At 47.7% G+C, this 246447-nt stretch overlaps 9 protein-coding genes, 2 non-coding genes and 1 pseudogene across 32 annotated transcripts; 4 read left to right on the top strand and 8 right to left on the bottom strand.

Annotated features, from left to right (window-relative positions):
- Positions 1-2873: 2873 nt before the first annotated feature.
- Adgrg5 (adhesion G protein-coupled receptor G5) lies at positions 2874-22721 on the bottom strand. 4 transcript variants are annotated; one of them, XM_076915681.1, is made up of 12 exons: positions 13217-13490; positions 12488-12575; positions 12344-12419; positions 11881-12037; positions 11333-11452; positions 10721-10837; positions 9326-9478; positions 8504-8625; positions 8008-8276; positions 7185-7302; positions 4343-4620; positions 2874-4095 (listed from the first exon to the last, which is right to left on the bottom strand). In XM_076915681.1, exons 1-12 carry the CDS (start codon positions 13217-13219, stop codon positions 3995-3997), a joined length of 1602 nt encoding a protein of 533 aa, XP_076771796.1. In that variant the 5' UTR covers positions 13220-13490; the 3' UTR covers positions 2874-3994. The 4 variants fall into 4 exon arrangements, with proteins under 4 accessions (XP_076771796.1, XP_034378937.2, XP_076771795.1 ...); XM_034523046.2 differs by lacking the exons at positions 2874-4095; positions 4343-4620; positions 7185-7302; positions 13217-13490 and adding an exon at positions 22565-22721 and having other exon boundaries at positions 7309-8276; XM_076915680.1 differs by lacking the exons at positions 2874-4095; positions 4343-4620; positions 7185-7302; positions 13217-13490 and adding an exon at positions 22565-22721 and having other exon boundaries at positions 7309-8276; positions 12488-12570.
- Positions 22722-28712: 5991 nt separating this feature from the next.
- On the top strand, positions 28713-44115 carry Ccdc102a (coiled-coil domain containing 102A). 5 transcript variants are annotated; one of them, XM_034523021.2, is made up of 9 exons: positions 28713-28839; positions 32936-33648; positions 35075-35301; positions 36920-37028; positions 38282-38398; positions 38729-38938; positions 40507-40677; positions 41243-41346; positions 43591-44115. In XM_034523021.2, exons 2-9 carry the CDS (start codon positions 33067-33069, stop codon positions 43718-43720), a joined length of 1650 nt encoding a protein of 549 aa, XP_034378912.1. In that variant the 5' UTR covers positions 28713-28839; positions 32936-33066; the 3' UTR covers positions 43721-44115. The 5 variants fall into 5 exon arrangements, with proteins under 5 accessions (XP_034378912.1, XP_076771791.1, XP_076771792.1 ...); XM_076915676.1 differs by having other exon boundaries at positions 28765-28912; XM_076915677.1 differs by lacking the exon at positions 28713-28839 and adding an exon at positions 29266-29398.
- Positions 44116-72509: 28394 nt separating this feature from the next.
- On the top strand, positions 72510-84686 carry Dok4 (docking protein 4). Of its 2 annotated transcripts, XM_034522580.2 has the most exons (9): positions 72510-72662; positions 77420-77628; positions 81078-81185; positions 81340-81454; positions 81722-81841; positions 81925-82114; positions 82796-82934; positions 83087-83207; positions 83304-84686. In XM_034522580.2, the coding sequence occupies exons 2-9, from the start codon at positions 77563-77565 to the stop codon at positions 83420-83422; spliced, it is 978 nt and encodes a 325-aa protein (XP_034378471.1). In that variant the 5' UTR covers positions 72510-72662; positions 77420-77562; the 3' UTR covers positions 83423-84686. The 2 variants fall into 2 exon arrangements, with proteins under 2 accessions (XP_034378471.1, XP_076771785.1); XM_076915670.1 differs by lacking the exon at positions 72510-72662 and having other exon boundaries at positions 77275-77628.
- Polr2c (RNA polymerase II subunit C) lies at positions 84635-91066 on the bottom strand. Of its 2 annotated transcripts, none has more exons than XM_034522582.2 (9): positions 90910-91066; positions 90759-90808; positions 88626-88694; positions 88442-88494; positions 86751-86879; positions 86370-86421; positions 85848-86016; positions 85658-85732; positions 84635-85104 (listed from the first exon to the last, which is right to left on the bottom strand). In XM_034522582.2, exons 1-9 carry the CDS (start codon positions 90993-90995, stop codon positions 84960-84962), a joined length of 828 nt encoding a protein of 275 aa, XP_034378473.1. In that variant the 5' UTR covers positions 90996-91066; the 3' UTR covers positions 84635-84959. The 2 variants fall into 2 exon arrangements, with proteins under 2 accessions (XP_034378473.1, XP_034378472.1); XM_034522581.2 differs by having other exon boundaries at positions 84900-85104; positions 86349-86421.
- A 2134-nt stretch (positions 91067-93200) lies between these two features.
- On the bottom strand, positions 93201-109296 carry Coq9 (coenzyme Q9). The gene is made up of 9 exons (XM_034522318.2): positions 109166-109296; positions 105357-105507; positions 103111-103246; positions 97699-97841; positions 97400-97484; positions 96128-96232; positions 94813-94968; positions 94433-94486; positions 93201-93991 (listed from the first exon to the last, which is right to left on the bottom strand). The coding sequence occupies exons 1-9, from the start codon at positions 109239-109241 to the stop codon at positions 93956-93958; spliced, it is 942 nt and encodes a 313-aa protein (XP_034378209.1). The 5' UTR covers positions 109242-109296; the 3' UTR covers positions 93201-93955.
- Positions 109255-122163, top strand: Ciapin1 (cytokine induced apoptosis inhibitor 1). Of its 12 annotated transcripts, none has more exons than XM_034522324.2 (10): positions 109255-109409; positions 111718-111820; positions 113615-113800; positions 114208-114360; positions 115772-115848; positions 116804-116963; positions 118220-118293; positions 119535-119650; positions 120935-121013; positions 121508-122163. In XM_034522324.2, exons 3-10 carry the CDS (start codon positions 113644-113646, stop codon positions 121616-121618), a joined length of 927 nt encoding a protein of 308 aa, XP_034378215.1. In that variant the 5' UTR covers positions 109255-109409; positions 111718-111820; positions 113615-113643; the 3' UTR covers positions 121619-122163. The 12 variants fall into 12 exon arrangements, with proteins under 12 accessions (XP_034378215.1, XP_034378213.1, XP_034378217.1 ...); XM_076915673.1 differs by having other exon boundaries at positions 109400-109706; XM_034522319.1 differs by having other exon boundaries at positions 109400-109985.
- Positions 122164-134734: 12571 nt separating this feature from the next.
- Ccl17 (C-C motif chemokine ligand 17) lies at positions 134735-136682 on the bottom strand. Its single transcript, XM_034522147.2, has 3 exons — positions 136507-136682; positions 135720-135837; positions 134735-135017 (listed from the first exon to the last, which is right to left on the bottom strand). Exons 1-3 carry the CDS (start codon positions 136604-136606, stop codon positions 134924-134926), a joined length of 312 nt encoding a protein of 103 aa, XP_034378038.1. The 5' UTR covers positions 136607-136682; the 3' UTR covers positions 134735-134923.
- Positions 136683-157904: 21222 nt separating this feature from the next.
- Positions 157905-168354, bottom strand: Cx3cl1 (C-X3-C motif chemokine ligand 1). 2 transcript variants are annotated; one of them, XM_034523003.2, is made up of 3 exons: positions 168165-168354; positions 162182-162302; positions 157905-160784 (listed from the first exon to the last, which is right to left on the bottom strand). In XM_034523003.2, exons 1-3 carry the CDS (start codon positions 168232-168234, stop codon positions 159788-159790), a joined length of 1188 nt encoding a protein of 395 aa, XP_034378894.1. In that variant the 5' UTR covers positions 168235-168354; the 3' UTR covers positions 157905-159787. The 2 variants fall into 2 exon arrangements, with proteins under 2 accessions (XP_034378894.1, XP_076771784.1); XM_076915669.1 differs by having other exon boundaries at positions 168126-168329.
- Positions 168355-179600: 11246 nt separating this feature from the next.
- Positions 179601-180549, bottom strand: LOC117723330 (guanine nucleotide-binding protein G(I)/G(S)/G(T) subunit beta-1 pseudogene; annotated as a pseudogene).
- An 8409-nt stretch (positions 180550-188958) lies between these two features.
- Positions 188959-194900, bottom strand: Ccl22 (C-C motif chemokine ligand 22). The gene is made up of 3 exons (XM_034522910.2): positions 194819-194900; positions 193472-193595; positions 188959-190550 (listed from the first exon to the last, which is right to left on the bottom strand). Exons 1-3 carry the CDS (start codon positions 194889-194891, stop codon positions 190469-190471), a joined length of 279 nt encoding a protein of 92 aa, XP_034378801.1. The 5' UTR covers positions 194892-194900; the 3' UTR covers positions 188959-190468.
- A 45907-nt stretch (positions 194901-240807) lies between these two features.
- Trnal-cag (transfer RNA leucine (anticodon CAG)) lies at positions 240808-240890 on the top strand. The gene has a single exon. It is a non-coding gene; the product is annotated as a tRNA-Leu (tRNA).
- Positions 240891-241124: 234 nt separating this feature from the next.
- On the bottom strand, positions 241125-241207 carry Trnal-cag (transfer RNA leucine (anticodon CAG)). Its single transcript has one exon. It is a non-coding gene; the product is annotated as a tRNA-Leu (tRNA).
- Between the last annotated feature and the right edge of the window lie 5240 nt (positions 241208-246447).

Genomic DNA, 246447 nt, shown 5'->3' with positions numbered 1-246447 from the left:
TCCCCCTCCTCCTCTCCCTCCTCCTCTTCTCCACCCACCTCTCTCTCCCTCTCTCCCTTTCCACCCCATCCTTACTCATCTTACTTATATACACATCAGATCATTGCAGCTTTCATTCTTTTTAACATCTCCTGCAGCCTCTTGGGGTTGTTCTGTTGTCTCCTTTTCCTCTCTGTAGCCTGCCCCTCGTGGTGGCTCACATGCTTGTGATTTGGGAAGATGGTTATGAAACCCTTTTGCTTGGTCTTACCCACAGAGCAAGTCCTCCCGACCTAACCAAGGAGCTTCCCAACCCCAGCTCCCTGGTAGCTTAATCTCAGAGGAGACTCTCCTTCCCATCCTTCCTACCCCTAGCTCCCCCAAAGTCCACATGGAAAACTTGCTTTAGGAAACTCCATCCCATCAGTGACTAGCTGAGGTCAGCTCACTGACCCTGTCCTGCACCCTCAAGCCCAAAGCCTCTGACAAAAACGAGGGTTGCAGCCCCCCTTCTTCTCACCTTCTTATGTTTCTTCACAGTCCATGGTACCAGCTGTCATATTTTATATCCGTTTGTTAAACTGCTTCTTGTAGGACACCCCCACACGAGAATGTGATGACTTGTTCATTTATATATCCTTAGCAACTAGTGCAATGCCCAAAATATAAGTGTTAAACCATTATATGATGGGTGAATGAGCAAATGAGACACAGCACCTGTCTCCAGAACGCTCGCCGTCTGGCGGCTGAGCCAGACAGGGACAGTTAGTTGCAAGACGGAGGAATAACTTCTGCTCTGGGGGAAGGGAGTGGAAAGAAAGCTCATCCAGACTGGAGGTCAGGGACTTCTCTGTCCAGGCTGGAGGGGGTTGGGGGTGTACCAAGCTGAGATGCTAAAATGCTAAGATGGCATAGCCATCATTCCACAAATAAAAGGCATCAGGAATAGGGGGTTGGAGGTTCCAGGAAAAGACCAGCCCAAAGATGAGAAGGATGCTATCTGGAGAAATGAAACTTGTTTGGTGTGGCAAGATCAAGGAAGAGGAACTGGGCTGGAGAGCGGTCAGGCCCCCTATGCTTCCAAGATCCACTGGTAGTTTGGCAGGGGGGAGGAGGAAAAGGAGGAAGGATGCTTTAAGCTACGGACAGAACATGCTGAGGCTGCAGGGAAGGCGCTTTCCTCTGGCTTCTGGGGAGGCAAAAGGCCTGTAAGGAGGCTCTGTCCAGAGGGGCAGCCAGGTTCTGAGCCAGGGCTGATGATACAGTGGGGCCCGTCGGGGTTTCTGCTGGCAATGGGAAGAACATTCTGCGTGGGTTGAGAGAGTGGGCTGATTTGACGGGCAGAGGGGCTGCTCAGTTGGTATCAGTTGGGGTGATTTGAAAGATGAGGCTCCTGAGCCAATACTTTTTAATTAGGGTTGGATTTAGCAAACATAAAAATAGATATATGGGACATGAGGCTGAATTTGAATTTTAGATAACCGAGTAACTTTTTAGAGTAAGCATGTCTTCAAAAGTGGAATTCCTTTGCATTATCTGGGATTCTCTTTTCAACAGACCCCAGGGCCTTTCTGATCCCACACCTCTGGTCACGCACACCTAGAGAGACTCCAGGGCCTTCTGACCCCACATCTACTGTCAGCTTTTCACCAAATGCCCCCTTAAAGCCTTTCTCTGAACAGCACCCCCAAACTCCATCCCCAACCCCTCTCCCTTCCTCCGAGTCTAGAAGCCCAGGAGCTGGACCATCACCTCGGCTGTCGTTGGGAAGGCTGAAGGACAGCTAGAGGTAACCTGGCAGCCCATACTTCCCTTGGCTGCCCCAACTCCCCACCCCCACTGAAGTATTTACATGAAGTGCTACCCTAGAGCCTGGCCCCTGGTGGGGCTCAGTGCTACAGATTTAGGGCTGTCACTGTGGACATTGGGTCACTCTGGGCTTACTTGCTCTGAGAGGCCAGGGCCTGGACTTGAGCAAGGCCCCGTGACACCTGAGCCTTCCCCATCTATCCAGTTGTCCCAATTCTCGTGATCCTTTAGAACCTTTATTGGCATGGAGACCAAAGATCTCCATGCTGGAGGAACCCTGGGGATCTGGTGGAGGATACTGTCTGGAACCAGAGTAGGAATGAGGCCTTCCCTGTGGTGCAAATGGGGAAGGATTCATGAAAAGTGTGATAAATGGACCAATGGAGGACTCGGGAACTGGGGGTGGAGACGCGGGCTAGCCTGAAGCTGCATTGTGTAAGGAACATCACTGGCACAGTAAGGGACCAGAGGGCTGAGCAAGGTCCTCCTCCAAGAAAAGTAGGAGAGGGGGCCACAAAACAGGAATGGAAGGACAGGCCTAAGGAGGGGCTGTGAGGTCAAACAGCGCCAGGCCTGGGACCTGAACAGCTTGACTCAGTTAAAGCTGTTAACCGTATGGTGGCTAAAGAGATGGTTTGGTAAGTAAAAGCTTTTGTGTACAAACATGAGGCCCTGAGCCCAGACCCCAGCACCTACGTAAAAAGCCAAGTATGGTCACAGGAGCCTGTAATCCCAGCACTGATGTGTGGTGTGTGTGTGTGTGTGTGTGTGTGTGTGTGCACATGCGCGTGCATGCGTGTGCATGTGGATGTGTGTGTGTGGTGGGGAGCAGGTAGTGAAAGCAGTTACTAGGTAACTACTGGGGTTGTTGGTTGTCAGTCTGGCTCCATGTTTGGTAAGAAACCCTGTCTCAAGGGAATAAGACGAAAAATCATAAAACAGGACACCCGACATCCTTCTCTGACTTCAGCACACATATGCAAGGGTGCATATGTGCACAAACACCACACACACACACATGCATACCCAAATAATTATACAAATGCAAATCTACTGACAGCAGTAACCATCTATTGAGACCTCACTTGACTTGAGTGGTTTCTTTCTTTTACTAAATCTTCCAAAGAGTTACTACTGTTGCCCCTGCTGTAGACTGGGGAAACTAAGGCACAGAGAGACTGAACAACTTGTCCACAGCCACAGAGCTGGAATCTGAGCCCAGGCAACCTGGCCCAGAGTCTGTACAACTCTCCAGCCAGTGAAGAGCTAAGAACATAATGGCCCAGAAACACCCAGAAAAGAAGAGGACCGTCTGCAGAGGATGGCATCCAGCTTTGATCCCCTCACTGTTCAAGTACATGTATCTAACAGCGGGCGTGGGACCTGAGAGTCTACCCAACCAGCTGCCCTGGCGCCAGAAATGCCAGGGCACAGAGCCCCAAAAGCGACCTTGGTCAGCTGCATAGGGAAAGAGACAATGGATGTGTGGACTTGCCTACTGGTCAAAGGGTCGTCCTCAGACCAGTAACATCTGCATTTCCAGAGGCAGTTTCAGTACCAATGCCTTGGCGTACAGGCCAATGTCGCCCCCTGCTGTATATCCCAGGGATAGCGCTGACTTAATAAGTATTGTTTCCCACCTGACCTGACCAGCGCAGATGTTCTCCCACTGCGGGCAGAGAGTTTGTAAACGTTGAACACACACCCCCATGTCTACGCAATAATCTAGTATCTAGATCCCTCAAGCCCAGCTGGCTCAGCCTCATGGAAAGAGACAGATGCCTGGCCTTGGCTGCTGGTCTATATCATCTGTGGGGGTTAAAAGAAGAAGGAAGGGCTGGAAGATAGGTCAAAGTCATCAACAACTGGTACTGGTAAAATAAAGAGTGGTCACAAGCATAGGCCACAATCCTGTAAGCATCTGTCAGTGCTAAACAGGGTGTAAGGTGTGGTCCAGTCTAGTGTAACTTCCTGACTTCCAAGTCCGTGCTCTGTCCATAGCCTGGTCAATGGAGCTGCATCCAGACATGAAGGACCAGGATGAAGAGTCACACGCTGCCTTCTGCCCCCAGGTAATTATGGGAGATGGAAAGGATCCCTGAAGTGTAAGTAGACTCTGTTGTCCCACGGCTAGCCTTCCCTGGATGAGCCAAGGCCATGGGCTGCTGGAAGTAGTGAGGGCTGAGACTGCAGGGCTGGAGCTGGGTTAGTGCATCATCTGGGAGGAACTGACTGCCTCCATCCCTGCCTTGGCTTCGGCATCTGAGTAACGCTTCTGGGAGCAGAACCACAGGAAGAGGAAGAAACCTGCAAGGCAGGCTGGTTAGTGAGAAGGTCGATAGAAGCCAACAACCTCCTATTGGGGACAGAGAGACAGACCCAGAGGACACCAGAACTGCACATCCATGCAGTTCAGAGGCAAGCCTCTCTTCTGCATAAATGTGCCCCTAGACCAGTTTAAATGGAGCTGTGGACTCGGTTATCATCCACCCCTGGACCTCAGTGACTAGGCCTCTCCCAGGGTCTGCGGTCCTGTGAGCTCCTGCAGACTTACCATAGAGCGAGTTGAAGATGGTAAAGAGGAAAAGCTGAGGCAGCAGGAACACACCAAAGGAGAAGAAGGCCAGGGTCCAGGTGGTACCCAGTAGCACAGTGAGGCCCAACACCATGACAGTGTCCCGGTAGGCCCAGGGACTCAGCACCTTCTCCCGTGCCCGTAGCCTGCACACGATCCACAGCGCCCAGGCCAGCACCACCAGGTTGAAGAGAGATGTGAGGCCACCATAGCCCATGACCAAGATGCTACGTACCATGGGACTGCATATCCAGCACCTGCAGGAGGTGGGAGAAGGCCAGGATTTAGCATGGCCCCAAGACCAGCAGGAGGCCAAGCACACCTGAGCCTTGGGACCAGCTCTTGTCCCTGACTGGTCTTGATGTTCCAGTGGTTGTAACTTGCCTGACAGTTAGTTCATATGCCAAAGCTCCTCTGCCCAGCTTCCCATCTGCCACCACAGCTGGATTGGCTGGCACTTCTGCCTATTTACTGAAGTGCCTCCTTTCAACCATGATGGATAAATCTGACCCAACTGAACCTCCTCCTTTCCTTCTCCCCCCGTGCCAACCTGAGCAACATTCTAGTGGATGGCTAGCCTGGGGTCTTGCTCTGGAAGCTTCCTCTTCCACCCTACCCCACCATTGTCATCATCTCGCCACCACCTTTGTGCAATGGTGACTTTTGACCTTTGACCTTTGCCCCACTTAGACCTGGGCAGTATGTGAAGCACCACCCATGGATTGGTTGGTAGATGCTCTAGTATGTAAGAATGGGGGAGCCGATGAGCAGTAGGGAAATCCCAGAGGGCACTGAACCTGGGGTGCCTTTGAGCCCTGACCTCTCTAGGACATCTTCAAGACAGGTGCTATTCTTTGCTCAGATCAGATTACCACACCCCATGGCCCAACATGGGTCATCCCAGGCAATCCACATGGCAGGCCAGGGACAGACACCTAACCATCTCCATTCTATAGTTAGGGAAACTGAGGTTTCTGCTCAGGAGCACACCTGGTTAGGGGCAAGAGTAGGACTCAAAGCCCCTTGGTCTGGACACTAAGTCTGGATTTCTGTCACAATCATGTATTCAGATCCCCCCAATCCATCCTGGGCCCTGACACTGGAGTCACAGTGTTCTTGAACATCATTTGCAAGAGTCATGCACATTGGTAATGCTTTTGCTGCTGCAGAATATTCTAGCATGAAGGCCTTACCCCTGCTCACTACTTCAGCGCCTCTGCTGCTGTATGACCAGACTGTGTTTGAGGGGTGCTTTTTAAACATCATATCAGTTTAAGGATGCAGACAGATTAAAAAGTGGGTAGATGGGTAAGTAGATGATAGATAACATACATACATACATACATACATACATACATATATGGATGGATGGATGGACGGATGGATGTATGGATGGATAGATGATAGACAGATAGATGCATACATAAATGCATAGACGGATAGATGGATGGATACATAGATGGATGGATGGATAGATGATAGATGGTAGACAGACAGATAGATGCATTCATAAATACATACATAGATACATAGATGGATGGATGGATGGATGGATGGATGGATAGAGTTCTATGAGTTTTTAATGGAAGATTGAAGTCACCAAAGCAGGATAATAATCTCTTGAAGGACAGAAAAGGACGATACAAGGAAGCTGGTCGTAGTATGAAGGTTTCCAAACTCCTGGTGGCAGCCAGGGGCTAGAGATGGGCAGTGTCTGGAGGACCACCCTGGAGCTTCTGGTGGGCTGAGTCCCGGCTCTTAGTTGACAGCCTGGGACCTCATATATGAGTTCGTAAGCTGTCCTTGCCTCAGTGGTCCTATAGGTCTGGCAGCGGGGCTGAGCCCTCACTGTGAGCATGGAACACATACTCATCCACCAAGCCTACCCACAAGCTCTCAGCCATTCTGAGCTGCCAGGGGAGAGCCACAGAGGTGGGACGCTCAACTCTCCAGATAGCTTCATGAGGGTCTTACTTATTATTTTATTTATTGCTGTATGTGTGTGGTGCATGCAGACATGCACGCTGTGGCATGCATAGATGTGCAACAGCTTTTGGGAGTTGGTTCTCTCCTTCCACCATAGGTTCTGGGGATAAAACTTGGCTTGGAGGCTTTGTGCCTTTCCCCACAGCCATCTCACCCCACCACCACCACACACACGCAGGCGACTCTGACACTACTATACTGCACCCAGCTGCTGTAATGATAAGCTTGATGTCCTTGGATATAGAAAGCCACAGCCGAGTTTGTCTCCACCTCTACTGGCTCCCTGCAGGCCTTAAAGAGGCTGAACTCATCCCCCACAGCATTTGCCTCCCCTGGGTCCCACATCAGCTGCACGGAAGCTGGGATGCTGGTAATGTCCTGTGTTCTGTGCAAGGAAGGAAGAGCTAAGCTGAGCCTGCATCTAAACAAGATAGATAGATAGATAGATAGATAGATAGATAGATAGATAGATAGATAGATAGACAGACAGATAGCCTGAAGGCACAGCAATCAGGTGCCAACCAAGCTAAGTAGCTCTGGAGCCTGTACTAGATCAAACCACAGGGCCAACCCATTTGATATATGGCCAGGTGCTGCCAAGAGGCCCTCCTAACTGGTCCTAGAGACTCAGCAAGTATTGATACCCACTCTATGGCTTCCTAGTCAGTGAGCACAGAGCAGCCCTCCATCTCTGCAGAGACCTCAGGGACACAGAAAGGGTGAGCAAAACCCACTGGAATCCTCCCCCCACCTAAACCATGGCTGCCTCTTTGCCCCTCAGCCATCACTTCACCGTAGAGGCCCACATGGCCCTTCTACCTCACCAGGCACTCACATGGACACATTCTGGAAGCCTGTACCATTTTCCTGGCTTTTGGAGAAAGAGATCACACAGGGTCCATACACTGAGCTCCTGACCACCAGAAGAAGCAGCACCAAGAAGGCTGGAGACCCTGAAGGGTGAAACAAAGAGTCAGGAGACCCCAAGATGACCTGACTCTGATCTTCAGGCCTGGTGACAGGGGAGGGGTGTACACTGTGCTGAACTCCACACAACTTCCAGCTTCAGAGTCAGGACTTGGGTCTTGGAAGAGGTTCATCTCTAAGACGTTAGTGAGATTCCAGGCTGAGTGGCAGCGGTGGTGATGGTGACCTGGGAGGTGCTAAGGAACTAACAGGAGGTGGCACTGGTTGGGAAACTTGAAAGAAAATGGCGGCAATTAAAAGATGGGCTGGAGCAGTGGTGGAGGGGTCTGCGATGGTGCTGATGTGGTGAGGATGAGTGCGGAGACGGTGGTGGGGTGCAGGGAAGGTGAAGAAGGTGATGGGGATGACTGAGATGGGGTGGGTGGAAATGGGAGTAAAGCAGGCATGGGTAGCAGAGGCGGGACATGATGATGGTGGTAGTGGGGACAGGGGACTGCAGGTAATGGCAATGTTGAGATTGGAAGTGGTGAAGGCCACAATGGTGGTGATGACAGTACTGAAGGCAGAAGAAGACATGGTCATGATGGTAGGTGCAATGGTGGTGTTAGGGGTGGAGGTGATGTCATTGACGGAGATGGAATTAGAGATAGCCACTATGAAAGGCAGGAGGACATGGGGTCGGCGCTCTGTACACTGGATGTTCCAGAGCCAGTGAGATAGGTATCCCTTACCCCAGCCCAGCAGGCAGAGCTTGAGCAAGTATCTGTGGATGTATATGTTGTAGACACGCCCCAGGAGAAGGTAGAGGTTCAAGCCTTCAATGGCCATCCAGGTAAGGCTGCTGAGCAGTGCGTAGTGTAGGGTGGCAGCCAGCACCATGCAGACTGGCCTGGGCACTGTGGGCAGGGCCATCTGGGAGCTCAGAAGGAAGGTGACATTCAGGAGCAGAACAGAGCCATGCAGGTTCATATGGATACCTGTGGTGGAGTCACTTTGCTTCCTGTGGGTGGGACATCACCCAGATAATGCCATGGCCTGGTTCACAGACGCCCAATGATGGGGAAACTGAGGCAAATGAGGAGGGGTCTAATGGCTGCCATGCTGTTAGGCTGGCCCTTCCCTCTGAGTAACACCCACCTTCCCCGGGGCGTGAAGGCAGACACTGGGGCAAGAAAGAAGACACAGACCAGCAGTGGGGCAGGTAGGCTGGGCAAGGCAGAGGATTACCTGGAGTGAGCACACAGCAGTATGGAGAGCAGCGAGGCCACAATGGAGATGCTGCAACCCACAAGGGAGATGTACTCAAGAGGCACCCGCAGCTCAGTGGGCACCGGGTCTCCAGAGAACTGCTACAGGGCAAAAGGGACTGAGAGCCTGAAGCATAGAAATGTCCAGCTCTCCCTGGGCTCTGCCAGAGAAGCCTCCCAGACTTCAGCCCCAAGTCCCTTCCCTACAGCCCAGCCCAGTCCTGCCTTGAAGGAAGCTGTAGCCTGCATCCCAGCCTGTCACCTATAACTGCTATCCCTGTTCCTCCTCTCCAGCCATTCCATGTACACGTTGGGAAACCACTTCTCACACTGTATGGACCAGTGTGTCAACCCTGGTCTGTCTGGGGCCTTCCTCCTGCCGCCCACAGTGATTGACTCAAGAGCCTCCATCCGGATTCGATCTCAAGACTGAGGCTGGGTCAGGGAGACTCTTGAATTCCATTAGAGTCTGAACGGCAGCTAGGCATGAGCCTGCAGATACTGGCAGCTGCGTTATTATCCCATTGGGCATCCTAACTGAGGGCCAAGGCAGGATGGAGCAAGCATAGTCAAGGGACAGAGATGGAATCCTGTGTTGGTGTGATTCAGCTCCCGGATCAAGCCATGCCTAAAGCCTAAACAGACTTTTAAAGGAATGCAAGTCCCTAAGTTTACTTGCAAGGCTTTAGCCTGAGAGGTTTAGGCTCACTGGATTACACTGTTCTTAGCCTTACACTTGCACCACTTTATTGGACCCCACCACAGCGCTCATCCCCCTCCCTCAAGGAGCATGCCCCCATACCATGAGCACAGCAAAGTAGGTGAGGTGATTGCAATGACAGAGAACCTGAGTGCCTGAGGGCTGCTCTGTGTAACAGCCCTCAGGGCTCCAGGCCCCCCAGCTGCGGTTGCTGGCTCCCTCCTTCCAGAAGACACAGGTTACCGTATACCCTTCCTGAAATGAAATGTGAGTGTCAGTCCATAGGTGCTGGACAAGATCTCATATTAGGGGCTAGGGGCTTGTGGCCCAAGAGAGAGTCAACTGCACCACCGCCAACATTTTGTGGGGTCTGGCTGGGCTTTGACAATCCCAGAGGTCAGCCCCGCCTTCGCCACAAATCCTCAGTATCCTGGACAAGTGGGCAATCTTCTCTGAGCCTCGGTTTATTTGTCTGCAAAATGGACCATACATATCCAAATCACAGGGTCAGCAGAAACACAAGAGACTATTCAATATTCTTGGGGGGGCAGTGCTGACCCTTCGTGGCACAGGTCTTCTGTAAACTGCTGTGTGCAATCTCGTTCCTAGACCCGTCATGAGAAACTCATTTGCAGCCAAGCCCTATGGTGGAGGTAAGGGGTGAGACACAGGCAGGCTTTGGAAAGCAGCAGAAGAGAAACAAAGGAACATGGATTAAGGGTACATGGATTGAACAGAAGTGGAACAGAACACTCATTCCAAAGGGAAGGGCAGTGGATATGTTTCTACCAATGGATGCTCAGAAGATAAAAGGAAAGGTCGCTGTGAAGTTGAGAATGCAAGGCTTCTTGCCCGGGCTTGGAGACAGAGCTAGAAAATAGCACTCTAGGCTTCTTCACAGGGATGCAGGCAGGCCTAGGACCCAGAAGCAGCAGCATCAGGACCTGTGCCTCCCAGGTACCCTTTTCTGTTCCAGCATCAGCACCAGTGCTATCTCTACCCCATGTGACCCAGCTTAGCAAATCCACACATCTCATCTGGATGCAGCCTGGTTCAGCCATAGACATGAGTCTGGCTTGCACTGTTGGGGAAGAACCTTCTAAGAACAGAAGGGAAACTCAGGGTCTTCAGACTCCATCTTACCATAGAAATGAAAGCCAAGGCAAGAAAACATGGCTGAGGCTAGAGAAGACTGTTCTCTAACAGTCTTAGATCCATGCCTAGATCCAGCCATGCCTGAAGGTGGAATGCCCTTGAACATCCATTGGTAGAAACATATAAGTCCCCTTTAGGGCTTAAGCAAGCTTAAGCTGGCTCTGTTGCCCTAGCAACTGAGACAAAAAAGAAAAGAAAAACTTCTTTCTCGTTTACTTTACAGAAATCTTCAAAGAATAGATTTAAAGTTGTTTCCCAGATGGCACCACAATTTTCAGTTTGGCCAAACCAGGGCTGACCAGGAAAGCTTCAGAACTGGGGTAGAGGCGGGCCCAATAGTACCAGACTCCGATTGTGCCAGAAGCTGATGTTGACTGGCTTCTGAAGGTTTTTCACAGGCTTGTGATCCAGCTGGGCCCCCAGGACATAGTTATTGAGCAGTAATGAGTTCTGGTCATCCTGGAAGGGCAGTGAAAACGGGGATAAGTAAATGTGGGGACTCTGGGTGAGAGGAGAATTCACATCCCAGACCCTCTTCCCCATTGCATTCTGTCTGCCTCCCATCTCAGAACAGACATGGACGCCCTACGGTCCTGGGTCTCATTTGCAGTTTGCAATCCTACCTCCCTGTGATGGAATATATATATATATGTTTGATAAGACCTCACATCACCTAGAGTTGATAGAGTTGAGCTCCTGGGTAGGTCTGTTTATGATCATGGAGATTTGGTTAGGCTCTGGCTAGGCCTGCACACTCCTGCAAGACTTCAACCATGACGGACTGTACCCTGAAACTGAGCAAAGACAAACTCCTCCTTCCTTAACTTGCTTTCCTCTCTCCCTAAAGCAGGTGGGGTGAGTGGGTGGGGCCCAGAGAGGCGGTGGCCAGCTACAGTTGCACAGTGAGCTAGTCCACACCTCCTGCCAACCTGGGATCGGCCACCCGCTGCTGACCTGAAAGAGGTGTGTAGTGAAGAAGTAGATACAGATGAGTCGTAGCTCAGCAGGCCGGGAGGTCACACAGGTACCCTTGGTCAGCTCATCAGGGAACTGCATGGCATGTGGGGCCCATGCCTGCGGATGGCAGCCGATGGGCTAGGACCACAGGTCCAGTCCTAGCATCTTGAGATTCCCTCCCCATTAAACGTTACCAACCAGGCCTTCCCCGAGCCTCCACCATCTGACGGCACAACAACCCCCCCCCAGACTTCCACACCCATCTTCATCCCCTAAGAACAGAACCACCCCAGTGCACACCCCAGCATGGGCCAAGCATCTCATCCTGTTTACACCAGGGTCCTTAAAGGACACAGGTGGCCCTAGCTGCTACCAGCCCCAGGGACCTGCCCTCCACCTCGAGGCCAAAAAATCAAGATGACCCTGACCAGGAGAGGTCACCGAGCACCTCCTCTTTCTGATCTTCCCACAGTAAAGCAGATGGTGTCACTCCCAACTGATCGGGGGCAGAGCACAAACAGGGAACTTCCCTAGCTGCCTCTGACCTGGGAGACATTTGTCAGGGTGGCACTGGACAAGGAGAGACCAGAAAAGTCACAGCTCAGCTTGAAGACCAGAGACTGGATGGAGTTTGTCTGCAAGGTCAAGTTGTGCCCACAGAAGCTGGCATTGAGCAGCATCTGCTCCAGGTGCTGGATATGCCTGGAAATGGGGAGACGGAGCTGGAGACAGCCTAGGGGTGGGGTCTCCAACCCAGCCCTCCCACCATCATATCTCTCCAACCCCCAATCCCTGTGTAAGCCGTGTCCCCCACCCAAGTCTTAGAGCCCCTACCTAGGAAACGCAGGGACCTTTTTGGTTTATAACACTTCATCAAGGGTCCTCAATAGACAATAAACAGGTGGAAGGCCACCCCTGCAACTCTAGATTTTGGTAGCAGGCATGCGGTGGGTCTGCTGAGTCACCATCTGCTGAGTGCATTTATGGCTGAGGGTATACCTGACTCACCTCCCTCTGGAAAACAAGCTTCGGCCTATGGGCTGCTCAAGGCGCTTCATGAAGGTCAGTATCTCTGACTGGGTTTCTGTGGACAGCGGGACTCAGACCTTGACCCAGCTTCTCAGCATTCCTCCCCCATGAACCATCACCTACCTACTAGGACAACTTGAGCAGCTAGAAGGCACAGGCAGAAGAAAAGGGCCCCGTGTGGATCCATGTCCTCAGCTGGTATTCTCCTGCCCTTGGAGAGGGGATAACCATGGTCACCAGATGGAGGATGCTGCCTCTACCTTCTAGACATTTCTGCAGTTCCCCAATGTTTTCATCTTCTTTTTTGTTTTGTTTGTTGTTTTTGTTTTTGTTGTTCAGATAGGGTCTTTTGTACCCTAGGCTGGCCTCAAACCTGCTATGTAACTAAGGGAGCCCTTGAACTTCTGATCTCCCTGCTTCCTCCAGCAAAGTGCTGAGATTGCAGCAATTCATCCCAACACTCAACCATACTCAGGATCTAACCCAGGGCGCCATGCATGCTGGGTAAGCACTCTACCAGCTAAACTACATCCCTAGCCTACGATGCTTCTCCAATGCATGTATTTCACAGATAAGGAATCTCAGGCTCAGAGACCAAAGAGTCTTTGCTTGAAGGTGGCTGAAGCCAAGTGTCCCTAACCCCAGAAGGCTTGACCACTGAAGTAATCGCTGCCAATAGCTGCTTGGCCTGAGAGTCTCCCTGGGGGTTCCCCAGCCTCACTGGGTTGGGGAGGGGCACCACTAAGAGCAAGCAAGGCATGCATAATCTTGATCCATTCTGTCATTAACTCCATGCGTAAGGCTCTTTGGCCTCGTTTCCTGAGTTTCTCTGTGTTGATATAGCTTGCTTACCATGTTCAAGGCCCTGGTTCAGTCCCAGCACTGAGAGAGAGAGAGAGAGAGAGAGAGAGAGAGAGAGAGAGAGAGAGAGAGAGAACAGATAAATGAATGAAGGGAGATAGCTCAGTGGGTAAGCCCTTGCCGCATAACCCTGACAACCAGGGTTTGGATCCCCAGAACCCATGTAAATGCTGGGTGAACAAAGTGACCATCTGCTAACCTCAGAATACAGATAGGGGATTCCCCAGAGCAAGCTGGCTAGTGAGATTAACCATATTGGTGAGCTCTGGGTTTGATTGTGATCCCTTGCCTCATTGAATAAGGATGGGAGGGAAAATAAATGGATGATAGATAGGTAGATAGATAGATAGATAGATAGATAGATAGATAGGTGGGTGGGTGGGTGGGTGGGTGGATGGATGGATGGATGGATGGATAGATAGATAGATAGATAGATAGATAGATAGATAGATGTAAAAGTAAATTTGTGGGAATTTTTTTTGAGACAGGGTCTCACTATGTAGCTCTGACTGTCCTAGAACTCACAATATAGACCAAGCTGGCCTCAAACTCATAGAGATGCTCCTGCCTTTGCCTCAAAGGTGCTAGGATCAAAATCATGGCTGCTAAGCCTGGCCTTACAGTGATTTTTAATGATGTGCCAACATTATTCATTTATGCAAAGACAAACTAATCTATTTGATATAAAAATCTTGACAGAAGAATAAAATAATATAGAAGAAATTCCATGTATACTGTGAGTGAGCCTGAAGAATTTTGCTTGGTCCTTTGGCCAGGCAAGCAGGATCCAAGCAGTCATCCAGGACTGGTGGTCACATGTGCTTCTCTCTTCTTGTGACATATCACAGCATCAGACCTTAACGTTTTCCCAAATTGTATTTCTGCGTTGTTACTTTATTCAGCAGAATGCAGCCATGAGCCCCGAAGGATGGAAATTTGGAAAGGAAAATGGTTTAGCAAAGATCAGCAAAGCAACCCTCCAGGCTGTTGCACGCAGCATCCAAAGTCTGTTTACGCAATCATCTGTTAAGAATGCGCCTAACTTGATCAGTGCAACTTACTTTCCATCAAACAGCTTTCGGCAGTCAATTAAAGCTATTAAGGAAAGAATTTTTAAAAATAAGGCCAACGAGATGGCTCAGGCGGTAATGTGCTTTGTGCATGATAAACATTATGGCTGAAACATTTGGGCGGGGGAAGCTCAGCTTACAGCTTACATTCCGTCATGAAGGGAAGTCGGGGCAGGAACTGAAGCAGAAGCTGTTGGGAGCTGACATGACAGAGGTAGGTCTCCAGAACACTAGATTTCAGAGAATCAAAATAATTATCTTGATACTAAAACTTGTTTTGAGATTTGTATATTACAGAATACATAGCCTTGGTGAATGAATCTTCTTATCACCTGCATGTTCACTGATGCCCTGGACTTCCAGCTGGATGCAGTGAAGACAGACTTCAGATGCTTATCAATTTACCCTTCCCCTCATCCCTCTTCTAATATCTCAACGCCCATGTTCAGCTTGAAGAAGTTAATGAAGAGTCGGTGCCCCAATTCCCTGGACTTGGGGACTGAGGTGGTTAATATTAGGCTGTCTTTATCTGTATAATTGTTACTAAGCTGATGCAAAATTCAAGGATTTCATTGGTATAAATTTGTGGGTACAAGGCTTAGACCTTTCACTTCTCCAACGGGGGAAGTTGTGCATTGCCTTAAAGAGTGTTGCTTTTATATCAACAGTTTAGATATTAAGTCTCTTGTCTCTCAGGTTCATGCTGTTCAACAAACTGATGGCTTTGGTACGGCAACAGATAACAAATGAAACCCATACAGGTCCAATATTACAGGCTGGAAGTAGGGGACTCTGAAACCTGTCATCAAGATTGACAAGGATTAACCCCTAACTTACGCGCTAAGCCGGATAGCAAATGACGGGTAAGAGAGCATATCGAGACCCTTGCCCCTAAAATAAGGGATGCCTCACCATCTTAAGTGAGGCTGGGGTCCTTTGTTCCAACCTAGGACAGGCACGGTTTCCGTAAGTTTTCCCAGCCTTCCCTTTTGAAAAAAAATTTTAAAAGGGGGACCTGTTGGGAGCCGACTTTAGTAGAAAGCGGCTAGATCAACTTTGCAGCCATCTGGAACCATATACCCTGATGAAAGACTTGGTTGTCAAAAGCCTATAACAGCTGAAGCACACTCTGATAAATATATTGTTTATCCCACATAGCTTGTTTTGCTGTTTAGTGACCTCAGCTGTATGGTGCACATGGTAAAGTGTTTTCACCTGTGTTCTCCTGCTTGTGTATATAAATACCTCAGAATTCCCTTCACTAAGAGAGACTTGAGAAAATAGAAGAGACTCGATCACACCCTGTCTTGTCTCCATTCTTTTCGTCTCCTGCCCCAAGAGCCCCACTCTCTCTCTTGACCAGAGAGCACTTAGCTCAACAAAAGCGTTGAGGCAGAGCACAGGCTGCAACAAGAAGCCATGAAGGAAACATGCTTACTGGCTTGCTCCTCATGACATGCTCAGCCTGCTACCTTATAGAGCCCAGGACCACCTGTCCAGTAGTGACACCACCCACAGTGGGCTGGGCCTTCCCCCATCCTCATTAATCAAGACAGTGCCCAACAGGACATTCTGATGAAGGCAATTCTTCAATAAATGTTTTCGCTTCCTAAGATGACTTTAGCTTATGTGTAGTTGACAAATGAAAACAAACACCAAACAAGCAAACAACTAACCATCACTCTGCACAGGCCTGACTACCTGAATTCCTTCTTCAGAACTCACGGAGAAAGGAGAGAACCCACTCCCAAAGGCTGGCCCCCCAACCTCCACATACATGCTATGCAGGAACAATAACTACACACAAAAATAAATAAATCACTCACACATGCACACTCATGTACAACACAGTAATCAATTAAAGTGCTGGCTAGTTTTATGTCCGTTTGATACAAACAAGAGTCATTTGGGAGGAAGAAATCTCTACTAAGAAAGTTTCCCCACCAGACTGACCTATAGTGCATTTTCTTTGATGACTTCCAGCTCATTGTGGAAGGTGCAGGTTGGGAGCCCTGGGTGCTTTAAAAAAGCAGTGTGAGAGATAGCTCAGTGGTTAAGCATACTGAGTGTTCTTCCAGAAAACCTGGGTTCAATTCCCACACCCACATGGTGAAAAGCAACCATCTATAATTCCAGTACCAGGGTTTCTAACACCCTCTTCTGGCTTCCCTGGGCATCAGGCACATACACGGTGAATAGACTTACATGTAAGTAAAACATCAATCCACATAATTTTTTAAAAAAAATTTAAAGTTTAGGAAGGAAGGAAGAAAGAAGGAAGGAAAGAAAGGAGAGAGGGAGGGAGGAAGGGAGGGAAGGAAGGAAGGAAGAGAAAGCTGAGCAAATCATTCAGAACAAGCTAGTAAGCAGGATTGTTCCATGGCCTCTGCTTCTGCTCCTACTTCCAGATTCCTTGAGCCCCAACCCTGACTTCCTTTCACGATAGACTGTAAGATATAAGCCAAAATAAACCCTTTCCTCCTCAAGTTGCTTTTGGTCATGGTGTTCTATCATATCACAATAGAAACCCTAAGACAAATTCTAAAGATTACAAAAATAGGGCTAGAGAGATGGCTCAGCGGTTAAGAGCACTGACAGCTCTTCTAAAGGTCCTGAGTTCAATTCCCAGCAACCACATGGTGGCTCACAACCATCTGTAATGGGACCCAATGCCCTCTTCTGGTGTGTCTGAAGACAGCTATAGTGTACTTGCCATATATGTAAAATAAATAAAAATTTTTTTTGGGGGGGGGGGCGGTTCGAGACAGGGTTTCTCTGTGTAGCCTTGGCTGTCCTGGAACTCACTCTGTAGACCAGGCTGGCCTTGAACTCAGAAATCCGCCTGCCTCTGCCTCCCAAGTGCTGGGATTAAAGGCGTGCACCACCAGTGCCCGGCAATAAATAAAATCTTTAAAAAAAAATTTGCAAAAATAAAAAGAGTTAAGGCCGTATCTCAGAGGTAGAGCATTCACCTGACACATATGAGGTGTTAGGGTCAACCCTCAGTACCACAAAAAGAAACAGAGAAAGAAGGAAGGAAGGGAGGAAGGGAAGGAAAGGAGGGAAGGAAGGGAGGGGGAGGGAGGGAGGGGGGAGGAAGGTAAAGAAAGAAAGTGAGCTAGCTTGGAGATGGAGAGATGGCTGCACAGTTAAAAATGCTTGCCTTGGGTTGGGAATTTAGCTCAGTGGTAGAGCACTTGCCTAGCAAGTGCAAGGCCCTGGGTTTGGTCCTCAGCTCTGGAAAAAAAAAAAAATGATGAGAACTGAAATCCAGATCCCACCTGTAACAAACCAATGTTCCTTATAAGCCCCATCACCAAGTGGAAAGAGTCAGGAGGATTGCTGGGGTCTGCTGGCTTCCAGCCTAGCCTACCCCCCACACACTCTTCTGGCCTCTATGTACATGCATACAGAAGCTCGCATACACAGACACAAATAAATAAAAACACACACACACACACACACACACACACACATATAATTGTGCCAGTAAGATGGTTCAGTAGGTAAAGGCATTTGCCACTTGCCACTGTGCCTGACAATCTGAGTTAAAGCCTCAGGACCCACATGGGAGAAGGAGAGAAGAATCGAAGAATCTCCCACAACATGTACTAGGAACTGCATACACGATCACACACACACACACACACACACGTACAATAAATAAATATGTTTAAAAGTGTAAAGCCTAGTTCAGCAGTACATACCTTTAATCTCATAGCAGTATACAAGGAGAGACAAGCAGATCCCTGTGAGGGATCAAGTCTGATCTACCTACAGAGTTCCAAGTCATCCAGGGTGTCGTAGTTAGGGTTTACTGCTGTGAACAGACACCATGACCATGGCAACTCTTATAAGAACAACATTTAATTGGGGCTGGCTTACAGGTTCAGAGGTTTAGTCCATTATCATCAAGGTGGGAATATGGCAGCATCCAGGCAGGCATGGTGCTGGAGGAGCTGAGAGTTCTACAGCTTGTTCTGAAGGCAGACAAACAGGAGAAGACTGGCTTCCAGACAGCTAGGACGAGGGTCTTAAAACCCACACCCACAGTGACATACCTACTCAACAAGGCTATACCTCCTAATAGTGCTATTCCTTGGGCCAATCATATACAAACCATCACATAGAGCTACGTAGTGAGACGCTGTATTTTTAAAATTAATTTATAAAAAGAAAGTTAAAGGTGTGGAGAGATGGCTCAACAGTTAAAAAGCACTTGTTGCTTGCAAAGGACTTGGGTTCCGTTCCCAGCACCTACATGTCAGCTCACAGCCATCTGTCACACTAGTTTCAGGGGACATAATGCCCTCTCTTCTTCTAGCTTCTGCAGGCAATGTGCACACATATGGTGCGTATATATACATGAATGCAAATAAATAAATGTTTTTTAAAGGATAACTTTAAAATGTCTACTAATAGAGGAATGGCTGAATATGATAAGATTCAATGACTCCTGGAAAACAGTTTGACAATTGTGGGGGGAAGGGGGAGGGGAAGAGGAAGAGGGAGAGAGAGCAAGCTAGCAAGCGAGCACTGGGGTGAAGCTCAGTGGTAGAGTGCTTGCCTCATCCGTTCCATGGCAACAGCAAACACACAAACTGAAACTGAACAAACATCTGATCTTCTCCATATAAGCCTGAAGTAGCTGTCGATTGTTTATCTGAGAAATAAAAACCTACATTCACACACACAAAAAAATCTGTACACAAGCATTCACATCAGCTTTATTAATAATACCCCAAAGTTGGAGGGCTGGTGAGATGGTATCAGTGGGCAAAGGTACTTGCCACGAAAGCCTGGTGACCTGAGTTGAATGCCTGTAACCCACTGTGAAGTTTGCAGAGAGCTGAATCCATGAAGCTGTCCTTTGACATCAACATTATTTCAGAGGCTCATGTGTATCTCTCTCTCTCTCTCTCTCTCTCTCTCACACACACACACACACACATATCATGTATACATATACAATTAGTAACCAGAACAATAACAAGAATAATAATGACGATGGTTGAGATTGGGATCAACCTCAGTGTTAAACAAACTGTAATACAACCATGCTGTGAGATGTAATTCAGCAATGTAGAGAAATATATTTTTAAACATGAATATACTTGCCAGGTGTGGTGACACATACTGTTTATCTCAGCACTTAGGAAACAGAGGTAGGTTGATCTCTATGAGTTCTGGGCCAGCCTGGTCTACCTGTGAGTTCTGGGCCAGATGGGATACACAGTGAGCCCTGTCTCAAAAAAGAAAAGAGAGAGATAGAGAAGAGAGAGGGAAGAGAGAGGGGGAGGGGGAGGGAGAGGGGGAGAGGGAAGGACGGAAGGAGGGAGAGGGAGAAGTAAAGGGAGAGGGGGAAGGAGAGGGAGGGGGGAGGGAACAACAAAATAAAACCTATACACTTAGATGGACCTCAAGGAAAGTCTACTGAAAAAAAAAAAAAAAAAAAAAAAAACTCAAAATGTGATGTGGGGCCAGCGTGATGTGAGCAGCAGAACATGCTTGAAATGAAAATTACAGAGACGCAGATGAGCTCAGCGGTTGCCACAGGCAAGCAGGAGTTCCTGAGGATCTAGGAAGTGGGAGCGTGAGGACCGTGTGGTGATCGAGGAATTTGTGTTGTGACTGTGTTGGCTGCTCCAGGACGTGATTAAATGCATAGAATTCAGTCTTCACCCACACTGCTTTGGTGTGTAGGGGAACACACACTGAGCTGGTGATCTCTGAGAACTGCACCAAAGTGAATTTCTTGGGCTTGAACCTACACTATAGGTGTGTAAGGCACTGCTATAGGTGTGTAACACACCACAATGGGAGAAAAGTAGGTGAAGAACACACAGAACTTTTCTGTATGTTTTTTTTGTTTGTTTGTTTTGTTTTTGTTTGTTTGTTTGTTTGTTTGTTTTTTGCCAGCACTTGTGAATTTGAAACTTTTCCCAAAATTAACAGCTTAAAAAAAGGAAAACCAGGGACGTAGCTCAGAGGTAATTGCATAGCAAGCACAGGCCTTGGGTTTAATTGCCAGCATTAGGAGAGTACAGTGAATTATCCTTTTTAAAGTTAAAAATGAACACAACATAGCATTTGAGTGACAGAGATTCTGAGAGTCATACACACAGGGGCTGAGGTGTGACCATGTGACTGAGGCTTGCCTCAGATTTAGTATCTTTCTGCCTCCACTCCCCAGGTGCTGAGATTACAGGTACACCACACCTCTACACAATGTTGTATGTCATTCTGGGGCTCAAACCTAGGGCTTTGTGCTTGCTAAGCAAAGCACTCTATAAACTGAGCTACACCCCTAGACCATCACTTTCCTTAATCCTGGGTATTAACATATACGCCAGTCTTAAGAACGGAATAGAATTTGGGTACTAGTACATGATCCACTTATGTCCCTGGCGTCTCAGAGAACGGATGTGGGGCAAAGTTTGGGGAGACCGAGGAAGCCCTCGAAGGGACAATGTGAACTGTTTCTATTGAGACAACCAGAGCTATGACAGTAGAGGACCCAGTGACGAAGAAAACCTCAGCTGATTGAACTCTTAGTGGAGAAATTGAAACCCATCGGGCAGAAGAATTTGACTCCAGGGTCAGGGCCCTAAAGTCTGATTTCCAGCCCTTAGCTATGCTACTCCCAAGCAGACACACAGAGAGAGGCAGTTTGACTCCATCTACAACTCAAGACTCCAATAAAACTCAAGACCAGAGCAGAAATTCTCCCCGCCCCACCCCAATACCCCAGACAGAAGCTGTGGCTTCCAACTTTACCATCTCCGACAAACCTTTGCTTTTGCTGTAACCTCCAGGTACCCACCCTGTCTCTGCCAATCAGGATTCAGGCATCATCACCCTGCCAACCCTCAGCCATCAGGTCTCTGTTCCTGCAGTTCATCACTTGAACCCTCCCTGGGAAACAGGAATCCCTTTCCTGACTTTCCAGATGGTTCCAGGAGATGGCAAGACAACATAATACCACAAAAGCCAAGGGTTTACTTGGGGCTCAACAGCAGCCCTGTAGTCAAGCTAGGACCCAAACCTGGGCTTCAGATTCCAAGCCAGCACCAGCAGCAACTTCCCAAAGGTGGCTGGAGAGCTGAGTGGCAGTAGGCAAACAAGACTATAGGTCAACAGGGAGATTAAGAGATACATGAACAAGAAAAGGGCCTTAGAAAGCTATGGGTTTAATAACCAGCTCCACCATCCAGTGCCCAGACTGTACAGCAGTAGGTTAAGAAACAGGCCTCACTCTGGGCGGTGGTGGCGCACACCTTTAATCCCAGCACTTGGGAGGCAGAGGCAGGCGGATTTCTGAGTTCGAGGCCAGCCTGGTCTACAGACTGAGTTCCAGGACAGCCAAGGCTACACAGAGAAACCCTGTCTTGAAAAACCAAAAAAAAAAAAGAAAGAAAGAAAGAAAGAAAGAAAGAAAAAAGAAAAGAAACCAGCCTCACTGACACTCCAATTTCCTCTTGTGTAAAATTAGGCCAGAGAGACCCATTTCCCAGGGAGAGGAACTCAACCATTTCTAGGATCTTTTCCTGTGGGAATCAGCCCCTCCCATAGGTCTAGTCCTCTAACTAAAGGCCTTGGACAGGAAGACACCATCAGTGCATGAGGTGCACTGCCCCTGCTTTCTCCCCAGCACAGATCATGTACCCCAGCCGCACCAGGGCCTGCCCAGCACAATATCCTGTTTACACATGGCTCCACCAACAGCTACCCCTCATCACCTACTTGGGCTCTCCGCCTCTGGCTTCCTTTAGCTGCTCCTGGCTGGAATGAAGAATGAATGGGCCAGTTGATCAACATCAAGTCACATCCCAGAAAGACGCTACTGTCAGCTTGTTTTACAGGTAGGCAAAGAAGGCCACCGTCAAACACCAAGGAGTCTGACCCAGCTTGTCTGGAGGTCCTTTCTCTGAGATTCTGTGTCCCCCAAGCTGCTCAGGAACTTCACCCGCTCCCATTTGCTGGGCGCAGGCTTAGTGCTAGACCCCATGCAGAGCATCTTACAGGACTCCCCTCATTTTATATATGAGAAATTGGGGTCCAGGAAAGCTAGCCCCCCCCCCCCCCCAAACATAATCATGCCTTAATTTCACTTCTGAAAGCAGGCATTTCTTTGGAGTTAGAAGGAGGCAGGTCCCTAGTTCACCGACACTCCTGGGATGGCATAAGGCCTGTACACCTGGAAAGGGACCTGTGAGGTCTGTGAATGGGGACCAGTGGGTGCGAGAGTGGAGGGGTCCAGGGGACTAACCTGTAAAGCTGCAGCAGCCACGTCTCACTGCTGAGTTGGTCCTCTAGCTTCTGCAGGGAGAAAGGAAGTTAGGAGGAGTCGAAAGCTGCGGCTTCTCTGTTCACCTCAGCCCACTTGCTCCCTGACTTTTCTGGCCTCACTTCACCCTAGGCTCCTGCTACTTCTTCTTTTGTGGTAGCAGCCTCTGTTTCCTCTGAACTGTAGGCTAGATCAAGGTCTCCTTGATCTCACTCTGGAGGTGGGGGGTGGGGGTGGGGGTGGGGTGGAGAGTCTGGGCTCAACCTCCTAAGAAGTGCCAGGAAGGGCAGCATGGTACTGTGGAGGGTTCGGGATGGGCCAGCCCTGCACCCTTGGGCAAGCTATGGCTCCTCCCTGAGTCTCAGTTTCCATATTTCCAGAAAGGGAAATATAAGCAATCAGACCAGCAAGTATCATAGATGCTGAACTGTTAGCCTAGAGAGGACAAGGACCCAGTTCCAGGTGGTCCAGGGAAGATCTCAGGAAATATGGCCCAGAACAGTGGGGAAGGAAAAGCACACAGGCCTCTCCTTCAGCCAGAAGTCCCACAAGCCTATCCTCTAACACCAGTTACGCTCTCTACAGAGTCCTAAAGAGAACGAGGAAATGATTCAGAGATGGGAATCCTACCCAAATTCCCTTCGGGAAACCATAACTCAAGAACATGCCCTTCTTCTGTTCCTGGGGTAGTGGGGTTGTGGGGGGAATAGAGATGCTGGGAAAGGAAGAAAGCAGTCTTCCTGCCCTCAACCACTCAAGCCCAGCCTCATCAGAACCAGTTCAGCACAGCTCACAGTGGGTGCAAGGGGCTCAAGAGGGAAAGGGGGGCCCCACCCCAGATGCCATCAAAGGTTTTGCAGGGCCCCTGTACAATTGTGTCTCAACTCCTTGGCCAGACTCCCACTGAGTGACTTAGATAAGCATTTGCCCTTTTTAAATGTTGGGTTTTTTTTTTTTTTTTTTTTTTTTTTTTTTTTTTTTTTTTTTTTTTTTTTTTCCTGGCTATTGTGTTTTGTGGTGCTTGGCCTCAACCCCAGGGCCTTGTGCATGCGTGGTAAGCATCTGCACATCCCTAGCTTCCACACACCCATACTTTAGTTTACTTTGACCATTATAACCAGACATTCGGCTCCTGGCCTTTCATAGCGGGGTCTCCTGGCTGCCTCCTGGACTGGACTGCCAACTTTTTTAAGCGCCCCACCCCCACCCCCAAACCCCTGTGATGAGCAGCTGCACTGAAGGCCTAGGTAGAGCTCTGAGCCTCTCTGTTTCCTACCTCACAATTCCTTCCTCAGCCTGGGATGCTAGTCACCCCTGCATACAACACCTTAGAACTCACCTTCGAACAGTCTTATGATCAGAAGCCAGATCAGTACCTTCCTCAGTCCCTTGGAGGAGGTGAGGTTGTTGCCATCCCTTCACAAAGGTCTCTCATTTGGGGGAATCTGTGAAGGAGTATGAGCATGACTGGACATTAGAACAGGGGAGTAACACCAAGGAGTCATCTACCCTCCAAATCTTCCCAGTCTGGATGGCAATCGGAAGCCTCTAATTAGAGACAAAAGGTCTTTAGCCTCTCAGTTCTGACCCTTGGTGTTGCTGATCTGGGCCAGTTCCCCTTCCTAAGGCAATCTGGCAGTCACCATACTGATACAGCACTTGGTAGGGGACATTCAATCAGCACAGCAGTTCTAGGCTCCAGCAATCCTTCTGGTGTAGCTGGAACTACCTCTGTGCCTGGCAGGCTTTATCCTCTTTCCCATCCAGAACCATGTTCCTCTTCTTCCCTACCCGCTCCCCTCTCCCCGACCCCACCCCATCCATTCTTTTTTTTTTTTTTTTTTTTTTTTTTTTTTGGTATTTCGAGACAGGGTTTCTCTGTTAGCCTTGGCTGTCCTGGAACTCACTCTGTAGACCAGGCTGGCCTGGAACTCAGAAATCCACCTGCCTCTGCCTCCCAAGTGCTGGGATTAAAGGCGTGCAGTGCCCGGCTCCCATCCATTCTTTATTCTTATTAAAAACAAGTTACCTGAGCTGAGCAAGGTTTGCAGGCATAGTCCTGCAAGCCTAGAGTTCAGAAGGACTCCACAGGAGGCCCTTCAGTTCAAGGCTAGCCTCAGCTACATAGTGAGATCTTGTTTCCAAAAAAAAAAAAAAAAAAAGTAATAATAATAATAAAATAACAAATTTTAAATTTTTTTATTGTGGTAACATATGCATATATCACAAATTTTACTATTTTATCCATTTATAAAATATTGAATTCAGCAACATGAAGTACACACACTGTTGTGCAAACATCACTATTGTCAATCACCAAGCCTCTTTGATTTTCCCAAACAATACCCCACTCACCAGACTCAAAGGCCTGGCAACCACTCTTCCTAATTATCTGTAACAATGCAACTACTGTAGTGAACACTTATAACCAGGACCATATAGTGTGTGTCCTCCTGACTGGCTGATTCCACAATGCACACCCTTAAGATTCACTCATGTTATGCATAGGTCAGAAAGTCCTTCTAGATGGATGTAAGGTCGTGTGCCTATAATCCCAGCAGTTGGGAAGCTGGGGGCAGGAGAATGAAGAGTTCAAAGTCATCCTTAGCTACAGATCAAGTCTGATGTCAACCTGCTGTATCTGAGACCCTACCTCAAACAAACAGCAGAATCTGTTTCCTGCACTAGAGAGAAAAATGTGATAGGATCAAATGTTCCCAAGACAGCCTGTGCTATATAACCTTGTCTCAAGAGGAAGGGGGGAAGGGTTGTCCTTTTAAAACGTTTAAAAATATTCCACTGTGTATGTACAGCACCTTTTTTTCTACCCATTCACCTGCTGATGAGCAGGGCTTCCTGCTACCTCCTGAATCTGTTCATAGCCCCAGTGTGCATGGGTGTACATGCAATCTTTTTTAACAAAGTTTCTAGCTAAGTTTTGTTTTGTTTTGCTGAATTCCGGTCTTAACTCTGTAACCTTTAGCTGGCCTGGCCTGGAACTCACCATATAAACTGAACTGCTCTCCAACTCAGAGACTTGCCTGCCTCTGCTTTCTAAGTGTTGGGATTAAACGCACGTCTAGCTAAAATTTTAATAGCATTGCTTTATTTGAATGCTATTCATTTTATAATTTTTTTTTCTATTTACAGCACCTCACTCACAGATCTCCTATTTACTCTAGTAAGAGGAAACATTGCTTTGAAATGTACTTACATTCTAGAAAGCAAAAAATGCCAATGTGGTCTAAAGAGATGGCTCAGTGATTCAGAGAACCTGGGAAAACACATGGCAGCTCACACTTGTCTATAACTCCAAGATGTGACACCCTTACACAGATATAACACATGCAGGCAAAACGCCAATGCACAATAAATAAATAAATGACAAATAAATAAATAAATAAATGATATGGAATGCCAATGTGCTGATGGTTGTGGTAACAGTGGAGATATAGAAGCAACATACACAGGCCCACTCAGTCTCCAGTGTCTTGAGTCTGAAGACAAAACCCCTTGCCCTGTCCACAGTTGAGAGAGGCTAAAACCAGATTAGCATTTCACTAGAGGTGCCTGGAGAAGGGACAGTGATCAAACTTGAGAGATACAGGCTCTGCCATTTCCCAGAGTGAATTTAAGCCAACCAGTGGGTTTCTGATATTCCCTGGGCTCATCGTGACATGGTGGTAATGACGCCCAGTACACAGAGTAGCTGCACACCTAGGTAACTTAAGGGAGCCATCTAGCCTATGGCGAGCATGTATTAAGTTCCGAGAGTGAGTGGCTCCCCTCATCCACCCTATGTGAAACATATGTGCGCGTGTGTGCACGTGCACACACACAAACACACAACACACACACACACACGCTCACCACTTCCTTGCCAAACAGAAAGGGCTCAGTTGCAATGAAGTCTAGCCAGAAGCTAAGTACACCATCACCCTGACCTGCATCATCTTCCCACCCTTTATCAGCTCCAAACACTTAGGGAAAGAGCTCTGGGATCTTGGTTCAGGGCTGTCACTGCTGAGACATCCCTTGTCCCTGGGACATCTCACTGCTATAAGATCCCATTCAAGCCAAAAGCCAATCTAAACTTTCATTTCCCCAGCTCAAAAAAGGAAGCCTTTTTTTTTTTTTTTCTTTCTTGTCATGAGTTCTCAATGTGTGAATCTCACAAATCCCACCTGTACGTGAAGCAGAGGACAGCCACTGGGGCGTCTGCAGGCTAGTAACCTGTAGATTATAGCAAAGTGCAAGCAAGCATTCCCACCCAGACAGGTCTTCTGTAGATTATAGTGGCTGTCAAGCACCCGCCACGGACTGCCTGCCCAGCACATAAACTGGCAAGTGAAACTATAAAACTTGCAAAATCTGTGGGATTTCACGGAGTTGGTGGCGGCGAGGCAGAGAAGGCAGCAGAAGACCACAGAGAAGGATGTCTGTGGGGGAAGTACACAGATGTACTGAGTTCTCAGAAGACTCGGTGCAGGTGGGCAGGGTGGGGGTACTGCTGAAAAGGTGGCTCAGTGGTTAAGAGCCCTTGGTGCTATTTCCGAGGCCCCCAGTTTGTTTCCCAGCACCTACATGGTGGCTCACAACTATCAATAACTCCAGTTTCAAGGGATCTGAGACCCTCTTCTGACCTCGGAGGCCACCAGATACACACATGATCCTCGTAAAGGGGGGGCGGGGGGAGTGTCAAAGTGATCCTTGTTTTTGAGGAAGCCCTAGTTTGTTAGGTTGCTTGTTTGTTTTATTTATTTTTGTAAGTCAGGGTTTTTCTACTATAGCCCTGGCTTTCCTAGAATTCACTATGTAGGTAAACCAGACTGGCCTCACACTCACAGAGATCTGTCTGCCTCTGCCTCTGCCTCTGCCTCTGCCTCTGCCTCTGCCTCTGCCTCTGCCTCTGCCTCTGCCTCTGCCTCTGCCTCTGCCTCTGCCTCTGCCTCTGCCTCTGCCTCTGCCTCTGCCTCTGCCTCTGCCTCTGCCTCTGCCTCTGCCTCTGCCGCCTCTGCCTCTGCCTCTGCCTCTGCCTCTGCCTCCTCTGCCTCTGCCTCCTCTGCCTCTGCCTCTGCCTCCTCTGCCTCTGCCTCCTCTGCCTCTGCCTCCTCTGCCTCTGCCTCCTCTGCCTCTGCCTCCTCTGCCTCTGCCTCCTCTGCCTCTGCCTCCTCTGCCTCTGCCTCCTCTGCCTCTGCCTCCTCTGCCTCTGCCTCCTCTGCCTCTGCCTCTGCCTCTGCCTCTGCCTCTGCCTCTGCCTCTGCCTCCCAAATGCTGGGATTAGAGGTCCAAAGTGTTGGGATTAAAGATGTGCACCAGCTAACCCTGGTACTCTTTGTAAAACAAAACAAAAGCAATCTCTTATAGCAAATCAGTAGGAAGAATGCTACTGCTCAACTTCATGAGAAAAAAAAAAAGTCTCCAACACTCAGTATGTGATTCACTCTTCACAAATCACTATGCTCGTGACTATAATTAAAATTAAAACACTCTTAACCAAGAGGTCTGTGATTCATTTATCTTCATAATCTTTATCTTTTCTGGATAATAACCCAACCCAGCCTAGCCGACTACACGTTTTTTTGTGACTTTTGGTCCTATCTGCCAGACAGACCGACCTCGCAGTGGGATGTGATGGGAAGATAGCCTCCTGACCTTCTTTTTCCCAGACAAGACTACAGACACCCTATCCCAAGTTAAGAGATAGTGCTTCAAGGGGTGTGCACAAGAAGGTCAGAGGGTTCTGCCAAGCACCCTCACACCAGAGGGAAAAACTCCACGGTGGGAGTAGGTCCCCATCACACTCCTTTATAGGCCTGAAGTCGCTTTGTACAAATAAGGGAAACTGAGGCCCAGTGAGGACATAAACTCTGACCCAGGTCCAGTTGGTGTCAACGCTGGCACTGGGAGTAATGCAGTTAACCAAAGTGAGGACTTGGTGGAGTTCCACGTGGGTCGTGGTGCCCACTCCAGTTGCGGGGCACCTAGACCCGTGGTTGGCGGGAAAGCCGAGGTCTCGGATCCTGCCTGGGCGACCCCATGCTCGGGTGGGCCAGCGGGGGTCCAGCAGCTTGGCCCCAGCCCGCAGCAGACCGCTCCCCACGCGGGGCCCCCGCCCGCTCCCCCTCCCCTCCCCCAGCAGGAGGAGGAGACTCGGCGGCCCTCCCCCGGCCTCCCGACGGCGGCCGCAGCCAGCCCCGCGCCCGCTCCACCCAGAGCAGCAGCTTGGACATCCGGAATCCTGGCCCCTGCCCGAGGTGAGTGGGGACGGCGGAGCGGGAGGTCATCGCGGCCGGGGACTCGCTGCAGTCACGGAGCCTCTCACGCAAGGCAAGAACTTTGCAGCGACGGACAGGAGCCGGGGCGGCGCCCGCCGCACCCCAAACTTGAGCCCAACTTTTTAGTCCCCTCTTGGAGTTCCCCGGCCCGTCTCCATCCCGGTGAAAGCCTGGTCCCGTGGCGAGACAGTGGGGGAGGGGGCGCCCGTGGAATGCCCGCAGGGCCGGGGGGGGTGGCAGGCGGGGGCGGAATGTGGAACTCTCCCGGGGGACCCAACGTGGTCACCATGGCGAGTGCCGGACGGACGGGTGGCACTAGCCAATCGGAGCACGGTTTTACGCCCAGACCCGTTTGCGCTGCCAATGGAAACCAAGCGGTGGGGTGGGCGGGACCGCGCCTTGCAGGACCGGACCCCCGCACCCCCTCCAGCCGCTAGGGGGAGCGGGCCTGGTGGCCCGCGAAGGGGCTACCAAGTAAGGGACTAAGGCTGCACAGGGCCCTGGAAAGCTGAAAACTTAATTTCGGGAAGGAATGCAGGCAAGTGGGGCAAGGGCTTGATGCTAAGAGAAGGAAGGGGACTCAGCAGCCCACTGCCCTGGTAGTGCCGAGGGGTAGCGCTCTTCCCCATCCCAGGACTTCAGTTTGTGTAAGTGAATGTCCCTTAGTCCGCCCATATTTCTGAGCTTTTGTAGGAGTATGATGGGTTCTTATTGGCACAGTCTGCCCACCTGCTGGAGGTATTAAGAATCTTGTTGGTGCCTCTCAATTCGATACATAGGGAAATTAATGCCCAGAAAGGTCAGGGAATCTGCACACACCACACGGTATGTGCAAAGCTAGGGTTAATGTCTGTTCTATACGAATGTGCGATGCCAAGAGTTGATGAGAGTCCTAGAGCTGGAGTTGGTGCCCACGAAGGCTTCCAACTTTCCCTTATCCAAGCGACGTTTGTTTGGAGGGCCTAGTATCTGAAGATCTACCTAGTAGGCGCCCCCAGGGACATGGTGCCCTTCAGGTAGTCATGACCCAGCCATGAGCTCTGTTCTAGCATAGAAACCCTGGTCTCCTCCCCTCCGTTTCTTTCCTGGAGGTCCAGCAGCTGTAAGCTGGGCTCTCTTAGTATCCATGGTCAGAGGGACAGACAGCCCACAGTCTGCGGGCTGACCAGTCTTGGGCCCTGCATTTATCCAATCAGGCAGTCCCCTTCGTGGTTTCCTGCTGGGCTCTAATCCCTACCCACAGCTAGGCCTGTGGCCCTGGGCTTACCCTGGAGTCCACCTGAAAGATTCTAAGAGGATATGGGAGGATTCTGAGCTGTGGAGGTCCTGGGTCCCCCATTCCCTCAGCTGGTCCCCATCCAGGGCTTAGTATGGCTCATTCCTCTCCGTGGGTACTGAGAAAACCAACCAAACATGGAGGGCAGAATTATAAGTTGATTATCTCCTCCCTCACCCCAATCAGAGAGTTCCTCAGGCAAGAGCTCAGACACCTGACTCTGACCTTGGCCACAGATGGGCTTAGACACCTACCTACCTGTATCAGCACCTGGCTGGAAACTGACTTCCGATTTTTAGGATGACACAACCCTCCCAAACTCTGTCTGGTCACAGGAGGACCCCCTAAGAGGAGCTTTCTCTGTCTTCCATAGCTCAGGGAACATTCACACAGCATCTATTCCTGTTTAGCCCCGTTCAAGTAGCTAGCAAGACCAAGTAGCCTTTGAGAGCTTCAGAAAACGCTCATTCCCTAAAGCGGAGGTTCATAACCTCCCTAATGCTGGGACCCTTTAATACACTTCTCTTGCTGTGGTGACCCCCCAGCCATAAAATTATTTTTGTTACTTCGTAGCTAATTTTGCTACTGTTATGAATCATTATGTAAATATCTGATATACAGGATATTTGATTTGTGATCCCCCAAAGGGGTCGTGGCCCACAGGTTGAGAACCACTGCTCTGGAAGAAGGAGGTCCTGGTGTTTAGGGAAACTAGCTCGAAGTATCCAGAGGTTAGGAGAGTCTTCTCAAGCGAGGGGATGTTGAAGGTTTGTCTTGCAGGATGTGTAGGAGTTTACAGATGTAGAAGGAAAGGGAGACGTTCCCAATGAGTCTGTGAACAAAAGATGGCGTTGGTCACGTCCTATGGGCAGCACTGAATCTGTGGCCTGAAATGAGTGTCCAGGCAAAGCATCCTTGTTTCTGGGAACAGGGAGTGACATAGTCATGGCTAGGGTTCAGGAGCTCTGAGACCTGCAGCTCTGATGCTCAGCTCAGATGCAAGGGTACAGCTCTGCATCCTGCATCCCACCAGCTGCCGTCTTACAAGCTGTAAGTGGCACACATATCCCTGTTGAGTGGAAGGCTGTGCTATGAGAGGCCACTGGCCAGGTATGGCTGGTTGTGCAATGGGACAGGGCATCTCAGACATCTCCTAGTAGTGGCACCTGAATTAGAAGGATGGGCTGCCTGACTTTGGGAAGGATGAAGACAGAAAGGAACTCTCTGGGTCTGTGGGGGCTGCTCCTTGGAGTGTTTTGGCAGCATTGCAGTAAATCGGGAGCCCACCCCCTATAATGTCACAAAACAAGGCACTGAACCTGGGGAGGAAGGAGCAGCTGGGCCCTGCCTATCTATAGCATGAAGCATATTATAGCATAAGTCAGGCCTGTGTGTACTTGGGTTAGCAAAGCTACTTGAGTGTTTCCAAGGCTGTTATGTGAGTAGGGTGGGAATGGGGAGGCGTTGCTAGGCAGTTGGGGGGAGGGGTGGATGCGCCTCACCTCTTCCCCCATGCATGTGCATACCTGTCCTGGGCCTGAGGAGAAAGGCAGAAGGTATTCACAGCCTTCCTGGCCTACTGTTCCTTTCTTTCCCCCTACCCTGCAACCCAGATTGGCCAGGGCTGACTTTGGAGGCCCCAACCTGGAAGCCATTAGGGGCCTGGATAATGTCTGCCCTGCTCCTGTTTCATGGGCTTAGACTTTCTAGAAGGAGCCAGTTGGAGTCCTCTCTAAGCCAAGCAGAGCCCGCTGCCAAGCCTGGCAGCTCCAAGCTGGTGGATATGGCAGCAACCCCCTCTGCCACACGTCTACTGTAGGGCTGTGGAAAGGCCTACCTTCAGGACTGGTACTTGGGCTTCCTGCCAACCCCCACTCCTCTCCCCTGCAGATGCTAGTGCTGTTTCTCTTAGGGCTGTTCTGATGGAACTGGGCCAGGAAAATGGGGAAGGAGGAGTGTGTGTGTTCAGAGTCCTCTTAGGAGTGTATGTTTAGGGGCCCATCAGTGTGCTGGTGCATGTATTCAAGTGTATGTCTATCTACTTGTACAGCTATGTGCCCATAGGTCCATCTCTGACTGTATGTGTCATTTATCCCTGTTTTGTGTGGATGAGATTGCTTGTATGTTCCCAGATGTGTCTGTGTGTGCAGAAATGTCTAGATGCTTGTGGGCGCCAAGGCTACCAAGTCATCACACGGGCCGAGACACTGAGTCAGAGAGACAGACATACTGCCTGTTAGGAACGAGAGCCTGGGTCTATGTGGCTGCCTGGTGACTGTCTACACAAGCATCTTTGGGGTTGAGATATGTATGGTACTGTAAGTAATGAGGGTGGCATGGGCTTGGTGGCATAGCTCAGTGGTAGAGGGCTTGGTGGTAGCTTTGCACGGAAGGGATGGGGAGGCTGAGAGACTTGGAGTCCCACTGATGTTACCTGAATACTCACATGCCCCAAACATGGACTTCTGAAATGTAGAGTCTCTGCTGCGTGCCTGGCCCATAGAATTGTTAATTGTTAACTAAGCGAGGGTCCAGGTGAATTTGAAGCACACGATGATGAAGAACTGCTGGGCTTCCTTACCCTGCCCCCAATCTACAGGTGGAGAGGCAGAATCCCAAAAAGGCCCATTGGCAGCCTTGAAGGTTTGAGGGGCCTTAACTAGACTCCTTGGAATCACCCTGGAACACACCTCCTGCTTCCGCCAGTACTGCCCCCTTCATCCCCTGAGCACGCACAGGGCTGATTCGGGTCACTGTCGGTAGTGGGCATAGCCCAGTAATGGTCCTGTTCTTCCGCAGGTCCGAAGAGGCATCCCAGAGTATCCTAGAGAGCAGTCCATCACACGCAGTGGTATCATGTAGGTCTCTGTCCCACGCGTCGTCCTTGAGCCTAGCCGCAAGTTCACACCCAGGGCTAGCCCAGCCTCACCATGAGCCACGGCCCGAGCCCGCGGCTGGCTGAATCCCCGCAGCTGTCCAAGAGCAGCCTGCTTACCATCCTGGGCAGCCCGTCCCCGGAGCGCATGGGCCCGGCCGACTCGCTGCCACCCACGCCGCCTAGCGGCACGCCGTCCCCGGGACCACCACCCACACTACCCTTGACTGCGCCCGCTCTGCTGGCCGACGGCGACTGGGAGAGCCGCGAGGAGCTGCGGCTGCGGGAGCTGGAGGAGGCGCGCGCGAGAGCCTTGCAGATGGAGAAAACGATGCGCTGGTGGTCGGACTGCACGGCGAACTGGCGCGAGAAGTGGAGCAAGGTGCGCGCCGAGCGCAACCGTGCGCGGGAAGAGGTGCGCCAGCTGCGCCAGCGCCTGGATACGCTCACCAAGGAGTTGGCGGGCGCGCGCCGCGAGCGCCAGGAGGCGCAGGGCGAGTGCGAGGCGCGCGGCCGCGAGCTGGCCCGACTGCGGGGAGCTTGCGGTGCGGCGGACAAGACACACGACGGCCCGGAGCCCGAACGCGAGCACGAGCCGGTGCGCGACGTCGGGGCGGAGAGGCCGCCCGGCAGCCAGGTGCGCCTTGCTACATGGCTTGGAAGAAGGCTGGCATTTGGGCCAGCGTTGCACAGGGGCCCAGATGGGAGGGAGCAGTGAAAAGAGCTAGTAAGGATCTGGTTTCCAGTGAGATGCTGGTCCTGGTGGTAGGAGCTGGGGCAGGTAAAGATCACCTTGCTTTGGAGATAACCCAAGTTCTAGCCGCCGCCGCTGCTCCTGTGCGCGCGCACACACACACACACACACACACACACACACACACCCACACACCACCTTAGAAGTTACCAAAATCAAAGAATCTTCCATGCCAAGCACAGGAGAGATCCATGGACTTGGCTTATTCGTGATACAGCTGACTCCTCATTCTTTAATCCTGAAGGGATGTGGTCCCTGAGCCAGGCTTTTGGGAGGGTGGCAGAAAGACTTTCCCAGAAAAACCATTTCGTTAAGCTGGGACTGAGAGGAAGCATACAAATTAGCCGTGGGAAGTGCCAGAATCCATAATCCACGGTCACTGCAGAAGCCCAGAGGCTGGGAGCCTGCTCAGCCTGGGCAGTGCTGGTAGCTGTCCCCATATCACTCAGGGCCTATAGACACATTATCTTCTTCAGCAGACCCTGAGACACAGGGAGGTTCAGAACTAAGCTCTGTGTTGGTTCCTCCAGCTGCTGGGTTTGTACCCTGGTGGTGAATGCTAACACTATAGTTGGTCAGGATGATGGGTACAAGGGCAGGCCATGAAGGCAAGGTCTCAGCTTTGGTTCCCAGAAGACCAGATCCCAGCAATGGGACTCTTAGCTGCTCCCCTCCTCTCTGGCCTAGCCCTCTCCCTGTGGCCTGGTATTTAGAGACATTTTTCTAGCCTAACTACCAGGGCCTTGCACTCTCTTTGCCCTCTTGTTTGATGGTCATTACAGTCCCAGAGTTCCCAGGGACAATTTAGAGTCCCAGGTCTGCAGTCTGAGGTGTGACCCTCCTTTCTGGTATTTCCATCTGTCCCAGGTGGCAGCCAGAGTGCCTCCTGGGACCATCTGAGGTCAGGAGGATGGGAGGTCAGTCCTCCACAAGTCCTCAGAGCCACCAGTCTCCCTGTGCCCAGGGTTGCCCCTGAATTGGAATCCTAAGCCTTGGTGGGAATTCTTGCTTCACTAGTTCCACTAGTGCACCCAGTGTTTGCATACTTGGGGTGATGCGGGCCCTCCCGCGGAACATTCCAGGATACAGGAAACCCTGGTAGCTGGCAATGTTCTTTCAGGATGTGAAGGGGGAGGCCTAGAGGAGAATGAGGCAAACTGCAAAAGACAAAACCAGGGCCAGGAGGCACTGTATCACCTGCTTCAGGTCACTTAGTAAGCTCTCGTTCCAGAGCAGGGCCTCAGATAGCCATGATGGTTGCCAGAGTGAGGCCCTGGACCAGCCAAGTCCCTTACCTTGGCCCCTACAGGAGCTGGACCTGGTAGAGAGCCTGCTGAAGAGCAGACCAGAGGAGCCAGAGGGCTGCTGGGATGCCTGCAGTGTGGCAGCTGGGGGCCCTCGGACCAGCTCCGGACGCCAGGATCGCAACCGCCTGCCCTGGGAGGACACAGCCAGTACAGAGGAGGATGCCTCCAAGCTGACTGCCCTGCGGCTACGGCTAGATGAATCCCAGAAGGTGCTCCTCAAAGAGCGAGAGTAAGTTCTGGCGGGGGAGTGGGGGGGGGTGGAGCTGGAGCCAGGCACCCCCAGAATCCTAAGTGATAACTCATGAAGGCTGTTGAGGCACAATCTCTGGTTTTACTTACCTCAGGGTGGATTTTTGTTTTGGTCTTTTTGATCATTTTTCTCCCCTCCCCCCTGCAGCCCCCACTACAGGACTGAACCCAGAGCATCGTGCTTGCTAGGGAGGCACTCTGTCTACCATTGAGCTAAATCCAAACCCCACAATCTAAGATTTTAGAACAGTGAACCCACTACAGTCTTTTTTATTTTTAATAAAGATTTTTTAAATTTTATGTGTGTGAGTGGTGTGTGTGTGTGTGTCTGTCCTTTCATCTGTGTATGTATGTGTTTATATCTGTCCATTTTTCTGTCTCTCTGTGTGTGTGTGTGTGTGTGTGTGTGTGTGTACCATGTGAGTGTCTGGCACCCATGGGTATTGGAAAGAGGGTATTTAGAGCCCCTAGAACTGGAATTATGGATGTTTGTAAACTGCTGTTTTGGATGCTGGAAATCAACCCTAGGTCTACCGTAAGAGCAGCAAGTACTTTCATCTCTGGGCCATCTCTCAGTTCCCCATCCTTTTGTTTTTAAAGTAAGGCCTCAATACATGAACCCATGCTGACCTTGAGCTCACTGTGAAGCCTACGGTGACCTCAAGCTTCCTTCTGGTGGTAGAGAGGGTAGCAGGCTCAGGGAAAGCGGGGACAGAGAGGGAGTTAGGAAGTTTAGGGTTGGAGGAGTTGTGTTTGGCACAGCAAAGTAACAATTTGTGAGCAGGTGGGTCTGGGGGTTCCGGAGAAGTGTGGGCGAGAGGTGAAAAGGCAGAGGTCATGAACAAGTGGCCTTGAAAGCTAGGAATCTGAGAATTAGAGGTGTGGATGGGCAAGGAGAAGGTTATGGGGTGGGGTCCCAGTTCTGTCGAGTTCAGAGGCTGGGGTCAGTGAAGAGGAAGGGGAGCCATTTGCCGGGAGAAGGAGCCAAGAGAGGCTGTTTAACAGAAGAGTGCATGACTGGACTGAGACTTAGTGGACAGATGGATTCAGAACATGGAGGTCGTCAGGGATGTTTGGGGAGGGCAACTAGAGGGTCTGACTTGATGACATTCATGAATATTCTACAGCTCTGGTGTCTAGGAAATAAATGTATAGATTATATACTTGTTTCACACATGTGATTTTACTTTAAAAAAAAATCACCTGAGGACTTGGGAAGAGGGGACTAGTTCAGTGGTCAAGTGCTTGCCTATCATGAATAAAGTCCTGGTTCCATGTGACGGGGGAGGAAAGGGAAGAAGGGAGAAAATGTACTTCTGACAGTTGGATTGATGCTTCTGTCATTGCATCTTTGGCTAAGGAAAGCCAAAGGGACCAGGTAGCCAGCAGAAGCTGGCGAGAGGATGACATAGATTCTTCCTGACCACTTCCCCCTGCCCACACATCATCTCGGATTTCTGGCCACAGAACATGGGGGAGCACAGTCTATTGTTTAAATAACAACAACAAAGTCAAGCTAATAACGATCCCTGAAATAATGAAGTCAAAACAAAAGAAGTCTAATAAAGTCTGTGTTCTTGCCTGTCCCCACTCCCCAGGGATAAGCTGGCTCTGAGCAAGAACATTGAGAAGCTGGAGGGGGAGCTTAGCCAATGGAAGATCAAATACGAGGAGTTGAGCAAGACCAAGCAGGAGATGCTCAAGCAAGTAAGCCTGGGGGTGGGGGTGGGGGTGGGGCTTCCTGGTTGGGGGGTGGTGGCTGCACGCTTGGGGATAAGATCTGTGAGCTGTGAAGGCATCAAAACAGCATGAAGGAGATAGGGATGGAGGCCAAGGAGGGCCTCTATAAGATGACATATGAGCAGGGTCTGGCGGGTCACACCTGTAATCCCAGCCCTTGGGAGGCTGAGACAGGAGGATGGCCTTGAGTTCAAGGCCAATTTGGATACCCTGCCTCAACATCTCTCCTCCACTCCCTATATGATGTTTGAATCAAGACCTACAGGGGCTAGATGAAGCCATTCTTGAGCATATAGGGGATTTGGGTGCTCACAGCAGCAGTCCTGGAGTAGGCAGACACCTGAAGGTAGTGTGGCTGAAGAATCCTGTCTGAGGGAGGATCAAGGGGCTAAATTTCAGAGGATTTGTGACAAAAGAAGTGTCAGATGTGACATTTAGTGTGTGTCAAGTAAAACTGAAACCTCTTGGCAGTCAAAGCAGCTATAACCTCAGGGTCTCATCTCAGCCGTGAGGTCCTCTTCTGCCTCTTGTACAGATTGGGTATGGCCGCCAGGGGGCGCAGCCATCCTGGAAAAGCCTTGCAGGATCCTCTGGGTTCACAGAGGTCAAAGACCAGAGACTTGCATTGGAAAATTGCCCAGTCTGGATCTTTCCTGGGAATCACTTCAAGCTCATAAGAGAGTCCCAAAACCCCTGCCGACCTGCTTGAATCTCCCTTCTTCTTTTGGGGTCCGGGAACCTGGCCCCACACTATTCAGACTGCCAACTGTGGTTCCTGGAATGACACTGACGGAGTGCCGATGTGCAGCTGAGCAGAAAATGCTCTCGTGCATGGCTTCCTTCCACAGTATTGTCTTCGAGGCTCACTGTGTGCTTGTGTGGACCAGCAGCTTGGGAGAAGTGCCCACAGCAGTTCTGATATCCGTACATACACACTGGTGTTGAGAGCCATGGGGAAGGCAGACAAGCTCTCTGCCCTCTGGGTGTGCAGTTCTGTGAGCAGTGGGAAGAGGCCAAGTGGATGGGAGGAGCACATGGGAGCACACGGGAGCAAGATGCTGCAGGACTTTGTGAGAGCATAGGAGTTGGGCGCTATCTCAAGGCACCAAGAACTCTCCGAGTGATCAGCCTGCTCTGAGTGCTTCATTACCTTGGCTGGTTCTCACCTCTAGTGCTGCCTCTGGGATATACCATGACCAGGCTGGGTGATGTTCTTGCAGCTCAGCATCCTAAAGGAGACTCACCAGGATGAGTTGGGCCGCATGTCGGAAGACCTGGAAGACGAGCTGGGTGCACGCTCTAGCATGGATCGCAAGATGGCTGAGCTGAGGGGTGAGGTCAGTGGCGGGCAGGATGGAGGGGCAATGCTCAGGGGTTCAATTGAGCAGTCCGTAGGAAAAGGACAGAAGTTCTAGCTGTGCTGTGAGGGGCCGTCCACACCCCGGGGGTCTAGCCTGCAGGAGGCACCCCCTTTCCCACACAAAACCCAGAAGCACCCCCACATCCTGCACACCGTGAAAAAAATAAATAAATAAATAAAAGCCCAGCATAATTATAGCTGCTGCAGCTGGATCTGCTTCCTGGTGCCATTTTTGGCTTCAGAAGGGGGGGGGGTTCATCTAGCTCCTGTCCCCCTGGAATCTCACTGCCTCCCTCCACTGTTGCAGATGGAAAGGCTCCAGGCAGAGAATGCAGCTGAGTGGGGCCGCAGAGAGCGGCTGGAGACGGAGAAGCTGGGCCTGGAACGGGAGAACAAGAAGCTTCGTGCACAGGTTGGAGACCTGGAGGAAGCTCTGGCCCGCAGACGGCGGCAGAATGCCAGTGCCCTGGACAGTGACCTGAGGGCCAGCCAGGCCGCTCTTTTCGAGAAGAACAAGGTGGGACAGGCCATCCAGCTAGTCAGCAAACTATTGTGTGACCTGCCTGTGGATAGCCACAGTATAGGCTAAGCCTCCCTGGTCCCCAAACCAGACATCCAAAAGGCTCCCAAACCCCCAACTTGGAGCATCAACATGATGCCTTAAAAAGAGCACAAAATTTCACACCTATGTGTGGAAGGTACCAATCAAAATGTGAGGGCAGAAAAAATTGCTGAGGAAAATTACCCTCAAGCCTTGGTGACATATGTATTAAACTAGTGGATGCTATGTTTAGACCCTGGGCCTGTCCCCGAGAGACCTCATGAGGTATGTGTGAATGCCCCCCAAAAGTCCAAAAACTGCAGAATCAAGGCTGAAGATAAAGTTTGGTAGGGTACCTGCCAATCGTGCACAAAGCCCTGGATCCCACCCCCAGCACCACATAACGTAGTGTGATGTCTCACACCTAGAGTCCCAGCGCTAGGAAGGTAGACGCAGGAGGATCAGAAGTTCAGAGTCATCCTTGGCTACAGAGAGAATTCAATGCCAGCCTGGGCTACATGAGGCTTTATTATTATTATTATTATTATTATTATTATTATTATTATTATTATTATTAATCAAAATGCTTGAGCCTAGGCACTTCAGATAAAAGATACTCAACCTGTAACTGCATTTATTAAACTCCTATAAGATAAAGCAGTTGATAATTATGGTAGCTCCATATGCTGAACACCTACTGTGTGATGCTGGCAGCAATGAGCAGACAGGTGTGTCTACCTGTTCCATGAATGATGGCTTAAAGGAACGGAGTGCTGCTCTCCATCACATGGTCAGGCTTGGTCCTGAAAAGGCTTCCCTTGGGGAGGCAGCGATTTTGAGCTGAGGTTTGCCGGAGAAGCAGAAGTTAACTGGTGATAAAATGACCATCCAAAGGATGGAGTGAGAACAGGGAAGTCACAGAAGAAATGAGGACTCTGTCTGGGTAGGTGTGACAAGGGGGCCCAGGCAGACGAAGCAGGAGCTGTGGTCGCGGTGTGAGCCAGCAGGGATGAGGTGGGAAGCTGCCAGGTGGCAGGCTGTGGTAGGACACAGGGTGGGAGGCCATTGCAATCCCCAAGGCTGCAAGGAATGCGAGACAGTGAACTCTGCTGGGGTTGGTGGGCTGGACAGGACCAATGAGCCCCTCAATGGGAACAGATACATCCCAGAGTAGGGTGGCTATCTCTTTTCCTGGCTATCTCTTTTGACCTCTGTTCTTCTGTGCTACACTCTTCTGTCTACCTCATTCCCAGAGCCAGAAGTTTAATACCACATGCTTGTCACTAAGACTATATAAACCTCATTGCTTCCCCAAATCCTGACCTGAAGCTCCACAGCCCATTGGACACACTCCTGGCTCATTACAGTTATACATGCAGGTGGAGCCACTGAGTCACACAGCCAGCCTTCTCACCTCACTAGGTAGCACTGCCAGCCCCCCAGTTGATCACCAACCCTTAGCGCTCAGAACATCCCAGCATGTGGGGCATCCCCTCAGAGGAAACACGAGGCCCCATGCAGCCTGAGCCTCCCCACCCCTGCAGGAGCTGGCAGATCTGAAACACGTGCATGGCAAGCTGAAGAAGCAGTTCCAAGAGAAGGTGGCTGAGCTGGCACATGCCAATCGGCGCGTAGAGCAGCACGAGACAGAGGTCAAGAAGCTGCGGCTGCGGGTGGAAGAGCTCAAGAAAGAGCTGGCCCAGGCTGAGGACGAGGCAAGTACCAACAGGCCTGAGAGGAATGGGCCGTATGCTCACCTGTGCTCCTGTATGCTGAGGGCCTGGCACATGAGACAGGAAGTGAGGGCAGCTGGAGAGAAAGGAAAGTGGATGAGCTGAGTGAATGAGCCGGTGAGGTGAAGGGTGGTGTAAATGGTTAGGTAGAAGGCAGGAGGATTCCCTCATGCACAGAGGACTAGATGGACAGATGGATGGAGAGTGGAGTGGGTGAATGAGGTAGAGCAACAGGTGTCCAGTGGATGATGGGTACAAACACAGATTGGTGACTGGGTGGGTCAGTGGACAGGGGAGGAAGGGCATCTGATGAGAAGCAGGTGAGTATGGGTGAAAGGCTATGTGGCTGGGCATTTGGGTGGGTGCTGGGTAGATTGCTGCATGCTGGGTAGATCTGGAGGCTGGTGGCTTGCAAGGACAGAGATCAGAATGGAAGGGGTCCTAGGGCAAAGCCTCAGGCACCAGGGCTGGATCACACAAGATTCCAGAACAGAACAGGCAGCTCTGCCTGAGCTGATCCTCATGTTCTCTGTCCTGCTCACCCCAGCTGGATGAGGCCCACAACCAGGCACGGAAGCTGCAACGGTCACTGGACGAGCAGACAGAACAGAGCGAGAACCTACAGGTGCAGCTGGAACACCTACAGTCCAGGTAGGCAAGGATGCTCTGACGGGGGTGGGGAGAGCTTCCTAAGTACACAGGGCCAGGGCCAGAACCCTCAAGAGAGCTGGAGGGGAAGACCAAGAAGGAAGAACGCTTGGGGTGAGAATCCTGTCCCCTCCAAACAGGAAGGGCCAGGGCCAGGAAGCTGGAGGGGAGTGGCTGCAGGAAGACAGCCCAGCTGTGGGCTCTGGAATTGTCTCCTTCGGGTGGGCGGGCTAGTGGTGGTGTGAGTACATGGAGGGTGGCCAAGGAGGCAGGCTCTGGGCCACCGGCCAAGGAAGCCCGGCTCTGGACAGCAGTGATGTTGGGAGTCCTTGACAAGAAACAGAACCATCCTCCTGGGTCTTGGGGATGGGGAACCCAAGGGACAACAGGAATATGAAAGATTGAAGGGTAGGAAATAGCATAGTGGACAGGCCAAGTCCCTCAGCTATGGCTGGAACCTTCAGCCCCTGAAGGAAGCGAAGAGGTGTTTAGATCCACCCTCGTGGTACACTGCCACCTCTCCTGTCCCCGTCCCACTGTCCCAGCTCTAAATCCTATCTCCTCCATACACTTTCCACTTCCAAGACCACCTGGACGTGGCAAAGAACTCAGGTAGAGCCCTCCAGGGTCATAGCTGGGAAGCCGCAAGAACATAGGGCCAGTGTGGCTACACCCATACCTGCCTTCTAACCTGTGGTTGGAGGGACCTGAGGCCTGCAGCCAGACTTTTGGGGTAGGTGGAAAGGCTGAGTGACCTTAGGACACTGAACCCTCCTGGGTCAGCTCTGCCATCTGTAAAATGGAGATCAGTCACTGTGAAAGTGAAGAGAACTTATTGACTCTTTAAAAAGCACCTGAACCAATAGATGCTGTGACATCACTTGCATGACTGTGGATCTAGCTTAGTAACTTGCAGCAGATATTCCGAGACCCGGATTTGACCCCCAGCACCACATAAACTGAAGAGATAGAGGCAGATCAGAAGTTCAAGGTTGACCTCAGTTACATAAGGGAATTGGAGGCTAGCCTGGGCTTCATGAGAATTGTTTGGACAGAACCTGGACCAACAAATGCTGAGCTACTATTTGCACTAATTGGCCACACCCATTCCCTTTCCTGGGAGGGGACTAAAGTGTGTGCTAGATACTGTGTCAAGAGCCTGCTGGGAGGCAAAGAAGTGGGAGGATCTTTTCCCTCTGGACTGGGAGGACAAGGGAAAGCCCTTTGATGACCTCCCAATAGAGACTGGCCTGGTGGGATCTCTTGGTTATCAGAAATCTGTTTACTGAGCACCTACTTAGTGCTGCTGTGTGCTGAGAGCTTGTGGTTAGGATGGGCTTTGGAGGCAGGCCTCATGGTTGTGTGGCATAATCAATGGGGTCTCGGTTTCCCCATAGCCTAAGTGGCATCTGAAATTTATACAGGGCCTAGGCACGGACCTGAGTCGGGATTATTGCATGCCCAGCTCTGCAAGGTCCAACCCTGTAAATTGTCTCTCTTCCCAACCCCCCACCTCAGCAGGCCACTCACAGAGCCTGGGGCTTTCCTGAAGTCTCAGCCACATTCCTGGGGAGCCATAAACTCCCAAAATGGGCAGCCTGGCTCTGCTCAGCCTCGCCAGCACCTCTGTCGAGGGCGGGCAGGGCCACCCAGGATTGCTGCCTCATTTTAGTTTGTAACTTTTCTTGCTTTAATGTTCCGGGACAGGGCACTAAATCACGGTGCAGTAATGGAGCCGCACTCTCGCCCCTCCCTGCTGCGTTAATAATTCATGCCTTCCAGTAAGATGCACGGAGCTACTGCCTTGTTGGGGGCAGTGTGTTTTTTCCAACCCCTCCTCCTCATATGGCCAAGGTCTGTCTGGCACATTTTGGCTTTGGAAATGATAATGTGAGGGACACTAGGAACGGAGTGTGCCCCGCACCCTACTCCTTGGTTTCTTGCTTCCTTCCCTATGAGGAACCAGACCTGTCTCAGTTTTCTCAGTCCTTCTCTCAGTCCGCTATCCACACCAGAGCTGGCACTGCAACTCAGAGCCCAACCCCCACTGTCTCCTGCCTGAGTGACTTTGGACAAGTCATTTAACTCTCTTGAGCTTCCGTATCTTTGTAAACTGAGGTGACAATTAGCGTTTCCCCATCTGAGCACAGGTACCTCAGGGTATGCTGCAGCTCAGAAGGGCACAGCCACGGCCAGCATAGATGCACCATGATTGCTGCTCTGACCTGTCACCCCACCACCCCTCAGGCTCCGCAGGCAGCAACAAAACGCACCCCTTTTTGGGAAGATTCGTAGTACCCGATTTGGCACCGAGGAAGCTGGAGACGGAGCCAGTGACCTAGATGAGGATGAAGACCTGCAAATCCAGGTGGCCTAGAGCATCCAGGGCGGAACAGGACTGGCCCCGAACCACAGATGTCCAGCTGAGCATCCTCTCAAACCAGACAGCCATCCTTGCTGTCTGTTCCCGCTTGGGTTCCATCCCCCTGCTTCGAACCACTTCCTTCTCTCCCAGGAAGGCAGGAGTTTCACCTACCCACACTCCCTGAAGGGGGAGCCTGTTGTATATGTATATTGTATATGTGCCGAGGGTTCCTTGGGCCCATCCTTGGGCCCATCCGACAGCCCAGCACCCAGATCTTAAGTCCCCGCCTGGATAGGACTTCATGCAGAGATGGGACCTAGTGGTGGAGGCTTGGTGGTCTGGAAGGGGCTATTCATAGTAAGATACCATGAACTCAGAGTTTTGTAATAAATGGACTTCAAGCTCTTGGGGCAGAGTCCTAAAAGTGCAGAAGCCTTGTGGAGGAGGCAAGGTGGGTCGGCATCTGCCTGCACCTAACACTGAACTAGAGTCCAAGATTGTTGAGTGAATGAGTGAGTACCGGGGCAGCTGAGGGATCTGTTGTCCATCTGTCGGGAAATAAGGAAATGTGGTACCCGTCTCATCTGGACATGAAGAGACTTCAGCCCATGGGTTCAAATCTCTGCTCTACCCTTGACTGACTGTGCAACCTCAGGGATATCCATCACCTTCTCTGAGCCTCAGGTTTCCCATCTGGAAGTTAGTATTCTGTGACTCACTGGGTAAAATCACTTGCAACACAAGCCTGACAACCTGGGTTTGAACCACGGAGCCCGAGTAAAGGTGGACAGAGAGAATGAACTCCAGAAAGTCCTATGACCTCCACAGGTGCGCACACACCAGTAATAATAATAATAATCAATTTTGTAAATATAAAACTATGTTACACTTTCTGGAGGTCTACCATGGGCAGGAGGATTTGCCAGCAGGGTGAAGAGCTGATTGTAGCAAGATTAGGAGATTGGTGGAAATTCACTCACAGGAGATAGGAAACCCTCTTCTTTGGTTGTTTATTTGAAGTACAGTCTTTTGTAGCGCTGACTAGCCTGAACCCATACCACAGACTGGCCTTGGAACTTAATCCTCCTCCCTCAATCTCCAAGTACCAGGATGACAGGCATGCCCCAGCACACCCAGATGGCACTTTTAATTTTGACATCTAATTTCCAAATTTAATTAGCAGATTTATAAAGAGTCTGACAGGGATGGCCATTGGAGACACAACAGCAGACAGTTAAATTTATTAAAATTAACCAGGCATTGGTGGTGCAGGCCTTTAATCCCAGTACTCTGGAGGCAGAGGCAGGCAGAGCTCTTGAGTTTAAGGCCAGCCTGTTCTGCAGGGTGAGTTCCAGGACAGCCAGGGCTATATAGAAAACCCTGTCTTGAACACCCCCCCCACACACACACACACACATTTTTTTTTTCTAAAGTCAAGGGGAATCCAGGGATCTTGCTCTCCTGACAGGCTCTGTAGAGGTGAGGATTGCAGGCAGGTGGTAGCTTCCTGTACTCAGGGATGTACAAGAGGCTCAGCTTAGCACAAAGAGAAGTTCAATTGAGTTCATAAGAAGGTTCCCTGTTCCGGAGTGGAGAGCTGCAGTAAAGACTTTATCTTTGTGTGATCTGGTCAGGAAGGTTCTTGGAGGCAGGCTACACTGCTAGGATCCAGAGGTGCCATGAGCCCTGGGGACTAAGGTGCTGAGGGGCCCCAGCAGGGAGCCAGAGCCCAGAACAGGAGTCATTCTCCTCAACAGGCTTAACTGATGGTGTTGGTGGGGTGTTACAGGCTCCAGATCCCTCCTGGGCTGCCAGGTGAAGGAGGAAAGGAAAAAGAGGCCATCCCCACCCCCACCCTATACCGGAAAGCTGTCCCCAGGAGTCAGCCCAGCAGGAAAGAACCCTCTCCTGCCAGGGATTTTTCTTCTTCCTCTCTCAAACAGGAAATGGGCCGAGAAAAGATTGAGAGTGCTGCCCTTTGACCTCCAGGAGCTAGAAGCCAGGCCCTCACTGACAGCTGCCATTCCCAGACACAGAGCAGAGCCTGGCTCCCCCAGACTCCCTGGCACCTCCAGAGAGATAGTGAGGAGCAGGGGCCTCTTCACGGTGTCTATCTCTCCACCAGGCTGCTTGGAGAGTGTCAGTGGACAGGGGATCTGTTCTGGGAAAGGGAAGCCAGAGTAAGGCTTGGGGAATTTAAGGGGGGGGGGTGCGTTGTGGGGGCTGGGCCCTGCTCACAGCCTTTCATGGGTCACTGCTACTTTCAGTGAAAGTCATCCAGGGGTCATGACGCACAGAAGCATTAGCTTTGGCTCACATGGTGCCTTAAGGAAAATCTTTAATGTGCTGCTAATATTAGTCATGGGAAGTCTGCCCATCCAAATGTGGGTTTCCCTCTCCTGAGCCGTCAGCACCTTTGACCACACTGTCCCTGTTCCCAGGTGGCCACAGCTGCTGTCAGGAGGTAAGAGGCATTCTGTACCTCAGTCCCCACCAGTCCCGGCAGCCTTATCTCGTACCGACTTAGGGAGACATTTGAGGGCAGGGTCCCTTTTGAACAGTGCAAGGGGAAGCCAGAAGGCAGCCAGTGTGAGTGAGGTTCAGCCCATGCCAAGGACACTTGTCACTTAACAGGCTTGGGTCGCTGGAAGGGTGACTGGCAAAAGTTTCACAGGCAGCTCTTCACAGGCTCTCCTACCAGCCTGTGAGACAGGTACACCACTATCACTGTCCCATTTATGCCGGAATCCAGGAGCTCAGAGGCAGCAACCGCAACCAGACAGCAGTGTAGGTGTGGTCCCACTCTGATTCCAGCATTCTCAGTGAAGAGCCTGCCCACACTACCCATCCAGGATAAGGAGCCTATGGCCTTTGGCACTTCTTGTATAGCTGGTCTTTTCCAAGCCAGGATGAATCCCCACCACCCACCCAGAATTACCCTCCCCCAACAGCCCTTCACAGCCTCAGCTTACCTGGTTCTCTCTTAGTGTGAATGGTTGTTTTGTCTGGTACCCCCACCCCACCCCACAGTGTCCAGGGATGGTGGGAGGAAGGAATGACAGAGGGATAGAGAAAGGTAAGATAAACTGAGTGTAAAGTTGCAAGCCTTTAATCCTAGTGGGAGGCTGGCGCAGCCAGACCTATGAGTTCAGAGCAAGCCTGGTTGACAGTGAATTCCAGGATAGCCAGAGCTACATAGTGAGACCTCATCTTGAAAAGGGGGGGGGGGGATATTATAGAGGGGTGGAGAAAGAATGCAGAACTAGGTAATAGAAAACTGAAGCTAGAGCTGGGTGGTGGTGGCACACACCTTTAATCCCAGCACTTGGGAAGCAGAAGCAGGTGGATTTCTGAGTTCGAGGCCAGCCTGGTCTACAGAGTGAGTTCCAGGACAGCCAGGCTACACAGAGAAACCCTGTCTTGGGGAAAACAAAAGCCAGAACATGGCCCACCACAGCTACTTGGGTTTGGGTTTTTTGGTGTGTGTGTGTCTGTAGAGGGGGGTATCTTCTGGAGAGAGCAGGCAGCCCAGGGACTTCATGCAGCAGCCACCCAGACCCTCAATGCCCCTCATCCAAGGCCTTGGCATTCCTAAACAGGCTGGGTTTGCATCCCCGGTCTGGTTCCTCCCTCTGCATTGTGAGTGAGGGCTGGGGACCCCAGAGTCTGCCCTTGCTCTCTAGCCAAGACTTTATGAGGTATTCTCACTGACATGAGATTTGCATGGCAGGTGTATGGCCCATCCCACTCTCCCACAGGCTATGTGTCTTCTAATAAACTTTAGTTTTTGTGTCCAAAGGGGGACACACCCATGGGCTGACCAAGCCCACTTCTTATGAGACCATTGCCCATGTTTTTTCTGCCTTCCTCTACTGCTCTGTATAGTCAGTCACCCAAAACCCTAGTGCCTAGCCCATCTAAGAGGCTGACAGACAGCCATTCCAGCCAATCGTTCTGAAGCATGGGGTGGAGCCTGGAGGCAGAGGTAGCGCCCAGGAGCCAGCTGCAGCTCAGCCTGCCATAACCACTGCCACCAGTGGTTATGTCAGCAGAAGACTTCGACCTTATCTACTAATTGCAGGGTTGTGAGATGCCAGCTGCCTCCCTGGCCCCAGGGAGGTGCCTCTCAAGGGAGCCGGGGCTCCCTGGAAATGCCTTCCAGCTCTCCTCCAGTTCATAGGCACCGCTGTACTTGGTGATCTCTGTGGTGTAAACAGAAGTTACCTGGTTCCCAGGGACAGGTTTCCCTCCCCACCCAAGAACTAGCCATGGCTGTCTACTGTTGCATCCACACACCCGGCGACCGGAGACCAGCACTCACCTTGAGCACATCCTCTCAGTGTTCTTAGCACCCTGACACTTAGCCGAGGTCTAGACAGCCCTCCTGCTGGGGGTCCCTCTTTCCCCCTCCCCTGCTGACTTCCCAAAGACCATCTCTGAACTTGCCTTGTGGCCAGAGTACCCTTGATCATGAGGGCTTGGGAACTACTTACCTGTCCATAGCTGGGCTGGACTTCAATGTCTGAGAGGGTCCTGCCTGCAGGACAGTCCCAGCAGAGGAGAGGGAGGCTTTGGAATCATGCCCCTTCCCACCTGTGCTGTTGAAGCTTACTCTTCAAAGCGCCTAGAAGGTGGGTAAAATGGGAAAACTGAGACCATAGAGGGGAGGGGCCAGCCAGTGAGTGACAGGTCAGGACTAGAATCCAGGTGATACTGAAGCCTGATTCTGAGTAGTTGCTGGTTAGCTTGTTGGTGAAGAGAGACAAGCGGGGCATGGGGTAGCTGAGCTAAGGATGTCACCACAGTCACCACAGTCCTCTGCAGAGTCTTTTCTCATCCCAAGCGTCACTCACTTAGGGACACTGAGTTAGGAACTTCATCATCTAGAAGCTGAGGTCTAGCGAGGTCATCCCTACTCCTGTACCTCCATCCTGAGAATCATAGATCCTTCTAATAGCTCCTGAACCTTGGTTCCTGCTCCTACATTCAGTTAACCCAAGGGGTTGAGCTCAAGAGCAGAGCGTTTGCTTGGCTTGTGCAAGGCCCTGGGTTCCACCCTCAGCACCACAAAGAAAGGAAGGACTTACTGTCTTAGTCAGGGGGATCTAGGAATGGGGGTTCACACCTATATTGCTGTTGGCATTTAGTCTAGGCTCTGCCCACAGTTATCTGGCAACAGCCAGGTGTACCTGACTCACTCTAAAAGGGGCTACTTGCCCTCCTCCTCTATCCTTCCCCTCCCCCCCCCTCTCTGCCTTTCTCTGTCTCTACTCCCTCAACTCCCCTCCCCATTCCCTGATTATTCTATACTATACTGTCCTGTGGCTGGTCCCTCAGGGGGAAGGGATGCCTCAGCATGGGCTCACATAGGCACCCCCTTCCCCACACCTGACTACACATCCACCAAACATATTCCTTCTCTCCTTATCTTTTTTATAAAACACAACAACTGCTGTGCTGAATGAAACACCACGACTGAAGCAAGTTGGGGAGGAAAGAGTTAATTTGGCTTACACTTCCACATCACTGTTCTGTCCTGAAGAAAGTCAGGACAGAAACTCAAGCAGGGCGGGAACAAGGCAGCAGGAGTTGATGCAGAGGCTATGGAGGATGCTGCCTACTGGCTTGGTTCTGATGGCTTATTCAGCCTGCTTTCTTATAAAACATAGTACCACCAGCCCTGGGATGTTCCTACCCACAATGGACTAGGACCCTCCAACATTGATCACTAATTAAGAAAATGCCTTATAGCTGAGTCTTATGGAGGCATTTCCTCAACTGATGCTCCTTCCTCTCTGATGACTCTAGCTTGTGTCAAGGTAACATAAAAACAGCCAGGAAGGGCTAGCGGGCAAGCTAGGTGTGGTGGTTTCAGCCTGTAATCCCTGTACTCCAGAGCTAGGGTCAAGAAGTCATGCTGAAAATTCAAGACCAGTCTGAGCTACATAATCAGACCCTGTATTTAAACACACACACACACACACACACACACACACACAAGCAACAACCAAAATCAAACAGTTATGACGGTACTTCTAGCCTTGGGTGGCAGAAGGATCTAAAGACTTGCTGGCCAGCTAGTTGAATCAGTGAGATCTTAATTGAGTAAGAGACCCTGTTAAAAAAAGAAAAAGAAAAAGAAAAAGAAAAGAAAAGAAAGAAAGAAAAAAGATGGAGCCTGGCAGTGGTGGTGAAAGCCTTTAATCCCAGCATTTGGGAGGTAGAGGTAGGCGGATCTCCAAGTTTGAGGCCAGCCTGGTCTACAGAGCAAGTTCCAGGACAGCCAGAGCTACACAGAGTAACTCTGTCTCAAACAAAAACAAAAAAGATGAAGAGTGATTGAAGATGACATCTGATATTGATCTTTGGTCTCTCCATGTACATGACCTTGCACACATGTGCATGCACACACACACACACACTGGCATACACGTGTTGGGGGCAGTGGGGAATGAACTAGGAAGAAAGCAACCAAGTAGACAAGGATTGCCTACACTACTGACTAAGCAAGAAGCACCATGTCTCTGAGCCCCAGTTTGCACATTGGGGATAGCCAATGGGAAATGAGAAGACACACGTGTCAGCAGTGTGTCGCCTCCCAACCTTTGTCCCTTTTGTGTGGGAAGACAGTTGTCCAGAAAGGGAACATGCAAGTGTCCATTTTGGGGTTGGAGTCCTGACCAGGAGCAAAGACAGACCACCCCACCCAGCCCCACCCAGTCTCTCCTTCTCAGTGCAATCTCAGACTCCCAATCTGATGGCTACTTAGGTGTCTGGAGTTAGTTCCATGAGGATGGACAGAGCAATCAGCTTTGACAATTTGTGGTCCCCTTTGCCGGTTGGAACGCTGGAGTTTGGGGGTGTAGCTATCTTCTTGGGAACTTGGCTGGTGGGAACCTGTCATCACACAGAGCTTATCTGATCCCAAAGTCCCCGAGGGGTAAACTGAAGAAGCTGCCAAGATGGGCAGAAGAGAGGAGGAGGAGGTGCTGGGTGGGGCAGTCTGTCTCGGTCATCTGCCACACCTCTGACTGCCCAGGGGGACAATCAAAGTTGTTCTTCGACCTTGCAGGTGAGGAACTCAAGTCAAGGCCTTTAGCAGCTTCCTGGGGTGCCTTAGCAGCTCAGGAACACGAACTGGGGTTTCAAAGCAGGTGTGAGCACATCACTGTCCCAGAGGCTCATGGGGCACTTGAGTGTACCACACACCCCTTCTTGGGCCTGCAGAGCCAGGATGTTCATCGTATCCCTTTCCAGGTTTCCTGCTCCATCCCAACCCCTCATTGCTCCAGCCTCAGCTTCCTCTCTGGGACCTGCGACATCCCAAACCCCTTCCTGCCTAAGAGCACCAGACATGTTATTCTTTCTGCATGGGACCTTTCCTTCCTCACATGATTCTAGTCTCATTTCAAATGCCACTTCCTAAGGACAAGGAGGTAACAGGTGTTTCCCTGCCTCCTCCAGCCACCCAGACTCCTGGCCCTGTCTTCCATGGCTCCTACCCTTCTGTTCCTTGATAAGCATTTTTCCAGCTGGCTTCCCCTTCTGTGACTGTTGACATGGTCACCTGGCTTGTGCTGACCTAGTCCCTCACTCACCTGTGATTCCTTCTCTTGGCTTATCAGGTTACCCCAGCCCAGCTGAATTCACTGCCGAGGGTCAATGGGTGGGTAGGTAATTGAACGAGCTATTGAACAAGTGAGCCAGCACTTGCGTTCCGCTGGAGCCCAGCTATGGGGAGTGCCCCCGCTCTGTCAAGGCAGCAGAAGTCAAAGTCAGAAGCAAGCAGGCTAATGGCCTGGGCAAAGTTTTTTTAGAGGAAACTCAACGATGCAGGGCTATTAAAAATTGATATTTCAATGAGATAATCTCTCTCCTAGGCTTTTAATTGATTGTCTAAAAAGCCTTCCTCTGCTGTTTGTACCTCTTTATTCGCAGGGACCATTAATTTTTTTATGGATGAGCACACCCTGGTAAAGTGGAAGGGCTGCCACACAGTGATGCAGAAACACCAGCCAAGGCGCCAGGGGTGCACAGCTGGCGGCCGTGGCCATGATGCCAGCTTTAACTCGGGATGCTAGCTGGCTGGGGCTGACTCCCTGAAAGGTGGTGGGAAGTCCCGTGAGTTCAGCACACTGCTCTCATACATTTCTCTCAGACCTAGCCCAGCTTCATGAAGGCAGGGGCAGCAGAAGGCCCCACGGAACAGGTTGAATGGAGACCCTGTATCCTCCCCAGCCACACTGATGGTCAGGGCCACACCCACTCCTGGGCACCTGCTCCCTTCCCCTGCCATCCCTGCTTTTGGGCTGAGAGGTAAAAGAGAGCCAGTGAGGGGACAGCAGAGTGTCCACTTCTGCCCCTCCCCCCTCCCTGAACCTCTGTCTCTCACAGGTCCAATGAGTGACACTGCTCTAGTACTGAGGGTGGGTTGGCTCTGAGGACTGATCCCAGGATCACCAGAACTGAACCAATGTTCAAAACAGCTTTGAATTGATGCCAGCATGATTCTACTGGCTCTGCAGGGAGCCTCTAATCACTCAGGCAACCAACCAACCAATCAATCAATCAAACAACCCCCCCTCCCCCAGCTCTGTAAGTCCCCATCTGTACTGGCTAGTTTTGTGTGTCAACTTGACACGAGCTGGAGTTATCACAGAAAAAGGAGCTTCCCTTGAGGAAATGCCTTCATGAAATCCAGCTGTAAGGCATTTTCTCAAGTAGTGATCAAGTGGGGAGGGCTCATTGTAGGTGGTGCCATCCCTGGGCTGGTAGTCCTGGGTTCTATAAGAAAGCAAGCTGAGCAAGCCAGGGGAAGCAAGCCAGTAAGCAGCACCCCTCCATGGCTTCTGCATCAGCTCCTGCCTCCAAATTCCAGCCCTGTGTGAGTTCCTGTCCTGACCTCCTTTGGTGATGAACAGCAATGTGGAAGAGTAAGCTGAATAAACCCTTTCCTTCCCAACTTGCTTCTTGGTCATGATGTTTTGTGCAGTAATAGAAACCCTGAGTAAGACACCATCTAATTGCTAACTAGTGGTGACAGATCTTTGTAGGCACTCCAAAATCCTCGTTCGTAAGACTCACTTGTGAACTGAATACACATCATTTTACCTTCATCCTTCCAACTGTTGGCCAAGGCACGTGTGAAATCCAGAGTAGGAGTATGAATTTAAACAGCCCAGGAACACCACAGAGGCCTGTAGATAACTTGTTGTGTTTGGGCTCTTTATCATCCAGGAATCCATATTAAAGGTACAAGGGCTTTGACCTCAGGTGTTGGGAAGGTGTCCTTCATTGGTGATGTCCATCCTTAGACAGCAACAAGGCGGTCTGGCAAAATGCAGCAAGAACAAAGACCGTTTACTTTTGGGCATACCACCCCAGGACATGTGTGAGCACTTGAGTCTATAATCGTGGGTGGAAATATGCAGCCACACAAGTGCTCACTGTGGTGGTGTTTACAAAAGCAAAAAGACCACAAAAGGGGGTGTCGAAATGGGGTGTCAGTGTCCTCTGTGGGGCACTCGGACACTCACAAAGCCTCCTTTTGAAGGAGGAGGAGGAAGGCCAGAGGGACAAGTTAGACTTGAAGAAGCATACAGCTGGGTTGTCTCTCTCTCTCTGTGTGTGCGAGAGAGACAGAGAGAGAGAGAGAGAGAGAGACAGACAGACAGACAGACAGAGACAGACAGAGACAGACAGAGACAGAGAGACAGAAAGAGACAGAGAGAGAGCAACACTCAATGGTAGTCTTGAGGTTATTGCTTTTCTGACCCCTCCCCTTTTTTTTAATCTCTTGGCTTCCAGGAGCCAATCTCCATGATCAGAGATATTTGTCTTCTGAAGAGTCTGCCATCTTCCTGCTGTGCCCTCCCAACTCCTCTTCTCCACAGGCTTGCTTTCACTTCCTGTCTTACTCCCCACAGGCCCCTCTGCATACTCGCTACAAGGAGCCACAGGGTTGTCCCCCAAGATGCTAATGGAGTCTGTTCCTCTTCTCTGTGGAGCAGCTTGATGAGCAATCTATTACTCTTCAGATGGATCCCTAAACCATCCTTTGAGATTCTGTATGGCCAGGCTCACCAAGCTCCACGCTTGGCTCAGGCTTTCTCCCTTGCTATGGGGCAGGCTATGCTTGCATCTGACACGGGGCCTTTACCTGTGCGGTTCCTTCAAGCCAGAACTTCTTTCACACAGGTATCTGACTGCTCTCCTTTCCCATTAACAGACACTTCCACTGTAAGTCTGGCCTCTCTGTATCTCTATCAACACCACCGCCCCCCCATCTCCTTCACCCCTGTAACTAGTAGGTACTTAGATCAAGGCTTATTTCTTGCCCTAGACTATGGACTCTGAAAGACTATGTTCTGTACTTGTGGACCAGAGTGGCCCTAGTATCCGGCACCTAGCCTACAAACAGGTGCTCAGGTGTACATTGAGAGAATAGCTTGTCCATCCTGCTGCTCTGTTCACACATATGCTCAAGACAGTGACCTCGGGAGACTGACCCTGAGAGCTTTGGGCTGGGGGAGGGATGGACTGTTGTCTTGAGCCTCCTTCCTGAGGACTGCTTTCCTGGCCCATCAGAAATAGAAATGGCCCCTCACCAGCATCCCTGCAGGAAGGAAGCAGAAGCAGCTAGGGGCCCACGTCTTTCCTCTCCACCCCTCCTGGTCCACGTCTCCTTTGATGTAAAGTTTCCTGGGAAGACTGGCTTGTGTCACTGTCAGCTGGGGTTGGGGAACACAAGAACCTTCGTCTGAACTGGCCAAGGGAAAGGCATGCCAGTGTTCCTGTGCAGAGGAGCCTAGGATCTCAAAGACAGTGACCACTCACCAGCTCCACTTAAAGGAATTTACCAAGCTGGGAGTTGTCCTGGGTGGCTGGGAGCTGGAGATTCCCAGTTTCATTTCTTGGGTGTAGCTCTGCCAAGCCTGCTCTTTGGGCAAGAGGGGAGCTGGGCTGTTGGGAGAGAGTAAAGGCCTTGCAGGAGACTCATGTGTGAGAGTGACATGGGCAAGGACCCTCATACTCTATATTATGTTGGGGCTCTAAGAAACAGTCACCAACAGACATGGTCACCAATTCGCATTCTGAGCAACTGTATTACTTTAGGCATATTCGTGTGTGTGTGTGTGTGTGTGTGTGTGTTGTGTGTGTGTGTGTGTGTGTAAATGTGTGTAAGCACACATATAGGCCACAGGTTAAACTCAAGTACCATTCCTCAGGAAAACTATCCACCTTGTTTTTTGAGACAGGGTACCTCATTTGCCAGGATCTTAGTAAGCAGTCTAGGCTGGCTGGCCAGCGAGCCCCAGGGAGCTTCCTGTCTTTGCCTCTCTAGCAGCAGGATTTACAAGCCTGTGCTACCACATCTGGCTTGTTTTTCTTCACATGGGCTCTTGGGATCACACACTGGTCCTCCTGGATAGTGAGCCCCTTACTAACTAAGTCATTTCCCTTTGGGTAGACTCTTCTACTCTTGGGCCTCAGTTTCTCTGTGTGTGAAATAGAACCAGTGCTGCCTATTCCAGGTAGAGGCTGGGAGGCCCAGGAAGCCAAGAGCCATGTTTCCATGGTGAACTCACAACTCCCTTGGGAGCTACAACATCCATCAGCAGGTCCAAGTCCTGAAAAGATATTCGCTGTTCTCTTGTTATTCCCCCTTGCAGTACTGAAGTTTGAATATAGGACTTGTTTTTGGTAAGTGTTCTCACTGAGCTATAAGCTCCAGTCTTTTAAAAACAGAGAATTATTTTAAGATATGGTCCGGCTAGGCATGGTGGTACATACCTTTAATCCCATCCTTTAAGAGACAGGGGCAGTAGATCTCTGTGAGTTCGAGACCAGCCTGCCCTGTATAGTGAGTTTTAAAGAAGGGGGATGAGGGGGGCGGGTTCTGTGCTAAGTTGTACAATCTGGCCTTCAATTCTTTGTGTGATGTAGACTGGCTTCAAGTTCATAATCCTCCTGCCTCAGCCTCCCCGTTAGCGGGTTATAGGTCTTCACCACCACACCTGTTTTTTTCACTTCCTTTTCTTCTCATCTCTGGACCGTTTTCAAGGAGAAAGTCTTGGGAAGATTTCACACTTTTCTAACTCTTGCTGTAGTCTTTTTTCTTTTAATGTATGAGTGTTTTACATGTATGTATGTATGTATTATATATATACTATATGTATATGCACCACAGGCATGTCTGGGGCTGATGGAGGGTGGAAGAGGGGTCAGAGCCTCTGAAATTGGAGTTACAGATAGTTATGAATGCCATTTGGATGCTCTGTAACTCCAGTCCTCAGAAGTCCATGCTCTCTTCTGATCTTCTCAGGCACCACACACACAAGATGTACTTACATGTATGTAGGCAGAACACAAAATTAAAATCCTTTAACAAAACAAAAAAATAAGGAAAATGAACTGAGCATGGGGCTGGCTCATGGCTCAGTGGGTAAAGGGGTTTGTCATCAAGCCTGAAGAACCCAGACCTACCTAGAAGAGAGAGCTGAATCCTATAGGTTGTCTTCTGACCTCCCCACATATGCTGTGAAACATGGATACACACACACCACATACACGAACACACCACATACACACCACACACATATACCATGTACACATACATACATATTCACATATATACCACACACATACAGCCCCATATATACCACACATTCAACACACATAGCATGCACATGCATGCACACACACACAGAGAGAGAGAGAGAGAGAGAGAGAGAGAGAGAGAGAGAGAGAGAGAGATCAAAAATGCTTAGAAAGAAGAGCCAGATGGTGGCAGCACACACCTTTAGTCCTAGGTTAGATCAGGCTGACTGACTGATCTCTGAGTTCAAGGCCAGCCCAGGCTATACAGAGAGACCATCTCAAAAAAACAAACAGCAAAGATAAATATTTTTTAAGTGAAAGAGGAGGGAGAAAAAAAGGAAAAGAAAGGAGAGAGAGGAGAGGAGGGAGAAAGGATGGAGAGAGACAGGTTGGTTTAGATGGTAAAAGAAAGAGACTGGGGATGGCTCAATGGTAGGATGTTTGCCTAGGTACTGAAAGCAGAGGAGGGGAGAGAGGAGGAGGGGGATGGAGGGGAGAGAAAGCAACAGAAGTTAGGACCTGAGCAAACGGTGGGAGGTGCTAGAATCTGGCAAAACTGTGCATGTGTGGAGCTTGGGGACCATCTACTGTTGTGAGGCAGGCAATGAGTCTGCGGTACCTGCAGAGAGGTACAAATGGGTTGTGAAGTCTGGGAGCTGAAGGGTCGCTTTAGAGAAAGGCTTCTGGTATCTGAGGTGAGGCTTGGGGGGCTCTTACAAATGCCCAGAGAGAATTACAAATGATAAAAAATGACTGCCCTCAGCCCAGGAAGGCACCACGCACTCTTAACAGTTGTTTGTTGACTTCAGTGCTACCACAGCAGAGCGAGAAACCACCTTTGAGCTCCCAATGGTGTCCATTCCAAGACAGGGCTGGATTGGCCCTAGATACCTTCTTCTGTCCTCAGGGACACTTCCAAGTGCTCAGGGCTGATGCCTCTTCCCTCCCTCTCCCAGCACAATGCCTGACTTAGGCCCTGGGTCTGGGCTGCCTACTGCATACAGGGCTGGTCAGAATCTGATATGGAATCCCTCACTGGGCACTATCCCCACCCCAGTCCCCAAATAATCCATGGCATGGAACAGGAGGATGTATTGGGGGGAGAGAGAGCACATTTCAGGGGGATATGGTGGTCTATATCTGTAATCTCAGCACTCAGCAAAGGCTAGTAACTGACACAAGTTCAAAGCCAACCTGGTCTAAATAGCAGGTTCCAGACTCACTAAGGCTACATAATGAGATCCTGTTTCAGACAAAACAAAACTAAAGACAAAGCAGGGTGGGGAGATGGGTCAAAGGTTATGAGCTTGTCCTTCCCGTCCAGAGGACCAGAGTTCAGTTCCCAGCACCCACATCAGAGCCTCATAACTAATAACCTACTAACCTATTTCTAATAGCCTATCACTACAGCTCCTGGGAATCGAACACCTACACATGATCAAAAAGCAAAATAAATCTTTAAAAAGAAAATAACACAGGCGAGACAGATGGCTCAGAGGTTAAGAGCCTTGCTGCTCTTGAAGAGGATCCAAGTTCAGTTCCCAGCACCCATATCAGACAGTACACAGTGCCTGTAACTATCTCCAAGAGATCTGAAACCATCTCCTGTGGGCCCCTGTGTACGTGTGGCATTCACTCATCACCCATAAATAAAAATAATATAAGTATTTGGGAGGAGTCTGTCACAGGTACCAGGTCCTATCCCAAGGCCTTTGTATATATTTTCTCCGAATTTTAAGAGAATGCTCCATCTTCCTCCTCCTCTTCCTCATCTTCCTTCTCCTCTTCTGCCTCCTCATCCTCCTCATCCTCCTCATCCTCCTTATCATCATCATGGTCCTCCCTCTGCTTCACAGATGACAAACTGAAGTGCAGAGGGGCAAGAGGAGTCTTCAGGGGCAGAATCATGCCTCGACTCCCCAACCCTATGTGCTTGAGCACAGTCCTTTTCTTCTTGGGTTCTCCTGGTTTCCCCGAGCACGGCTTTTCTTTGGACCACATGAGCTCATTCTCCATGAACTCATAAGGAGATATAGGCACAAAGCTGGGTGTACCATCTTCACTGCCTCAGCCCCCCCTACACATTGCTTTCTAACTGTAGGGTCTCTTCCAGCCAAAGTGGGCTGAGAGAGCTAGAGAGGAGAGCTACAGCACCTGAAGGGAACTGAGGCAGGAGTGAAAATACAGACAGTAAAGTTGGTCAGCCTGGTGGGACTGATAGACCTCCAAAAGGGGCATACGGGGCTGAGTGGCTCCATGAGCTTCCCAGGACCCAGGCGTTTAGCTCAGCCCCAGCCCAGCCCAGCCCAGCACTGACACTGAACTGAGTTGCGAGGACTACCCTATCCAAGAGCACCACCTCCCCTGCTCAGCACTGGGCTGTTAACAATCTCATCCCTGGAATCCGAGCCAGCTCTGTTTTCACCCATGATTGTAAACAAGGGGGCCTGGGGTTCTGGGACAGGCAAAGACTTGCCAACGGCCTTGTAAGCAGAGGACTAGCCAGCTAAGGCTGGACACACCCTCTGGTCCCCTTTGAAGTCTTTCCTTAGTCATCTACAGTACCCTTCATCATCTCTCCAATGCCTAAGAGCTGAAAGGCCATTTAGGGTGTACAACTTCAGAGTTCAGATTCTGAAGGTGGACCTTGGGGAGATTATTTTTTTCTTTTGAGACAGGGTCTCACTTATGCAGCCCTGGCTGGCTGGAATTCAGAGAGATGAAGAACCTGCTCCCACCTCCCAAGAACTAATTTTAAAGGTGTGTACTACCATGTCTGGACAAGATTTAAAAAAAAAAAAAAAATGTTGTTTTCCACTCATTTGCTTATTGTCAGAGAACAAATCTCAGGATCATTCTCTCCTTCTCTGTGGGTCCTGGGGAGAGAACTCAAGTCGCCAGCCTTGACAAGAGCCTTTACTTGCTGAGCCATCTCACCTGCCCTGTGGGAAGATTTTTCAAATAGCTGTTTGGGAATACTTAATGTTAGATAGTATAGGAATGAAACAGTTCCATATGGAGATATGCTATCTATCTATATACCATATAGGTTGTGCTGTAACACAACATACACATTGTGTATGTGTATGCCTGTCTGTATGCATGTACATGGACTTACTTAGTTTATGTTGGGCTTTTTTGACTGGCTTCTTTCATGTTTACCTTTCATAATTATTTAGAAATAGTCACCTTTGTTGATGATTTCACTGGGAGCCCAGATTGACCGTGACCTAGCTACACAGTTGAGGCTGAACTTGAACTCCTGACTTTTCTGCCTCTACCTCCTGAAGGCTGGCATTAAAATCATGCACCACTACTCTAGTTTTTGTTTTTCTTCTTTTTTTTTTTTCTTTTTTTGTTTGTTTTTTTTTTTGTTTTGTTTTGTTTTTTGAGACAGGGTTTCTCTGTATAGCCTTGGCTGTCCTGGAACTCACTCTGTAGACCAGGCTGGCCTCGAACTCAGAAATCCACCTGTCTCTGCCTCCCAAGTGCTGGGATTAAAGGCGTGTGCCACCACCGCCCGGCTTCTTGTTTTTTTTCAAGACAGGATTTCTCCATGTAGTTCTGGCTGTCTTGGAACTCTGTAGACCAGGCTGGCCTTGAACTCACAAAGATCAGCCTGCTTCTGCCTCCCTAGAGCTGGGATTAAAGGTGTGCACCACCACTGCCACCGCCACCGCCGCTGCCTCCGCCGCTGTCACCTGGCTCAGTTTTTCAATATTACAAACATGTGGATACTTGGGGTATGGCAAGGGGAGTGCCAAACAAGGGAACCAAAGAAAAGATGTTCACCGCGTTGCATGTGTCGATAGTTTCATGAGTGTATACCTATGTCAAAATTCAACACATTTAAAATGTGTGGTTTATCACATGTCAGTGATACAACAATGAAAACTACTAACACATACACACACACGCACACACACACACACACATGTACACTCAATCCAGCACTATTAGACCCATGATTTAATAGACACTAATTGCTTGATTCAAGGTCAGATCAGGGATGGTGTTCACATTCACCCGCTACCCCTTGAGTGAGCTGTTTCTGGGAAGGTGGACAGGCCAGTGTTTCCATTATGCCTTCCACTAAGTGCAACTAAGAACACCAGAAGTGATGTGTGAACAACCCCAAGAAGATGCTGAAAGGCAGAGAGAAGGCTCCCAGGCTAGGGAACAGCACGTCAGGGAATTCCCTGGCTTTTGTTCTGTCTTCTGTTCTGCACGTGGAGCTGAAGATACCAACAGCCCTGAGGTCCTGTGGGCACAGATAAGAGCTAGAACAAACAGAGCAAACACATAAAGCCTGTCTCTAATTGAAGTACCAGGAAAGAGGCTTCCTCACTAGACAAAATGTCTTACTTAATACCACCTTACTCTGGACAAAAAGCACAGAAAAAAAAAATCTGGAGTTGAATTTTCATCCTTACTAGAGCAGGGACACTATAGTTTTCTGTATTTGCTAGGCTATCCTTGAAGCACCCCAACTTTTTACCAGCTAATAATGAAGTCCCCCCTGCTGCAGAAACAGAGGTGTCCTTGTATGTGGAACCGTCCAACTTGGCAGTTACGAGCTGTCTCAATTCTTCCCCTCTGTAGTCGTTATCAGAGGAAGCACAGTGGATGGGGGAGGACTTTGGTGTGACTCAGCAGTCAGAGGGTATCCCACGGGGGTGTCAGTGGAATTGTACCGCCCTGCTCTACAGTGATGAGCAACAGGTGTCAGCAAGTAAGGAACTTGTGCTCCTGCTCCCACCTTCTGCCCCACCAGGCTCAGGTTTGCCCTACCAGAGCATAGCAGGGAATGTCAGCCTGACACAGAAGAGAAGGCTTCAGAGACACCTGGAATCTAAAAAAAAAACAAAAAAACAAAAACAAAAACAAAAAAAGTACCTATCTAGATAACCAAAGACCCCCCAAACTCAGGTTTTTTTTTAATGCAATCAATAAATCCCAATGCTAAAATGACAGAATTGTCAGTATACTCTAGTAAGGAAGCGGAAGTGGTCATCATGAAATACGCAACTACAGAAGTGCTGGAGACAAATCCAAAATTAGACAGTCTCAGTAAAGAGCTGCAAAGAGCACTGTCTCTTCTTCCAGAAAACCTGGGTTCAATTCCCGGCACCCACATGGTGGCTCACAGTTATAACTCCAGTTTCTAGGGGATCAGTTTCTGCCCTCTTTTGGCCCCTGCAAGCACCAGGCACACATGTAATGCACAGACATCTACATAGGCAAAACACATGCATACACATTTTTAAAAAATTCTTTTAAAGAAACAGAAGAAACAAAAGAACTCCAAATGGAAATTTTAGAACTGAAAAGACACAGTAAGTGCAATTGACAGCTCTGTGGGTGGCTGCGCTGCAGAAACCAGGAACTAAAGAGAAAACTCCCTGAACTGGAAGAGAGAACAGCAGGACTCGCTGTAAAACATAGAATAAAAGTGAACACAGCTTCAGAGATCTTTAGGATAGCAACGATCTGATATCTGTATCAGGAGAGTCCCCTGGAAAAATGCAAAACAGGGGCTGATGGCGAACCTTGGGATCTGCAAAAGCAGACAAACCTCCAGATTCAGGAGGCCAAGTGGACCTCAAATAGGACAGCACCAAATCTAACACTCAACAGAATTAAATGACTCAAAGCCAAAGAAGAAAACCTTGAAGATAGACAGGAAAACAAAATGAATGTATTACCTATGGGGCACAGTACCAGTGACAGAAGATCTCTTTCCAGAAACCATGGTGGCCAGAAAGAAATGGAATAATAGTTTCCAAATGGGGAAAGAAAAGAGGTGTCATCCCAGGATCCTATGTCCAGGGAGAATGATCTTCTAGAATACAAGCAAATCTCATGTTTTTACTATAGAAGTAAACTAATAACTTCTACCCAACATTAACATTCTCCAAACAGAAGCAAGGAAACAGAGTACCATAGACAATCAGGAGGTACACAGAGCATGGGGGGCAAGCATGGGAAAAGGAATGGCTTTTCTAGCCATTCCTACATACTACATACATACTACATACATACATAATAGTATACATACTATACATTAGTATATAATAATAATATACAGTGATATACGAAGTGGAAACTTAAGGGTTCTTCAGAAAGTCAGTTGTGTCGGATGGTATTTTGCTGAGGCAAACACGTGAAGGAGTGTTCTGAATTGGACACAGGTGAAAGGATGTTTCACTAAGACAGACTCCTGAAGGACTGTTTCACTGAAGCAGACACAGGTGAAAGGATGCTCTGCTAAAGCAAGCATTTGAAAGGACACGTGATGAAGGACTCTTTGTTAACAACATGTATGTATTAGTCTGCCTTACACTGCATAGTTGAGCTCCATTTGTCAGGACTCCACAGAGAGAAACACACCAAAAAATTTTCTGGTGATGTGCTGTGGCTTCTTGCCGCTTCCACAGACTCTGGATGATTGGCAGAGTGATGTCAGCTGATACAGACTCACATGGAGTTTTGCTAAGACCAGTGGAGGACACATGATGTTTGGAGGAAGTATAAATAGGAATCAGCCGGGCAGTGGTGGCGCATGCCTTTAATCCCAGTGCTTGGGAGGCAGAGGCAGGCAGATTTCTGAGTTCGAGGCCAGCCTGATCTACAGAGTGTTCCAGGACAGCCAGGACTACACAGAGAAACCCTGTCTCGAAAAACCAATAAATAAATAAATAAATAAATAAATAAATAAATAAATAGGAATCAACGGACAGTGACAGAGGCTGGGCTTGCTGGTAGAGCTCTACAATACTTCTTGGTCTCCCACCTTTGCTGATCTTCCCTTTGTCAAGAGAGACACCCCAGAGAACTTCTCCTGGCATCCCTGCTGGTCCTGGTCCCTCCTGCTGACTTGTGCTGGTTCAACTGAGGCTTTGTTGTCTCTGCTAGGTCATTCCACCACTGCTGCTATCCTGATACTATTGAACTGGGTTGCTGGTGTATCTATAAGTTTGTGAGTGGATGAAGATGCCACTGCTCACCTGTGAACTGAACTGTCCATTTCCAGACAACACAGACAGGAACTGCTCCAAAGAACCATCTCTAAACAGGTCCACTTTCCCTTTATCCTTTCTTTTCTACTACTTCTGGTGGGTGGTGGGCTACAAGGGGAATTAAAACATTAAAGAACCATCATTAAAAGTAGGTATTGAAAGAATTAAAGTTAGAGATATGTATTGTTATATATTAATATTTCCTATTATTTTTATCTTATTTTAGAAGAGGGTCTCACTATATAGCCCCAGCTGGGCTGGCCTCTCATTCTCACAGAAATCTACCTGCCCCTGCCTCTGGAGAGCTGGAATTAAAGGTATGTACCAAAATACCTAGACTTCTGTCTCTGTCTCTGTCTCTGTCTCTGTCTCTGTCTCTGTCTCTCTCTCTCTCTCTCTCTGTGTGTGTGTGTGTGTGTGTGTGTGTGTGTGTGTGTATGCACTTGAATACATGTGTACAGGTATTGTTGGAGGTGCCAGGGAAGAGGGCATTGAATCTCCTGAAACTGTATGTGCCCCAAGTTTTATAACTTCAAAAAAATATTTTAAAAGATTTGTTTATTTTATATGTATGAGTTCTGGAGGATTCTTGGAGAGCTGCTGATTTTTTTTTTTAGTCTATATTGGAATCTCGAAGAAGTTGATTTTAATACCAGCGAAAGATGCTTCAGCAACAGGATAGATGACCTTGCCATGGAGAGTGAGAGCAAGCTGGCAGATAGCAGTTTTCTTCTTCTGGGTCCTCCTATCTGAGCTGCTATCAGAAAATCCTGCCCACATTGAGGATGGGGCTTCCTGCTTCAAACAATCTGACTGAGAAAAATCCCTCATGGGAGTGCTGAGTGGCTTGCATTGGAGTTGATTCCAGATGTGGTCAAGTTGACAGAATGGATGTAACAAGGGCTGCTGGGAGTGGCCGCCCTTCTTTAATCCTAGTGTGCAATAGGCAGAGACAGGGGATCTCCAGAACAAGCTGGCTAGTCAGACTAGTGGAACAGGAGCTTTGGGTTCCGCTGGAGGTCCTGACTTAACACACAAGGTAGAGAGTGACTGAGAAAGACACCAAACATGGACCTCAGGCTTCTATAAGCACGAAAACCACACATGTGAACATACATACACGAATGCATACACCACACAGAAAACTGAGACTAGGGCTATGACTCTAACACGGTGTACCTTCCTAGCATCCACAGGGCTCTGGGCCAGATTCCCGGCTTTGAAGAAAGAAGAAGATAATAGTTTAATCAATAGAAAAGTTTCAGTAGTCCACAGGAAGGCCAAAAAAAAAAAAAAAAAAAAGGAAGCAAAGAGATGAAAGACACAGACAAAACCCCAAAACACATAATACAACAAGTAGTGAACCAAAACCCTAGCACATTACTGATTACAGTAAATACAAATGGTTTAAATATGTCAATTAAAAAATAGAGACTGGGCAGTGGTGGTGCATGCCTTTATTCCCAATACTGGGAAGGATCTCTGTGAGTTCAAGGTCAGCCTGTTCTACAGAGCTAGTTCTGGGACAGCCAAGGCAACAAACAGGAACCCTGTCTCAAAGAGAGAGAGAGAAGAGAGAGAGAGAGAGAGAGAGAGAGAGAGAGAGCAACATATTCATGTCAAAAAATGCTATCTTTAAGAGACTCATTTACAATATAATTCTTTTAAAATACTTACTTATTTTTACTTTACATGTATGGGTGTTTAACCCATATGTGTATATGTGCACCATGTGTATGAAATGTCGTCCTTTGGAAGCCAGGAGAAGAAGCTGGATCTCCACTCCTCACCCCCTGGAACTGGAGTTATAGTTGTAAGACTCCATGTGGGTGCTAAGAACTGAACTCTGGTCCTCGGCAAGAGCAACAAGTGCTCTTATCCACAGAGACACCTCCCGGCCCCTCAAATATAACTATATACGTAGTTTTAAATTGGAAAATGGCATCACTAAGGTGGCTCAGCAGGTAGGAGTGTTCGCTGTCAAGCCTGAGGGACTGAGTTTGAATCCTGGAGAGTGGAAGGAGAGAACCAGCTCCTAAAGGTTGTCCTCTGATCTACAGACAGACAGACAGACAGACAGACAGACACAGTGTGGCATGCATGTGCCCACAGACATATACACAAAATAAGTAATGTAAAGGAATTGGTGGAAAAAATACATATCAAAAAAAATTAGAAAGCTAGTTATAGTTGCAGATGCCTATAGTCGCTGAATTTGGAAAGTGGAGATAAACGGATTAGGAGTCCAAGGCCAGCCTTGGCTATGCAGGTTTGAGACTAGGTTTGGCTAAATGAGACGCCTTCCCCACCTCTGAAAAATAAAATAAGATTTTAATTTTTTCCTTTAGATTTATTTTATTTTATGTGCATGGGTGTTTTGCCTGCATGCGTGTCTGATCACCACATGTATGCCTGGTGCCTGTGGCGGTCAGGAGTGGGTGTCAGATCCCCTGGAACTGGAGTTATGGATGGCTGTGAGCCATTACATGGTGCTGAGGACCAAACTCTGGTCCTCTCTGCAAGAGCAGCAAGAGCTTTTGGCCACTAAGCCATCTTTTCATCCCCGTGGAAAAGGATTTTTAAGAGTTGAGGCTTGAGGAAAATACTTTCTTATTTCAAGAGGGAAATCAGGGCACAGTCACAATCAAAGCAAAGCAAAGAAAATTTCAGCCATGCAATCTCTGGGATCCACTTACAATCTTTTGGGTTCCTCCAAAGGGGTTGGGTCACTTCTCCAGCTCCACCCTCTGTAGCACACACAGCTTGTCTTCCAGGCTCTAGCTGGCTCCACTCTACAGCTGCTGCTGTTCTTGGTGCTGGTATCCTATGATTCTGGCATCTCCAAAACTGCTGGGGTCTTCTACTGCAACTGGGCTGCACTTTCACCAATAGCTTCTCCTAAGCTCTCTTCCTGATGCCAAGCCTCAACATCTTTGCATGTTGAGTCTTGGCATCTTCAGTCTTGGCCATCAGCTGCCTGCACCAGTGGCCTCTTCTGGCCTCTCACAGTGCCAAGCCTCGGCTGTTCTTCATGATCCCTTCATGCCTTCAAAACCAGCACCACCTGGATGACTCTTACATATTACCAAGTCTTACATCACAAAGTACAATTGTGGCTACCACTGAAACACAGATTCTCTGTGTTCTCAGGAAATGCTTCCCAGAAAATTTCACTTCAGTGATTCTGGCCTCTTCTGAATCATCACTAATTTCTTAGCTCCAGCTAACCAGGATCAATTGTTGCAGTAACACAAGGATTTCATTCACTTCAGTCATTCTGGTCTCTTGTTAATCACAGCTGATTCTTCAGCTCCAACTAACCAGAACCACAGAAGTCTTAAATCAAAAAAGCAAACAACCCTGACAGAGCCTTTAATCTTCCCTCTGAAACTTCACAAGCCAGGCCTCCATCCTTCACATTGCCCTCAACACTCTTGTCTTCCAAACTCCTAAAGATCATCGCTCTGAGTGCTCAACACTCAATGCCAATAGCCCAAGGATGACACTACCTACAACAGGTCCTCCAACATCGATCCTCAATTAAGAAAAGGCCTTACAGCTGGATCTCGTAGAAGTATTTCCTGAACTGAGGCTCCTTCCTCTCTGATGATTCTAGCTTGTGTCAAATTGACAAATATAACCATCCAGTACAGTGGCTTTTCTAGCCCAAAGTTCCAAAGTCCTTCCACAATCCTCCCCAAAACATGGTCATGTCTGTTATAGCAATATCCCACTCCTGGTACCAACTTCCTTAGTTAGGGTTTCTATTGCTGTGAAGAGACACCATGACCAAAAAGCAAACTGAGGAGGAAAGGGTTTACCTGGCTTACACTTCCATATTGCTCTTCATCACTGAAGGAAGGCAGGACAGGAACTCAAAACACGGCAGGATCCTGGAGGCAGGAGCTGATGCAAAGGCCATGAAGGGTGCTGCTTACTGGCTTGTTTCCCATGTCTTGTTCAGCCTGCTTTATTATAGAACTCAGGACCCCCAGCCCAGGGATGGCACCATCCACAATGAGCTGGGCCCTCCAACACTGGTCACTAATTTAGAAAATAAAGCTAGATCTCATGGAAGCATTTCCTGAACTGAGGTGCCTCCTCTCTGATGATTTTAGTTGCTGTCAAGTTGATACACAAAACTAACAAGTATGTGGTAAATGACTAATCTCAGCAGTTGGTTGGGGTGGAGGTTAGAGGGGTCAGGAGTTCAAGGCCAACCTCAACTTTATAATGAGTTTGAGGGTAGCCTGGACTACATCGAACTCTGTCTCAAAAAAAACCAAAAAATAAAAACCCAAGCCAACAACTTCTCCTCAACCCCAACCAAACCCCACAACAAGGATCATCATTCTATTTACAGTTTTTGCGTCTTTGAGACAGAGTCTATGTAGTTTGAGGTGTCCTGGGACTTCCTATCTAGTCCAGGCTGGCATCTAAATCACAGTAATCCATCTCCATCGGCCTACTACATGCTGAAATCCTAGGCACGTGCTGCCATGCTTCCCTTAGGATCAGAGATCTAAATGTAAAATCTAAAATTGTGAAGTTTGTGAAATAAAAAGAAGAAAATGCATTTTCTAAACTGCCTTCAAAAGGAAAAATGGATACTGTGCCCCAAACGGTTTTATAAGACCATCTGTTGAGCTGGGGGGTGGCTCAGTGGTACTGCATTCCCTGAGTTTGGTTCTTTGCACAGAAATGATGGAAGGGAGTGGGGAGGGGAGAGAGGGGAAGAGAAAGGAAGGCTGGGGCTGAGAGACCTCAGTGGTTAAGAGCTCTCGTTGCTCCTCCAGAGGACCTGAATTTGGTTCCCACCCTCAATGAGTGACTCACAACCACCTATAACTCCAACTCCAAGGAATCTAACACCCTCTTCTGCCCTCTGTAGGTACCCACACACATGTGTTATTCACTTACAAGCACACACACATACACACAAACTCAGACACACACACACAGAGGAAAAAAAATAACAAATCCTTAAAAAAAAAAAAAAACAAACCAACCAACCAAACAAACAAACAAAAAAACCAGGGGGCTGGAGAGATGGCTCGGTGCTTAAGAACACTGATTGCTCTTCCCGAGGTTCTGAGTTCAATTCCCAGCAACTGCATGGTGGCTCACAACCATCTGTAATGGGATCTGAGGCCCTCTTCTGGGTGTGTGTGAAGATAGATCACTGATATACATTAAACACACACACACACACACACACACACAAACAGAGAGAGAGAGAGAGAGAGAGAGAGAGAGAGAGAGAGAGGAAGAGAATACATTAAATATATGGTAAATGGAAAAGAAAATACAAACGCAGAGAAAATATTTGCAAACTACATATTCAAAAGAGGTCCAGTACTACTAATATGTAAAGAACCCTCAAAAACAACAACAAAAAGTTAATAATCAAACCAGAACTTGGAAAAAACAGCAAAAAATAGTTCACTGTGGAAAGTAGCAAGCTGTCACATGAAAATACATTCCATACCACGGCCATTAGGGAAATACAAATTAAAGCCACAATGAGCTATAACTTTTCATGGTCACAAAGTCCCCCAAACTGAAAAAGTAGTGATGAAGTCAAATGCTGGAGAGCATGGGATAAATCATTCCTTCACTGTGGTTAGGAAAGTTAAAGGATTTAACCATTATATTGGCAATTAAAAAGTAGTCTAGATGAGTGAGTTCTAGGACAGTTAGGGCTACACAGAGAAACCCTGCCTCAAAAAGCCAAATAAATAAATAAATACATAAATAAGTAAATAGTGACAACCTGTAATTACACAGCTCAACATTATGACTATAGCATTTATCCCTGAGGGAACACATGTATTTACACAGAAACCTATTCACAACATCAATAGCAGAAAACGTGGAGACAACCCAGATGTCCTTGAATGGGTGCATGAATAAACAGATGGTGGTACGTCCATACAGCAGAATGCTGGGAATGCAGTACAATACAATACGATACAGTGCTAGGAATACAATACAATGCAATGCAATACAATGCTAGGAATACAATACAATACATTGCAATACAATGCTAAGAATACAATACAATGCTAGGAATACAATGCAATGCAATACAATGCTAAGAATACAATACAATACTAGGAATACAATACAGTACAATACAATGCAATAGAATACAATGCTAGAAATACAATACATTGCAATACAATGCTGAGAATACAATACAATACTAGGAATTCAATACAATGCTAGGAATACAATGCAATGCAATACAATGCTAGGAATACAATACAATGTTAGGAATACAATACAGTGCAATGAAATACAATGCTAAGAATACAATACAATACAATACTAGAAATACAATACAATACAATGCTAGGAATACAATACCATACAACCACCAAAGCAGCTATTGATTCGTGCTGTGACTTGACAAAATTGTGAAGCTATTACCAACTGAGCAAGACGGGCTTTCTGGACACATAACTAATAAATCCAGCTATTCCAGAGGCTGAGGCAGGATTACACATTTAAGGCTGGCCTGGGCTACACAGTAAGTAAGTTCAAGGCCAGTTTGGGTAACTCAGAGCCTATCTTGAAAAAGAAGGTAAAAAACTAAGTCTGGGTGTAGCTCAGTAGTAGAACACTTGTCTACCGTCTGAGAGGCCCTGGGTTCAATCACCATTAAAAAAAAAAAGTTACCCAGTGAAAAATTCCCAAGGATTATACTTTTTATGATTCCAACTGTGAAACCTTCTACCATCTGTAGAAATTGACAACATCAAGGTGTCCCCCAGGAATTACAGGGGAGGGAAGGGAAGTGGGTTTGATAGAGAAGGGAAGAGGGCAGAGGGACACCTTTGTGGGTATAGAAACTCTCCCTATGGTGACTTCGAGTTGCCAGTGTCCTGTACTGTGACTTTTCAAGGTTGGAAATATCAGGAACTCAGACTGTCTCTATGTTAAACCATCCACCCGCATGTGGATCTTCAAACAACCTTATAAGTGTAAGTTCAAAAATTAGATAAAAATCTTGGTATGGTGGCACAGGAGGTAGAAGAAGACAGAGAACACTGTGAGTTCAAGGCCAACCTGGTCTACACAGCCAGTTCCAGGACTGCTAGAGAAATCCTGTTTCAAAAAAAAAAAGAAGGAGGAGGAAGAGGAGAAAGAAGAGGATGAGGAAGAAGAGGAGAAAGAGGAAGAAGAGAAGAAAGAAAGAGAGAGAGAAAGAAAGATAGAAAGAAGAAAGGGAATTAGCACAGTGGGTAGAGGGTAGATATTGGGTAAAAATTTTGAAGGGAATGAAGTTTAGAAATTCCACTTAGAGATGATACGTTTTAATTTCATTATATTATTATGATGAATTTTCAGCTCAGGGGATTGAACCTGGAGAAGGTTCCTTCCTTCCCTTCTCTCTCTCTCTCTCTCTCTCTCTCTCTCTCTCTCTCTCTCTCTCTCTCTCTCTCTCTCTCTCCCCCTGTCTGTCTTTCCTAGAAGTAGGATCTCAGTAAGACTGGCCTTGAACTCATCAGTTTCCTGCCTCAGCCTGGGATTATAGACAAGTACCACCGGACCAGGCTAAGAGGCCTCTTTATCTTTGAAACTCATTTTTTTTTTCTTTGTGGCCATACAACTTCTCCAACAGTGTCCCAGGATGAAAGCAGGTCACTGTGAGGGCTTGAGAGTGGAGGACTTTATGAGCTGCTGTTTGAAGTAAAGCAGGAGGTCAAGTTTGGAAGATGCATGGGGAGGTCATGAGGTCATGGGAAGGTCAGGAGGTTCAGCTTAGCATTGAGGAAGAAGAAAGCCATCTCCTTGTCCTGTAGCCTCGTGGCTACCACTTAACACATATTTTAGTGACAATCCTGGGACATTTTAAGGGGACAGAAATGGTTCCTTTAGTTTGCTGGACAAGGCCGAGTCTCTGGTGTTCTGGCAGAGGGAGTGGGTAGGGTTGGGAGGGTATGAGGCAGAAAATATATTCTGTGCATGGGTACTGGGTTCTTGATTCCTTCATGCACCAGGCTAATCCCTCACAGACAAGGGTTAGACTTGGGTATTCTCATTTCTCAGGATTTCAGTCAATTAGGTATAGCCTTTTGCTTTGTATTTATAACCTAAAGTAGGGGTTCTCAGATGTCAGCATTTGACAGAAGCACCTGGAGAGACGTTAAACAGATTTCTGCCTGAAACTCGCATAAATTCTTGATTTCACCAGTCTAGGTGGGGGATGGAATTTATTTCGTGGTAACACCCAAACTTCTGGTTGAGAGACCATGCTTTCGAATCTACTGATGTAAAAGAATACAGATGTAGCCAGCTATGGTGGCAAAAGGAAGCCCAGTGTCCAGAAGATGGAGGCAGAAGGATGGTCACAAGTTCAAGAACAGCCTGGGCTACATAGCAAGACCCTGGGCTGGGGACTTGGTTCAGTATGAGTTCCCAACCCCATGTCAAAGCCAGGTACAGAGGGGCATATGTTTGTAACTGCAGCATTGTGGAGCTGAGACAGATCCTAAGGCCTAATGGACAACTAATGTAGGCTAAATTGTAGAGCTCTCTATCTCAAAATACAAGATGGAGAACTAGTTATCTGGAAGACACCCAATATCAGACTTTGGCCTCTACTTGGGCAAGCATGAATACAACACACACACACACACACACACACACACACGGCCTAGTCTCAAAAAACTCAAATAAATAAATGAAAGTAAAGTGTGATGTAAATGAAAAATAGAAAGGGGGAAACAGGTGAGTGCAGCTGAATGTGCGACTGAGGAAGTGGAGCAGGTACCGGGCAGGCCTGGATGGTAGCAAAGGATATGTCTAGCTGGGTATTGACTCTTGAAGTTGGGAGGTGAGGTTCAAAGACTGGGAGTTGATATAGGGTTCCGCCTCCAGCAGATGCGAGGCATCGTGGGTTTGAGTTTTGGAGTTCAGGGAGGAGCTGGTGCGACTGAAGTGGTGAGCAGAGAGCTAGGCTGCCAGGCAGAAACTTCTGTCCTAGTAATAAGACATTGGCGGGACTCCGGGACTGGGCGGATCTCCCGGGTGGGGCGTGGCTCCGAGAAGGGGCGTGGCACGACGCCAGGGATGGGCGGGGGCGTGGCGGTGGGGCGTGGTGTGGCGCCAGGGCGGCGCGGGGCGTGGCCTCAAGGGGCGTGGCGTCGCGGATCAGCAGAACCGGCTACCTACCTAGTCTGTGCTGGATCCGGAGCTGGCGGCTGCGCTTCACTCTAGTCTACAACCCGAGCCGCACGCAGCCACCCCACCTTCCCCGCCTGGCCGTGGGCATGAGCCCGCCCCGCGTCTCGTGGAGCCAGCGCCCCGGCCCGGGCCTCAGCGCCTAGGTAAATAGGGGAGTTCGAAACAGGAAGGGGGGCGGTCCCTAGGCCTCACCAAGCCGTGAGATTCCCGCAACTCTCATCCTGGGGCGCCCTTGCTCACCTCCGGAACCTGCAGGCTCTCCCAGCTATGGGAGCGTTCTACTTTAAGGGAGGAGGACTCAGACGCGCCTCTCGAAGCCAGCGGGACCCTGAAACTCCCTGAACCGTCCTTACCCAGCTCCCATCTCTGGGAAGCCCAGGTCTGAGCCGTACCTCACCTGCATTCCCCGCGTATCCCATCCGAGAAACCCAGATCCCTGGCTCCCTGAGCCTCTTCCCGGAAGCAGCTTTCCTCGCCTTCCTGCTCCCCAAATTCCAAGAAACACTTTTCTTCTACTGCCTACCCGACCCGCGAGTGGCTTTCTTATTCACCGCAGTCCTTTGGGCCAGCAGCCTCCTGCCCTAAAACCTTTCTCCCCTGGCTCTGGGAGTCTGTACACCTTCTTTTGGAGACAGCTGATATCTGTCACGGCAAAAGGACGGGAGCGGAGCCTTGGGCAAACGGAGGCTCTGTGCAATCTGCCTGCGTGGAGCGGTGGGAGCAGAACAGTTGCCAGGCACTTGGATGGAGGGCTGGGGTGGGGGGCTTTGATAAGACAGGGCAGCCAGGGGCCGGGTGTCAGCTCCAGCACATTCCAACAGCCGTCAGGGGCTGTGCTTCCTGCACATTCTTTGCTGGCCCTTTTCAGAGAAATGCAGGCTGCTTTGTAGGCATCCCAGGTAGGTCCCGGGAGCCGTGTGTCTCTCTCTCTCGTCTCTCTCGCTCTGTTGCTTGCCTCTGTTCTTAGGTGCTGGGTATTCCTGGGCAGGGCAACAGGCTGGATGTGACCTCATCCAACAACCCCAGCCAAGGTGGGGCCCCTAGCCAGGCTTAGACAGTGTCAGCAGCAACACAAGTCCCCTGAGGCAGCTTTGAACCAAACTGTGGATCATGGACCCGGCTGGTTCTTCTGATCTCTTGGACTTTGCTGGTCTTGCCAGTTGGCACGGAGATGCAGAGAAGTGGGAGCCTGCTGCTGTTCACACGCTCTGGAAGCAGAGCTGATAATGGTGGTGCGGGGAGAAAGGATGGGGACAATCCTAGATATAATTAGTGTCCCTCCCTAGATTGGATACCCACTCTGTTCTTTATCAGTGTCCTGGTCACTGAGATGGAGCTATAGCTAGTTAAAAGGGGCTTGGGGGTTGTCATTGTAGGTGTCTCTACATGTCCAAGTGACAGATGAAGGAACCAGAACATCAAATCTCATAATGGTATGTGACAGACTGAAACACTGGATGTTGAGAGACAGCTAATTAGCAAGGCCAGGATGTCAGGAGGGCCCGAAGGAGGAGGCAGACTTTCAGCTGAGATCCAAATGAGGCAGTGGAATATACTTGAGACCATAGGAGGAAATTTAGTTAGAGGCAGGAAAAAGCAAGTGTAACTTTCCTGCGAAGGCTTTTATTCGGACTGAGAGGTGGCAGGGTACCAGGGGAGAACAGACAGCAGTGGTGTGAGGCATTGGACCACATTCCTGGGCACCATAAGTGTTCAGACCCCTCATGTCCTCTGCCTAATTCAGTACTTGTGGCTCTCCTTGGACCAGACAGACCTTCTGGGTCTTAGAAATCTACGGAAGCGCACCCTGCTGGTCCCAGATAGCAACCACACAGGGACAGGGCAGCTGGTAGACAATGGAGAGAGTTCTCCCTGCAGGAGACAACCCACCTGCAATCAAATCTCTGCTGTGAAGTGAAAACAGAGGTCGGAGAGATAGTGTCCAGGTAGGGCTGGTTTGCAGCCCTGATAAGATCAGATCTGTCAGGGGTGGGGCAGCCTGGCCAGGCAGGCAGGACTCAGGCTCTGCTACTGGCGGAGCCTAAAGTGAGTGGTGTTTGTTCTAGAGCCAAGGCCTCCAGGCAGGAATCTGGGAGGGAGCATTCAATGCAGCCTATGGGGCAGGTGGGTAGGGAGGGACGCAGGAGGCATTCTGGGGCCCCCTCCCTACAGGATGCTGCCCTTGCTGGGGAGGGCAGCAGTGCTGTGTCCAGCCTGGCTGTTTGCAGTGCCCTGGGCCAGGACAGTTACTGTCTTTCCAGGAATAGCCAGCCACATTGATACCAGAGGAGAGGTGGGGGTGGGGGTGGGGTGGGGAGGGGCTTACCCCTAGAACCATGAGAATGGCTACTGGAAACCCATCTTGCTCATTTAGTATACAGTACTTCAAGGGCTTCATGCCCAAAACTGAGGCATTAGGAGAGATCTGTTCCTCTGCAGGCCTGTGAGAGGCTAGTGGTAGCCTTGGACGGACAGGGGCTTTTTAACTGCCCTTACTTATTGGCTATTGGGCCTTTGAGGAGGGCCTTGGGGCAGGTTAGGGAATTACTTTCTGTTTAAAATCTCATACTCCCTCTTGGTAGGAGGAGCGGGTGGGCATGGGTCCCTCTCTTGATGCTCTCTCTCCAATCCTCTTTGCATTCCATTCTGGGACTGGGTCAGTATTTGCCTCAACAAGCCAACTGGGGACTGAATGAGACCAGAGGCCAGAGAAGGCAAGCTAAGTGTTCCTTTTCAGTGGTTCTAGGCTTAGGTGTTCTTTGGACACACAGCAGGAAGCTCTGAGACCATAGTGGCCCACAGGTTGTACACAGGGCTGATGGAGCCAGTAAGAAGTGGCCTGTACCGGGTTTATGGAGACGGTTTGTAATGGGCTTATGGCCTGGACTGGGCAGGAGGGTCCGGAGCATGTAGCTACCTCCTGGCTTCACTTCCTCATTTAAAGTAGAACGACTGGCCTTGAACTTTTACCCCCACCCCCAGTGTTGGGATTACAGATATATATCATCACATTCTACCTGGATCCTTTAGAGAAAAACAAAAAACAACCCCCTAGCCCCCAAAGAACTGTGAAAACTGAGGGACTACACAGCCTGCTAGAGCTGCATTCCTTGGTGTCTGGGCCACCTTAAAAGACCCCAGGGGCTGGAATGGAAAACTGGCCTTCAGTGCTGGGGACCACCAACTGCCAGTGGCCAGCTTGCTAGTCATCTTAGGAGGGAGCTCCATGGAGCCAGAACTTGTCCTGGGGACAAGACAACCCCAAAGGCAGGTGGTGGAGACAGAACTGGGAAAACTGACCCCTCTTGGCTGCCAAAGCCCAGGTGTGACAGGGCTGGTGCCGATTAGACCTGGAAGAAGCAGAGCACTGGCTGTGGGAATGTCCTGGACGTGGGAGCTGGGATAGAGAATGTGAAGGGCTAAGGGGACTGTCACTACACAGGAGAGAGAGGTAACCCCCTCTGCCCCAACTCTTGTTTACTGTGCCCAATGGAGTCCCATCTGTTCCTTGTTAGGGACTCAATAGACAGGCCTCTAGGAGATTAATTAATACCAAGCTGCTGGCAGACTGAGATGCGTGCCTGCCCTAGGGCCCCATTCTGGCAGCACAGATGTCCAGCTGACCCCAAAATGCTACTGCATTGCCACCCAGTGATCCTGGAGATGTGGGGAGTCTTGTGGGGAGCACAACCCTGACTACTGTGGCGTCATGGCAGAGAAAGCTTAGGTGGTGGCAGAAAGCCAAAGGGTGCTACAGGACAGTGTTCCACACAGGGAACTTCTCATTTGTCTTTGGTTGTGTCCTGGGCTTGCTGTGTGACCTAAGTCTGGCTCACTCTCTCTGGGCTATTTTCCTGTGTATAATATGAAGACTGAGATTGCCTGGGTCTGTGTTAACTGAGCCAGTTCTCCCCCTGCTATTCCCATTTTTTCCTGACTTGCTTAGGCTACGTCCCATGCCCTGGGTCATCCCTTCCTATAATTAAAGTCTGCCCATGCTCAGAACATATCTCTGCTTGGCTTGGCCAGACCAAGTGTCCTGTTGGGACTGTGTCCCCACCCTCAGGCTGCCCTACTCCTTCTAGCTCCAAGACCAGGGTAAATGTCTACTTCCTCAGAGGCCACAGCCCACAGTCCCACACACTCCTCAGACCAGGGCCCCACCCCTTGGACTCTGCCCTCCTGCCCAGGAAACGCCAGTACCCAGAAGAGCTGCCCAAGAGTCCAGGGGCCAGGAGCAAGGTCTGAATGATTTGAGCTGGTGACTCACAGCCTGATCAGGCTGGAGAGAACCAGGTATAGTGTGGTGGGCTGGAAGTGTAGGCTTCTGTAGATACAGAACCCTATCTGGGCTATCTCCTGATCCCCTTACCATTTCCTGGAAGTACCGGGGGAGGGGTCCTCTGTCAAGTTGCTCCAAGTCTGCCCTGAAGTTGTAAGAGGATGGCCAGGTGCCACCAAACTGAAGGGCCAGGTTCCTCCAAAGCCCTCTACCTACCTACCTACCTTTCTTCCTTCTTTCCTTCCTTCCTTCCTTCCTTCCTTCCTTCCTTCCTTCCTTCCTTCCTTCCTTCCTTCCTTCCTTCCTTCCTTCCTTCCTTCTCTTTTGCCTTCACCACCACAGCAAGCAAAACAGGAGCCAGCCATCCTAGGAAGGGGTTAACTGCCAGCCCGGGCCTTGAGGGAGGGGACTGGGCTGGACCATTTTTCTGCTCTGCCTCCACCTCGCTTTTCCTGAATGGTTCTGCCGTCCTGGGGTGGGGAGGAAGGGAAGGAGGAAGGGCAGGCAGGCAGAGGGAGGGAGGAGTGTGGGAAGAGGAAGGAAAAAAAGACCGAGACAGCTAGGGGGAGAGAAAGATGTCACTGGCTCTAATCTCCCTGTCATTTGGGTTTCTGGCAGGAGCTGGGCGAAGAATCTGCTAGAACAATGCTGAGCAGGGGGAGGTGAGGAGTGTCCTAAACAGGTGATCAGGGGACACCAAGCCACCTGGGCACCCCTCCCGGACTCAGCCCAGCCGGCACCCCAAAGACAGTGGGGCAACCATGGCGACCAATTTCAACGACATCGTCAAGCAAGGCTATGTGAAGATGAAGAGCAGGAAGCTCGGGGTGAGCCACCCTGGTGGGGGCCCTTGTCAATAAACAGTACTGAGGAGGGTCTGGAGGCATGGTGTGTGGGGGCATGCTGCCCGCCAGCACTGGGTACTGTGTGACTGTGGCTTGAGGTGTCTCAACACTGGCTGGCTGGCATGTGGCTAGCCAGTCTCTGTCTACTGCATCTCTTGCCCCAGCTGGGCTGGCTGGCATCCCAGCCACTGGACCAGTAGTGGTAGCTGACAGGCTGGCAGAGGCATCCCTGCTATTGTTGAAGTTGTGGCCACAGCGGCTGAGGCGCTGGCAGGAGCGGAGGTGGCAGCCACCACTGGGTAGCGGGACTGACTAGAGAGTGAGGCTGTCAAGAGTGGAGAGCAGCTTTGGCTCCTGGGCCTCCTCCCCTTGCTCCCCACCCCCTTTTCTCTCCCTCCCTCCCTTGCTCCCTACCTCTCCTGTTCTCTTTTCTTTAAAGTGACCCTCCCCCCCCCCCCCCCCCCCCCGCGTCTCAATGTGTTCACAGCCTCCACTCATCATATTATCATATTTTAGGTGGTTGCTTTGGGTGCTAAAGAATTGTTTGGGAAGGAGAGTTGCTTGTTGGGAGGTAGAGGTAGGGACATGAGGGACTGAGGCCAGAGCGGCTGAGGGGCCAACACTTCCCCCTATCCCCATGTGGCCCTTGTTTTGGGACAGGCTGCTTTCCTGGGAGTTGGTGGTGGCGGCTCTGAGCTGGGGCTTGGAGGGCCACTTACCCCTTCTCACCACCCCATGCAGGTGTCCAGCTGAGGAAAATCCCCCAGAGATAATTGTAGAGCCCCAGGTTCCCTTTGCAACCTCTGTTCCCCTGCTATCCCCTACCTCCAACAAGGGGCTCTTCTCAGCAGGAAAGAAAGCCTTGGTGACAGGTGACCCAAGTCTGTTTTACCCAAGACTCCTGTCCCTCCCTGCTACCTTGATGGGATGGGTTCAAGGCTTCCTGGTCTAGCCTGAGGGAGAGGAGATGCCCAAGGGTCACTTGTCTTACTCAGGGCTACCTTGGAGTGGGGGTGATTCTTGTTCCTCCTGGCTTTCTGGGACCCTTGGGCTGTCTTGTGTCCAGGTAAGGGCCAGCAGTCCACTGCCCTCAGCTGGGCCATCAGTGGATTGAGGCAGGGCTGCCGAGTATGTTCCGAGTCTCACTGGCCCAAGCCTGGTAAAGATTCTGCTCTTTCCAAGACAGAACAAAGAGCAAGGCTAAGGCCAGGCAAAGAGGCCCAGGGAGTGGGGACCTCATTCCTGCTGCCATCCCTTATCCCCATGCTTAGATCCAGCAAGTCCCCAGAGGCCAGCAGAGCTCTGTCTAGGGCAGGGCTTACCAGGAAAGCACTGGCTACAGGGCAATACTGTGGGGTCAGTGTCAGACCTGTAACAGGAGGATTCCCAGACCCCAAGTAGAGGGGTGGACAGACCAGGGAACGAACTGGAAGGTGGGGTGTGGCCTGGCCCAGACTCATGTCCACTGTGTCCAGGGAGTTCTACTCTCCACAGACCTGAGCTTACACTGCCATCCTGTGAGGGGCTAAGCTTTGCAGTTGCCCCAGGCAATATCTTATCTCAGTCTCCAGGGATCAGGGGTGGGGGTGTGCTGAATGAAATGGAAAAGGGATTGCGCCCACCCTCCCCTCCTACCTGCCAGGGCCTCCCTCCCTCAGCAGAGCCTGGCAGAGTGCTTAGGAAGAGCTGATCAAAGACCTGTGAGAACTGAGGAGAGCTCTTGAGTGCATGGCTCCCTGGGGTTGTGTGAGTGTGTATCCTGTAACCAGGCAACCAGGATGCTCAGGCCCCCAGGCCTCCCGTGTTGCTGCCTGCTGGGGTGGGGTGGGGTGCTTGGGCAGCTCCCACCCATTCAGTCATCTATCCATTCATCCATCTGTCTGTCCACTCTGTCCTTCATATTCTCATATCCATAGCTGTAATTGCTAGCTGGTATCAGCAGAGGTGGGAACATACGGTATATACAGCCTCCGCTTTAAAAAGGCTCATGTGGACAGATCAGGGTTGAGCTAGGGACAGAGGTGCTAGGGCAGGCATACTTCCCAGGGTCCCAGACAGGACCTAAAAGTCGCCCAGCTCTAGAGACTTTTGTCCAGGGACAAGGACTGTCTAGTCTAGGTCCATTTTGTTCTGTGATCTGTTTGCCAAAGGCCTGGTGTACCTTTGGCACAGGCAGAGAAGTAGCTGAGCTGACTGCCAGCCCTTTAGGACTGTGGCCCAGTGGTCATAGAGGTGCAAGGGCAGACATGTTTCCCAGGGCTCCAAACAGGAGCTACAAGTGACCCAGCTCTAGGGAATTCCAGAGACAGAGAGAAGGTCTAGGTCATTTTGCTCTGTGATCTGCTTGCCAAAGGCCTGGTGCACCTTTGGCACAGGCAGAGAAGGTAGCTGGGCTGGCCAGTGACTATGGCCCAGTGGCCTCCTGCCTTCCTCTGCCCAACCCAGGCCCTCTTTAGGACCCTCTTGTTTGCATTAACAATGGCACAGGGATGTCTGGGAAACAGGTCTGCCAGGCTTGAAGCTTGCTGGCAGGAGCTGGTAAATCCAAGATAGCCTTGAGGTAGGAGGGAAAGAGGTCAGATGGGTAGTTTATGGAGGTGCTGGGACAGCCTTTCATGGTGTCTGATAGGCCAATTTGTCTCTGGAGAAGGGTCCCCTCTTTAGGAGTTTATGAAACTCTGGAGAGTTTCTAAGTGGTTGGGACAGGCAAGATACCACATAGGGAAGGTACTGTGCTGTGCAGGCTCATAGCTCTGCCCCCTTAGCCTCTGCAGGCCTCTGGTCCCCTTGGGTACTCCTTGTGGCACACTGTTGATTAAGTGCTAAGGGAAATCCTTGGGGGGCAAGGGTGACTCCCCTTACATCAGAGCCTTGTCTGGGTCCAAGAGCAGGGCAAGGATGATGTACAGACTAGCTGAGTACAAGGGGCCACTTCTTGTCCCTGGGAGACCCCATGTATGCCAGAGTGGACTGTCCTTTGGTAATGGGGTGTGTCTCTGGAAATCCTGTCTTCACAGCAGACCCACCACTTGTTAGGTCCTTCCTACTTGCCTTCCTCATAGCCCACTAGTCTCTGAAATGGAGACAACAATGGGACTGCCTGCAGGAGTGACCCCGACACTGAATAGTGCAGCACCCCACATATGGATAGGAAGCATTCCACAAATGCTCCTTCCATTTTTGATGGTGATTACACGGAGCATCATAGAACAGCTCAACAGAGATGACCATCAACACCCACCTTGGCCATTTGGTTAGGGCTGCCCCTCTGGTGACTGGTATCCTATAGCTACCGTCCTAAGGTTTTCTCTGAGCTAGGGTCAAGGGAAGGGCATCGTACTACTCCCTCAGGAGGATGGGATAACTTCAGGGCAGCACTGTTGAGGACTGTGATCCAGCAACAGTCCGACCATCAGCTTCTTGGCCCACAGATTTACCGGAGGTGTTGGCTGGTGTTCCGGAAATCTTCAAGCAAGGGGCCCCAGCGGCTGGAGAAATATCCCGATGAGAAGTCAGTGTGCCTCCGAGGCTGCCCCAAGGTTAGGGGCCTGGGCCCTAGATCCCCCAACCTGTGAGCAAAGATGACTCACTCACTGAGTCCTGAGGTCTGAGAGTACCTTCCTGGGGAACCCTGCTATGGAAGGTAGGGTGAAGTGCCCCGGCCTGGCTAAATCTCTTGGGATGTCCCTCCAGGTGACTGAGATCAGCAACGTCAAGTGTGTCACACGGCTCCCCAAGGAGACCAAGAGGCAGGCGGTGGCCATCATATTCACCGACGACTCAGCTCGTACCTTCACGTGTGACTCAGGTGAGACCCCAGGCTGCAGGCTCCATCTGCTCTTCTTGGGCTGGTCACAGTCAGTGGTCTAGGCAGCAGGTACCAGAGCAGGGCCAACTCTTGCAGGAAGGGTGGGAGAGCTGTGCCCTTCCTTAGTGGAGTAGGTCCAGACGGACGTGGGCAGGTAGACAGCAAGGCCTCCCTGCAAGGTGCAGTGAGTGAAGCCAGGGCAGACCGGGTGGGTGGGCTGCTGGGGACTCTGAGCTGGCACAACTATGAAGTGCCATTTTTCTCTAGAGCTGGAGGCAGAGGAGTGGTACAAGACACTGTCAGTGGAATGTCTGGGATCACGACTCAATGACATCAGTCTGGGAGAGCCTGACCTCCTGGCTCCTGGAGTACAGTGTGAACAGACAGGTGAGGCTGGTGCTGGGTCTCAAAGTGGGAACGGGGAAGGTGGTGCCCTCAGCTGGCTCAGCTGTTATCCGCTGCTGCTGCAGATCGCTTCAGTGTCTTCCTGTTACCCTGCCCCAACCTGGACGTGTACGGCGAGTGCAAGCTGCAGATCACTCACGAGAACATCTACCTCTGGGACACACACAACCCCCGCGTGAAGCTCGTCTCGTGGCCTCTCTGCTCTTTGCGCCGTTATGGCCGAGATGCCACACGCTTTACCTTTGAGGCGGGCAGGTAGTACCCTCTTTCTTACCATCCTGTCCCACTATGGCCATTATGGAGACTGCTGTCTGCATGGCCATCGAGTATGTTCATTCATCAGCATGGCAACCCAGGGGGGATGTGATGCTTCAGTTTTACAGATGAGGAACTCGAGGCCAGAAGTAATTAGCTTGTAACAGGCAGGTCAAGCGAAGCTGTTTACCATACATAGCCCAGCTCCCTGGCTCAGTCACTGCCAGCAGTGACATTTCCTGGCTTTGTGATTGTGGCCTCAGTACAAGTTTCCTATAGGGAGGTAAAAAAGCATCTAGCCTGACAGAATGATGGTATAGCTAGGGACTCTTTGTTGGGACTCTACCACCCTCTATGTATCCTTAGCTGAGTGACTATTTTCCTGGATGCTTTAGGTTCCTCTATGGTAAAATGTAGAGGAGAATGAATAGGTTAATTTCTGGGAAGCTTTCAAACCTCCACTGGGAATGTGGTAACTACCGCTCAGCCCATGCGTACTGTGGCCAAGTCCCCAGACCATGGCCATCCTCTTCCTGAAGACCTTGGAACAACCACGGCTGGCATTTAGATCACGCAGGCAGCATGCATTCATGCATATGAGCACCAGCGAAAGAGACACAGACACACACACACAGAGTGGAATTCCTGACACCTTGCCCTCCTTGCTCCCTGTGTCCTTAGGATGTGTGACGCTGGGGAAGGACTCTATACCTTTCAGACACAGGAGGGGGAGCAGATTTACCAGCGGGTTCACAGTGCCACCCTGGCCATCGCTGAGCAGCACAAGCGGGTCCTGCTGGAAATGGAGAAGAACGTGAGGGTGAGGCGTGGCTGTTGCTCCAGGGCTCTGGGAGGTGGGGCAGACACGCTAGCTAAGTCTCCGCTAGCATGTTGCAGGTGGGTCAGGAGGGACCTTGGGCTGGCAGCAGTGTCCCCAGAACTAACAGACGGGACCTTTTCTCTGTGTCACAGCTGCTGAACAAGGGCAGTGAGCACTACTCCTATCCCTGCACACCCACAGCCATGCTGCCCCGCAGTGCGTACTGGCACCATATCACAGGTTCTCAGAACATTGCCGAAGCCTCCAGCTATGGTGAGTTGCCGTTGGGGCCTGTCCCTATGGAGGCTTCCTGGGCAAGGGTCTTTGCTGTTGGAATCAAATTCTGAGCCTGCATCTCTTTGTCCACAGGTGAAGGGTATGGGGCAGCCCAGGCCAGCTCAGAAACAGACCTCCTGAACAGATTCATCCTGCTTAAGCCAAAGTCCAGCCAGGAGGACAGCAGTGAGACCAAGTCCCCTTCCCAGTGACAGCTAGACTGGCGAGAACTCATGACTGCTGGACCACCGTTGGAAGGTTCAGTGCAGCAGCCCATGGGCAGCCTCAAGGAGCTGGTTGGTGGCCAAGAGCCAGGAGAGCAAGCTATCCCTCCTTGCCCTCAAGGGTGAGGCTGGACCTCAGCACATGGCTGGCCACACCACCTGAGCATGAGGGGCTAAGAGCCACCGTGGGACTATACACTGTTAATGGTTTTAATATATATGGCTTATAACATATTCTGTATAAATGAGGCTTCCCTCTATCCCTCCCCACCAACACAACCCATTTTGAATTCCACGACCAGGTATGTATGGTCAAGGCTGTTTGAGTATGAGGGTGGCAGTGCCTATCCTCAGTGATACAACTCTCCTGCTGCCAAGATGGCTTGAGCTGCCAGGGTCAGAGGAGGGGACAATCAGACTGGTGCTGGCTCTTCCTCAGAAGCCCAAGGGCCACGATAGTAGGTAGCTTCTGTCCTCTGGGCCTACAGTGACACAGGAAGAGTCCTGGACTTCACTGTACCACATGGCAGCCTTGCACTTGGGAGTTTTAAGCAGAGGTGGCATCTGGTTTTTAAATGCACTTTCTGCACTGGCTCCTTCCTGCTCAGTAGGCCGAAGATGTCTTCAGGCGGGTGGGGCTCCCCTTACCTCTCAGTAGTAGAGGATGGCTGGGGCCAGCCTGGAGGGCCGCAGCGGGACTGCTGTGGGGAGCATCTTGCTGCCCCCTTTTACTGACCAGGGGTATAGTGCTCCAGCAGGGGGAGTCCCTTGCCTTGGGCTAGCCACCCCAGGCCAGATTCCAAAACTTAAGACCTTCCCATCTCCCTACATGGTGCTGAGGCTCCCTGCTGAAATGCAATTAAAGCAATTGATTTTCTAGTGCTGGTATTTATTGACTACCGTGCAGAAGGGCTATCTTTCTATTCACATCAAACCTTTTGTTGCGTGTTTGTTTTTTAATACTTTAGGGTTCTGATTTGTGGGAACAGACCTTGTAAATAACCACTGTTCACATGTGTAGCAGAATGATAAGGGGGCCCCCTCCCAGGGGGGCCCTAGAGCCAGGGAGGTGGCACAGTCAGCCCAGCTGTGACCCAGGAAGTGACCACCTAGAGGTTGGCTCGTTTGTACAAGAAATGGGCCCAGATGCTTGGGAGGGAGGCAGAAGTGGCTCAGTTGGTGGCACCATGACGCATGAAGGAGATTATGTTGTGCTCTTTATTGCCAAAAATAAAAACTTTTTAAAAGACAACTACTGTTGAGCAATAAATACTTCTTCTTTTCTGTGCTGGTGTATACCCCACCACCCCAGGCTGCCCGAAAACCACTACAGTAGGGCCAGGGATGCTAAACGCCTAATAAAAACTGCCTTGTCTAACGCCAGTAGAACCCCTGGCAATCTCTCCCATGACCTTCCAGGAGGCAGCTTGAGCAAGTGCGGTCCATAGCCCAGAAACCAGAAGGGCTCCCAAGGCCTGAAATCCAGTCACCTTGAACCTAGTCTTCTGTGGCAGGCAAGCTGCGGCTAGTTTATGGTTAGCACGTCACTCTGGATCTCATGGCTTAACTGAGTCTGTAAATCACTCAGCTTCTTCTTTAGCCCAGACAGGGCTGAGAGGACAATGGTTTCAGGGCGCAGTGAGCCACACGACTCCACATTGTAGTAAAACCTGAGAGACAAGAGTGGGGTGAGAGCTCTTGTGAGGCAAAGCTCAGGCTTTGGGCAGACTTCCTTTCTATCCTGTGAGATTTGATTCCATTTCTATGCAGCCCTTGATAGTAGGACAGGGCTGACTTCCCTAAAACCCTTATGCAGAGTGGTCCAGATCCACTTTGCAGTTCCTCGAGGAAGCTTCAGCTACTTCAAAAGGGCACTGTTGTAAAAACCCTACAATGACTCTGTGCATTTCTACACTGGACAGCAGGAAAAAACCAAACACGATGCTGGCTACACCCTTCAGCACTTCAGGGGAGAGCTATGGTCCTCTGGCTTGAGCCTAAACAGGAAGGCCAGAAACAGCATGGGGCAATAAAAAGGCCCCTTTCCTCACAGTGACTGGAGAGGAATGAAGACCGACTCAGGACTCAGCTCTGCTATCACACGGAGGGGATAAGGGTGGGAGTGGGGGATGGGGTGTGGTGTGGTGAGCTTCGGTGTGACTGCCTAACAGCCTCCCACACCTCTATTTACAATTATAGTCCCTAGCAGGACCGGGGTCTTACCTCTCTGGCTTGCCGTTGGGGTCATAGGGAGCCTGGGACTCATCCTCGTCCAGCTCGGAATACTCACTCTTTGGCCTGAAGGCAAGCACAGGTGAAGCACAAGTGGTTACTTCTACTTTGAGCAAGGCTCTCAGAGGACTTACCTCTCACTACAGCCATCGCTACTTCCCCTCATCCCCCCAGAACACACCATTCCTCAGGCTTGGGGTAAACGGTGTGCCGAAGAGCGTTGTCTGGGTCGTACTCAAAGGCTACTCCTGCAGTAGGGTTCCACTTGGCATGTTCCTTGCCAAAGCCCTTCTTGGCATAGGCTCGAAGTCTGAGCTCCTGCCCCTTCCTCAGCTTGACAATGAGGATGTCTGCAGGGAGAGGTGAGAATGAGCCAGGGACAAAAAGAGGCAAGTTCTCCAACTTGTGACCTTCAGTGCTGCATGAAGACAACCCACATCTTGGCAAAAGGTTCCAAAGATGAATGAAAGAGACCAGCAACTCAAAGGGGTACATCTAATCTCTGCATCCACCAGCTTGCCTATCCCACCCCCTTACCACCCTGTCCTACCCCCTTACCATCCTGCCCCACCCCCTTACCATCCTGCCCCACCCCCTTACCATCCTGCCCCACCCCTTACCATCCTGCCCCACCCTTTACCGTCCTGCCTTACCCCCTTACCATTCTGCCTTTCCCCCTTACCATTCTGCCTCACCCCCTTACCATCCTGCTCCACATAGTCATTAGGGTCGTTATCTCGGTTCCGGGATGTCACCTGTAGGAAGCCAAACAAGCACACATTAGCTTCTCAGTTACCTCTGGCAACGGTCTTTCAGCAAATCCAGCCTATGATCTGTCAAGCCAGGGAAAAAAGGCCGAGAAGGAAGAGATGGCAGTTGTCCAGAGAGCCCAGTGGCCTTTAAAAGGGTCTTTAAACAACAGAGGGCACATGGCAGAAATACTGCTCTGTTTAGGATCTCAGGACCAGGATGTCTAGGTGGTGGTTAATGTAGATGGTAACGGGGTAGGTTAGCATTTATTTCATAAAGATCTACTCCAATCTGTCCCACTTGAAGCCAGGCAGAGAAGAGCAAAGGCACTAACCGGAATAACCCGGGGGCTGTTAGAGATAAGATCTCGGGAGGTGACGTGGCGCGTCTGGTCTTCATTGCACCTCACGTCGAGCGTGAACTCCACAGAACACTCAGGGCAGAACTCTTCACACGTGCAGTCCTGAGGCAGCAAGGGCAGGTGGAATGAGTAGGCTGGACTCTCTGCTTCTCCTAACCAGCTCCTTCCAGTTTCTTCTTGGTGAAAAGGGGTGACCACAGTTCCAGGCCGTTCTGGGCTGTTCTGGTTCACCTCAAGATAACTTGTATACCCACAGGCAACAATACTTCCTTTCCATGTCCACTGCTACAGGTGGCCACTAGGGGGCACACTACTAATATAGCAGTGCCTAGAGAGGACGTCTTGGAGGACTAAGGTTGTATGGGACTATATAGTTCTGTCTATGCAGTCCAGCTTAGGAATGACTGAAAATACAGACAAGGGAAGAACAGGAAAACAAACAAAAAACCAACCAACAAACCAAACAAACAAACAAACAAAAAGACCCCCCAAAACAAAAACACCTTTCAAGTTCTAGATTATTTGGAGAGAGGAGGCCCCGGTGCTCATTACAGCCCACGGTGGCCTGGAATTTAGTATGTGGATGAAACTTAAACTACTGAGCCTCCTGTTGCTACTATCGCCCACGTGCTAGGATTATAGGCACGTGTCACAACATCCAGCCACTCTTTACTTCAGGATCTCTTACGGACAATTGTACCCATATACAAAACCAGAGAAGACAAACTGCCACCTGTCATATGCACACCTTCCAGTTTTCCTAATTATCAATATTTGCCTTTCTTTGCGGGTGTCTTGTGTGCTCTGACAGGGTATATCTTACTAGGTAACCCTGTAAATGGTGGGTTACAGGCATCCAGACATAGACAGTTACAGCACACAGACAGGGCTCAAGCACGGAGAAGAGAAGGGTCAGGGCACTTGCAACTTAGTTTCTAAAAGGTTAGGGAAAAATGAGGCAAATGTAGGAAAACATTAACATCTGGTAACTACAGAGAAAAAATAAAACAAAGGGGTGTTTTATTAATATTTTTTTCTGACAGGCATGGAGATACATGCCTTTAACAACCACAGCACTCAGGAGAGGGCAGATTTCAGTTCAAGGCCAGCCAGAGCTACATAGTGAGACTCTCTTAAAAACAAAACCAAAAAAAACCCAAAAAGAATAAATGGATGGGAGGGTAGTGGGAGGCTGGAGAGATGGCTCAGCTGCTAGCTCACAACTGCCTGTAACTGTCTCCAGGGACTCTGATGCCCTCTATTGACCTTAGCCCACCTGTACATACACAGAGACAGACATAAAAGTGGGCGTGTCCCCCGACCCTTTTTTGTTGTTCTGAGATAGGGTTTCTCTGTACAGCCCTGGCTGTCCTGGAACTCACACAGATCCGCCTGTCTCTGCTTCCCAAACTCTGGGATTAAAGGTGTGTGCTGCCACCACACCCACCCATGTGTTCCCTTTTGTGAGGCTCACTGATGATTCCTGCACATGTGCTGAGAGCAATCTGACGCTCCATCAGAACCAAGGACCACACTACTAAGACATCATCTCCACAATGACCATACCACAGTCAGCTGGAAGGAAGACACCCAAAAAGATTCTAGGGAGAACACCCCCCTTCCCCACCTCCCCGTGCCTCCAGTCTTCCTACCAACACACATACCCGGGAGTACTGCAGCTTGTCCACAATGTCATCACTAGTGAGGGGGATTAAACCTGCAAGACATAGAAAAGTGCTCTGCAGAACAGCCAACAGCCAAATCATCACAAGAACCTCAAGGAGGTCACACAGGCTGGGACAGGGAGCATCCCACTTTGATTCCTTCCACCTCAACCCCAGCACTCACCAAGCCTGTGAGCAATGAATTCATCATGAAGGACGGAGGAGTTGGCATCAATCTGAACCCAGTCGATGGCTGAAAAAGGCGGCAATGAAACAGGATGAGTGAGGACTAGTCACCAGATTCATCTACAGACCTACAGCACTGTCTCTAATCACTCAGTGCACAGCACTTAGGAGGCAGAGGCAAGCCTGGTCTACAATGTGAGTTCCAGGACAGCCAGGGCTACACAGAGAAAACATTGTGTCAAACAAAACAAAACAAACCCCACTTGTCATACATATCACCTTCCTGCCCCAGAGAACTGGGTATAGGCCTTGCTAGTAAGACAGACAGACAGACAGACAGACAGACAAGACAGACAGACAGACAGACAGACAGACAGACAGACAAACACACACACTTGGTGCACTTAGGGATATTTAGGGAGTTGAATACTTTAAACCTGCTACCTGTGCCAATACAAATCCAAGAACAAAAGCTATTTGAGCACCTAAAAGTTGGGGGAAACATGGGTTGGAGGGGTGGCTCAGAGGTTAAGAGGTTCCCGGCACCCATGGCAGGCAGCTCACAACCCTGTAACTCCACCTCCAGGAGGATCTGGCCCCCTGCATTCACCTGTAAACACCCACATACAGAGACACAGTTTAAAACCAATTTAAAATTTTCATAGTTAGGGAAAACATCAGGAGAGTAAAATATCACAAGTTCATGACCCATACCTCATTTACGATGTAACCAGAATTTTAGTGTTCCTCCCATCAACAGATGTTCACTGGATGGCTTCAACAGGGAAAGCCCACTAACAATAAAACCCAGGCATTGCTGGGCATACAGGACTGTATGCGTGCAGCCGCTTCACTTAAACATGTACCTGATCACCCATAAGCAAACTCTTGCATGTAAACAATGGCGTGCAGAAATCAGATAGTGTTTGATTTCTCAAACAGCAGCCATAGGCACCAGGAAAAAAGGTCAGAAGACCAGCGAGGATAGGCCCAGCCTGCCCTTCCCTGCAGTGCTTCAGCAACCCAAGCAAGGACCAAGCTTCCTGAGGATTTACTTCTGGGGCCCATCGAATACCCTTAATCTACCTCCCATCATTCCCATCCCCCCACCCCCTGGTGGGAATTCCCAGTCTCAAAAACCCTTGTGTGTCTATGTCTACAAATGCTCCACTCTCTTCTCCAGGGCCTCCATCCTCTCTCAAAACAAAACAACAACAACAAAAAAAACCCAAAACTGTTCAGACTCTCCTGAAGACACGTGTCATATTTTGCCTTTGAAGCAGAAATAAAAAATTCATCTTAAACAAGACACCAGAATGGATACAAAAAACCTCTGTCTGTCTGTCTCTGTCACTTCAACCATAAAGAACAACAGTATGTCGTTTGTAAAAGAAAATCTTAAAACACACAGGCGTTCTCTCATGTGGAATCAATCTCTCTCTCTTTCTCTTAAATTAAGGGAGAGTTCAGGGCCTGCAAGATGGTTTAGCAGGATAAAGGTACTTATTTGTTGTCAAGCCTTATCGGGTTCAATCCCTGGGTCCCATGTGGTAGGAGAAGAGAATCCCTCCCACAAGCTGTACTCTGACCGCCACACATGAACTACGGTACTCTCTAGCCCAGAGATATACACATATATGCAAATAAATGTTTTAAAGAAGATAGGGGGAGAAGACAAGAAAGTATAGCAGGGAGGTTACTATCTGGAAAAACGGGAGAGACCAAGCACACTGTGTGTGAACAGTGTGTAGATTTGAAAATGTCATAAATAAGTCCGTTATTTTGTAAAATTAACATGCATTTTCAAAAGACACCAGCCAGTAGCGAACACTGACTTAAAAGCGCATCATCATCTACATTACTTAGGTAATCGCTGTATCACCCGCTAACGACGCCTAGCATCTACATCTTGCGGATGAGGAGGCTGCAGCCCTGAGCTGTTTATTAGTGCTTAGCCTTGATTTCTGTTGCTTTGGGGTGGAGAAACACTTATTGGAAACCCCGCAGCTGAGCAAGGCATGCACCAAGGCGGGCCTAGGAGTCCCCAGGCCAGCGTACAGCACAGCAGTGATCTCAGCCCTCACCCGGGGCTGAGGGCGGGCGACACGGGCTCCGAGGGAGAGTCGCTTACCTATTATGGGCACTTCTGCGATGAAGACCCTCCGAATGGAATTGGCCACCCTACAGGAGGGAAGCCAGGCGGTGTGAGCGGCCCCGAAGCTACAGCCCCGGGGTCAGGAGCCCAAGGACCCGGCCGCCCGTCTCTCCCCTCGCAGCCTTACGCTAGGTCCGTGTTCTCGATAATGAACTTGACGTTCTCTTCGGTGAGTTCCGTGATCCGCACGGTTGGCTGGTTGGCGTACGGCATCGCGACCGGCTGCCAGTCTCCCGCGCCAGCCGAACAGCGCGCCTGCGCGGCCACCAGCAGTTTGTCGGCGGGACACCCGGCGCTTCCGGCTAGACGTGGGCGCAGCGCCACCTGCTGACCGGAGGCCGGAACTCTCCTGGCCTGTGTTTTCTAACCACCCCGGCGCCAAAATGCACTGGTCCTATATAGCTCTTGAAATCCCCAAGATATACAGCACAAAATTACATGTTCAAGGTTATTCACGCCAATGTTGTTATTTGTAGTTGCTAAAAATAACTCGTTAGGCAATGATTGATAGAGACTTGGTTAAACGTGCACACTGGGCTGGAGATTTGGCGCTGGAGATAAGAGCACGGTTGCTTTTCCATAAGACTTGGAGTGTATTCCCAGCACCCACATGACGCCTAACATCTTTAGCTCCAATTTCTGAGGAAACTCTCTCCTGGCATTTGAGGGCACCAGGCATTCACATGGTGCACAAACCTACATGCAAGCAAAACACCCATATGCATAAAAATAATTTAAAAGATACATAAGAATATAATGAAGCCTTTTAAGAGACAGAAGTTGTACATCTATACATAAACAAAATGGCTGAGGAGGTGACTCAGTGTGTAAAACGACTGACTGATATAGGTCATTTCTCTGCCGGCAAAATGAGCCAATTCAAGGCAGATTAGAACATATTAAAAGGCAGGTTTGTCGGGAAGCTGCTCTCAGGCGAGTTCACTGGCCCCAAGAACCGAGGCCAGGGGAGTCGCCATGGGAAGGGCCAGAAGGGAGAAGAGGAAAAAGAGAGATGGGGGGATGGGGAAGTGGGGTAGGGTAGGGGACTGGGAGGGGGAGGGGAGGTTGAGCAAAACGTCTGGATTATACAGGGAAGAGCCTGGGGGGGGGGGGGCAACCCAGCCTCTGGGCTGGAAAGCTCAGGGTGGGGGACAGAGTATACTGGGATGCTGGGAGAATCTGGAGGCCCGGTTTACTTTAATAAGCAAAACACGCTCCTCAGTCCCTAGTCATAAGGTTCTAAACCAAACACTGATAATGCAAGGACACAAGTTCAAATTCTCAGAACACCTGTAAAGAGCAGGCATGGTAATGCAAGAGTCTGTAATCTTAGCGTTCTTTGAATTGGAACGTGGAGAGAAGAATCCTCTGGACGTTTTCAGGATAGATAATTCACAAAGAAGCAAACAACAAAAGACCCACGAGCTAATGTCAGAGAGAGTACTATAACGCATACACATGAAAAACAAAGCCCATGTATTTGTATTATATGTGTGTATGCATGTGATGGTACCAACACATCGTGTGTGTGAGTTTGAGTGTGAGTGTGTGTGTGTGTAAGGACACCAAGCCTGACTGCGAGTGCTCTCACCCACTGAGTCACCTCAAAGGTCCCCAACATGTTAGATGATCACACACTTTTCTTTCTACCCTCGATCGTATGATGTACTTCTGAAGCAATGCTCTCCATTTCCACAGATCTGTGTAGTTGTACCTGAAGAGTTTAAATGGGCCTCTAAAAAACATGGTGGCTGTTCACATAGAGAAAAGAGGCCCTTAAACAAAACCCTGAAGGAAGTACATTTAGAGGGCAGAGTTGTCAGAGAATAAAGAGGTGCTGTAACCAGGAGGGACATTTCTTTCTGAGATAAAGGCATTGACAGAGGGACCCGCCCCCCCCCAGCGCACACCATCCCTGTGAACCATGAATCACACATGTCTGCTGAGAGGGATGCTATAAAGGATAGAGAAAAGATGAAGTGTAATTACATGGCAGTAACTTTATGGGATGTTGAGACAAAAAAAAAAAAAAAAAAATGAGAGGTACAGAAAGAGCCCAACAGAAAGCTCAGTGGACAACATCTGAAACTCAACCTTCCCTATCAGCTGATTTAAACAGGAGAGTATAGCAGAAGACAGTACTAACCATGGGCTCAAAGGAAACAGAGCCAGTATAGACTGGAGGACTGCCCTCAAGTAGTCAGAGACTAGAAGCAGACAAGGAGCTCATGGCCTAGGATTACCTTCATTTGACTGGGCCCAGGGAGGCAACGCTGTTATGGTGGCCCTGTAGTGTGGTAGTATGAGGAAGTGCCATAGCCAGAACTCAGACCTCTTCCATATGCTACTGTCTACTGCTGGGGTCTTGGATACTCGACACTGTCTAGATAGACATTGTCTAGACAAAACAAGAAGAAATTGTTTCAAACATATTTATTATTTTTACAGATTCTAAATACAATAATGATCCTGCAATGCATGCTGGTGTCTGTGATAGCAGGCTCAGCATGACTGTCCAAGGCACCTGACTAGGTGAGGCAGCTTTCTGAGGGGATCCAGAGGAGTAATGGCCAGTGGCAAATACATTTGTGAGCACAATGTCTGCCCTGTGCTGGGAAGAGCTCCCACTATGTGCTACCTTCGGACCTTGGTTGTGAGCCCCTAAGAATATTTCTCAGGGTATTTTGTTTGACAGGATCACAGTATACAGCTCAAGTAGGCTTGCAATTCCCTACACAGACAAGCCTGCCTATGAACTCTCACTCCTGCTTCAGCAGTCTCCTGAGTGCTGAAAATACAAGTATATGTCACCATACCCAGCTCCTAGAGAGCAATTCTAAGGTCAAGACATGATCACGATGCCTGTGACAACATGGCAGAGTCATGCCAAGTTTTTGTGGTTTGAAAACTTGGATGTGAATCTCATTTTTCAAACACATAGCTGCAATGCAAAAGGCATCAGGAGGCCAGGCCTCATACTAGGAATTGAAGAAGTGGCCCAATTCCAGGTCAGAACTGTAGTAAATGCATTGTGGTTTCCAGCCTTGTGGCTGTCATACGACTCCAAGTTCTTCAGTGTGTTCTCATTAACATCCTGCTCAATGGGTGGTGCATCTTGTCAAAGCCCTTCATGTCTACTGCTGCTCCTTCCAGGCACATGGGTTCCCCTTCTCTCACCGGCGCTGGTTTAGACCCGTCAGGTTCTTGAGCTAACACAGGGATAGAAGCACAGAGAGTGGTGAAGCTTGCCTTACCTCTAAGACCACAATGGGAAAGCCTGGGGTATTCAAGGCAGCAGGTAAAGCTAGGACACAGATTCAAGCATACTGGGGGCCCAGAGGCAGAGGTGGTCTTCTCTGGGGGTGGGGAGTGGGGAGCTTGCCATTTGGCCACACTGTCCTGGAACTTTTTACCCTCCTGCTTTAGCATAATGAGTGATGGATACAGATGTGCACTGCCCCCGCTCTAGCAATTATTTCTTGATGACAAGAGGGAAGAGCTGAGGACAGAAGATACTGAGGATTGCCCAAGGTCAGTTTTACTCAGCTTCAGTTAAAGGCTCCAAAGCTACATGGGTTGGTGACATGTTACGAAAAGCACGGGACCAGAGTGAAATGGGAGGGAGGGAGTCTGAACTGGGCAGTACTCACCGTGACTGCTGCACCCATCAGTCCTTGCACCAGTGCCTCTCCAGTGGACTTCACCTAAGAGGAACCTAGGTCAGATTCTCTTAAGCCCCAGAGTGAGCTCAAAGGTGAAACAGAAAGGACAACCCAGGAAGCCTATGAGCCTCACAGTGGAGTCAAGGTGGCTTAATGTCCTGGAAAAGAGCCTACGGACAACACAACCACAGACAGATAGACAGACTGTTAAGGAAGGGCTGGCATGAGGAAGAAACGGTTAGCCTTCTTGGCCTTTGGGATAGTCAGTTAAGGACAACAGGAAGCAAGAAATCAGCTAGGTGAGCACATGTTTGAGACAGACAAGTGTGCCTACTGTAAAGGGTTCCAAATGGCCAATCCCCAGCTACCTGCTTAGCCGTGTGGCCCATGTTCATTGCATCATTAATCCGGTTTTCCAGGAAACGCCAAGTATCTTCAAAGTCTGGGGAGGAGTCCTGCATCATCACCAGCTCTGTCGTGTTGTAGATGCCAGCAAGCACTGCACGGCGGGTGTACCAGTTAAACTGCAGAAAGACACACCCAGCGGGTGGGGAATCACTGCTCTGTGGGTTAAGGAGTCTTTGGTTCTTCCCACTCAAGACCTCAGGGACGCCCAGGCTCTTTCCTCATTTCTTCTCTCCCTCACTGACACATATAGCCCTCTGGACACTACTATCCTGAACTCGGCTGGTTATCAAAACTGCCTATGAGATTAAAACTGTAAGCTCCTAGGTTGAGTCAGAGGGTCTGAATTAAGCACCAGGAACCAGGAGGTTTAACCAGCAGCCAAGATGATTTGATTGGTGAAATTCCCAACCCTCCGAGTCCTGGGAAGGTTCTACGATTCGATCGCCATGACTAAATCTTAGTATCTATACCACATGGGGATGCTGAGGCAGCATCAGGGGTAGATTATAACACCTGGGTGAAGCTGAGAGTTCGAGTCCCTGGTGACTTCTGCCAGCCTTAGTAACTGCTCTTCAGAGGACCAGCTCAGCTGCTTGGTGTTTTATTCCTTTAATTTCTTTGCTTTCTAATTTTGTTCTCTCACCATCTCTGTTGGTGGTATATTCCCACACAGACAAAGTTTATTAGAGCACTTTATTATAAGTGTGGTGGGAGTGCGGAGCTGCTGTGTGCCTTCCCATCCTCAAAGCCACAAAGCACCATCACATTTTAATTTCCTTTATGAAGGTATATTTTGTTTTTTTAATATCCCACCAGAAATATGGTAGTATTAATAAGTCATATTCTTCCTTGTGCCTGCTTAAAGGGGGCTTATTGATCTTTCAACAAAACAGGTCAAGACAGGGAGGAGTTTCTTTTTAAAGCAATGGGTGTCTCCATGTTTTTCTCTCAGTCTCAGCAAAGGCACACATGGAGGAATTCTGCTGCAGAATCTGTCTTAGGAGACTGAGGGGAGATGGTTAAAGCAGCACCATCATAAGGCCCCAAGGCCTGTGTCACCTCTACAAGTGGCAAGGACAGTTACCAGCTCATGCTAAAATGCTGGTCCCTAAATGACAATGACCCAGATGTCTCTCTGGCTCATCAAGGACCTTTCCTCCTGAAATGGGAATGACACTGCTGCCCTTCCAGACTTTTCTGATCAAAGAAATTCCACAAACTTTAAGAAAACCCAAGCTTTTGCTAGACATCTATGGGCCTACTGAAAACACTCACGTCAGTGGACTGGTCCCCAGCGTAATGCCACATGTCATCCACCATGCTGGTGAGCAAGTTCAGGCTGGGTGGGATGTTGTGAGGGAGCAAGAGGATGCTGAGGGCCTGAAGAACAAATAACAGAGGAGGTACCATATACACCTAAGAGCAGCACACACAGGGCTCACATGGGGAGGTCATGGGGGTCGTCCTAGTTCTTGCTCTTTGAAAGTCATCATGGGTGGAGGTAGCACTAAGAAACCTTGACTAGAAGTGATGGGGCCAAAGATACGGTTTTGTCCTAAGATGACCTAATCAGATTCTCCAGGCCAACATTTGAAATTGAAAATACTGACAGCTGAAGGGGGTCACTCCTGTCTAAGAGTCCTGGAGCAAGGATGAGAAGGGCACCCCATTCTGTCACAATAAATTCTTGTCGCCTTGCTTAAGTCAAGTTGATTCCTATTCCCAATAGGCGCAATCCCTCCAAGATGATACTAGTGCTAGCACCGATCTGAGCGCCTCCTTTAGCAAATACCAGTTTCTCTGGGCCTTAGCGAACAAGCTCTTAATGCTTTACCTACTCTACAATCCTCTTGGCTGTGAGGCTGGCAGAGAGGTCCTTCAGCAGTGGAAAACATCCCCTTACAAAGTAGCCCCAAAGGCAGGACTGTGTTGACTTAGGCAGCTGAAACCCAATACAGCTCTACCCCGGCTTTATGTGACACAGGTGATCAAAGTCCATCAGCTGCTGCCCAAGGTCAAGTTCCTACACAGTCAAGTCTTGTAGCTGGACAGAGGATGCTGGGTGCTTTCTTAACTCACAAAAGGCCCACACTATGACACATTTCAGAAAGGAGAAAAGGGAAGCTTTAGAAAAGGGAAGCCAAGTACTTGCAATGAATACTCCTCTTGTAGGCACTATTCTAGCAATACAGCGAGAAGCCCCAGTCTTCCAGATCTGGAACACAACAGGGCATTCATTGAGTAAAGATGGCCGATACCAAGTTCAGACTGCTGTGACCTTACTCAAGGAAGACTGTTCCTCCTTGAAGACCTGGTGGCACACTTGATATGAACTAGTATGCAGGGCCACTCACAGGTCCATGAATTTATACTCCCTATGGCCACTCCCTAGCCAGAATCTAGCTCTGCCAAGTGCACTATGCTCTCCTGGTTCCATGGTGAGTGCTCGTGAGCTAATGGCTCAGTGGTGTGCTGAGTCCCCAAGTGCACGGTGCTGAGGATGGAGCAGCACTACTGCTGCTCTGGAGCTCAGTATGGACTCTGTACCCGGGGCCAGTGCTCAATGTAGGGGATCAGCATTCTCAGTCTGGTTTCCACTGCATCCCTCAGGAACTGGTCTGTCTTCCTCTTCCTGCAAGAGGGAAAAGAAAACAGTGTGTTTCTAGTTCAAAAGCCAGGGCCACACTTCCTATGCAGCCCCAGGAGGAATGGCTGCTGGGTTTCAGACCTGTCCAGGCTGTTAGCACTACTCTGGGCACTTCTTTTATCAGCTTCTTGGGGACAGCTAGTGGGAAAAGTGGCCGATCTCTAGCTGCTACTTAGAGGTATAATGCCATGAAACTTACTCTGCCTGGCCCAGCTGCACCAGCTTCTGCTCCTCTTCCAGCACGTGGTTGAGGCGAGCATTGCACTCAGTCACAAAGTGCAGGATCAGCTCACTGCCATCATTCCCAAACATGCTGGCTGCTGCGCTGGACAGACCCAAGGACTACAGGAGAGAAAGCAGCAAAGTGGTGGGTAAGCATACTAGCCTGCTTCCCAATAATACCTCATCCATTAACAGGAACTGGGTTTTCAATGGTGATCCCTAATGCTAATCTCCTGTGATTTCAGTGACCACCACTGGTCCACCAAGCCCCTTAATCTGTGCAAAGCATGACTCCAGGTGTGCATGTTGGAGTTTAGTGGCTGGCTCGAGGATGGGTGTACAACCACACACAAAAGTCAAGAGTCTACCATAGGAATCTTGCTTAGTATGGAAAGGTTCTTGTTTCATTTCTGTTACTGTGACGAAATCACAGTAACAGAACACAAGGCTGTTAAAACACACACACACACACACACACACACACACACACACACACAAAGCAACACAAGCTGTGGTGATGGCATGTCTTTAATCCTAGCACCCGGGAGGCAGAGGCAGGTAGACCTCTGAATTTGAGGCCAGTCTGGTCTACAGATTGAATTTCAGGACAGCCAGGGCTACACAGAGAGATCCTATCTAAAAAAACAAAAACAAAAACAACAAAACAAAACAAAAACAAAACAAAAACAAACCCTAAAGCAACACAGGAACAAACTATTTATTTGGTTTCCAATTCCAGCTTTTTTGTTTTTTGAAAATGGGTTTCTCTGTGTAGCCCTGGCCAAATTTTGTATTGTGGGGATCAAACCTAGGGTCTGGGGCATGCTAAGCAAGCATTTTTACCCCATGCTCCTGTCAGTTGTTTAAAACACATTTCTTTCTATTGGATGCACTGAAGAATTAACTAAGTCAGAGATGCCCTTTGCTTCCCTGCTCCATATTGTTTGTTGAGCACTGAATGCAAGCAGAACCTTGATGGCAGCGGGAACAGATGGCAGTAAAGGAGCAAAACCACATTAGTTCGACTCCTCCTGCTGGGCAGGGAACTGCCTCTCTTCTGCAGGAGAGCACAGCTATCACATGAACAGCAGCTGCCCAACCACTGCAGGCTGCCGTGCACACTGCACACACCGGCTCACCAAACTGCGTGCTGGCTCTACTCAGTGGGCATGTAGTGGCTACACTTTACAGAGCAAGAAACTGGGGCTTACAGCTCTTACCACAAACTGGGTTGGCAGGGTCCATAGGGATCATACACCCAGCACAAAAGAAGATAAGCAGGTGTGGAAAGCCCCTTCAGAAAATTGTTTCATCCAATTTTTCCAAACAATCCTATTAATTTCTCTCACATTTGTTCTATCAATTTCTGCCCTCTCCCACAAATTTCTGCTGCCCTCCACTCCTTCCTAACCTTAGGTTCTCCAGGCTATCACATGCACATGAAGAAAACAAAAGTCATCCCATGGGAATTCCCTTAATGTCCAGAAACTAAACCTGGTGAATTTGAGGCTAGCCTTGTCTATATAGCGAGACCCAGGACAGCCAGAGCTACATAGGAAGATCCTCTCAAAAACAAAAAACAACAACCCCAAAGCTGTCTTCTCCAACTCTGTTCCTAACACGTCCGAGGCCAGTCCTTCCACCTGTTCTCCAGATCTTGCAGAGTCCTTAATAATCAAATTGCATGGGTTTGGTTTTGCCTGCTACCTTCTGTTATCTCCACCGCCATTTACGATTCCCTCCTCTTCCCTCAAGTGTTCAACCATGTTCTCCTTCCATTCTGCTTCCCCTCCTTGACAGCCTTGTCAGCCTAATGGTTCCTAATTCTTCCTTGCTACAGCTCCCCCCCGCCCCCGATTCTGACCCAGGACCCCAATAGCTATTGCTATAGTAACCAACAGAAGATGGCTTTTATTTATTTATTTATTTATTTATTTATTTATTTATTGGTTTTTCAAGACAGGGTTTCTCTGTTAGCCTCAGAAGATGGCTTTTGTTCTTTCTCCAGTACTAACATGCTGTAACCCAGACCTACCCCATACTCTCCTTCCCAGCCCCTCTTGATAGGTTCTCAATATGTAGCCCAGGCTGCCCTCAAACATGTAGCAGTTATCTTGCCTCAGACTCCTAGTGTTGGGAACAGGCGTAAGTCACCACATAATACTGGTATTCTCTCTCCACTTTATGCTCTTGTCCATATGCTCACATCCTGACACATGCTAGAATACTCAGACATCTGGAGGTCTGCTAGTTCCTCAAGTTCAAGTTCAGACCCCTATGTTTGCTTGACACCTCCAGTTTGGAGAAGGGCCGGATGTTAACAAATCAGAAATACACAAGCAAAATGCTAGACCCACAGAATGAAGTGTGTAAAGAAATATAGCTCCATCCCTAGTCTCCAGGAGCTGTTCTTGTCTTCAGTTCAGTTCCCAGCACCCACACTGGGCAGCTTATAATCTCCTCTAACCCTGGCTCCAAGTGGTTGATATTCTCATTCTCTCTCTCTCTCATGCATGCACGCATACACACATACAAACACCACACACACACACATAAACTCATCCACACTCAATAACAACAACAACAAAAACAACAACAAGAAGTTTCATTTAAAACAAAACTGCTTTGCGGGCTGGGCATGGTGGCACAGACCTGTAATTCCAATCCTTGGAAGGCAGAAGGAGGGAGATCAGTAGTTTGGAGTTCAGACAGTGAATCTGAGCCCAGTCTAGCCAACAAGTGACTATCTTAAAACAAACAAAAGAATCCAGTCCACCCTGGTCAGAATGGCTAGCTTCAAGAAAACAAGTGACAAGAAATGGGTAAGAAGCCGGGCAGTGGTGGCACACGCCTTTAATCCCAGCACTTGGGAGGCAGAGGCAGGTGGATTTCTGAGTTCGAGGCCAGCCTGGTCTACAGAGTGAGTTCCAGGACAGCCAGGGCTATATAGAGAAACCCTGTCTTGAAAAACAAAAAAACAAAAAAAACCAAAACAAACAAACAAAAGAAATGGATAAGAAAAGAGGAACATGGGGAGTACTTCACTATCTCAGGCAGGCCTGACTATGGGGTTTACTGGCCTCCAATTTAGAGCGATATTCCTCTCTCAAGCACTGGGATTCCAGGCATGAGCCACTGTGCCTGTTGATAAAGAAGGTAGGGACTTTAAACACCACTGGTGGCAAGTAAACTGGTACAGGCACTGTGGACATCAGTATGGAGGTTCTCAATGGATCCTGTCCTGATCTGCCCATTAACAGATGAACAAATAAAGAAAATGTTGCGCTGGGCGGTGGTGGCACACGCCTTTAATCCCAGCACTTGGGAGGCAGAGGCAGGTGGATTTCTGAGTTTGAGGGCAGCCTGGACAGCCAGGGCTACACAGAGAAACCCTGTCTCGAAAAACCAAAAAAAAAAAAAAAAAAAAAAAAAAAAAAAAAGCTAACACTCACTTAACATACTTTAGGCTAAGTTCCCATTCTCAATACACAATAAATAAGTCTTGTCTGGGCTGGAGTGACTTTAAGGCAGTCTGGCTAAATTAACAAAAGAAGACCCTGTCTTAAAATAAAGTGAAGGAACTTGAGGGATGGCTCAGTGATTAGAGTACTTGCTGCTCTTCCAGAGGATGGGGTTCAATTCCCAGCACCCATATGGCAGCTTACAACCATCTGGAAGTCCACTCAATACAAGAAGAACTGACAACTTCTTCCAGCCTCTACAGGCAGCAGGCATGCATGTGATGTGCAGACACACACCCATGACACCCATACACATGGAAACAAAAATAATTTTAAAAATTTATAAAAAAAGAAGCTTTGGGTAAAGAGTGCTTAACTAACATGCTTGAGGATCTACTTCAATCCCAGCAATGCACACAAAAATAGTGTTAGACTCAGGAGACTGGAGAGAATACTTGGCAGTTAGCAATACTAGCTGTGGGGTGGAAAGACTGACTGTTTAGCAGTTAGGAGCACTGATTGCTCCTCCAGAGGCCCTGAGTTCAATTCCCAGCAACCACATGGTGGCTCACAATCATGTGTTGTGAGGGATCTGATGCCCTCTTCTGATATGTCTGAAGACAGCTACAGTGTACTCATATACATAAAATAAATAAATAAATCTTAAGAAAAAAAAAAGAATACTTGCTGATCTTAACACCTATGTGGCAGTTCACAACCACCTTGCCATCTGTCCCGAGAGATTCCACACTCTCTCCTTAGGCACAGGTACATACGTGCTGCATATACATACATGATGGCAAAACACACACATAAACACTGTGGGGAGCCAACAGAAGGCGGCTATCATCCCTGTAGCCATCTTGAGCCATATACCCTGACAAGAGACTTGTTTACAATAGCCTACAACAGCTGAGCACACTCTGATAACATCTTGTTTTAGATACCCAGGATTTTCCCTTGGGTGTGTGAGACTTAAAGGTGTGGGACTTAAAGGCGTGACTTAGAAGTGAGACATATAAAAGGCTAGAGGCAGACAGAAGAAGTACTTGGACTTGAGACTTGGACTTGGAACTGGGAAAGAGACTAGCAACTTAGAACTAGAGAAGGACTTGAGATTTATTACAGCTGGAATTAGGATTAGGACTTGAGATTTATTACAGCTGGAACTAGGATTAGGACCTGAGACTTGGTGCTAGGAACCAGGGACTTGGAACTAGGGACTTGGAGAGAAGAAGAGAGACTGAAGAATAAACAGGATTGAATCACACTCTGTCAGGTCTCCATTCTTAGCGTTCGTCCTCACTCTCTCTCTTGCTGAACCCCGACCCGTGGACTGGAGCAGCTTGGGGCAGTGCGGGCTCTAAAAACTTAGCCCCCAAGGCTTTTGGCAGTGCAGGCTCCAACACTGATAGAGCGGTCCCCGACATTTTGGCCCCCAAGTGTGGGGCAGAGCAGTCCTCGACACATTGCTGCTATAAAACAAGCTGCCTGAGGACATAATTCCCAAGAGCCAGCTCTATGGTGCATTCTTTTAATAATTAAAAAATAGCTTGGTGTGGTAGCACACAGGCAGAGGCAGAAGGATCTCTGTGAGTTTGAGGGCAGCCTGGTTTACATAGTAAGTTCTAGGACAGCCAGGGCTATGTAGAGAGACTCTGTCGATAGATAGATAGATAGATAGATAGATAGATAGATAGATAGATAGGCAGGCAGACAGATGATAGACTGACAGACAGACAGACAGACAGACACACAGGAGGCAAGTGAGCAAGCAAGCCATCTCTATCCTATGGAGAAGAAAGAAAGAAAAAAAAAAAAAAACCCAGACAATCCTGTAGCTGTGCAGCTCTGACCTAGGCTGGAAGCATGAGGCCCTTTGTGGTTCTGACTCTGGGTTCTGCTGCACCACCCTCACCTCTACCTACCTGGGCTCCTTCAGCAATGGCCTCGGCAGTCCAGCCATGTGCAGGCACAAACTCTAGGGCTGCTGTCAAGATGCGGTGCTGTAGCTGCTCCTCACTCTCGTAGTCCTCTTCCTCCTCTCCACTCTGGTCTGTGTACCTGAGATACAGAATGCAGCACACTTCACACCTCACTGTCTACAGCCAGGAATGCAGAATGAGCCCACCAGAAACAGAGGTTCTGGGTCTCCTCTGAGCTTGTTAAGAGGGGCTTCGCTTCTTCATTAGTAAGGGTGTTTTAATACCAACAAGGTTCGAATCCTCTTATCTTTCCCCTCCTCCCACAGTAAGAAAGTGTCCAGGGATTTGAGTTCTTATAATACGAAGACAATGGTGCTGTAGTAGCCTGGGTTTCTGCTGATCATCCTTAGACAACCTGGGAGACCTATGGATACAGCTCAATAGATCTGTAGGTCTTACTGCAGAATCGTAAGTTGGATGCTTCTGCTAGCACATGGTTAATTAAATGCTTTTCTTATGTCTGCACCAGGCTGTAAGTCCAAGAAAGTATGAAAAATGGTTATTCTATTCACAGTTATAGATCCTCAAAAATATTTATTGAATTGCTGGGCGATCCCAGCCATGGGAGGTTGAAACAGGAGGAAGTTCAGAGTTAAAGGCCAGTTTTAGCTACATGAGAACTTCTCAAATAAATCAATAAACAAAAAATAGGGGCTGGAGACTATCTCAGCAATTAAGAACATTTACTACTCTTGTAGAAGATCTGAGCTCAGTTCCCAGCACCCACATCGGGCAGCTCACAGTTGTTGATAAGTTAAGATCTACGAGATCTGATGCCTTGTTCTTGGCCTTTTTGACACCAGCACCCATGTGCACAAACCACAACAGATAGATAGATAGATTCATATTCTCTCTCTCTCTCTCTCTCTCTCTCTCTCTCTCTCTCTCTCTCTCAAGTACTTTAAAAAACTAGAAAAACTGGGCTGGGCATGGACGCACATACCCTTTAACCTAACACTTGGGAGAAAGAGGTAGACGGATCTCTGAATTCTAGGTCAGCATAGTCTACACAGAGTTCCAGCCCAGCCAGGGCTACACAGTGAAACCTTTCTCAACCAAAACAGTAGAAAACTTGATGAACACTCCAAATTTCAATTTCCAGTGGAAGGATTAACATGAAAAACAGATCTAATGATACAAACTGTGGAAAGACATTGTGAATCTTCTGTTGAGCTGCTTATGGTGTTCATCTATATAATCCTAGCACTTGAGAGGCTGAGTCAGAAAGATTTCTGAGTTCAAAGCCTGCCTAGGTTACAGAGTGAGATCTCAGCTTAAAAAAAAAACCTTATAGAAATATCTAAAAGACATTTTTGTTGTTGTTGTTGTTTTTGTTTTTTCAAGACAGGGTTTCTCTGTGTAGCCTTGGCTGTCCTGGAACTCTGTAGACCAGGCCAGCCTTGAACTCAGAAATCCACCTGCCTCTGCCTCCCAAGTGCTGGGATTAAAGGCATGCACCACCACTGCCTGGCACCTAAAAGACATTTTTATGTTAGCAGAGTTATCTCTGTGTATAATTTCAAGTGTTTTCTACAATGCTTTTCTAAAATGAAAAGGCACAGTTTTTTAGCCTTAGAAATGACTGAAAGTAGCCAAGCATACCTGTAATCCCAGTATTTAGGAGACAGGCTGGAAGACTCCCAGAATTCAAGGCAAGTTTGTGCTATCAGCCTGGTGATACACAGTAAGTACTAACAGCTTAATAAGAGCAACATGTGCGTGTGCGCGTGTGCGTGTGTGCACACACATACACGGGGGGGGGGGGGGGAGGGAGAGAGAGAGAGAGAGAGAGAGAGAGAGAGAGAGAGCGAGAGAGCGCACACACTGAGCAGTAGTGATGCATGCCTTTTATCCCAACACTTGGGAAGCAGAGGCAGGCAGATTTCTAGGTTCAAGGCCAGCCTGATCTACAGAGTGAGTTCCAGGACAGGCCCAGCTATACAGAGAAACCCTGTCTCAAAAAACAAAACCCAAAAAACATAAGTGCTAAATAAGACCCTATCAGAAAGAAAAGAAGGAAGAGGAGAAGAGGAGAGAGGAGAAAAGGAGAGGGAGGGAATAAGGAAGGGAATGGAAGGAAGGAAAAAAAGAAAACTGTCTGAAGGTAGGAGAGGATGCTGAAGAGAGAAGTACATTGTGAAACATGCAGGATGGCCAGCAACAGGGTACATGTAGACACTAATGCTGACCTGGGGGGTGGACGAGAAAACTCTGGCCCCTGTGTCTCAGAATGCTGCTGAGAAGAAGAGTGGGGAGGCTGCTGCTTTTGCTCTTCTGAAGACCTGAACCCCATGGCAGTGTGGAAGGCTCGGGGCATCAGAGGTGATTGGCAGCGGGCCACTGAAATAGAAACAAGACTGTTGGTCACAGACATTCACCATGGTAGACCCTCTGTGACCCAGAGTGGTGGTGAGGAGGAAATGCACAGCCGGGATGCCTCTGCAGCCATCATTCCAGTGTGGAGTGACCCACAGGCACCTTGAGTAAAATGGGAACCTTGAGGCATGTCATGCAGTTAACGCAAGACCTGGCTGTCCTCTTGGTCTGTGTCTACCATTGGTCAGCTATATGGCTCTGTATAAAACATTTCCCTCAATATGCAGATGAAAATAATTGTCTTAATTACTACTGTGTGCATGATGTACATGAATATTCATTCCATGACACATTTGGAGCTCAGAGGATACCATAGTGGAGGTGGCTCTCTCTTCCTACCTTTACATACTTTCTGGCAATGGAGCTCAGGTACTTACATTTGTGTCAAGCACCTTCACCCACTGAACCATATTGCTGGCCCCTTAATATACAGTTTTTTAAAAACCACACAGATTGAGAATACTAATCTCTACTTACTCAATGACAATATTGTTACAGTACCCCCAAATGTGAACAAAACAGTGCCTACCTTCCGAGTGTCTACATGGCATTTCTTTTCTTCCCTTTCCTTGTTTGTGTGCATTGTGTGTACGTGTGTGCAGATGCATGCTTGCATGTATGTGGGTGGGTGAGCGTGCACAAGTAGGTGAAGGCTTGAGGTCAACTTTGGGAATCACCCCCAAAGCATCTCTTCTCCACTTTATTTATGGAGGCAGGATCTCTCAATCAAGCCCAAACCATATGGCTAGTCTTACTAACCAGCTTGCACTAGAGATCCCTAGACCCCACCTTTGGATGGAGACTCCTTCCTTTTCTTCTTTTTTTTTTTTGGGGGGGGGGGCGGTGTCAAGTTCTCACTATGTAGTCTTGGCTGGCCTCTAACTTCCAGAAATCTCCATCTCTATCTCCTGAGTGCTAGGATCAAAGGCATGCACCACCACATGCTGCATCTTATGTGGGTTCTCAAGACCAGAACTCTGGTCCTCACACTCAAGCCCTTTACCCTCTGAGCCATCTCCCCAGCCCTTGCAGCCTCATTACCTTAGGAAATACCAGTAGTATTTGAAACTACTTTTTTCTTTCCCAATATTTTATCATCAAAATTTGCAAACATGTAGAGAAGCTGAAGGAACTGTGAACACCTGTATATCATTCCAGCTGCTACATGTTTATCATGCCCTTCATTAACCCACTTTACTCTCTTTATTTATTGCAGATCTCAGTTGTTCTTCTTCTCCAACACTGTAGCCCACATAACAGTACAGCTTACTATTTACTGCTTCTTTATGGACTGTTTATACAAGATGAAATATATAAATCTTAAACACAGTCCTGTAAGCAATGCAAATGCACACACTTGTAGAATGCAAATCCTATGAAGACAGACATTACTATCACCCAGAATATTCCCTCTCACCCTTTCAGTTAGCTTCTGTTCTGAAACTTACACTCTAGATTAGTTTTTGCTTGTCTCTGGATTTCTCCAAAGTTTCTTTTGTTTCATATATTTAATTCATTTATTTATTTGTTGGTTTTTCAAGACAGGTTGTTCTCTGTGTAGCTCTGGCTGTTCTGGAACTCACTCTGTAGACCAGGCTGGCCTCGAACTCAAGAGTTCTGCCTTCCTCTGCCTCCTGAATGCTGGGGTTAGAGGCTTTTTAAAGGCATGAGCCACCACTGTCTGGCTAATTTCTAAAGATGTGTTTATGTGTATGAGTGTTTTGCCTGCATGTATGCATGTGTACCACATGTCTGCTCACACAGGTCAGAAGAGGAGGCTAGGGACTGGACCCAAGGCATCTGTAAAAACCCTAGGTGTTCTTAACCTAATGAGTCATTTCTCAAGCCCTGCTTCGTATACATTTTAAATTTATGTGTACAGGTGTTTTGCCTGGATGTATGCCCGTGCTACATGTGCATGCCTTGTGTTTGTAGAGGATAGAAGAGGCTGCTGGGCCATATGACTGGTAAGAAGTGAACCTGGGTCCTCTGGAAGAACAGCCAGTAATCTTAACCACTGAGCCATCTCTCCAGCCCATTATTAAGTTTTCAGTTATGTATACTGTGTCAATCTGAGTGTGGGTATGAAGAAGCCATCAGATTCCCTGGCACTGGAGTTGAGGCAGTTACGAACAGCCCAACATATGTGCTGAGAAGCCAACTAGCATCTTCTGCAAGAGCAGCATGTACTCTTAACCGCAGAGCCGTCTCCCTAGCCTCCCTAATTAGTATAGTTTTACAAGATCAATCTAGGTAACTCTTAGAGGAGTCTGTAACAACACTTAGAAATGTGTTGTCTTCTAGGACTCTCTGAAAAGCCATTTTCCTGGATCTGTCTTTCTTTTGAGTGCCTGTCTTTTCCCCTCAATCCTTGTGCTTAAATAAACCTACACTGAAATCTCTATTAAACCTCAACTGCTTTAAACACACACACAAATCAAAAGATCAGCCCATATTATTTTGAGACATAGTCTTCCTATATAACTCAGGCTGAGACAGGACTAACAAGTTCAAAAAACTTGAAAAAAAAAAAAAAAGAATAGAGAAGAAAAGCATGGTGACCTACTCCTTTAGGCACTCAGGAGGCAAGGGCAGGCCAATGTCTGTAAGTTCAAGGTCAGTCTGGTCTATATTATAGCAAGTTCCAGGTCAGCCAGGGATTCGAAAACTTTAGAAAAGGGAGGGGTACTCTGGAGGTACCTGTGGCAAATTGCTTGAATAGTACTGAAAAAAGATGACTGTTTGGCTTTTGGGGGTCCTGCCATTATAAAGTTGCCATGAATACACTTGAACTTTTTGTGGACACAATTTTATGGGTAAATACCTAAGACTGGATTTGTTGGCTCACATTGCATTATTTTTGCTAAACATATTTTGTCTGAAACTTTAGCTAAAAATGACAAAAAGGAAGTCATTGAAAATAATAATATGGAAAGAAACACAGAACCTCATGCATAAAAACATCAGCATTTGGTATATGCACAGAAAATGGAGCCAATGACCACAAAATTTGAAGTGAGGACTCCCCAAAGTATGGCTGCGAAATCTCTGCGGCTCACGGAGATTTTAGTTGCATATTTTTTTGTTAATGTGCAAGTGCAGAAAGAGTCAACTTATGGACAGTGTGCAAAGTTTTTAAAAGTAAATGTCTACTATTAACGTGGAAATAAAAATATGGGACATATGGCAGCAATGACGAATGTCACCAGCTTAGTGACGTAGTGTGGCAATAACTGACTCTGGGGAAAAGAACGGACTGGACGCTCTCTGTGGCCGTTCGGTCGGTTTCTCCAGCGAGGCTGGCACAATGCCTACGGCGACGGAGTTGAGAACGCTTCGCAGCGGACGAGCTCTGTGACCTTGGGCACACCGAGCCCTCTCTGAAGCTCCATTACCTCTGGGATCCGGGGTGACAGGATTGCCCCGCTGCCCCTCACAGCTCAAGTCCGGAGACTGAAACCCCTAAGTGGCTTTTCCCAGCTCGCGACTCCAGCGGCTCCACGCCGATGCCCTTCACCTTCCTAGCCCCCACCACAGCCTCTGTCGTCCCAAGCCAAGCCCGGATCCGCCCTGCGCCTCCTTCCCGCTTTTCCCCCGCGCCCGGGCTCGGCTGTCACCTCACCGGGCAGGCACCGCAGCTGCAGGAGCCTCCAGCCCAACCGGCCGAGGACACCAGACGCTGCAGCCGTCGCCGCCATCTTGGAAGTGGGCACGCACGCTGAGGGCGGAGACGCGCCGGGTAACGTCACGCCGTCAGCGGGGTCGCGTCGGCTCTCTAGGACTCTGGTGCTGTGCGGCGTCCTCTCGCGAGAGACGGGAACGAGAAGCCGGCGTCTGCGGAGCGGGTTTTCCGGCTGGGGAGGAAGGTGAGGACGCTCGGGACGGCTCGAGCATCTTACCGGGCTTAACGGCCTTCCTAGGGGCCACTCTCGGCTTCCGTGCTCTCGCTTCGGCTCCCGGCGCGGTCAGTGGCACGCCTGGGAAAGCCGGTGTGAGGAGCCGCGGCGTCGGGGACCCTGCACGCGGCGTGCCTGACGCCGGGGCTCGTCTGCCGCCTCTTTCCGCGTGAAACCCGGAGCTGGCATCGGGACCGCCAGTTTAACTCGTAGCCATCTGTGGTGACCTTGAGTCTCCTCCAGGGCACTTGGCGGAAAGCTCCAAAGGTGGGGAGAACCTGAAGCCACAGGTTGTCCATTGGAGCCTGGCACTTACTTCCTAGGATGCTTGTTTATAAAACGATCCACCCAGGCTTTTGTCCTGGAGAGTTGACCCTGTGCCAGGGTGTGGTCCAGAGATCTAGCACCTAACAAGCCATTTGCTTGTTGGGAGAAGTTCGCTTCTCAGCGTCTGGCGTTCCTGAATCCATGCTGCCGGTCTTCAGAGTGGAGCGGAGCGCCTCGCTGCTCCACCAGGCAAGGCTTGGTGTTTGCTAGAAGTAAACGGTGTGTGTCTATTGTCATGGAGGGAACATGTATGTGTAGGTGCATATGCATGTGTGTGTGGAGGCCAGAGGACAACCTGGTTTTTCATCAGACTGTGTCCACCTTCTTTGTGGACCTCAGTTGGCCTCAGTTGGCCTGAAGCTTACTAGTTAAGGCTGCATTCTATCTCCCCAGTACTGGATTATACACCTGGCCACAAGAGCTTTTAAAGAATACATATACTCTATTTTGTATTATTCTCTGTGTGTTGTGGGGTGGCTCTGTACACAGTGGAAGTCGGAGGGCAAGTTTCAGAAGTCGATTCTCTGCTTCCACTTTGAGTTCTGAGGGTTAAACTCAGGTTGTCAGGCTTGTGTAGCAGGCACCCCTAGCCCAGGGACTGAATCCTCTTGATAGCCCACACACCCAGCTTTTCTAGGTGGGTTCTGGGGCTCAAACTCCTTATGCTTGCAAAGCACAGGCTCCCCTTTCCCAGAGCCCTGATAGTGGTTTTTGAGAGATAAGTTTCCAAAAAAAAAAAAAAAAAACAAAAGAAAAGAAAAAAGTACTGAGACCCAAACTGTCCTCAAAACTCATGCTCCTTCATCCATCTCCCAAGAGAGCTAGGATTACATGCAGGCTTCGAAGCTCTTGGCTATTAATATGGTGTTTGTTTGGCTTTGAGTCTGAACCCAGGACATGCTAGGTTAAGCACTGAACTGCGCCCGATCCCTAATCAGCTGTACCTCTTACCACTGAGTCATCTCCCACCTCTCTGCCACCTTAAATGGGACCACAAGCCTAAGATTATGCTTGTTAGGTGCCTTAAAGGTAAGTAAGCCCATCTCCAGAAGTTACTCTCAGAGGCATCTATGTTTACTGCCTGCTGATAACTTAGCAGACTGGCCTCAGACTCCCAGAGATCTGTCTACCTTTGTCTTGAGAGTACTAGTATTAAAAGCAAATGCCTGTTCACCTGCTAGTAACATTTTTAAAAAGCTGTGGGTGGATCGTGTCAGTTGTGAAAGTGCCTAATAAACAAAGTTAGGAATGTGACATTGACTTCTACTTCACCTCTTTAGTTGTGAAACAGCCCTGAGTCACAGCTCCTAAGTATGCCGGCTTAGGCACTGGAATTTTTTTTTTACTCTTTAAATAATGTTGGTTTTGTTGTTGTTTGTTTGTTTGTTTTTAGTTTTTTGAGATGCAGTTTCTCTGTTAGCCCAGGCTGTCCAGGAATTTGCTCTGTAGACCAAGCTGGCCTTTTTTCTTTTTTTTAAATAGATTAACAAAAGCAAGCAAGCAAACAAAACGAAAATTGTTACACTTCTAGAGTTTAAGGAACATTGTCTATTAAGGAAATGCTGACTGAATCTGTAGGTGTGTGTGTTTTGATGGAGGGGGAGGTTTAAGGTTTAATCTGCTCATGAGGTCCCTCTTGTTATGGGAAGCAGAATGTGTTATTTAATCAATTCCTGACACAATGCTGCTGGTACAGGGATGTCAGGTGAGGCTCTCCTGTGAGGTTCTAAGGATGAAAGGGGAGCTTTGCATATCTTCCTTACAAGCATCTTTAAGGAGGAAGAAGAAGGTGTTACCAAGACCGTTGGAAACAAATAAGTAGTGGACCTGAGTCCTTTCAGAACATGAGTTAATTGACCATTGGCTGAGTGCTTTACATAACTTACTGTCCCAGGGTTTCTTAATCAGTCTTAAGAATATGAGGTTATTTACTGTTCTTGTTTATTGACAGGAAAAAAGAAGAGATTCAGAAAAGCTGACTTGCCATAGTTGTGTACCTAAGGAAACAAAGTAGATCTGCAGGTTGCTTATTTTTAATAACTCCCTAGCTAACAGTAAGTACTCTGACCGTCCCTGGCCAGTTCTTAAATGTGAGATTGATCCCAAGTTACCCAACTTAAAGATTTACAAAGACTCTTTCTCAACACCATGTGACAATTAAAAGCTTAAAAGTGTTCATTCCTGATGCTGTATTTCTTAGGGATTTAAAAGCCAAAACTAAACCAGGAAATCTTGCCTGTCTGATAGCACGTGGCATCCTTTTACTTCAGCTTTTTGCTGAGTCAGAGTAGCACAGAGCTGATGTTCACATAAGAAACTAAACAAAAGGTGTGGTTGGAAGTGCAGTGAGGAAAGAGTCACTTTGGAATGGAAGCTGGATTTTGAATGTAGCCAGATAAGGAGTTCAATTTTGCTGAAGAAATTAAAACCATTAGTAAATTATTTCTTAAATGACAAAGCACTGTGTAATCAAGGATGACTAGTTAAAGTCATGGTTTTTACTTGAACATTTTTTTTCAAGCCAAACATGATGTTTCATACCTGTAACCCTAGTACTTGGGAAGTAGAGGACGCATGATCAGAAGTTCAAGACCAGCCTGAGTGAGGCTCTGACTCCTCCCCAAAAGAGTAACTTAAAAATGAAATGAAAATTTTAAATTATGTTTTATTTATTTATTTGTGTGTGTGTGTGTCTGCGTGTGTGTGTCTGTGTGTGTGTCTGTGTGTGTGTGTCTGTGTGTGTTCACGCACGCCCACCTGTGCTGTGCCTACATGTGTGGCTGTCATAGGACAATCTGCAGAAGTTAGTTCTCTTGCTGCCTGTGAGGTCATGAAGACTGAACTCACATCATCAAGCTTTGCAACAAGTGTCTTTACCTGCTGATCCATCCTGCGCCCCACCCCCTTACTGAATGCTTTTAACAAGGAAAGTGTAATGCATGTTACTTAAAGTCTGCCTGGGAATGTGGTGGTGTCCCTGTTGCAGAGTTGGCTGTCTCTGCAGGGTCAGAAGTGTTGGGTGGGAACCTCCTACCACTGCTCCTTTGTTTCACTTACATGAAGCTAGAAACTTGGTAGCATTAATGTTTGAGGAGGGAGGAGCTAAACAGAGATATCCCTTGACCTCCTTCATGGTGCGTATCCTGTACACAGACCTGCATATCAAGTGGAAGAGAAAGGTGACCCGAGGCAGGGAGTTTTCATAATTAAAGCATAGGTTGGATTCTAATCCCAGTTTTTGTTTTACATTACATAGTATTGGTGTGTACAGTGTTGCCTGACACAGTTCTTTACCTGTACATTGGGAGTGACCTAATATCAGACTGTTCAGAGGGTCGTTTGAGGTGATGTGTGTATAAGGTGCTTTAAAGAGGATGGCAGCATTGTTTACTACAGATTGACGGGAGTTGAACTTTTATAAGTAATTAAAAAGAAGTGTTTGGTTTACAAATTAAAAAAATAATCTAAAAAGACATAGCTGTGGTTAGGTTTTCTGCCAACTCACTGCCTTCCTCGCTGAGTCCTTCTGCCTGATGAATGCCCTGCTTGTTTTATGGTCAGCTCAAACTGAATTATCTCAAAGATGAAATAATCTTTCTGTCTCCACCCTTCTTACTTGATGCTAATCCCTTTGTCTTGACTCTGCCTTATCGGTCACATCCACCTGTTATATCAGGGACTGTTGGGGTTCTGACGCCTGAGGCTCTAGGTTCATTCAGTCAGTCTCTTAAGGGTCACAAGCTTTGTAAAGTCCTCAGTGGGAGGTTGTTGGAGGAGGCTGTAACTGTAATCATATATGATGAGAGCCCGTGGGTTACACTGCACTGTTGTCCTGTCTTTTTTACCAGTAGCGTTTAGGTCCAGCAGCGCTACAGGAATGGCAGACTTTGGGATTTCCCCTGGCCAGCTTGTGGCAGTGTTCTGGGACAAGTCATCTCCTGAGGAGGCCCTAAAAACACTGGTGGATAGACTTCAAGGGTTAACTGGAAGCGAGGGCCAAGTATTCACGGAAAACATCACCCAGCTGTTGCAGTGTGAGTACCTACCTGTCCTTTTCTTGAAGGGGTAGAATCATTTTGATGGATGTGCTGCTTGTCTGTAGTTCCTGATACCTGGGTTTTGTTTGGGGTCACCCCAAATCTAGCTTTTCAGATGAAGTAGAGTGGACCTGGGCACGCCGTTGGTAATTTCTGCATGCTTTTGTGTTTGGAGTCTATTCCCATTCTAAAAAGCTGCTTTTTCACTTCTTCCCCTGGTCTTACTAAGGTTAAGAATTAGTAAGATACAGAGCAGAACAGTCTTAACACTTTGCTACTATCAGTGGCTTAATATTTGCCATAGGTCCATTCTCCTGGGTGATGCCTGTGTTCTCTGTGGGAGCTTGGCAGGAGGGTTGGAAGATTGCTTTCTGGCTTAGGCAACTGTTGATTATTCTTTTCAGCTGCCCATAAGGAATCCAGCTTCGATGTCATTCTGTCGGGTGTAGTCCCAGGAAGCACCTCTCTGCACAGTGCTGAGGTTCTGGCTGAGATGGCCCGGATCCTCCGGCCAGGGGGATGTCTTTTTCTGAAAGAACCAGTGGAAACGACAAGAGGTAAGGATATTGTTGCTCAGAAGGTGAATGTTTAGCACAGCTGAGTCTTTGCGCTGGCACACTGTCTCCCTGAGTCAGAGGTTCTCCTGTAGCATTACTTTCTCAGGGGTAGAGGGTAGAATCTGAGGCAACAGAGATGAAAGGGAGTGATCTTTGGTTGACCCACCAGGTCATAAATAGAAGGAAATTGCCACCTAAAATGGCTGAATCTATCACCACATGAAAGGTTCATCTTTGTCATGTCTCTGACACAGAGAACATCCCAGCAGTAAGAAAGAGCACACATAGCAACTTCCCGTGAATCTGTGGTTATTCCAAAATAGAGAGTTTTAAAGTAATGGCTGGAATCTGGGAGTAAAGAATAATAAGCTAAAAGTATCCCAAGATTTCCAAGCTAGAACTAATTCAAGAACTAAAGCCTTTCTGGCTCAGTAGTGTAGCTGTCAGAATTGTTAATCCTGGGGTTCTAGCTTTTTTTTTTTTTTCTTCTTCACTAAATTCAATCAAGATGTAGAAATATATTCTAGTAAACAGTAAAATAAAAGAAATGGAAGTATTTCGGAGTAAATAAAAATGTATTGTGTATCTACAGCTTGTGAACATACAGACCTTGTGATGTTTGTGGCAGATACCAGCTTTTTAGCTGGAAACTTACTTCTATGATTTTCAAGAGAGAAGAAACGTGTGTGCGCTTTTGTTTGTATTTGTCTGTTTGCCTGTCTCTGTGTGGATATATGTGAACATGAGTTCAGGAGGCCAGAGGTATTGGATCCCCCTAGGAGCTAGAGTTAAGGTTGTTGTGAGCCTCCCGATGTGGATGCTGGTTGCCAAAGTCCCATCCTCTGCAAGGGCAGTATGTGCTTACAGCCACTGAGCCATCTTCCCAGCCTGTTCTTGCTGGAAATTTAAACCTTGAGTCATCAATGATGTCTCCGACAGAACTTTATAGAGACAGTACTTAGGTTTCTGTGTACTTCACAGTTTATAACTGTATTCATTATCTAATATTCTTTGGGAGGGGTTTCCAAGAAGCAGAATGATGGAATTATGACCTGTACTAGCCTAAATAAGAATACTTGGGGTACTGAAGAGATGGCTCAGCAGTTAAGAGCACTGACTGTTCTTTCCAGAGTTCTTGAGTTCAATTCCCAGCAACCATATGTAATGGGATCCAATGCTCTCTTCTGGTGTGCCTGAAGACAGCAACAGTATACTCATTTAAAAAAAAAAAAAAAAACGTTTTGAATAACTAAAAGATTTTTCAAGGTAAAATTAATTATCACTAAACCATATGTACATTAAGCAAAGTGAGTTTTTCCTGTGTGAGAGCCTGCTGACTCACATAGGGTAGAGCCTTAGAGTTTTTCCAACTTTGACATATGGAGCCATTAATGGAGGTTTTCCTTGCCAGTTAACAATGACAAAATGAAGACAGCCTCTAAGCTGTGTTCGGCCCTGACTCTTTCTGGCCTTGTGGAAATAAAAGAGGTAAGTATGCAGATATCCATCCTTGTTAGGTATGTAAACCTTGGGTGACCCAAACCTACAGAGTGTTTGTCAGTGTAGCTGGGGCAGTGAGGTGATAGGTCCTGTGCAGAACTAGGAAGTAATTTGAAACTTGCTGCCTGAGAGAGATACAGGATGCTTTGAAAAAGAATCCTTGGGGACAGATCCCTTCTGAAGACTCGTTAGCTCACACTAACGAGTCTTCCTAGAGCTGGTTAACGGTGGCAGCTGTGCTGCAGGGAGGACAGTGATCACTGCCTCTGTCCATCTCCGTGTATACAGCTCTTAGGCTTAGATGGAGTATTGTCCTTTAAAAGATTTCTGGAGACAAGACTATGGATGGGGCTTGTGCACTTAGACAGTTGAATAGAGATGTTCAAGCTAAGCAGATGCGTTTATACTTCTGTATTCTTCTCTAGAAATTAAATTTTAAAATACTAGCATTTCGGGGGGCTGGAGAGATGGCTCAGAGGTTAAGAGCACTGACTGCTATTCCAGAGGTCCTGAGTTCAATTCCCAGCAACCACATGGTGGCTCACAATCATCTATAATGGGGTCTGATGTACTCTTCTGGTGTGTGTGTGAAGACAGCTGCAGTGTACTCATATAAATAAAAATAAATACTTTAAAAAAAAAGAAAGAAAAGAATTTTATAAAAAAAAATACTAGCATTTCCTTGGTTTGGAAGAAGTGTTAGTGACAGCTGTATTGTTACTTTCTTCCCTCCCTCCCTCCCTCCCTCCCTCCCTCCCTCCCTCCCTTCCTTCCTTTCTTCCTTCTTCCCTTCCTTCCTTCTTAAATGTGATTCAGGCCTTTAAATTCTCTTTTTGACATAGAGACTTACTATTGGATGTTGCCCAGGCTAGCCACATGACTGGCTTGGTGAAACAGTGAATGGAGAAGCGTGCACTGATAGTTGGGATGTCTTCAATTGCAGTTGCAGCAGGAGGTGTTAAGCCCCGAGGAGGTGCAGTCCGTACAGGAACACCTAGGCTACCACAGTGACAGCCTGCTCTCAGTCCATGTCACTGGCAAGAAGCCAAACTTTGAAGTGGGTTCTTCTAGTCAGCTAAAGCTTCTCAAAAAGAAGTCTTCAGGTAAGACTAGCTGGAAACATTGTTCTGTGTGTGACGGGAGGGTGGGGTGGATCTGAATATTCTCAGATTGGCCCTTCCATGTCTGTTCTTTGCAAACTGCCGGATGTTTACTGTGCTTTTATCTTGGACATACTATTTTCCAAACATAGATATTTCTTAGTGCAGCCTGTCTAAGACCACCTTAGCTTGGATGCCCGAGTCATTTATTCAGTTGACAAAGTCTCTTCAGGCCCTGGGAGATGGGTTTGTCCTCAGGACACCTCACAATGGTGATAACATTTTCATACATAACACTCATACAGAAAAAAGGTTTCTGTCATGACCTTTTCATAGACATCATTGTACCCTGCTCCTAACGTGCTCCCTTGCTGCATCCCCTGTTGATATTTTAACGTTCTGTCAGAGCTGTAATCACAGGACTTTGTTGGTCTGATGTTGGAACATCCTCCAGGATGTGTCCTGTTTAGATGCTTAAAAACAAAACCTGTGTTTCTTCTGCCTAAAAAAATTGTGTGGTGTGCATGTCTGTGTGTAAACACTGCTCATTTCAGTGTCAGGTCTCAGTTGTGTTTGGCTATGAGGAATGCAGAGATTTAACAGGAGTTTGCTGGTGTATCCACACTGCACTCTTTTGCTGTCTAGCTTTAATCTGTATGAAGTACTGTGACTCAGTTTACAGTCTTTACTTCTCTGTCCTTTGAGTGGCAGAAATTATAGGCTTATGTTCCCAGGCTTGGCCTCAGGAAGGACTTGGACCTTCGGTTTCATAGTTCCTGGAGGGTTAGGATAGCTTAGAGCAGTAATTGATCAGTTCTGAGTATCCAGCTGTGGCAGTGACAGTCTCTGGTGGTGTGCTTACCCAAAAGGCCTTACCTAGGATTTGCTCCTCTAATCCCCAGCCCTGAGGCTCATAGATTGTTTGTAGTGTCCTGACCTAGATGAAAAACGTCCTATCGCTGTCTGTGACCTGGCCACCAGCCTCACTAGAGTCTGTTTTCCGTCAGCATGCACGGTTAGGGGAGATGCTGGCAGTGCTGGTGGAGTGTCCAGCTTAAAGCAAACAGATAAGGAACGTAGGCTTCCTTTGCTGTGTGAAGGCTGTGCCTTGTTCCTAGTGGAGCTGAACGTCGAGCCTACCTTCCCATCTCCTCAGTCTGTTCAGTCAGTCACTCTCTGCTAGTCTCCACAGGTGCTGGGGCTTGCTTATAGTTTGCTTCTGACCGTTTAAAGAGTTTTTCTTTTATTGTTTGACTCAGTGAAGCCTGCTCTGGATCCCGCTGCCGCTAAGCTCTGGACCCTCTCAGCCAATGACATGGAGGATGACAGCATGGTAAGTTGGCCCTGTGGTCACTTGACCGTTCCTCCCACCCATGCACCCCCATACCTTGCAGTTAAAAGTGACCTTAATTTTTTGTTTGTTTTAATCTCATGTGTATGAGTGTCTATCTATGTGTATATATGGGTACTATATGCATGTCTGGTGCTCTTGGAGGCCAGAAGAGAGTGTCGGAGCCTCTGGAACTGGAGTTGAGTTGCAGGTAGTTAGTAGCTGCTGTGTGGATACTCAAAACCAAACCCACATCCTCTGCAAGAGCAGCAAGTACTTTTAACCACTGAGCCAGGTTTCCAGCCCTGAAAGTGACCCTTTAGATTTTTGGGTACTACTGTGTTTAAGGCCCCGCACTGTAGTTGTGCCTGATCAGGCTTTGATCAGGACATCTTTTCCTAGTGGCATTTTACATTTCATGGCTTTAGTATGTCTTTCCGCCCAGCAGATTTTCTTGTTTCCCCTTTATGTGCAGTAGTAAAGATTCGTGTAGACATAAACCAGGAAAGAAGTGGCTGAGATAGTTTATGGGCCTCTGTCTAGGCAAGTCATTGAATGCTCACTGTCTTAAACCCAGTGTTTGCACCTTTGATCTGCCCTGTCTTTAAGAAATTAGGTGGGCAGTGTTGGAACACACATTTAATCCCAGCATTTGGAAGGCAGAGGCAGACAGATCTGAGTTCAAGGTCAGCCTGATCTACCAAAAAATAAAATAAAATAAAATAAAATAAAATAAAATAAAATTATTTCTGCACCTTTACTATTGAAGCAAGAGTGATGAGAAAAATTGACATGGTTTATGTTCTCAGAGCCTATAGACATAACTGTCTTCACGTTTATAAAAAAAAGTTACACAAATATATTTGTAACTGTTTGATTTTTTTCTCTCGAATTTTATGGAAAATGTTTTACTTCCTTTGATTATATTTTATTCCCACAACTAGTCATATATTGAAATAAATCTAATACTTCTCTTCGTTTTACCTGCTCCCACCCTCCCCAGGAAAACAACCTCCCCTCCCTCCAAAGTACCAGCCAATTTTGTAGTTATTTCTGGCTTCATGCAATCTCCCATGGACCATTAGCCTCTTCAGCCTATGGCCTAGTTCACAGTGGGTGTTGCTTTTACTGTGTCTGCACAGTGGGTGTTTGCCCTGCATGTGCTTGCTCTCATAGCCTGGGATTACCTCAGCTTTTCATCAGGGACCATGGCTGTGTTGCTAAGTTTCTGGGTCACTCTCCAGGATCTCATTGACTCCGATGAGCTGCTAGATCCAGAAGATTTGAAGAAGCCTGATCCAGCCTCCCTGAAGGCTCCTTCCTGTGGGGAAGGGAAAAAGAGGAAGGCCTGTAAGAACTGGTAAGCCCTGGGGAGCAGGTCTGCTCTGCTGGGTACGTCTCCAGGTGTCGAGCCATCTCTCTGTGCCTCATTCTCTTGAAAATGGTTTTCCTCTGAGATGTGAGGTATATAGAGGAATAAACTAAACAGGTAAACCTTAAAGAATAGCAAAGACTCACACACCTTGGTGTAGATTAAGAAATGGAAACGTGCTGGCTGGGCATCCCAGCACTTGAGAGGCAGAAGCAAGCAGATCTCTCTGAGCTCACAGTTAGCATGCAGGAGGCTGAGGCAGGCTTGCCCATATAACAAGACTATTTTTAAAAGCTTTTTAAAATAAATACAACAAGCTGATCATGTAACTGAGTGTCTGGGTGGATTATTTGTTCACTTTCATTGAAGGGAACCTAGGTAGATGTTGGGGATGGGGAGGCTTCAAATCTCAGAGCCCTGTGTCTTCTACAAGGACAGGGTTGCTTAGGGTAGGTCTTCCTATATTTGCTACTGGTCCTTTAGCACCTTAAGGTTCAGGATGAGGTGGCAGTGATGGTTTATCTGTTAAGCTGATTCTCTTGCTGTTTTCCTATGGTTTCTGGTAGTATACTGCTGTTGTTTTTGTAGTGCCGGTGGGGGTTTGAAAAAGTGAAATTGTAGGTACTTGTGTCATTCTGTCCTAACGTGGAGGCTTTACATTGGTGTTTCTTCTGGTATTGGGCAGGCATGGTTTGTTTATTCATCCTCTTGTTGTTTGGTTTGTTTTTTGGGTTTTTTTTTGTTGTTGTTATTTTTGTTATTTTTTGTTTGTTTGTTTGTTTGTTTAAAGATAGTCTTACAGTATAGTTCAGGCTGACCATGAACTTGGAGTTATTCTTCGTTGACCTCCCCAATGCTGGGGTTTCAGCTCTGCCCACCAAGTTCAGCCCTCATCTGTATTTAGGTATTCCAATTTGCCAACATCTACAAATGAGAGGATTTCAAATAAAAATCCAGATTTTCTTCAGTTTGTTTGTTTATGGTATGTTTGTGATGCTGGGACACATGCTGCTAGGCTGTGCTGTGCCACCGAGCTGTAGCTCGGCTCCTTCTGTTCATGAATTTGGGAAATGTAGTGACACTGGATCTGCTTCCCACAGACATCAGCAGTACAGCTGGCTCCCCTGTCCTCCACTCTGCTGTCTTCCCGGCAGCCTCACCCTAGCCTGCTGCTTCTGTAGCATTTAACTTGACACTTGGTAAAAGAGAAAATCTTAGGTGTAGCAGTAGTTAGCACTGTTAGAGATTTGACATTTCTGTTGGTTCCCCCAGCACCTGTGGCCTCGCAGAGGAACTGGAGAGGGAGCAGTCCAAGGCGCAAAGCTCTCAGCCCAAGTCAGCCTGTGGAAATGTACGTACTGCACCTCCTCACCACCCTGACTGTACACAGGGTAGCTGACCTTAAGGAATTTGTCATTGAGTATTCTCATAGTGGGCCAGTGTGAAAGGCCATGTATGCAACTGTAATGAGACGAGGTTACCCTGAGAGGGAGTCCATTCTCATGCCTGTGCTGAGGGTGGCTGTCATTTTTTATTTTGTTAGACATTTTGTCTCTTCCTTGACATGGGCTATGGTTTATTTGGCCATTTGGCTGACCTAGCTGTGATCCTGTAGCAGAGACTCTGAGCTACCAGCCCTCTCGCCTCCTTCCCATGGGCTTCACACGTAGCTCAGGCAGGCCATAGAGAAACCTGCCTCAGCTTCCCAAGCACATTGCTGTGTTACCGACTCACATGCCTGGACCCCTTACTGACTGACTTCATTAAACCAGAGACCTGTGGGTATACAAAGGTGCCCTTTCCTTTGGCCCTTAGCCTCTCTTTGTGACTGTTGTTTCTCCACAGTGCTACCTGGGTGATGCTTTCCGCTGTGCCAACTGCCCCTACCTTGGGATGCCAGCCTTCAAGCCTGGAGAGCAGGTGCTCCTGAGCAAAAGCAATCTCCAGGATGCCTAGGAGGAACCTTAGCCTACACACCTCTTCCTCCTCCAGGCAGCTCCTGTCCCTCAGCTCCAGCCACGGCCTCCTCCCATCTCTGGATTCACTCTGAAAACACTCGAAGGGAGACGCTGCTGTGGCAGAGTGTAGCTGCTGTGGGCAGTGAGGTGTGGTGCTGCTATGTCCTGAAAGACCACGGTATGAGGGGACCTGCCTCTTAGTGTTAGGAGAGGATGTGCCCTAAGGAGCTCTGCTCCTGGTGTTACAGTGCTGACCCTCCACCCTGAGTCTACACATCCTGGAATATTTATGCTGAAGAAGCTCCAGGCGCCACTCAGTGATGCTGCCACCTACTGAACTTCCTCAAGATGTATTTCTTGGAGCCTTGGATCAGCTGTCAAAGGGTCTCAGGGGCACCAAAGAAGTCACTCCCCCAGCTGTGATCCATCTTGTGTCCCTCTGCCTTTCTCACCTCACCCCGTTTTACTGTAGTGTTGTATCTGTGTCCTGCTGTCATTTCTGTTAAATAGGAATTAAACTTTTGTGTTTGTGTTTCCCTTTTATTGTGAGTGTATCTCTGTGTCTGTGTGTGGTGGCAGGGAGGGGAGAGTTGTCTGTCGGTCATCCACATTCAACTTGGACCATGAAAATTGTTTTTGAAGAAGTCAATGTCATGCAGGAGTAGGGCCAGAGCTGCCTTTGTAAATTAGGATCTGTCTTCATCTCCTTCTTCAGTCTCCCTCCTGCCTCTGCCCACGTACTTGTAATCCATGTGCCTGCTGTTACCTGTCCTTGAAGCTTCATCTTCCTAGCTCGTTCCTGCTGCTTCTGCTGGTCCCTGCTGCTGAAGTTCAGCTGTGGGTGTGGTGAAAAGCCCCTTTGAGAAGCAGCATTTCCATTGACCCCTGTGACCCTTGGCTTGTGTTACCTCCCCTCCAATTTCAGCAAAGCCTGAAGCCGGTGTTTCTCTTCTGTCCTGAGTGGAGAGGCTCTGGTAAAGTGAAAGGGTTTTACAGATGCACTCACAGTCCCTGCTGGACTTAAAGTTAACTAGAAGGGAGATTATCCTTGGCCCATTCTGTTGATCCTTTAAAAGAACTAGAAAACAAAGGCTTGGTTTTGCTGCCTTTGCAGAAGCTACTGGGGAAGTTTTAAGAGGTATATAGCCCCACCAAGAAAATGGGGGCTACAGCTCCACAACTAGAAATTTGGTTCTGCCACCACTGTGCCAGCTTGGAAAAGGACTTAGTTTCAAATGAGAACACAGCCTGTGCTTCAGTTAACGGCTGGGATCCATGGATAGAAGAATTGCATATGCATAAGGTCTTGTTTTTGATTCCTAGTACCAAGACCAAAAAAGGTTTTCTTAGGCCAGAGCAATTGACTGAAAAGCCAAGATAATAAGTGGGTATGTGGCTGACTGATTTGTCACACAGCAACAAAAACTAACAGCCCCCTCTGGGTTTGGGATCAGGGTTAGCTGGCCTGGCCACAGACCTGCTGATCGCCTCTACAGTTGCCAAGGCGAGGGACAAACATTTTGGCCTCTGGGTTGATGAGAATCTCCTGGGCCAGAGCTTCCTTGTGGGCTTACTAAGTGCCACAAGCCCTTCAGACCTGCTTGTTGATTCCTAGCTCTGACTGACACAAAGGATAATGGTTTGGTTGGCATGGTTAACAAGGCCCTGGTAGGCAATCTGTCTTTCCTTTCACAAGGGCTAGAAGGAATGCATCCAGTTCAGTCAGGTCCTAGGCTGGTAGAGAGAACCCTTGCCTCCGCCTGGCTACTGATGCACACTGAGGAATTTGGAGTGAATGATGGGGGCACAGCTATTTCTCTGGCCAGACTCTTGATTCTTTGACACTAGCCTAAGGAGAGGTTTCAGCCTGCCTTCTACCATGTGGGTCCCAGGGATCAAAGTCAGATCCTCAGGCTTGACAGCCATTACTCTCACCCACTAAGCTGTCTCATTGGCTCTTGTTATTTTGAGACTGGGTTACATGTAAGCCAGGCTGTCCTCCATCTCCTTCCCTTCCTCCTCTCTTCCCCTGTTTGAAACAAGCCCTGGCTACTGTGGCCTGAATCTCACTGTGTAGCTAGCCTGCAGCTCACAGTGAACCTCAGACTCCCAAATACCCTGGCGTTACAAGCATGTCTCATCATGTCAAACCTGGCTTTTAAAAAAAAATGGGTTTTTTATGTGTATGTATGCATATATGTCTGTGTACCAGGTGTGTGCAGTACCCATGGAGCCCAGAAGAGGTTATCAAATCCCCTGGGACCTGAGTTAGAGCTGTGAGCCACTATGTGGGTACTGGGAATCAAACCCAGGTCCTCTGTAAAAGCAGCTAAATTCTCTTAACCACTGAGGATTCCTCCAGCTCTCTGGGTTAACTCTCTAAGGTCTTTGGCTTAGAATATGGTAGTGTGGCATCTAGTCTCCCCTCGTTCTCAGATCACTTGGTTGGTATAGGCAGCAGAGGCAGGCCACATCTTTCCTGGGATTTGGTGATAGCTGGGCCTTAAGGGGTTTGGAGCTGAAGCGTGAGGGGAATAAGCGAGGCAGGCTGCAGAGGTGAAGGTCCTCAGGCTTTGCAGATGCTCCTGATTGAGATGAGTCCACAGGGAAGCCTGCCGTTGCTGGAAGCCGATAGTTCTCTGATGTTACAAAATGTTGCTTCAGGCAGTATGTAGTGATGGGGATTCAGAAGGCTAAACAAAACCTACCAGATAAGGGTGGAGGTGTGGCCAGATGGGGACACAGCAGGATTTGTTTGGACAGTTCAACACTGGCTGACCATTAGAATCAATGGGCAGCCTCCAGAAATAATAAAACCTGTGTCTGGATTTTATTTACAAAGACCAGTTAAATCAGGGTCTAGGGCAGCAGTGTTTCTCGAGTCTTTCCCAGATGATTCTGAAGTGCATTCTGTGTTAGACTTTTTTCACACGGCAGAAAACAAGGTAAAAACCACCCCAGCCAGGTATTGCTGTGCACTTGTAACTCCAGCACTCCAGAGGCTGAGGCAGGAAGAGTGAAAGTTTGAAGCTAACCTGGGCCAAAGTTCTAGGTCAGGCTACACTACATAATGAGACTATGTTGAAAACCCAAAATCTCAAGCAGATATATTGGAAGAGCAGGAACCTAGGGTGCAATCAGGTAGCCCTTAAGAGAATGGAGCAGTTACAGGGCTACATCATGTGGCTTAGAGCAGAGGTGAGCTAATAGCTGTGGATGTGGGGGAGCTAAGGTGTCAGAAGGATGTGTGTGTGTGTTCGCGCGCATGAGCTTGTGCTTTTGTGTGGGCCCCTGTGCATGCATGTGCACAGGAGAGAGAGATGGGGGCGGGGGTGAAAGGAAAATTATCAGTATCTAAAGGATATATATATATATATATATATATATATATATATATATATATATATATATATATAGAACTTGAGTACATGTGACAAAGATGTTCCAGAAAACTGACAAACACACTTGGGACCAGAATATGGTCTGGAATAGAGATGAAATGGGGAAGCAGGCTTTCAGGGTAGAAAGACAGTTGGTTAGTTGGTTCAAGGCTGGGTCTTCTACAATAGCCTAGGCTGGCCCAGAGCTCATCTCATAGCTTAAGCTAACCTAAAGAGGTAGTCCTCCTGCCTCAGCCTCCTGAGTGCTGACATGAAGGTGTGCCACATCCACTAGTAAGATTGTTTATTTTCAACCCAAGGCCTCCCTCACAGATACTCAGCACACTTAACCACGGAGCTACAGCCCCAGCCACTGATACTTCTTTTTTCTTTTTGGTTTTTCGAGACAGGGTTTTTCTGTATAGCCCTGGCTGTCCTGGAACTCACTCTGTAGACCAGGCTGGCCTCAAACTCAGAAATCTGCCTGCCTCTGCCTCCCAAGTGCTGGGATTAAAGGCATGCGCCACCACCGCCCGGCCACTGATGATTCTTTAAGCTACATTATCATTGACTTATGTGCCTTACACATGCATGTATTTTGTATTTCAGGATACTTCACTTATAAAACAAGGAAACATAAACCCTGGGCCTTAGGGGAACTTCCACTAGGCCAAAACAAAGTCCCGAGCTCCCTGACATGGATTTTCAGGGATGTATTCCATGTGTGGAACAGCACAGCAGCTACATAAAGTGTCTACATAGCTGTTAACACTAGGAGGCAGGAGGCAGGGGCAGGATGGAGGGTTCAAAGCCATGCTGGGCTATAGCAAGATGCTACCTGAAGAACGAAAGTTAAGAAATAAAGCACACTTACATAGCAGTACTATGGAGAGTGTCACCACAGAGCTGATGAGTACTGACCAGACAGAACCTTTACGGTTTCCCATAATTTCTGTGTTAGTGCATGTGTTAGTCATGATTTGCGTGAGGAGGTCAGAGGACAATGTGGAGTTGCTTTTCTCCTTTCATGTATGGGTTCCAAGATCAAACTTAGCTAGTTAGGCTTAGTAGCAAGGACCTTTACCTGCTGTGCCAACTCACTGGCCCTGGGCAAAACTTTTGCTAAAAATTACATGTATAAAATACAATGACATGAGAGCACGGCAGGAAGTGATCGCAGCATGGAGACATGATGCAGACACTTACGAGCAGGCTCACTGGAGAAGGAAGAATGGTTTGGGGAGTGTCACAAGGAAGAAGGAAGAACAGGGTCCCAAAATGGACTTGGAGCAGAATGAAATCAACCCAAAGTGAATGTATTGGAACACCATCTGAAGTTGACTCTTACTTCATACATACATATATACATAAATACATATGTGCATATATGCAGGTATATACCTGCTACTTTATGAGTCCTACAATTTTTCTTGAGATTTATGTGTTTGGGTCTTTTGTCAGCATCTGTGTATGTGCCCAGGGCCCCCAGACAGAAGAGGGTATTGGGTTCCCTGGGACTGGAGTAGAGATGATTGTTAATGGCCATGTGGGTGCTGGGAATTAAAGCTAGATCTTTGGAAGGGCAACAAGTGTGCTTCACTGCTGAGCTAACTCTCCAACCTAAGACTTTAAAAATAAGTCAAAAGAGCTACTACCCAGATGCAATAAATCCCAACATGAAATGGAAAGGGGAGGGCGCCCCACAAAATACCCAGATAGTTACTTAGATGCAGTTCAAAAATTATCCAGTTGATAAGAGTTGATTTATAGGTCTAGAAAGAAGGCTCAGAAGTTAAGAACTTACTGCTTTTGCAGAAAACCTGAGTTTGGTTCCCAGCACCAGTGTCAGGTAGCTCACGACTGCCTGTATATCCCCTCCAGGGAATCTGACGCCTGGCCTCTTGGCACCCACATATGCTAACACAAATATAAACATCTTCAAAGGAAACCGTCATCTACAAGAGAGAAGTCAAGGATGGTGGCACATGGCTTTAATAACAGCACTCAGGAGGCTGAGGCAGGTGGATCTCTAAGTTATAGGCCGGTATGGTCTACAGAGTGACTTCTAGAACAGCCAGAGATACATAAAGAAACTGTCTCAAAAAATAGATAAATAAAAGTGTGTGTGTGTGTGGGGTGTCAATCTATAACTTTTTAAAAGGTGGTGATGTTTCACATAGAAAATAGGTTGATTTAAAACTATAGTTCCTGGAACCCTGCACACAGTTTGCTGTGCATTGTCTAGAAGGCCTTGTCAATTCTCAACCCTTAAAGGAGTGGTGTTCATGTATGTAATCCTGGTGATCAGGAGGCCCGTGTAGGACCGAGTTCAGAGTGAGCCTGGACTACAGAAGAAACTCTACTACCTCAAAAACCCATGGGGTATAAACATGGATGAAGTAAAACTGAGTCCAGAGAAGTCTGGACTGTGCTTGCAGCCACAGAAAAACACTGCTTACAGGCTTGTGCCTGATGGTTTGCTCGGCCTCATACAACGTGGGACCTCCTGCCTAAGAGTGGCACCGCCCACAGTGGGTTGGGCCGTCCTACATCAATCACTACCCAAAATACCCATAGACCTGCCTGCAGGCTAATCTGATGGAGGCATTTTTCAATTGAGCTTCCTCAGATAACTCTAACTTATGGCAAGTTGACAAAACAACGGATCAATACAGACAGGCTGCCCACTTCATGTCAACGGGACCACAAGGCAACAAGGGACTTCCGTAAGGGTGATGTGTGAGGCAGAAAGCAGAGACTTAAACTGGGTCCACCCTCAACAGGTCTGTGGGGGGCCAAGTTCGCTACTGCTGGAGAAGTGTGAGGGAAGGGAAGCCAACGTGTGTGTGAGCCCACAGGCAGGCAATGGCAGAGACTGGAGGCAGGAGAGAGACGGGCATGTTGACAGAATATGGCAAGGAAAAGGAGCCCCTTTCCCGAGTCTGACTGAAGGCTGCCCCCTGAGAGTCCAGAATTTCAGCAAGGCTAACAAAAACTTGCCACAAAGATTGCCTACTTAGAGACATACTTTCTCCAAATAGAGAAAATGTAAATAAAAATGTTAAAATAGCGGCGAGTCAGGCTGAAGGCCTGAGTGTATGTGACTTTTAAACTCAAAGGTCCTTACGGGTTTACAGCTGGGAAAGAGGTAACTTCTTGGAGGATCTCAAAAACATGATTGTGATCGCTGTTGTTGTGGTAGTCAAAACATGTCTTAACTCCCTGGTAACCCAGGATAATAGGATTTAACTTAATCCTTGGGGTCTACGGCTTTATCTCCTCAGCCCATACTCCTCTCCAAGGCACCCCTAGAATCCACCCTATGATCTCATTTTGAAACATTCCTAGTTGAACATGGTCGTGCATGCCTTTAATCCAGTATGCTGTATGGGTGTTTTGTCTGCATGTATGTCTGTGTGCCATGTGCATGCCTGGTACCTGTGGAGGCCCAAAGAAGACAGCTGAGTGGCCACATGGGTGCTGGGAATTGAACTGGGGTCCTGTGGAAGAACAGCAAGTGCTCCTTACCACCAAGCCACTTAGTAAATACAAAATCTGCATCATACTGACTTGTCCTGAAAGTGTTTTTGGTTGAAAAGTTAAAGTCATTGGAAAAAAAAATCTCAGAGTCTGATGGTGGTGCACACCTTTAGTCTCAGCTCTTGAGAGGCAGAGGCAGTCAGATCTCCGAGTTCGAGGCCAGCCTGGTCTACACAGAGCAAGTTCCAGGACAGCCAGGGCTACACAACAAAAAGAAAAACAAAGCAAAAAGAAGTGAGCTCTCATAAATGGCACTGGTCATTGCGTTTTGATCCGAAGCAATAGAAAAATAACCAAGACAAAGAGTTCCTCTGTGTTTCCCGCCTGCTCTTGGATGCAAGCAATCCTCCTGCCTCTGTCTGCCAAGTGGCTGGAACTACAGGTATGCTCCACTGCCCCTGACTTTACACTGTCATTTTTGTTAGGCTCTCCCGCACTCCAGGCTTCCCTCAGACGCACTGTGTTACAGAAGCTGGCTCTTGCCTGCACCTCCCAAGTGTGTTGAGGTTTGTTCTGTTGCTATGTATTGTGATGTTAAATTCTATACCCCAAGGTCTAGTTGCCTCAGGATGAATGAATTCTCACGTATGCCAGCTTTTGTTTGCAAACCTTGCCCCTTAATTTAAAACTATTGGTTGAACAAAGATGCCTGCAGCTGCAGCTGAACAGAAGAGAGGTAGGCAGGGCTTTGGTTCCTGGTCTTGGGGTTCTGAGGAGAGATCACAAGGGTAAGGAGAAGGGGGAAGAAGGCACCATGGGGTTGGTGGATCATGAGAGGATGGCCAGGAGGTCCGGCCAGTTGGAATAGAAGCGGTCCAGGCAGAACGTGGCAAGTGATGCCTCAGGATTTTGACAGGGAAGTAGACAAACTAGCATAGAGGGTTAATATCTGCCCTGCTCTAGTGCTTAAAGGTGCATTATAAATATAAAAATTTTGTGTCTTTTATTTGGGCAATAAGTGATCTCATATGGGGTAGAAACACCCAGTTAATGCTTACTACAACACAGGTCCCGGGATTACAAGCATGAGTCAGCATACCTAGCTTATAATGATGTTTTAACCCTCACAAAAGTTGGATCACAGATACACAGACACCATTCGGTATTTGTGGCCTTGTGATAAGTACAGGGGAAGGAGATAAAAACCTGTGTGCTCTTGGAGTTTGCCCAAGCTCCTGGTGTTGGTGGCCCTGCAAGCCCCTGTAATCCCCCACAACCCCATCTTGTTAGCTCTGGTAGTATATTTGGTGGTTTCTTGACCTCTGCTCCCCCAGGGGACCATCTGACCAGCTACAGACACCCCTGTTTAAGGTCTTCCATATTTTCTTTCTTTCTTCCTTTCTTTCTTTCTTTCTTTCTTTTTTTTTTTTCCAAGACAGGGTTTCTCTGTATAGCCCTGGCTGTCCTGGAACTCACTTTGTAGACCAGGCTGGCCTCGAACTCAAAAATCCGCCTGCCTCTGCCTCCCAAGTGCTGGGATTAAAGGCGTGCGCCACCACCGCCCAGCGGTCTTCCATATTTTCAATTAGCAGAGACCAGAGTGTGTGCAGGTATCATCAATCTTGGACCTCTATTACTGTGCCGGCCCGCCCCCTGGTGGGGTATGGAAGAACTGCACAGTTTCAATTTCCACATTTTTTTTTCCCATATTTTTTTATTGGATATTATGTTTACATTTCAGATTTTATTCCCTCACCCCATTCCCCCCACCACCCAGGAATACCCTATCCCATCCCCCCTCCTGCCTCCACAAGGGTGTGCCCCCACATATCCCCCACTTCCCCTCCCCATCATGGGACCAAGGATCTCCTCTCCCACCCATGCCTGACAAGGCCATCCTCCCCTAAGTATACAGCTGAAGACATGGGTGCCTCCCTTTGTGCTCCCAGACTGGTGGTTTAGACCCTGGGGAGCTCTGGTTGGTTGGTATTGTTGCTCTCCTCTTGGGGCCACAAACCCTTTCAGCTCCTTCAATCTTCTCTCTAACTTCTCCATTGGAAACCCTTGATCAGATCAATGGGTAGCTGTGAGCATCCGCCTCTGGATATGTCAGACTCTGGCAGACCTCCAAGGAGACAGCTACATCAGGGTCCTGTCAGCATGCACTTCCTGACATCCATATCGGTGTCTATCTTTGGTGACTGCACATGGGACGTATACCAAGGTAGAGTGGTTTCCAGACAGCCCCTCCTTGACTTTCTGTCCCACACTTTGTCGCCATATTTGCTCCCTTGAGCATTCTGTCACTCCTTCCAAGTAGGACCGAGGCATCCACATTTGGTCTTCCTTCTTCATGAGCTACATGTGGGCTGTTAGTTGAATCTTGGCTATTTCAAGCTTTTGGGTTAATATCCGCATATCAGTGAGTAAATACCATGTGTGTTCTTTTGTGATTGGGTTACCTCATTCAGGATGATATTTTCTAGTTCCATCCATTTACCTAAGAATTTATTATTTTGAATTCATTATTTTTAATAGCTGAGTAGTACTCCATTGTGTAACTGTACCACATTTTTTGTATCCATTCCTCTGTTGAAGGACATCTGGGTTCTTTCCAGCTTCTGGCTATTATAAATAAGGCTGCTATGAACATAGTGGAGCATATGTCCTTGTTATATGTTGAAGCATCTTCTGGGTATATGCCGAGGAGTGGTATAGCTGGGTCCTCAGGTAATGCTATGTCCAATTTTCTGAGGAACCGCCAGACTGATTTCCAGAGTGGTTGTACCAGCTTGCAATCCCACCAACAATGGAGGAGTGTTCCTCTTTCTCCACATCCTCGCCAGCATCTACCCTCACTTGAATTTTTTATCTTAGCCATTCTGACTGGTGTGAGGTGGTATCTCAGGGTTGTTTTGATTTGCATTTCCCTGTTGACTAAGGATGTTGAGCATTTCCTAATTTTTTTAACACTCCAGATTTTATTCCCTTCTCAGTCCACCCTCTTACTGTCCCCATCCAATACCTCCTCCCTGCCCTCCTGTCTCCATGAGGATGTCCTCCCCGACCCCAACCCCAACCCCCCACCCCACTAGACCTCTAAACTCTCTGGGGCTCCAGTCTCTTGAGGGTTAGGTGCATCTTCTCTGACTGAACCCAAACCCAGCAGAGTCCCCTGCTGTATATGTCTTGGGGGCCTCATATCAGCTGGTGTATGATGCCTGCTTGATGGTCTAGTGTCTGAGAGATGTCAGAGGGCCAGCCTTTCCCTACTTCAGCCACAGGGTTCAGCAGCTTCTGTCTATTGGTTGGGTGCAAATATCCGCATCTGACTCTTTCAGCTGCTTGTTGTGTCTTTCAGAGGGCAGTCACGATAGGCCCCATTTGTGAGCGCTCCATAGCCTCGGTAATAGTGTCAGGCCTTGGGACCTTCCCTTGAGCTGGATCCCACTTTGGGCCTGTCATTGGACCTTCTTTTCCTCAGGCACCTCTCCATTTCCATCCCTGCAGTTCTTTCAGACAGGAACAACTATGGGTCAGAGTTGTGGCTGTGAGATGCCAACCCCATCCCTCACTTAATGCCCTGTCTTCCTGCTGGAGGTGGGCTCTATAAGTTCCCTCTCCTTACTGTCTGGCATTTCATCTAAGATGCCTCTCTTTGAGTCCTGAGAGTCTCACCTCTCAGATCTCTGGTGCATTCCAGAGGGTCTTGCCTACCTCCTGCCTCCTGCCTCCTGCCTCCTGCCTCCTGCCTCCTGCCTCCTGCCTCCTGCCTCCTGCCTCCTGCCTCCTGCCTCCTGCCTCCTGCCTCCTGCCTCCTGCCTCCTGCCTCCTGCCTCCTGCCTCCTGCCTCCTGCCTCCTGCCTCCTGCCTCCTGCCTCCTGCCTCCTGCCTCCTGCCTCCTGCCTCCTGCCTCCTGCCTCCTGCCTCCTGCCTCCTGCCTCCTGCCTCCTGCCTCCTGAGGTTGCCTGTTTTCATTCTTTTTTGCTGGCCCTCAGGGCTTCAGTCCTTTTCCTTCAGCAACACCAGATCAGGTTCTCCTCTACCCTGCCCTCCCCCTCCCTCAGCCCCTTTCCCTCTCAAATCCCTCCTTCCTTCCCCACAATTTCCACATCCTAAAGGGTGTTTCAATGATAGGGATTCTCTGGAAATTTATATCCCCATAGGTGTTCCTTTAGGAGCTCATCAAGCCACTGTTGACAAAATATATCATCAAATGTCCACTTTATAAATAATTCATTTACTGAGTTAGTTGACCCAAGTTATCAGAGACTATAAACTTATTGGGGGAAATCTAAGCCCCCCCCCAAGTGACAGAGGTGACATTTGGCCAAGATTAGGCATTTGTATGTTGGGATGGGGGTGTCCTACAAAAGTAGGAAGACCATGGAAGGTCTGGTGGGTGTGGTGGTTTTTTCACCGAACACCGTAGGGAAACTGTGTTTCAGAAGTGGGCAGGGGTGGCACTTTCAAGACAGAAGGACAAACAGATGCCTTGCATCCCTCTTCACTGTCCACCCCCTTCCCAACCCCATTTCCACCCCTCTCTCATTAAGCACAAGAGTCTTCAAGCCACAGTTCCTCAAAGTTTCCCCACCACACACGCCTTGCACCCTCCCAAGTGGTCAGCTTGGGTCAGAACCCTGCATTTTGTTGCCAGTTGAGGCCCCACAGTTTCTGGCCCAGTGACCTTAAAACAACCCCTTTTCTCTCTCCAGGGCTCACAGAGCTCTTGGAACTGCCCTGCTTAACTGAGTTTACCCAACAGGTGTCTCTGGAAGACTTCAAGAGCAAAGAAAAGCTGAGTGAGCAGGACTGAGCATCCTCTGAATGAGGGCACCCTGGTTCTGGAACACAGGGTGCAAACCCTCAGGCCCCAGCCCTTGCTCTTCTTTGCCTCCTCCCTCCCACCAACCATCCTTTCTCTAGTTCCTGGATTCGGAGGCTTCCCCCCCCCCCCCCAAAGATCCAGTGGAAGATGCCTCAGGACTCAGAATCTTAAGCAGTTTTTTGAGGGGCACTCCTGGTGCTCAAGGGAGAGAAGCCTATTGTGGTAGAAGGAACCCTGGGCTCACAGGAGAAGCCACTTCATGGCTACTAGCCTCCTGGTCGTTAATGTGCTAGTCTTGGTTCTACCCCTATTAGGACACTTAGCATTCGTCCTGCAAAGGCAAAATCTGGCCACTAGGTGGCAGCAACAGGTTAAAAAAAACCCGCAGATAATTGTTGCAGCTCAGACAGACTGGCAAACTCCTGTGAAGAGGAGGACCCTTACTTGTGCTACAACCTGACCTAGAAAGAGAGGCATGCTGAGTGGGCATGGTTGACCCGGAATACTAAGACCCTAACTCTCTTCATAGTCCAACCGCAGCTCTGAGCTAAGCTTGGACACAGGGCCCTCATAGACTCCTGTGCCATTCCTTCAGTGGCTCGCAGTGGTTCTAGAGTGCTTGTAGAATGGCAGAGCCAGGTCTACAGGCACACATAAACATAGTTTGGTGAATCACCAGCATCAGAGCCCAGTGGCAAGGCACCCAGCCCATAAGAGCTTGGGAAGAAAAGATCCCAGGGCCTGTGCAACAGTGGTCCACGTGCAGAGGGAACTGAGGAGGAATTGGACCGGGGTCAGAAGGAGATGAAGTGGCCATCAAGTTTTAGGTGATGGGTCTTCTGAAAAAAAAAAAAAAAAAAAAAAAAAACACAGAGCCACCTTAGTGTACAGCTAAGTTGCATGTAAGAGAGGCAGCCAAGGTATGGGAAGGAGATGGCTGACCATTCCCAGAACCAGAGAGACTGCAGTGGGGGAACTCGGAAATGAAGGAGGAGAGACAGGGCCTCCAGGAAGACAGGCACATGCAGAAGGTTCTGGACGTGTTTGTGACAGAGTCAAGTGCAGGAAGGATGACCTCAGCTTCATGTGGGACAATAACAGGGGCTGGTCTTGGAGTGATTGGGAGACTTGGGGCACAGAGAAGACAGGCTCTCCTTGTGATTCCTTTGAACACTTCCCATGGGATACAGAGGGAAGGGACACTTGTGAGGATCCTGCTGGGCTCCTTGTCCACCTCTGCTCTGCCCTGCCCTTGACCATGTCTCCCCAGTTCCACCTCTCACTTATATGAAGCCATGTCTCCCTCTCAGCCTCAGTTAACGTTGGCTGAGCAGGCCCAGCGGCCCTGTGAGGGCCCTTCCAGCGTGACCAGCCAGAGTGGAAGGCATTCTTCGTTGTGGAGACAGAGCACACTGACCCAATCTGAGGGAGGAAGACTTTATTCGGTGCATTTGTGTGTGCACCTGTAGCACATAAAAGTCCATCAAGAGGGGACAGGGACTCCTGCTCTGTGGCTGCTCTTGGGCTCTCAAAGCCTCCACTGGACACAGGCAGCTTTAGGTTGGGACCATGGACAGCAGCCCTGGCGTCTCCAAATGCCTCGGTGGGAAGATCACAGCCTTTGGTTACTCAGGTGTCTGATGGTCTTCTTCACATGCTTGCCTTTGGGGTCTGCACAGATGAGCCTGCCCTGGACAGTCACAAACCTATACAGAAGGCAGTGAGTAAGAGCCAGGAAGTCGGCAACCAGCCACACCTGCATTGACCTGAACACTGAGCTCCCTGGGCAAGAAGTGGATAATGTTTTATACGCCGTTAGCGATTCTTTTTTTTTTTTTTTTTTTTTTTTTTTTTTGGTTTTTCGAGACAGGGTTTCTCTGTGTAGCCCTGGCTGTCCTGGAACTCACTCTGTAGACCAGGCTGCCTGTCTCTGTCTCCCAAGTGCTGGGATTAAAGGCGTGAGCCACCACCGCCCAGCAGTGATTCTTTTCTACTGGGATCCTGACTCCATCCCAGCCTCCCTAGGGCCAGGGCTGTAGGACTTCATGCCTGACTTCCCTCCCCAACCCTCCCTGCAGAGCACCTTGGTCCTGAAGAGTAGAAGCAAGAGAAGGAGCCCTAGGCTGTGTGTTATCATCTATTCAGACGGGGGTGGGGGAGATATTGCTTCCTGTTGGCTCTGTTACCTGGGATGTCCTATCCATCTTGGAGCCTCAGTTTCACCATACATAATGAGGTTGGACCCCCTCAGCTGTGTGGGGTGCAGGAGCTTCCCTGTGTGTCCAAAGCTGCTGGCTCAGGGGAACCAGGTTTGGACTCTCCTTCCCTCTTTCCCAGTGGCCTTCCCAAGGCCCACCCACTTCCCACTCTGGGTTCTAGGCATAGGAATGGGTCAGAGGGATACTCACACGATGGCATCCCTGGGACACTCCGGTGAGGTCCTGTACCACGTCACCAGCTTCCTGATGGGAATGGCCCCCTTGAAGTAATCCAGGCAGCACTCTCGCCCTACATTGGTGCCTCGAGCTGGAAGAACAGTAGGAAGCAGGTGTCCTAAGGGTCAGGCCATGTGCCTGAGGACCCATGGGATATTCCAATATATGCCTGTGTGAGCCTATGGGTGGTAACTTCCAGTACCTCTCTTTGTATTCTGTTTGTTCCTGGTGAGTGTGTGTGTGTGTGTGTGTGTGTCTTCCTTGTGTCTGCATGTTTGCATATTCATCTGTGTGTGTGTGTGTGTCTGCATGTGCAGCTGTCTGAATCCAGGGACCTCATTTCAACTTCCCGTTCTAAACTAAATATAAAAATCTTTTCATACATTCTTGGAACCAGTTCTCGGTTGTTATGTTGTTCCCTGATGATACATGAAGCCCATTAATGAAGCAAATGACGGCAATTCTGAGAATCGTTCATTCTGTGTCATACGCCCACAATCAAGGCCACTATGTCCTAACATCTCAGGATGAGCTGAGCTGCCCCATGGTGTTCCAGGTGTGTGTCCAGGTCAGGTGCCTGACATCATCCCCATCATCCCCATCACCCCCCACCATCCTCAGCACTATTGTCCTCCCTCCAGCGCTCCTGCGGCCACCCCATTGTGACCCCTGTAAGAACAGACAGCCTGTGTCTCTGCCGTGGTCTCTGTGCTGGTGAGTGGCTCCCACCTGCCCTACCCTGTCTGTTCCCAGCTCTCACCAGCGCTGGCATGCTGCAGAGAAGTCCCCAGAAGCATGGCAGCCAGGAGCAGCATTTGAAGTGACATCACGCTACCAGAAGCCCAGCTGAAGATCTTCATGGGTCCTTCTGCTTGTTTTGGTGCCCAGTGCTGAGGTGACTGACCTATTTAACCTCTTTGGAGGTCATCCCACGCCTCCTGTCCCCTCCTATAATCCTTCCAGACTAGAGAAATTCAAAGAATTTGAGATAATTTAGTAGAAGTCCAGCTTGGGAATGTTTGTGGCTTTCCAGAGAATGGTCACTCGACTCAGGACAGAGGAGGGGGTCTGTGTCTAGGGGAATGGCAAGGGTACTTCTCTTTTCAAAGTGAACATTTCTTGGTTCCTCTATTAGGAGGATCCAGGGCCTCAGCCTCAACTCATTTTGTCCCTTGTCCCAATACTGGTGAACTTCCTTTGTGCCTGATGCCCTGTGGAGGCAGGGTAGGGGATCTTAGGGACTATGCCAGTCAGGGCTCTGGGGTCCAGAAGGTCCACAGGAGGGTGAACAGATTACAGGGATGTTCTGTAGAAAAGGCCTAGCTCCATCCTATTCTGAGGAAACCAGAGGCTCTGCCGAGCTGAGTCTGTCCTCTTGTCCTTCCCCAGGCTGGCCCTTACCCCAGGAGACTAAGCTGAGCGGGGCTTTAAAAACTGTGTATCCACATGTGTGCTTCAGCAGATTGGAAAGCTCAGTTCTCAGAAATAGGGCACCTTGTCTCTGTTATGAGTGGGATGGAGAGAGAGAGAGAGAGAGAGAGAGAGAGAGAGAGAGAGAGAGAGAGAGAGAGAGAGGCTCACCTCTATAGGAGCCACATGCCAGAGGCTGCCCTGGAAACCTGTCCAGCATCTCCAGGCCTCAAGCAGTCTTTTAAGAAATCCGTGTAGAACTTTCAGCCTACCTGGAGACTGTGACAACAGTACCCAGAAAGGAGTTTCAGAACAAGTCGCAATGGAGCAAAGGCAGGGTTTATTGAGAAGAAGAACCAGGTCTAGTGGCTTAGGCCTGGCATCCCAACTCCCGGGAGGCTGAGGTAGAAAGGTTTCAAGTTTGAGGCCAGTTTGAGCCACCAGAGTTCACAGGTGCTAGTGAGACCCTCTCACAACAAAGGGAAATGTTACGGCTTTGCTGTGTGTCCCAGGGCACCTCACAGATAAGGCATGTGCCACCATATGTTTTACTCTTTATAATTTTAATTTATTAATATCTTATTTATTTTTTTACATTTATGTGCATAGGTGTCTTGCAGGCATGTGCTAGCAGGCACTCTACCAACTCAGTTCCTCTTGGCATTTTGTTAGAACTCTTGGCTCTCAGCCAGCAAGAAACACAGACCCAGGCTGAGGGGCTCCTTTCCCTTCCTCTGTCTCCATTTTCTTTACATCCTGTCATAAGGCAACGGCATCACTAAATCCGTTCATTCTCCCAGACTAAGAGCCTCACAAGGCCAAAGCGGTCCATTCTCTAAATACCTGTCCCCAGGTGTGCAGTACCGTGGTGGGGAGGGCGGTGGGGGCCTGCAGGTGCTTGGGCTTTGATTCTGACACTTGAGTTCTGGGCCTGGCTTTTCCTTGCCCCTCATTGACCAGAGGCAGTTTCCAATGGCATTCCACCCCCCTCATCCCCTCTCTCATGCTGTCAGCTCTGGCCCCATATTAATCATTGAACTGCCATTAAATTTCCACTAGCAGTAATGGTAATAGCCGGGTGGTGGTGGCATGTGCCTTTAATCTCAGTACTTGGGAGGTAGAGGCAGGTGGAGCTTTGTGAGTTTGAGGACAGCTTGGTCTACAGAGTGAGTTCTAGGACAGCCAGGGCTACACAGAGAAACCCTGTCTCAGGGGTGGATATGGGGGAGCAATGGTAAGAACGGCAGCCATGTTGAGACTCTTGGGGAGGGTGCTCAGAGTACGGAAAGTTCAGGCATCCTTTCTCTCCTGCAGGACGATGGCTGTTTCAGGTCCTGAGGCCTGGGCTTTCCCTTACTTTGTCCAAACTTCCCTATGGGCTGGGTTCTGTGGCATTGTTTCTCTGTGACCTAGGGCATCTCACAAATGTTCTCTGGGTGTCGATTTCATCCCCTGTAGGGGGAAGTCCATATGGTTCCCAGGAGCCTACTGAGATGGTGGAACTGGCAAAGGTGGGTTCTTCCTTTGGCAGGCCATCCTAGCGATTCTCTGGATGGAGTCCCATGGCTACCTGATTCTCTGCCCTCCCCACAGCCACGGCTGAGTAGGGTCTTTGCCTTTAGCTTGTCTGGCTGCACCTTTGCTCCCCAGGCCGGGCTTCCAGTGCTTCAGAGAGGATGCAGGAGAGGCTGACTGGTCTTGTGGCCACAGAGAAGATTATTCATGTCTAGCAGTGCCCCAGTTCAGGCTGGTCTGGTCTCAGAATCAGGTAGGAGGTTGTAACCTGGAGACAGGAGTGTCACACTTGAGGGAGAGGTGGGAAGAAGCTGTCTGCTGATCTTTATGGGTATCTCTTAACTTCACTGCACCCTTGCAACCCTCCCCTGACTCCCACCCTCACCCCTGCACCCCATTCCTGGTGGCTCCTGCCCAGGCTCCTGTGGCAGAGGCCAGCACATGGTACTCTGTGCTGGAGCACAATAACAGATGATTATGTTGCAATTAACAACTCTGTTGCCAGGGACACGGCCTTAGCACTGCTTTGGAAACTCCCCACATGGGTTTCAAGGCTTCTGTTCAACTGCACACTGAGATCTTTTCTCCAGAAAGACCCAAATCCCCTGTCCTTCTAGGGAAGCCGGGCAGCCAGCAGCAGGAACAGAGTCTGAACTCTTGACTCAAGGAGGCCAGCACAGCAGTTGCTTAGATGTGCCCTCGGGTCCTGGCAGCCTAATCAACTGCTCTTGGGGAGGTTCCCCAGGAAATGGGGAGGAGGCTACGGGTGAGAGAGACACTTGGAGGGCCGTCTGAGAGGATGTGGCAATTCGAAGGTCTTTGCAGGTAGAATTCCTATCTAGAGAGGCAGGAAGGGCTATGCATATACCCATGGCAGAGAACAGGCAGAGGTACAGAGGGGGCACACACAGAGAGGTAAGCTGGGAGACTAGCATGGACTCTAAGGGAAACAGCCCAGCCACTAGGTCAGAACTGTCCATCCTAGCATAACTGGTAAAGACAAGAAGAGGTGAATATAGGGCCAGGCTACAGCTCAACGCTGTTGGGGAAGCAACATGGAGGGGCATTTGGGAGGGGCTTTCCTCGCCAGGGATTACCCACCCTATCTGCTCCATTATCCCAGCAATGAAGTGGATTCCCCGGGGACCTTCCAAATGGAATGTCCTGGCATCTTTGCGAATGCCACATGCAGATCCCTCCAACTCAGGGCAGCCAGACTCATGACTGATGCTCTGGCTTCCTCTCCTACCCCCCCACCTCTGAACTCCTGCCTCAAGGGAGTCCTTGGGGCAGAACCAGATAGACTCTAGCTGCTAGAGGCATTGAGACTCCTCCCTAGTGGAATCCTGTGTCTTTCATCCTGAGAGGTCCCTGCTTCTATCCAAGACTCTTCCTAGGCATGGACCTTAAGGTTTGGGATAGACTTAGGACGCCCTAGGTCACAGAGCAGGTAGCTGGACTGGAAGCACTTGATCACCTTCAACAGTTTGGGACACTTGTCACATAGCCAGAGTGAAAGATAGCACAGAAATGTCATCCCAGGCCCTTGTCCAGGGAGTCCTCAGTTTTAACACCCAGCAATCTTTCCCCATCCCCCATCCCCAATACCCTCAGTCCAGTCACCTTGGCCTCCAACTGTACTTTCCCAGCCACAGCCCTTGCAGAGCTACCTCCCACTGCTCAGCTTTCAGTTCATGGACACCCAGGACTGTTCCTCTTGTCCAAAGCCCTTGCATCCACCTCTCCCACTTCCTTACGCTCTAGTCTTTGGATCATAACTAGGACCACGTCTCATGTCTTTGACTCCCACCCTACTGTGTTCAGAGGTCACTAAGCCTATTATACTTGTCTTCACATTGCATTGTGTGTTGTGTCGCACTCAAAGAGTGTGGAATCCACAGAAATGAGACCCAGTAGCACCCAGAGAACATAGCGTGTGCTCAATTAAATGCACCCGCTAACGAATGGAAGTGGCGTGTGGTTGGATGGATGGGGTGTGAGTGGATGGGTGAATACGTGGATGAATGGGTGTGTAGGTGGGGGGATCTCAGGAGCCCTCTCCTGTTCCTCTGCTTCATAAAAGAACTCTACTTGACCCCCGCCCTTCTCCAAGCCGTCTGTCTTACTTCTTCTTTCACTGACAGCACACTGCTTTCTCCCTCCTGTGGTCCACCCTTCCCACTTCCACTTCCTTTCCACCCATCTGTGAGGTGATTGCTCCTCGGCAGTGTGGTTGGAGGATTAGCTCATAAGGATTCTAACTTCATTCTTCACTTTTCATGCTATGTGGGACTCTGAACTGTCCAAGGCTAACCCCAGGATGTGTGGCCGCCCAGCAGACACCCTGGGAGGAGCAGTGCCATTCCTGTCCTGTCTCGCTTCCATCTTTCCATGTTGGCATAGCCAAAGGACAATTTTGTGACCTTCACCTTTCTGTCTGTGCAGTGGGCGTGATGCTGGACACTCCATCATGGTGTGTAGGTGATGTGAGTATGTGAAGCTCTTTGTTCCTAGGAAAGGAGCCTGCTCCTTTCCTGGTACTCCATCCGTCTGGGATGTGGGATGGGATTCTTCCCCTGGCTCCCTAGGGCTCCTTCCTCAGGAGCATTCCTGTGTTGCCACAGTGGGCCAGTAGGCACTCAGCAATGATAGCTCCTGGTTACACTGTCCTCAGGACAGCCATGGCATCCTTTGTATTTTCAGATGAGACTCTTCAGCGTCTCTGTTCTAGGCTTTGCCCGCGGCCCCTCCTAGTGTCACCTCTCCACGCCTCTGTCCTCTGGACATGTACTTCCTTAATCTACACCTACAGCCCCAGACGCTGACCACTGGGACCCTGCTTCCTCTCGCTGTCTATCTGTGAGTCCCTTTGCCTCGCCGTCTGACAGCTGTGAGGTCATCCTGTAACGGATGGCTATGTTCCTGGAGGGCAGAACCTCAGCCTCAGGACCCAGCTCCCTCTCCAATCAGCTTTCCCCCTTCTCTTCACACCAGTATTGCTCTCACCTCCCCATCACCACCCCCCAGTCTGAAGCTCTGCCTTTGACTCATTCCTGGCCTGCCTCCCCCACATGCCATCAGACAGGCTCAGCTCAGTCACTTGTCTTCACCTCCTCCTCATTCCACTACCTCAATCTTTTCCTTTCCACCCAGTCAACCCAACCCATGGGGCACACTTCCTCCTGGGAAGTTTCTTCTACTGTCACCTAGCCTCTATACCAGGCTATACCTGTATATTTCAGGAGGCTGAGGAAGGGGGATTGAAAGCTTGGGACCAGCCTGGGCTACACAGTGAGATGCTATCTCTTCTCTAGAAAAGCAATCATCACCTAGGGTGGTGGCACATGTCTTTAACCTCAGCATCTGAGAAGTAAAGGCAGGAGGCTCTGTGAGTTCAAGGCTAGCCTGGTCTACACAGTGAGTTCCAGGACAGCCAGGACGAACCTGCCTCAAAAAAATTACCCATAAATGGCTCTGTATGGTTTGGATATATGAAAGGTCTCCCCAAAAGTTTATATATCGTGCTGTAGAAATGGCTCAGAGGTTAGGAACATTTGCTCTTTTAGAGGACCCATGTTTGGATCCCAGTACCCACATGGTAGCTCATAACCACCACCAGACATTTTGGGCACTAGGCATACGTGTAGTATACATACACACATACAAGCAAAGCACTCAGACACATACAGTAAAACAAACATGGCGGGCTGGAGAGATGGCTCAGTGGGTAAGAGCAACGTCTGCTCTTCCAGAGGTCCTGAGTTCAATTCCCAGCAACCACATGGTGGCTCACAACCATCTGTAATGGGATTGGATGCCCTCTTCTGGTGTGTCTGAAGACAGCAACCATGTACTCATAGACATAAAATAAATAAATCTTTAAAAAATAAACATGGCAATTTGGTTCTGTGGCATAAGACATTTGCTGCCAAGCCTGACAACCTGAGTGTTTGATCCTAGGAACCCACATGGTAGAAGGTGAGAACCAACTCCAGCAAGATGTCCTCTGTTCTGCACAGGGATATTGTGGCACATCACACACACACACACACACACACACACACACACACACACACACACACACACACACACGTGCACACACTTTTCACAGTAATTAACATTTAAAGAGAAAGGTGACTAGCTCATAAGGGTGCTAACTTCATTCTCAGGTCACTGTTGAATTTGTACTACATGGGCTCTGTGAAAATGGGGTCTGCATAAAGGAAGTAGATTGGGGGGGCATGGCTTGTAAAAGTATCCTGTCTCACTTCCTCTGTATCCTGCCTTCCACGAGACAAGAAACCTTGTTCCACCATGTCTCTCTGTCATGCTTTTACAACTCAACACAGACCCGAGTCAACACACTAAAAACATAAACCAGACTAAGCCCTTCCTCCTTGACATGCTTCTCCCAGGCATGGGTCACACGATTAGAAAAGTTGACAACACAGGCTATCCATGTCCTTCCACCTCTGTGGCTGAGGCTATCCCTTTCATTCTTGGAGGATGTCTCTTAATTGGTCTACCCCTTGAGCATAACTCTCTAGAAGATACAAAGCCAGTGTGGTCCTTGGAGCAGCAGAATTAGGAGCAATGGGCAAGCTGGGTGCCTGGCTTGGGATTCCAGTCTACCATTAATGGGTGGTGGCACTTCTTGAAGTCAAAGTCACCTTCCTCAGAACCTTTAGTTTCTACATCTACAAGATGAAAGTAATAATAGCAATGACATCAGAAGTCTACGGTTGCAGACCGTAGTATAGCAGGCAGAAAAAAAAAGAAAGAAAGAAAAAAAAAAGAAAAGCCAATGACTCTGACTTTCACAAACTGCAGAATCACAGATATCCAGCTTCCTACTCAACACACCAAATAGGCATCTCCAACCCCCGTGTCCAAAGCTAAGTTCCTGATTCCCTCACCCCCACTTGTGTTCCGCCTCCATTCTCCACCAGCCCCTTTCTTCCGGTTGAACGGGCCAGAAGCCTGAGTGATGTCTTGCTGCCTCTTCCTCTCTCCCTACTCCATCTGCCAGTGAGCTCTCAGTGCATCCTTCGCCATCCGAGCCTCAGAAGCCATCCCTTCTCCTCTGGACTCCTTCACCCACCTCCTGGCCACTTCTGCTACACTTGTTCTCCACTCTGTCCCCAGCCCAGTAGCCCAAAAGTCACATCTCTCCTGTGCTTAGATGTTCTCTGAGACTCTGTATTAACTCAGGGAACAAGCCCGAAGCCTTCTTGGGCCACTCCCAGCCTTCTCAAGTCTTCCCCACCGACCCCACATGCCCCGACACCTCTCTTCTGGAAGAACAGTCTGCAGACATTTGCACACCTCTAGATCCTTATCTGGATGTTCCATGAGGTGCCCCAGTTTCAGCTGGCATCCTGCCCCTCCTTTTCTGCTGACACTGTGCTGCAGACTCATTCAAGTCTGCTGCTTGTCACCTGTTTTCTAGCTGCACCCCGGCCACATCCCCACTGGGCTAACATGTGTCTTTTGTTCAGCACAGTTTATTGTGGGTCCCTGGCCCACAATCAGCTGAGACAGAGAGAGAAGGAAGGAAAGGGAGAGAGATGGAGAAGAGAGGAGAGGAGAGGAGAGGAGAGGAGAGGAGAGGAGAGGAGAGGAGAGGAGAGGAGAGGAGAGGAGAGGAGAGGAGAGGAGGAGCAAGCCAACCTGGTGTCAAGTGCTGGGATTAAAGGCGTGCGCCACCACTGCCCGGCTCCTGGTGTCATTCTTGAGGCACAGTGTATATGCTTTTGCACAAGCTCTCTCATGATAATGAGCCTGTCTCCATGCCTCTGACGTCTGGAATCAGGCACTGAGCTTCCATCTAGCATGTAAGTCAGTTGTTTTTGCCCATCGCTAAGGGCCAGCTCTTCCCAAGGAGCACTTATTCCAGTTCCCAGGTTATTTCAAAGGCTGGTCCTTAGTTCTCCAATGGCTCTGGGATAGCTCAAAGTTTACCCAATGGGTGCAATGAAGGAAGCCATTGAGAAGGCAGCAGTCTGCCATTGTTAGGGTGGTAGCTTGTTTTTGGTTGCTAGGGATTCTTTCTTGCCCAATCAGACCCTCTTGCAAGGTTCAGCACCAGGGCCAGCGCTAGGCCCCCAGTCTAGGAAGTGGAGTCTAGACTCTAAGGAGCCTACTAAATCTTGCCTGCTTAAAAGGCTTGTGTAGAAGGATCCCTGGCCCCGCTTTCAACTTTAATCAACGCTAGCCAGAGCCAAGGAACCATTTGGGAGAGGTCAATCAAACCTCACTAACACTGGTGATTTGACCTCCCAACCACTCCATCTCTTTCCCTAGCAGGCAGGATTAGGGAGGGGGTGTGGCTCCTGAGCAGGGTCCAGACCCAAGAAACAAGGCCCTGAAGACCCCGTCCCTGAGAGAGGCTGGCACCCCACAGCCTCTGCCCCAGCCAGAAGAGACAGCAACTTCCTCCCTGCTTTGCCTGCTTTCCCCTTCCTGCCACGCCTGGGCTCCTTCCAGCTCTCAGCTGCTGCTTCTATTTTTAAATGAAACTAACGGAGCTGTATCCACCTCCACAGATGACTGGAGTTGCACTGACTTTACAGATTGTCTAGGGAAGATGGACATCTCTCCCATTCATCTTCTCTACTGGGCATCGCCTCCCCAAGTCAGCTCTTCCACCTTGCCTTCTTTCCATAGGAGCAGGAGGTGGGGATCCTTTCTCTTACGTGATCTCCCCAACCTTCCTGGTTTTGAACTGGAACTTGCTCTGTAGACCAGGCTGGTCTTGAATTCAGAGATCTGTCTGCCTCCCAAGTACTGGAACTAAAAGTGTGGACCACCACTGCCCACCTCTTAGGTGGGCCTTTGAGGATGTGCAGGCAGGTCTTGCTGGCACAGGCTTGCAATCCAGCTACTTGGAAGGCTGAGGCAGGAGGATCACAAGTTTAAGGCCAGCCTGGGCTACTTAATGAGACCCTGTTTCAAAACACAAAAGTAAAACACAAACAAACAAACAAACAAAAACCCCTGGAGAGCTGCTGCTGGGGAGATGGCTCAGTGGTTAAGAGGACTGACTGCTGTTTCAGAAGACCTGAATTCAAGTCCCCGCATCCATGTGGTGGCTCACAACTGTCTGTAACTCCAATTCCAAGGGATCTACTGCCCTCTTCTGACCGCTGCAGTCACAGGCACACCAGTGGTACACAAACAGACAGGCAGGCAAAATATCCACATACATAAAAGAAAAGAGACAATCAAAATAATTTTGAAAGAGAGATGGGAGGCCAGGCAGTGGTGGCACACGCCTTTAATCCTAGCACTTGGGAGGCAGAGGCAGGTGGATTTCTGAGTTCGAGGCTGAGGCCAGCCTGGTCTACAGAGTGAGTTTCAAGATAGCCAGAGCTATACAGAGAGATCCTGTCTCAAAGAGAGAGAGAGAGAGAGAGAGAGAGAGAGAGAGAGAGAGAGAGAGAGAGAGAGAGAGAGAAGATAGTGGGGAAGGTGGTGGTGAGGGAGTCAGAGTATAAGAAGGAGATAGAGGAACTTAACAAGCAGTGGGGCAGAGGTAACTTTAGCTGTCCCAGGTTGCTCAGGACTACTGGTTAGAAGTCAGACCAACCAAAGGGAGCCAGGCCAGACAGGATCAGCACAGTGAGCTTGTGTCCTGCCCAGGCACTTAAATGTGCTTGCCATGTCCATGAATGTCCAGGTGCTTCTGCAGTCACATCTCCTTGGACTAGGTACTTTCCTAAGCAGTGTGTGTACCTTTAACATACAGTTGCTTCTCAGTAGCCCAGGGTGTGGATCCAGGGCTTTCTGAAGATACCAATACCTAAGAATGTTCAAGTCCCTACTGTGAAATGACACAGTATTTACCAGTCTCTCTGATCATCCTCCTACGTACTCCTCTTCAGATGATCACGTGTGCTGTCTGCCATTACATAAGCACCATGTGAATGCCATCTACCTCGGACTTCTGGGAAATAATAAATAATAAGAAAAAAAAAAACCACTAAATGTAGAACCTTGTGCGCAGCAGACAAGCACTCTATCACTGAGCTATATCTTCAGCCCTGATTTTGTTTGTTCTTTCTCTTAGACCAGATCTCACTAAGTAGCCCTGGCTAGCCTGGAACTCATTATGTAGACCAGGTTGGACTCGGTCTCACATAGCTCCATCTCCACCTGACTTTGCTTCTCCAGTGTTGGGATTAAAGGTGTGTGCCACCACCCCTGGTTGTAAATTTTGACCTGATATTTTGGGTCCATGGTCAGCTGGTTTTGTGTGTGGACCCTGAAGTTGACTGTGTACAATTCTGAAAGCATACTTTTTAGCTCTGCGCTAGCAGGATCACACTGGATCTGTGTTTCACACACCCCCAGCATTAGTCCTTTGCGGATGGGTGCCAACATCTTTCTCCCCAGGTATGCTATTCTACATGTACATCATTCTTCTCAGGACGTTTGTGACTTCCGGTATACTTCTAAACCATCTCTGTGCCTTTGTACACCCATGTGAAAGAGATAGCTCTTTTTAGTGTGAATTAATCTTAGCGTATCGGCAGGAGTTATATAAGAATGTTTGTCTAAAGGCTTGCAGCAGGGATGGAGATCTGGCTTGGTGGTTACAATGCATGAGGCTCTGGTTGTTCTTCCCAGACATACACACACACACACACACACACACACCACCACCACCACCACCACCACCACCACCACCACCACCACCACCACCAACACCAACAACAACAACAACAACAAACAAAGCTCATGACACCTCTCAGGAAGATGCCAATGAGGTCAGGGCCTCTGGCAGCTGACAGTGGCTCTTCCTCTTACCCCTGGGCCATATGAACGGCACTTCAATCCTATCTATCTGGTGGTGACCATGATAATACAGGTTCCATTAAAAAGTGGTCCCATGCATACAGCAGAGAGCAATATGGACCAGAAAGTCGTTTGGTTAGGAATGAGCTTAAGTTCTCAGGCTGTCCAGAGCTCAGGCCTGCTAGATTTCTCTGCTATCCAGTTATCTAAGGAGCTGGAGGACAGGCATGGCATTGCTCCAACGCAGACTTCCTGGGAGTTCTGGCCTGGCCTGGGAAGCAATATCCTACAGGATATGACAGTGAGTGGAGGCTCATTCAGTTCAACGGGGGCTTGAGTGCATTGCACAGGCAGCCATCAGCGTCTCATGTTTCATGGTGGCAATTACGTACATCCACCAGACACCCAGCTCCCCACAGATAGATGGGGTACAGCACAGACATCAGGTTAGGGGGTGCCAAAGGACACAGGTGGCTCTGTCCTTTTCTCTTGTCACTACTTCCAGAATCCATGAAGGCACTGCCACACAGAGGGGAGCAGAAAGCCCTCCCCAAGGGAGCCTATAGAACCACAGAGAAGTAGCAGCTACAGCTGGACACACAGATGACTGTCATTAAACTAAGTCAAGAAAGGCCTTTGAAATAAGTGACACCCAAGCTAAGCTCAAAAGTGACAGGGGAACAAAGACGGGTAAGTTTTAGATCCAGGCAAGAAGATCTACAAAGTATGTGACCAAAGGGATGGGTAGGTGTATTAGTCAGGGTTCTCTAGAAGATTAGAACCGATGGAATGATATATATATATATCTGAATATACAGTGGGGTTCATTAGAATGACTTACAGGCTGTGCTTCAGCTAGTCCAACAATGGTCGTCTTTCAGCAGAAAGTCCAAGAATCCAGTAGCTGTTCAGTTCTCAAAGCCGGAAGTCTCAGTTGTTCTTCAGTATATGTTGTGATCCCAAAGAAGTGGATTCTAATGCCAGTGAAGGAATCAACTTGCCAGAGAGAGGCAAAGAGCAAGTGGTTTCTTCTCCCATGTCCTATATATGGGCTGCCATGAGAAGGTGTGGTCCAGGTTTAGGGTGAGTCTTCCTGCCTCAAATGATCCAATGGAGAAAAATCCCTCACGGGAGTGTGCAACTGTGTGGGTTTTTAGTTAGTTCAAGATGTAGCCAAGGTGACAACTGAGATTAGCTATCACAAGTCCTCCCCTTGTCACCTTGACACCCACTCACATCTCCTTATGTCATGCTTTATTTCCAAATGAAAACAATAACCGAGCCATAATTACACCTAACATGATTCAACTGTCCTATGCCCAACCTCAAACACTTTATGCATTTGAGAAAAGGTGGCAATGTGGATTGAGGAACATAGTATCTCACAACTTAAATATGATAACCACAGATACATTACATGATAAAGAAATCGAGGAAAGAAAACAAACATCCGGACAAACACATTCCTAACAAAACAGGACAGAAACACTCAGATCAATTTAATCCCCGTTTCTGCAGCTGGTCATCTGTTCTTGACTGGTATTTTAAAATACCCATACCATATTTCCTTATCTTCAGCAAGCACCTCGGCAGGCCTTGTTTCTATCCCCAGAGGAACAATCCACAAATTCATTACTGAAGGGCCTGTGCCCTTTGTCATCCTGACTGTAGTGGGCTGTTGTGCTTTTCCATTGGCTTTAATTATAGGCCCTGATAACTTGAAGAGATACCTAAATCATCTCCTGCACTCCAGATGTAATTTTTCTTATCTCCATTCAGGAGACTCAATCAGGGATTTTTTTTCTCCCCTGGAAGTCTGGATCAATCACTTCCTCTTAACACTGTTATTTCTGTCTTAGCCTGTTGGCTTAAGGACATCAGAAACGAAATGTCTGTTGTATCTCCAGGCAGGGCCTCTTCCCACTCTGGAACCAAAACTTAGCAGAAGTTAAGAGCTCTCTGGAGCAGGAAACAAAAATTTTCCTGGTGGGTCACTAGGGGTGATACTGAGTGCAACCATTCCCCTTTCATTGATTAAGTTTGTGACAGTCAACTGTCGTTGTCTGTGATTCGCTTGTCTTCTGCACAGGTCACATAGGAAAGTTAGATGGTGGTGATGTAAACCACCACCCTTGCACCTTTTAAGTCCTTGATGGTGACACTAATTTCTGCAATTCCTCCAAGATGCAACAGTCTTTTTGGTTCACATTTTCTCTGGAAAAGGTAACTCCATAGCTTCTGTTTGCCCTCACTGTAATAGCCTTATTCCACAGGTCCATCCTAATTATTACACCCCTGGAGCTGGGGAAATAGTCACAGGAAGACTTCAGTGGTGCGCTCGACTTACTATGAATCAACTTTAGTCAAAACTCCATTAATCACCCAACCTCCATAAGCTCCCGCTTTAAGTGGACAGCCACGATGTTTCTTGGAGTCTCCTGGAATCGGAGTCAGTTGAGTATCCAACAGACCCAGAAAGTCTGATTGTTTCCTTTTCCTCCTTTTACAAGTTACCCTTGTAAAAGGCCAGAGGCTCTGTAGGACTGGGGAAAGGCTAAAAGTAAAACTGTCTGGGTATTTTGTCCAAGTCCTTTCTCAGAGGAGCTGGCTGTCTGTTCATTCAAGGGATTCTGAGTCTGAAAACTGCTTCAGTCTGGAAATAAATCCATGGGCTGAGATTCCCCTTTGCCGCCATCCAATGTAGCCTTTTTTTTTTTTTTTTTTCATTTGTTTGAGAATTTTTTTCTACTTACACAGATCAAGCAAAATACAGTAAGCTTCTTATCTATCTCATGCCCAGAAACACTGTGACTGGGTAGCCAGTACCAAAGGTCCATACAGGTCATGCTACTAAATTAATCATTTTACCTGGGCAACCCATTATTACAGGTCAGGCCATCATGGACACTGCTTTGCCTGTACTGCCCATTCTGGTAACTGGAATCATCTTGCCTTTAGCAATTCAGTGCAGCCACCTGGTGTCTGGTACTCTGGGGCCAAAATAAACCCATCATATGTAATTCATCCAACGGTATCACTGACCCTAGGGTCTGACGCAACAAAGAAGGCAACTACAAAGCTCTTCAAATGTGCTGGAGCCCCTCTCATCATTTTGAGTCTTATAGGATTAGTGAGGGGCATGTCTTCTGGGCCTGTCCTTTGTGGAGGATTAGGCTTTACAAAGAGTAAACTCAATCTAGCTTTTTTTGTTTGTTTGTTTGTTTGTTTCCCCGAGCCTTAAAATCCCTTCATTAATGTTGTGGGGGTGTTCACCAGAGAAGGCAGCTAGGACATGGGTTAAGCCAATAGAAAGTCGATATTAGCCAACCAGTGACTATACTAGGTATTTGGGATCCCAGTGTATCCCTGAGCCTTTTTCAGGGTGAGTTTTAAGCACCCCCCCCCCCAAAAACAATGTTCTGGTTTGACATAACTGTTAACAAGAACAGTTAGCCAGAAGCAGAACTACAGAAGCCAAAAGGCAAGGTTAGCACATTTGGGGAGTTTTCTAGAAATATGGACATGGATGGAGCAGGCCTCTGTTTTAGTTTTAGTAGGTGGTACTGTCTACGTGCTGAATTTTACAGCCTGAATGGTACTTCCATCATGGAGTCAGTTGTGCTAAGGATTCGGAGTCTATTAAGTCAGGGACCCTGTTATAATCGATTCTAAGCCAAAGGATATAAGTCATTTCCGTCCTCTTTTCAGTAGGCCATCTTTTGACAAATGCTTCAGGCAACTTTTAACACCATGTTTAACTGACCAAACTTCCTAAACCTAGACTCTCCGCTCAGTGGTCCACACCAATAAACTCAGCCTGACCCAGTTGTCTGTTCCTTCCGTCATTATCCCAAATGCTTAGAATCCTTTCCCACACACATTCCCCAGATTTCTGCTTGAGTCAGCAAGTCCCTGAGTCATTGCTCTTTAATGGTGCAGCTCACTTACTTCCTCATGGACTACATTTTCTTTCTACCTCTCCTCTAGGAACCTGTTTTGCCTTAAGTCTGGTTATAGGCCTAGAGACAACTACCAGAGGGCCCTTAGGGACACCAGTACTATCTTGTCTGGTATCTTCTTCAGGGATAGCAGACAACGGATTGATTTCCTCAGGAGGTGGGGGTTGGAGTATATTCTTTGCTAAGGGTGGAAAGGCTACCCAGCGAAGAGATGCCTCAGCAGCAGGTATAGGAACTTGCCAATGGGTGAGAGCAAGCTGGCAAAAAGCTTTTCTTTTTTCTGTGTCTTCTATATGGGTTGCCATGAGACGGCACGGCCCAGCTTTAGGATGGGTCTCCCAATCTCAAATGATCCAATCCAGAGCAATCCCTCACAGGTGTGCCAAACTGCTTGGGATTTCGGGTAATCCCAGGTGTAGACAGGTTGACAACCAAGAACGGCCATCACACTAAGGGGGGAAGGATGGAGCAGCCATGGTCAGTGAGCAAGGATGGGCCTCAGTGTATTTATATTCATTAAGAGACAGTGCCCAGCTGGGCATGGTGGAGTATGTCTGTAATCCTGGCCCTTGGAATCTGCAGAGAGGAAGATCAGGAGTTCAAGGTCATCCTCTACTACATAGAAAATTCAAGGCCAGCCTGGGGTGCCTGCAATACAAGACCTATGTCCTCATCAGAAGGGTTCCAGCCATCGAATGGCGTCATGGCCAATAAATCATCCTTCAAGCTGAGTCTGTGTTTTTTTGATGATGTCAGAGCTAACTGGATGGACCAGTTATGCTGAATCATAAGAACCCTCCAACCCTCCCAGATTAAAACCACAAATGTTTATTTATTCTAACCCTGCATGTGGATCAGCCAGGAGTTCCAATGTCCCTTGTGCTCTGGGAGCCAGGTGCTTCCTGGAATGTTGTAGAGGGTGGGCCAGTGGTGATGTGCACAGCGTCAGTCAGTCCCAGAACCCTAACTAGGGGCGATGAAGAAATGACAGAGACATGTGATGGAGAAGTACCCCCAGAAACTCAAGCCCCAGCACCCACCTCAGACTCGGTATGCTTAGTGGATATACAGCTGACCAGGGAGGTGGGGTTGTTACGTACAGATAAACGAAAAAGCAGGGTTCCTGCATACAGCTGAATAAGGAGGGGTGCTTAGTTAATCTCAGTAGGAGCAGGCTCTGCAGGGGAGCAGCCCCTAGGCCATAAACATGGGAGCTGGGGGAGAGAAAGCTTCAGTGGGCACGTTCTGCACCCTGTGGACTCACTTGGACTCAAGGAAAGCTGAGCGTCTCCTGGAGATGGCTCTGCCACTCCCACGGGGCTGGGGCATTGGTCCTTGACAAGGATTTTTGAGCAGTGGTCAGTCACTAGACTCCACTGGCTCCCTACTGTGCAGAGAGCTCTGGTGAGTGTCTGTCTCCTCAGCTACCTCAAACTCTGCCAAGTTTACACACTGCTTGCCATCTCACTTACCAGAGCTGTCCCACCAGCTCAAGAAGAGTGCCAGGTCATGTGCCTGAGAGGCAGAGAGCCAGGAACATTAATAACAATCCCAGTCTCCAAGGACTTGAAAACTTTAAAAAAAAAAAACAAACCCAAAACCAAAACCCCCAAACTTCCCTTTCTGTCTAAGCATCTTGATAGTCTGGTTTAAATTACTTGTGATTCAATAAGTTTTGCTTTAAGAAGTTCAAAAACAACAGAGAGGAGAAAACTATCAACTTGAACAGAAAGTATTAGCTTAGGAGGAAATGGTGCAAATTACAGATTTTTTTTTTGAGATTGTTTTGTGTGTGCTTCATGTGCCTGCAGTACCAGAGGAGGTCAGAAGGTGGCGTCAGATTCCTGGGGAATCTGGGCCTAGAATTAGGGACAGTGATAGATGAATGGCCATGTGGGTTCTGGGAATTGAACCTGGGTACTCTAGAAAAGCAGCCAATGCTCACTCTTAACCATTGAGCCATCTCTCCAGCCCCAAAGTACAGATTACTGTTATCTGCTTAATAATACCATAATGGTATTTTTTTCTCCCTTCTCCCCCCCCCCCCCTCTTCTTTCTCTTCCTCTTCTTTTATTTTGAGACAGATCTCTCTTTAGGTCTGACTGGTCTTGAACTCTCAGCAATCCTCCTGCCTCTGCCTTTCTAGTATTGGGATCAGATACCACAGTATTTCTTTACTTCCCCAAAGAGCAGGAAGACTATATTTATTTATGGTTACCCTGTAATTCTGTAGTTTTGTTTGAATACCCAATAACAAAATCTTGTATTCCTAGACCCTTGGGAGGCTGAGTGGATCCTGTGCCCAGCAGTTTGAGGTCAGCCTGGGCTACATGTAATACCCTGCTCCCCCTCCCTCCACCCCCTCCCCTAATTAGGATGATGGCAATCCCAGCACTTGGGAGGAAGAAGCAAGAAGATTATGAATTCATGGTCACTCATGAATGACCATGTTACATGTCATGTTGGCTACATGTTAGGTTCAAGGCTAGTCCACCCTATGTGAAACCTTCTCTTTTTCCTTCTTTGAAGATTCCTTTTACTATTTATTCATGTGTGTTATGTGTATTTTTGTGTGTGAGCATGTGTACATGATATGATGCCTTTGGAAGCTGGAAGAGGGCATCAGAACCTTTGTTACGCAGTTCTGAGCTCCCTGCCATGGGTGCAGACAGCTGAACTCAGGTCCTTCCAGAGAGCAGCAAGTGTTTTTAACCACTGAGCCATGTCTTCAGCCCCCAAGATAAAGTGTGTATGTGTGTCTGTGTTTGTGTGTGTGCAATTTCAAACCATTTGGAAATATGGATCATGGGTTCTAGTTACTAGCCACTGGCCATAATCGCTTGTCTTAAATGTTTGGTGAGGGTTATCTTACGATTTCTATACCCCTGAGCTAAGTTCTCATTCCTGTTTTATACAGGAGAAAAACAAGGGACAGGGTTAAAGTTGCACAGCCAGCGAACCCGATGTCACATTGTGTCCCTGTATTGCTGGAGACAAGGTGCTCATTTTGAGCAGTACTGTTCTGCTCCCTAGGGGCAGCAGGGTCACCTGGAGGTTAAGGAAGGGCATCTGCTCTGGAATTCTCCTGGCAGTGGAGGCACTGACTGCAATGGGTTGAGATCACAGAGGTCCCGCAGGAGTTGTAGCTGCTGAACTTGGCGCTGGTTCAGGCAAGCCAGCCTAGAACTAGGTTTTGTTTCAAGTCCTTGAAGTTGAGTCATTATGTACTTTGCACAAGTGCAGGGGCTCCTGAGGCCTCCGAGCCCTTCCTACAGACCCCTTAGAGCAGCTGTATACACTTACATACCATGCTTGAGCACATATACTACATGCAACACACACAAACACACAGACACACATACACACAAACACACAGACACACAGACACACATACACACAAACACACAGACACACAGACACACAGACACACAGACACACACAATCACACATACACACATATACACACAGACACACACATATACATACATACACACATACACACATTTACAGACACACACACATACCCACATATACCCACATATACACATACACACCCATACACACATACACATATACACATACAAATACACACACATACAGACACACATACCCACATACACACACATACACACACACACCCATACACACACATACATACATATACACACATACACACACAGACACACAGACATAGACACAGACACAGACACAGACACAGACACAAACACACACATACACACACACACACACACACACACACAAAAACGTCTTTTTTTTTCTGCTCAAAGCTGGAAATTCCCAGCCATTGATTTGTGTGTTTTTCTGTCTGGCCTCGCCCTTCTGGGGAATGCAGAAGTGGAGCCCAGATCTAGGAGCAAAGGGGCTAAGGTGGAAGGGCTGAGACTGGCTACTGCTTCGGTTACCTGATAACCTGGGGAGGGGGGAAAGGGTGTACCTGTTGCAATGGGCCCTAAAACTCTGGCTAACTAGGAGGTAGAGGCAAAGAGAGAGGAGGAGGAGCTGTAACTTTAATGGCACAAATCCCAGGCCTACAGTCCCAGGGCTAAGGGCAGGAAGTCTGAGGGACTCAGGAGTCAGCACACTTATGAATCTGTGGCTCATCTGTGACTTACAGAAACAGTGTGGAGCTGGGCATGGTGGCACACACTGAGGCACTTGGAAAGATGAGGAGAGAGGGTAGACCATCAGGTTTGGGTAGGTTGCTCTGCCCCTTTATTTTTGCTGGTCTTCTTGCAGTGTAGGAAGAGGTCAGGGGGAGATACCATCAAAGCCAGCATGGGCCACTTGGGGAGAGCTGGTCTCAGAAAAACAACCTACAAACCCCCAAAGCCTAATGACATATTCCTTAGGATTTGAATTCTGGAGAAAGGCTCGGTCATATGCCAGCTCTGCAGGAGACTGGAACAAGTCACACATCTTCAGATCTCGCACTGAGAGTAAGCCAGGTGCTCTACCCCTGAGCTGTGCCCCTGAGTGGAGTTCACATATCCTTGGCAAACTTTACTGTTGTGGTAAAGCTCACTGCTAGAAGAGTGAGTGCACACAGACTGGCACGTGGACGTTAAGGAGAAAGTATCTATTATCAGCATGGTTGCACGGAGTTGCAGAATAACTGCCATTTCAAACTTGGAATTGGTCATGGGAATTGCTTTCTCTAAGTTGAGCTTGTTAACTGAAAGAGAAAATGAGAGGTCATGGTGCTTCAAGGTCTCTGGGGAGTCTTGAACCTGGCCGGACCCAGGTTTCTCAACTCCCTTCCTCTTCCTGATTCTGTTCAAGACACCACCCACACCTCCAGCAACTCCAGCCACATCCCAGGAAAAGCCTGGGGCAACAATCTGCAGCGGTTTCTAGTTGGTTGTGGGACTCAGGCCAGGAGGATGCGGGTCTGCCTGAAGAACTCCCCTCACAGAGGGAGAGCTGATGCGGCCCCTAACCTTCAGGAGCTGCGGGTCTCTGCTCCTGATGAAAACGGGCAGGAAAGGATGGGCGAGGGAGGCCCCGGAAGAGAGGGAAGTGAGATCATGGTCTGCCTTCCCTTGATGTGTTTTTGATAGAAACAGGGGCTCCAAAACAATGTCCTTACCATCGGAAACCCAGAGGGTGGTGACAACAAATGGCACCTGACAGATCCCAGTGATCCCAGAGAGCGGGAGATAGATGGTTGAGCTGCATAGGACAGCTGGGAATCGGCTGTAAGCTCCACTCCCAACCCCCACCTGTCACCTGGAGAGAACATAGACCAGTGGGGTCCCATCTGAGTCACTGAGAGAACTTAGAAAATGAGTGTACATGGGCCAACTTCCTGATTTTTTAAAATGCTGTCTCTAATTTTATTTTCAACGGTTTGCTTATTTTTATTTTATGAGTATGAGTGGGTATCTGCCTGTGTGTGATGGTGCCCCATAGAGGCCAAGTGTGGGGGGAGAGAGCATCAGATCCCCTGTGAGTCGCTTGATATGGGTGCTGACAACCAAGCCTGTGTCTTCTACAAGAGCAGCAGGTGCTCTTGACTCTCTCTACCCCCTTTGCTGCCTCCAATTTTAAAACTACAGTGTAGAGACTGAATCTTGAGATGTTATCGATAGAAAGATGTTCTGATATTTAATAACCACAGAATATGTAATGCTAGCTAGCTACTCAAGAGGTTGAGGCAGGAGGATTGTGAGACCTGCTTGGGCCAGTCTGAGCAACTCAGACAATGTGTCAAAACAAAACCTCAAAAATAGAGTAGAGAATGCAGGTCAGGAGTACAGTGCTTTGCCTAGCATGTCCAAGGCCTGGGGGCGTTTAGCACTACTCAAAAGGAAAAACAAACAAAAAACAAACAAAAACCTGGCTAAGTTACTGATAGCAAAGTAAATCCCAACTCTAACACGTCACCGTGAGAAAAAAAAAATGTCCATTTTAGAATTCATGAACGATTGTATACCATAGGCTGGACCTGACCTGAGATAACCTTGTGCTGTTTTCAATCTGCACGACTGTATGTAACAGCTCTAATGATGTATACTGAGAAACTGAAGGGCCACTGAGCAGCTCACCCTTGGGTCCTATTTATGAGCATCCTGGTTTCTTGAGAAGAGCTAGTCCCTCTTAGTCTTTATACGAGCCAGGAATGAGTAGAGACAGTGTAGAGAAAAATGTGGGCACCATATAAGTGATAGTAACATCAGGGTGGTGGCTCCTGGGATACTGAGTAGGACCCACAGGGATCCTAAGTCTTGGCAAGAGACCAGTCATGTGCATAGAGCCCCAGAGAGGTGAAAGGTACAGCTCACCGTTACACACAGAGGCAGCACTGAGCCAGGCCAGGGCCCAGTTCTTATTCTCATCTGCAGGGCCTTCTGGGAAAATCCCTGTCCCCTTCCCCCATGCAAGTAAGTCAGAGACAGGGTCCACACTCCTATCCCCCACCTCCACCCAAGACCTACCCCAGAGAAAAGTTCCTTTATTTGATTCACAAGACTTTAAAATTTTATTAGTAAAATACAAAATGGCACAGACATTGGTAATGATGCTTGGGGAAAAAAAAAAAAAAAAAAGACAACTAAAGGATCAACCAACTCCTTCCAAAGTCCTCCTCAGATTGTTTTGGCCCACATTCTGCTGGCGGAGGGAGGAACCAACAAAGTCCAAGTCCGACAATGGGTGTCCCAACCCTTGAAGGCTCCCCACTGAAGGAGTCAGGATATAGTGCACTCGGGCTGCTGCTTCTCAGGCCTACAGCTGGTACTCTGGAGCCTGACCAGAGCCTCCCAGCTTCCCAGGAGGAGGGTCACCAAGGGGCTGGCTTCCTCACTCTGGGACAGAGCCAACTGTCCTGAGCTTTCACCTATCAAGGAGTGAGCCACTGGCTTCTGGGTGAAGCCCTTCCCTGGAAGGTGACATTGGAGCTATTCAGATCAGGGTGGGGAGAGCTGCCACCGAGGGGCGTGGCTTGCCCAGTCAGCTCCCGATGGGGGTGCTGCTCAGCTGCCCCCTGCTTCAGTAGTCACTTTGTGCCCAGGGCAGAGTCCCTTCCCTTCCAGAAAACTCCACAGGGCTCTTGGAGAATGTTATGGGAGGTCTGGCCCAGCCTGCAGTGGGGCAAAGGTGAGACCATGGCGTGAACAGTGCTCTCAGAAGTAGGAAAGGACTCTGGCAGCCATCCTCTCAATGATCTGGGCCGTGCAAGTACACACATGCACAAGTCCCTAAAATAAAATTAGGTGTGTAGCCACTCCAGGGGTTTACCCTGGATCCTCTGCTTCCCAGGGGCTAGTCCTTATCTTCCCTCTGTGGCTTGTTCTTCAGGTAGAACAGAACCTGTGACTGTCACCTTGGTGCATGGGGAGGGGTGCCTAGTGAGAACACAGTGTAGCCTTTTAAGTTGGCCTCTGTTCCTGCAAGTCTCCAACTGGGCCTCCATCTGGGGGCCTACATGGTAGGATCTGCACTCTCAAGTCACCCCTTGCCAGCCCTCAGTGTCACAGAGTACAACAGTGTCAGTCCAGAGGAATGGCAGTGACTATTAGTGTTGATAAGGGCTGGGGGTTGCATCCAGGAATGGGGACAAGGATCTCAGAGTAAGTGATGATGTCAGGGCCATAGGTTATTGCCAGCTCTGGGCCACGTTTCTTTTCGTTTACAGGTGGGGCCTTTTGTGGTGCTGGTAGCCGAGTGGGGACCAGACCCTTCCTTCAGATGCAGCATGCCTTCACAGCACATCAAAGTCCCGGGAGAAACACTTTAAACCCTTGCACAAGCTCCTCTCCCTTCCCAGAGAGCTCCAGAAAACACAGCATTAACCTCATGCAAGAAAAGACACGACGCAGTGTTGGTGTTGATGGTGGTGCTCTGTACAGGGGATTAGGGAGACATAGGGCAGATAGCACCGCAGCTGACCGGGGAGGAGGAGGAAGGGCTGGTGACTGCAGCAAAGCCAGGAGACACAGGGAGGTCAGGGGACAGGCAGATAGACCTGGCCTGCTGCTTGTGATATGGGTGGACCACGGTGCACACAGGAAGCAGGTGTCGTAGGGGCTGGGATCCAATAAATAATTGTTCACTCCAGTTGGGATGTCAAAGGGCCCCTCTAACCAGCCAGCAGCAGAGGATTCTTTCAAATATAGGGGAGCTGGAAGGTCACCTGCTCTGTCTCTGATAAGTGAATAATGGTCTAGGGTGGCCTCCAGGGCCACACCTTGGGGGGGTGGGGGGGTGGAGCACATGGCCCCTGAAGGATCCAGCTTCTCCATTCCCATTTTCCCAGTGTGGATGAAGGTGGGTATGATGGGGGGTCCCCAGACAGCTGTCTGAATCATACTCTGGACACAGGCAGGCAGGCAGGCAGGCAGCTCACACTGGCACCAGGACGTATGAGTTACTGCCACAGCTACGGGGGACATAGCGGAGACCTTCTACCATCTCCCCTGCCATTTTGCGGGGACAGCCCTGGAGGCTCTGGTAAGCAAACATGGCCACCCCCAGACAGAAGAGTAGACCAAGAAAGGCCAGTAGCCCCACTGCCTGCCTCCGGGTGGCTGCCTGGGTGTCGGGGACAGGAGTGATAAGAACACTCAGTTTCTGGGGATCTGCAGTGACATGAATGGCCTCCTCTACCTTAGGAGCCTGGCTGCCTGAGGCCACCAGCTCTGGGCTGGGGGTCTCTTCAGAGGAGATGGGGGCCACTGAGGGGTGGATTGTATTGCCAGGCCCCCTGTCCTGGAAGATATCAGTATGAACTGGGTTTATCTCCTCAGACCCTAGAGACTTCTCTGGACTGGGGTCCTGTTCCTGGACCCATGGGGGCTGGCCTTCAGACCCAACATTCTCCTCTGGGGTTGAATGTGAAGTGGTGGACACCTGAGGAGATAGGGCTGTAGCAGAGGGGGTCTCAGTAGCTTTTACCTCAGCCCAAAGGCTAGATCCAGATTGGTAGACAGCAGAACTCTGCCAAGTGGCGGTAGAGTCGGCAGCCACCTCAAAACTTCCAGTGCTCTGAGGCTTGGTGGTAAGCCCTGCATCCTGAGCCTCGGAAGTTGAGGAAGATGATCCAGTCACTGCTGCTGGTGGCTCTTGGGACGTCCCCATGGTCCTCCGGGCCTCCTGGGAAATAGTAGTCGGCTCCAAAGTAAGGTCTTCCACTGTGGCTGATTCAGGCTTTGCCAGGGCAGATGGGGACAGTCCCCTGGTGGCCGAGGTGATCCCAGGTGTCACATTGTCCACCCGCTTCTCAAACTTGCCACCGTTTTTAGTCAGGGCAGCGGCCTGATGGTCCAGATGCTTCATGGCGTCTTGGACCCATTTCTCCTTTGGGTCAGCACAGAAGTGTCTGTGCTGTTTCGTCTCCAGGCTATAAGGAAAACAGGGGGCCGGTGATGCCCAGATTCTAGACAGCCAGGCTGCTGTGGTGTGGGGTACTGCTTGCATGCACTTCAGGCAAGCAGGCCTGGCTTGCTAGCATGAGGTTTGGGGCCACTCCATTCCCTATGTGTCCTAGTCATTGGCTGAGGCACAAATGCTTGTGGCCTGGAGGGGGAACCCTCCACCTCAGATGAACTGTGGCATTCAACATTCAGCCTGAGGGACTTCCCCTTTCAAAACCAGGAAAGTCCCAGGAAAATGGGGATCCTACTTCTGTGATATTGTTAAGCAAAATAAAGGGTAAACTATCTAGAGAAAGCACCCTGTCAGAGTGGGTGTTGTAAGCTTTAGACATAACCACAGTATTAACCACATCACTGCTATCAAGGTAAGGGGCTCTGAGCGCTGAGTGTGGTTTCTGTCTAGAGCTTCCCGTGAGGCTACATATAACTGCTTTGCCCCAACAGTAGTTCAGAGCTGACAGGAGCCCACATTCCATGCCTACCGTCTCTGCAGCTCATCACTTTACTCTGCAGCCACTATGCTAACGCCCTTTAACAGGTAGGAAAATGAGGCTGACAGATAAAGCATGCCCAACTAGGGTATGCTGAGAAGCTGAGGCACTCCCAAGGGTTCCAGGTTCACTCTTCTACTTTCTCTAGAAGAGAGAGGCAAGTATTTGGGGGTATCTGGAAGAAGCAATCCTTCCTGGGGAAGCAGAGTGAGCAGGCAGGAATACAATTTGAATCTCACTCCTCGGGGGAACTGTCTAGGGGACAGGAAACGCTACATTTCCGCCAGGAGATCCTGAGTTAAAAAAGATATTGATCATTTCCTGCATGGCTGAGACTTCTCGAGGGGCCATCATCAATGCTGGGAAAGGGACTTGGGACTAAGCAAATGGGCTATGGACCCCAGAAGGAACAAGGGATCAAACTGGCCAGGCAGAAAATGGCTGACTGGGACTGTTTCCTCCCCAGAGGCTCTGAGGGCCCTGCTCTTCTGTCACTTGGTGATGGCCATCCTGTGTCTTCCAAGTGTTTAGCCAACCATTTTAGCTCCTTCATCTCCTCCCACCCTCCTGCTACCCATCTCCTGCAGGAGACTGGATCCTGCTCTGGTACACCACTTCCCTCAACCTCCCCATGGGATCTAGTGGGCTGAGGGGAGGCTCCATCCTGGGTGCTGCCCTAGACCACAGTGGGTCATCCAGAAAGCCCTTTCCCACCTCCGTTGTTTGCCACTGATCTGAAGGTCAGTGAGGTAGCCTGTGGCCCTGGAACAAGGGGGCCTTGCTAAGGCCTTTGGCAGGAAGCCCAGGGTGAGGCAGGGAGGGAGAGAGACTGGGATGTCCCAGGGTGTTCAGGGGTTGAGAGTGATACCTACACAATGGCACGCTTGCCACAGGACTCCTGGTTGGGTTGGTAGTGGATGAGCAAAGTCACTGGAATTTGTGAGGTCATCTTGTTGCAGGTGATGTTGCATTTCGTCATGCCGAGGTGTTGACCTGAGTCCAGAGAGGCTTACAGTCAGAAGGACCCCTGGGCATCTGGAGTCCCATCCCCATTCAGCTTCTCCTGGCTATATTCCCAAGCCAGAGCCCACATGTGACCCAACCCTTGATAACCTGCCAGATAGCAAGAGTCTCAGCCTGTGGGGTTGTTTTGGACTGATAAAAATTAATCTTTATTAATAAATCTTTTTGCCTAAAACCTAGGAAGCATTTAGTTTTGTTATTTTTTTGTTTTGTTTTGTTTTTAAGACAGAGTCTCTATGTAGCTCTAGCTATCCTGGAACTCATTATGTAGATCAGACTTGCCTTGAACTCACCAAGATCTGCTTGCCTCCTTAATTTTTAAAATGAAGTCATAGCCGGGGAGAGGACTCTAAGAGAGACACAGATCTGCCCATAATCACCTGGCCTAGATGTGATAGAGTGGCCCTGCTCTTCAAGCCCTGTCCCACCACCCATCCTGGCCTTGCCTTCTTTGCCCATCCCTATCTTTGGCACAATTAAGTCAAGTGCCCAGCAATCACCCTACACATGCATCCGCCTCCTCCACATACACGTGTAATCGGGTACATGGAACAGGTAAGGTTCTGTGTCGAACAGGAGAGCTCACCTCACTGAGAAGCATTATTGTCTGCTGAGTAGGTTCTCTTGTGTTCTGCAGAATGAGTTTGGGATAAGGAGTTTAGGAGAAAAGGTGGGGGCAAAGGAGGGGGCAAGGGCATGCAGATAGTTACAGCAGAAGCCCCTGGGCAGGGATTTCTATGAGTGGATAAACCCAGTTATTTGATATAAACATTTAACATTTTTTTTTTTTTTTGCATTTTATTTCTAGCAATCTGCGTTGTCTAAACCAGTGGTTCTCAACCCTCCTAGTGCTGCCACCTTTGATACAGCTCCTCACGTGGTGGTGACCCCCGACCATAAAATTATTTTTGTTACTACTTCATAACTGTAATTTTGCTGCTGTTATGAATCATAATGTATGAATCTGATATGCCGGTGGTCTTAGGCGGCCCCTATGAAAGGGTCATTTGACCTCCAAGACATCATGACCCACTGGTGAGAACCTCTTATCTAAATCTCCAGCAGAGTGTCCTGTCATCTGCCCCAGTGTAAACTCATGGAAAATGGGGGTGAAGGGGAGAAGAGCCTGGGTTCTAGATCCAAGTAAAGGCTATGTCGAACATCTAGAACCCAAGACTCTCCAGGAAGTAGCGTGGAGTGGTCTGACTCAGCCTTTAGAACCTGGGAGCCTAGTTGTTCTTCAGCCCCTCTAAAACACATTGCTTCTGCATAGTACTTACACACATATGGACGTGCAAACATGTTCTATCTCGTCAAGAATGATGGAGCTTGGGGATACAGTGCTTGCCTGATGTGCATGAGTTTGTGCTCAGCACAACCCTTGAAAAAAGAACTAGCCACAGCTAGCACACACCCAGGCTCCTTGTCCCATCACCTCCTGGCCATGGGCCACACCACCTTGTGGGAAAGGAAGCTTGGGCTGCAGGGTTGAGCTGGGTCATGAAAAGGCCAACCCTACTAGCTCCTGACCTCACTGACTGAATTACAGTGCTGTTTTCTCTCCCCCAAGGACTAGGATATGAAAGTCACAGTTCAGGGCTGGGGAGATGGTTCAGTAGCTAAAGGATTTGCCACACAAGCTTGAGGACCTGGGTTCGATTCCCTGGAACCTATGTAGAAAACCATGCATGGTGGTGTGTGCTTGTAATCCTAACACTAGAGAAGCAGAGATAGGTGGATCCTTGGGGCTCATTTGCCAGTCAGTAGAGGCCAATCTGTGAGCTCCAGATCCCAGGGAAGAAACTCTGTCTCAAAAAACAAGGTTGGTAGTTCCTGGGGAACAACACTAGGGTTGATCTCTGTTCCCCCAGACCCCCTCAAATTACAGTACAGACTCATCACCCTCCTCCATTCCCCAGTAGACCAAAGAATAGCTCATCTGCCATCCCCCCTTCCTAAATCCCTGGTGACAGTAGCCTGGTAGCCACTCCTGCATGGGTCTGGCAGATATCATCCTGGAGAAATCTTGGGATGATCTGAGATAGGAGGCTGTGTGTCAAGGAAGACCCCAACTAGGATAGAGAAGACCACTACCGCCTGCAGAGCTGAGAGGGCCACAAAGCCAACCTCTGCTGTGAGCCACAAAACCCTTGGCTGGGATCAGAACTCAATTCTACCAGGATAGCTATGTTGCCAACTGAGGAAGGCCTTTCCCTTCCTCACACCTAAGTTCTTATTTCTTGAAAGGGAGGCAGTGCTTCTGTGCAGCAAGCCACCTACTGTCCACTTAATGAGTCGAGGGATTAGAGATGCCTGCCTCATGCCACTGTGCATCTCAGCGCTGGCCACAACCTGAGCACTCAGTAAATATTCATAAAACAAGTAATGTTTCTATCTATTTGTCCCTCCTTTAGATATATCTGCCCACCCACCCTTCCATCTATGTATTCGTTTATTTATCCATCTGTCCATCTGACCATCTGTCCATCCATCCATCTTTCTATCCTCTTACTTACATCCTTTCTCCTAGTTGCCTTCTTGTTCCTATTCATCCTCTCCCATCCATCTACCCACCCTACTCACCCATCTGTCTGTCTGTCACCCTTTCAAAGTCACACCCACCCATCAATTTCTTCTCACCCATTGCCTGTTACTAATTCACTCACCAGTCATCAATAATCCATCCATCCAGTCATCCATGCATGCATGCATGCATCTATGCATCCATCCAGTCATCCATGCATACATGCATCCATTCGATTATCCATCCATCCATCCATCCATCCATCCATCCATCCATCCATCCAGTCATCCATTCATCTATCCATCCACTCATCCATACATCCATCCATCTGTCCATTCATGTGTCCATCCATGCATCTCTTTCCTAAGTCAGCCAGCACTGGCTTGCATTACTTCTGAGTATGTACACAGCCTGGATCTCTTTGTCTTTAACCCCAAGTGCTTCCTCCTGCAGGTGTTGGTGTTCTGAGTGATCACTGTTTCACTGTTTACTGAGGCAAACAAGTGCTGGCTCTTCCCTCTTGCCAGGCCCTGAGCTGGGTGCTGTGAGGCATGCGGTGTGTGTGTGTGTGTGTGTGTGTGTGTGTGTGTGTGTGTTGGTGGTGGTGGTGAGGGGTTGGGGGTGGCATGGAATGGAAGTGGAGGTGTAAATAGGTCCTGTCTCTGCCTTCTGAAGGGTCCTGGATCTATGGGCAGGTAAGATACAAATGAGGATGGGGTGTTAAGCACCTACTGTGTTTCAGACCCTGTGTTCAGCACACACATCTGCTCTTACTAACTCCCAATCCCTGCAAAGGGTGCATTGTTATCCTCTTCTTACAGATGGATGCAGAAGTTGAAGACCCTTGCCACTGTAAGCACAGTCTACTGTTTGAGGCAGAGCTGGTTTTCTTCCTAGACCGCTACAGTTGCATAATCCTGTTAAAGCCTCACATTCTGGCCATTCACAGACACCCTAGGATTTACAGGAATGAGAGATAACTTTCAACTGTGAGGAGTAATCAAAAGAGGCTTCCTAGAAGAAGTATGCTTGCGGTTGTCCCTTATGGACTGCTAAGACACACTGGGTGGGCCCTGGGACAGCTTTTCTCAATGGCCATACTGTTCACACTTTGGACCTGCTCATTTGTTTGTTGTGGGGGACGATGCTGTACACTCTATGCCAGGAGCTGAAAATATTGAGACATTTGTAATAATACAAAAAAAAAATGTCTCTGGAAATTGCCAAATATCCCCTGGGAGGACCACCACCCTATAGAGAGCGCATCCATTCCCCAACTTTCTTCCCACAAATAATGTCAACATGGTAGTCACATTTCCTATAGGCTCCTCCCAAGGAGGCTGAGACAGGAGATGAGCTACATGGAAAGACCCTGTCTCAAACAAAACAAAACAAAAACCAAGCAAACAACACAAGTGAAGCCACCCCTCCCTTCCTGTGCTTTTTCCTTCTAAGAGACCAAACGGCTTACTGGTTTATTTTTGTGTACTGCAGCCAGATTTCATCACCCTGAGAGCTGGGCTCTGTGGCACCCTTATTCCCTGCTGTGGTCCTAGCACCTAGAAATGTGCTTGTCACCCAGCAGGTGTCCTGCTTGCGTTTGCCAAATGAATGGACCAGATGTATGCAGAAGCGCTTAACGGCATATAAAACCCCAACCAACAGAGAAGTGGGGGCTGCTTTTAATGAAATCCATAGAGCCCTCCATCTGACACTGGAGCTGTCCGCCTCCGACCCCTCCACCCCCACTGAGGATGGGGGAAGCAGGCTGTAACAGCTGAAAGCAGAGCTTCCCCCCCCCTTTTCTCTCTCTTGCTGAGGCTGAGTGGGAGTGAATGCGTCAGTGCTGGAGAGCAGCCTTCTCTTCTCTAACTTGCATTTGCAGGTTTGTTACATAAAGCGCTGAGCGATCGCCTGACACAGTCCTGCAGACCCACATTTGGGGACTGACGCAGACGCCCTGCACCAGCCTGCAGCAGCCCTAAAGCCTGAGACCCCCTGGCTGGGGGAGCTCTAGGGTGAAACTAGCTGAATACCTCATTCAAGGGGTGAAGAAAGTGAGGTCCACTGGGGTCTCCTAGCAAAGCCAGTGACCATGATTAGGGTCCTCAGACTTCAAACATTCTGGGTTTCCTTTCCAGCCTTGCCTAAGATTTCCCTATAAGCTTAGTGAAAGTGATGCCCACCACCATGACCACACGCACTTTCCAAAATGCCTCCCTAGACACTGGAGCCTTCTCACCAGGTAGGCAGTGAATGGTACAGTAGTTGAGACCAGAGACATCAAGACCCTGCTCCAGGGCACACAAGGAGGTGATGGCAAAGCAACCTCCATCTGATTCCTACTTCCCAGTGCTCACCGTCTTCAAATATCTCCAGCTTGAGATCCAGGGCTCAGACAGCACAAAGCCAGGCACAATTTTATCCTACCACCCCCACTCTCACCCACTCACCCTCCCAGCTCCCTGTGGTCCTGGTGATTCAGTTCCATGGAGATATCTTGGAAGCTGGGGGTTGGCTCTTATTTTTCCAGTTTCACTGTGCGCCCTAAGGCATCGTGCCACCTTCTCTGAGCGTGGACCTGCTAAATAGTCTCGGCCCCCCCCATCCCCCGAGGATGGAGGTTTGAGGTTAACGGAGGTGGAGTGGTCAACACGGAGGGTAGGCAAGGCTTTTCGTCTCTCCTCCATTAAATCCCTGGGCATCACTCTCCTGCCCTGCATGCTGGCAGAGCATCCTCAGACAGCTCTCTATCTCTGGGTCTCCATCTTTCCTATGTCCCTAGGAGTGTGTACATCTTGTACTACCAGGTAGTGGACTCCAGGAAGCAAGTCTGTAGAGACAAAGTATTTTCTAAGCTAGGTTTGGAGGAAGTGGCCAGGATGATGGGGGAGACACAGGCAGAGAGACGACAAGCTCCACGCCAGTACATGAGACAAGCCCCATCCGTGAGCTGCAGTGACCTTGACCTTAACTATTCCTGGGGGCCTTGAACAACAGGGCAGGGGAAAGTCCTAACTATTCCCTGGCCCCGTGCCAGGGCTTATACAGGTTATAGTTAACCTCAGTAGGAAGAACCAGCTCTTGTTCGTCAGCCAGGAGCCTGCTCAGGTTTCTCCCAGCTTTCACTCTCCTCCCCAGACACCTTGTGCCTCCCACAGACCCCTCCGAGATGTCTCCCTGACTCCCAACCCAGTAGCCACTGGGATGGCTGGGACTAGCAGAGGGCCTATTTTCCTCAGGGAGATGCAGTCTGCACCCCAACATACCTTCCCTTTCTTCCCCAGGTAGGGTCCGGACCCACTCACCCGCCAGCAGAGGACTCAGATGAAAGAACGCGGCCAGGTGCAGCAGCCACGCGAGCGGCGAGGGAGCCATGGCTGGAGTGCAGGAATTCTGCGGGCCAGGAGGCTGGGCTGTGTGGTAGCTCCGAGTAGTCACTCGCCTCGCCGCTGGCCTCGCTTGCTTTTTATAATGGGCTGGCAGCCTCCGCCCCCGGCGCCCGCAGTAGGAGGCGGTGGGAGGGGAGAGGAAGAGCCTGTAGCTGCCGCTGGATTCCTCCCAGGTTGCCAGGGAACCAGTTGCACTCCTGCGCTGGGCTCCGCTGCGGGAGCGGCGCGACTGGAACCTGGTGCGTTAGCAGGGTTACCTTCCCTGGAGAAGCTAGGTCTTCTTGTCTAAACCAACACTGAGCCAGGGACATGCAGAGCGCTGGTCCCCGCCAGGCCGAATCTGCCAAGCTCTTTCTTGATCTGGGGGCAGATGGGGTCTTTCGCCCATGTGATGCAGAACCCTCAGCATTCACCCCTTAAGACACCCCACCCCCCACCCCCAAGATACATTGCATCCGCTGGGCTCAACACCGAGCCTGGCAAGCAGTTTCCCGAAAATGATCCAGTCCTGCCTTGTATGGACAGATGGGGAAACTGAGGCCCAGAGAAGGGAGAGACTATTCCAAATCATACAGATCTTCACAGTGGAAAATAAGTTTATCTGAACCACAGAGGAGAAGACTGCAGAGCCAGGGCTGCTGAGGACATGGAGGGACACGGGCCTCCAGGCCTCCTTAGCTGTTGTGTGCCCACTCTAATCTTTGCTCTACCCACTGCCAGCTCTGCCTTCAGCCAGCTCCGGAAACAGCACAGCCACGAACTTGTCTTCGGAGCTATGGGTCTCTTGGCTACTCCTGGACCCTAGTGCAGAGCCTTAGAGAGGTCCTGCCTCGCTCCAGAGCAGCTCTGCCGCTTTACAAGGCGAGTCTGGCTAACCCAGCTTCCGGCTCGGATCTTCCAGAAGCTTTCTTGGTGAGACCAGGCAAGACTTAGCAGCAAGGCTTGGGTACTGCACACAACCTGTTTTCACGAAAAGCAGGCTTCCCGTAAGTCACGAGGTACATCCTAGGAGTCTAGAAGAATCAGCTAGAGCCTCCCCCTGAGGCTGGGAGTGAATTGCGCTACCCTTTTGGGCTGCCAGCCAGAGGGAAAAACCAGTTTGTGTAGAAAAGTGTCCCAGGCTATGGAGCCAGCTGGACCATAGCCAGCCTGGTCCAGACTGCAGAGGCTGCAGCCGCTGTCCCAGAAGACCTCCAGCGCTCTCCTGCCTATCCACAATAGCAGGGTTGGCACCTGGGGTGACTACTGGTAGTGTTGAGGGTGGCTGTTCTGGCAGGGGTCAATATCCACTGGGGCCCAGAGAACCTGCCCTCAGCTGGCCAGATAAGAAGCCAGGAAACTTCATTTTACAGCTGGAGAGACTTAATAAGAAGTGATAAAAATGGAGGGCTGGGCCAGGTATGGTACCTCATGGTTGTAATCTCAGCACCGAAGAGATGGAGGAAAGATCGCCTGAAGTTCAAGTCTAGCCTGGGCTACATGGTGACTTCCAGGTCAGCCTGGCTAGAACAAAACAAAACAAAACAAAAGCAAACCAAAACAAAAATAAAAAAAAAAAAAAAAAAACCCCAAACAAACAAAACAAAACAAAAAAACCAAAAAAACAAAAATCAAACAGAAAAACAAAATCCAGAGGTCTAGCTTCTTTGCACTGTGCAGCAGGTAGGATAAGAAGAGGTTTGGGGAGAGAGACCAGGGGCAAAGGGAGAGAAGAGGGAGAAGACAGGGGTAGGTAGGGGAATCCAAGGAGGATTGTGGGAAATCAGACCTTGCATTTTTAAAGGAAAAGGATCTGAGAATGGAAACTTGGAATCTCTGACTGGAGGTTGTGCTCCAGAGCAGAATCAGGAGGGAAGGGAGATGGTTTTCAGAATGCAAACCTGACTCTGGAGTTATTGCAAAATGTTTGGGTTCTGTAAAATTAGGAAGTTGGCACTAACTTACTCTGAACCAGGCACTCTCTAATAACGTTTCCCAGTATGCTGGAGGCGTAGCTCAGCTGTACAGCACTCGCCTGGCATGCCGAAAGCCTGGAGTCTATCCCTAAAAAAACAAGCCTCAAGGGTTTTCCATGATTAACCCACCCACGTAGTCATGACAACAAACCCAGGGTATAAGACTAACATCTATCACTGAGGTAGTCTGCTTTATGGATGAGGCAGCTGGAGATAACTAGGTAGGAAGTCAAGAAGGATGGGTTGACCCAGCTAGCTGTCTCTTGGGTCTGAGTTACCACCTCCTGTCAAGGAACCATTTGACAAGCGAGTATCTGAATTGAGAAGACAAAACCAGCTTTACTCTAACTTGCTCAGCATCGGGGGCAGTCCGTGCTCCCCCCAGGCCCAGATTCTCACCTACAAATGGTTGTTTCCAGCCATCTCATCCAGGTTTCAAGGATCAACTGTTGAGATGCGGTTGGGACACAGTAGCCAGGCTTTCAGGGCCACCCGACCCAATTCAGGCACAACTCTGTCCCTCCTAAAGGTTCCACTTGGGCAGGAAATTAATGCTCCTTGTACTGCAATGCTTCTGTCTATACAATACTGTGGTGGTTTGGACCCCATGTACTCTTGTGTTTGAGTGTTTGGCCCATGGGGAGTGGCACTATTAGGAGGTGTGACCTTGTTGGAGGAAGTGTGTCATTGTGGAGGTGGGCTTTGAGGTCTTCTACACTCAAGCTCCGCCCAGTGTGAAATCAGTGTCTCCTCCTGGCTGCCTGCAGAACACAGTCTCCTTCTGCTGCCTTCAGATCAAGATGTGGAACTCTTGGCTCCCTCAGCATCACGTCTGCCTACATGCTGCCATGCTTCCCACTATGATGATAATGGACTGAACCTCCGAATCTATAAGCCAGCCCCAAGTAAGTGTTGTCCTTTATAAGAGTTGCCTTGGTCATGGTGTCTTTTCACAGCATTGCAACCCAAACTAAGACAGATGCTAATGACCACCTCTGCAGGTCCCTCTGGGAGTGAATCAAACCGAGGGCTTTCTCTGTTCCCAGCATGCAAGAGTGTGTTAGTGTTTACCACACCTTTGTGTATGCCTGGGACTGTGGTAAGGCAGAGACTCAGGGGAGAGCAAATAAGCCATATATCTTGGCCTCAGTGAGCCTCAGCTCAGTGGCAGGAAGAAGGCACAAGGCCTCCCAAGGATTCTCAAGCTGTGGGGCTGAGGCAGGAAATCAGAGAGCAGTAAACTAGCAGTGTAACTCAGTGTTAGGGTACTTGGCTGGCATACGTGAGGGCCTGGGTTCCACCCGCAGACTATAAAAAGAGATAAAAGGAAAGGAAGGAAAGGCTGGCATGGGGTATGTGGCTCATTTGGTAGACTAGTTGCCTAGCTTGTACAAAGCCCTGGCTTCCATCACCAGCAACACATAAAACTGGGTATGCTGGCTCACACCCCTTATCCCATTGCTTGGGAGGTGGAGGCAGGAGGATTCAAGTTCAAGACCACCACCAGCTACACAGCCTGTAATATATGAGACCCAATCTCAGGAGGAGAAGAAGAAAATAGAGGAGGAAGAGGAAGAGAAGGAAGAAGAGGGGGTGGAGAAGGTGGAAGAGGAGGCAGAGAGAAAAATAAGAAGGAAAGAGAAAGGAAGGAGAAAGGCATGAATTCTTTGTCCAAAGCAAAGCAAAGCAAGTCTGGCTCCTCAATCATTCTTTGAAACATTTCAAACAATAGAAGAGAGCACGACACAAAGTGTTTTCATATTTCAACCTCCAAGACTCAATGCTCAACATTTTTCATATTTGTTTTATCTTTATCTTTTTCTTGGCCAAACTATTGCAAAAAAAGAAAATTCTGGCTGCTTGACATTTTGCCTCTAGTAGACCAGGGTACACCTCCATTTTCATTCATAAGTATGCTAACAATTAAAATTCTTCCACTTCACAGAATCAACAGTAACTCACCTATGTCATTTACCTCTCAGTTCACATTTCAGTTTGTCCCCAAATGTATTTCTCTTTCTCCTTCCCTAACTCAAAGCCTTTCCTTCCTTCCTTTCTTCCTTCCTTCTTTCCCTCCCTCCTTCCTTCCTTCCTTCCTTTTTTGAAGATTTATTTGTTTATTTTATGTATATGAGTACACTGTCACTGTCTTCAGACACACCTGAAGAGGGCATCGAATTCCATTACAGACAGCTGTGAGCTGCCATGTGGGGACTGGAATTTGAATCCAGGTCCTCTGGAAGAGTAGCCAGTGCTTGTAACTGCTGAGCCATCTCTCCAACCCTCTTTTTTTTTTTTTTTTTTTTTTTTAATTTCTTCTTTCTTTATTTTAGGATTTATTTTTACTCATATGTGTTTGTGTGTGTGCCTCCTATGTGCAGGTGCCTGTTGCGGTCAGGAAAGAATGTGGGATCCTCTGGAGAAAGGGTTGCAGGCAGTTGTGAGCCGTGTGATGTGTGTGCTGGGAAGTGAACCCAGGTCCTCTGCATGAGCAGCAAGCCTCTGAGCCATCTCTCCAGCCCTTCTTTACCCCTCCTTCTCCTTCCCTTCTCCGAAACCCCCTTCACCTTCTCTTTCACACGGTCTTGATACGTAGCCCAGGTAAGCCTTGAACTCATAATCCACCTGCTTCTGTTTCACCAAAGCTGGACTATCCAGGCTTGAGTCACACAGTTGGCAATGCCTGCTTTTTTTTTCCCTTTTTGAATTAGACTATTATCTAACTGTGTGGGTGGCATACAGTTATTTTCTGTTTGTCTTTGTAGACCACTCTCATGTCTTTATTTTTATGACATTGACCTTTCGAAGAGTCAAGAGCATTGTTTGTACAATGTTGTCATTCTAACTTATCTAGTTACTTCCTTATGAGTCATCTGAATTTTCCCTTATCCTGTGTGCTTCCTATAAACCAGAGCTTTAACCAACAAGTTGGATGAGACCCAGAATACACATTCAAGGCAAGACACTGGCATGAGTGAGGCTACAGGGCAGGTATGAGCAGGACTCTCACTCTTCCTTTTGACAGAAGAGATGGATGAGCCGGTGAATGAATTAACTTTGTTGTAGAATGTGGATAGGGTGGCTGGGAATGCTGAGGGTTCCTCCAGGGGGAAGTTAGGCATGGCTGCTGTGGCTCCTCGGTTCCTCACGGCAGGGTCCCAATGACATGAGAAAGTCCTTGGGTTTCCAAAATGAGTTTTATTGGCATGAGGATGAATGTTGAGTCTGGTTGTGCACCCACCCCCCCAAAACCCAGGGCAGATCTGAGTTAAATAGGGAGGGAAAGAGGGGGGAGGGGCTGGGGAAGAATGTTTAATTGGCTCCACCCTCTGGCCTTCAGGTACTTCATTAGTATGTAAATCTCTCTAGGGCCTGAGGCCTGTTCCTTGTGACTGATGGCCTCCCACCTCTCTGTGGGAGGGGCTGTGGAGGGCTGAAGCTAAATGAAAAGAACCAGAGCCCAGGAGCAGAGCTGAACTCCTGCTGTCCAATAAGGGTCCAGGGTTCCAAGCTCATGCTCCACCAAGCACCCAGCTGCTTCTCACAGCCCACTGCCCCGCAGTAAAGGTATTATTGTCTTGTGACTCACAAACTTTGGGGCATGCTCTAGCCCTACAATATGCACACAGGCAGGTTTGTTTATTTATTTGTTCTGTCATTCATCCTTCTTTGGTGTAGCCCAGGCTGGTCTAGACTTTCCTACACAACCCAGGCTAGCTTTGAGTTTGAGAGCCTTCTACCTGAGCTTCTCATGTGTTCAGGTCGCCAGGCTCACAGGCAGTGTTCTAACCAACTCTCCAGGTGAGGGAAGAGCCTAGTCCAGATGAAGGTGCCATCCCCTTGATAGCAAGAGGGGGGGATGTCTGCACCAGAGGCTCTGAGGAAGAGGCTACAGGGAAGCTGCAGCTGGTCCACAGACAGAGGAAAGCTGGGGTGTGTGGTGGGGAATTGGAGAGTGGGTGACTTTGAACTAAGGATGACTAGAGAAACAATTTTAAATTGTGCAGCAGAAGGAAGGGGTTTCTCCCCAGTCACACTGAAGGTGACTCTGAGACCACTTGGGGGTCACAGCCTTTCTGGGCTTCCTGCTCCCACCCCCAGCTCTTTCCAGTTCACTTTGGTTGGCCAATCAGAAGGACACACTGCCCCCTCTCTTTCTTCCTCCAGCTCCACCCCACAGATTTAGATGTCCTGGAGGCTGATGACTGTCCCTGACTGTACCTTACCTCAGCCTCCTATTTTTTATCAACTATTAATTTATTCCACATTGTTATACAGTGGAGTTTTTTGTTTGTTTGTTTGGTTTTGTTTTTGTTTTTTGAGAAGGGGAGCAGATTCTCATGTAGCTCAGGCTGTTTTTGAATTCCACAACCTTCTGTCTCTATCTCATGAATGATGAGATGCCAGACATGTTCTACCAGGCCCTAGGATTTTATGTAAGGGAGCTAGAACCCAGGGCTGTGGACATGGTAGGCATGCACTTGCCAACAGAGCCAAATCCCAGGACCACACAGCATTACCCAAAACAACAGACAGTGCTTGCTCTTGTTGTTGCTGCTGATGCCGTTACTGTTTCTTTTTGCATGTTGAGTGTTGTTGACATAGTAAGCATGAAGATGGGTTGGTAAAATTGTTGTGCAGTTTCAGGGATGTGGAAGGGAAGTTCACACAGCACGGATGTTAGCCATCAGCAGCAGAAGGGCAGTATGCAGAGATACTATTGTATGCAGAGAGTAAGTATGGGGGATACTGAGGAAAGGGGTGTTATCCATGGGGGTCCTCTTAGAGCCTACTAAATTAGCAGGGAAACTAGTGACCCAGGAATCAGAGAGAAACTGGTTTAGCAGATAGAGGAGATGGAGTAGTTCCCTGACAAAAACAAAAAAACAAAAAAACAAAAAAACTTTAACAAGACACTAGAATTCCTTGAGGGTCTCCAAAACCAATATCTCTAGGGTCTTAGGCATGGACTGTGTTTAACAGCTTCCTTAGTAAACAGAACAAATAGCCAGATTTAGCCCCGCCCCCCAGCAGTGTGGTGTTTACCTTCTCTGTGTGTGCTTGCATAGAAAGGGCTGTGTTTTCCTTTACATTGTATGTGGCACTTGGAGCTGAGAAAGCCTAAGATCTAGGGAAATGAAACTACACACCCTACCCATAAACCCACCCCTTTCCACAGGTAACTCAAGTATAAATATAAACTGAATCTGCTGTATCAGGTGTGCTCTGCACTTGCTTAAAACTGCTTTCAGTCCACAGACCACCGGCTTACACGGTTGTTTGTTTTCTCTGTATGGTCCCCGGCACCATATAGATTAAGTCTTAATGTTTTTTTTTTTTTTTTTTTTTTTGTCATCAACATTTGTATGAAGTACTTTCCCTAACCCTTTATTGACATGGAGATCTGGGGAGAGTAAAAACCCACTGAATGCCATCAACAAGCTTGAGAAGCACCAACAGCATAGTGTTCAAGTTCCTGGCTTTAGTGAACAAGGACATACAGGACACAGAATCTCAGCTTAGAAACACTCAAGACAAAACAGCCAGTGTCTACAGATTCTAAATAAAAGACTACAGAAAATGGAGCATGGTACGTGGAAACTAACACCATAATCTAGCACTTAGGGAGCAGAGATAGGAGGATGGGGAGTTTGAGGCCAGCCTTGGATGCCTAGCAAGGCCCTGACTCACATAGAAATTGAAAGCATATTTTAGGCCACTAGGTGCCCATCCAAAGCCTGTAATTTGGAAAGAAAAAAAAAATCCTTTCTTTGCTCAGAAGACCACAGGCAACCTCTTAGAAGTTGTGTTTATAGTAGTCTTAACCCATATCTGACTCCCAAGTAAATGTGTGGCTAAATGCTACAAAGTCCCATAGTCCAAGAAATGAAACTTTTTTTCCATATCAAATTACTTTATTACATCTTAAATAATGGTACAATTTAACACAGTGTCCATCTTGCATCCAGCCTCCTTGCAGTGCCCCAACTTTAAGATTAAGTGCAAAGGTAGAAAGGTTACAGGTACAGAGACCTCTGCAAGCATTTGGTGTATTCTCTTTGCCTGCCAGGTCCAGACCTACTGCACAGTCAACAGTGCAGCCTCGTACAGGATACTCTCTGCTATAAAAAACAGAATGGCGTAGCCACTACTGCTTCTATGAGGGGTGTGGGACACAGGCGAAGGGGAGGACCCACAGAACACTGCTGTCCGACTGCTGCCACTGAACATGGCTTGAGATGAAAACCACAAAGATCCACGGTGTCGGGATGGTCTTCCATGGCTGTGAGAGGCTGTTCTCTGGAGAAAGGCTTCCAGGAAGTGACAGAGGCAAAAAACAAAAACAGGAACAAGACTGTGCACTGACAGGTCAAGAGTTTACACTAGAGTACCATAAAAATACTAAACTGGAAGCCATAATGTATATCTGAGTGTTGGTTCTCTCTCTTTTGGGGATAGGCACAGAGGAAAGAATTTATCTGGCTTACATTTTCACATCTGCAGTCTATCTCTGAAAGAAGTTAGGGCAAGAACTCAAACAGGGCAGGACCCCGCTGGCAGAAACTGATGTAGAGGCCATGGTGGGATGCTGCTTACTGTTGCTTTCTCTGGCTTTCTCAGCTTGCCCAGTTTTTGTTCGTTTTTCTCCCTTTTATTGGAAATAGATTCTTTTTTTTTTTTTTTACATAATATATCCAGATCACAATTGCTACTCCCTCAACTTTTCCCAGTTCCTTCTCACTGTCCCTGCTAGCCCTTCCTTTCTGTCTCTCATTAAAATAGAAAAAACTTTTTTTTTTTTTTTTTTTTTTTTTGGTTTTTCAAGACAGGGTTTCTCTGTGTAGCCTTGGCTGTCCTGGAACTCACTCTGTAGACCAGGCTGTCCTGGAACTCAGAAATCCGCCTGCCTCTGCCTCCCAAGTGCTGGGATTACAGGTGTGCGCCACCACTGCCCGGCTAGAACAAACTTTTAAGAGATAATATTAAAGCATAACACAATGCAATAAGAAAACAAAAAGTATCACAAGAGAAGAAACAAGAATCAGAGATCCACTTGTCTGTACACACAAGAATACCATAAAAATACTAAATTGGAAGCCAATATATATATATGCAGAGGACCTGGTACAGCCTCATGCAGGCCCTGTGCCTGCTGCTTCCGGCTCTGTGAGTTCACAGGAGATTTGCTCATGTTGGTGAGGGTCTTGCTTTCTTTGTGTCCGTCCTCCATCCCCTCTGTCTCTTATACTCTTTCTGCTTCCTCTTCCTTTGGTTCCCTGAGCTTTGGTGGAAGGGATTTGATGGAGACATCCCAGTTAAGGCCAAGTGTTCCAAGGTCTCTTACTTTCTGTGTAATGCCTGGCTGTGGTCTCTGTATTTGTTAGATCTACTAAAGGAGGGAGCTTCTCTCATGATGGCTGAACAAAGCATTAATTTTTATCCCTACATTTTCCCTCCTTTTTTGACCAATAGTATTTCGTTTTACTGTCAGTCTCTGGGCTATATCTAGTCTCTGGCTCTTGTTTGCACAAGCAGTGTTGGGTAGGGGTTCCATCTCATGGAGTGGCCTTTAGTCAAATCAGTTATTGGTTGGTTACTCCCATGAGCTTTTTGTCACTACTGCCCTAGCATGTCTTACGGTCAGGATATCATTGTAGATAAAGGGTTTGTTGCTGACTTGATGTTTATGTTTCTCTTCTGAGAGAGTGCTGAGTACCTTCCTGTACCAAGAAAGTGGACCATAGGTGTGAAGGTTCTATGAAGGTACCAGCTTGAGTTCTCCATGCTCACTGGGTCGTGGAGATGTCTTTGGCAACAGGGCCTTTCTGTTGGTTTGTGGAGAGTAACCTATAGTCTTGGCAACAGCCTAGGTTATTTGGGGATTCCCATGGGAACTCTTTGGCCAACAACTCAATTAGATGTAACCCAATCCTGGTATTAGATGCTTCCTTTGGTGAAAACAATGGTCAGTTAACAGACTCTGTTTCCTCCATTTCTGACAATTTCATTTAGATTGCTTTCATTCATATATATATATATATATATATATATATGTCTCTACTGCATTAGGTTTCCATACTACCCCTCAAATGCCCCTTAATTTTAGTCATCTCTCCCTGTATTCCCTCCTGCTGTGGGTTAGGTCTAATGCTGTTTGTATTGTTAATTTGGGTCCCCAAAATCACACAAGAATCTACACATCCACATGTAAGACACTGAGGAAAGCCTGCCCCCCAGTTGAGTTTGATTGGTAAATAAAGCTGCCAGCAGCCAATGGCTGGGCAGGGCAGACAGAGGCGGGACTTTTAGGGTTTCTGGGCAAGGGACTGAGGAAGGAGAAGAAGAGGAGATCCATGATGCTGGGAGAAGGTGGAAGAGAGGAGATGCCATGCCTGAGAAGGTGTGGGACAGAGAACATAGCTGCTATGTAGGAGCCGGGGGAAGAGCAGCCCCAAAAGGGCCCCCAACTGAGTCTAGGACAACAAAGATAAAATATAGATTTTTAGTAAGCAACAACTCCGGAATATCAGAGGGAAGTAGATTAGCCACGCAGAGTTTAAGAAGTGGCCCAGTCATTGAGCTATTTTAGACATATCAAAATATAAAGGCTATTTGTATGTCTATTTCATTTGGGAACCCAGAACACTGGGGCGGATAGCAAGGAACTCAGCTGCCACCAGGATCGATTTGAATAGAATAATTGAATACCGTTACATCTCCCTCATCTCCCTCATCCCTCCATCTCCCTGCTTGATCCTCCCATTCCAAGCCCCCATCCATCCATAATTATCTATTCTATTTGCCTTTCCTAATGAAGTCTATTTTTTTTTCCTAGTCTTTTACTCCATACTTACCCTCTGTGCTTTTGCGGATTGTGTTCTCTCATTCCCTTAACTGCTGAACGTAAAGGAGTACATTTAAGAAGAAAATGCGAATGCTTCCAAAATCCTGCTACAAATGACTCGATGTTTAAAACTATTGCAGGTAAACAAAAGTCTTCTACTAGATTTTCATGGGTGCCACAAAACAGAATCTGGGTCTAAAATGTAAATGAACTAGTCAAGAGGAATGTCTGTCTCGTTATCACACTCGGGGTTACCTTCTGGTTAACATTTTACTGTAATATTTCCTTTTAAAATTCATCCATATAAGAAGCCAAAGACAGTGGCCCAGAAGAGATGCCCAATTTGTTTTAGTTTGTTAGCGCAGAAATCTTTCTTTTAATGGAAATTGTATTCTTAACATTAGTATTAAGTGAAGGAAAAAAAAGGATCTTGCCCCTTTGAAGTTCTCATGTGGGGAGCATGAGTATCTGAGTTGAGTAGAGTAAGTTATTGCTGTATAACTCTTCAAGATTGGAATGGTCCTCTAGTCACCATGGCATCCACTAGTAGCCTTAGTTCCAGATGTTGAGAAAGCTGTTCCAGGACCCTGTTGCTACAACCACTCCCAAGCAATGGATGTGGTTATAGTTTCCTGCTCTGTCAGCATCCCAGATGTTGTAGGTGAAGTCATTGTTGTATCCAGCGAGAAGGAGGTAATGGCCACACTTGGAGAAGAATACAGATGTGATCCCACAGATGATGTCATGGGAGTAGGTCATGAGCTCCTGATCTGCATGGAGGTTGAACAGTCTGCTTGTAACATCATCTGAGCCAGTGGCAAAGGCATTGCCATTGGAAAAGAAACAGATGGCATTGATGTGAGACTCATGAAAGGCCTATCTGCCCATCCCTTCTCAGACATCCCAGGGCTTGGCTCAACCATCACAAGCACCAGAGACAAACAGTCTGGTGTCAGGAGGACAGGCTCATGACACGTCCAGTGTGTCCAGTTAGTGTGGTTGTCTGTTGGCCTGTCTTCTTGATGTCCCACAGAACACATGTTGTATCTCTAGAGCTGGTGACTATCTGCTTGTTTTCAAGCATCATGACAGATAATTTGCATGTTCTGCCAGCTTACGACTCTCACACTCATTCCCTTAGGGAGTTCGGAAGAGATGTTATTCAGGCCACCACAGGCTACATAATTCCCAGAAAGAGTGTCTGCATAGGTCATGACCCAGGAAGGGCACAGGGGAATGGCATGAGCCTTGTTTGTGGTATAGCTGTCCCATATGGTGAGTTTTCCATTCTGAGAAGAACTGGCATATAGTCTGGAGTCTGTCACAGTGCCTGGCATAAATCTTGGCCTGACACCCTCTCAGTGTTCACATCTGGATTATTTCCACTGTACCATCCTTGTTTCTGATCTGCAAGAGTCACATTTGAGTGTGAGTTTTGAACATCTCTGAGCTGGTTCTTTAGGTGCTCAGCCTCCTCTGGTGGTTGGCCAAGCCCACTCATCTTTAAGTCTCAGTGCTTGTGACATTCTGCAGAATCCATGATCATCGTCCGGAAGTGTTTCTGGTCTGGTATCCCAGACATGTGAGTCTATGTCAGCCTCAGCCAGCCTGTCAGGTGACCATGCTAGAACATGCAGGCCTGGTCTTAGCATCCTCAGACTGCAGGCAGGAGTCTACAAGGCAAGTCACAGAAAGTCTGTTTTGATCCTGGCCCCACTAACCTCAGCATCTTGGACCAATATTGCCATCCTCAAGAAACGGCACGTTTGATCCCTGTTTCCTCTACACAGGTTTTCCTCTGTGTGCACCTCACTCACTCCTTAACTGGTTTTCTTTCAGAGGCTTCCAACACTTTACTCTGGCTAACCATTGCTGTCCACCTCCAGAACTCTCTCTTCCCACATAAAACCATCAAAAAATGACTGGCTCTTGCCTCCCCTGCCTCTTGTGACTTTTCATTTTACTTCTTGCCTCTGAGATTTTTGAAAAAGTGTAGCGAGTTTTAAACAATTATTTATTTATTTATTTATTTATTTATTTATTTATTTATTTAAGGTATGTCACACTGTTGCTGTCTTCAGACACACCAGAAGAGGGCATCGGATCCCATTACAGATGGTTGTGAGCCACCATGTGGTTGCTGGGAATTTAACTCAGATCCTCTGGAAGAGCAGTCAGTGCTCTTAACCACTGAGCCATCTCTCCAGCTCCAATTTCAATCATTTTTTTTTTATTTATTGCTTCTCTCATCTCCATATCCCCAGTCCTGCTGAACACTGTCTTAGCCAGTGTTCTCTTGCTGTGAAGAGAAACCATGCCAACATCAACTCTTATATAAGAAAGCACTTAATTGGGGCTGGCTTACAGGCTCAGAGGTTTAGTCCATTATCATCATGGTGGGGAGCATGGTGGCAGCACACAAACATGGTGCTGGAGAAGGAGCTAAGAATTCTATATCCAGATCCACAGGCAGCAGGAACTAGGCCTGGCTTGGACTTTTGAAGCCTCAAAGCCCAACCCCAGGGACACGCTTCCTCCCAGAAGGCCACACCTCCTAATCCATCCAAAGTAGTGTCACTTTGGATGACTAAGCATTCCCATATATGAGCCTATGGGGCCATCCTTATTCAAACCACCACATTCTATTCCTCGACCCCACAGGCTTGTAACCAAACCACAATGTAAAAGATGCATTCAGTCCAACTTCAAAAGTCCCATAGTTTATAACAGTCTCAACACGGTTAAAGGAATTTCTCCAGCTTTGTGCCTCTTCCTTCCTGTTATCGAGGATGGGATTGTTTTCCTGATTTACCTCAATATGTTTGTCTTTGGTTTTTAGAAAGGCTAGTGGTTTGGGGGTGTTAATTCTGTTGAAAATGTGTATCAACTCTAAGAATTTTCTGTGAAATCTCTGGGGTCTCTAATACACAAAATCATATCATATGCAAATATAGATACTTTGTCTTCTTTCTTTCCTATTTGCATTCCTTTTATTTCATTTTGCTGTATTATTGCTGTAGCTAAGACTTCAAGCACTATATTGCACAGAAGTGAGTGGGAATACCTTTATTTCATTTCCTGATCTTAATGGGAGATGTTTTGGGTTTTTCCTCTTCCTCTTCTTCTTTCTCCTCTTCCTTCTCCTCTTCTTCATCCTCTTCTTCCTCATCTTCCTCCTCCTCCTCTTCTTCACCCTCTTCTTCCCTCTCCTCTTTCTCTTCTTGTATTTATCATGATAGTGCATACAGGCTTGCCACATATAAGCTTTTTCACTCTAAAACATGTTCTTTCTCTCCCTAGTCCCTTTAGGGTTTTTATTGCAAAGGGATGTTGGATTTTGTCAAAGTCATTTTCCGGCTCTGTTGAGATGATCTGTGATGCCCACCTTTGAGTCCATTTATGTGATGAATTATATTTGTGGATTTCTTTGTGTTGACCCATCCTTGCATGTCTGAAATGAAGCCACTTTGATTGGAGTAAATGATCTTTTTTGATGCGATGTTGAATTTGATTTGTATTTTGTTGAGGGTTTTTTTTGTTTGTTTGTTTGTTTTGTTTTTGCATCTATCTCCACTTGTACGATTTGCCTATAATTTTCTGTTTGTTGTGTATTTATTTGGTTTTGGTATCCAAATAACACTGGCTTCCTAAAAAGAATTTGGAGTGTTCCTTTCCTATTTTTCAAAATTTATTGTGGGGTGAGAATGCACATAAAAGCCAGAGAACAATTTTTTAGTCCTCTTCTTCTACCTTTGTGTAGATTCTAGAAATTAACGTCTGGTTGCTGGCTAACACAACAAGGATCTTTACCTTGTGAGTTATTTTACTGGCCCTCTTCTTTTCCAGTATTATGGAATAATTTGATATTGTTATTTGTTTTTCTTTTTGAAGACCTGGTAGAATTAATTTTTTTTTTTTTTTTTTTTTTTTTTTTTTACTGAATTCATCTGGCCCTGGCCTTTTCTCATTTGGGAGATTTTTTAAAAATTATTACTGCATTTATATTATTATTTAAAAATTAAATAATAATTTTTAAAAATTATTATTGCTTGTTATAGATCTTTGGTATCATTGGTAGGGTCATATCCATCTAGACTGCTATACACTTCTGTTAGACCTTCTAGTTTCTATTAGTATAAATCTTAAAACACATCTTTATTGTTTTCTGACTTTCCACTATAGTGATGTCTCCTTTTCCACCTCGGATTTTGTGGGCTTGTGTCTTTCCCACCTTTCTTCTGATTAATTGGCTGAGGGTTTGCCAGTCTTTTCTTTTTAAAGAATCACCTCTTTGCTTCATTGATTCCTTATGTTTATTTCATTATTTTATTAATTATTTCATTAATTTCTGCCACAATTTTACATCTTGAGATTTTTGATGACTCTTTGACATTCTAGGTCTGTGGTAAGCACATGCTTTGGAAGAATGAGCCCTTGGTCTATCACGGCTCCAGGATGGGGGTTGCGAGGGGGGAAGAGGATGAGCAGCAACAAAAGAAAAATACAATGTTTATCCTTCGTGACTGGATAATTTTATTTCCCTTAGTATAGTGTCCTGAGAGTTCATGCATATGATAGCATTAGTCAGAATTCCCCTCTTTAAATGTTCAGTAATAGCTGTGTGCTGGCACATTCAGTGCCTCCACACTCAGGAGGCAATTCAGGTAGATCTCTGAGGGTGAGGCCAGCCTGGTTTACAGAAAGAGTTCTAGAACAGTCAGGCATATGTAAGAAAACCATTTGTCTTGAAAACAAAACAAAACAAAAAACCAAGACAAAGACACAAAAGGGGGCTAGAGAGATGGCTCAGTGATTATGAGCACTAACTGCTCTTCTAGAGGACCTAGGTTCAATTCCCAGCACCCACATGGTTGTCTGTAACTCTTGACACCTTCACACAGACACACACACAAGGCAAAACACCAATGCGCATAAAATAAAAATAAATAAATTTCAAATGCTGAATAATATTCTACCTTGGCTGTGCCGCATCTGCTTCCTCTACCCCTGCTGGTGGATGCTGAGGTGATGTCCATCTTTTGACAGTTGCAAAGAGTATTACAATGAACATGAATGTATAGCTATCTCTTTGGCATATATACCCACAGGCTAAACAGGACACATGTGGCGACGTCGCATGACCCCATCATTTGACTTTGGAGAGCAGCCAGTGTTTTAACAGCAGCTGCAGCAGTCTGTACTTCAAACGCCTGTGCCCAGGAGTTTACATGTCCTCACATTCTTGCCAACATTTGTTACCATTTAGGTTTCCTGTGGTATTTTCTGTGGGTTTTATTCACATTTCCCCAATGGGTAGTGGTGCCAAGCATATTTCTACGCTTTCTTGGCCACTTGAGTGTCTTCTGTGGAGAAAGGTCTCTTTGAGTCCTTGAGACAAGACAAGGAAGATTATGGATGGAAACAGGAAGGGAAAGGAGTCTCAGTCTAGAGTCTAGTGAAGCCTCTTGCTGGCACATTAACAATGTTGGTGTGTGGAGTCAACATAGAAACACTGTTTCTTTCTGACAGATGTTGTATGTTAACACAGCAGCAAACAAGCATGAGGCCTGAGTGTCTATGACCTGGGGAATGGTCTATTCCACTTCCAGATGGTCTATGGAAACCTCAAACTTTGTTCAGAGTGATGGAGACTTATCAATGGTGGTCCAGCTCCTTGGGAACCATCCCGGGAATCTGTCTGGGTTCCTTAGCAACCCTTTGAAAATAAAGCCTCAAACTTCATCAGGCTGGTAGATACTTTAAAAACAATGTGGTGGGCAGGCGGGTACTGGGGGTGTGTGGACTGTCTTTGAGAACCCCGGACCCATGTGCATGGCTTTATCTTTCCCTCTGAGCTCCTCTGTATTAACCCCTGCTTCTAAATCTATTAAATGTCTTTGAATAAACTCCAAGTCTGCTCCACACTGGCTTGTCCTAAAATTCTTTTCTGTGCCAGAGGCAAGGATCTGGTTTCATTGGAGTGGAGATCTCTAAAAAGAACTCTTCAGGCTGCTGTGGGTGGCCTGGATCTTCTTGTCTTGCCAGATTCTCACCGATGTATATTCTTTTCTCCTTGATCACGGAAAGAGAACCGAGGCTCATGGGGGCAGAGCATCTTGGTACCCCTGCAGAAGACTTAGGTCTGCCAACATCCTTGATGTGTGCTTCTCCGGATGCTCCTTCCTGGCAAGCCCTCTGCATCTGCGGCTACTGCCTAGAGAGTCCAACGAAGCGGACATGAAGGGAACAAGGACTGACAGGATGTGAAATGACCTCAGCCCATACAGGACACACCAAAACCAAGTTCCCAGCACAAAGATGTATCTACCCCAGGGAGACAAAGGGCAGGGAAGAAGAAACAAAGACAGGAAGATTGCTCCTGGATAGAGAAGAGACAGACATGGCCTGTGGGTAAATGGCAGTTTATAAAGGAAAAGGAGAAAATCCTGAATTAGGATGAGTTGGTTTGTTTTGATTGGGCATGTTAATTAAGGTGGCCAAAAGGGAGATTTTGACTGCTGGACTTCAATACTTTGATAGCTGAACTTGGTGGCAGCCCCAGGTCGGGGGATTGGCCAAATAGAGTAACCTTGGTGGGTAGCTTTAGGGATGTAATTAGTCTTTCGAGAAGGATGGAATGGGAAGAGAATGAGAATGTGACTTACCAGAGCCATGTTTGCCATGCTCTGATCTGATCTACCAGAGCACTTCAGTCCACCTTTTCGTTTTACTATTGGGCCATCAGGTGTTGGGTAAGTAGGCACTGTTTTCTCTAGCTGCTTCCTGCAGACACTGGGGTATTGTTATTAGGGACCCAAGGAAGCTGGAAAGTTGGTCAAGGTCAGGGAGAGCAGGCTGCTTTACTTGTCCAAGCTCTGTGGGACCATCTGAGGTAGTCTGTGAGGCTGGACCATGATGCAGATTCTGAGGAAAGAGTTGCAGCTGGCGAGTTGCTGAAGCAGTTTGTAGTTGATTTGAAATCTGCTGGAACAGACAGACGAGAGACAGAGGTAAAGTCGAGGAGTTGAGGGGAAATTTTTTATCATGGTTGTATGTCTGAAACTTTTAGGTTGGTGGTCCTAATAGTTGGGGGAGGGGAGTCCTGAGACCAGGGAAAGGGGGGAGAGACACTACCCTTCAGAATAGACGGGTGGGGGAACAGGCTGTTGATTGGCAGGAGACCTTTTCACCTGTGAGATGTGGATTCAAGTTGATTTTTGATGCCTATAAGAATTTTCAAGTTCGGCAGGCAGTGGTGGCGCACGCCTTTAATCCCAGCACTTGGGAGGCAGAGGCAGGCGGATTTCTGAGTTCGAGACCAGCCTGGTCTACAGAGTGAGTTCCCGGACAGCCAGGGCTATACAGAGAAACCCTGTCTCAAAAACCCACCCCCCCAAAAAAAATTCAACTTCATAAAAAGAGATAAATGTTTTAGATATGTTAGTATTACCATTGTTTATTATCTGTACTGAAATCCACATGGTAGCAGTAGGCTGAAGGAGGGAATCTTAAAGGGCAGACTGAGTCTGCACAGGACACTGCTAGACCAGGTTCTCAAGTTTGCAACAAGAGACAAAGACGGGGGGGGGGGGGGGGGGGGGGGGGGGGGGGGGGGAGCAAGAGGGAGGGGAAAGGAATGCTTGCCTGGGAGGGACAAAGGACTGCCTCTAGAAAGAGAAGAAACAGACATGGCCTATAGGCAAATGGAAGTTTATTAAAAAAAAAAAAAAAAAAAAAGGAGAAACTCCATGTCAGGATGAGGTGTTTAATTATAATCAGCATGTTAGTTAGGGCAGCCAAAAGGGGCTTTTGATTGCTGGACTTCAGTAATTTGATAGCTGGACCTTGGTGGTCAGCCTCAGGAGAAGAGATTGGTCAAATAGGGGAATAGACCTTGGCGGATAGCTTTAGGAATGTAATTTAGTGCTGGAGAGATGGCTCAGTGGTTAAGATCACTGGCTGTTCTTCCAGAGGACCTGAGTTCAATTCCCAACAACCATATGGTGGCTCACAGCCATCTGTAATGGGGATCGGATGCCCTCTTCTAGGATGTCTGAAGACAGAGACAGTGTACTCACATAAAATAAATGTTTCCCAGGCCTACTAGAGCCCTTCAGGATGCCTGTGGTTGGAGCTTACACTCAAGAAAACACAAAGACATTGAGCAAAAAGGGTCCTTCTTTGTTTCCTGGGCAGTGCAGAAATGTGTGTGTGTGGTAGTTTGAATGAAAATGGCCCCCACAGAGTCACAGGGAGTGACATTATTTTATTGGTGCTATGGCCTTGTTGGAGGAAATATGTCACTGGAGGTAGGCTTTGAGGTTTCAAGTGCTCAAGCCAGGCCCAGTGTCACTCTCTCTTTTTGCTGCCTATGGATGCAGATGTAGAACTCTCAGGTACCTCTCCAGTGCCATGTCGGCCTGTGTGCCACCATGCTTCCCACCATGACGATAACGGACTAAACCTCCGAACCGTAAGCCAGCCCCAATTGCATGTTTTCATTTATAAGAGTTGTCATGGTCATGGGGTCTCTTCACAGCAATAGAAATGCTAAGACAGAATGGTACCAGGGACTGGAGTATTGCTGTGATAGGCCTGACCATGCTTTTATTTGGAGGGATATGGACTTTAAGACTTTGGAGTAGAAAAGCAGTTGGATGCTTTACATGGGGCTTAATGGACCATCCTAGTAGGAGCATAGGAAAACAGAGGTGCTAAGGGTGATTGGAACTGTGAGGGCCTGGCTCAGAAGATTTCAGAGGGGAAGAATATTTGTATGTGGCCTAGAGACTGTTCTTGTGATATTTTGAGTAAGAATGTGACTGCCTTTTGCCTTTGTGCAGAAAAAATCTGACTGAAGCTTAACTGAAGAGTTTTGGGTTAATTACACTGGCAGGGGAAATCTCAAAACAGCCTGGTATCAACTCCGTCATGTGGTTACTGGTGATCACTCTTATGCAGATCTATGATGAAGGAGCAAGCTGAGCAAGAAAAAATACAAAATGTACAATTTGAGGTGAAAGGGGGCATCAGGAAGTGAAATGGAGTTAAGTCCTGTGTTCAAGGAGATAAACAATTAAAAAAAAAAAGCTTAATGCTTAATGGAATAATGGGAGTGGTGACCTCAGGACAAGATCCCAGCCAGTGAAAAGTGCAGAGCCAGGTGTGGTGACGCACGCCTTTAATGTCAAGCGCTCTGGAGGCAGAGGCAGGTGGATCTTTGAGTTTGTGGCCAGCCTGGTCTACAGAGTGAGTTCCAGGGCAGCCAGGCTTAGGCAGTGAAGGAAACATTCAAAAACAGAGAAAGTTAGTAAAAATATATTTGAATGAGGGGGTCAAGTTCCAGCCCCAGCAAGCAGCAGAACTTGGTAGTTTCAGCCATGCAGTTCTGGCTTTGGAGTTAAGGATACAAAAAAGGGATTATAAAATCTCCCTGAGTGGCTAAGGAAAGCTACCAATGACATATGGCACAATAGTGCACCCCATTTCCCACCATCCTACAAAACTCCCTTCTCTTCCATGGAGGGGTTTCAGACCCTGGAGGAGGGTAGGTCTGGATGAAATAAGGCCATAGGTCCCTGGATGTTTACCTTGGAGGCTGTCCATGGACCAGAATGTGCTTATATGAGAAAAGAACTCTTCCACTGAATAAGCGTTCTATCTATGTTCAGCTCTGGACATGGGGTGAACAGTGATCTTGTGCATGGCCAAGCCAGGTGGGTGGAGCTCAGGGACGAATGCCTGGCTTTTCTGTTGGTATTTGTGTAGCTGCCTCCCAAGCCTTGTGCCCACTCATGAGGTGACCCTATACAAGTCACTTTATATTTAAATCGCTTTCCTTTGCCAGTAAGTGGCACAGGCCATGGTACCCCATTCTATTTCACAGTGACACAGATGGCAAGGAACCAAATCAGGTATTTATTGGTATTTATTATCAGGTATTGGTATTTATTTTCCCAGAAGTAGGAGAGGAGGGGAACCTCAGGACATTAATGGGCGGTGGGCAGCACTAATGGTGGCCCTGGTTGTTCAGATGCTCCTTCTGGAAGGACATGAGCCCTGGAGACAGCTGTGGCTGGCACTGTCAACCCCTGTGGTTTGGATTAAGCCCTTTGTGGTCCCATATTCTGTCAGCTGTGGCTCAGAGAGGAAAAGCTATGCCCTCAGGCTCACACAATCCAGTCTCTCGGCTAAGCCAGGCCACGTTCTCTCCAGAGGATCGAGAAGGTTTATTCCCTCCCCTGGGACACTGTTGTCTCCAGGGAAGCAAGAATGAGTTCTAAATTCTTGTCTTGGCCTCAGCCATTCAAGAATAACTAAGTTCTTTAACTTAACTATGCCTCTGGCTGCAGCTCCCACAACCAGCTGTTTTCTGAGGAAACACTTTGTATGGTCCTCCCTGTCCCCAGGTCCTAAAACTCTCCAGTTAGTCTCTTTGGCCTTCCATATATTTATCCTCTTTTCTATATAAATATAACTATAGCTTATAATACCAAGCTATGGCAGTCATTGACGCCATGGCATGACTTTTGACTATCAGTTACACAGGCAAGGAGTAAGAGGTCAGGTAGGGCAGAGAAAGTAGAAGACCTAACATATGGTTGAAGAGGGATGGAAGTTGATTCTTGGTAAATTTAGGGTTTCACAGTTGACCTACATAACCCTTTTCTAACAACCTGGGTTTCTGTGCTGGCAGAAAATTGCCTTATATACAGGATTGGGGAAAGATTCCTTTTACTGATGGAGCCTGCAGCTCCTTTCAGAAATCTGATTCTGAGCCTGCTCCTGTGCTCTCTGCCTCATGCTGGAGACCAAGAAACAGAAGGAGCTCTGGTGGGGACCTTGGTCTAACCCTAGGGGCCTAGTGGGCCAGCCTGAAACTCCCAGAATTCTACTGAAAGTAGGTGGAGGCCGAGGAAGTCTGAAGTATGGGGCTTGGTGGGTGCCCACTGGGATTGAGGGGAGCTTGGGAGGTGAGTTTCGGTGCATGAATGTCTGCAGCAAGAATAACATGCTGGGTATCAGCAACCTCCCAGGAGGTGGAACTGGGTAGCACATATTTGAAACATATGGGTCTTCCCTACATGTAAAGGAGAAAAGGAGTCAAGGCTGGGGACGGGGAAGGCATCATAGGATTGGGGCGCCAAAACAAGCACCCTGGTCTCATCTAAAGCAGTGGGGAAATAGGTATTGGGTAAGGCTAGCCAGAATGTGCTTCCCAGCTGCCATATTGGAAGAGGATGAGCTGGCGGGGATAGAGGGGAGGTAGAGGGACCAGAGGCCTCACAGAGTGATAGCCCAGGGGGATGGAGGTGAGCAAAGGTGGCATTGTTGGCAAGGCTCTTGCTGGAACGGCAGAAGGATAGGGCTTGCTGAGCCTCCCTGGAGACACCAGAGCCATGGTCATCAGGTCCTCCTCACTAGTCCAGCTTACGGAGTAGCTTCTTCACCCAGAGCTGCCTGGGGTCGGCACAGATATCTCGGTTCTTGATGGTTATCAAACTGGAAGAGACGTAAAGCAGAAAGTTGTAGCATTAGCAGGCTTGTTGCTGAAAGCATGGACCTTACATGCCTATCTGGATTGTATTCTAGCTTTGCTCCTTGCTGGCAAGTCAGCTAACTTCTCTAGGCCCTGGTTTCTACATCTATAAAATGGAGCTGACAGCCCCACCCTGCTGCATGACATTTTGATGAAGCCATCTGGATACACACTGACCTGCTCAAGAAGGCAGATGCTACTAGGGGCTACAGCACCTAGTAGGTGTTACATATAATTGTGTCAGAAGATGGCCCTAATTTCTTTTTTTCTTCTCATTTGTGTGTGTGTGAGAGAGAGACAGAGAAAGAGAGAGAGAGAGGGAGAGGGAGAGGGAGAGGGAGAGGGAGAGGGAGAGGGAGAGGGAGAGGGAGAGGGAGAGGGAGAGGGAGAGGGAGAGGGAGAGGGAGAGAGAGAGAGAGAGAGAGAGAGAGAGAGAGAGAGAGAGAGAGATATGTGTACATGCATATAGAGACCAGAGGTCACATAGAGTGTCTCCCTCATTTGTTATCTGTCTTATTTTTAAAAACAGTTCCTTGAACTTGAAGCTAGGCTGGCTGGCCAGCAAAGCTGAGAGATCTTCCTGTCTTTGTTTCTATAGGCACATGTTGCCACACCTGGCTTTTTTTGCATGAGAGTTAAGGATCCGAACTTGGGTCCTCATGCTTACTCGGAAAACATTTTACTGACTGAGCAGTTTCCCATACTCCTTTATAGTGGCTTCTTTAATTCTTGCAACAACTCTGTGTGTCCCATGCCCCTGTGCTCCCTGTCCCTGTATGTCTGTTCTACCCACAGATGTAAAGAAAATTGGCTGAATAGAAGAACGAGTAAAATATGCCTGGGGTGGGGGCTGGACTGTGACTTTGAACAGCATCCCTTCCAGGCCTATTTGAGAGCCCCAGAGCAGCTGGTGGAGAAACGGGTGCCGACGATGGTAGTGTTAACTGCCAATTACTGGCACCTAAGTCATTCTTGTCAGAACTCAGTCATTTATCACAGCAATTAGAAAAGAAACTAAGATACCCAACAAGTGTGGCCCAAGGGACGCCTGAAGCAAGTACCAGGTCAGCCCGGGGCACTGAAGCTGTAGTTAGCAAGGTAGGTACAGGCTGGCTGGTGGTGGGGCCTCTGCTCTTATTTCGTTGGTGCTTCCTAAGAGTCCAGTCATACAGCTGAGAGCTGCTGCCTCCCCACATACCTGACCTATCCTTGTGTCACTGACCACTAGTGAGCAGAGCCTGAGGAAGATAGCAACACCAAGCCTGTCTTTTTTGTTTTGTTTTCTTTGAGACAAGGTGTCACCATGCAGACCTGGCTATCCTGGAACTCACTATGTAGACCAGGTTGGCCTTGAACTCATGGAGAGCCACCTGCCTCTGCCTCCTGAGTGCTGGGATTAAAGATGTGGGTCACCATGCCCAGCCTGAATTTGGCTTCTTGGGCAGTTTACACAAGGCCGGTCCCTCCCTGTGCGTCTGTCTTTCCATCTGTCAAACCATATTCTTTCTGGAGTCAATTGATCGCTAGAGTCTGTCCTTCACTGAGCATCTCCTGTGTAACAGGCCATGAACTCTGTGACTTCCACTTGTGGTAGCTGCCCTGTGATGCTAAGGAGACCCTTAAGCTCATGCCACCTTCTCGGTGTGCAAGGAAACTGGGGAGACTATAATTGCTTCACAGGGCTGTTTCTACTTAAAGGGTTATGTGCCTTGTGCTTAGTACACGATGTTTCTGTATTTGAAAAACAAAGAGTTAGGGCTCTACTGAAGTGATGGGAAAGAGCCTCAGAGCTGATTCCAGCTCTGCCCTTCATAGACACTTCTAAGAGATGGAGTCAACTGTGGGGGGGGGGAGAGAGAGAGAGAGAGAGAGAGAGAGAGAGAGAGAGAGAGAGAGAGAGAGAGAGAGAGAGAGAGGAGAGAGAGAAAGAGAGAGAGGATTATAGCTCTCAAGAGGTAGCGTCTTGACCTCAAATCCAAGAACCATCCAATAGGTGATGTGGCTAGCAGCAGGCTCTAAGGGGTTTGGACAATCACAGAAAGAGGAGTCTTCCAACGGTGAGGAAGAAACAGGGCAAAAATGGAAGAATCACAAGTGAAGACTCTGACCAGCAGTACAGATGCTCCTGCTGCATCATGGGAAGCCTTGCTCCAAGCTTTTCTTTACTGAGCCTGCTTTTCTTGCCCTTTGCTGAGCCTACGTTGTGATCCCTTTGCTAAGCCTGAGTCCTTTTCCCTCTCTTGAACCTGGGTTCTTTTTTCTTTGCTAACCCTGGATGCCCTTCCCTTTGTAAGCCTGGATCCCCTTCCCTTTGCTAGACCTAGATCCCCTTCCCTTTGCTAAGCCTGGGTCCTCTTGCCTTTGCTGAGCCTGGGTCTCACCTATGAAATGGGGATAACCACCTTGTAGAACTGATTTAAAGATTGAACAAGCCACATGGGTATTACTCAGAATAGCCTGGGCACATGGGTGTCAGCTCTTAATAGCATGTCTCTGATTAAAATGGTTACCTCGAAGAATCCCTGGGTACTGGCAGGACCCGGAATGTCTTGGCAGGGAGTGGCTCTAGGCATGTTGTTTGTACCCCAACAACTACACTGCTTATCACCAATAGCCTGTGGCTATGTGCTGCCCACATGTCCATGCCATGCTGGGGTGGTACCCATTTATTCAGCTGTCATCCTCAGCTCTGTCATGTCACAGATGTTCAATAATATCTATGGTATAATACCACCATGCTGGGATTCAGAAAACCCAAGCCTGGATGAGCCATCCCATTCAGCCAAGCCTTCTTGAATTGGAGTTTGGCACATCCTTCCTACCCTTGGGCCACACCAGTCAGACCCAATCTCAAAGGCTCTCAAGCCCCAGCCCCCTTACTCACACGACGCCAGGCTTGCGGCAGGATTTTGAGGTCCAGAAGAACTCCTTCACTATGCGTGGTGGCAGAGGGTGACGAATGTAGTCCTGGCAGCAGATACTGTCTTCCACATTGGCACCATAGGGACCTGGAGGAGAGGGGTACCCGGGGACATTAGCTGGAGTACAGAGAGGCCAGCTTCTGCCTTAGCCTTCATCACAAGCTGACCTATAGAAAAAAGATTCTCTTCCACATGGATAGATATCTTTTAGGCCTCATGCATCCCAGCCTGGGGAGTCTCTGAGATGCCACTAAGGGGACCAGTGTCTACGCTCTGGGACCGTCAGTTCCAGGAAGTGGATTCAGAAAGACTAAACATCGGCAGGCTTCTAAATAAATCCTGCACCTCTGAGCCAGAAAGAGCCTTTCTGGCTCAGAGGTGCAGGATTTATTTAGAAGCATGGGGAGTCTCTGAGATGCCACTAAGGGGACCAGTGTCTACGCTCCGGGATAGTTCTCTCCTGGGTCAGTCTGTGGACAATAGCACCAGCATCCCAGGAACTTGTGGAATGCTCAGCCCTGTGGCAGACACACCTACTCCCATGCATGCAACACAGAATTAGAGGTACACCTTCCTCTTTTCAGTGCCTTGGCGAGGCTACATCAGTGGCGGGGGGTGGGGGGGGGGGAGTGAGGCAAGCATTCAAGGTCATGATGAGACCGTAGCAGAGTCAGAATCAAGGCTCAGACAGGTGACAGTCACAACATAGACCTGGGTCAAGTCCCACTCTGTCCCTGACTGACCCTAGTCATCTGTCATCTCCAAGGCCCGTGGAAGAATACCAGTTGCACAGGACTTTGCTACATGAAGGCTCTCCAGATACATGATACTATGAGCAACACCTGGTTGGTTGTAGCTGCCCAAATCCCCACTGTGACCCCTCTCCTGCCCAGCCCAAAGTGGATATGTTGATACTTCAATGAGAAAGAGGGGTCTGGACCCTTTATCCACCACAGGCTCCAGAGCAAACCTGTGGAGTGTTGGTGGGGCAGCTTTTCAGAGAGGATTTACCTTCCCCGACTCAAGCCTGGTGCCTGGCAGGCTCTGCATTCACCCCCAGGAACCCTATATTTAGGCAGCAGGATCCCCAGGTCTTGTATAGCACAACCCCTAAACCAATTGGCATATCCCAAAAACCAAGCCTTCCTAGTAACCCAGTTTATAAATGTATATACCTGGGCTCTGAGAAGTAATAGAGCTGGCCCAGGCGAGTGCCAGAGCTAGCCCAAAGCCATAGGAGCCGATGGCAGACTCACTCTGGGACTCTCTCCAGATTCTCTGGTGTTCACCCTCCTACTCCCCAGCCTCACCTGCATCAGAGGTCTGAATCGCCACAGCAAGAAGGACAAGAGCCACCAGGAGTGGGACCCGAAGGCTGGCCATGATGTATGTATCCCAGTCAGGTATGTAATGACCAGAGGACAGAAAGGTCTGATATTTAAGCACTCTCTCCACCCACTAGCTCAGGAACCTCTTAGTCACTACCAAGCCTGACATTCATGTCCTGAAAGAAGAAGTCCCACTTCCCCCCGCGGGAGGATCCAAAGGCGGGGAACTACTCAGAGGGGACTGCCACTCTTCCAAACTGTGGGTCTCCAGAGACTTGTAAAGTCCCCTTAGCAGGGCTCTGCAGAGGATGTTTGTTCTATGACCTCAGTCATGTTGGTAGGGGTCTTGGAGAGGGCCTTGGTATGGATGGAGAAGCTAAGCAAAGCTCCACTGCCCACCTCGGTGGCCACTGGCACATGGACAACAGACAAGGAGAAACCCTGCCTAGATTTGAGGCTTTCTTAATACTTCAGTGCCGGGCATCAGAGTCTCTGTTCAAGGACGGAGGCCCAGAGCCCTTTGGGTTAGGCTCTTGGCCCCATAACCTGACTTTTGTTGGGCTTTTCAGTAGATAGCCTCACCCGGCTCAGAGTGGGCTGCTCCTGCGCTTGCACAGAGCCTGCGCCTTTTCAGTCTTTCCTTATCCACTTTATCTCCCCCTCTTGCCATCTCACTGACTCTACCCACTGATATAACCCCCCACTCCTACCCCCGTCTGCAGTCCAGTCCAGCTCCACCTCCTGCGTGGATGCCAGCAGATTCGCCTCCTAATGCTGCGAGCAGGAGTGAGTGTGCAAACTCAAAGTTCCACGTGGCCCTTTCCTAGTTTAAAACCATGCTGGGGCTCCTCACTCACCTGTGGACGGAACCCAGACTTCTGACTAGGCCCTTCAGGGCCTCTTCTCCAAAACTATTCCCCACAGTCAGAGGGACCACACCACACTACTTTACGGTTCGGTTCGTCAAAGAGATCTTTGGCCTGACCCTGACTGTATTTCCACTTTCTGCTTCTTTACTGCAGAAACTCCTACTCACATACCAAGACTGTTTGAAATGCCACTTCTTTGGTAAGCCCACCTACTCAGGAATTCACACTCTCCAAGTAACCTGGACTTTCTCCTAAGCTCCTCTCATAAACACAGAGAGAGCTGATCCCTCATCTCTCTCAGTATTCAGCCTGTTGAGCTGCCTGCTGGCTGACTGTGTGCTCCAGGTTCCCAGCTTTGTGAGATGTCACCCATGCTGGGGTGGGCTTTGATGATGTACCTGTCGTAGAGTAATGTTTGTTCCTGTAAGTAACCCCCTCACCCATATTCCTGTGAGTAACCCCAATAAAACACATGGTTCACCAATTTGGACCTTAGCAGTATCCATACTTTGGTCCGTCTATGGCCTCTCTATCTGGGGTGAATAGATGTGTGCGTTGTGTGTCCTCAGGAAAAGTCTTGACAGACAACAGTAGGAAAAATAGAACATTCGGGAAATGGGTGACAGCCATATTTGCCCAAACATTTAAACATGCCTAATGCTACTGAGTACACTCTAGTTAAAAATGGTTTGAAATACTACATATGTGTTGTGTTGTTGTGTATTACATACCTAACATGTGGCTTTCTCCAACTCAAGTTTCCAGTACTAATTTCTAGTTAGAAAAAAATACAGGTGGCTCACACCTGTATTCTCAGCTACTTCAGAGGATGGAGAAAAGGGTTGCTTAGACCCATGGGTTCAAAACCCTCTGGGCATTATAGTGTTATCTAGTCTTTAACAGAAAACAGCAGCAAAAACTGGAAGAAAACAAGTTACCCCACAAAAGTGATTTGTCAATCACCAGAGATATTTCAAAAGTTAGGTGGCTGGTCATGTGTACATATACCTGTAATTCTAGCACTCAGAAGGCTGAGGCAGGAGGATCCCTGTGAGCTTGAGAGAAGCCCACAACCCAATCTCACAAACACAAAGTTAGGGTTGTGGAGCTGGTTCAGTAGACAAAGTGCACACATGTGAAGACAGGAGTTTTGGCCTCCCAGACCCATAAAGGTCAGACATGTGACTATAATGTCAACCTCCATGTTGAGATGAGGAGTGGAGACAGGAGGATCTCTGGAAGCTCTTAGTCTGGCCCACAGTGTGATGAACAAGAAGCCCTGTCCCAAGGTAGAAGCCAAATACCAATCCTAGTACTGACTCCTATCAGGGACCTTCCAAAACCAGGCAGTGACACACTTGTAATCTCAACATCCGGGAGTGTGAGCTAGAAGGATTGTCATGAGTTTAAGGCCAGCCTGGGCTATATTAGGTCATCATGGGCTAGATTTAGATCCTGCCTCAAAAAACAAACAAACAAACAAAAAACAAAAGCAAAGATCTAGAAGTAATCAGAGAAAATTGAATACAGACCGGTATTGGATGCTGTGTGTGTTAGAGTAGATTTGTTTTGTGCATTGAAGACTGCAGTGTGTGTTGGAGATAAATGTTCTTGTTCCTAAAAGAGGCACACAGAGATATTCAGGAGTGAGAATCATGATTTTAAAGTTGGGGAGAAAATATATGGTGTTAGGAATAATGTGGGTTTGTGACACCTTTGTCTATAGTGCCAATTGCATACCTGTGTACACAGAGTGATAAAGAGTACAGTGTATGTGTATTTATAGACATAAATACATATGTAAGATATGTGTGTATGTATGTGTGTAAGATGCATATATAAATGTGCAGGTATGTGTTCAGAGAGGAAACAAAGCCAAAATGGCAAGTCAAAGTTGTCACCAAGGGTGGGACTTGGTCATGCACAGCTGCTGCACAAATCTAACAACATGCTTGACCACTGAACGTGTATCTCGTTGGGCTTGGTGGTCCACCCCGATAGTCCCAGCCCTCAGGATGCTGAGTCAGGAGGATCAGGAGTTTGAAGGTAGCCTGGGCTACATAATAAGACTCTGTCTGAAAAATAAGTAATAAAACAAAATCAAAGAGTTGTTTTATGTCTTGGTTTTGAGACAGGGTCTTGCTGTAAAGCCAGGCTAGCCTCCAGCTTGTAGCTAGTCTGCTTCATGCATGAGTGCTGGGATGACAGATGTGTATCAACATGGCCTGTACACCCCCCCCCAAAAGGTGTGTGTGTGTGTGTGGTGTGTGTGTTAGAGTCAAATTATATTGTCCAGGCTGATCTCAGATTTCTGAACTCAAAGTGATCCTCCTGCCTTAGCCAAGAAATATTTCTTTAAAATAATTTTGCATTTATTTATTTATTTGGAAAGAGAAAACATGAAGATTTTGGGAATTAATCTCTGCTTATCAAGCTTGGCTCCAAACGCCTTTACCCTCTGAGCCATATCACCGACCCAAAAATTATGTTTGCCCGTGAAAGTCCTATCATTAGAGCATTGTAAGCAAGTAACGCTTGGGGCTTTCTTACGGGGCCCCTTAGGGCCCAGGGCCCTCCATGGGTGGGTCTGGGGGTCTCCCCTGGAGAACACCTGGGTCCCCAGGGACTTGGCAGGCCCCAGGGTTCTCATCCCAGCCCAGCCTGTAGGCCTAGTTCTGGCCCCATCCTCCCTGCTCTGGGCACACCTGCAGTCTGGCAGCCTTTGTGCTATCAGGGCTGTTGGCCTCCCTGACAGGAAGAGAGGCAGATATGAAGTAAAGCAGCCCTGATGCCCAGTCATGGCACAGAACATGGAGATAAGCTTTCAAGGGAAGGGAGGGGAATTCTTGGGACTGTGGGTGGTGAAGTCCCAGGACTCTAGAATGGTTGTGGAGGGTGGGGTGGGGTCTAATGATGAAGGGGCCACTCGTATCTCTCCTTGGTGGCCATACTGTCTCACTTAGTGCCTTGCAAGGTAAAGAATCTCCTACGCAATTCTCTTGTCCCAACTTCTCCTTTCTTTTGTTTAAATTAATGTCTGTTTTAGAGAAAGGGTCTCACTCTATAGCCCCAGATGGCCTAGAAGTCACTACATCAACTAGGCTGATGTGAAACTTGCATTGATCCTCCAGCCATGTGCCACCATTCCCAGTTCCAAATTAACTTTTATTTAATAAAACCATAAAGCAAGAGTGGGGTGTGTTGGCACACGCCTTCGATCTCAGCATCAGAGAGGCAGAGACAAGTGGATCTCTGTGTTAGAGGCCAGTCTGATCTACACAGTGAGTTCCAGAACAGCAAGGGCTATCCTGTCTAAAACAAACAACATCAGAACCATAAAGCAGAACCTGGTGGCATGTACTCATCACCCTAGGTCCTTAGGAGGCTGAGGCAGGAGGATTTCTTGAAGCCTGGGAGTTAAGAATCAGTCTGGGCATCATAGCAAGACTACAAAGAGGAAGCCAGGGAGATAATACAGTAGTAAGATGCTTGCTGCACAAGCATGAGGACCCAAGTTCAAGTCCCCAATTCCCTTATAAAAAGCCAGTTCCAATGGCTGGGGAAGTGAGACAGGAGGCTTAATGGGGACTTGCTGACTGGGCTGGTGCAGTCTAGTGAAATCCAGAAACTCCAGGTTCAATGACAGACCTTGTCTCAGAAAATAAGGTGAGGGCTAAAGTCGTGCCTGCTCACCCGTTAAAAGTACCATACTGTCTTGCAAAGGACCCGAGTTCAGATTCTGGCATTCACATCAGGTGGCTCACAAGCACCTGTAACTCCATATCCAGGAGAGCAGGTGCCCTCTTCTGGCCTTTTTGGGTACTGTACTCATGTATATACCCACACAGGGACACATACCTATACACATCATTTAAAAATTTTTAAATTACTTCTTTAAAAAATAAGATAAAGAATGATTGAGACAGTTACCTGACATGGATCATAACCTCCACATGCACATGTAAACACACACTTACACACACACACACACACACACACACACACACACACACACTCCAAAAGAAGAAGAAGGACTAGAACAATGGCTCAGCCGTTAAAGGGTAGGCTCACAACCAAAACCATAAATGAAGGAGAAGCAGGGATAAGAGGGAAGAAAGAAGGAAGGAAAGAGGAAGCAGAGAAGACAGGGAAGAAGGAAAGAAGGAAGGAAGGAGGAGTAAAGGAGGAAGGAGGGAAGGAAGAAGGGGAAGAGAGGGAAGGAGCGGAGGGAAAGAAAGAGGGAATCATTCAGTCAACATGCGCCTTGCTTTTTTTCACCTACAATGAATCTGGGCTGCAGTCCTGGGCCCCACTGTCTCTCATAGTTTTCATGATTCTCTGATGGGTGGAAATACACAAGCACACGGTCAGTGTCCTGCAGTAGCTAATGATGTGTTTATAAAAAGATAAAGTGAGGAAGAGGATGTTCTGTGGAGATACGGCGAGGTATGGGGGAAGAGGGTACCTCAGCGGGCCCATGCCAAGACATCTCTTCCCCCTGAGGGACCAGCCACACGGTGGTGATGGTATAGTATAGAATAGGGTTTATTCAGGGCATGGAGAGTGGAGTTAAGAGGGTAGTAGGAGCGAGGAGGGGACAAGCAGCCCCTTTTATAGTGGGTCAGGCCTACCTGGCTATTGCCAGGTAACTGTGGGGAGGAGAATACCTGGCTGTTGCCAGGTAACTGGGTGGAGTTTAGACAGAATACTAACATTTCCCCATTTTGGTTTAATTTAAAAAGGAGAAATTAGAAGGAGACGATGGTAGAGCAGGAAAAGGGTCATTGTGATATCTGCTGCTTCATGCTAACATTGGGGCGACATGTCCCTAGGGAACCTAGAAGAATGGGGATGTTTGCCCAGTCTTAGAGTTGGCTGTGTCCAGAGTCTGTGGAGCCATCTGAGGATAAGTCAGCAGGAACAGGTCCAATAGAAGTGTGTGTCTGTGAGAGGACATTGGAGCATCTGGAAGTTGCTTCTCTGGAGCTGTCTTAGACGTAGTAAGCACCTGAACTTAACAAGATTCTGAAACACACATACACACACACACACACACACACACACACACACACACACACACACACACACATTATAGGTAGAGAATAAGATTAAGTATGTTTAAGAAAAGTTTTTTTTCCTTAGATGTACATTTGAAACCCAGAGGAATCCCACCCTCTGGAATAGGTAGTAAGTGGGAACTTCCGGCAGCTCTACTTATCTGGATGGAGCCTACTTGGTCCGTGAGAGGTAGATCTGAGTGGGTTTCCTGTAGCGTTTACATTTACAGAAGAGATAACAACATGAGTTAACAGCAGGAACAGTCTGTAAGATGAGCTTTTCGTGGAGCAGAAGGAACAAGAATTTATGGTTAAAAAAGGTGGATCATATAGTGGAGTGTTTCGTCAGAGTTAGGCAGATTCATAGGAACTTAAATAATGTTAGGACATTAGTGGCATAGCAAGAAGAGGAAATGTGAGGCATTTAATTGTTGGAAACTGAGTTTAGGAAAGGAAGTAACAGATTACATCTGTGAAAACTTTTTCTAGCTGTCAAGCTACAGTTACCTTAGCTATCAATGTAGTCAGAAGTCAGGAGAATAAACAATAATCTAGCAGTTATATATTATTTTAAAAATGACAGAGTCCACTAGTCAACAGTTCCCTGTGATCTCTACGGCAACTTGGACAGTCAGTCTGGCTTTCAAGCCCAGAGGACGCAGGACTTTTTCTCTGTGGAATGGATACTCCTGACATGGAAAATGGCTTACCTTGATTTAGATAAGTCATTTGGTAGCTGTGGGGTGGAGTTTAGACAGAACACTAACAGTTAAATTGGGGGCCTTCCAGTCTTTTGCCTTTACATTAAAAAAATGCTCAAAGTTCCTTGGTCGAATTTCCAGGGGGAAGATGTGCGGTAGATAATTCCTAGAAGTAAGGTTTTTGCTTTGACTGCCACTCAGAAAGAAAGTCCCTGACCCAAACAGCCACAGGAGCTTCCTCCTTTCAGCTCAGCAGGGGGTGCCCCAGGTGAGGAGTCCCCATGCACGCACTCAGGGGACTGTGGGGCTCTGTGAGCTCTACCCCGAAGCTTCCCTGCATGCCGCCTCTCCTTACCTGTGAGGCTGTGGGCTTTTTCCAGCTGGACTTAAGAGCAGACAAGGAGAGCACACTTCAGACAGAGACAGGAACACGGTTCTGGCAAAGCCTAGGCCTTGTGAGCACAAGAGTTTGATAAAAGCCAGCGAGGAGGCAAGCTTCAAAGCTGAGGGTGGGCAACTTATGGAACAAAGCAGAAGACTGAAGCAGACAGGCTAGGGCAGAGGGCTGGAGATGAGGAAGTGAAAGCCTGCTGAAGCTAATTGACCCAAAGGTGGCATCGCTACTCTAATGATATTTAATAGCAGTTCCAAACTGTGATATAGTTTGGTTCTAGAATATTCTCCAATGTTCCTGTGTTCATGTGCTTGGTCCTCCAGCTGGTGGCACTTCTTTATGACATATCCTGCTCTTAAGAGGTAAGACCTGCTTGATGGAAGGTTGGCAGGTTGTGCAGCACACACCCCTACTAGAATGTGCTGTCTTACCACAGGCCCAAAGCAACAGGGCTAAACAGAGTGGAAACATCCAAAATGGTGAGCCCCCCACCCCTCAAAATAATAATAAAATATAAATTGATTACCTGGGTTTCTGTTACAGTAACAGGTGCTGGTTAGACTGGTGCCAGACTAACTTTGTTCTGTACTTTACATCCATTATCTTAATATTTCCCCCAAGGCAACATGTTGAAAGGGCTGGTATTGGTCCCATTGCTCAGATGAAGAAACTGAGGCTCAGAGAGTAGCAAGGCCAAATCAGAGCAGAGATGGTGACAGCGATAAGCCACATGTGGAATCCAGCTAAGCCTGAGATCCACCTGAATACTCAACCCTGATTCCCCAAGAGGAACTAAGGCTCAGAGAAGAGTCTAGTAAAGCCTAGATTTGATGCCAGGTTTAGGGGGGGCTGGAGTTACAGGCAGCTACCTGATGCCATGGGTCCTGGAAACTGAACTCAGGTCTTCCAAAAGAGTAGCATGCACTCTTAACTCTGGATTTCTCTCTCTCTCTCTCTCTCTCTCTCTCTCTCTCTCTCTCTCTCTCTCTCTCTCTCTCTCTCTCTCCAGCACATAGGTATTTGGCATGTTTAATGTGAGTGTGTGTATGTGTGTGTGCCATGGCACACATGTGTAGCTCAGAGGACAACCTCCTAGAGTCAGTTCTCTCCTTCCACAATGTGGGGCCCTGGGGATTGAACTCTGGTCCTTGGGTTTAGTGGCAAGCACCTTTGCTCACTGAGCCCTCTCTCCAACCTTGAGATTTAATGTATATATTTCTAAATTCATCCTTTTAAAACATAAATCTCAATTTTTTTTAATGCATCAAGGGATATGTGACCACATCTCTCTAATTCCAAGACATTCTTCATCTCCAAAAAGAAACATAGTCTCTATTCTCAACACCTTCCCCTCCCACAGCCAGTAATCTGTTTTCCTCCTCTGTTTTTGTTTGCTTCCTTATTTGTGGTCCTTTTTTTCTTTTGAGACAAGTTCTCACTACGTAGCCCAGGCTGGAAGAGAAGTTGATATGTAGACCAAGCTGGCCTGAAACTCAATGGAGATCTTCGTGCCTCTGCCTCCAGAGTGCTGGGATTAAAGACGTGCACCACCATGTCCAGTGAGTTCACCTTTCAGGCATTTCATGTAAACAGGATCATAGGATAGGAGATTTCTGTGTCTGATCTCTTTCATTTAATGCAATGCTTTCAGAACTCATCTATGTCACAGCTTATATCGGCGTTTCATTTGTTTGTACTGATGAAAAATATTCCATTTTTATGGACATGCTACATTTCTTTCATCTTTTCGTCAGCTGATAGACATCAGGGTTGTTTCATTTGGGGACTATCATAAGAATATTGCATGATTATTGCTTGCAAGTTTCCACGTGAGCATATCTTTGGTTCTTTGGTGTATAGGTATAGAGAGGAGTGAGGTTTCCAGGTTATATGCTAACTCTATTTGACTTCTTCAGGGCCTGGGCACTGTTTCCAGGGAGACCTTCTATTTCCCATGCCCTCCAGTAATGGGTGGTACTTCCAGCTTACACTCTCTCAACAGCTTGCTGTTACTTGTTCTTGACTGTTTTGATGATGACAGCATAGTGGGTGTGAAGGAGTGGCCTGTGGTTTGACGACTGGCGTTGAACATCTTACCATGTGCTCACTGGACATCTGTGCATCTTCTTTGGAAACAGAAAGCCCGTCCAAGCCTTTCACCCATTTTTATTTGAACAGATTTTGATGTGAGTGTTAGATCTCCATCGGGTGGTTTGCAAATAGGTCTTCCCACTCTCTGTGCTATCTCTTTGCTTACTCACTGGGATCCTGACTGTGACAGCCTCTAATTCGTCCTCTGTTTATGTTCTTCCTGTCCTTTCCTGGCATAATGAACCATTGTGGCATCCGTGGCTATGCAGTTTCCTATATACAACGTAGAATTGTCTCCCGTGTTTTCTGCTATGAGTTTTATAGTGTTAGCTCCTCTGCTCAGCTCTTCAATTCATCTGGGCTCATAATATGCATACCTGTCTGCACACCCAGCTATCAGAACTACTTAAAAAAACCATTTATTTATTTTATTTGAATTGTATATGTGTGTGCCTGGATGTATTGTGTGTATCACTTGTGTATAGAAGCCCATGGAGGGCAGAAGAAAGCTATGGATCCCTTGGAACTAGAGTCAGAGATAGATGTGAACCATGGGTGGATGTTGGGAATTGAACCCAGGTCCTCTGCAAGAGCAGCAAGTGCTTTTAAGCACCAAACCATCTCTCCAGCCCTAAAAATGTCTTTAAGTGTATGACTGTTTTGTCATGTATACTACATAAGGGCCAGGTGCTCATGGAGGCGGGAAGAGAGAGTCAGAAATACTGGAACTGGAGTTACAGGAGGTTGTGAGCCACCAAGTGGGTGATGGGAACTGAACCCAGGTCCTCTATGAGAAAAGCTAGTAGTCTTAATCACTCAGCCATCTCTCCAGCGGCAGAACTACTCGCTGAAAAGACCATTTCCCTCCACTGAGTTGTGCTGGCACGTTTGTCAAGATCAGCTGCCCTTAAACATATGGGCTTGCGTTTAGATTCTCAGTCTGACTGCAATGTCTTGATTATTGTACTGTATTATAATTCCCTCACCTGGCTTTTTTTTTTTTCCCTCTTCAATTTCTTTCCTCATATTCTCCACTCCCCCAACCCACTTCCCCTCCTGTCTTTCTTTCCTTTCCTTTCTTATTCTGTTCTGACAGAGTGTAGCCTTGCATTTAACAGTCCTCCTGCTTTAGTCTCTCAAGTGCTAGGACCCCAAGCATTACCCCCAGCCTGGCCTTACCTTTTAAATTTACAAACTTTTCAACCTCAGAGGTGAGCGTTTTAGGACCCACAGCCCAGGTTATGCAGTAGACAACATTTTACTGTATTTTGTTTCATCGCTTTGTGAATCTTTGTTGTTGTTGTTGTTCATTAAGAAGTTAAATTTTGCTGGGCAATGGTGGCACACGCCTTTAATCCCAGCACTTGGGAGGCAGAGGCAGTCGGGTTTCTGAGTTCGAGGTCAGCCTGGTCCAGGACAGCCAGGGCTATACAGAGAAACCCTGTCTGGGAAAAAAAATTCTTAAAAAAGAAGAAGAAGAAGAAGAAGAAGAAGAAGAAGAAGAAGAAGAAGAAGAAGAAGAAGAAGAAGAAGAAGAAGTTACATTTTTTATATGACCCAAGCTGTCCTTCCTTGCCTTTCACCCCTCCCTTTTTCTGTGCATAACCACAAAACCAGGACCCTGACATCGCTTGGAGATCCTTCCCTAAGTATATGTTTATGATTTTGTAACTTTATAAATAGAATACCACATGGTTCTATGCTGCCGTGCTGTGTTCCACTTTTCTGTGTAGCCCTGGCTGTCTTGAAACTCACTCTGTAGACCAGGCTGGCCTCGAACTCAGAAATCTGCCTGCCTCTGCCTCCCAAGTGCTGAGATTAAAGGCATATGCCACCACTGCCCTGTGTTCCACTTTTCAAACAGACATTTTTTTTTCAAGTGGATGCTAGCCTGCTCTCCTGCTGTCCTGCTGTCCTGCTGTCCTGCTGGTTCTCAGGGCTCTCCACTTTCACTTTCACTGTGTGAGTCCTGCTGTGGTCTTCTCTGCTGTCCAGGGAGCCCCTCCGCACTGAGGATCTTGTTTCCAGATTTTTAGGACCAATGCCTCTCCCATAATGCTGAGGTGTCTCTGCTCCTTCTGTCTCTTCTTACTCTTTTGTCCCTTTCTGGTTTCATGTAGTTTTTGTTGGCCTCAAACCTTCCAGCTCCTGATTCAGTCTCCCAGAATGCCAGAGTTACATACATATCTCATTGTGTCTGGCTTTTAGTCCTTTGGCTCTGAACTTGCCTTTCTTTAAGGACTCTGCTTCCCCTGTAGCCTTCTGGGAGGCGTTGTTCCCACATAGCTGTCCATACAGAGCCAGGGCTTCGAAAGGCATCCTCCTTGCTCTGTGCAGCATCTTCTGAGCCATCTTCTCCCTTCCCTAAAAGCCTTTGTTCTTTCCAAGGCACTCAGCACATTCTGTTCTCTACCACGTACTTCCTTCGTTGGTGACAATGACAGCTGCCAGCTCACGGTCACTCTCTTTTAGTGAGCACCTTTAGTACTCACCTCTCCTAGTTTCACAGCCCCAACTCTTCCAGAGAACTGGGCCTCACCTCCTTAGCCTCTCGTGCCCACGGCCATGCCCTCAACCATGTCAGCCCTGGTGACTGCTAGGACATGCTCTCAACTTCAAACACCCCACTGTCACCCCATCCCCACCCTCCAGCTCAATGCCTTGAGCATTCAACTCCTACCATCCAGCCCAAGGGACTGAATTGGTCCCTTGTCCCTGGCTCCCTGCCATGTTTCTTATCCTATACTTACACTGGCTTCCCCACTGTAAGCAGTGTTTGCCTATACCTTCAATGTACATTCATAATGCCTACTCCTGTTTTCCTGCATCCTCCTGGAGAGTCCAGGGCCCCAGGGGAGCCCCCATCTCCACCAGTTTCACCCCTGCCCTGGTGCAGATGAGCAGTGGTGAGGAAAAGCTGGTCATGCCAGTTGCCGGTCAAGGTCACAGCCTTCCTCCATCCTCTGTGTTGTCCCAATCCCTCTCACATTTCCCCAACCCATACATCTCCTGGGTCTCTCACAGGAAACCTGAAGTAGGTATTCCCAGCCAACTGCAGGTCTCCTCTAGGCACTGAGCTTAAAATGGCTCTCCTGTATTTATCTGCTGAGCTAGGGCAGGAAAACAGTGGTGTGTGTGTGTGTGTGTGTGTGTGTGTGTGTGTGTGTGTGTGTGTATGTGTATGTGTGTTGAGTTTCAGAGTGTTTAGGTGGCTTTTCTGGTCCAGGCCTGGAAGCCGAGAGCATCTGTTCTGATCACTTTTCAGTCACATGACCTTCCATTGGTGCAGGAGAGTCTGGGAAAGGACCCAAAGAGACAAGTGGTTTGGTGAGGGCCACACAGTCTCCACAGTGATCAGTGATGTAGGCATGGGATGATGACACACATTTCATTCAAGACCTTGTCCTGGGTAGAGATCATGCTCCAGCCTGGGTCCCTAAAGCAAGACCCACTGCAAAATCCTGACTGCTTTTTTGTCTGAGCCCCCTAGAAGGTTAGCAGCCTTCCATGCCCCACCTGCCTCTTTTACAATTTCATGCGTTGTATGGATTGCTGTCATAAAAATAGCAGATGTGTTAGAGCCTGCAGGGTGTGACCAGTGTACTAATGCCCTAAGTCCTAGACGCAGCTGTCTTGTCTCTACCACCAGCTGGCAGTGGATGTGGCTTGTGGGTTAGTGAGCCTTGCTGCCACAAGGTTGTTTTGAGGATCAAGAACTTTTATGCTCTCTGTCACACGCAGTTGACAATAGCCACTGGTGCTGGAAGCATATGATAATCTTTGGAAAGACCCACGCTAGAGAGAGAGAGGCAACAGTGCTGGGCCCAGGAAAGACCCAGCTCAGTATGCAGACAAAACTAGGTCAGGAGATGATATCCTTCTGGAAGGGAAGCAGGAAAGGAAAGCAAAGAAAGGGAGAACCATCATGGTGTGAGGAGAAGAAAGGAGAAAGCCCCAGCTATTCATCCCTTGACCCACGGTTCTTTCCAGAGCCTCTTCTAACATGCACTGTCCTGGTCAGAGAACACATAAATAAAACTTAGGGACAGAAATGACGGTCATTTCTGTAGGTGCACAAAAACCCAACAAAATCCCACATCTCTTTGTGATAAAAGCCCTGAAGAATCCAGGAATACAAGGAACACAAGTCAGTTATAACAGAAGCATGGGCTCAGCCAAACCAGCAACACTACAGAGGCATGACCCAAGATCCTCGAAGATCAGAGTCAGACACTGATGGCTGCCCTCACCTTTCCTACTGAATGTAGTGCTTCAAGTCTCAGTTGGAGCAATCAGAAAGAAATAAAAGGATTACCAATGGGATATGAAGAAGTCAATTTACCCCTTTTTGCAACCCACAGGATCCTATGGGGAATACCCTGACAGCCTCAAAGCACTTAGAGCTGGTGAACACTTCCATCCAAGTCACAGCTTAGGAAGTTGAGACACAAAGATAAGTATTGTTCGAGTGGACCAACAAACTTGCAGAGAAGAAAATCAGGCCAAAATGATACCACGGACAGTAGTAGCCTAAATGGATAAAACACTTAGGAATGAACCAAACCGAGGAGGTAAATACCATGGTGGTTAAGCCACTGAGGAGACCTGCTAGACTTCTGTAATAGGGAAGTTTACAGAGCCTAGAGAATGGGCCATCTCCTTTCTTTCTAAGAGAGAGGTTTGCGTATGTCCAGTCTTCTCCCAGAGTGGACAGGTCCTGTGTTTGTAGGCATGCTTCCCCAGGTTCCCTACACCAAACATCATGCAACACCATGCCACTGGACACTCCCTTGCTAAGGGTGCAGAATGGACGTGTGGGAATATGCTATGTTCTTCCACTCTAGGAGAGAGACCTGTTTATGTGGGACAAGTTTATATACACGGTGGGTCTCTGATATTGTATGAACACATTCTGTCTAATTAGCACACGCCCCAATTAATCTCATACATAGCATGCAATAATGTGATTAGAACTTGTGGAAGCAGCCAGACAGTGGTGTGAACATGCATGTGTAGACACACACACACACACACACACACACACACACACACACACACACACACAAATAAGAATCAGCCTGGAGAAATGGTTCAGCAATTAGAAGTACTTCTTCTAACAGGCCAGGATTCGATTTCCAGCATCCCACGACAGCTTACAATTGACTGTAATTCCAAGAGCTCTGTTCCCCTCTTCTGATTTCTGTGTGTTCTGCATGCACATAGTAGACAGACATATAAGGGGGCAAAACAGCCATACACATTAAGATTTTGAAAATAATTCATTAAAATAAGAAATTCTCTGTCTAAATAAATAAATAAACAATTTTGTGGCAGTTCAAATGGGAGTGGCCCTATGTATTTGAATATTTAGTTTTTTATTGGTGGAACTATTTAGGAAGGATTTGAAGGTGTGGCTTTGTTGGAGGCGGTGGCCAACACACAGTACCTTCTCACTATGAGGTGGCACAGCTTGGAGCACACAGTGTTAAGGCACATCTAGTTACCCTTGACTCAAGAAAAGAACCATGATTCAACTAGGAATATACAAACAGAACCTGGAGAAGATTAGCATCAGAAATGATTCTAGTTCAGAGGATAGCTTGGTAAAGTGTCCTAAGCTTTACACCTTTGAAACCTTATATAACCCTAGAGGCATATCATGCATACGTATGAGCTAGCAGCAATTAGAATCATTACACAGAAGTCTTACATATATGCCCTCTACGTATTATCTTAGGCACTTTTCTATTGCTGTGATGACTCCAGGACCAAGGCAACTTATAAAAGAAAGTATCAAACTTGAGCTAATGACCTCAGTGGTTTAGAGTTCATGATGGTGGAGCAAAGACATGATGGCAGAAACACCCAAGAGGTTAAATCTTGATGGGGCTGGGGGAAGAATTTGTTTTGAATGAGAATAACTCCTATAGGTTCACATATTTGAATACTTGTTCCTTAGTCGGCAGAACTGTTTGAGAAGAATTGGGGTAGCATTATTGGAGGAGGTGTATCATTACGGGTCAGCTTTGAGATTTAAAAAGGCTCCAACCATTCCCAGTTAGTTCTCTCTGCCTCATGCTTATGAGTCAGGATGTAAACTCTCAGCTGCTGCTCTGGCACCATGCCTGCCTGCCTGCTGCCATGTTCCCCACTATGATAATTATAGATCATCACCCTCTAAAACTGCAAGTTCCCAGTAAACTTACTTCTGTAAGTTGTCTTCGTCATGCTGTCTATCACAGAAAAGTAACTAAGTCAGGCAGAGACAGAGCACACAAGCTGGGAATGACGTAGGTGTTTGAAACCGGAAAGCACTCCTGTGATATACTGCTAACAAGTCCACATCCAATCCTTCCCAAACAGTTTCATCATCTGGGAACCAGGATTTAAAATATGAGCCTATGGGGGCTATTCATTTAAGCCATTATACATATTAATTTAGGTTTTACTTTATAAATAATTTTTAAAGTTTAAATTACAATGACATCATCTTTCCCTTTCCTTCTCTTCCATAAAATGTAGCCCCCTTGCTCTCTCTCTTTTTCTTTAATTGTTCATATATAAATAAGCATACATGCAAACACATATTTATACACATATATATGAACACACATACAAATGTATAAATATATTTATTATATTATATATCAATATAATATTATATAATTATTTATATATTATAATTATATATAATATATAATTATTTATATATTGTTATGGCCCGAGCTGCCCCACGTTTGGGGGCCAAAGTGTTGTGGACCGCTCTGTCAATGTTGGAACCCGCACTGCTAAAAGCCTTGGGGACTAACTTGTTAGCCTGCACTGCCCCAAGCAGCTCTGGTATGTGGGTTGGGGTTCAGCAAGAGAGAGAGTGAGGATGGACTCGAAGAATGGAGACCAGACAGAGTGTGATTCAATCCTGTTTATTCTTCAGTCTCTCTTCCTAGTTCAAGTCCCAAGTCTTGAGTTCCTAGTCCCTAGTTCCTAGTCCCTAATGCCTCCAAGTTCCAAATTACTTCTTCCAAGTGCTAAGTGCCTAATACCTAATAATCATTTCTTCTGAGTTCTCTAGTCCAAGTGTCTTCTTCCTCAATGCCTAATTCCTACTCCAAGTTGTTCTGAACTCTTCTGTCTGCCTCTCGCCTTTTATATGTCTCACTTCTAAGCCACACCCTTAAGTCACACCCTTAGGTCTTATCTCTAAATCTGATCTCTAAGTCGTGCCCTTAAGTCTCCACTCTAAATCACACCTTTAAGTCTCACACACCCAAGGGAAGATCCTGGGTATCTAAAACAAGATGTTATCAGAGTGTGCTCAGCTGTTGTAGGCTAATGTAATCAAGTCTCTTGCCAGGGTATATGGCTCAAGATGGCTGCAAGGATGATAGCCACTTTCTGTTGGCTCCCCACAATATATTATAATCATATATAATATATAATTATTTCTGTCCATAGTGTTATAATTATATATATCCTGCTCAGTGTGTAGAATGTTACTTGTATGCATATGATCTCACTTGGTATCAGAGAACCAGTTGCTGTGCTCTTTCCTGGGAAATACTATTTTCCCACTCTCAGCCTTCTTTAGCTGTCGCTCTTGGGTTAGAGTGACACCTCATGGTTTATGCCCCTCCCACTTCAGCATCTCCATTGATGTCATTGTTGTTCAGGACTCGTTTAGGTAGCCATGGTGATGGTTAGCTTTTTCACCTTTGAAGCAAAATTTAGAATTGTTGGCTGAGTAAGATGAATCTACTGCATTGACAAAAATCCAATTTTAGACCTTGTACAAATTTAGAGATCTATGCTATAATGATTACTCCAGACAGACTGATTGCTTTTCGCACAAGTGTATCTTATATTTACAATAACAAACTATTGAGTCAGGGCAAATAGGTACAGACCAGGGTTTTCAATAGGGGCACTGCCTGAGTGGCACATCCAGCAACTCTATGGCTTTTGGTAAGCCTCTTTTCTCCCATGCAGGATCACTTAAAAAACAAAAACCAAAAAAAAAAAAAAAAAAAATCTTTAAATTTTTTAAATTATTTTTTTCCAGGTGCTTTTCAAAATCTTTCTACAGAGGGTTGGCAGGGTTCCTAAAATAGAGCCCATGCCTGTCCATCTCAAGTGCCAGTTAGTTTCAGGGAGCTTAGCTAAGGGGACACTAAACAAAACCAGCATAAAGGTCCAACATGGCCTGCAAAGATTCTCTTGCTTGTATCAACTGTGTCCTCAAAAGAGCAGTCAGGCACAGCTGTGTGGATGGCGACGGGTTCCCTTGTTAGATGGCCTCAGCCTCAGCCTCGTGAGGTGTCTCTCTGTTCCTCCTCATCTTCCTGGGGTGCTGCTATGGCTGTGTCTGCATTTCTCCACTCTCAATGAGGTTTGTTCACGCTGCTGAACCTGGCTGGTGGCAGAGGAAGAGTGGGATTGTTCTGTAGCCTGGTGGCCAGTTCTTAGCAGGCTCTGCTGTGGTTGCAGTTGCTGTTTGTTAACTGACTGCCAAGAGGGCCTTGTGTGCTCACTGGTCTCTCTGTATGTGCTAAATCTTCATGTGTTTAACTTTATAAATTTTTGAGTTATATGTAAAGTTTAGACATACTGCTCCCTTTTGGGTTACAGATGCCTAGGGAATTAACTGTACTAAGACCTCCATAAAATAGCTGTTTGCAAAGCACCCATTCAGAACGTTTTTAACATAAACAGTCAGTTGACTGAACTTTGACTGTGCTAAGATAGTTTCCCAAGGCTGGAGATATGGCTTGGTGATTACGGGTGTTTGTGCCTCAAACATTAGGACTGGAATTTGGAATCACAGCACATACATCACAAGCACAAGCCAGTTATCTCCATAAATACCCATAACTCCAGACCCAACTGGGACAGAACAGGAGGGTTGCTGGGACTTGCTCACCCTAGTTGAAACACCAGAGTACCCTGCCTTAAAAGGAATAGGCATGACCAATGAAATCACTCTGAGGGGAAAGCCCTGAAAGGCTGGTACCTGTATCTTACTCCCAGGAATTACATGGTAGGAAAGAACGGCCTCCAGAAAGTAGCGTCTTACCTTCACATTTCTCCATGCATGTTCACACAGCCTTAGTAAGGGTTACGATTGCTGCAAAGAGACATCATGACTAAGGCAACTCTTACTATAAAAGAAAGCATTTAATTAGGGCTGATAGGTTATTTCTCTGGAAGTGAAATAAATCAATTCAAGCCAGATTAGATTACATTAAACACAGGCTTATTAGGAAGCTGTTCTTGGGCGAGTTTACTTGCTCCAAGGACCAAGCCCAAGGGAGTCGCCATGGGAAAGGGAGGTTTAGGAGAGAAAGAGAGAAAGGGGTGCACATGCACAGAGAGGGAAGACAGAAGGAGGGACCAAATGTCTAGATTATATAGGGAAGAGGCTCAGAGGAAGGGCAGCCCAGCCCCTATGCACATGTCTTTGTTACTGTTCTATTGCTATGAAGAGACACCGTGACTAAGGCAACTTATAAAAGAAAGCATTTAATTGAAGGCTTAGCTTATAGTTTCAGAAGGCATTGTGGAAGAAAGCATGGCTGCCAGCAGTCAGGCATGGTTCTGGAGCAGTAGCTGAGAGTTTACATCTGATCTGCAAAGGAAATTACCTGTGTCCTTTCCTTTTACTTAAAACTCTGCAGTTTAACTAAACTCATCATCTGTTCTCTTAAATAGAGCATCCAGCAGAAGCAGAGGGCAGGAATGGCTATAGTGAGCTTTTGAAGCCTCAAAGCCCACCTCCAGTGACACACCTTCTCAATAAGGCCACACCTCCTAATCCTTCCCAAACAATCCTCCCAACTGGGAACCAAACATCCAAATATATGATGAGCCTATAGGGGCCTTTCTTATTCAAGCCACATCAGCACACGAAAGAAAGAAATAATAATGATAATTGTGGGGTTTTTGTTTGGTTGTTGGTCTTTTTTTTTTTTTTTTTTTTTTTTTTTTTTTTTTTTTGTCTGCCTGTCTGTCTTGAACGAAGTGGGGTGGGGGGAGATGTTTCATACCCAAGTAAACTGCAATTGGACCCCATGATTCAGTCTAGTTACTGGGAGACAGCTCTGAAAGAGAAAGAGGGCACAGAGCAAGGAGGCACCTACAGCTGTTTCTAGGTCTGCTGGATGCTCTATTTAAGAGAACAGATGATGAGTTTAGTTAAACTGCAGAGTTTTAAGTAAAAGGAAAGGACACAGGTAATTAAGACCAACTCTATTGGTAGAAATTTTCTTCAAATATGTTAGTCTTGGGGCTGGAGAGATGGCTCAGCGGTTAAGAACACTTGCTTTTGTAGAAGAACCAGGTTTGGCTCTCAGAGCCCACATGGCAGTTCACAACTGTCTTAGGGTTTTACTGCTGTGAACAGATGCCATGACCAAGGCAGCTCTTATAAAGACAATATTTAAGTGGGGCTGGCTTACAGGTTCAGAGGTTTAGTCCATTATCATCAAGGTGGGAACATGGCAGCATCTAGGCAGGCATGGTGCAGGAGGAGCTGAGAGTTCAACATCTTCATCTGAAGGCTGCTAGAAAAAGAATGGCTTCCAAGCAGCTAGGATGAGGGTCTTAAAGCCCATGCCCACAGTGACACACCTACTCCAACAAAGACACACCTCCTAATAGTGCCGCTCCCTGGGCTAAGCATATACAAACCATCATGTTACTTCTGTCTTAGCTAGGGTTTTAGTGCTGTGAACAGATGCCATGACCAAGGCAGCTCTTATAAAGACAATATTTAAGTGGGGCTGGCTTACAGGTTCAGAGGTTCAGTCCATTATCAAGGTGTGAGCATGGCAGCATCTAGGCAGGCATGGTGCAGGAAGAGCTGAGAGTTCTACATGTTCATCTGAAAGCTGCTAGAAGAAAAATGGCTTCCAGGCAGCTAGAATGAGGGTCTTAAAGCCCATGCCCACAGTGACACACCAGTGCCACTCCCTGGGCTGAGACTATATAAGACTTTATAGCATTCATGTGCTACACAGACGTACCTGGAGGCAAAACACCCAATACATACAAGATAAAAATAAATTAAAAATGTTAAATACATAAAGAAGAACTTGTGAAAACGGCCACGTAAAAGTGCTTGCTACCAAGCCTGCTGACCTGCGTTCCTTCCCTGGGACCCACATGGTAGAAGGAGGTAAGTGATTCCTGCAAGTTGTCCTCTGACATCTGTGTATATGCTATGGTGTACATGTGAGCATGCACACACACATCATACACACATATCAAACATACACATGCATCACACACAAGACTACTTCTAAATGATAATAATAATAAAGTTCAATACATTAAAAATAAATAATAAAAATATTAGTCTCTTTCTAGTATGTTCATCCAAGTTCAAGTTTATCCAAGACCTTCTGAAGCACACCAGGGGGGAGAGAGCTTAGCAACATAGTTTCAATATACAAAATGGCATAGTCCAGTTGCAGCCAAGGTTCCCAACAGTCAGGCATAAGTCTCAACACACCAGGGAAATAGCGAAAGAACAGTGGGAGAGGTGTTCGGACTGAGGGGGAGTGCTGATGTCCTGTTCTATAAGGAAGACGTGAGACTTCTTTCTCCAAGAGCAGAAAGGGCAGGTCCTGGGTACATTGTTGATGCTGAAACTGTTACATCCCACTGGACACTGTAAACACACACTTTTAGCCACAGTGTTGCATTCAAAACAGGTCTGAAAAGTAAAACTAGAAACAAAATTTCTAATAGCATTTTGTCTGTTGGAGTTACAGAGCATGTTGTATATGCTCTGAGCACCTTGTATATGCTCTGAGCACCTTGTATACGCTTTGAGCATCTTGTATACGCCCTGAGCATGTTGTATATGCTTTAATCACCTTGTATCTGCTCTGTGCACCTTGTATATGCTCTGTCATGATCAAATTAAGTCTAGCAACAATAAACTAGTATTCAACACCTAACGCTGCCATTCTTGAATGATGCTATTTTTATCTTGGTAATTCTACAGTGTACATAGATAAAGGATATGTTAATGATAGTTAATGTTGGGACTGATGAGACCACGTAGTAGGTAAAAGGCCCTGAATTCAGTCCCCAGAACCCACCCCACGTAAAGTTGGAAAGAGAAAACTAACTTCTCAAAGGTTTTTTGACTTCCACATATACACTATGGTACACACAACACACAGCAAACATACAATAATAACAATAATGTAAGAAGAAAAATTGATGTCTAATTTCACAGTACTTTTACAACAAAATATATTACCTGGTAACAATTACTCCATTAGCAACACTGATCCATCTTAACGGGAGTGGTGACACACTCTTTTAATCCCACCACTTGGAAGGCAGAGGCAAGGAGGTCTCTGGATTTGAGGCCTGAATTTGAGGTGTATATATAGCAAATTAGAGAGATCCTGTCTTAAAAAAAGAAAAAAGAAAAAAAAAAAACAATCTCAATGTTGAAAAATGTATTCATAGTTCATATGTATCAAAGCCCCCAAATCATGTAAAAGTATTTCTCCAATATAGGCTACTCATATAATTAAACTTTTAAATTTATATTTTAAGTTTGCCTAGTAAAAGATCAATTCAGAATTTTTTGTCTTGTTTTATTTTGCAGTTTTTACAGACAGTCTCTTCTATGTAGCTTGACGCGACCTGCAGGTCCCAGGTTATTCGTGAGGGACGAGGAGGATTACAACCTGGAAGAACGGGCGAGAGAGAGAATGGACTCAAGGAAGCAAATGCTTGTCAAGAGTCATATATTTGGGCGCAAAGTGCTTATAATACATTTTGCAAAGGGAGGGGTAAGAGGGATCCAGGTGATGGGAAAGTACAGAATCTTCTTGGCCTGTGCCCTGAAACAATGGCGGTCTAACTGCTTACTTCAAAAGATATGGTACACTGCTTTACATCTAAAAATCTATTTGTAACTATTAAGCAGAACCTTGTGGTTGCTAGGGAGATGAAGCTGCAGGGGACATTGTGCAGGTGGGAAGAAGTAGGGGGTGAGGGTAAGAGGCGAGGGTCCTGGCTTCTGACAGTAGCTTTGGCTGTCCTGGAACTCACTGAATAACATAGACCACAATGCCCTTGAATTCACAGAGATCCTCCTGCTTCTGCATCCTAAGTGCTGAGATTAAAGGTGTGCACCTTCACATCAGGTTCCAGTTTAGAACTTTTGGACTATTTAGCCAAGGTACATATTTAAAATCTCATTTTTTTTGTTAACCTTGACTATTTAAGAAATGAATAAAGGGGCTGGAGAGTTGACTTAGTATTAAGATCAACGGTTGCTTTTCCAGAGTTTCAATGCTCCATTTCCAGAATGAACATGTCCACTCACAACTGTCTGTAACTCCAGTCCCAGGGAGTTACATGTGGTACAGAAACATACATCAGGCAAAAACACCTATACATGAAAAATAAAACTAAAGATTAAAACACATTCTTCTGAAAACAGGTTTTTTTTTTCATACTATCTTAGGGTTTTACTGCTGTGAGCAGACACCATGACCAAGGCAACTCTTACAAGGACAACATTTAACTGGGACTGGTTTACAGGTTCAGAGGTTCAATCCATTATTATCAAGGCGGGAGCACGGCAGTGTCCAGACAGGCATGGTGAAGGCAGAGCTGAGAATGCTACATCTTTATCTGAAGGCTGCTAAGAGAAGACTGGCTTCCAGGCAGCTAGGACTAGGGTCTTAAAGCCCATGCCCACAGTGACACACCCACTCCAACAGGCTACACCTCTTAATAGTGCCACTCCCTGGGCCAAGCTTATCCAAACCACTACATTCTACCCCCTTGTTTCTCATTCCCACTAGTTCTCACAATCCTTCTGACTCTTCTTCCACAAAGGTCCCTGGGCCTAGCAGGGAGAAATTGGACTGTGCATTCCAAGGTCTCTCCTCATTCTCAGCACATCGTCCAGTCATGGGTCTCTATCTTTGTTCCCATCTTGTACAGGTGGAGGAATCGTTAATGATGGTTGATCTGTGGATATAGCAGAGTGTTGCTAGGCGTCAGTACATTGCTCTGTACTTTTATCAGAATAAGAGTATTTGTTCTATCTAGTTTCAGGCTCTACGCCATCTGAGCAGTGTCAGGAATCTTATGAAATGAGCCTTAAATCAGATAGTAGTGGTTGGTTACTCCCACAACTTATGTGGCACATTTGCACTAGGGTACCATGTAGGCAGGTCACCATTCTAGACTGAAGGTTTTATAGCTGGCTTGGTGTTTACATCTCTCCTCTAGTAGCATGCAGGGTAACTTCCAGGGTGTGTACGCTATACAGTAGGAGTGCAGCTCTCTTTGGGCACCTGCTAGACTTCTCCATCTTCAAGGAGTTGTGTAAGTGTTGTCTTCAGCAATAGGGTCTTACTATGAGTCTGATGGACAGAAATCAACAGCACTTACAATAGCATAATCTATCTGGGGGTCTCCATGGGGGCCCCTTTGGGTTACAACTCAATTAGATGTAACCCATTCCTGGCACTACAGGTTTCATTTGGAGGTAAGAGGTGTCTATTTGGGGCTTTGTCTCCCAGTTATTTGGAGATTCCACTTGGATTCTTTCATATATGTGTAGAGAAGATATTTCTACTGTATAAGTTTCCCATATGACCCTTCAAAGGCTCTGAGTTTTAACTGTCCCTGCCTGTGTTTTCTTTCTTACCACCCGCTCCATTTAATACTTCCATTCCAGCCTCCCTTGTTCTGTCTTTCCATAACTATAAATTCTATTTCCCTTATAACTATAAATCCTATTTCCCTTCCTCAGGGAATCCTTGCCTCCCACGTAGTTCATTATTCTAACCTGTGTTTACACAGGTTGTGGCATGCCCAGTAAAGGCTTTAAACAACATCTACATACAAACAAATACGTACCATATTTGTCTTTTGGGGTCTGGGTTACCTCACTCAGGCTGCTTTTTGTAACTCCATCTATTTACCTGCAAGTCTCATGATTTCATTTTTTTTTAACAGCTGGAGTAATATTCCATCGTGTAAATGTAAGTTTTCCTTTCTCTCTCTTTGTTATTTTTTATTTTGTTCTGTATTGTTTTCTCAAGACAGGGTTTCTTTTTGTAGCCCTGGCTGTCTTGTCCTGGAACTTGCTCAGTAGACCAAGCTAGCCTTGAACTCACAGAGATCTGCCTGCTTCTGCCTTTTGACTGCGGGAATTAAAGGCATGCACCATTTTGACCGATCACAGTTTCTTTATCCCTTCTTCTGTTGCCAGACAGCGAAGTTGTTTCCAATTTCTGGCTTTATGAATAGAGCAGCAATGAACATGGATGAGAATCCTTTGGGTACATGCTCAAGAATGCTATAACTGGAGCTTGATGCAGATCTAGTCCCCGCTTCCTGAGGAACTGCCACAGTGCCTTCTGTAACAACTGTTTGAGCTTGCACTCCCACAAGCAATGGATGAGATTTCTCCTTACTCCACAACCTTGCTTGGAACAAATTTACAATCAAGGAAAACGTCTCTTTAGGTTAGGAATGAGGCCACTATCTGGTAACCAAGGGTCATAAACTGGCAATGAATAATTTATTGTAGATGCAAGGACAGAAAAATGATTGACTAGTTTATCTATACAAGACTTCAAAATAATAAGACACAAGGCAGATTATTTGCCTCTTGACAAAAGCACGTTAACCTGTGACATAAAAACTATTGCTTTAAACTTATAACAAACTTGTAGACCTAGTTCAAGATAATGAATGTTTAGTCAGGTACTAATCTTAATGGAAAGACACATAAACAATTCTGCTGCAACTCCTTAAGCTTTATCAATCTATTTTTAAAGCTTTAAACTTAATAAGAACTTATGAAATGTAGAAGTGCTTAGGAAACCATGTAATCAATAATCCTGAAAAGGTGTAAAAATCTGTGCTCCAATTTGGTGGAGTACAGATTTTCTTAAGTATGTCCTTAAAATTCTTTATATTCCCTCAGTGTTTGTTGTTATATCCCTTCTTTCATCTCTAATTTTATTAACTTAAATCTTCTATCCATGTCTTTTAGTTAATTTGGCAAAGAGTTTGTCAATCTTCATGATATTTTCAAAGAAACAACTCTTTGTTTTATGGATTCATTGAATATTTTTTCTATTTTTTTTTAAATTTCAGCCCTAAGTTTGATTATTTCTTGCCATCAACTCCTTTTGGGTATTATTTCTTCTTTTTGTTCTAGAGATTTCTGGTGTGTTGTTAAGTTGCTAATATGAGAACTTATTATTCTTTTGAAACAAGGTTTCTCTGTGTAGCCCTGGATGTCCTGGAGTTCACTCTGTAGACCAGGCTGGCCTTTAACCCAAAGATCCATCTGCTTCTGCCTCAGGAGTGTGGGGATTGAAGGTGTGTGTCACCACTGTCTGGCTTCTTTCTAATTTTTTAATGTAGATACTTAGAGCTGTGAGCTTGCCTTGTAGAACTGCCTTCATGTGTCTCATGGGTTTGGATATGTTGTGCTTTCATTTACATTCAATTCTAAAAAGTTTTTAACTTATTTACTAAATTCTGTCTCAACCCATTTTTATTCCATAATGAATTATTAAGTTTCCATGAGTTCGTAAACTTTTTTTCCTGTTGTTATTGATACCTTGCTTTAATCCCTGGTGGTCAGATAAGACTCAGGGTGTCATTTTTAATTTTCTTGTATCTGCTGAATCTTGCTCTGTGTCCAAGTATGTGGTCAATTTTGAAGAAAGTTGTATGAGCTGCTGAGAAGAGGTATATTTCTTTGTGTGCGTGTGCATGTGCGTGTGTGTGTGTGTGTGAAATGTTCTATAAATATTGTTAGCTCCGTTTGGCTTATGCTATTGTTTAGCTCCAGGATTTCTCTAGTTATTGTCTGAATGACCTGGCTATTAGTGAAAGCGGGGTATAGACATCTCTGTCACTGTATGAGGGTCAGTTTGTGATCTAAGGTATAGTAGAGTTTCTTTTATGAATGTGGATGCTCCTGTGTTTGGTGCATAGATGTTAAGAATTGCAAAATCCTCTTGGTAGGTTTTTCCTTTGATGCGTATGTGGTACCCTTCTCTATCCCTTTTGGGTAGTTTTGGTTTGAAGTTCATTTTCCTTCTTTTGTCTATTTGCTTAGACCCTCTTCTTCCATTCTTTTACCCTGAATCGATCTCTAACCTTGCTGCTGAGGTGTGTTTCTTGGATGCAGCATGCAGTTGGATCCTGTTTTTGAGTCCAATCTGTTAGTCTTTTTATTGGGAGAATTGAGACCATTAATGTTGAGAGTTATCAATGGGCAGTGTTTATTGATGTCTGTTGTTTTGTTGTTATGGTGTGGATTCTCTGACCCCCATCCTTTGATTTGATGGTCTGGTATTATTTATTTCTTATGTTTTCTTGAGTGTGGTTAATCTCTTCTGATTGAAATTGTCTTTGTAGGGCCTTCATGTAGAGATGGATTTGTAGATAGATGCTGCTTAAATTTGGTCTTACCATGGAATGTTTTTCTTCATCCATTGTGACTAATGATTTTGCTAGGCATAGTAGTCTGGTTTGGAATATGTAGTCTTTTAGAGTTTGTAGAGCATCTGTGTAGGCCCCTCTGGCTTTTAGAATCTCCATTGAAAAGTCGGGTGTTATTCTAATAGGTCTGCCTTTATATGTTGCCTGGTCTTTTCCTTTGCATAAAAAAACAATTTTAAGGAATTCAATTTAATACCTTTCTAGAATCTGTTTTAGAAAAAAATCATTATCAAAATGTAAATAGCCAAAATAAGGCTTTGTCGATTAATAAACTTTTATCTTACATTTGCACTAAATATAACTTTTAAAAAATTATGTTTTACATCTGAAATGCAAATGAATAAAATATCCAATAAAAAGAACTCTAAAACAAAAAGAAGATACAAAAATTTTAAACACGAAAAAAATTATATTTTAGGAGTTTTCTCTCTAAAAACAGTATTTACATGGTATTTTGTAAAAAATTTTTCTGTCCAGATTTTGTTCCCTCAGCCTCAGTTCTCAGAATTAAAATTGTATTTCCAGTCATTTTATCATTATTATTTATGTGTGTTTATGGCCACCCTAAGATCCCCATTCCCAGACATGTGAAAGCATTTCCTGTCCCTTCCTTAGAGTCACAGAATTCCTTCTGTGTCATAAGTCTGTGCTAGTTGATATTTTTCAACTTGACACAAACTTAGGCACATCTAGAAAGAGAAAAAAAGCCTCTACAGGATTGGCCTGTAGATAAGTTGGCAAGGTATTATCTTGATTATTGATTGATAAGGAAAGGTCCAGCCTATTGTGGGCAGTACCGCCTCTGGGCACATCATCTCGGGTTGTATAAAGCAGACTGAGCAAGCCATGAGGAGCAAGCCAGTGAGTAGCACCCCTCCATGGCTTTAGTCCTGCCTTTAGGTTCCTGCCTCGATTCCCCAGTGATGAAGAGTTGTAAGACAAAATGAACCTTTTCTCTACTGTTGTGTTCCAAAACTTGGATGACCTGGTGTAGTGACCTCTGTACCTTTCCTCATTTCCTTTGGGCCAAATCTTTTCAGACTAGCTAAGATGATGATGCAGACTCAAGCCAATAGGAAAAAGATACAGTCACCACCTATATTAAGATAAAAAACCACCAGTTCAGGTGGCACAGACTGGTAGGATTTGCTGCAGAGGCAGGAGGATCTGAGTTCGAGGCCAGCTTGGACTACACATTTTGTGAGTTCCAGGACAGCCAGAGCTACACAGAGAAACCCTGTCTTAAAAAAACCAAAATAATAATAATAATAATAATAAATAAATAAATAAAATAAAATACCAAAAGCACTTCCTGTCTCTGTGTGTTCCATCTTAGGAGCATACCCTCTTGACCAAGGGTCAAGTTTGCCTTGTCAGACACTTCAGTTGGAATCGAGGTCTCTTTCATTGAGACCGCAAACATGTTTCTAACAGGGTTCCAGTCTTGAGTTCCTGCCCTGACTTCCTTCAGTCATGGACGGTGATCTGAAAGTGTAAGAAGAAATTAAAACCCTTTCTTCTCTTAGGCTGCTTTTGGTTAGAGAGTTTTATCACAGCAACGAAAAGGAAACCAATACCAAGTGCAAACTGGTGCTTACTTCTCCAGTGTTACCTGGGAAATGTGGTGGCGTGGAGGTGTTTAAAGCCTCCGTGGTCTCCAGGCTACCAGTAGGACTACCAGTAGGCAGTAGACTCCTGCAGACCCCACCAGACAGCGCTGCGGAACATTGCCACTTCTCTGCCTTTTCTTTTTTCCCTTTTTCCTTTTTTTTTTTTTTTTTTTTTTTTTTTTTTTTTTTAAATATTGGTCAAAGCCTAAGCATGCTTTCCTGGACCTCTGGGGCTTTCCCGCTGATTCCCTGAAGCCTGGCTTCCTTTCTGCCATGCAGTCGCTTGCAGACCTCCACTGCAAAAAGCATGATCTCTGTCTGTCTCTTCTTCATCCTCTGCTCCTAGCAGCTGCCAAGATTTACAGCCTGCCCTGTTGTTCTCTTTCAAACCCAAATAAAACTGTCCTCAAGTGTCCTTCCGAGTCTGTTTTTATTTTATTTTTATTAATTAAGGAGACTAAAAACCCCAAAAGGAAGTCCTCCCCAAGGTTCTCCGTTAACACCATCATTAATAAAGGATGTGGGCAAGTGGAAGCCATGGCAGACTAGGGAATGAAGACAGCATCTGTCATAGAAGGATGAAGACCACCTCAGAGAAGCAAGTGATAGAGGGCTGAGGGCTGAGGTCCCATCCAAGGGACAGAGGATTCTCTCTCTCTCTCTCTCTCTCTCTCTCTCTCTCTCTCTCTCTCTCTTTCTCTCTCTCTCTCTTTTTCTCTCTCTCTTTCTCTCTTACACACACACACACACACACACACACACACACACACACACACACACATGCACTAGCACATGCACCATGAATCTTGGCCACCCCAACCATCTCCCATTCCACCCCAGTCATTTCAGACCATTTCCTGTCCCTTCCTCAGAGGCTCAAGCAGAATTCTTTCTGGGTCATAAATCTGTGCCTCCTTCTCCAACTGTCCTGTCCTTTTGAAGCCTTGTAGGAAATGGAGGGCCTCTATAGGACATGGGGGAGCCTCTGTAAGGGATTGGGGGCCTCTGTATAGCATGGGGGCTCTGTAGGACATGGGTGCTTTCTATAGGGCAAGAAGGACCTCTCTGCTCCATGTGTATAGCAGCGCCCACCCCCATGTTCTCCCTCCTAGGAGAACTATTCTTTCCTTGTCACTGGAATTCCCGTTAGCTCCCCTTGAACCTTCGCTCTCCTCACTCTTTGGGGGTTTCCACACTGGCTGAGGTTAAGGAGAGGGTTGTTTGGAGCCAACTACAGCAGAACATGAATCAAGAGTCCAGACTCAGTTGTGCTCATGGGACCGTCCTCCTGAGCCTATCTGCGTGGACATGGCGGGCCAGTAGGCACATGCCCACCTCTCCCCACACCTGTTATGTGGATTCATTGATTTCACCTGAAAGCCTTTAGTGGTGAGACTCAATCTTCTCTCTATTTTACAGAGAAGGAATGGAGGAGCCTGGCTGTTGGCATGTTTGCAAAGGTCCACAGTCCTGGGACATGAAGCCAGGATTCAAACCCTGTGTGTTTGCAACAGTGATGCTCTCCCACCAGACATCCTGCTGCCTCTCACAGACTCTGGGCAAAACCCCTGCTGCTGAGCCTTGGTGTCTTATTCATGTTTCCTGTCCCAGTGTTGTCCTACCTTCTCTTCCAAGCAAAACACTTCTTTCTTGACCCAATCTAAGAGCATTTCCTGCTGTGTCCCCAAAGAAAGCACACACACCAGGCAGAATCCCAGGATACTTGATATTCCTCCAATTTGACCTCGCTCCCCATGGGACAAGGAGCATTTCCAGGCAGACCAGGGGCCACATCCACCTTGGCAGTCTTAGCCTCCAGCATGTTAAAGTCAGTGCCAAGTAAATTCAGGGTGCCAAGTTGGGGCTTGCCGCCTCTGACTGGCCATTGGCAGGGCTTTGGGTAAATGCTGGCCTCTTGCCTCGGCTTCTCCTTCTCTGGGGCTCCAGAAGTGAGGTTTTTTTCCTCAGCTTGGTCCTTGTTGCTTGTCTTGTTGGTGTAACAGAATGCCTAACAAAAGTGAGTTAAGGAAGGGAGGGTTTATCTGGACTCACTGTTTGAGGGTTCAATTCATCATCCCACATTCGAGAGGATGAGGTAGCTGGTCATTGGGTCCATAGTCAGTGTTTAAAATAGGTCTGGGGATGGGTAATCTTAGGAAAATGACCATTAATACAAAGTGCCTCAGCAAAGCAGAGTGCTGCCTCTGTAGAAGGGTGCACGGCTACATTGGAAGGAGCAAGCCCACATACAAGGAGTCCTGGTGGGTTTTTATTCTGAAACAAAGGGTCCTGTTTCTCACTCTGGCTGGTCAAAGCCGGCTTCATCCTCTTGCCAGAGTCTGCTAACTTAAAAGTAGCACAGTTGATAAGCAAAGTGTATTTTTCCAGAGCAGGATACAACTCTGAGCAAATGCTTTGATCTTGAGCAAATACCAACTGGAAAAGGGATTTCTCCCCCCCCCCCCCCCCCCCCGCCCAGATGGTGTCTTTTACCCATTCATGTTAGGATCTGGCCCTTTAAACCCAGAGGCCAACTTAGAATTGGCAGGCCCCTTCTGGAAAGAGTAACCCCATAAGTGGATCTCAGGAGGAATAACCCCAGGACCTGAGACCAGGGCTGACTCTGAAACCTAGTTACACATTAAAGATGAAACTTCCTTTGTTTTATTTAATTATTTAATAGAAAAGAAAGGGGTTTTGTTTCTGTTTCCCATGCCAGGAAGCAGAGGGAGGGCTCCTGGTACCAGGCTTGCCTCTTTTTTTTTTTTTTTTTTCTTCAGGCATGGCATGGTGCCATCTACATTTGAGATAGGTCTTACTGCTTCAATTAATGTAATTTATAAACTCCTTCAGAGACTTACTTAGAGATTTGTTTCCAAGATGACTGAATTCTGTCAAACTGACCATCAATATTAACTAACACAACAATCCTTGTAGTTAGAAACCCCTTCTTTGCCCACTGGGGAATCACCTGGGATTATCCTCTAGCTGATGGATCTGTGCCCAGAGACTTGAAAGCTGGTTTTTTGGACCGTTAGGAGTTTCCAGAATCCCAAGTCTGTCCTTCAGGAATGTTTGAGTCACTTCCCTGCTGTGGGTAATAAAAGGCTTGTATTCAAATACCACTTTTTCTGCCTAGGCTTGAACAGATCGGTCTAATAATTGCCCAGCTGAGAGGAGTCAACCCGATGTTTGTATACTTGCCTGTCAGTCATGGAGTGCGATTCCTAAGACAGGGAGACAGGAGAGCAGGCTGGAGCCCCAGAGCTCCAGATCCTCATTGTCACACCTGACTTCTCCCGGGCCCCAGTTTCCTAACTTGTAAGATGGAACAAGAACTTCTCCTGGTGGGATGCTTTGAAAACATGCAAGCAAAGCACATAAGACATGCAGCTGCTGCTCAATGCTTGGGGAAGCCATGGTCTAGGGCAACTGTTGGCAGTGAGCTGGCTCACATCATCACCACGTCTGGGTCTGCCTTGCTTGCCGCATTGTGTAGCCATCACTGACTGAGTTTTGCAAATTAGAAAGTTTTGTTTATGGGGTGGCCAGTTGTGGAGGCATGAAGACAACTATCGAATCTGCAGAGAGGATTTGGGATAGCTATCACCTTGGGGAAATGGGAAAGGGTATCTGGAGAGAGGTCATCGAAGCTCTGCCCATGCTTCAGAGGTTACTCTGATGCCCATGCATCAGACACATGTGCCATGACACATGAGACTGGCCATTTTAAATTCAACTCAGAGGGAGTGACTAAGGGCAGAGGAAGCCAGCTCATTCAGGTGCTCACTTGAGGTTCCCTTTGGCCTCAAGTCCATTGCGTGGATAAAAATCCCTGAGCATCTTGGGGACACACTGCAGTTGCTTTGTTCTTCACTATGTACTAAGCACGTGTTAAGGATCCCCCACTAACCCTAACAAGCCTTCTACTCTGCACTAAGCCCCAGCAGCTATGTGTCTGGGCTGAGCCACTCTGTTCAAGATACACACAGGAACACGCAGCTCCCTAAGGTTGGCACTAATATCAAGGTCTAAGAGAATGCATAGTCTTCCTTCTGGTCTGGGCCAGAGCACTGAGCAGATCTTGGGTGGCAACTCTGCCCCCAATGTCTAAAAACTCAGAGGAAGCAGGGCTCCCAGGTGCGCTAGGTAAGCAGACAGCAACACCCACCCCAAACAGGGAGTAACTGGGACCCACAAGGACCCAGGAAGTCACTCCCGGCCCAGAGCACTGGTTCCTTCCGGTCTGGGCCAGAGCACTGAGCAGATCTTGGATGGCAGCTCTGCCACCAATCTCTAAGAACCCAGAGGAAGCAGGGCTCCCAGAGCTCTAACCTGGGCAATATCCTGTCTGTGCCCGAGCACTAAGCAGATTTTGGGCTCCAGCACTTACCCCAGTAGTTACACCTACCCCACAAAGTTCTGATACAACCAAGATAACAGGAAAGACAGGCTCCAGTCAGAGACAGGGCAGGTAGCACTAAGGAGATCCAGATGACAAAAGTCAAATGCAAGAATATAAGCATCAGCAACCCAGGGTACTTGGCATCAGTAGAACCTAGTTCTCCCATACAAGAAAGTTCTGAATTCCCCATATCACTAGGAAAGCAAGATTCAGATTTAAAATCCCTTCTAATGATGATGATAGAGGACTTTAAGAAGGACATAAATAACACTCTCAAAGAATTTGAGGAGAACACAGGTAAACAGGTAGAAGCCCTTAAAGTGGAAATACAAAAATCCTTAAAGAATTACAAGAGAACATAACCAAACAGGTGAAGGAATTGAACAAAACCATCCAGGACATAAAAATGGAAGTAGAAACAATCAAGAAATCACAAAGGGAGACTACCCTGGAGACAGAAAACCTAGGAAAGAAATCAGGAGTCATAGACACAAGCATCACCAACAGAATACAAGAGATAGAAGAGAGAATCACAGGTGCAGAAGATACCATAGAAAATATTGACACAACTGTCAAAGAAAAGGCAAAATGCAAAAAGTTCTTAACACAAAATATCCAGAAAATCCAGGACACAATGAGGAGACCAAACCTAAGGATAATGTGTATAGATAAGAGTGAAGATTCCCAAGTTAAAGGGCCAATAAATATCTTCAACAAAATTATAGAAGAAAACTTCCCTAATCTAAAGAACGAGATGCCCATAAACATACAAGAAGCCTATAGAACGCCAAATAGACTAGACCAGAGAAGAAATACCTCCTGTCACAAAATAATCAAAACACCAAGTGCACAAAACAAAGAAAGAATATTAAATGCAGTAAGGGAGAAAGGCCAAGTAACATATAAAGGCAGACCTATCAGAATTACACCAGACTTCTCACCAGATACTATAAAAGCTAGAAGATGCTGGACAGATGTCATACAGACCCTAAGAGAACACAAATACTATACCCAGCAAAGCTCTTAATTACCATAGATGGAGAAACCAAGATATTCCACGACAAAACCAAATTTACACAATATCTTTCCACAAACCCAGCATTACAAAGGATAATAGCAGGAAAGCTCCAATACAAGGAGGGAAATTATACCCTAGAAAGAGCAAGAAAGTAATCCTCTTCCAACAAATCCAAAAGAAGATAGCCACGCAAAGATAATAACAAAAATAACAAGAAGCAACAATCACTGTTCCTTAATATCTCTTAATATCAATGGACTCAATTCCCCAATTAAAAGACATAGGCTAATGGACTGGATACATAAACAGGACCCAGCATTTTGCTGCATACAGGAAACCCACCTCAGTGACAAAGACAGACTCTACCTTAGAGTAAAAGGCTGGAAAACAATTTTTCAAGCAAATGGTCCTAAGAAACAACCTGGAGTAGCCATTCTAAAATCTCCAGCCCGAGAACACAAAGGAAGGGACTCATGGCTCCACCTGTATAGGTAGTTGAGGGTGGCCTTGCCAGGCATCAGTGGAAGTGGACAGCCTTGGTACCTGAAAGTTTGGATTCCCTAGTGTTGGGGAATTGCAAGAGCAGGGAGGTGGGAATGAGAGGATGTTGGGAGCACACCCTCATAGTAATTGAAGGAGGGGGGATGGGGAAATTTGAGGGCAGGAAGGCGAAAATGGGAGGATGGTGGGAGCACAACCTCAAAGAAACTCCCAGAATTATATGGATTAGACATGACAGAGGCAGGCCATCAGAAGACTAGATTCCAGAATTCAAACAAACAATTATCTTGATACTAAAATTTGTTTTGAGAATTGTATATTGCAGAATACATAGCCTTGGTATATCTACTCATCAGGCAAGCTGAGCAGACCTGCTCGAACCTCTGATGTCCTGGAATTCCAGCTGGATGCAGTGAAGACACAGTGTCAGAGGCTTATCAATTTACTCTTTCCCCCACCCCTCTTTTAATATCTCAACACCCATAATCATCTTGAAGAAGTTAATGAAGAGTCGGCGTCCCTATTCCCTGGGCTTGGGGACTGAGGTGGTTAATATTGGGCTGTCTTTCTAGGGAAAAGTAGTGGTTTTGGTGGAACAGAGAGGATTAGCTAGGATTTATTGCATAGCCATAACCTACTGGTAGAAATATGTATAATTGTTATTAAGATGAAGTTATAATTTCTTAAATGGTACAAAATTTACCTTGATTTCAAATTTAAGGTTTTCATTGGTACAAGCTTCTTAATATAAAAGTGAGATGAATATTGTTACCATCATAGGCATTGTGCCTGTATAACACATTTAGGAATACAAGGCTTAGACCCAGTCCTTTAACTTTTTTAACTGATTTGGGATGGCTAGCCTGTGAGTTAAGAGCCTATAGCAAATTCATGGCTTTGAGTTTATTGTCAGGGTGTTTTCTACATTTTAATTTCTACATTTAGAAATGGCTGAGAGAGCCGGGCGGTGGTGGCGCACGCCTTTAATCCCAGCACTTGGGAGGCAGAGGCAGGCGGATTTCTGAGTTCGAGGCCAGCCTGGTCTACAGAGTGAGTTCCAGGACAGCCAGAGCTATACAGAGAAACCCTGTCTCGAAAAAAAAAAAAAAAAAAAACAAAAAACAAAAAAAAAAACAAACAAACAAACAAAAAGAAATGGCTGAGAGGAGTTAACAGACAACAATCCAGATTGCCTTACATGGACAGTTGGTTTTCAAAACATCAGAAATCCACAGAATTGACGTTACAAACATTTCTTTATTAATGTTCATTTTGATTAGAGACCTGTCTGCTTCTGACAGCTTCCTGTCTTGGATTCTAAGAAGAAATTGAGCATCTTTGGAGTTATTCCAATTGCGGTGAGACAGCCACTAGGCAAGAATTGCCTCTTTCCATCTACAAATAAATTACTGTCCAGAAAATGACACACTTGCAGAATAGTTGACTGATTATATCTGCCAAGACAGAGTAATCAGTCCTTAATAATTCTGCATCACTAGGTCTGTCAGATGATCCTGGGCCAGAAGGCTGAAGATCGGATGCTCCAACATTCTGTAGTATAGGGATTGTCCAGGTGTTCAGCAGTCTCTATAAATTGGCTAAGTTTTAGAAGCTATGCTTTGTGCTTCCCATAATTTCAGTTAACCCAGTCATTCTGGATTCCTGACAGGGTTGAAAACTTATAGTCTCATAGCCAATTCTTGCTATTTACTTTGAGAGAAAAGATTTGAGAGGATAGTTTTCAGCTGACATCAATTCTAAAGCCAAGAAAAAAAGCCAGGTTCAGAACTAAGTCTTTTATTTAGGAGAGATGACAGAGGTTCTGCTTAGTCAACAAAATGATGGACTGGGTATTAGGTCTATCTTGCACCTTACTGACATAAATTGGTATAGTTATGCTCTAACTGTATTTTGAGAGAAAAGTTTTATTTTAACAGGAAGGGTGATATGTAGGAGGAGCTAAGGTGGGAGGAGTATGGAGAGGAAAAGGAGGAGTAAGGAGAGGAGGAAGAGAAGGAGAAGAGGAAGAGAAAGAGAAGAGGAGCTAGGTGATGAGAGAGAAAGAGGGGGGGGGGGCAGACATGGAGGCAGATGTTCACATGTCTCCATCAGTCAAAGACAGTTGATATATCTAGGTTGGGTATTTGGTTATACTTCTGATTGATATTGAGCATTACCAAACTTATAAAGCTTTGGTTAACATTTAAAAAAATTGTATAAAAGCAAAAAGGAGAAGGGGGCATGGGATAGGGGTTTTCTAGGGAGGGGAAATGGAGAAAGCAGATGGCATCTGAAATGTTAATAAAATATCCAATAAAAAACAAATTAAATAATAAAATAATAAATAAAAATGTGAAAAATTTAAAAATTAAAACATTTTGTTAACCAAAAAACAAAAAACAAAAAAACAAGAATGCACAGTCTGAGCCAGCAGAACCAACTTGCTGTGATTGCTGCTTCTGGTACTACCTAACAAACAAACAAAAAACAACAAAAAACCCTCTAAGCTTCAATGTCCTGGTTTGTAAAATGGTCCAGATTTGGGGCTGGAGAGATAGCTCAGCAGTTAAGATGGCTGCCCCTTCTGGCAGAGGGCTGGAGTTTGGACAGCTCACAAGCACCTGAGACTATCTCTAGGGGCACCAAGCTCTTCTTGTCTCCTTGGCACCCATTCACATGTACACATACACGTACAAATAAATTAAAACTAAAATAAAATTTTTTTAAAAGGATCTAGATTCTTTCTGCCTCTCAGCCTTACTTTGAGACAGCAATATATATAAGAAATGCTTAGCACAGACCTTAGAAGTCTTCTATTGCAGAAAGCCTCTAGGACCAGGAAGATAACCAGTAGGTAAAGGTACCACACCAAACCGGAGAAAGTAAGTTTTCTCTATGTTTGGAAGTGTTCTAGAATAAATATGCCTTCCAGTGAGAAATCCTCTGCATACTTAGGGGTTAATAAAGGGAAAGGACCTTTAATAATAGTGTGTTCTAGGTTCTGGCTAGTGCATAGAAAGGAACCAGCCTGAAACAGAAAGTTTTGCCGTCTTACATAGACCTTAGGTTTATACATTCATGTATTCTGTCATCCTTAAATCTCTTTCAGGCCCACGATCCAGGTTACTAGGAACAATTTAAACAGAGACAGGAGACTGCAACTTTGGCCAGTTGGACTGATGGGGAATTTACACAGCAAAGATATTGCTAGAATTATTGAAGTATATGTGGTGGTTTGAGTGAAATAGCCCCCATAGAGTCATATGTTTGAATGCCTGGTCCCCAGTTGGTGAGCTGTTTGGGGAGGATTAGGAGCTGTGACCAGATGGAGAGGGGTGTCACTGGGGATGGGTTTTGAGGTTTTAAATACTTACACCAGCCCCCCTGCCTCTCCTAATGCTTATGGATCAGGATGAACAGCTCTCAATTACTACTACAGGGCCACGCCTGTCTGCTTCCCTCTATGCTGGTCCTACAAGCCCCCAGTTAAATGGCCTTTTTTCTTTTAATAAGAGATGCCTTGGGCTGGAGAGATGGTTCAGTAGCTAAGAGCACTGGCTGCTCTTCCAGAGGTCCTGAGTTCAATTCCCAGCAACTACATGGTGGCTCACAACCATCTGTAATGGGATCTGATACTCTCTTCTGGTGTGTCTAAAGACAGCTACAGTGTACTCATATACATAAAATAAATAAATAAATCTTTAAAAAAAGAGAGAGAGAAATGGCCTTGGTCATGGTGTCTTTTCATAGCAATAGAATAGTAGCCAAGACACATGTGCACGTGCAGACACATGTGTGTGTCATATATAAATGAATGTATATGACATGAAAAGCACAACCACATTGAAAGAAGTAATTTGGTATTTAAATATATGATATATATTTAATGACAGTTGGAGTTTCCTTTTAGCACACTGAAGTTCATCCCTCTACCTCTGGCCCTCCCTAAACAGGATCTCTGGCCATAAAGGGGGAAAAGATAGACAGAAAAAGGGAAAGGAGATATGGAAGTTTACAAAATTTAAACTTCGCCAGGCATGATGAAACGCACCTATAATTTCAGTATTTGGGGAATAAAGACAGGAGGATTATGAGTTCTAGGGTAGCTTGGGCTACACAATGAGATGCTGTGTCTAGAAAGAGAAAAAGATAGGATGTCTATGAATCCAGGTCTACATAGTGAGTTCTACACCAAGCTACACAATGAGATCTTACCAATGCCAACCCCAAATAACATCCAGAGGGGGAGGCAGGAGAGAGGGAGGGATGGAGGGCCAGAGAGATGGCTCAGCAGTCAAGATCAGGTGCTGCCTTTGCAGAGGACCCTAGTCTACTCCCAAGCACCCATAGCCAGGTGGCTCACATTTGCAGTAAATGCAGCAAGGAAATCCTATGCCTCTGGTCTCCTGGGGAGCCTGCACTCATGTACATATGCAGACATGTACATAATTTAAAATATTTTTAAATCAGAAAGAGGGAGAGTCAGAGAGGGAGAGGGAGGGAGAGAGAAGAAAAGGGAAATTCAAGCCTCACTGCCATGAAGGTCTAAAAGGAAAGCAAAAGCCTTCAGCCTCCCTCCTAGAGGGAAGGAAATGACACAGAAGCTGGTAGCTTTGGGCAGTTCACTGGGAGGAAGAATTACATGTCCTTAAATGGAAAGAGAGAAAGGAAAACAGGCTGTAGGTGCCAAGTTCCCATCTCTCTAGCTTTTCACAGCCTTTTACGCAGGTAACTCTTCCATTGCTGGCTGGGCTCCTGGCTCCAGGCTGGTGTCCAAGCCCGAGGGGTTTCTGGAAGAAGCAAGCTTGTCTTATCCATGCCAGGCAGGGATATCCCCAACGAGCTCACCAGAGCCTGCCCAGCCTGAAGTCCTGCCAGCAGATAGCCTCATTCATACCTTGGCTGCAGCCACAGTGGTTCTGGTTTTCTGTTCCTAGGACCTCAAACATCCCCCCCACCCCCAGCCATCCTGAGAAAAGTGGTGGGTAATTCCAAAATATAAATGCTGGTTTTCATCTTCTTTTGTTGGTGGTTTTGTTTCTTTAAGAAAGGTCCTGCTATAGTATAGTATAGTGCAGTATAGTATAGTATAGTATATTGTTCAGGAAAATCTCCAACATGTGATCTTCCTGCCTCAAGTGTCCCCAATGCTGAGATTACAGGCATGAGCCACCAGGCTAATATATACTATATATATATATGTATATATGTGTATGTATACATACATAAACACACATATGTGTGTATATATACATATACATATACATCATATACATATACATATACATATACATATACATATACATATATGTCTTGCTAGGTTTCCCAGGCTCACTTTGAATTCCTGAGCTAGAGCAACCCCTTCACCTCACCCTCTGAGTAGCGAGGCTCACAGATATGACTCACTACATCCAGCTTAAAAGTGGTTCATTAGCTTCCCCATCTCAGGCAGAAACCTTCCTTGGCCCCCAGCCTGGGTTCTTCGCCCTGAATACACCAGGCTGTTTATTGCACATGTGGATGTTTCTGTGACTCACCCGCTACAGATGTCCCCACCGTAGACCCTCTCCACATGGCAGAGCTGGCTGGGACTTCCCCCATCCCCCTGGGACCTTGTAGGTATCTTAGGAATGTTCACTACCGAGCAGACTAAGGCACTTCCAATTCAGACTCTTCCACATGTGTTTGCAGCTGGGAACTGGGTACCTGCTTTCCTGCCTTGGGATTGCAATACTGGGACTAGACTCTCCCTAGCTAATGCCTGGTTGTTGAGGAGAGGGGGCTCCTTCTTCTACCTATTCAGCTCTTTGACTACCCCATACACACAGGATCAAGTCCCACCCTGTGTACCAGCCCAGGGACTCACGTTTGATGGTGGGTTAAGGAGGAGACATCGAAGTCCTCGATGGTTCAGAGCCTAGGGAAAAGGGTTTGTGCCACCAGTTCTTGCTCTTTTCCTCTCCCAGAGCCATGCATGCCCCTCCCCACTCTCCTTAGAAATCCTGCTAAGACGGGTTTGGGCCTCAGAGAGCTGGTGATACTGGACTCAAGATTGTTAGGTCTGAAAGGCTGGAGAAGCAGCTGCCTGCCTAGGGTCTCATGGATACACACAGAAAGTGCAAAGGACTAAAGTCTCTGTACATTTCCAGAACTCCCAGCTTCCCAGAGGAAGGTCATGCCTCTACTCTACAGACATTTTCAACTAGATACAACTAGCATATTGGCTCGTTTTATGTCAACTTGACACAAGCTAGAGCTATTTGAAAGGAGGGAATCAAGAAAATGCCCCCCCCCAAAGATCTATCAGTTGGGCATTTTCTTAATTAGTGATTAATGGCAGAGGTCCCAGCCCATTGTGCGTGTGGCCACCCCTGTGCTAGTATTCTTTGATTCTATAAGAAAGCAGAATGAGCAAACCATGGGGGAGCACGGAGAGAAAGGAGACCTCCTACTCAACAGACAGGAGTAGCTGCAGAGATTCCGATCCTGAGATGCAATCCCAGGGCAGGAACCCAGGGACTCAGTTTTCAGTGCAGTGAGCACTGGCTGTCTGCTCTGTGGCACTTTCATCTCTAGCCATAGAGGCAACAACTTCCCCCCCCCCCATAGTAACAGAAAGCATTGAAATGCATGATATATACTCTAGCATGGGGCACGGGGATATGTCTAAGACTAGAACACCTAGGTATTCACCTTGGCATTTGTTTCCTGGGCTAAAAAAAAAAATGAACAGAGTAAATACTGATATACTGCATGGGAAAGGGCCTCTCATTCCCTGTAACCAGATCTCTGCCACCCATGCCTGTTAGACTTCTTCCTAAAAGCAGCTATAGAAAGGCTTGGTCTGACTTTAGTCAAGACCTATGCTGGTCGTCCTGAGGTCTATAAGAAAGCAGGCTGAGCAAGCCATGAGGATCAGCCCATAAACAACAACTTCCTATGGCCTCTGCATCAGTTCCTGCCTCCAGGTTCCTGCCCTGTTTGAGTTCCTGCCCCGGCTTCCTTTGATGATAAACAATATGTTAGTGTAAGCCAAATGAACCCTTTCCTCCCTAACTTGCTTTTGGCCATGCTGTTTTGTTGCAGCAATAAAAACCCTAACTTTGACAACAAGTAGAACTGGGCATTCTAACAAAAATAAATAATCACAGCCTTTGTGCAAGGGAAGACCTAAGAGAAGGAGGGTGTGCCAAGGGAAAGATTGGGCAACAGGGCTCAGGAATAAAAGGTCTCAGGGAAGAAGGAATGCACCAGTATGCCTCAGCAGAGGACCCCCAGCTTCCTGAGCTTGACCCATCCATTTGTCTATCCATACATGTATTCATCCACTCATCTGTCCGTCTGTCCGTCCATCTGTCCGTCTGTCCCTTCATCCATCCGTCCGTCCATCCATCCATCCATCCATTTGTGAGGTCCCTGCCTTTCCATAGCTGAGCCTGGCTGGAAAGAAGCATCACCAACAAATAATTTAAATCTGAGTCAAGGAGATTGGATAATGGCTGCAAAGAGAATGGAACCACATTTAGCCAGGGTGTAATGAAGACACATTTTGAGCTATCGTGGGAAAGATGGAGTTCAGAACCTGTCCTGTGTGGTCTGGGGAAGGATGGCTCTCCACCGGCCTTGAGGAGCAAGGAAGGCAAAGAAATTTGTGTGTGAGAAATCAGAGAAGAGGGAGTATGGTGATACCTGCCTAAGGCTTGAGAGGCTGAGGCAAGAGGGGCAGGCATTTGAGACCAGTCTTGGCTAAATAGTGAGGCTCTGTCTCAGCAACAAGAGAGAGGTGAGCGTGTGGTGAGATCTAGGAATGTAGTTCAGTAGCAGGACATTTACCTAGCATGAACAAGGCCCTGGTTTGATCCTCAGCACCAAGAAGGAAGGGAGGGAAGGAAGGAAAAGGCAGAGGAAGGAAAATGGTGGATAACAGAAGAGGAAGGGTGTGGGGATGAGAAGATGGGAAGGAAGCTGGGACATGTTTTGGATTGCCTCAGGTGAGGCGAGCAGGACAGCCTGGGGTTGGTAGGCCTATAGAAAACCTTCCTGCAAGGTCTGCAGTCAGAGCCCGCCCCACAGTGTTCCCCAGATAGGGAAATGCAGCCTTTCATGCTTTGATAAACTAACACCCCCTTGTGGGAAGCATTCTCCATGTGCCAAGCTGTCCAGTGCCCAGCTTGTCCTAACTTGTCCACAGATTCGATTACAGAACCTAGTTTTGAAGGGGGGCAAACTGAGGTCAAGTCGCTTCCCCCTAAGATCACAGAGCTGTCAAACAGCAGAGGTAGGAGACCAGGGGTCCCAGCCCACTCTTAGTTCTGATGCCTCCAGCTAAAATCGGTCCCATGTCCCCACTCTGCAGAGCAGCAAACGAGATCCCCCGCCCTTCCTGGGCACATCTTTCTGGACACCTCTCTTCTGGGGTGATCAAAGGATTTCAGGGTACATTTAGCATTCCACAGAACTTGAAAGTGAACTCCTGGCTTTGAAACCGTTCTGGTCACATGGAAACACTTCTGTCCATGTGACCCAATTCTAAGTGGAAAAACTGGGCCACGGTGGGGAGGAAGGGCAGGGTGACCTTGGAGGTCTTTGACAGATCTCTCCTCCTGTCTTAAAGACCTCTGCCTGTCTAGTCCACTTCATTGTCAGACCTCCTGTCCCTTGGGATGTCCTGCTTTCACACAGTGACTGAGATGCCAGACCAGGGTCTTGGCACAGGTTTAGCCCTGGCGCCTGATGGCTTCTGACCTCTTCTGTCAGCCAAGGAAAGCAGAGCCTGGAGCACAAAAGCTTGGCCACCCCACTAAGACAACCATGCTGGGAAAAACCTACCCATTCTTTTAAGATAAGGAAAACAGTTCTAAAAATAGCCCTCCCAGATTCAACCTTTTCAAGCTCTCATGAGTTCAGATCTTCTTCCCACTGGGAGTGGGCAATGGGAGGAGACCCTGCATGAGGCAGGGTCAAGAGGCACCAGAGCCTCTTTAGCTAGAGGCTAAAGACCCACTGCTCTTCCTTGGGAGTCGGGCCTAGTGGTTCCTAGTAATTCCAACACACTTCGGACTGAGGCAGGAGAGTTGCCGTGACTTGGGGGACCAATATAATTTACAGAATGAGATTTTTTATTTTGTAAAAAATAAAAATTCAAGCCAGTATTGTTAAGCTAAAGGAAATCTGGTTTTGCCATCTCCATGTTAATTATCGAACCGGAAGGGCTGGAGAGATGGCTCAGCAGTTAAGACCATGAAGAGACAGCCTAAGAGAACATCTAGCTTGGCAGTAGGCACAGAGCATTCCTGAGGAAGCCTTTTTTTATTTTTTAAATTGTACATATGCACATGTAGGGGTCCTTGGAGGCCAGAAGAGGGTCTGGCATCTCCTGGAGCTGCAGATGTGGGTGTTAGGTACCAAACTCAGATATTCTAGATGAAGAGAAAGCACTCTTCACCACTGAGACATCTCTCCAGCCCAACCCCACCCTCACCCCCAGGAGGGAGCTTTGATGGAGATGAATCAGATCTATTTATTAGCTGTCTGACTATCAATGAGTTAGTTGCCTCTCTAAGCTCCACTCTTTGCATCTGTCAAATAAGTGTAAATATACATATCACTGTGGCACTGTTAGGATCATGACGTCCACAGTGGCATTTGCTAAAACTCAGTTTCCTGCCACCCTTTCCTCTGGAAGAGAGAATGCATCAAGAGCTGGTGTCATAGAAATGTTTGGAGTCCACCTCACTGGGCCCATGGCTGGATAATCACCAGGTACTGACCAGAGCTCCGTACGTCAAGAACCACACTGGGACTTCCCCTGCTCTGGTGGGCTTTCCGGGTCAGCCCTGGGACTTTCCTCCAAGCTGGGCAAATTCCCAAGCCAGGAGGCAGAGGTAAAGCTCTCCCTGTGGCGGTTGTGGCTATTCAGGCTGCTGATTAAAGGAAGGAAGATATTTTTGGCTTTGGGAAGACCAGGTTGGAATGAGGCCGTGAAAAATCTCTGGGCCAGAAAGCAGTCATCTAAAAGATACTGAGGGGTTGGGGTTGGGGGCAGCAGGAGAGTGTCTGACACTGGTCAGTGAGACCTCTCTGTCCCGGCAGCTGCAGCAGGCCAACCTGTGCTCCAGACATGCCTTTCTCTGTCTGGTTTGTGCCCAGGAAAGCTGGGGTTACAGAAGATGAGGTGATCCAGGTGTGCTGGACTCCAGCACCCAGGAGGACCTTGAGCAATACAGCTAAAGAAGCAACTTCAACAACTGCCTGGAAGCCCCTGCCTCGCAGGGGAAATGAGAACTCTGGCCCCTCTGAGGTCTTGGTGACTTCCTGCAGCTTCTCACGATATCGAGGTCTTCTGTGGGCCAGGCAGTAGGGCCTGTCTGCTCTACCATCACAACACAGCCTGCGCTGTCTCTACTTTCTAGGCCCACCGTCCTCCAGCCTGATTCACCTCCTCAGACAAGGTTTCCCTGGTTCCTCTCTGACTTCCACCTATTTCTCCACGTATAATTAAAGAGCTCCTTCTAAGGGGCCACCAGGACCTGCCACAATCCCACTTAAGACATTCTGATGATTCACTACATTGAAAAGTTAAAGCCCTTTCTCTAATACCCAGCCTGGTGTAACGCAAACCTAAGCCTCCTCCGCCCTGATTTCAGTGTCTTGCTGACTTCTACATGCCACCTCTCCTCCCAAGACAGCGTAGTTCTCTCTGCCTGAGAACCTTTGCATTTACTGGGTCTCCCATCAAATGTTACTCCTTCGATACCAATTTTGTTTGCCTATATCCTTTTGAACTCACTGAAGCCTTCTCGGGCCTTTTTTACCCAATGTCTGTAAATCCTCTAATCATTCTTTGTTGGTTTTTTTTTTTTTCTCCCATGAATTTATTCTCTAACCATTCTTAATCATTTTTGGTTTGACACAGGATTTATTTAGCCTGGAATTCACTGTGTGGACTACAACTCTCACAGAGATCAACCTGCCTCTGCCCCCTGAGTGGTGAGATTAAAAGCATGCACCACCAGGTCTGGCTCTTAGTCGCTATTTTTTGTTTGTTAAATTTTATTTATCATCATTATTATTGTGGGCATGGTATGTCATCCTTATTTGTGCCTTTGGAAATAACATAAGGAACGGCTCCTCTGAACTGAGGTTTTCTGTTTCCGTGATCAAGTCTGAAGTTTGGGGAGAAGGGGGCAAGAAGGAACAGAAGAAAGCAAGGGGCGGGGAGGAGCGATGAGTCACGAAATGATTGAAAGCGAGACGGCGCGGAGGTAGGGGGTCTGACCTGCATACTACTGTGTGTCAGGCACTGAGTGGGCACTGGAGACACGGCCAGAACCCGGATCGGACCGTGCCGCCGCGGGGTTCATCTAAGCTAGAGTCTGAAACAAACCAGTAACCCTGCAAATGGGTCCCTGCGGTTTTGACCACCGTTAGGCAAGGGGATCAGGATTTTACTACGTCACAGGTCAGGATGGCAAAGGCTAAGCACAGTTAGCCGCCGCGAATATACCAACCTGATTATACGTGCCATAAAGTCACAAAGGTGGGGATGCAAAAAAAAAAATAAAATGCAAGGTTGCTGCCAGATACGCAGGAAACAAAGCTGAAGGGCACAGTTTCTGCTTTCATTTAAAAGAAACAACTGCAGGTCTGGTGCCTTTCGGGTTTTTCCAGCGAGTGGCGAGCGCCGCCTGCCGGTCAGTACATAGTATGACACAGGGCACTTGCTCCGCCCAATGCGGAAACCAGAAGCTACTTCAGTACGCATGCGCATATTGAGAAGCTTACAAAAAGAATTGTCTAGAAAGTATGTCTCCAGTTGTCAGGATGGCCGAGCGGTCTAAGGCGCTGCGTTCAGGTCGCAGTCTCCCCTGGAGGCGTGGGTTCGAATCCCACTTCTGACAAGTTGCTCTTTTATTGTTCATGCTAGACTACTTTTCATAATATACTCCACTTCGTCATCTTAAATGCCATTGTATACTTTTTAAAACTACCTTCTACGTATTTTTTTGATTTAAAACTATAAAAAGAATTCAGGAGCTGGGGGTAAAAATGATAATTCTCACTCTGGTCTGTTCAGCGCAGATCTAGTTTTCTGCGAGAATTACGGGGGGGGGAGAGAGAAAAAAAAGTAGCTTTGTTAGAAGTGGGATTCGAACCCACGCCTCCAGGGGAGACTGCGACCTGAACACAGCGCCTTAGACCGCTCGGCCATCCTGACTTAGAAGCTGCTCTTTTTCATGTTCATTTTAGTTGTTGGCACTCTGTGACACCGCTGCTGCCAAGCAGCCATCAATACCACTCTATCCCACCATCACTACATAGAAATATATACATACACCACGCCCTCACCGCAGCTGCACCCGCACATGCTAGCTTGGCATCTACAACCAGCGACTCTCCAGCTCCGTGCAACAGTCCGGTCTACCCAGGGTTTAAAAATCACCGGTAGTAGCAAGGCGTGGTGACCCTCGCCTGTAACTCTAACACGCAGTAATCTAAAGCAAAAGAATCGTGTCGAGTTCCACACCAGCCTGGTCCATGGAGCTAGGCTCGATCTCAAAAAAAAAAGAAAAGAAACAAAACCCCCCAAAACAAAAACAATGAAATAAACAAACACACACAATGTTGACAAGACTCCCCTTCTCAAACGGACCCGTAACTGTTTTCACTGGAAACGTGTTTCCCCTACATTCTATAAGAAAGAACTACAAATACGAGGACTAGCTGCTGCGACTGAATTCTAGAGGACTCCTGGTCCCACGTCACAGGACGCGGGAGGCTTCTTAGTAAGACAGGCTGGAGATGGCCTGCCCGCAGGGGATGCTGTAGGAGCAGCCGTTTGCTTCCGAGAAAATGGAGAACTTAGGGAGAGAATTGTCCTCTGCCTTCAAAGCCCTGAGACCAAAGAACTGGAGCTGAAGGTGTCCTCCATGCTCACAGACCTGGAGCCTGAGCCTTGACTGGCGGACGGTGGTTTGTAAGAGCGTGGGACGGTAAGGTGACCGGGGCGTCTGAGTAGATAGGCAGGTCACCAGAGCTGTCTTATTGTTGCTGTCATAAATTACCAAGCTTGTTTGTGTGGCTGGTTGGTTGATTGGCTTTTGACCAGCCAATTTTTACTATGTAGTTCAGAATATCCTGGAACTTACTATCCTCCTGCCTCAGCCTTTTGAATGCTACGACTATATTCAAGCATTTAAGCCACAGAACCTGGTTTAGCCCTAATTTTTTTTCAAAGATCCCCCCCCCCCACCTCCTGCTATTTTCCACCGCCAGTGAACAAGAGTTTTTACTTCATTTTCTTTTGCCTCCCCGTTGAATCCGAGGTGAGACATATTCTGGTGTTGGTGTTTGTAGATCTTTTGTTGTTTTTTATTCTGTTGGTGTGTTGAAGTTTTCTCTCTCTCTCTCTCTCTCTCTCTCTCTCTCTCTCTCTCTCTCTCTGTGTGTGATTTTTTTTTTATTTTTGTTTTTTGAACAGGGTCTCACATAGTCCAGGTTGACCTCAAAATCCTTAAGTAGTTGAAAATGACCTTGAACTCCTGGTACTCTACCAACCTAGTTAGCTACATCCTTCTCCTATTGACTTCTTCTTCTTCTTCTTCTTCTTCTTCTTCTTCTTCTTCTTCTTCTTCTTCTTCTTCTTCTTCTTCTTCTTCTTCTTCTTCTTCTCCTTCTCCTTCTCCTTCTCCTTCTCCTCCTCCTCCTCCTCCTCCTCCTCCTCCTCCTCCTCCTCCTCCTCCTCCTCCTCCTCCTCCTCCTTCTTTCTCTCTCCCTCTCTTCCTCTTTCCTTGTTGTTTGTTTGTAATAAATGTATGTTTAAGTCCTGGGCTACATGAGAAAACCTTGTCTCCCCCAAAAAAGTAACTTCTCGAGCTCACACCTTTAACCCCAGCTCTTGGGAAGCAGAGGCAGAGTTCAAGACTAGCCTGGTCTACAGAGCTAGTTCTTGGACAGCCAAGACCACACAGAGAAAATGTGTGTGTGTGTGTGTGTGTGTTGCAGGGAGTGGGAGGGGCACAAAGATACCCAAACAAACAAAAAGTAACTTCTCAAAGTAAACTGTTTCTCAATTTAAAACTTCAAGCAATAAGACAGGTCCGATGGCACACACAATCGCAGCCATTGAGAGGTAAAGAAAGGTGAATTAGGAGTTAAGATTATCCTCAGTTACAAAGTGAGTTTAAGATTAACCTAGGATACATGAGACCCTATCTTAAAAAAAACAAATGAAAAAAAAAAAAAAAAAGAAAGAGAAGAGAAGAAGAAGAAGAAAAAAAAAACAAAAAACAAAAAAAAAAACACCCTGGCAGAAGCCTGGCTAGAAGTCGGTGTTAGCCTGTGGTAGGGTAACAAAGGACTAGTTAGTCACCCAAGGGGTTGGTTGTCATGCAGCAAGTCAAAGAGAGCGGAAACTCCTCTGCAAGTTTCCAAATTTCACTATGGAGGAGCCGGGAAGACGGCTCAGTGGGAAACAGTCCGATGTGCAAGCGTGAGGTCCTGAGTTTTAATGCTAAGAACCTACATAAAGCTTAACACAGTAGCCTGACTTGCAGTGTGCCGGAAGGTGAGACAGGAGAATCCCTAGAAGGTTCGGGGCTAGCCTAGAATACTCAGCATCCGTGAACAACGTGGAGGCGAGAACAAACACCTGACGCTGACCTCTGACCTCCACACGGGGAGGAGCTATGCGTCACACACATGTACACACACACATGCACACGCACACGTACCCGCACACGCACAGGGTTAAGAGTACTGGCTGCTCTCGCAGAGGTTTGATTCCTAGGAGTCACATAACAGCTCACAACCATCGGTTCCTAGTTCACAGCCTAGTTCCTGGGGGTTCAAACGCCCTCATCTGGCTGCCTTAGTTACTACATGCATATGGCTCAGGCATTCTCAGGCAAAACACCCCGCACACAGAAAATAATTTTTAAAATTTCAATATGTATACTAATCTCACACATGCCAGTGTATTTCTACATAGACACACCAGTAAAAATTAAAAAACAGAGGAAAAGATCTGAGAAGAGTCATTCAAGTCTTAGCAGCCGTTTATTAAAGGGCAGACCTGGGTCTGCAGGGGGTGCTGTGACCGGCAATAAACCATGTGAACGAATAAACTAATAATTAAAAATTAGCCAGGCGGTGGTGGCGCACGCCTTTAATCCCAGCACTTGGGAGGCAGAGGCAGGTGGATTTCTGAGTTCGAGGCCAGCCTGGTCTACAGAGTGAGTTCCAGGACAGCCTGGGCTATACAGAGAAACCCTGTCTCGAAAAACCAAAAATAAAAAAATAAAAATAAAAATAAAAAATTAAAAATTAAATTGGAAAGCGCCAACCCCACCACGCCATCAGCACAAGTATGAGACTGTCAGTGTACATGCTAGCTGGAAACCTGGAAGCCTGTAGGAAGAGTCCTGTAAGTTTCTTGGAACTGAAATTTAATTGATAATTAAAATAGTGTTATTACTGATCTCTCAACACTCTTAGTTTGTCTCTTTGGTTTTGTTGAGTGTGGGTGGTGTATGGGGCAGACACATGAGGGTGCAGGTGACCCTGCCCATGGGGACATGTGGGGAGGCCAGAGCAGAATACCACCTGTTTCCTCTTCTATTAGTCTCTGCCTTGTTGCTTTGAGACAGGCTCTCTCGAACCAAAACTCATTTCTGGGCCAGGCCAGTGACCTCTATGGATCTGCCTGGCTCCAAGTCCCCAGTTTTGAAGTCATGGTCACTGAAAGCCATGCCCAGCTTTGAGCAGAATACAAAGGATTCAAATCCAGGTTCCCCATAGACAGCAACTTATTGCCAGGTCTTTCTTGCTGTTTTTTTTTTTTTTTTTTTTAAAGATAACTATTTTAATTAACCAATTCATTAGGGTTTTGTTGTTGTGAATTTGTTTTTTGAGGTTTTCTCTATATAGCCCTGGCTATCCTGGAACTCACTATGTAGATGAGGCTAGCCTCAAGCTCACAGAGATCTGCCTGCCTCTGTCTCCTGGGCGCTGGAATTAAAGGCTTGGGCCACTATTCCTGGCCCTGTTGACATTTTTGAGACAAGGTTTTTCTATATAGGCAAGGCTGGCCTGGAACTTAGGTTAATTCTCCTGCCTGTGTCTTTCAAATAGTTGGGAATACAGGCCTTCTACAACTAGGCCTGGCTCCTGGACTGGTGTTCATCTGCTCTGTGAAGAATCCCTCCCATCCTGAAAGGCTCAGCAGGCTCAAGTTTCACCAGAATAGAGCCCTGTGCAGAAGTAAACGGGGTACACGTGGCTGGCCACAGGTGCTCTGGGGTAGCAGAGACCATCCCCGGGAAGAGTGTTGAATCGATTTCCCACCCCCAGCTGCCTGTCTGTCCCTGCTGTACATTCCAACAACCCAGAGCTCTTCTCATCTGCGTGGATCTGGGTGGGCAGCTGGTTCTAGCCTAGCTTAGACTCCCGTCTACATTCTCTGGCAGCTGACTCAGTGCTCCACTCACCCTGCGATGCCATTTGAAAGGAATGAAAGTGGGATTAGCTAAACAACAGAATGCAAACCAATGGCAAAACAAAAACACACTGCTGTTTCAGAATCTGCCCCCAAAACAAGCTCCTGATTGTTCTGTGTCATAATAAAGTGACAGGCCCACCCACCCACCCACCCCAGCTTTGTTCTGAGCTTGGACTGGTCTCTGAGTTACAGTTTTCCTGCTACAGAAATGCACTGTTCACTTGCAGAGTAGCTGCTTTTGGGGTGTGTGTGTGTGTGTATGTGTCTGCACATGTGTCTGTGCGCTAAAGAGAAACAGAGACAGAGAGAAAGAGACAGAGAGACAGAGACAGAGTGAGGGACTCCCAGGTATACTGGGTTAAACCAGCATCAACCAGTCAGTCTGTCAAAGTCTCAAGATCCTAAAACCCTCCTGTGTCGTTCTTTGTTTTTTGAGACTGTCTCCCCAGGTGAGTGAGAGTGAACTCCTGGTCCTTAGATTGCAGGCTTGTCTCTGAGCCAGTTGAAAACCGTACAAACATCATTCTGGAGAACCGAATAAAGGCTCCAAATATCTTCATCCTAGTCCTGAAAATATGTGGAATTACATTATAAAGGAAAGGGATAGCAGGGTAGTGGTGGTGGTTCACACCTTTAACCCCGGCTCCTTAGATGCAGAAGCAGGCAGAATTTTAAGTTTAAGTCCAGTTTGGTCTACAGAGCAAGTTCCAGGATAGCCAGGGCTACACTGAGAAACCTTGTCTCAAAAATAAAAAATAGTAATAGTTTTTTGTTTTAAAAAAATAAAAAATAAAATAAAAAAGGATAGACCCAGGCATGATGTCCTATACCTGTGATTCCACTACTTGGACGCTAGAAACAGGGGTATCAGGAGCACAAGGGCATTCTCAACCATATAGTGAGTTCAAAGTTAGCCTGGGTTATAGTGTTAGATCTTTCCTGAAAGGAAGGAAGGAAGG

Source organism: Arvicanthis niloticus, chromosome 18 (assembly GCF_011762505.2).
Source record: "Arvicanthis niloticus isolate mArvNil1 chromosome 18, mArvNil1.pat.X, whole genome shotgun sequence".
NCBI lineage: Eukaryota > Metazoa > Chordata > Mammalia > Rodentia > Muridae > Arvicanthis > Arvicanthis niloticus.
This window is presented reverse-complemented; position numbering and strand designations above follow the sequence as displayed.

Coding starts and splice junctions, on each gene's coding strand:
- Adgrg5 (XM_076915679.1), bottom strand. Junction 10,838..11,332: donor TCACTACACACCTCTTTCAG/GTCAGCAGCGGG, acceptor CTGCCCTTCCAG/GATGACCAGAACTCATTACT. Junction 9,479..10,720: donor TCTGGCACAATCGGAGTCTG/GTACTATTGGGC, acceptor ATTTCATTTCAG/GAAGGGTATACGGTAACCTG.
- Ccdc102a (XM_034523021.2), top strand. CDS start 33,067: ATGAGCCACGGCCCGAGCCCGCGGCTGGCTGAATCCCCGCAGCTGTCC. Junction 33,649..35,074: donor AGAGGCCGCCCGGCAGCCAG/GTGCGCCTTGCT, acceptor TGGCCCCTACAG/GAGCTGGACCTGGTAGAGAG. Junction 41,347..43,590: donor CTGGAACACCTACAGTCCAG/GTAGGCAAGGAT, acceptor ACCACCCCTCAG/GCTCCGCAGGCAGCAACAAA.
- Dok4 (XM_034522580.2), top strand. CDS start 77,563: ATGGCGACCAATTTCAACGACATCGTCAAGCAAGGCTATGTGAAGATG. Junction 81,186..81,339: donor GCCTCCGAGGCTGCCCCAAG/GTTAGGGGCCTG, acceptor ATGTCCCTCCAG/GTGACTGAGATCAGCAACGT. Junction 83,208..83,303: donor TGCCGAAGCCTCCAGCTATG/GTGAGTTGCCGT, acceptor CTTTGTCCACAG/GTGAAGGGTATGGGGCAGCC.
- Polr2c (XM_034522581.2), bottom strand. CDS start 90,995: ATGCCGTACGCCAACCAGCCAACCGTGCGGATCACGGAACTCACCGAA. Junction 90,809..90,909: donor ATCGAGAACACGGACCTAGC/GTAAGGCTGCGA, acceptor TCCCTCCTGTAG/GGTGGCCAATTCCATTCGGA. Junction 88,495..88,625: donor ATTCATTGCTCACAGGCTTG/GTGAGTGCTGGG, acceptor TATGTCTTGCAG/GTTTAATCCCCCTCACTAGT.
- Coq9 (XM_034522318.2), bottom strand. CDS start 109,241: ATGGCGGCGACGGCTGCAGCGTCTGGTGTCCTCGGCCGGTTGGGCTGG. Junction 94,969..96,127: donor CTGGGGACCAGTCCACTGAC/GTGAGTGTTTTC, acceptor GTCTTTCTGCAG/TTTAACTGGTACACCCGCCG. Junction 93,992..94,432: donor TGATGGGTGCAGCAGTCACG/GTGAGTACTGCC, acceptor TCCCTGTGTTAG/CTCAAGAACCTGACGGGTCT.
- Ciapin1 (XM_034522322.2), top strand. CDS start 113,644: ATGGCAGACTTTGGGATTTCCCCTGGCCAGCTTGTGGCAGTGTTCTGG. Junction 114,361..115,771: donor ACCAGTGGAAACGACAAGAG/GTAAGGATATTG, acceptor TTTCCTTGCCAG/TTAACAATGACAAAATGAAG. Junction 116,964..118,219: donor TCTCAAAAAGAAGTCTTCAG/GTAAGACTAGCT, acceptor TGTTTGACTCAG/TGAAGCCTGCTCTGGATCCC.
- Ccl17 (XM_034522147.2), bottom strand. CDS start 136,606: ATGAAGATCTTCAGCTGGGCTTCTGGTAGCGTGATGTCACTTCAAATG. Junction 135,838..136,506: donor TCTGCAGCATGCCAGCGCTG/GTGAGAGCTGGG, acceptor CTGTTCTTCCAG/CTCGAGGCACCAATGTAGGG. Junction 135,018..135,719: donor TGTCCCAGGGATGCCATCGT/GTGAGTATCCCT, acceptor CCTTCTGTATAG/GTTTGTGACTGTCCAGGGCA.
- Cx3cl1 (XM_076915669.1), bottom strand. CDS start 168,234: ATGGCTCCCTCGCCGCTCGCGTGGCTGCTGCACCTGGCCGCGTTCTTT. Junction 162,303..168,125: donor ACCTGGGGAAGAAAGGGAAG/GTATGTTGGGGT, acceptor CTCTGGACTCAG/GTCAACACCTCGGCATGACG. Junction 160,785..162,181: donor TGTGGCAAGCGTGCCATTGT/GTAGGTATCACT, acceptor TTTTCCTTATAG/CCTGGAGACGAAACAGCACA.
- Ccl22 (XM_034522910.2), bottom strand. CDS start 194,891: ATGGCCAGCCTTCGGGTCCCACTCCTGGTGGCTCTTGTCCTTCTTGCT. Junction 193,596..194,818: donor GATTCAGACCTCTGATGCAG/GTGAGGCTGGGG, acceptor CCTCTCCTCCAG/GTCCCTATGGTGCCAATGTG. Junction 190,551..193,471: donor TGCCGCAAGCCTGGCGTCGT/GTGAGTAAGGGG, acceptor CGTCTCTTCCAG/TTTGATAACCATCAAGAACC.